The sequence below is a fragment of the Triplophysa rosa genome, linkage group LG9, assembly GCF_024868665.1.
Source record: "Triplophysa rosa linkage group LG9, Trosa_1v2, whole genome shotgun sequence".
Lineage (NCBI taxonomy): Eukaryota > Metazoa > Chordata > Actinopteri > Cypriniformes > Nemacheilidae > Triplophysa > Triplophysa rosa.
Window position 1 is genome coordinate 16,928,331 of NC_079898.1, and position 288,358 is coordinate 17,216,688.

At 38.8% G+C, this 288,358-nt stretch overlaps 8 protein-coding genes and 1 long non-coding RNA gene across 14 annotated transcripts in view; 4 read left to right on the forward strand and 5 right to left on the reverse strand.

The window, feature by feature from the left end:
- Positions 1-5,494: 5,494 nt before the first annotated feature.
- ogfrl1 (opioid growth factor receptor-like 1) lies at positions 5,495-45,957 on the reverse strand. Of its 2 annotated transcripts, none has more exons than XM_057342620.1 (9): positions 42,216-45,957; positions 38,997-39,156; positions 15,808-16,153; positions 14,460-14,546; positions 14,156-14,234; positions 12,342-12,420; positions 9,627-9,693; positions 9,340-9,485; positions 5,495-7,806 (listed from the first exon to the last, which is right to left on the reverse strand). In XM_057342620.1, exons 3-9 carry the CDS (start codon positions 16,009-16,011, stop codon positions 7,335-7,337), a joined length of 1,134 nt encoding a protein of 377 aa, XP_057198603.1. In that variant the 5' UTR covers positions 16,012-16,153; positions 38,997-39,156; positions 42,216-45,957; the 3' UTR covers positions 5,495-7,334. The 2 variants fall into 2 exon arrangements, with proteins under 2 accessions (XP_057198603.1, XP_057198604.1); XM_057342621.1 differs by lacking the exon at positions 42,216-45,957 and adding an exon at positions 39,711-39,824.
- Positions 39,798-60,461, forward strand: b3gat2 (beta-1,3-glucuronyltransferase 2 (glucuronosyltransferase S)). The gene is made up of 5 exons (XM_057342622.1): positions 39,798-40,101; positions 40,233-40,804; positions 45,981-46,125; positions 55,397-55,545; positions 59,861-60,461. The coding sequence occupies exons 2-5, from the start codon at positions 40,238-40,240 to the stop codon at positions 59,945-59,947; spliced, it is 948 nt and encodes a 315-aa protein (XP_057198605.1). The 5' UTR covers positions 39,798-40,101; positions 40,233-40,237; the 3' UTR covers positions 59,948-60,461.
- Positions 60,462-60,616: 155 nt separating this feature from the next.
- smap1 (small ArfGAP 1) lies at positions 60,617-161,399 on the reverse strand. 2 transcript variants are annotated; one of them, XM_057342618.1, is made up of 11 exons: positions 161,097-161,399; positions 122,204-122,337; positions 120,078-120,163; positions 116,448-116,523; positions 106,870-106,938; positions 105,370-105,447; positions 80,886-80,964; positions 76,425-76,543; positions 66,801-67,026; positions 65,960-66,276; positions 60,617-61,613 (listed from the first exon to the last, which is right to left on the reverse strand). In XM_057342618.1, the coding sequence occupies exons 1-11, from the start codon at positions 161,212-161,214 to the stop codon at positions 61,479-61,481; spliced, it is 1,437 nt and encodes a 478-aa protein (XP_057198601.1). In that variant the 5' UTR covers positions 161,215-161,399; the 3' UTR covers positions 60,617-61,478. The 2 variants fall into 2 exon arrangements, with proteins under 2 accessions (XP_057198601.1, XP_057198602.1); XM_057342619.1 differs by lacking the exon at positions 106,870-106,938 and having other exon boundaries at positions 161,097-161,398.
- Positions 161,400-162,450: 1,051 nt separating this feature from the next.
- On the reverse strand, positions 162,451-163,504 carry sdhaf4 (succinate dehydrogenase complex assembly factor 4). Its single transcript, XM_057342623.1, has 3 exons — positions 163,325-163,504; positions 163,042-163,173; positions 162,451-162,853 (listed from the first exon to the last, which is right to left on the reverse strand). The coding sequence occupies exons 1-3, from the start codon at positions 163,401-163,403 to the stop codon at positions 162,744-162,746; spliced, it is 321 nt and encodes a 106-aa protein (XP_057198606.1). The 5' UTR covers positions 163,404-163,504; the 3' UTR covers positions 162,451-162,743.
- A 3,852-nt stretch (positions 163,505-167,356) lies between these two features.
- Positions 167,357-170,311, reverse strand: tlx1 (T cell leukemia homeobox 1). 2 transcript variants are annotated; one of them, XM_057342555.1, is made up of 3 exons: positions 169,422-170,311; positions 168,329-168,530; positions 167,357-167,652 (listed from the first exon to the last, which is right to left on the reverse strand). In XM_057342555.1, exons 1-3 carry the CDS (start codon positions 169,888-169,890, stop codon positions 167,442-167,444), a joined length of 882 nt encoding a protein of 293 aa, XP_057198538.1. In that variant the 5' UTR covers positions 169,891-170,311; the 3' UTR covers positions 167,357-167,441. The 2 variants fall into 2 exon arrangements, with proteins under 2 accessions (XP_057198538.1, XP_057198536.1); XM_057342553.1 differs by having other exon boundaries at positions 168,329-168,566.
- Positions 170,312-181,387: 11,076 nt separating this feature from the next.
- Positions 181,388-189,795, reverse strand: lbx1a (ladybird homeobox 1a). 3 transcript variants are annotated; one of them, XR_008963559.1, is made up of 4 exons: positions 189,053-189,795; positions 188,144-188,644; positions 182,346-182,527; positions 181,388-181,700 (listed from the first exon to the last, which is right to left on the reverse strand). XR_008963559.1 is itself a non-coding variant. In XM_057342382.1 (3 exons), the coding sequence occupies exons 1-2, from the start codon at positions 189,375-189,377 to the stop codon at positions 188,163-188,165; spliced, it is 807 nt and encodes a 268-aa protein (XP_057198365.1). In that variant the 5' UTR covers positions 189,378-189,795; the 3' UTR covers positions 182,321-182,527; positions 188,144-188,162. The 3 variants fall into 3 exon arrangements, 2 of the variants coding, with proteins under 2 accessions (XP_057198365.1, XP_057198364.1); XM_057342382.1 differs by lacking the exon at positions 181,388-181,700 and having other exon boundaries at positions 182,321-182,527; XM_057342381.1 differs by lacking the exons at positions 181,388-181,700; positions 182,346-182,527 and having other exon boundaries at positions 187,480-188,644.
- A 525-nt stretch (positions 189,796-190,320) lies between these two features.
- On the forward strand, positions 190,321-197,972 carry LOC130559375 (uncharacterized). Its single transcript, XR_008963560.1, has 3 exons — positions 190,321-190,432; positions 190,627-190,748; positions 197,077-197,972. It is a non-coding gene; the product is annotated as an uncharacterized LOC130559375 (long non-coding RNA).
- Positions 197,973-240,573: 42,601 nt separating this feature from the next.
- On the forward strand, positions 240,574-255,834 carry slc2a15a (solute carrier family 2 member 15a). Its single transcript, XM_057342082.1, has 12 exons — positions 240,574-240,739; positions 241,526-241,624; positions 243,274-243,434; positions 244,336-244,460; positions 244,551-244,696; positions 244,781-244,913; positions 245,634-245,821; positions 247,738-247,848; positions 250,073-250,174; positions 250,288-250,363; positions 252,220-252,347; positions 254,813-255,834. The coding sequence occupies exons 1-12, from the start codon at positions 240,695-240,697 to the stop codon at positions 255,071-255,073; spliced, it is 1,575 nt and encodes a 524-aa protein (XP_057198065.1). The 5' UTR covers positions 240,574-240,694; the 3' UTR covers positions 255,074-255,834.
- A 32,381-nt stretch (positions 255,835-288,215) lies between these two features.
- The window catches only part of fgf8a (fibroblast growth factor 8a), a 5,610-nt gene continuing 5,467 nt past the window's right edge, over positions 288,216-288,358 (forward strand). The window contains exon 1 of the mRNA XM_057342039.1: positions 288,216-288,358. This exon is cut by the window's right edge and continues 530 nt beyond it. The gene's annotated coding sequence lies outside the window, so the exon portion shown is untranslated.

Below are 288,358 nucleotides of genomic sequence, written 5' to 3' on the forward strand. Positions count from 1 at the left end.
ACTCTGTACCCCTACAACAAAACAGTTCATTAAAAAGTGTCATTCCACATTAGGCCTATAAACTAAAAATACGAATAAACTAAAACTGTTGGATTATTATAGGCTACGTTGCAAAATGATTTTAAGAAAAAAAAACATCGAACGCAAGCAATTCTGACTGATGCTGACTGACAACCATATCAGTTCACGTCTCTCCTCCAAACTCCGCCCACAAAGCTGACTGTTCTCTGGTGCACTCGTGGCCGGGATGCACAGAACATACTTTGACAAGTTGTTTAGTACAGGGAACTGTGTGCGCGCGACCACTGTATGAGTCAAAGGATGTCGCGAGCGGCGGGGCTACTGTCAGACAGCCCGCTCCCGTCTGAAGTACACAAGTTACCGACCGGTAAAGACGCTTTCATTCGGAAATTTACTTCCGTGCGGCAAGTCCCGTGCTTTGTCTTTCTCTGACACCTTAAAATGCTCCACACACACACTGCCAAAATGTTTGCGGCATTAATAAAGCGCACGTCTCTCCTCTCTCTCTCTCTCTCTCTCTCTCTCTCTCTCTCTCCCTCTCTCTGCGCTGGTTGCTAGTTGATCGTTTCTCGAGTCATGTTCGGTAAAATTTATTCGGCCATTTCACATATTCGGCCGAATACCGAACATGCGTTTTTTGCTATTTTCGGCGATATATTCGGTGGCCGAACATTCGGTGCATCCCTAACAACAATCAGAGCGTAAGTACTGAATGTTAATGAAGATTTATGTGTTTAACGTTAAATTTTTAGCTTTCTTATTGAACAGCCAAAGTTGGTAACTGTAGTCTGCAAGGCACAACAAGCAGAAATAAACAGTCTGTTTATTTAGGTAAACATGTGCTGATTTAGTGACTATTATAATTTATTCTGTCAAGTAATGAACTAAACTTCATAACATATTAATATGTTAATACATTCTGTGTCGGTCATCTACATTAAGTCAGCAGTAGTCTGTCTTAAAGGGATACTTAACCCAAAAAATTAAATTCTGTCATCATTTACTCACCCTCGGATTGTTCCAAACATGTATACATTTCTTTGTTTTGTTGAACACACAGGAAGATATTTGGAAGAATGTCAGATCTCATCCCCCATTTACTGCCATAGGGAAAATAAATACTATGGGAGTCAGTAGGGGATGAGATCTGACATTCTTCCAAATATCTTCCAGCAGAACAAAGAAATGTATACAGGTTTGGAACAATCAGAGGGTGAGTAATTGATGAGAGAATTTTCATTTTTGGGTGAAGTACTGTATCCCTTTAAGTGTGAATGTTTGTTTAATCTTAATTATGATTATTTACATGACAAGACTGAATATTTAACTGAAACCAATGATTTCTTGATCAAGTTTACTGTGGTATATTACTGTACAGCTTTTAATCATTCAATGTGTTTTCTGTTGAGTTTGTGCTTTTCCAGATGTGTCTCTCTACTGTCATGTTGCCATTAATGTGGAACCCACAACCTGTACAAAGAGGCAAAAGCCTGCATAATTTTGATGAACGGATAATCCTTGATCTCCATTTATGCCTATCACAAGGAACATGTAATGTTTGATCTAAATTGATAAATGCATAATCTGTGAATAATACATTTTATTGAGAAAGCCTTGTGGCCTTAAGAAGTACTGCAGAGGACACAACATAACACAAATGAGTTTCACTGATCTGTGGTGTTCTGTTTCCAGAGCTGAGTCCACCCATGCTATGCATTTGTGCCTTCTCCTACTCTGCACACAACATTTCTTCAAAGAGCTGCACTTTATTAGGCCACGATATACAAATCATCACTTACCAATAAAGTTACATAGAAACAGGCTTGTGTAAACATCATGTCTACGATGGTGAATTTATGAAGAGATCTGAGTAAACTGGTTTGCTATTCTGTATTAGTATAAAGGTATATTTAAATGAACATTTTGTATTTAGTAGGCCATCATACACTGGTTTGGCTGTGCTACAGAATTTGTCCATGCAAGACACGCTGAGCAAGTTTTCCTTAATGATCTGGATTACCATCACAGGTAAATAACATTATTTATATTCAGGTTTCTTGCCTCTATCTCTATTCAGTATTTTGGTCAGTTTTAAGGGGATGTATTTATTATAGTTCTTGAAACAATGATGCTAAAACATCAAAATAAAATGTGTCCAAATCTTTGGGCAATACACAATAACTGCAATATGAACATGAATGAATGATCCTTATCATTACCTCAGGCTGTGGCATCTTGATGTTTACTGATGATACATACCCCTCTACTGTGATCTGTGTGAGATATCGTTAAGATCTAAATCTAAAATTACAGAGTTGAAGATGTTAAAGTTAATTGTTAGTTTATTAATTTGTCTGTTTTTCTTTCTCTCAGGTGTCAGTGAAGCCTACATCAGTGCAGTGTGGCAGCTGATGGGCAAAAGGTAATTTCTAAATGTTTTTTAGTGTTGTATTTGTATTACTTATTATTGCACTTTTTCAAAAAACAGACTGTGGTCCTGTCACCCTGCAGTACTGAAGGATCATACAACTGGGATTTACACAGCTCTGCACTGCATACATCAGTTAATGGACTTTCTCTCTGTTTATGGCTGATGTTAGGAAGAATGTTACTGACTGACAAATTCACCGTTCACTTACATACAAAAAACAGTCAAAAAGCTAAGGAAAGTCAGTCAGGAGGGTTTGGTATGATGGTGAGTATCATGATCAAATATGATGACATATTACAGATTAAAATGGGCATTTTTGTTTGTTTAAATAAATGGACGCAGTGAGGTGGGCGTGCTTTATTTCATAATTATTTTACTTTGTTAATGTTATACATATCACAATCAGATGTTAAATAAAATGTATTGTCATTTTGTGTTTTATCTGAAATGTTTGCATGTACGCAATAAATATTTAATGGAGAATCATGGTGGTGTGTCATGTGTTATGAAATGTTGTTATAGTATAATGTGTAATATAATAATAATAAGAACAATAGTAACAATAATAATAGTACTGAAATGGTGACTAAAAGGGGTTCCAAAAGGAACTCTGCTGGTTCTTTAATGCACCTTTAAGAGAGGGTTCCAATCTTTTTAACCCTTTTAAAAAAGGTTCAAAAATGAACCTTTAAGGTTCCCCCACAGTTGCAATCTCCAGGAAACTCAAAAGGTTCATTTTTTAACCTTTTCTTCTTAGAGTGTAGAAAGCTTCAGTAATCAGGCCTTTTGTTGTAAAACATGACATTAATAAGAATTTACAAAGAATTTACATGAATCATTCAAAAGTTTACATACCACGGAGTCTTAAAGTTTTCTGATTGCCTTGAGCATTAGTAAGTCACTGTTGCAAAGGGGTTAAATATGTAGAAAAAGTTGGAAAAGCAAAGAATTTGCTATCACAAAACATAAAAACAGTTGTTAATCATCCAGGTAACATCATTAAAAATCCATGGTACACTCTTTAAAATAAAGGTGCTTTATGATGCCATAGAAGAACCCTTTTTTGTCTAAATGGTTCCATAAAGAACATCCGAAGAACCTTTCTGTCTCACAAAAGGTTCTTTGTGGCGAAAAAAAAAGCTCTTCATAAAAAGGGAGAAAAAGATTGTTCTTCAAAGAACCTTTGAATGTTTCTTTGTGGAATCAAAAATGGTTCTTCTATGAAACCGCTGTTAAGAACCTTTTAAGCACCTTTATTTTTAAGAGTGTAACCTTTTTAATTGGCTTATTTTTGTTAATTCAGCTATTATTCTGTGTGGACTACTGTATACAGTATATAAACACCTCTCATGTGAAATAGTTTGTTCTGGGCAGTACCAAATTTAAAACAAACCTAAATTTGCATAATTTACTAAATTATCAACCCTTTCCAGTTTCTGAAAACAACCACAACAACTGTATAGATTGTGTCACGTTTTGAACATGAGTCCCCTTACACACCAGGCAGAAATATCAGCTTTAGACTCACACATCCTGTGTTTAAATAAAGTTGTTAAAGATTGTCTTTGTGATCAGTCTCTGGGGAGCCAACGTCAAGTTAGGAGAGATTACAGACAGTAACAAATGTATTAAAATGGAAAGTAACTCACACCCATGTTTGTATGCTTGACACTTTAAATGATGTGACACAGAATGTTTATATAGACCTGTGAAACTCTGATATATGACACGACCAGAATCCACGCTGATCAACTTCTAATAGCCAGCAGGAAAAAGTGTAGATACCCAAGATTAAATCAATCTTTAATGGGATAGTTCACCCAAAAATGAAAATTCTGTCATCATTTACTCACCCTCAGATTGTTCCAAACCTGTATACATGTTTTTGTTCTGCTGAACACAAAGGAGGATATTTGGAAGAATGTCAGTAACCAAACAGATCTCGAAACTGATATACTGATATAATGAGAGAAAAAGATCTGAGGCTCGCCAGACCTGTGGCTCATGACTGTTTATATGTGTCACTGTTTTGAGAGAGTATATGCTGTTGGATTTATGAATGCTGTTGTAATATGAAGCTTTGAGGCGGCTAATTGAATAAAGCAGTGAGTCACGGGGAGCGGGGGTATCCGCTTCACAACACAGACACCCAGCACATAACCCTCTTTACCTCATTCTATCACTGCCGATCAGTACGGCCACATCGCCTTCCACTCAGCACATTTAACATACTGAGCCACTAAACATCCAAAACACACAACATTTTCATATCTCATTGTACGTCCTCTAAAACATGGTATTACCACGGTACTAAGTCAAAACACAAGAAACACTATTAATCACTACCCAAAGGCTTTAAAAAGAAATTCAGTTGCGGCATGTCAGTCAAAGAATTATCAGGTACACGCCGAGCTCAGTGAGAAGATTGCTGGACCAGGTGTGCATCTGACAGCTGTCTCCAGGAGCCCTCGTGACTGAGGAGCTGGCATTGAAAGTCACACTCACAGGTGTACGTCAGGAAAACCAGTCACACACTCACTGACGCTTTGACAAGAAACAGCAATGCTCACATTGATTACAGCACACACGCTGTTCTTCAAACCACTGGGGACTGGGCTGTCTGAAGTGACCATATGGCAGATTTCTTCTTTCATTTTTATTAGCATTTTAACTGCATTCCCTGACTTTACAAACCCACCCTACCATCAGAGCGGATTATAGGAGAGGATGGAGTGATGTTCAGGCTTGTCCTCTGTCAAAGACAAGCTATCACTGCGGTGGTACTCTTTCAAAGAGTACACATTTGCACAAAGAGAACACAGGAACCCAGCATGACTAACATATTTTAATACGTGGTATCTTAAAATATGTATTGATATATATTATCAACGCAATCTGATTGGACTTCGTACCTATTTTTGTACTGATACAAAAAAACACTGTGTCCATCCTATTCAGTGACAAAAAGGAAATGTAAAGTTTAGTTGGTGAAATTCACCACAATCACACCACATCATACATCATACACACAACATTTCTTCAAAGAGCTGCACTTTATTAGGCCACGATATACAAATCATCACTTACCAATAAAGTTACATAGAAAAACAGTGACTTGCATGAGACCGTCAAACAGTTACCACACAAGTACGAGATACACTGAAAGATTATTGTGGTTTCTCTGGCTTGAGAGAATTAATAGAAGAGAATCTTTAAACAGTCTTTAAAACCACAGGTTCACAAAAGAATGTTCCAGGTTTAATAAGTCCATTGTATTTTTTAGCATATTTGTTTTTTTATAGAGAATATTTTCAACTTGTTGTACACAGTTATTAATAATTCAATAGATTGACATTGCAAAGGGTTTAACAACAAAAATGTGAAGCTTTTTTAAAATAAAAAAAATAATTCTGTCATCATTTACTCACCCTCTTGTCATTTCAAATCTGTATGACTTTCTTCCTCAGAACACAAAAGAAGATATTTTGAAGAATGTTGTTAACTGGCCCCCATTCACTTGCATTGGTTTTGTGTCCATACAATAGAAGTGAATGGGGACCGGTGATGTTCGGTTACCAAATTTCTTCAAAATGTCTTCTTTTGTGTCCGGCTGAAGAAATAAAGTCATACAGGTTTAAAATAACAAGGTGAGTAAATGATGACAGAATTTTCATTTTGGGTGACCTATCACTTTATGCCATAAATGCTGTTGATAGAGCTTAGCATGTATTGAACCTGGAACATTCTTTTAAGGAAAAATATAAATAATTTGTTTCCTGATATTAAACACTTTCTGTCCATTTGGAGGAATCAGAGAGCAAAATAGGTTTAATGAACCTTGGGTTACAAAGCAAATACTGACTAAAATAAAATCAAGATGGAAAGATTGCCAAGAACAGGGGTGTTATAGCCCTCAATGTTTAATGTAAAATGTGTGTGAAAGAGGCTTGGTAACCGCATACCACCCACTATTTTCTCTCCAAACTAGAGTAAGACGACAGAGGGATAGTAGTAGATATATTTCTGCTCCTCGTCATCATTTCCCTTCTAAATCAAAAAGGCAGAACTTGATAACATTCGCACACATACACACAGATGTGGAGGTATTGCCAAGCCCTCTGAGTATACGTCATCAATACTAATAAATCGGCTCATATATATGTATTGTATGTGGATGTGACCATTAATAGCCCTGATTGTCTTCACTCATACACTATTCACATAAGTTTGATTAGAAAGGCAGCATACACACTAGCACGTACATATGCTGTAAAAAATCAAATAGGCACTTTATATTGCAAGACTTATTAGAGAACTGGATTAAAGTGGTTACCTCACTCATATCTATACAAACATACATGGTTGTTAATTACCTGAAGATTCCTGAATGTATATTCACACTATCCTAATGAATTGTTACAAGGAGCTACAAGTATCGGATATAAGAAACTCACGCCAGATCTAAACACAGAGAATAACTGAGAGACAGCAATGTCTCAATGTCTGTAGATTAGAATAATGTTCTCCCACAGGGGAAGACTAGATAGTCAAAAGTGCAATATTTCACACAAACACACACGTGTGTTATCATGTCAGGTACTGCAGCACTTACACTGTTTATATTCACACATTGCTAAGAACTCTTTATAGGACTGCAAATATCGACAAGAACTACAATAGATAAATTTATCAGCTTACAAGTATTCAGAGTTAATAAAAACCCTGTTTTTAAAAAAGAAATGCCAAACAGTCAAGTTGATCACAAAGTCTCTAAAAGGCCAAGATATGGAATAATATTGCTGTGCCGTTCTTTTTCCTAACTTTAACCTCAGCCTAAACTGACCTGCGCACCTGCTTTCCCAGAATTCCCCTGTTTTTATTTTTACAGCGGAATGGTCTCAATGTATTCTTCTGTATCTATCCGTCCTTTCGCCATTATCCACTCCTCACTCCTGTCTGTATCCTCTGTCTCTCTCTCTAAGTTACTCTGATTCCTGCCCTCTTTAGGAGACCTTGCTTTCCCTGCGCTCCTGTCCGTGACCTCCGGCTTCCCAGCTCTTGTCCCAGCACATCCAGATGTCCCAGGACCACGTTTCCTCCTGGGAGGACCCCAGATGAAGTTCTCTGGCGGGTGGTAGTGGCGCTGGGCGAAGCGGAGCAGGGCGCGTCTCTGAGAGTGTTGGCGCAGAGTGTAGACAAAATACTCCAGTGTGCTGTGACGCATGTTGGGTAAAGTGCCCTCGACCAGCGCCTCCTCTAGCAGCAGACGAACAAGAGGCAACTTGAAGTGTTCGAAGCCCAGCTCACCGAGGCTCTTCAGAATACGGGTTATACGCAGATAGTTGTGCTGTGACCTGGAAAGGAAAGAGGCCAGAAACGATACAAATAAATTATTTTTGCAAATATATTACTTGAATTTAGTAAATATAATAAATACATAATTATAAAATTGTACATTTGCAGAAATAATTAAGAGATTAATGAAAATGTTCATTTAATCAGCATTTCTAGATGTATTGTGGTCATTACAGTCCAGTGTCTGTTGAATTTCAACGAAATCAAACCTCAGGAGTGACATAAAGTGAAAGACTGACAGAATGACAAGACACATGAAAACTGTGAAAACTAAAATCGATGTTATCACAAAAATATTCTTAGAATTTTCCTAAATACATGTACAAATATTACTGTTGTATGTATTACTTAAAAGTGAATCTGAACTTGTATCCTTTGCAGTATTTGAGGTCTGAAAAAACACAATGCATCTTTTCTCTTATTTTGACCGTTTCTCCAGTTTTCATTTTCTGCAAAAAAAAATGCAAATAGAAACAACATTTTTACTTTAAATTTGGGAGAAATATTGTTAGTAGTTCACAGAATAAAAAGAAAATAATCATTTTATTTAAACACATACCGATAGTCAATTCAGAAAAACTGAAAATGGTCTTTGAAATGGTCTCTCAATTTTTTTTCTGTATATACTGTATATTATTTATTTCACAATATACACAATGGTCATCATTTAAAAAAATACTACCCAAATGTCTTGCAGTGCCCCACTGAGTCTTACAAAAGAGCTCACACTGTTGCTATAGTTACTTTCTCATGCAACATTGATTATTTTGTTGCCATTCTTCTATTTACTAATAATAATCATTTTCTAGATTATTCATTCATTCACACTGCAGGCATAGTCTCTAATGTCATAGAGAGCGTCCTCTGCGGCTCAGTGCCGGGGCAATGACACAACAACAGATACACACAATCATTTACGTCTACTACATTTACTGCACTACGGATTTTCTTGCGTGCCATCCTTAAGCATCGTTAATTTATCTAACTCTTCTTCAATTCTAATTTTCATTTTCTCTGCAAATCTAAATCTCACTTGTCTTTGTGACCCATTCAGTTCTTCTCTATTTAGCCTCTGTGCATCTGACCCATTTCTCCCATTGCTGCAGGAGACGGTCACATGACATGTGACAGTGCCGTTAAGGTCATGAGAGTGAAATTGTGTTGAAGGGACCAGAGATTGAAGATGCTTTCTATGAGCACTGTGGCATGCTAAATACAGCAGATTAAGACAAGGAGATAAGACTGGGAAGGCTAAGGGATGAAAGTCAATGTAACCGATACTTCAAGATTAGTTTTGTATAGTACAAAATTGTTTAGTATTTAAGCTTTATTTTTAAACCCTTATTTTTATCATCAACCATAACCATCATACAGGCATCTTCTGGATGTCTATATGACATCTGATGGGAGACATCTCAGAGACGTATTGCAGATTAGCAAACAATAAAAAAAAGTGTCTTGGCGATGTACATGCAGATATCAAATATACGTTTCCCAGATATATGTGTGCTATCAGGGTGAGGGCTACCCACTCATTCAGATGCTGAAAGCGGTCTTGCCAGTTCTGAGCTCGAGCCACATTCCCATTTTTATCCAGGAGCTTGATCCCAAAGAAATCCAACATGATGGTGTAGGCTAGGAGGAAGCGTCTCTTGGCTTCCCGAGTGCTTTGGAATTCCTGTCGACATGAGAAACGCTCTGTTAAAAGCTGTGTGTATTACTTAATGATAACAGCAGGTGAAACAAAAGAACACAATGTCTGAGTGCCTGAAATCTATTGATCACTTGGTTCTGTTCAATTTCACTTTAAAACATTTACCTTTATCTCATCCTGAGTGAGTTCTTGAGCATAAAAATTGAGGCCTTGTTCTCTGAGTGGGAAAAGCCTGAAAGATAGTGAAGAGATAAGGTCTAGCTCTGATTTGATCATGGTCATGGTCATAACTTTACATAACTACCGTTTACTCAACTGATATTCTGATTTATTTTAAATTATTTGTATTAGCTAATATCACATTGTAGTCAATCGCATCAATAAAAATAAACAGTCAACGACAAACTACACACTGAAAGCTGGGTTAGAATCCTCTAGCATCAAACTATTTCACATATTGCTGCTGTCCTTCTAAAACCTTGTATGTCCATATTTCGTTTTTGGCCTTAAATCATTATCAAGTCCCCATTATGTTTGTCACTAGGTTTTTTGACCAATAAAAAGTATTAAAAGTGCTTGTCAACTTTGACAAAACAGTATTTAATTATTTAAAAAGTGTTTTTTTTTTCATTTCCTGAAAAACTGTGAATTTGGACTTCAGAGGTTTTGGAAGGACATTGACGATATATAAATATAAACACACAAAACAAATAAATTATTCTAGAATGGACAAATCTGACTTTTGCTACAACCTTGGGGGCAGAGGATATAGAGGGTTCTTCTCCTCCTCTCCACTCTCTCTAACAAGCTAAAGTTTCTGTGTTTCTGTGTTCCATCTTAAACGCTACTCTGCTCGCACATTGTGTTTTAACATTCACTAATTGATATTATGCAAATAGCCTCGTAAGCATACGGAGCGAGAGAGCGAATAAATGAGTAGAGGGGAACAAGAGAAGCTAATCGCTTTTTCCTCGGCGGGATGGTGCAGCGGTATGAGCGGTAGCATATGTGTGAAGTCTGCTTTTAGATCTGCGCTGTTATTTCACACAGCCTTATGGCATCACGCCCTCCCCTCTTTTTTCTCACCCTCATCGTCGGGATCACAGCACCAGGCGGAAAAGAACAGGCTCAGCTCAGGGAGTGTATGAGGTAACAACACACTACTGAGAGTCTTTTACATAAGCTATAACAAACATTTAACCTTTAGGCAACCTTCAGTGCTAACTGAACCGTGCTTTGCAAGAATATTCAATTTAATTTCCTCGTGTTGTAATGTACAGATTTGTTATTTGGTTATTTGATTATTGTACTATACATGCTGGGAGGTAACTAGACAAAAATAATAAAGATACCACTATTTAGAGTCAGGTTTTATAAATAGGGGAAACTATAATATTAAATCTTTGCATGTTTAGATTAAACGTTGTTTAGTGAAAACCATTTACCAGGAAATGCCCACAAACCACAGACATTGCACAAGCTTCTTTAGTTACTGTTACTAATGTGATGCTGTTTATAAATATTAAAACACTAATTAGTGCTGTCAATCGATTAAAAAAATTAATCAGATTAATCACACATTTTTTCTGTGATTAATCACGATTAATCGCACATAACTATTATATTTTAAAATATACTTTTACATTTTAATCATTTCACATTTAATCTTCAAATTGATGTAGAAACAACATATTTCTTTAACAGCATCATTTAATGAAAGCTAGCATTTTGATATTAGTACTGTAACTGATGTCTCTATTAAATTGATTATTTTAACATGAATTATAGCCATTCAACAGTATAATTGAGAGCTCATGTAGGAAACATAGGAATTGAAGGACACTTTACAGTCTTTATTAATGCTAAATTATAAATTAAATGCAGAAGAATTCTCATTAAAGCTACAAAATCACATTGATTTCTTCTTTAATTTTGTTCTTTGATTAACATTAGTGACAGGAGTCACAGCAGCACGTTTAAGAACACGGCCCCTTTAAGAGCTGTCTCAGTACGCAGATCTGACCATCACCGCACTCCCATTTTCACAACACTTTGCATTCATTTAAGATTTTATTTTACACTTTGAAGTCTGTGCTTAAGAAAATGCTAGACAAAACGGGCTTTCTGACATAATCTTGTATGGTTTTATCCATTCAAGCACGAAAGAGAACTTAACACGGATGCGCTGTCTGACAGAGATTCACCGACGCAGCCCTTAGCAGGTGACTGTTTACACCAGACTGGACCTCGCGTTGCGTTTTGCCGCGTCCCACAGTTCAGAAGCTGTCTATCTACATTGAACGCGTCAAAGCAACTGTTTAAAATCGCGCTTAAGTGGTTTAAAAGCCTGTACACGAATAAGAGCGTGAATACATAATGTAACGCTAGACAAAGGATGTCAAAACAAACGGATGCTGCGTTAATTGCGATAAATATTTTCTCACGCGTTAATTTGAAAAAATTAATCGCATGCGTTAACGCGTTAACGTTGACAGCCCTAAAACACTTACAAACATGAAAGAAACTTAAATCAGTTTTCTCTAGTTGTCTGAAGGCTATTACTGTGGCTGTAAAAGACATTGTTCCCTTCAACTGAAGGTACCGCAGCTGTGTTGATTTAATCCTTATCACTGCTGGGGTTTTTTGCTTGCTTGATTATGCCTTGATCTACAAGATTTGTATCTAAAGATGACGTTAATTTTAAGCAGATCTGATGGCATATCTACTGTATGTCTTGCCACCCAGAAATCCCTCATGCACATATTAGCATGGTTCTTTCCCTTTTCAATAACAATTTGCTAATTCTCATTAGACATCATTAAGCAATTTAGTAGGCAACTTCAATGCTCATACCATAGAATATTGCAAAAAATGTCTTACCATTGAATGTATGTGTGATTGTGCTCTAGCTTGTCATAGTCTCCCCTCCATTTGGTGAGGATTTCTTCAATATAAATACCTACATGAGAAGAAACAGAAAATCAATCAGAGAGATTACTTAATTCAGCTGATATAAAAATGTATAGTAACTTACACAAACTATCCTTTTGTTGTGTGAATGAATCAATATACACATTTAGACCAGTTTTGAGAATCAGAACCAATTCATTGAAAACAGCCCACTTGAAAGCATAACTAGACCAGGGCAGATGTTGACATTTAAAAAAGTATTAAAATTGGTCTGTATCTCACACAAAGCTTGGAAAACTTACAGTATTTAACTATATGTATAAAATATACTGTAGTACATATTGACAACCAGATTCCTCATTCTTCGTTTTTTTTAAGAAATGCAGGCATTTGGGTTTGGAATGACATAATGGTGAGAAAATTAACTTGAATAAAAGTGTACGTCATTGGTGACAAGGACACACTAAAACCACAAGAGGACACAGAACACAGCTGTATGTGTGTGTCCCTACTCTCTAGTCAGCGGTAAAGAACTTGAACCATCATTAAATGTTTGCACAACAAATCTCATCTGAATTCAGCTCATTTCTTCCCAAAAAATGAGCACAATAACCAATCAATGGCTCCTCATTTGAGATCTTTACTGTCTGCCTCTCTAAACTGCCCCCTCAGGGAAAACATTCAGCTAATGAGGCATTTTCTTCCCTCACACCAGCTGCTATGTGTATTCAGTTGTAAAAACTGCTTTATGCTGTCTGTGTGTAAATGCTCTAGCAGTATGTCTTCTATCTTGTGTTGTCAGTACCACTTTTGAGCTTCTGTTTATGTTCAAAGAGTTATCCGATTCGCTTTCAGGAAGCATTTTTGAATGGTGTCAATCAAAACTCCATTTTTCTTGGCAGGGTGTCAATTAAAACTCACAATCTTTTGACGTGTTGGATCATAAAATCTCTTTTTTGGCAGCCAGTCTGAATTTGAAGCAATTTTTAGTACATGTATAGTACATCTTGATTCAAATCCAGAGTTTTCTTTTGTGATGTCTAAAGTTAAAGGCTATCTTTCCAGTTCCCAGATTATACAGTGTGAATCTGGTTGCTTTAGAGACATTATCAGCCCAGATCTTTAACCAAACGCTCCTGTTCCATCTCACTACCCCCCTTTGGAAATTTGCTATTACTGCCAATGAATTTTCCCCACATACAGTTAAGGCACAGTCTCGTCTCATAATGAGAATCAAGGGACTTCCAGAAAGGAAGCTGTTACGGTAATATAAAAGCAATAAGGTGGGTTTGTTTTTTAATACCATACGATGCAATCCTGACAAGCACAGCGTTCATAACGTTTCATTATTTAAGGACACATCACCAGCAGACATATTGTTATACAAAGTCAACTGAGAGAAAATCCACTGCTATGATCATTTATGAGGTTTGTTTAACAAATGTGTTGAAGTGAAGACTTGGTTTGTATTCATTATTTTACAAACTGAAGATTTCAGTGAAAAAGTGTAATATTTACATAACATAAGAAACCGAATAGGGAGTGGATTGTTCTGTTTTAAGGCATAAATATACAGCAGGACTGTTAAAAATGCTTACAGATCAAGCTCCTTTAAAGCACATTGCTCTCAACTGAGGCATTCATAGATAAAACTTACAGCACAATACATGTACAGTAAAGCCAAAGTATTAAACAGCCCTAACAATCTTTTACGATACTTTTAGACCCCTTCAGTAAAACAAAAAAAATGTAGGCTACTTTGACTACAGAAAACACTCACTTACCATCTGGCACAAGGGGTATTTTATTGAGATAGAACCTAAGATTGCGGTACTCATTCGTCCGTCGGGGTTCTTTGTAGTTCTGAGTGGGAATTAATGAAAGAATCAAAATTAGAAAATAGGTTGGAGTTATAAAGCAATAAAAAAGTCAATCCCTTCAGCTATATGAAACTGATTTAACACACTTAAGTCACAGATGTGCATCCAAGTTCTCCGACTGTTTTGCTATATTTACTGTCACTGAAAAGACAACCGCCCTCTGAGATTCATACATAGACTTTGAAAATACATGCTATTGACTCTTTACCGGATAACTATGGCGATACTTGTACAGGTCCTTGGCTGCATAAAAACTCCTTTTCATTCTGGTGGAGGATTCCAGCATATCAACAAACTGTGAAAGAGAAAAAGAATGAGGGGGAATTAAACTGTTACTGGTACACAGGAGTCTATGAACAATTCCCATGATAAGCATATGTACTGAGCATCACCCACTGAGACGCAACGACATCATCAAGAAGAAACATAAGATCTCCATTTTGCAGAGATGGTGTACTTTTCGTCTTACTAATTCATGACCATTTTTAGCTCTCAGCTATTTGTGATGTTCAAGCACTGCACATCTTTACGGCTGAATGAAAGCACCGCACAAATGACAACACTTTTTAACGTGACTTGAAGATTTAAACCAGTCAGGACCACTGGACCAGTGTAGTTATTTCATAACATTCACATGCGTTTCAGTGTCCCTGTGAATAATACGATAAAACCATTTAGAAAAAGGGTCAACTAAAAGCTGATTCTAACTAAAAGATTGAGTTTTTAAAGCATAGGTCATGTTCTTTTGTATCTTAATTAAATAAAAACATATTAAAATGATGGCCAAAACAATTCTAATGAATACTGTATGTCAGTTATCTTCTTATTTTTTGCTTTTTCATTCATTTATGTTTCATTACTGTTAACATTTTGCTATCCTAGGCAATAAGTGTGGAACTGTTCAATGGCTTTTGTTTCAAACAAACCAAATAAATATTTATTCTAACTCTATTCTGCACTTCATTTTATTGTCGAGGACAACAAACAGGGCTCACAAAAACAAAACTATAAGAGTAATCGTAAACACTGTTATAAAATGCTTTGTTTAAAAACAATCCAATTTTCTTCCTCCAGTGACAGGAAATCAAAAGGCTGAATTTCCTGAGAGGAATTGGGTCGCGTTTAACAGGTCACAGCCTTAAATCCACAAGAATGATGACAGCATGAGCCATTTTAATACAAATGACATTTAACGCGTACAAGCATGTAAGGCTAAACCTATACAACCATCATATATCAAGTCCCTTATATATTTCAACAAATGTACTGTATATCGTGCTCTGTCCTTATACAGTGATAATGATGATTGTGATAATAATAGGTTGACATTGCCCACGCTTTGCACGCGTGCCTAGACCACATGGATGTTCATGTGTAATAAATAACAAAAATCATAAATACAACAACAAACTGTTATTTTTTATGCAACATACACGCACCCATAAATATGTGCCAAAAGAGAAAAAAAACGTTGTTTTACGCAAAATTCTATGCAAAGTTATTGTTTCGTGAAGCAGTGTTATCACTCAACGCTTCTATACGGTGAATAGCGATACCTGCGGCGATCCGTGATCCAGCTGCTCCGTTCCTCTGCCTGTTTCTGACGGGCTGATGGACTCAGAGATGCCGCTGTCCTCCTCCTCTTCTCCCAGCTGCTGCTGATGCTGCTCATCGCTCTCCGAGTCGCTTTCCCACGTCGAGTCGCATTCCTCCACGGTGCTCGGCTCCTTATATCTCCAGCTTCCCATCAGATTGCCCATTTAATCCCGCCGCTGTCCAAATTTACCCTCGTGCCCACATATTTGAACGTCCTCGTGTGACCCTACGGCTCGGCAGCGAGCTTTGATGTGATGCGGAGCCGTTTTGGGTCCCTTTTATGCGTCTAACGGGATTTCCAGCTGTCTGATGAAAACACACCCCCTTTCAGAGATCAGCAAGAGATGATGATGATGTGCTCTCGGCATTTAGACAAATCGAGAAGAGTCTACTGAAACAGCTACCGAATTCATCGAAAAGATCTTGGTAAAACAAAGCTCCGAATTAAGCCGAGAGATATTCAGAATGAAAAAGAAACTGGCAATCAAATTTTTCTTTACTGTAATATAGGTAGGCTACGTTCGGCAAAATAAAGATCTGTTTTATTAACACAATGTGCGTCTAAAATTAAAAGCTTGCATAAAATTAAAAAAGAAATCAATTGTATTACATCATCACAATTCCTGAATTTTTATAGAAATTACCAACAGGGCAGTGTGTACCAATATGGGTACAAATAGCAGTTTAAATTTATGAACAACCACTAGGTGGCGGTAAAAAGCTTTGGACAAAGCATGCGCAGTTGAGGCAGAGCTATAAGGACATAGGTCGATGACTTAGGTCAACTGCAGGTCAATTGTACAAGATGGCCATGAATGAGGACCAAGTTCAGTCTCAAGATCGATCTAAGTGCTATAAAGGTAGATGGTGTATTGATAGTAGGATAGTAGAAAATCAACCTTAAAATTCAAATCATATGTAAAGGGCTGTCACGATTATGAAATTTGGCTGACGATTAATTGTCTAATAAATCATTGCGATTATGCCAATTAATTGTCGGTTTTAGAGCTTTGACTTTTAATTCTCATACATTTTTTATTCAGCTTTGAAACGACCATATTGTGCTGAATATAAAGACTATGTTCTTTTTCTTGGAAATACATCGGAAAAAATTGGGTCATCATACTTAAGGTTTAGGCTTTTACCTGTCAATAATACAACCACCAAATAAGTAAATTGATCAGGAGTGAATTTAAGCCACCATTAAAATACTATCAGTCATAGAAAATCTTCTAGTCTGTTTTTTTCTCACTTGCAAGACTACAATAAAAGTTGACTTCTATGTTAATGAGATTTTGGTAGACTGGTTTTCACACTGAAATAATATTAAATTGTACTGCAGGATATTTTTATGGTATATGCTTTAGTTTTTTTAAGTGATTGTGTTGTGGTGGTACATTTTACAAGTATTACCATGCTTTAGTTACAATATATACACTAAAATGTGCAATATGTAGATGCAGTACAGCACCCCCTAGTGTCTTCTATAGAAATGTGAAATAATTGCGATGATCTGAAACCATCGCGATGAGGTCAAACAATCGCGATGAGACGAATATTTAATAATCGTGACAGCCCTATAGGCCTAATACAAATTTGCTCAAGCTGACAGTGGAGACCAATGTCTTGCTTTATGATAAATTGCCAGACAAGTCACGCCTTTTTAGAGGGCTTGTTTTTTTACACTAGTTAGAAGAACAGTCGTAATTCAAGGTATTTTTATGGCAGCATCTATACATTTAACCAGTAGCTTTACTGGCTTTCCATTTTCGTGCCACTCACTATCCAAACTTTACTGCCTGTCTCATTCCATCTAAATTTGTTCTGTATTCTCTCCGTACCTTCAGTCCACTTTTTATCCTGAATTTCTCAGTATGTGCAAGTATAGCAAAGTGGATTGGCTATCCAATGATTGTGTAATAATTATTCTTTATCACAAGTCATGCTGGTGCAAAGGGGCGTTCAACAATTCCGGTTGAATTAATGTATGGGATCCAGAGCAATACACCGTGCAGGGGGCACAAACAATTACAATATAGCCCATGTTACTCCGATTGACATTCAAGCTTGTTTGAAATGACATGGTTAAACGAGACTTTACATTGTCAAAGCATGGAAACATTAAAATATCTTGTCTTTTTATCAACTTTTAAATGCTTTTTAGAATAACTTTTTCTTTGAACTTGTAGTGTATTAAACCTTCTCAAGCTTCCCATCCAGAGCAACCCAGCAATCTGCATCTATTGAATTAAGAAAGAAAAAATCACAAGGTGGTTCACTCTGACAGTCATACGAAGCAAACAGCTTGGCTGCCACTTTTGGGAGCCATTGAGCATTTTATGGCTCTTTTCTCATTACACCAGAAGCTGTTTAATGTCAGGCTTTGTGAGGATAGGAACAAAGCAGCAAGCAAGAGCGAAAGAAAAAAGGTGGGCGTGAAGTAATGACTTAGTCACCCAATCCATAAAAAAAAAACGCCAGGAGCGTGTATGCTCCTGAGTCAGCACCTGCTGAAGTAGGCTTAAATCTTTAGGAGCAAAAGTCTTTAGGCTTGTTCGACTTGATGCGGCGCCGCAAGATCCGACAGGCGGATGACATCAAAGTACAGCAAGAGAGATTCGAAACCAAACATTTTATGGTTTTTCGAATGGCTCTTGTGGTACTTTGATGTCATCCGCCTGTCGGATCTTCGGCGCCGCATCAAGTCGAACAAGCCTATTGACTGACAAAAGTCACATGCCAGAAACAAGAGTTAGAGGGTCTCCATGGTGATATTAGATTTTATGAAGGCATAAACACTACAGGAAACCATCACTCCATATATGATTTACAGTTTTAAATTATGTGGCCATATTTCACAGACTGGGTCACATCAGACGGCTACAGATAAGATACTCATTTTAATGCAGCACACAGTAGATCATCACTAAAATAATTTTCATACAGTGGCATTTTAAAGAATTTAAATTGCTATAAAGCATGTAATGAACCCATTTAGTTTTGATAGTAGCTGTGTAATAAATATTTTATCAGAGGCGTGTGCTGTGTATTCACTGGGTTCCAGGGACAGCTCCAGACATACACACCCATCTGACACGTCTGTGATTTAATAATAATTTTGCTCATTGTGAAGCATACTGTACATTTGTCACAACAAAATTGTAATGGGAAGTAGACTCGTAGAGAGAGGTTAAAAGCCAGACAGGTATTTTATTTGACAACAGAATAAAAACAGCACGTGAGCATGAGCATGAGTTCTTGGAATGACAAACTGGCTGCTGATGAATGTTCGTTACCAGGAATTGGCGGACAGACGAGGTGAACACGAAGGGAAACACAGAGTCCTTGGAACATGGGAGAAACACTAGGAGTTGGCTGGAGATCGCAAGGAGATCGCTGGAGAACACAAGGAGATCGCTGGAGAACGCAAGGAGATCGCTGGAGAACGCAAGGAGATCGCTGGAGAACACAAGGAGATCGCTGGAGACACTGAGGTAAGTAGAAACCACGAGGTAAGTCTTTACTCCACAGGTTTTGAGTGCTTTTCCGAAGGGGAGACTAGACAATGAGTTGGTGAAAGTGGCTGGCTTTTGTAGAGCTGGGTGCAGTGATTGCTGATGGGGTTCAGGTGTGCTGGCTAGAACTCAAATGATTGCGAGCCTGGAAGTGGGGTGGAACCTGGCGTGTCCACGACAATAATGACCCATAGTGATTGATCCTTGCTCTCCATATTTTTGTTGTGGTGGAAAGATTTTGTGACATACCTGTCTTTAGTATGATATTCATTGTTTTACATGTAATGCAATTACATATTGAGCTAAAGTTTATTTTTAATTAACAACACTGCACAGCAGAGCAGTGCAGTGTTGGCTTGCTCACCGGGAGACTGTATTTATTCATTTATTTATTAGATATTATTTATTATAATGATCTTGCTTGGTCTATAAACACCATGCACTGTGCTGTGTTTTACCTTTCTGTGTTTTTCTTATTTGCTTCTGTAAAGCTGCTTTGGAACAATGCACATTGTGAAAAGCGCTATATAAATAAAATTGAATTGAATTTAATTTAATTTAATTTAAAAAATTACCGCAGGTATGAATATTAAAAGAATAGACAAACAACCAGGTTATTTTCTTTGCCTTCCCCCTCCCCAAAAGTTATTAAACAGTCTAGTCCATTCTCTTCTAAAGCTAGTTTTTTATAAACAGGCATAAATAGACCAAGCTCTACATTTTAAACAAAAGCACGTGCTGTGGATGACTAAATATTTGCTCTAAATATTTTATTGCTTCGATTTTTTTGCAACATAATTCAAGTTTTGATGAGCTTAATATTTTTTTCTAAAACGTGGTAAAACTATTAAGAAGCTTATTCTAAAACTTTTGACTGATACTTATGAACACAAATATTAATGCTCATCTACAAGATCTTGACAAGAAACCTTAATTTTGAACAGGGGTTCTCAACCTTTTTGACTTCAAGGCCCCCAAACAATTTTCAACAATATTCAAGGCCCCCTCCCACTCACAAAAACTCAAAATGACTACCCAATAAAACTATTTAGAGACATTAATTATAAAAATAGACAAATAATAAGAAATGTATTTTTATGTAGCCTATTTCAATGCTCATTTTGAAGCCCCCTTGCAAGTAACCGGGCCCACTTGCGGGCCACGGTCCCTCTGTAGAGAACCACTGATCTAGACCTTTGTAACAAACATTTGGTTTTAGACTATAAGTAAATTCAAATTATTGTTAAATAAATAATATTAGTATCATCATAGTCACTGAGAAGTGAATAAGCCACTATCCGTCTCTCAGCTGTTTGCCAGTGCGGGAAGGGGGAATCAAAAATTAGTTTGAAGTCTTAGCGTCTTTTAATAGGAACACAGCAGCGTATTGATGACTCCCTATCTACTGTATATAAAGAGCACCATCTCGGATAGAGGAGCGCATGACGGAATGCGATCGCAACGCACTGACGAATAGAATAGTTGCACTCAAAAAAGTAAAGTTTGGTTAAACTTTCATTAACTTTTTTGTTATCTTTAGTTTTGGGGTTTAATTAACATAACTTAAAATAAGTAAAATTAAGTTTTACTTAGATCTTACTTTACTTAGAAGTTAACCCGTCGCAGCAATGCCGCAGACAGGCTGGAGGGACCGACCAAGGCTCCCTTCCAAAGCGTGTAAATTTTCTTCATCTCTGGTGTCGAAAGCTTACACTGCTGCGGGTCAAGCTGCCTCCGCACTTCATGCCATGGCCATCCTGCAGGCTAAGGCATTGAAGCAGCTGGACGAGGGAAGTGCGACCCAGCATTTATGCAGGAACAGCGCACCGCCACTGACCTCGCTCTCCGGGCGAACAAGGAGGTGGCGGTGGCACACGGTGGCTCACCTCCCCAGGGTTCTGTCCCTTGCGAGACAGCCATTCTGCCAGCCACAGAACCTCCCCCCACAGGGGCGATGTTGCAGATCTCCCCGCTAGTTCCTCTGTCACGGTGTCTGAGGCCTGGTCACAGCTCCCCAGCCCGTCATAGTGGCTAGTAAGGGCGATTCGTCTTGGCTACGCATTCCAGTTTCCCAGGCGCCCGCCCAAGTCTCGGAGCGAGGCGAGAATGCTCCTGTGCTTCAGGTCGAGGTCGCCACACTTCTGGTGAAGGAGCAATTGAGCCCGTCCCTCTGGCCGAGATGTCTTCATCGTCCCCAAGAAAGGTGGGGGTTGCGCCCCATCCTGGAACTGCGCACACTGAACAAGACCCTTCACAGGCTCCCGTTCAGAATGTAGACGCAGAAGCGCATCCTGACGTCTGTCCGACATCAGGATTGGTTCGTGGCTATCGACCTGAAGGATAGTTTCATATCTCGATTCTCCGACGGCACAGACCATTTCTTTGGTTTGCCTTTAGAGGGTCGAGCATACCAGTACAAGGTCCTGCCCTTCAGTCTGGCCCTGTCTCCCAGTGCCTTTACCAAGGTCGCGGAGGCTGCTCTTGCTCCCCTCAGGGAGCAGGGCGTGTGTATCCTCAACTATCTCGAAGACTGGATTATCTTGGCTCACTCGCGAGATCTGTTGTGTATGCACAGGGACCTTGTGCTCCGGCACCTCGACCAATTGGGCCTACAGGTCAGCTGGGACCCGAGCAAGCTCTCCCCTGTGCAGAGCACCTCTTATCTCGGTATGGAACTGGACTCTGTTACCATGACAGCACGCCTTACCACCGAGCACACCCAGTCAATGCTGCGCTGTCTGACCCTCATCAGGCAGCACTCGGCGGTCCCACTGAAACTTTTTCAGAGGATCCTGGGGCATATGGCGTCCTCGACGTGCCACTCAGGTTGATGCATATGAGACCGCTTCAGCATTGGCTTCAGAGTTATGTTCCTTGGAAAGCGTAGCGCACCGTCACGAGGCGTGCTCCCATCACATCTCACTGCCGTCGCACCCTAGTCCCTTGGACAGACATGTCCTTTCTCCGGGCTGGAGTCCCGATCGGGTAGATCTAGAGGCGCATCGTGGTGATGACAGACACCTCCCTGCTCGGCTGGGGTGCTGTGTGCAAGGGCATGCAGTGTCGAGGCGCTGGACCGGACCCCGCCTGCAGTGGCATATCAATTGCCTGGAGTTGCTGGCTGCTTGACTTGCTTTGAAGAGGTTCCTTCCTCTCATTCAGGGCAAGCCGTGGCGAATGTCAACCACCAGGGTGGCATTCGCTCACAACAGATGTCGCAACTCACCCGACGCATCGTCCTCTGGAGTCAGCAGCTGGTGGAATCCCTGCGGGCCCCTCATTGCCCAGGCGACCTCAACTAGACAGCCGACGCACTCTCCACGGAGCATGCCGACTCCATCCCCGTGCCGTCCAGCTCATTTGGGAGCAGTTCGGGCAGGCCTCCCTGGACATCTCCCATTGTCCGCTTTCGTACTCCCTGACCAAGGCCTCCCTAGGCACGAATGCCTTTGCGCACAGCTGGCCGTGGGACAAGTGGAAGTAAGCCTTTCCCCCAGTGAGCCTCCTTGCACAGGTCCAGGACCTGGTCATCAGATTCCTGAGGGGCTCAAGGAGGGTGAATCCTCCCCGACCGCGCTCCGTACCCTCTTGGGACCTTAATGTGGTTCTTATAGGCCTAGGAAGGGCCCCGTTTGAGTCCCTAGGAGAAGCCGCTCTATCTCATCTCACGATGAAGACGGTTCTCCTAGTGGCGCTCGCTTCCATCAAGAGGGTAGGGGATTTGCATGCACTCTCTGTGTCCAACGAGTACCTAGAGTTCGGGCCGGGTGACTCCCACGTGGTGCTGAGATACCGGCCTGTCTACATTCCCAAAGTTCCCACCAATCCCTTCAGGGACCAGGCGGTGAACTTGCAGGTGCTCCCCCCTAGGGAGGAAGACCCAACCCCTTCAGTGTTGTGTCCAGTACGTGCCCTGCGCCTCTACTTGGACCGCATGCAGAGCTACAGAAGCTCTGAGCAGCTCTTTGTCTGTTTTGGAGGAAAGCAGAAGGGGAGAGCTGTCTTCAAACAGAGATTGGTGCACTGGATCGTGGACGCCATCATCTTGGCGTACCGATCCCAAGATCTCCCATGCCCACTGGCAGTGAAAGCTCACTCCACCCGGGGTGTAGCCTCCTCGTGGGCACTGGCTCAGGGCGCCTCTCTGGCAGACAATGCATTCGCGAGGTTCTACAACCTTCATGTAGAGCCGGTGTCTGCCCACGTCTTGCACACCAGGTAAGACCGACAGCCGGCTGGGCGTCGCCTGCAAAAGTGCCTTCTCCCCTTCATCAGGTGAGTCAGTGTGCTGTTCCAACTTCCCTACTTCCTCCACTGGGTTAAGTATAAGCATTCCATCCATCACTAAGCACTTTAGAGCTTACGAGCCGGGAGGAGCGGCTCGTATTCCAGGCCCAGTATAGGTGAGTTTCCCTCACGAGGTGAACCCCTATACCTGAGCTAGGGCTCCACACGTAGTGACTCCCCCTCCTTGGGTAGTCCCGTCTGATGTTTCCTCACTCTTGGTTCCCTGTCGGTGAACCTGTGACCTCCCCTTGGTGGACTCCACCCCTTCTGTTCACCCCTGGTTGGGGCCCCGCACTACTACTCCCATGAGATCTCCCCACTGGTGAGACCGTGTAGGTATTCCACGTATTATCTCCCTACGGCAGATGAGTTCTCCGTAGCGTTGCCCCCTCAGGCGAGGGGGTAGCGCTTCCCAGTGATCCTTATGGTGCCAGGCAGCTATCTCGCCCCTAGAGTAGCAAAGGCCACCGCCTGTACGGCCGTTAGTAAGAGCCTCTTGTCGTGATTCACGCAATTGATGCCTAACTACACCACTGGAAGGTTACGATTCGCAGTTACGCTCACTTGTGACTCGCACAGGCCAGTCAGTGTCGCTCCGCTGGAAGTTGTGACGCGGCGCAGCACTGTGGTGTTTCATATAGGAACCCCATTCTGTCAGTTTGACACGACGTCGAGAGACCGACAGAAAGGGAACGTCTTGGTTATGTATGTAACCTCAGTTCCCTGATGGAGGGAACGAGACGTTGTGTCCTTCATGCCACAACGCTTCACCATCTGCTGCAGCAACCGAGAATGCCTCTCGGGTTCCTCAGCCCAAAGGTGAATGAATGGGCACACAATCTTCCTTTTATACCCGTATGTACGGGGCGGAGACTGGCATGCCATGCCATTTCGCCAAGTTCATTGGCCTTTTAAAAGTACAATCAGAGATGATAGGTTCTCAAGATCAAACCCCATTCTGTCGGTTCGACACAACATCTCGTTCCCTCCATCAGGGAACTGAGGTTACATACGTAACCAAGACGTTTTCCACCTAAGCAACAGAACAGAATACTAAACATTAAGTCTCATTGTGTTCTATTCTTGATTACAGTAACATGCATAATATTTTGAAACTTTATTTTACTCTCATTATCCAGTCCCTCACAAAGCATAATGGGAAATCTTCAGCAATGTTCCATTACAGATTTGCATAAAAACTTCAAGTATCAATATTTTCTACATAACGATAATAAATAGTGCGAAATGATGGATGGGGTTTCCATTAACCGTTGTTATACAGTATCTTAACTCAACATGAATCATTCACACAGGCCTAACTCAAATGGATTAAGTTGATTGACCATCATTTATTCTGACTACTATAATTATATAATACTACTATAATCATAGAATTTTATATATAACTATATGAAAAAACATTTTTTTTATTGACACATGGTATGATTAAGCAGTTTTAACCAAACCATTTTAAGCAGATTTACACTCTTAAAAAGGTGCTTTAAAAGGTTCTTCGATGCCATAGAAGAACTTTTTGGTTCCATAAAGAACCTTTAACATCTGAAGAACCTTTTTTTTGTTTCACAAAAGGTTCTTTGTGGCGAAAAAAGGTTCTTGAGATAAAATTAAGAGATGGTTCTTGAGATAAAATTAAGAGATGGTTCTTGAAAGTACCTTTGACTGAATGGTTCTTTGTGGAACCGATGCTTTTATGACATCGCTGTGAAGAACCTTTTAAGCAACTTTATTTTTAAGAGTGTACAAAATAGATTTTTTATATTAAAACTTGGTTTTTATCTTACACTTAAAAGTGCAAATACATCATACTTTAAAGGTGCAGTGAACTAGGACCACAATTTTAACCCGAGCTTTTGTTATATAAGAGGGAATCGTATTCAAGCGAACATCCTGTAAGTGTCAGACCTGAAAACGCCTGGCTTGTTACTGAAATAACAACTGTTATTGACACGAGGCTCAGCGAACGGCAGGTCCTGGAATGCACCTATGTCATAGATATGTTGAACACCGCCTCCAGAGAAGAATATCAACACCTACTTCTTGAGCCCTGCCCACTGGTTCGCGCATGACAGTACTGAACACGAGCTGCACGGAATCAGATAGAGCAAGTGTAAGCATCATGTCGTTAAAGATCGCAAAATATTGTGCAGTGCCTGGTTGTGGAAGAACACAGTCGCTGCATAACCTTCTTTCGGATTCCGACAGTAGGAGTGCGTGGTTGAAGTTCATTTTAAAAGACGTTCAGGCTCACGTGGGGAAAACATTGAGCGTTTGTTCGCTTCATTTCAACGCGGATTCCTTGAACAAGTCTGTGCGGAGAGACTAAAATTAAAAAGCAGTGCTGTGCCGTCAATATTGGATCCGATAGGAATGGCGCAGCAATCTTATGTGAGTAAAACATATTTGTACTGTGCGTCACTATTGCTTTGTTAGAGATCGCTTGATATGCCCTGATAGTATTACCTGGGGACCTCTAGTCAGTAATAATTGTAATCGGCATCTCTGTGATTTGGCGGGGTCATATATCATTTTTCAAGGTTTTATCCACCGTTTGCGAATAATGGAGGCTGTTTTGAAGTGTTTTGATTTCTGGTGCTAGGTCATATCCATATCTGCCAACACTGTCGTTTTGGCCGGGAGTCTACCGTTTGTTTGTTTATTTATTATGAAAACTATAACATTTGAGACTCGTGATCGCGGTGATCTTCTGTCCGGTTCGCGGGTCTTAAATGCTGACATGTACGGTCATATATCACTAAACACCATACAATATAGGCTATACAAACTATATGCAAAGCCTTGCCATCACATCCGGGAAATAAGTCCTTAAATTTGAGTAAAATCACGTTACGTAACGTTATGTGTCTAAACAAATTCACAGAAGGCTCCAACTAAGTAAACTACGCAAGCTGCTATCCAATCATAGCAGTGGGCGTTTACTTCCAAGTCGTCTTGCGGCCCGTAAGCGGCCCGCCCTTAAAAAACGAGCGTTTCTCTATTGGCCTCAAAACCAGGGTAGAAAATAGCCTATTACTTATTGATTTTGATGTTTTCGAATGTAAAAACCACGCGAACGTCAATAGTATAACAATAGTATAAAACAATAAAAACGGCCAGTTCACTAAACCTTTAAGGGTAGTTAGCAAACACACACATTCACTAATTTAGTCTTAAATGTTTAAGTTTAATCAAATTGGCAGTTCAATTTATTTATACTATTTTTAACTTTGTCTAGTAGCCTAACCCCCATAAGCAAAAAAGCTCTGTGCATTCTTCTATACACAACTTAGGATGATCTAAACAAAGATGGTCTAGTCCAGAAGAACTTTCTGTTTAAATTTTTTGCACAAACGTTTTAACTAAATACAACCAGAACCTTTATAATGAATTCAAGTTAAATGAATATCTTTATGACTAAATTATACATATAATTTACTAAATTAAATATGATTATTGATGTTATTGTGCTCGGCATCAATACCTACGGTCACCTGTTCACAACGTGGCCAGCTTCTAAGTCTAACTTCATGAAAATTAGAAAATAACTGCCACTATTAGGTTAGTAATGCAAGTGTGAACGCTAAATGAACCAGGACTGTATTTTTGGTCCAAGAGAGCCAACTACAACCTTATTGTGCATTCAAAAGCCTGCAACATTACATAAAACGTAATGTGTCTGGAAAAGACAAGTGGCTCAAGGCCAGTCATTTCAGTTCCTGGAGGGCCAGAGTCCAGCAGAGTTTAGGTCTAATCTTAATCAATCTCACCTGACCACCGTGCTGTATGTAGCTTCACTATGCTACAGTCCGACACAAAAAGTAAACTCATACCTTTGTTCTTGTACAGTGTTCAGATGCGTTCAGTCAGAAGAGTGGCGATGTGGCCAGTGGCTAATTCGTATCAATTCGTAAGATGTGAATTGTACAAAAACGTATGATTATTGGAATGCCGTACTGCCATGCACCATACTGAAGGCCTTCCCCTAATCGCACCCCTAAACCTACAGTCCTGCTCACCATTATTGGCACCCTTGGTAAATATGAGCAAAGAAAGCTGTAAAAATAAATCTACATTGTTTCTCCTTTTGATCTTTTATTTAAAAAATATACAATATTCCAACATTTCATTAAAGTAAAACAATTTGAAGTAGGGGGAATATCACATTGAGAATTTTTCTTTTTCTCTAATACACCCTGGCCACAATTATTGGTTCCCCTAGAAATTCTTATGAGTAAAATACCTCCCAAGTATATTTCCATTGATATTTACACTTTCTTAGCACACCAAGGTGACTAGAAACATGACATTGTCCAGTTATAACTTCTTGTTGCACAGGAGAATAAATATTAGTAACACAAAGCCCAACCCCCCTTAATCATTTATCACAATGGATAAAACCAAAGAATATAGTTCTGATGTGCAATATAGTTCTGTTGAGCTACACAAAATACAAAATGGCTTTAAGGAAATAGTTAAAACAATAAACAATGTAATTTCCAACATCAGGGCAATGATCAAGAAGTTTTAATGGACTGGAGATGTGATCCTGTTGAAACAGGATGTGTGTCTATATTTTCTCAATGCACAACTAGGAGAAGAATTTGAGTGGCCAAAGACTCTTCAAAGAGCACAGATGGAAAATGGCAGTAATCAGTTGAATTTTGGGGTCAGATAGCATTTAATAAAAATAAAGGAAAACTGCACCTCCATCACCACAAGTTGTTTGGGACACTGTTCAAGAAACAAATCTTCTGCTCTTATACAAAAATAAACTGCACCATATTAATCTGCCATACTGGAACTTCAACCAGGACTGGGGTCTATGGCCATATGGAATGAAAAAAGAGTTTTTTTGGCAGCAATAACACAAGATAGGTTTGGTGCACACAGGGATAAAAGAATGCCCCATGTCCATGTTAAATATGTCACCAGATCTTCATTGTTGTGAACCTATTTGTATACCAGAGGTTCTGGACATTTTGTTCAGATACATGTCATCATGTTTTATATCAAATACAAACAAGTAAAAAAAATCAAACCTGACTTGCTCTGCTAGAAATATTATAATGGGTCATGGTTAGATCATCCATCAGCACATTGGTTCAAAATAAACATCAACATCAATTAAAGAAAATGGGTCACTGAACACAAAATCAAGATAGGATGCCATAGCCATCCCAGTTCCCTGACCCGAACCCTATAGAAAATGAGTGATATGAACTGAAGAAGAGGGAGGACCAACATTTGAAGGATCTGGAGAAATTCTTTATGGAGGAATGGACTCTCAATGTAATCTCAAACCTCATCAGACTGAAAAGAAAACACTCAGAGCTGATTTTCTTATAAATTAAGGTTGCGGGGTGAATTAAATACAAGGGTGCCAATAATTGTGGCCAACATATATGGAAGAAAAATTTTTTTTTCTCAATGTGATATTCCCCCACTTCAAATTGTTTTCCTTCAATGAAATGTTGGAATATTGTATATTTTTAAATAAAAGATTAAAAGGAGAAACGATGCAGATTTATTTTTACAGCCTTCTTTGCTCGTATTTACCAAGGGTGCCAATAATGGTGAGCAAGACTGTAACATCACTTGCACAAAAGCAAATCGCACTAAACCTATGAATGAGATCGTACAAATTGACATGAATTAGCCACATTGTAAAATAATTACGAATTGCCAAGAGATTGTGTTGGTGTAGCGTAGAATGTAGCTTGTAAAAGTTGATTGCTTTTTATTGCAAGTTATCGTAATTAAAAAGAATCTCGTAAATACAGGAAAGTTTATTAATACATTTAAGCAAACTTTTAGTCACAAACTAGTGAGCTTATGATGAGTGGCCCTAGTGGCAGATTTGTTATTTACAGTGTAGGTTAAAAGCTTATGAATCTCTTACCTTTGGCAGGTTTTGCGGTGAACCTGCAGGTCATCCTTTCAAACCCTCGTGCCCTGTTCAGGAGAAGAAGAGCAATACCAGAGATGCAGGAGTCTTGGATGACTTCATCAAAGAGATCACTAAGGTCGAGGATCTGGAGCCAAAGGCCCGCAACTGTACCCAGGTCAGTAGACACAAATATCCAAAGATCTTCTTTTTACAGGTTTTTGTAATATTTAATAGGTAATATGTCTATGTTATCTCATGCACCTGGCTCTTAGTTCCTCAAATATTTGAGGGCAACGTTTTCAAGTTTATTAATGCTTTCTTTCAGGTCCTGCTGTGGCACACCCACACTGAGGAGGTCAACATTGGCTATGAAGTGAAGGATTCTGTTTTTGTTGAGGTCTAGTGGACCACTGTCATTGAACTTCGTAGGAGAAGTTTCAAATGGACCAGAGGCACACAGTAGAAAATTTGAAATGTTGCTCTGACAATCAAATGCTCTGTCTCTCAAAACAAACAAACAATGCCATGTCTCTCTCCACACTAAACATGTGGGTACTGCCACGATCCTTACACAAGACTAGAAAACCCGAACCGGAGAGCAGGTTCATAACAATCCATTAATAAAACAGCACAGAACATGCATGCTCCTGAGTCAGCGTGCAGGACCTGCCGAAGTGAGCTTAAATCTCAAGGACATCCAGAGCAGCTAAATGACCTCCTGCATCACCAAAGTCTTTGACTGACAAAAAATATGGCTACTGGGTCTCCAGGGTGATATTGGTGATACTTTATGATGGCATAAACACAACAGAAAACCATTATTCCACAGCTGATGTACGTAGGAAAAAAGAAATGCGGTGTTTGCATTACAAATATTTCAGGTAGCTGCATACTTGCGTCAATGCAGCACACAGTATCACCTTTAGTAGATTTATTTCTATACAGTGGTATTTTTAAAGAATTTCAAAGCTTGGAATTCACCTGCACACATAGCACTAAATGAGTGTTTTCATTATAGAGCTATCATGAGAAAGAATGTTACTCATTTTTAGTAATAACAAACAGGCAGTGTTATTAATTTCACTGTGTTTGTGCTGCGATTCAGTTTGTTGTTTTTTTCAGTAGTTCCAACAAATATAAAAAAATTGAATTCATTGAGAGCTTATGCTCTCATATTATTTTTCAGCTGTCTCTGTTCTACTGAGTAGCAATTAAGCTCTTTAACTTACATTGGTTTAGCATTCTGAAAAGGATTTGCTATATATCATGTGAAAATTTGTGGGTCTATATCTGATAGACTGATTTGATATTGTTTGATAATATTGCAAGTACATTTACATTTATTCATTTAGCAGATGCTTTATCCAAAGTCCAAAAATGTAAATCCTGGCAGCCATACCGTAAATCTTGTAATAATGCGTTTCCCCACTAGAGAGCAGCAGTTCCTCTGTAATGAAAACCACACCAGCGCATCCACACTCTTAGCCAATACATTTGGTTCGGGGAAGCCTTTGGGACATAACTCTTAGTACGTATTATGAGTCAGACAGGCAGTTGTGGGGCGCTGGAGCAGCAGATGGGCTATTATCTGAATATGTGCAAGAGTGATGGAGAGCCAACCCTGCACTAGATACAACACATCATTACTCAAACAAAATATCACTATGCCAAAGAAATTATACTGCTTACATAATGAAGCATGCATTCATTCTCAAACTACAAAACTGCCAATCACTCTCTTTCTGACACAAAACTTTGCACAAAGTTACAAGGTGCAAGTAAACACCCAAAAGTAAAAAAACAAAGCTTAGTATCATGAGGCCAGTTAACACTTTATGTAAACGTTTTCATTTGTATCAGAATGGAGTATCTTGTAATTGCTTACAAGAAAGATTATGAATCCAAAAAAGGCACAAGCCAAGACCACAGATCTGAACAAGCTTACCTAACACTTCCTCTTCCTCACTGACATGCCTCACGTCCCATCAGACTTGACATTTTGCCAACCCTTAGATCCAGCCGAGAGCTTAATGAGACGACTGACTGTTCATCAGCACAGCAGGCAGAATTCAGACACACTCAGTCAAGGGGTGACAACGTCATAAAGAAAAGGAACATTTCCCACTAACTGTGTTCAATGAATATTATTATATTCTTTATATCCTGAGTTTCAACCAAGAGTGATGATTCTGCAGGGGGTCTGTGGAACAAAATACAACATTTTCATCAATAATGTTTGGGATGTATCAATGGGATGAGAATGAACTTGTAAGCATTACTGTAAATTAATAAGGTTAGTTAATATTATTAATGCAAAAGTATTTAAGGTAATACTGTAAAGGTAAGGACAAGTGGGGGAAACAGCCTACATTTATAAATAACTGAATAAAATCGAAGTTAAAGTCATCATACAGTACACTGTAAAAAAAATCCTGTAAAAAACTGAAATTTTCTTGCAGCTGTTGGCAGGAAAATAACACAAAATAACAGTTTTTTATGTAAAATTACATGTTTTCTTGTAAATTTAGCAAATTCTTGTATTTTTTTCTGTATTTGACGGTTTTTATTGTATTTCAAAAATATATAAAGAACAGTGAAATTTGAAAAAATTACATTTTTTACATTATATGTGAAAATATGTTAAAAACAGTAAAATTCTGTAAAATTACAGTTTTATACAATATATATTAAAAATATGTAAAACAAACAATATCATTCTGTAATATACTTTTTTACATTATATGTAAAAAATAGTACAGTTCTGTAAAATGTATATTTTTATATTATATGTCAAAAATCTGTAAAAAATCGTACTGTAAAATTCTGTAAAATGACAGTTTTTTACAGTCTAGGTTTCTTTAAAACAGAGTGCAATCTACAGTTTATGAAGTGGAGTGTGCCAGGATTATGCAAGTCGATCAGTTTTATAATTGTCTGTAATTAATTAAAATATGGGTCATTAACTTGTGGTGAAGCCTTTCTGTGGTTTTCAAGGTTGCCTTTACAATCTAACTTAATGGTCTGAATGCATCTACAAAGAATAGTAATGAGATTTCCCCTGTAATAGCAATAAAAAGCTAAGGTCTCTCTAGCCAGGATGGTACGAGAGAAGACACGGGCATTCAGCACTGCTCATAGGCACCAACCATCTACCTTAGACATTCTGGGATTTCAATTCTGTGTCTAGGAGCATAGAAGTCTTATCATTTTTACCATATTTTCCCTTTTAGGCAAACACACCTTGACTTTGGTCACACAGTGCACATACTGTAGCTCTATGAGTGTGGCTTGACCATGGCTGTTTAATTAACTTCTTATCAGAGGAGTGTGTCTGTGCATCCACAGGGCTCCAGGGACAGCCCCAGACACACACACACACACACACTCCCATCTGACATGGCAGACGGCAAAGCAGCACAACCCTCTGATATATCCTTCAGCTCCATATCAGCATTTCTTAGCCCGTCTGCTTTTCTATCATGTTCTCTTCAGCATGCTGCTCACACTACGGATGATGTCCTGAATAAAATATATAAAACAAACAACACAAAGCAGAAATCAATGGAAATCCATGATAGGAAATGAGGATTTGATGGCAGTAAGGCAGCACCCGAAAATACGAGAACTGAAAAAACATATGGCCTATAAATATTGCTTACACGCCATAGTGCTTTATTTTGCATTATTAAAAAATACATTTTTTGTCTCTTTGACTGTTCAATTACTTTGCTCATTTTTTTCAGAGCCTATTTGTAACAGCGATGAGCTAGGCACAGTCTCTCTGATGCATACATTTGTCACAGTGTGAAGACCCATAGGGATTTTGCACCTCATTTTTTTTGGTGGCGTTTATTGCGAGGTGTATTACATGTCACCACATGGTGTTCTGGAGAAAAATAAGCTTTATACCTTCCAAGATAAACATCGGTGGCTTCGACTGCGGTTTAAGTTAGAAAGGGATCTTCAATGTAGAGCCCTTTAAGCCTTAGGGTTTTGTCAGTGTGTCTGCAAGTTATTAATATTTAAAAGTTATTAATAATAATATTAATTATTTAAATGACAAACTGTAACAGGGGGTCCCTGCTCTGGCTGGGGTGCCTTGGTACTGTGAATGGACAGCCAGAACAGGGACAATAAGATCCCTGAATTAGATGCATAAAATGTTATATCTGCATGTCTTTTCACATAAATCAAGTTTTATTATGTTCCTTACAGTAATAAGTTATTGGCCAAGCAAGTAACTTGTTTTATTCCCTTCAGCCAATTTTAAGCCGCATTGTTAATTTTTGACCGTGCTGGGAGATGCGGTTTACGGCGACGCCTCGGCAGAAATCACACAGCAGCACAGGCAAATGCCTCTCAGTCACAGACAGTTGACGTTGATTGCAGGTAAAATATAGGCACTTGTGTTGATGAGAGCCTTCTCCATAATGCCATATACTGTTATGGATGGCCAACGGTTTTCATAAGAGCTTAGTGCCATTTCCTGGAATGCAATGACAGGGTGTTTTATTAGCAGAACATCGGCTTTGCTACCAACATCTGCACACTGAGGAGCGTAGACTACAAAAACCGGCCATTCATATTTTATTAGCCATTTTGCTGGCTATTCATAATTCAGCGAGGAACGTACTTAACAGGCCTGCTCCGGGAGAGTGGACCAATTATACAGCCCCTGTGAAGGAGAATTGATTCTGTTTGGATCGTGATATCTGTATGTATGCAGTATCTGTGTGTACGGCAGGTGATAACAGGAGATATAAATGAAGCCGGCTGCATGCGGGGAGATGGAGAACACACACACACATACACGAGTGGACAGCAGCATTAGTTGAATTATCTTAGCTTGCATTCTTTAATTGGCACAAAGGCTCAAAATGTTCAGGGTTCAGCTTTCTAACACTACTACTGGAATTCTGGTGAGGACGCTCAGTCTTTTGAATCACGCTAATCATCTTGTTTACAAGGTTACCCTTACACTGTTATTTCTTGCCTCATGGTGAACAATGTGCATCATCTGTTTGTATTTGACTGACATTTATGCTCACTTATTTATGCAGTAGCGGGTATTGTTGAATCATATGTAAATGCATTCTAAATATTTGTTCGTTGGGATGCAGGAATGTCAGGAATTAAGTCATCCTTTCTATTGTATGGGTGATGATGTGACATTGGTGTTCATATTCCTATTCAAAACAAATTCCTGGAGCCATATTGTTCTCAACACACTGTGTTGTCTGCAATTGAGACAGTCTCCTTTGAAAAGTCTTCCTTTGCATACTAACCTACGCCTTTTAGTGAGCACTTATAATCCTTCTAAGGGCCCATGCTTCTTTCTATGCCACGCTAATATCTCCCTTCACTGAACAATGAAGATAACATATCACAGTTATGGCGTGTAAAATATAAGACTGAAGAATATTGGTCCACAGAAAGACATTTCATTGGCTGCCGAAGTCATGTGGTTATCTGAGATCATTAAATGCTGACTTAAGTTATTTCTGTCATTAAGAGGTGGAGGTTGAAGAAGTGCTGTTATATTGAAATAAACTCTGAAGATAAGAATGTATTAATTTCAACTATTGCTGTACATATAAAAACACTTTGAATCAGTCAATGTGACCCACTGGAAACATAGATCAAAAATGAGATGTCCTTAACACCTCAGAATGTTTCTGCCTTTACAGTAATAAGATTAAAGGTCCAGTGTGTAATTTTTTGGAGGATCTATTAACAGAAATGCAAGATAATATACACAAATGTCTTCAGAGGTGTATAAAGACCTTATACATAATGAAGCGTTATGCTTTTATCACCTTAAAATGAGTTATTTCTATCTACATACACCGTAGGTCCGCTTGCATGGAATTTGCCTTGTTGTTTCTACAGTAGCCCTAAACGGACAAACTGCTCAACAGAGCGTGTTTCATAAATACGTTATCTCCTTTGGCAAAGTAGAGAAAACGTGACGACATCTTAGTGATGTAAGAGCCGTCGAAGTGCTCCGAAAGGGAGGGGTGGAGTGAGCCGTTGCAATTCGCAACCTCACCACTACATGCCGCTAAAATCTACACGTTGTTCCTTTAATTAAAGATCAAATTGAGACTTTTGCATCTCCTCAAGAGTTTTAGAACAGATCAGAACAACTTCACAGACTCTGCTCATATTTACCTACAACCGCGAGTCAGGAATTTCAATATGAACTCGAACATTTCATCAACTTCCTCCCAAACCAAATTATCTAGGTTATGCCATCCAGATGGATTTTATAGCTCTGAACTCCTACTGTATGTCTCCTGTATGTAACTCTCTCATTTGTTTCTATTTTTATTTCTCTGAAGAAATTGTGGCAGATATGAGATGCAGGTGAGCACACTGCTCAATATGTCAGAGCACATAGCCACAATAGGCTGCAACTTCAATTACATTATAATAAAAAAGACACTTAAATAAAACATAGCAGGAAACATGATTAATTCCATTGCGCTTTGAAAGAGAAACCTCTGAGCAATAAAATCGCTCTCTGTAAGTGTCTGAGTGTCCTATTCCCAGATGGGATGAAATCCAAGGGGAGGTCATCATTCATCAGCAAGGGAGAAAGGAGTCGAGGGTCTCGATACAGCAAATGGAAACAGCACTTCAGGCTGCTGGTAGCTAACTTCACTCACAAGGTCCGTCTCCCTGTGGGACTAAATAGACCAAATCTGAGTTTTCATAGAGCACAGAACAGTCCAGGAAAAGACAAGCTTAATTGATCACCCTGTCACTGCTCTTTATCGTTAACGGCTTCGTGTCACGGTAACAAATTAGATTGTTGCAGGATGAGACCAATTAATTGTGATGTTAGACGGGCCTGCCAAGTTCTCTGTGCCAGATGCAATTGTGAACATGGGTGATTTCTTGGTTTTACGGGAGCACTCCATCAAAATGCCATTTTCTATTCTGCATCTTTCAAGATTCGAGTAGCTGAGAGCAGAGGTGCAAATGCCGCAGATGAAATGTGAAAGCATATTCAATAGGTCATATCTTCTTATTTACTAAAAGAATAGGTGTGCCTCTGTCGAAATTAAATATCAACATGCTCTATCAACGCTAAAGGACCACACCACACACATTTTTTTTTACAAATTAGGACATCCGCTTGTACTGTATGTGGGTAGTTGACGAATAAATCATACATGTGTCCTATATTAATGTTTATATTTATCATATAAAATAACATTATGAAGATTTATCTTCATTGCTATTTTTTTTCCGTCAAACCATAGGACAAATTTGCATATTAGTCTGTCAAGGACTTCTCACAATAGTTTTGACACAGATTATGATATTTGCTATACACTAACGGTTGATTGCATAACATTTCTCATACATTTCTACACTTCATAAAATGCCACAAAATCTGTGGCCCCCCTGGATCCATCTTGGGGTTTGAGAACCACTGCCATACTACATACTGGACGTGAATTTAATATTCGTATGGGCAAACTTGTACACACACACACAGTGCACAGCTATAAAATCTAATATTAAAGTAGACTTGTGTGAAAACCGAAGCCAGAATAGGTCCAACTCAATTCAGCATTCCATAAGATGCTGCATTCATGAGGTTAGAGAACATTCTAAATCCATCCATCCTACTCCGCTATCTCTATGGACATATATAAATTCCCAATAGATTAATTAAGACCTAAATGACCTTTTACTGCATGCACGTTCCACAGTCTGAATACAAAGTGCAGTGATTTAAGACACAAAGCCGCACGACCATCTGCATGGCACAGGCTGTGTATCATCACATCACCGATCTGCTCTGGAGACAATTAATATTCTTTGTGTGCTAACACACACAACTGAGCTTAGTGTCTCTAAGGAGCTGGTGGGTAATTGCTGAAGTCAGACACAGTGTGAGAGCCGCTCGGTATCACAGGTGCTAATACTTGTTTATCCAGGGGCTCATACCTTTGATGTAGGCTCGGATGGAGGAGTATCATCATCTATTAATGCAGTCATAATATGTGGCTGGTGGAATGGCACATTACCACTTTGGCTCTATTTAGTTGTGATTAAGCTCTAAGAGACATCTTATGTTATGTAAATCAATCCTAGGTACTGTGCCACAGATTCAAGATTATGACAAACATCGGCTGTGCACTTGTTACAGAATGTGGTTTCCATGGGTCAAGTGGTTCACCAAAGTGCACGTTTGAAAAAAAAATCTTGAATGAATAAAAGATGGTAAAATGTACCACGAAGAAAATCAAAAAAGTGATGCTTGGATGTTTCAGAAAAGTGTTCTCAAATGTGCACCTTGAGTGTCCTTGACATGAAAGAGAGTACAAAGTTACAACAATCATTTCGAGACCTGATGTCGTGACCAGCATACATCTAAACTGGTTTCAGAAGTTAAAACCAATCCTGCAATTCTCATTAAAGTTCTTCGCCTTTGCTTTGTCCAGAGCTAATTAGGCATACTTGAGTGAAACAAAACCGTTGGAAAGCATTAAACATTGTGCACCTGTTTGGTTTTACAGCTAAAAAACCCAATTTTATCGTACAGCTGTAATGGTGACAAAATTGGAAGCAGATTTCTTTCACATTAAACTGTTATCGGGTTGAAACACCAGTTGCGCTTTTCTCGAGAATTAGATTAGACATGGGACAAGCGAAACAATTTGAATGCTTCGATTTTTAATTCAACAGCATTATAAGCCCAACTTCAATTTGTTTCCATAGCTTTTAAAAAACAGAGACTTAATGTCGTTAAACGCAGACCAATTGATCCATTGAGTTATGTTGAGAAAATGTATCGACTCAAGCCAAATTCACACAATAATGGAAAGTGATGAAAAGTAATTTCTATGCAAATGGTGTTGACAAATGCATTCCATATTTCCTGTTTATTGTGTGGATCTAAATTGCTTTGCCTCACTCTTATTGAATTGAGACCTAAATTATCGTTTAATCTAGTTGCGCTGTGATCTATTTTCATGGGGAACTGATTTAATTGGTTGTTATTGCATTCTGTGGGCTTGAACAGGAGCTATGAGTATGGAAAGGATATTTTCCATCAATAACCAGCTTTTCTTTGCCTCCTCCCCCTTTCACTGAAAGCCATTAAACAGTCCATGGTCCATTCTCTCCTGCATAGCGTCATCAGAAAGAAGGAAGATGGAAGGATTACACTGAAAAAATGCATGTTTTATACAACCATCACACTCTAATGTGTCTCAAAATGTGTCAGAGTCTTTTCCTTTTGAAAAGCATAAATCCTCACTATTCCATCATATCCTATTTTCGCCCTGCTCACAAATCCAGAAAATACTGCTTTCACAAAACAGTTTGCAATGCATTTTTTTTATGAACAGACCATTCTGCTCCATACTTCACTAGTTCCTGTCTTCCATTCCAGATTCAAAGAAAAGCACAATAGCGGTTTTACCTGTCAGATTTCAGTCATTCGCAACAAAAGAGTCATAGCAGTCTGTGGCAGTTGCTTCTATTTTCTGTGATTGACATTGTCTGTGCTGGCGCGGACGGCACTCCGGGGAAAAGAGAGGACAAGGCGGGATGTCACAATCCGTACCGTAGCTGTCAACGTACTGTGAATGGAGACACAAGGCAGTCAAATAGACACAGACGGCATTGAAATGAACATTTAAACCTACAGGCAATGTAGCCAATTAAAATGTCAGCCATTTTGATCACAATGTAGGCAATATCTTGATGTTTGTCAAATGAGAATGGATTTCACACTCACAACTCGCACACAAAGCAAGCTTACTATATGTTTATATCCTCCACCTTCAACAAAATTGAATAATTATTGTTACAATTGTTTTACAATCTAGCTCAGTTTCCAGTTTTGGTCTGCAAAAATCTAGTTTTAACAAGTGCTTTTTTAGTTTCCTGATATAGTAGGCCTATAGTTGCATTAATGCAGAAGCTCAAGTTATTTTTTCCCTAAAAGAAACCAATTTGAAAGCTGTATTTTGAGAAAACCCCACAAAGAAATCAATACAATTGAATGCATTTCATGCTCATCTAAAGATATGTGTTTGACAACAGAATCTTGACCCTTTGATACAAACACGGGTGTCTAAGCAGATTCCATATGTTGTTAAGTAAATATAATGACTAACGAATGAAGAATCACCCTAGATATCACTCTCTCCTCTCCTGTTTGCCAGTGCGCAAGCGGGGAGGGCGAAGTCTCAGTTTGAAGTCTCCGCGTCTTCCTCATTTCTGCGGAGCGCGCCAGCGTCTGTCGGACCTTCAGCATCCGATTTATTTCATAATAAATACAGTAACTACACCTTCCATGGCTACGCACGTAACGAAAACAATGACCTGTTGTAATCTTTGGAGGAGCTATATGTGCCGAGGAATCCCTGTATGAAGAGCATCATTTCACGGACGGGATGGGATCGCAACATCGCGTTTAGGATCTGCACGGGAATGGAAAGTTAAAACGCTCGTGGACTGCGAGGACCGCAGTTTCTGTTTAGGATCTGTTTTAAAACAAGTTTGAAAATGATCCTTTTTAGGTAAATGCGTTTGAAAGTAATTATACAATAATGGCTCTACCGCGCAGTGTTTAAATGTGCTCTAATAGGCTACATTGCTCTGTTTGTGGTGGACTGTTAATTCTGCAGATTAAGCAGCGCTGTTTCCTTAGGCACAATGAAATCCATCTTCTATAGTCGCTTTTTCATCCTTCTCCCGTGGATCTTGATAGTGATCATCGTGATCGACATCGACACCAAACGATCGTCTGTTCGCAACACGGCCAGCTTCTATTTCTCTCGGCTGGGAAACGTCCAGCAGCGGCAAGACGCCAGGACGACTCGAACCAGCAGCGTCAGCAGCAGCAGCCGGGCCGGGAGTAACAGCACATCTCCCCCGGTAATTTATGCCATCACTCCCACTTACAGCCGAGCGGTGCAGAAAGCGGAGCTCACCCGCCTGGCCAACACGTTTCGCCAGGTACCGCAGTTTCACTGGATTGTGGTGGAGGACTCGAACTCTCACACGGAGCTGGTTTCACAGTTCCTCGCCCGATCCGGGCTGCGGTACACCCATCTGAACGTATTCACCCCGCGCAGGTTCAAGCGGAAGGGGATGCCCAGGGCTACCGAGCAGAGGAACGCGGCGCTCGGCTGGCTCAGGGGACATCGCACCTCCAAAGATAAAGGAGTCGTTTTCTTTGCGGATGATGATAACACTTACAGCCTTGAGTTATTTGAGGAGGTAAATGCGACTTTTTTAACACTACACTATACACATGTAACTATAGACTCAGTGACGGTGTGATACAGTATTGGACCACAATACAGCTATAAAAGCAACAATGTAAAGTAGTGCATGTACTTGGTAACTAAAACGTTATTTTTTTCAGTAGCTACTTAGTACGGATAACACTGTAATAAAATTCTGCAACGTTATGGTCAAGCACCACTCTTATGCAAAAGCATCTTATTTCCATTAAAGAAAATGAGAACTAGCAATTTAGCATCAATCCTTCTTCTTCAATCCTTCTTATTTCACTCTTGTTATTGGTTACTGTATAAATAGGACTCGTGGAAGTTTTATAATATATGATTGGATGTTATATGGATGATAGTGACTAAGCGCAGATGATTTGCCCTGAGAACCTGTTCAAGTGATACTCTATTCTTGAAAGCAGGTAAAGACCCTGCAGACATCCGTGTGCCATCTATTTCTTATGACATTCGAAACGCACAGTGGTTCCTGCACCTAAATGAAGGCGACCCAGTAGTCAAGCAGAGTGAATTAACCCAGTTTAAGGCAGTGGGAATCACAGAGAAACGACAGAGTGACCTGACAGCTGGGAAATTAGGATTTGTCTACTTAAACGGTTGTCTGCGGAGGACAGACAAAACAGATAACAGAGTGAGGTGACTTCATTTAACATGCATAGGTTGATCTTTTCTAGATCTTATGCACTTTACGTCATTTCAATTTCTTTAGAATTAAATCATATTTATTATTTTATAACCATTATATTTTCAGGTTTTTTGTTATGACCAGTCTTGAAGAAAGAAATAAGCTGACTAACCTGATTAGTCTAAGCAGTTTATGCACCCGGCAATCTCTACTATTTTCTCTCTTCCACTTCCAATAAAAACACATCTTATATTATTGCCTCCTTAAGATGAATCATGCTTCATCGGTTTTCTCCTTTTTCTAAGTCGCTCTGAATAAAAAGTGTCTACTAAATGCATAAATGTAAATGCTGAGGAAGAACTCGTTTGCCAACGTTTGCAAAGGTAGTGGAAGTTATTCTGAGGTTGAGGCACTTCGTAATGAGAACTCAAAATATGCAAATATGTATAGCCCTAACATTTTATTGTTAAAAATGACTACCCTCAGTTTGTCACTGGGCAAGTGTCCTCCACTGAACTCCTCAAAATCTTAAGTTGCACGACAGTGTGACCTTAATGGTAAAAAACATTTCCGACTGATGTGAAATCCATTTCAATTATCCCCATTCCATATAAACTAAACAAACTATGGTTGGTCGTTTTGCACATCAGTGGGTGGCTCTTGGCCAGAAGGACATGTATACAAAAGCCAGTCTATACTACCAGTATTTTGTTTGCAGTAACACAGAAGTCTTGAAAATGATTGTCTGATTTACCTCCTCGATGATTCTACTCTTCGGTTTCTCTTGTCTGAACTGAGCTGACCGGCCTCATTTCTTTGGCCATCTTTCTCGGTTCCTCATTTCGTCAATGCTTTCTTTGTGCATCTCTCCCTCCTTTCCCGCTACATTCTCCAGAACACAGTTGGACGTGTGGATGAACACGGAATAGCCCTTGAGGGGTAGAGCACTGTCAGAGCAATGATCACCCCTGCTCTACTGAAGAAAAACACATTACACAGCTTAACACCGACAACTCTGACATTTTTCGGTGTTTGATAATGACAAATGTTAATGACACAGAGAAAAAAATTTAGAAAAACATTTACTTGTATTTATTAGGCAGACCCCCTAAAAAGCTTGACTTACTGTACCAATGACAAATGCTACAATATCCTTCACAGTGTGAATTAAAGTGATAAATACTTTAAAGAAACACAACATACTGCACAGTAAATCTGTACAAACATAGTGATTTTTACACTATTTTTTATTTTTGGGTGAATCTTTAAAGCAATGTGGAGATTTTAGCGGCATCAAGATAACGAATTGAAAACCAACGGCTCATTCCACTTTCCCTGTACCTTTCGAAGCACTACGGTGGCTGACACAGAACTAAGATGTTGTCGTGTTTTCGCTTCTTTGCCAAAGGAGATAACGTATTTACGAAACGCGCTCTGTAGAGCAGTTTGTCCGTTTAGGGCTACTGTAGAAACAACATGGAGAATTCCATGTATAAGGAGACCCGTGGTGTATGTAGAAATATAGTTATGTATATTATATTGCATTTCTGTCAATAGATCCTTCAAAAAATTACACACTGGACCTTTAAAGAGATGTGAGTTCATAAACACAAGTTTATGGAACTGACAGCACGCCATCAACAATTCACATTTCTCAATGCATCCCCATAAAAAATTATATGGTAATCGCCTGAAAATCATAGAAGGTACTGTTGTAAGAATCCACCCTGTTAGAATAGCCCACCAGATTGATTGGTGCTGCAGGCAGGAACCAAGTCAGCTTTGTCCACAGATTCTTGAGTATTGATGCTTGAACTCCACTGATGAGAGACACATAGGTGACTCAGTGCAGTTTTTTTTAATTAGCAATACACATTTTAATGAATTAGTTAATTAACAATTCAAATGCCTATGACATGGGAAGGGTTGTTTCCTGACTGAAACCAAAGCTGCAGGAAGGATGCCCTGCTCCACCCATGCAATTATAACATTCAAGAACATAATAAAACTCCTGCATGCTGCATGGTTCTAGTCTGTAAAACAGAAACTAAGAGGTGGTTTCCCAGACAGGGATTATCTGAAACCAGGACTAGGCTTTAGTTAAATTAGGATATTTAAATCGTTTTAAAAAAACATACCTCACAAAAACATTACTGGTGTGCATCTCGAGACAAAACAACCGCACTGATATATTTTAAGATATGTCAGTGTAAGTTGTTTTCGATGAAGACACCTCTAACATTTAAATTATTCTGGGACTAGTTTTAAGCCCTGTCCAGGAAACCGCCCCAAAGTGTGTAGTGAATCAGAAAATTTCAAACACTGGCTAATGTTTATGTACATTTTATTTCTGTATTAGAGCATATACTGTATAGATCATGTGGTGTTATTGTTCTCAAGTAACTTATCTCAGTGTTCGAATTGTGTCAAAGCTCTTGGGGGGTCCCATAACCAGCCCTAAAAAAAATAGACGGAGCTGCCAGTAGGCTACATCAATCACATGATAGTTTGGGTCACAGTAATTTAACCACATTAGACACATAAATGTCCTTAAAATGTTGATAATCCATTAAAAGAGATCCACATGAGGTAGAGATCATTTATTGTCCTTTGATTTTTTTTCTTTATATTATTGTAATGCAGTGCTGTTCCCTTTTTTTGCAATATTAATAAAAAATTATTTGGAACGAGTGAGGGAGAGGATCGCCTCAAAGTCAGCAGTGGCTGTGCTGCCACAACAGCCAGTCACCGTGTACAAGTATATAAAAATAATCCATATGAACCAATGCAGAATAAACTAATGTCATTCCTGTGGGCGAAAGCCTTCTGGTCAAAGTCGGAGCTCATGTTTGCAGAAGGGAGTGCAAAATAATCTCTGGGAAATGTGAACGTTTTCTGAGGGAAAGAAAAATATTTTTGGGGAAACGCAAAAGTTTGTCACATGAACGCAATGTTCTTGGGGAGAGCAAAAGATTTAAATTATTTTCGCTACCTTTCTTATGTTTTCCACCACCTGTATGTCCCTCAGTACCGCACCTCATCTGTTTTGACAATGTGAGATAACAGCGTACATAAAGAAAGACTTAATATCAAAATTAACTGTTGAGTTTTAAGATAAACGCTTTCAATATGAGAAAATCCGTACACGGCCAGTGTCTCAGTGCGACATCTCTGTACATGTCTTCATTGAACACCATGTGGCGTGCTTGAGCATGCATGGATAAAAATGTAATTTTAATTTGCGTCTTATTAAATTTATACAAATAACAGACAATAGTGTTTTGTTTTAGCATGACTATTTGACTAAAACTAGACTAAAAACTTTTTTTTTAACGAAAAACCAGGGGTAATTATTTTAGACCTTATGAGGGGTCCGGGACCGCTCCACTCCCCCCTCAATTCGAACCCTGACTTATCTTACTCCAGAAAAGTCACTCCCTTACTAGTAACATTTTCTGAACTGTCAATGCAGCATTTCAAGTTTTGTTGTCAAAAGTGATGTTTCCTCCCTACATATATTAAACACATTCCTCCACTACAACTGTAATTTCTCTACACTGCCTTGTCAAAACATGGCCAGATTTTCTTATCCGCTGTCCCTGCAGGAATATATGTGGGTCACACAAAATGCCAAATACAGATGGCTTTCCACACTAGACAAGCATTTTTTTATGGCTTGTCTCCAGCTGAAGCTGTGGCGAACAGCATGAATGTCCCCGTTTTTACTGTGCGTTCAAAAGCCTGCAAGGTCACATAATACTTAATAGGCTATGGTAAAAAAAGGACAAGCGGCAGAGCCTACAGGTTACCTTTTCAATCGTGTTGTGCTTCTGACAAAGAACAGTGTATATGACATTGCATTTGATAGCTGTGCCTGTCACCCTTGTTGTCATATTGTCGACCGACAGCTGCAGATGACATCCTTTCGCAATAGAGGCTTCTTTGAATTTTCCTTTGAGTCTCACATTCAGGAGCAGCATTATGAAAACAGTGCCTTTGAAAAAAGCCCCGGTCCCTGCAGGAGAAGAAGCAGATTAGGCATTAGAAACACAGCTAAGGGGACCAGACACGGCTTCAAAGCATGTCCAAAGCTCATGGCCGCCAGCAACAGACACGTCACACTCCTGCATACAGCACTTACATAAATAGCACAACCATTAAACTTTCAAAAGCTTCTCTGGCCATTTCTCTGAGAAATTACTCAGAGGTACTTGTTCGCTTAGAGACAAATCATTTCTATTCCTTGTCTAAAAACCCCCACTATGATGTTTAAAAGTTTGCAAGGAAAATGCTATCTTGTACAAAATGACAGATTCTGTGTTGACGGGTGTTTTATTCAGATGTGATGGTGTTTATGAAACTCAAAGCAATGTGTGCCGTCTCCAGCAGTTTGCAGGTGGATGGATTTATTTGTGCTGAAAATGAGCCAAGACTTTATAATAGGCTATGCTGTGGGTATTTTCTCTATAATACACTACAATACTCTACAATACAATAACATGTCTTTGCTTCCGTTTAGATGCGGTCAACCAGAAGAGTGGCGGTGTGGCCAGTAGGACTCGTTGGAGGCCGGAGGTATGAGCGTCCTCTGGTAGAGAATGGGAAAGTAGTTGGATGGTACACTGGCTGGAGGGCCGACAGACCATTTGCAATTGACATGGCTGGTAAGACACCACTAAGATCTCTCTTGCACAACGTATCAACGCAGTTTTTCCAAAGTACATTGTTGAAGTACCCAAACTGCAAATAATAATTTGCTTGCTCATTATTAGGTAAATAAATACAGTACAGAAAACTTCTGTGGACTTGTGTGTCATCAATATTAGATAGTAAAAATTAGATCATAAAAATGCAACAAAAAAAAGTATTTAGTGTTCATGCCATATTTTCAATTTACCTGGTGTTTATAATGGCAGATTTAGCATTACAGATTAATCAAATATGTCACTCAGTACTGCTCGAAAAGTTTTTAGAAAATCATCTAAATATCAGTTTCTGGGTTATATCGTGCACAAGCTTTGAATTCCAGAAATTGATAGAAGCAAATTAGTTTCACTTAAATTTGAAGCTGAATACAAGTCTCAGTTTTTCCACATTCTACTCTTCCATTCCATCTGCATTTCATCATCTTTCAGATACTTTTATTCAAAGCTATTTACAGTGCATTCAAGGTATACATTTGTGTGTTACTTGGGAATCAAACCCATGAACCTTTGCACTGCAAGCACCATGCTCTACCAGTTGAGATACAGGAATTATGACCTTCCATCAACTAAACTGGTGAAGACATTTTTAAAGTTCAAAATCATTACAGAATGTAAATGTTTTGAAGGAATTTGAGAGGCAGAACATTAGCTGGAACATTATGTCTTCAAATTACACCACAGGACTTCTCACTTTTATCTAATGGTATTAAGATATTGAACTTCCCCACTCATCGCTCTGTCCATCTTCTCCTGGGTGTAGAAAAAAATCTGCCCACATAATACCATGTGTTGTGTTGTGGATGAGCAAAACATCAGACGAGTGGGAAGCAGCTTGGATATTTTATTTGAAGTTTAGTCATGTTGATACTTTTATGAACTTAATTAAGATGATTTAAAACATAAAAACATGTTGCCGAAAGCAGTTAGTAAATCAGCGTTTGAGGAATACTCTAAAATAGAAGAACATGTATGGTGTGCAAACACCAATTTTTTTTATTAAAGGGGTCATATGACACGGCTAAAACGAATATTATCGTTTGTTTTAGATGTAATGCAATGTGTATACAAGATTTAAGGATCAAAAACGCTGTATTTTCCACATACCATGCATGTTTGAATCTCTTCTTTGTCCAGCGCAGATTTTTTACAAAGCTCATCACTCTGAAAAGCGAGGTGTGCTATGATTGGCCAGTTAACCAGTGCATAGTGATTGGTCGAATACTGCAAGTGTGTGACGGAAATGTATCGCCTCTTACCATATTTGGAACATCAGGTTCCAAAGCAATTGTACTGACAGGTACGCCCAACTTACTTGCGTATACATTTGGGCGGTCTTAGTCAACTCATACCACGAACTGACGTAGATTTGTGGGGGTGTGGTTACACGAGGCGTTTCAGGCAGGTCTGGGTGAGCATTCGCTTTTAGACAGAATGCATTTTTTGTTCCGACACATAAACTTTTGCAATTTTACGTGTCTAATACATGCATGGGCAACTTATAAGACACCAAAGACACAAAAACATGTATTCTCGCCATATGACCCCTTTAAGAATCTTAAGAATCACTCGATGTATGAAAAAATCAATGTAAAAGGAACATACAAAGTAGGGAAGCTTTCATTGATCATTAATATGTAATAGGTTGCAAACTCAGTCAATACAGCTCTTCTACATTAAAGATAAAGTATGTACATTTTAAATCCCTCTCTAAATAGAAATATTTAAAAGTATAGACTCGGATCAAACAAGTTTCCTAAAACTTACATCTTTACTAATGTTCAGGCAAACAGACATTAACTTATGCCAATGAGCCAGAAATTCAGGCTGGCTTGTCAGGATAACATAAGAAACAGAGCAATGATGTGTCAAATAACCACAGTGTTAATACATTAAATGAAAATCACCCTATGAATCACTCAGCTGTCTCTGCATATTAAGCTGAGATGGGAGAACGTATTTAAGTGTCAAAAAATAACATCACTTTTACAGTATATCTGTCAGGCAAAGATGAACCTTATAATTACAGGAAAAAATAAGGTATCGGGCACCAGGCGCACTGTGCTACCTGTAATTGACAAAAACTACCTTTGCGGAAGCTAAATTCAGCAATTTTTGTGCATTTTAGCAAACGTGAGCTCTCAGGCAATGCATTAAACAGGGTGGGGGTGAGAACATGCTGACAGGTCGAAAACATCCTAATGGAGAGGCAGAGCTCGTATACCGCTCGGGGGGAATGAATGCAACGTCAGAAATTGAGCTGCAGAGGAAGTTAAAGCATCCCTGATTCCCTAGACTCCAGGCCTGCCTCCGGATGTAATGCTCTTCACGAAACACTAATAACAAGAGGTGATATCATCTCCCTCTCATCTGATCTCAGTCTTCTTTTCTCCATTCTAAAAAGCCGTATCCCCTCCATTGCTCCATCCTTAGCTTATGTTCATCTCACTCACCCATAATATCATAAATCGGAGATAATGTATTCATTGTCAAGCTTTACCAGTCATTGAGAACATCTCTCCTCACAAAAACAAGCATGCTTCCTCACATCCCTGCCCCAGACTAAACGTGCAACTCTACGAGCTGTTTAAGGTTCATAAATCCGCCCGTTCCGCTACACTTCACTCTGAACAAAAGAAGAGAACAATGAGGATATTTAGTATTCCTGCCGTACGCCTTCTTCCGAGAGCAAACACAATAGCGTAGAGAAGGTCCTGAACCGCCTCTCATTGCTTTCAAGCGCTGCTCTTTACCTGAAGAGGAGCTTAAGTGCTTGTCTTAACACAGAACCCCTTTTAACACACAATAGCTCCGTTTTGCTCATTAGGCAGAGAGGGGGTGAAAATCGTATTCATGAAAATAAACCGAAACAAAAAGCTTCATTTGCGGTGTACACAGTGATTAATGTGTGTGTGAGAAACACTAACCTTTCTACAAGTGTGAGGGGGCCCAGAAACAACGTGAAGACAAACATTTTAAGGATTTAAATGTACAGTCTTTGTAAAAAGTCTTCATAAATCATTAACAAAATAGCCAAAACATAAATGAGTAAATTAGCGGTGGTGAGGATGCATGAGATCTTACGAGTTCAGATAGTGACAGCAATGGCAAGGTCCATGGGCTTTATTCCCAGGGAACTCACAAACTAATAGAAAATGCATATCTTGAGTGTGGAAATATGGCATGTGAAAGTATCTTTCTTTTTTTTTAAACATTTTAAACAACCTCTGGCGGTAGCCACTGAATAGACTTGAAATGCTGTTTATTCCTCTCACTCACCCTCTCCCTGGAGAGCTGTTCGTGCAACACCAAAACACTCCCGACTGTTTCAAGGCCATGTCTCTGACTCTCGGAACAAGTCCTTACATCCCCCAATACCAGGGTTCCTACGCGTTTTGGAAAAGTATGGATTTTTATTTGATTGTTTTCCAGGTCTGAATTAGTATGGAAAAAAGGAAATTGAGTATGGAGAAAATTATGAGTTTCCAGACTATTGCTCTATCAGTTTTTCTAAAATATAAAATTAAGAGTTTCTGATAATACATATATTTTTATGAAGTTAGGAGCATGTTTCGAGCACTGCCAAAAGATCAGCGCTAGACCAAATCTGCTGAAGGACTGTTTGCTGTGATTGGATGTTACGCAGTAGGCAGCAACAGAGCCATTGAGAGAGACTCCAGTCCAATGGAAAAGTTTTTTTCACAGCAATGGCGGTTCAAGGAGCCTCTCAATATTTCCCGGAAGTTACTAGTAACGCATGGAGCTGCGGCTAAACAGACCGATTGCTTTCTCCCTCTTTCCAGAGCATCAGGAGTTTGCACTCCCAATTTGAATGTGCTTGACATGAGTCAACATTTAAATAATGAACCTGACTAATGCAAACTACAAAATGATGAAACAAGACAAAAACATGATCAGACCTTCACTAGTTCATCCTAATCTGCATGGCTTTGACTCTGGGTGCGTTTATGGGTTGTGGTTAGCCTATTAAAACAACAAGATTATTTGCAAATATTTCAAACACATCAATGAATTCTTGTTCTTTAATTCTATTTCTATATTATTATATCAATTAAAAAAAAAATGTGAACAAAAAAACAAGTGTCTGCAACTTTTGTAATTTGATGTCCATGTCTGTAGCTGCACAAAAAGTCAAAGGAATTACATTTGTCATTCCAAACCCAAATGCTCTTGAAAGATTGCTTGTATTTAAATCTGGTAATATTTGTATAAAAAATATAAATTGGCCATGTGTTAACTCATCACTGATAAACATAAAAAGACTTCTAATTTGCACTCAATTGTTCTAAAATGCACATATGTAGCTCAAGAAAATGTCTGCATACGGCCTGGATTGAACGTTGTCAAATTTTGAAAGAAGCCAAGTTAATGGATTTTTATCCTCTTTTCATGTTCATTAATTAATTAATGTTCAATAATTAAATTATATTTCACCAATCCTTCTGTTGCTGTGGGTTGAAGGTTTACAGTTATTTAATTTGACAAATTATTAACATTGCACTAAATTCGAAGAGGTATTCCATTGAGGAATAGCTATAACAGTCCACGGATTATTTGGCAAAATATTATAATATACAGTACATGTGAACATTTAAAACCATATTTTTATTTGATAAATATGGTCTGTATATTTGAGTCTGGAAAAGTATGGAATTTTGAAATGGAACATGTGTAGGAACCCTGCAATACTCTTACAGTGACATCAAAAGACAATAAAGTCATTTATGAAAAAAGAAATAGATCAAAAGGAAGCTGACTGGTTTTCAGATTTTAATAAACTTTGACAGTATGCATGTCGATCTGAGGGAAGAAATGTTGTAACTACACAAGGACACAGTTAGCTAAAGCTCAGATGTACATTGCATTACTGTCGTGAGTTCGCCTCTGTGGATTTGAGGGAAGCCCATGTGGTTTTAGGCGTCCTAGAAAACAGCCTATACCCAGTATAAAAAGCTGGCAACATGGGGTTATATTCCCTACAGTGAAATTTGAAGTCCTTCTCCGTTTATGGCACCGTGGTCGTGTCGTGGAGAGAAATGGAAATGAGAGGGTGAAATATTCCTTCTGACCCACATGCAGCTGAGGGACGGGTTTAACCTGATCCTATGAGAAAATGCATCAATTATAGTCCAGTTGTATTTTTGAAGCACTACAGGCAAATCTTCCCTTTTAAACAGTTGGACGGATACACTGTAAAACAGGGAATAGAGAATATAGATTGATTGTTAAAAAATAAACATATTTGTCTTTTACTATACAATAGGAAATGTTTTCTGCCTCAAACAGACCAAGACTTTGATCAAATAACCATGTAACAGTTTGTGTTGAGTGCATTTATACTGGTTCCCTTTCTGTCGGTCTCTCGACATTGTGTCGAACCGACAGATGGGGTTTGCCTTGAGAACCTATCATCTTCTGACTATTTGGAAAAGGCCAATGAAATTGGCGAATGAAATTTGCATGCCGGACTCCGCCCCGGATATCCGGGTATAAAAGGAAGACGGCGTGCTCATTCATTCACCTTTTGTTCTTCGGAGCCTTCGCATCTGATGATCTCTTCTCTGATCTTTGATCGTTTACACTGCTGGATCCTTACAACGTGGTGCAGCGGACTGTCCCTTCTCGCAGCGACTTCGCCTGGGCGTCTCGGCAGCTCCGGAGGTGTTCGAGTTTTTTCCTTTTTTATCTAAAAGAGCAAATTTCTCCAGCACGGCATGCGCTGTTCTCGTGGGTGCAACGCGCTCATCGAGGAGAGGGACGGACACGATATCTGCCTCAAGTGTTTGGGTCTCCGGCACGCTGAGGCAGCATTTGTGGATACGTCCTGCCCGCACTGCGGGTGGATGACGATTCAGACGTTGCGGTCACGAGTAACTGTGTTCTTTTTGGAGGCAGCCACCACCTCGTCAGCCTCCTTCTGGCAAAGGAGGCGATCGAGCCCGTCCCTCCGGCCAAGATGTGCAGCGGGTTTTACAGCCCGTACTTCCTCGTTCCCAAGAAAGGCGGGGGGTTGCGCCCCATCCTAGATCTGCATACCCTGAACAAGCACCTACACAAGCTGCCGTTCAGGTGGAAGTACGACTTCCCCCCAGTGAGCCTCATTGCAAAGGTGCTGTGCAAGGTCAGGGAAGAGGAGCATCAAGTGGTACTGGTTGCGCCCTACTGGCCCAACCGCACTTGGTTCTCAGAGCTGATGCTTCTGTCAACAACTCCCCCTGTCCGATTACCCTGACGAAGGACCTTCTTTCGCAGGGGAAGTGCACAGTGTGGCACCCGAGACCAGACGTCTGGAACCTCCATGTCTGGCTCCTGGACGGGACGAGGAGATCCTGAGTGGCCTACCCCCGGCTGTGTTGGAGACCATCACCCAGGCTAGGGCCCCTGCCACTAGGCGGCTGTACGCCTTGAAGTGGCGCCTCTTCTCGTCCTGGTGTTCTTCTTGAGGAGAAGACCCACAGAGATGTGGTTGTAACAAAGTTCAATGTAGGGAAGGAAGGAGGCGGGAACCGGCGAACATTTAAACAATAAACTTTAATCAAAAATAAACAAACAATAACACGGAAGTAAAAGGCCGGCAGCCACCTCACGGTCGACTGCCGGCCACACAAACATAAATAAAACTTAACATTTCCGGGCCCGGTCCTCTCTCGTCGGCAGTCCCGTCGCTCGTCCTCTTATGCTCCCTAGCTCCCCGTGAGGCATGCGGGACCGGTGCGCGTACAGCTGATACTCATCACTCACGCCACCGGCCCCACCTTCCTGCCCCACGGCTCTCGTCCAGCCTTCCTCGCTACAGTGGTCATCAGGTTCCTTAGGGCCGCGAGAAGGCTGAATCCGCCTCGTCCGTGCTCCGTACCCCCTTGGGACCTTGACGTGGTCCTGCGAGCCCCTGGGAGACGACGCTCTTTCTCATCTGACGATGAAGATGGCTCTCCTGGTGGCGCTCGCCTCCATCAAGAGGGTAGGGGACCTACAAACATTCTCTGTGTCCACAGAGTGCCTAGAATTAGGGCCTAGAGACTCTCACATGATCCTGAGACCACGGCCTGGCTACGTGCCCAAAAGTTCCCACCACTCCCTTTCGGGACCAGGTGGTGAACTTGCAGGCGCTCCCCACTGGGGAGGAAGACCCAATCCCGTCCGTGTTGTGTCTAGTATGCGCATTGTGCCTCTACTTGGACTGCACGCAGAGCTTCAGAAGCTCTGAGCAGCTCTTTGTCTGTTTTGGAGGTCAGCGGAAGGGGAGGGCTGTCTCCAAACAGAGACTGGCGCACTGGATCGTGGACACCATCGCTACGGCGTCCCGGTCTCAAGATAGCCCGTGTCCATTGATAGTGAGGGCACACTCCACCGGGGTGTGGACTCCTCGTGGGCACTGGCTCAGGGCGCCTCTCTGGCAGACATATGCAGAGCTGCGGGTTGGGCTATGCGCCCAACACCTTCGCGAGGTTTTACAACCTCCGAGTGGAATCGGTGTCAGCCCGTGTCTTGCAGGGCAACAGGTGAGAAACGGCGACCGGTAGGGCATATGCCTGCGAAAGCGCCTTCCCCATTCCCTGTAGGTGGGTCAGTGCGCTATTTCCGCCTCCCTTCCCCCCCCCCACAAATTTCGCGATGGCGCTCACGTCTGACACGCCTAGGCCAGTCAGCGTCGCCTCGCTAGAGATTGTGACGTAGCACAGCGCTGTAGCATTTTCCAGAGGAACCCCATCTGTCGGTTCGACACAACGTCAAGAGACCAACAGAAAGGGAACGTCTTGGTTACGTATGTAACCTCAGTTCCCTGATGGAGGGAACGAGACATTGTGTCCTTTATGCCACAACGCTGGCCGCCCACCACAGTGGTCGAGGGATGCTCAGGCTCCTCAGCTCAAAAGGTGAATGAATGAGCACGCCGTCTTCCTTTTATACCCGGATATCCGGGGCGGAGTCCGGCATGCAAATTTCATTCGCCAATTTCATTGGCCTATTCCAAATAGTCAGAAGATGATAGGTTCTCAAGGCGAACCCTGTCTGTAGGTTCGACACAACGTCTCGTTCCCTCCATCAGGGAACTGAGGTTACATACGTAACCAAGACGTTTTATTGCACGGCTCATTTGAATGCTTGATTTTGATTGGCCAGTCGCGACATTCCAAGGGTTGTTATTTTCAAATAACAACCTCTCAAAATTAATAACACCCTGTAACCCGGATGCTGCAAATCATTTTGAGAGGGGCAGTTTAATATTACACAAAAATTAATTATAAATACGTCTTTTAATAACACATATGATATTATATTTACAAATGATTAAACCAGTTTGCCTGTTAGTGACGTTTGAACGTAGTTTCTTACTTTAAAAACGACAAACTAAACGGCTTTTCCTCGCGGAAGGTCTGCATTCGGTAAAAACAAGCTAATAAAATATTTCAAATTCACATTTTATGTCCAGTTTTTTCTCATGTGGCAAGTAGCCGTGTAATAAGCGGGATAATGTACAGTATAAGCAGCCGGCTGTTATCGCAAAATAAGCCCCATCAGTGTGATCAGGACCCGACGCGAAGCGGAGGCTTATTTCTGCGATAACAACCGGCTGCCTGTACATTACTTAGCATTGTGTTTAACACACAAACCTCAACCATGGTAACAATCAAAAACCATCATTCTTAAAAAAAAACTCTAAACACAACAGATAACTAACAGTAACAAAAACTTGAGAATCTAAGTCCAGTCAACAAAATTATTTATTACTTTACTTTATCAGAAACATGTGTAGGCTTATTTTGTTCATATATGCAAAACAATAATTTGACTCTTAACTAAAAATTCTACAGTATGTTCAAGTTACTTATTTATCTTATTTATTTTGCAATAATTTGATTTTTTACAGTATAATATAAAACTAGTTCAGAATAAAAAACTCACCCTTACTTTTGGAAAAAGATCAAACTTGTGCTTTTTATCTAATTTTTGGGTTTATAATACAATTACTAAAATAAGTTTATTAATACCTCTGAACCAACATTTGGTCCCAAACTAGCTAGTTCACACCAAGTGGCCCTATTATCCCCTATTTATGGAGAGAACCATAAACTGAGGGCAGCAGACTGGAAAATATGTGTGTGTCACCGAAGCAGAACACCCGCTGTACTCTTTAACACCTTAAGATGTACCAAAAAGTTCAAATTTACAGTGTTATTGTACAAATACATTCTCTTACCTTTGGCAGGTTTTGCAGTGAACCTACAGGTTATCCTGTCAAACCCTCGTGCCATGTTTAAGAGGAGAGGAGCAAAACCAGGGATGCAGGAGTCCGACTTCCTCAAACAAATCACTAAGGTTGAGGATTTGGAACCAAAGGCACGCAACTGTACCCAGGTCAGTAGATGAGCCTGCATTTTGCCTTATTATAAAATGTTGATTATAACTTCCTATAACAACTACACAAACGTTGCAAGGGTCCTGGTAACACTGTAATAATTTTAATGTAGATTTTTTTTAAACCCATTTCAAAAACAACATGCATACATGATGTAACAGATATGTTCTGCGCTTTTTGTAGGTATTAGAAAGATTTACATACATATATTGTGTTTTCAATAAAAAATTGACAAAAAGTTTGCAGTGCCTCAACTCTTGAGCTTCTGCTGAACATTGTGACTCATCTCAAGCATTTGGTGCAACTTCAAAACTTCAAAAAAGCTTTTTCTCCTTTACTTTTTTCTTAATCTGGTGTCAATAGTGCAAAAGTGGACGCAGGAATAACACGGAAAGTGCTTGCAATTGAAAAACACATTTCTGTGTATTTGGACCTGTTCGGACTCTAAAAGCGTCTACAAATCGTCCACGGCCCATTATCTCAGGTGCTGGAATCTCACTGAACCCAAACCTTTTCAGTCTGCTCACCTTATGTGTCAAAATGCTCTTTTCTACCGTACAGCACATCATGGCGACTGCCATCATCATTATCACCCAATTACCCTAATGGTAGCCGCGCTGGGTTATTAATAGTGACTATTAGCAGGACTGACAATTCCACTAATCACCCACACCAGCGAAAGCAGGACACGCTTCTAACAGCATCCAATGAGCTAAGTGTCATCTTGTTACACCGGAGACAGAATAATGTGCATTGTAAACACACTTCAGAGAGTGTGGCTTCACTCCTGCAGTACAATTGTGTGGCAGCAACCTTCAAAGTGGGGGTTTAATACAGTATATTCATTTTTGTGCCTTTGTTCAATTAGACATACACATTTTATATTTGTATTATATATATCTATCCCGAGGTAGGGGAGGAGGGCAGAGAGAGAATAATTAGCGTAGCTGCTGTTCATTTACTTATAAACAAGAGTTAAAACTGTTATGTATCATATGTTCTTCTATTGTATGGACACAAAACCAATGGAAGTCAAAGAACCAACATTCTTCATACAGATGATATCTTCTTTTGTGTTGTCTGCAGAACAAACAAAGCCATACAGGTTTATAAAGTCAAGAGGGTAAACGATGACAGAATTTTCGTTTTTGGGTGAACTACCCTTTAAGAGCTAATAGGTAACTGGTAAAACATTAACTTCTGAGAACAATTCAAACATTTTACAATTATTTCATTAGAATACACAGTTAATTTTAAGCAAACCTCAAAGGAGAACGATTTTTTAAAACCAGATGGTGTAGTTACGGCCTTTACAAGCAGGGGATCACGGAGCAATGCTAACCAGACTAACATTGACCCCTTGGTCACTTCTTCCTCATCATCTTAACACACATGGGTGTGAGAGGGCGTCCGGCTAAGTGGAGCACAGCCAGAGAGAATTTTAAGAAAGGTCACATTTAAGCAAGTGTTCTTGATGCTCCCTTGTGGATGACTGTGACCAAGCCTGTGGGCAGGCCGATATGGCCGACTCCCAGCATGCACTTGAGAATGAAGGGCAGTCATTGGATCAGGGGTTCATGTGCCGAGTAATCAGACTGAATGAATGTGACAAGGAGGACAGAAACACAGAGGGTGAAAGTCAGAAAGAGAAACTGAAATAAGGCTAGAAAATGGGTCAACTGAGAACAGAGAGAAAACTTTCATAATTTACTTACCCTCTTGATATAAAACTCTATGGCTTTGTTTCTTCTGCAAAACACAAAGGATATTGTTGTTATTGTATATTTGTTGGTAACCAAAAACCATTGGTCCCCATTCACTTCTATTGTACGGACACAAAACCAATACAAGTCAATGGGGACCACCATTGTTTGATTACCAATATTCATCAAAGTATCGACTTTTGTGTTCGGCAAAGGAAAGAAAGTCAATGACAAGAGTGTAAGTATATGATGACAGAATTATATTAAAACACATCTGCTCTTGAATTTCTTTAGGAGGCCATTGTAAAGAATTTGTGCAAACTGCAAAGTCTCAAATTTCAAAATGAAAACAAATTCAAGTATTCAAATCTTAGTTGTTTACTAAGATCCTTCTATTATCTATTGAAACCCACAATAATATATATAATATCAGTAAGCTTTATATATATAAAATCAACATTTATTGAGTACTTTCAATTGGGAGATGGGTGTCCCGAACCCAAACCCCTAAATTTCAAATTATGAAAATTATATTCTTTTTTTTGCAGTTTTCCCATTGTCGTTTTAAAAAAATGAAGTTTTTTTAAAAAGTGAAGTAAAAAAAATGTTTTTAACTATGTAAAAAAAATGTCACTACTGAAATATTTTAGTCCATTGGCTGAGACTGATTTTAGCCACACCCCTAAATTTAGGATCAAGAATCATTACTGTGTCCATCTCTCTAATAAGCTACCCTGTGAGTAGCTCTGTCTTAACATTTGGAATTAAATGTGTTCAAAAGTCTAAAAATCTGTGTTTAACTTTAAGGAACGTCACTGATTAGCATCTTTGAGCTAGGCTCAAAAGTATTCAAAAATTGTCACTACCAGAACAGTCACGACCGAAACGTATCACTGGGAATCATTGTTTTGATAGTGACAAAAATTGTTTTCAGTATAGTGAGAAAAAGGAACACTTAATCCTTTATTTGGGGAAATAAACAAAACTCCGAACAGTTATTTAGTATTTTTGTATGTTTTAGTAGTGATATAGTATGTGAGCTGTAGGTTTTCTATTATATATTTACTGTCAGATGGGTGTCTGCTATATGTGCTGGCTGCGCATCAGTTATTTGTATTAACATAAAATGTTGAAAGTCTGATTCAGATGTGCAAATTAAATATTGTGATCACTACCAAAACATTACAATCACTACTGAAAATGTGTGTCATGACCTGAAACATGGATCAACTAAGATGTTATGATAGTGTTTGGTTCAATGTATGTATAAACTAATGAATCCTTAACTTTGAAATCAGTATGATCAATTTTATGCCTTTTACAAAGATTGGATTATTCAAAATACAACAAATCTCATAAATTACACTTGAATTGTTGTTAAAATTGTAACTGAAATTGATTAACATGTGAAAAAATTTTTTTAAAATAGCAACAAATTCATTTAAAAAGTAGATTTAAACAAAATCTTAATATGTAAATATAATCCCTCTTATTAAATTATATATTATTGTGTTTCGTAGTGACAAAATTTGGGGAGAGGAAGAATATTCCAAAACTTTCTGAAATTACAATATGAAAATTAACAGCAAAATTTTGAGATATACAGTATGTAGCTTTGATATTATACAATTTGCACAAAAACAAAAATTCTGGGAAAACAGTTTTTTCAAGATGTTTCCAACTTCGATTTTGCACCGATTCTGTAGAATGGCCCTAACGTCTCATATTTTCATGGATAAATAGCTAAAGTGCTCCAAGATTAGTCCAAAAAGTATGAAGTTTAAATTTTAATAACCTCTTGTATTAATTTACAATAATAAGAGCTCATGGGATAGCTGTTATACACCTCCACACCGGCTCTTACATCACTGCATTCAACCTAAGCAAGCAGAGTTGTAGCTATAACATTATCACCATTAAATATTCAAGAATTTATTACATGAAAGCAAAAGTGCTCATTTTTCATGCATAACTTCATCTTAAAAAACAAGAAAGCACCACAAACCAATTATAATCCCAGTTTACCATATACCAGAACTTCAGACTGAAAACTTTTAGCCAACCACAAAAAACAAGGTGTCATAATAACACCTACATACAATATGGAGATGTTGAGGTGCACTCTATACAAAACAAACCAATGGAATACATCTTGTTATCAGGTTGTGCACCGCAGGCCAACCGCAGCGTGCTACGGGTTACTTCTGAGGTTATAGCTTCAAGCTGCACCTTATTTATGCCTTATAGTTATGCTAAATTAGCCTTGTTATGCAAAACAAGCCAATTTGCAGTGCCATGTGTTTGGGAACTGGCGCGTCACACCTGGTTGCGGCCATTTTAACAGCGCTCATGCCCTGCATTGGCTCAGCCTGATATAATTAAGATGTGTAATAGGTAAGGGAGATCAGGAGAGAGCTTATTCCAGCATCCTTCACGCACCAGCAGACTATAACATCTCCAATGCAACATCAGACTGAAACCGAGACTGACCTTATTTTCTCGGTTGCATTGTACCTTTGCTTTGTTTTCCATGCACCTGTCTCGTGGTCCCTCAAATATCTGATGGTAACATTCTAGCATTGCTCTCACATTTTTTTATGGTTTCTTTCAGGTCCTGGTTTGGCACACCCGCACCGAGAAGGTCATCCTGGGCAATGAACCAAAGCGGCAGCAGGATTCTCTTTATATCGAAGTCTAGTGGACTAGTGGAGCTCGAGAACTGTCAGATGGACCAGAAGCCCACATGCATTTGGAAGACTCTAAAATATAAAACACCTACTCTGGGGACAATGTTGTTCAATCGATCAAATGCTATGGAGTTATACTGGTTTCTTTATTGACATGCACTGGTGTGCTGGGATGTATCACTGTGGAAACACACTGGATTACCTGTAACATGGCGCCGGTGGATAAACCATGGATAAAGGATAAAAACTAGGCTACTGTATGTAAAAACTTTCCAATGCGTCTGTGGTGAACAGACCATTAGCAGACTACGGACTGCCATTTAGAGAATCAAATTAAAATCCATCTGTAAACCAGAGGAAAAGAACGGGTTGTCTGAACACTGCACACTGAAACTACCGACAGGTGGTAGAGAAGGTAACACCGCAAAAATACCCTCAAGAGAAAAAATAAAAAAAATTCAATACTTTCAAGGCAAATTCATCATTTCCCTGGAAATAAAAAATAATGTGTTCAAAATTGGAAAAGTCTTAATATGCGTTTCATAGCACACACAAGACATAACCTTCTGGATTACTGCTGTCTTTATACCAAACGACCCTCTTAAAAAGCAAAAAAGGGTGGGGGAATCGGGAGAAAGATAACAATAAATCCGTCTTCAGACGAAATGATCACACAAAAGTTCATGGCTATTCACTGTTTAATGCACGAAATAACATAATTCTTTCTCTGTACTAGGCACCAGAAAATGTAAACACATTTTAGAAATAAACCTGGATGACAAGGTGAAGATGTTTATATTATTGCACAGCAGAGAGACCCTGTGAGAGAGGAAAGATGCTCTGCTACAGCGACGGAACTCGTGTTTGATTGCACGCTCCGTACTCTCAAAAACTCACTAAAATGTAACAATTCCCAACCCCCTAATATATCCCCTGCCCCCCGTTAGCCATCACAGTAACGGATGTAAAGTCGTCCAGGGTTATTTGCCTTTCACTCACTGTGCTTCATTGTAACGCACACATTAAAACATCACAGTAAAGATGGAGCTACACGGATGAGATGGTTTGAGAATGAAGAGGGGGGCGAGGGGTTTCTCTATCTCATGATTACATACAATACATGGGTCTATATGATATCTGCTACAGGGTTAGGGGACGTGGGGCCTATACACAGAAGTTCGGAAAGAGATGGGAAGTCACAAATTTGATAGCCATACCTCTGTCTTTTAAATACTATTACTCACTATTGATTTGGTAAAGATATATTAGAAGCCTGTATAATTGGTCCAGCAGCTTTCTTAGCTGATATGCGTGTCTGACCCCCCAAAATATATATATAGAAGAAAAAAACTGCAAATAAAAGACGGACAAAGCTGCCAGTCTCTTAAACTCCACACTCTCTCACTTGATCAATACACAGAAGGCAATGCTCTTTGCCTGGAGAGTCGATGCTCTCCAGAGCCATAATGATGGGAAAGAGAAATAAACAGTACACGAATAAAACTCATGGAGAGATGCTGTGCCCCTTTCCTCCACCTTCGCTCACTTCCAGAGCTGGGTGCTTAGGGTCTGACCCGAGGGCGGTGCCACCCAACCACCCATAGGGGCACCGGCTGGGCCGAATGCCACTGGAGCACCAGAGCCGTTCAGGTTTATTCCAGACATCTGCTGGTTAATCTGATGAAGATAAGAAGAGAGAGAGAGAAAATGTGTGAAACCTCAATAGACATATGACTTCAAAACATGATCACTGTCAAAGCGCTGCATTACTCCTCTAATTTTGCAATCAACAGTAATATATATAAATAGATAGAAAATAAATATAAGTCTTAAAAGCATTCTTACAATATTAAATTTTATGCATGTCTTTAAAAACACGTATAAGGTTGTATTTGTTGATATTAGTAAATGCATTAACTAACATGAAGTAACAATGAACAATATAGCTACCAGCATGTACAGTATTAATGTTTGTTAAGGTTAGTTAATGTCAATACAATTGTTCATGTTAGTTCATTGTGCATTAAGTAATGTTAACATGTTTGATTTAAAAATGTATTAAATTAGAAACGAAAATGAATGTGAATAAAGGTGTAGACGTATTGCTCATGTGAACAAATACAACCTTGAAGTGAAGTGTTACAGTTTTCTAATTAGGGTTATAATAACAAAAATAACAAAAACGCCAAAATCTGTTATTTCACTAAACACTTGATTTATTTTTTCCCAAGTAAACAGAAATTATTTGGCTATATATATTTATAGACAACCACATGTATCTATATTTTTTAATATACATTCATACTATATATATAAATATATATACACTGTATATATATATGTACGTTATATTTTTTTATACCACGGGGCTGTTGAATGCTTCATTCTGATTGGCTGACGAACGTTCGACGGGTGTGCATTATTTTTCAGTTAAACGCACACCTATGAAGTAGTTCCAGATTTGTCGACCGAATTACAGTTCCATATCACTGCGCCCAGTTTAACTTAAATGTAGCCTACTGTCCACCAGTGAATACGTATCTAACAACAGACAAAGTGACAGGCAAATTCCATTGTCTGAGAAGAAATAACTATTATTTATGGACAGCATTTGAACAACAATGGCGAGAGCACTGTACAGGACTGTTCAGACGAAAAACTAAAGCATATATCAAAGGTAACGGCAAACTACATGACACAATCATCGGGTTAAAGATAATACACGAAGCACAAACATAACAAAAACAACATGTTAAATTCGTCTGTGGAATGGGTAAACGGGACTTAAAACACACAGCAGGAAGCTTTCTATGCCACTGCGAGAACCGCAGCTGGCGCAGAAACATCCGTGTCACATTTTTTCTCTTAATACTTTTCTTATACGACAGGGGTGTTAAATACGACGAAAACAAATCAAATATAGATATTTGTCTTTTCACTCTCAGTGAAGCAAACGCGTATGCACGTGCACTGTCTGTCTTCCTCTCGCTCTCGGAAAACTGCATATGCAGGCTCAAGCAACGCCTTCAGATGAGATGCGTAAGAAATTAGTTCTACCAGCAAGAGCATTCCGGGACAAATACCATACAAATGTCTTGACATAAAACATCGTAACAACGTCTTGTGGTGTCGGAACAACGTCTTGTGGTGTTGTGACCGTGGTATAAGCGGAATAATTGACTCCGGTCCATTCAATTATCGAAAGTTAATGCACACCCGAGGTGTAACGGCCACTCAGCTTCGCGTCGTGGCCGCATTACCACCTCGGGGTGTGCATTAACTTTCGATAATTGAACGGCCCGTCGTCAATTATTCCTTACATAGTTACTGTATATACGTATGTTCATCAGAGATGAAAAAAGAAAAACTAAAAACTTGTTCTTCACATCGTGATAAAAAAAATAGGTCTATGAGATGTTGAATATATGGACCATTCTTCTCAGTCCAAGGAAATTGTTCCAGTTTAGGATTTACAAATGCTGTTATTTGCTCCATTTGATAAATTAAGGTGAATTGAAAATTGAAAAATGGTTCCCTGTTTCTTGTAGAAAAAACTGTTCAATACAAGTTAAGCTCAATTAACAGTGTTTGTGGAATAATACTGATCAACACATACACACAAATCAATAAATATACAAAGGAACAAGGCAAATGTTTTGTGTGGTAATCAACATTACGCCATAAATGCTGCATACCGAGCTCACCTCGCTCTGAACCCAGAATACTCCTTTAAGAAAGTTAAAAGAGGAACACATTTTGCTGTCGGTGGAATGTTTGCAGTACATAAAGTGAAAGTGATGTTTGTACACAGCGAGAGATCAGAACACTGAATCTCCTGACAAGCTGTTTCACCTGCAGATGGCCTTTTCTTCCAACTTTCCCTTTTCCTCTTTCTTAAGGTGACTAAGCTGTTCTCTGATCTTTAAACTCGCTCATCTCTCTTCCCACCTTCTCTCTGTCTCTTTCATATTCCCTCTCTCTCTCTCTCTCTCTCTGTTTTAGACTTTCCCTTGACTCCCATCACTGTTCTTTATATGAGCAGGGCAGCGTGGAGGAGAGGGTCCTGGGGGGCCAGTGGGGGTCTGCTAGCTGTGAGGCGGCCCATCAGCGTCTGCCTGATTTATAGTGCGGGAGTAAAACTCTAATGGGTTCACATAAAAGCCCTCTAGTTTTCATTAGCAAGTTGAATGCTGGGAATTTCATTTCATTTTTCTGGCTATTGTGATGTGAAATAAGAGCTGTAGATGTAGTTTTGGGACCACACTGCAAAGTCCATAGCATTTATGAAAACTCAACATCATTGGGTGATCTAGGGATTGTCATTGTTATGATGTCATCATGACAGTTTTCAGCAGTACACTCAAACATCCATCCCTGACTATTCCCATACCATCTTCAACAAGTTTCATTGGCCTCTTATTCAAACCCATGGGGTACAACCTCTTCCTGAGATGCTGAGGGAGGTTATCCATCACTATGGCCTCCTGGAGTGCTCTGATGTTTCACAAAGTGACTAAACCGCTTTAGGCCATGCAATGTACGTTTAGAATGAGCGTGTTTAAAAATAGTCCAAAGAAAACGTGGAAAATTCCCTCAAATACACTCCACAAGAGGATCCACTCTGGACCTCGACTTCATTAGAGCGCTCAAATGCACAGCAGGACAAAATTCGCCCATCTCGTAATTACACCTGCTTCCTCCTCACACGAAACCTCCCGCGTGCAGACAAACGTGTGGGCCGCGAGAGTGCGAATTTGAATTGGTGTGTGTGTGTGTTTTTAAATATTCCAAGAACACCACACGGCTATATAGGGAGTGTATATTTCTAACTCTAATGAATCTTCTCCTCCCTGCACACCAGCTCCTCGAAAAAACAAGAGTGTGTGTGTGTCAGGTAATGAAGAAAATCATCTAAAAGTCAGATCCATCTCGGAAAACATTCCTCCCTGGAAACAGGCCGCAAAAATTACCCTCACTCCAGAAAACCATTAAGCAAAAGCATTTCTTTCCTCTCACCAAATAGCAGTAGAGTGTTGAGAGCCTATAACTCAGGAGACACACGCACACAGTTGCATTGTGGGTAGGGATTTTAATTAAGGCGTGTGAGTGTAAGTAGGCTGTATTGATTTATGATGTGTAATTAACCTCCTGCAGACTGAAATCTCTGACTCCCTCTGCTCTCATACACAGGGGGTCAGGGGGCCACTGGAGATGATGAGGGTGGCAGGTGATGATAGAAGTTGAGAGGTTTATGTCACTGGGCTCTCAGCTTTAATGGGCCACATGCAGACAGGAGGTAAGGGAAGATTCAAGATATGATGTTAAAAAACAGTATAAATCTCTGATCTCTGCAAATGTGTGATGCAACATTTTCGGCAGATTCGCTTTTCACCTCAGATAGTTCTACAAATTAAAAATCTGAACTGAATAAAAGGCAAGCTCGGTGTGTGTGATGCATTGTGGGAATATGAAATGAATAGAAATAGCTTCAGATCTAGACGTTCTTACTATAAAAAGCCAATACTGATCTACTAAAGTCATTGTGCTGAGCCCGTTTTATAACTGATGACTCATGGTAGGTCCTGGTTAAAAATACATCCTGATGGAACATTATGAACTTAACCTGGCTCCTGCCTGACCTTCTGTGGATGACGTTAGAGAAAGTCATTCGGAATATTTCCAAATCTTTTTAGCCCTACAGCATCTTTTAGGTTCTTATTTTGTCATGATAATATTACTCTCAAAACGTACCTGGCAGCTTCAGCAGTCCCTTGAATGCATATTCCATAAAGGGATCCAATAACTGCAGGAGTTTACAAACCTTATCAAACCAATACACCTCAGATTAGCCAACGTAATCTTTGCTAGTCAGCCATTTTAGTTTTGTTGATTTTGTCTGTTATCTTTTCTATAATTCACAACGGAGTACAATCTCTTTGCTTTTGTACACCTATTTCAGCAATACCTGTCAGGTGGCGGGGACGTTTTATGCATGATATTCCACAAATTCAGATCCAACATACCTGTGCCATATTCCACTGGCCCTGCTGACCCGGCTGCATGGCGTACATGTTTTGAGGGGGAAGCATGCCCTGAGGTCCCATCATGCCTGGGGCCAAGCCCATCACCCCCGGCTGTGCGTTTCCAATGAAACCATTGGGCATCGTCATGCCAACCATCATGCCCGTGTTTTGGCCCATCATAGCTCCGCCCTGGCCCATGACAGCCCCCATCATGGTAGTGGGTGGCATGGCCCCTCCCATCCCAGGGAAGGCCTGGAAGTTCCCCTGCGGCTGCGCCGGGAACTGCATCTGCGAAGGTCCCATGAACATTGCGGCGGCTGCGGGAGCAGAAGCGCAAAGGTACACAATGAGCAAGGATCTATAGATATTTACACAAGACAACGTGTTCAATATGTTCAACGACACAGAAACGGAAGCAGAACGTGGACACAAAGAGCATCAGAGACAGAGGAAAGTAATCGATATCTGCGCTAATGTGTGCAGTTCTTCGCCCCGAGGAAATGAAGAGGTGTTCAGGATGAAAGGGTGCCTTCAAAAGCGCCCTGATGGTTGAGAAATGGCACGGCCTTCATTTGGAGCGTCTGAGGTTTGGGGAAATGTCCTCTTTGAAGAGCGAGGCAAACGAACAGGGGGCTTTAAACCACGTTCAGCAGTATCAGAGTGCTGAGCCACACAATGCTTGAATTATTGATATCCCCCTCCCCATTAAAGCAGGGCTTCTCTTCTTTTTCGGAGATAAAGAGCATCATTAGAAATGGATGTATAACGCTATTTATAGACCTGCATTCTTTTGCAGGGTCTCAAAAGAACAGGAAAGCGCCACTTCTGAGGAAACTTGTACCTTGTGCGGGCTGCTGTGGAACAGAGCTGGAGCCGTAGAGGGAGAGAATGGAGTCCTTGGAGAGCGGTTTCTTGGCCGAGTCTTCTGCTTTGCTGCTCCCGCTGTTTTCACTGAACAGGTCCAGATCTCCTTGTGCTGGATCAGCACTTCCCGTTCCGGCAGATCCTGCCACGGGCACTGCGGAGGAGCCGGTCTGAATGCTTCCAGACGGCATACTGGAACTGACCTAAAGAGCACAGGAGACAGTACACGCTAAGGTTGACACATTTCTATACACATCATTTCCTTGGACATTAAAAGACTTTTTAGCATTTACACTGAGATCAGAATTGCATTGCAAAGCAATTACATTTGACAACAAGAATACATGAAGCGCGAAACACAGTATTGATCAACTATTAGGAGTCGGGCTGAAAAATAAAGTGGAATTTTATTAGAAAGACAATGATCAGAGAAAACTGTTTAGCGGAAGTTAATGAGTGACAAATGCAAAGGAAAATATCCCTTTCTGTACATAGACATCATACAGAGTCACATACAGCACACACCCAAAAACAAGCAAGAGAAGACTTCATCAACTTGAAGCAGAGAAATGACATTAATTACACCGCAGCTGTGATGAATGAATAGCTCAGGAAGAGGAGACAATTCATCGCTTACACAAAGTTAAAGCACACACACCCGCAAACGGCAGAAGATTGAGGAGCGAATCAGTAAGAGACGATGTGCGTTCACCGTTCAGTCAACGCACCTGCATCCGTTTACTCAATTACAGACGTATGATGGCAGACTAGCAGAGACACAAAGCTGCAGATGGTGCGGCTGATGCCATGGTTACCCTCCCAAACCAAAGTCTGTCAATATGAATGAGGGGAAGTTTGGGGTCTAAATCATATTTTGGTTCCAGGAAGCTCAGCATGCTGACAATGGTTTACTGACTCTGGTGGCACAAGGCTGAAGAAACTCAACAGCGCTCTAAGGTCATCAGATGTGGTGCTGGAGCTCTCTGCAGGAGCTGTGATTTTGCGCTGGTTACGTTCCAATGTTGGAAACTCAGATGCTTCGGTAATAACCATGACAGGTTTAAAGGGATACTCCACCCAAAAATAAAAATCCACCCTAAAGTTGTTCCAAACCTGTATAAATGTCTTCGTTCGGTTGAACACAAAGAGAGATATTTGGAAGAACGTTAGCAACTGACAGTTTATACGGGTTTTAACAACTAGAGGGTGAGTAATGCATGACAGAGTTTTCATTTTCAGGTGGAGCATCCCTTTAAGACAAAGAATCAAGGTCTGCAGCATTTAAACTCTTACAGAAACCTCACTTACAGTAATGATGACTCCAATAAAATGCTTTTAACAATAAGAATACAAAAATGACAACAACAACGCATTAGCATGTGCTATTTTGTTTGGTTGATGTGAGACAAGACACAAGCTATCGGAAAATGTGAATCGATAAAAGGAATCAAAACGTGACAATCGTATCAAATCAACCGTTTGGATCCACCAATTAGACTGGTTCTAAAATAGAACCTGTTCTCAAAACCCAACCCTACGTCGCAATAGGCTCACAAAAGAAGACCCTCAGTCTTCAAGAAAAAGAGAGAGATGCGTGTCACATCATTTGCATGCAAATCAAGCGAAAATAAACAAATGTGTATCAATCGATTACCCCACCAAAATCTTCTAGTATCATTAAGTGGAGGGACGAGCGCTTATAAATAAAGGCAAAGAGATATTCTGAGATGGTCAAAGCTCAATGTCATATCAGCATCCCGAGAAGAGCTGGGCACGGAAACGCTTTGCTGTAATCAGGGACAAAAAAGGCATGGCTTGGGGAGGGGTGAAGTTTGGCAGGGACCGATACAGCCCTCTCATCCCATTTAGATGTGCTGGCGATATACAGCGTTGCGTTTAGGTATGCAGGACTCGACACCTTTAGCTGCAGCGGCCACATCTGATAACAACCGAGCAGCGCTGAACCCAGGTGAAACAGCACTGCTGCGCGATAAGGCAAACACTGCCTCGCAGATCTGATACACAACGCTCACGGCTGATTAACCTGTGAGAGCTGACGCTTGCGCGCTATAACCAATAATAGGTTCAGATTTTGATATGAGAGAGAGAGAACCAGGAAGGAACTAAATCACACACACACACCTGAAAGCTAGGCTCAGGATCCCGCCAACGAACAAGAACATACTTCCCAGGACTAGATGTACATTATGAAAAAAAGATAGCATGAGGCCTTTTCTCTGTTTGTAATGAGTGACATTTGAAGCTATACACTGGGGGTCCAGAGGAAATGCTATTAGAATTAAAAATAGATAACATGGGGGTTTGGGAAAAAACCACACTCCACAATACACCTACAGGACCAGCCATATTCATCTATGCTGATACGTACGAGAAAGAGGAAAAAATGCACAAGTCAGAGATAGAGAGAGAGAGAGCGAGAGAGAGAGAGCGAGAGAGAGAGAGGGAGAGAGAGAGAGAGAATTTGTGTGTAACAGAGTAAGCTTTGTCTGATTAGCAGCCCCACACAGATAATTAGCACTCTGGTGGTGCTATGGGTCGGGCTAATCCAGTTTCCCCCCACAGCCTAATTCTGCCTGGGAAACTAGAAAAATCTGAAAACGGGTTAATCAACGAACAGAAGTGAAGTAAAATCACAAATCTGTAGGGCTGGATTTGGTAAAGGTGAGTGGATGATGGGTACATGCCAGAGCGGAGACTGGTAGTGCCACCCTGCCAAAGTCCCTTTCCCAAGTGTGAGGATCAGTCAGCAGGAAACAGCGGATGAGATGAGTGCGTCTGGAGCAAACACGACTACACAGCCAGCAATATGATGGGAAAGGAAAAAATGAATTCATAGCAAAGATCTGTTTACACCAAGATGTCTGTTAGTTCAGGTCATACATACTCCTGTATACACGCAGCATGACTTGACCTTCTCCACACATGACCAAATATATCTTGAGTACTAAAGGCCAGTTGGTAAAAAAGGTAAAACCCTACTTTCGTTTAACTTTCTTCGCTGATGCTTAGGGTCGAAATACTACCAAAAACTAGCTATAGTCCTGCTAATTCTAGCTACAGCTCAGAGTATAAAGCCTGCTATGACAGCCTAACATCACACTGAACCCATCCACAGCGCCCAACATCAAGAGTATGTTCTACCTCAAAGAGACTCAAGGAAATTAACCGTCTAGGGAACACATACACACACCATTAATATGACAAAAAATAGGACCCATTATGGCCATCTTACCCTGCCTGGTCGAGAGAAAAATGAATACGCTTGGCTCTATACTGTCCTCAAATATGCATAAGCTTTCCTTAAATATCTCAACAATTTGCATGTGGTCACAAGCAATGTCTTCACCTTTTTTCTAAATTGCACATGCACAGCATCACAGATGGACTGCCTGTGGTTTAAGCTCTGTGGATGTATTTAACATTACTGTTAAACTGTTAAACATTTACATGTACTGTATGCTTGCATATAGGGAGTCATATGCTCAGACCTTTTGAAGTAATCCAAAAAAAAAAGACTAGATTATCGAACATCCGGTGTTGTGCCGAGAAATGCACCCCTGCCAGATTCTGCACCTCCTTCAATAACACGTTGTCCGATTGGCTAATTCTAACCCCACACCTAACCCTAATCCTAACCCCTCCCCTAACACTTAATCCTCACCCTAACCATTGTGGGGAGGGTGGGTGCATAATCTGGCAGGGGTGCATTTCTCGGCATTACACCGGTCGTCAGTGGCATCAGAAATAGCCCTCAAAGCAGACGATATGTCTGCTGGTGAGTCACTTGCCAGACAGCAGACATTATAACAGCACCATTAAAAACACAACATTGCTAATGACAACAGTGATGTCAAATCCACAGTTTTACCCAGAAAGCAGCATGAGTATATGCATGTCATAGTAGTGAGATTTGCGTAGAACAGGGTTCGTACACATTTTTACCAATACATTTCCATGACGACTCCTTTACTTTCGAGGCAAAATTCATGACCCATAAACTCTGAGCTAATGTAGTTAGTCTTCACCTCACTTCCGTCCCACAGCCTGACGTGCATGTCTAACTGTTTCGTCTGCAAGTAATGATTCAGGCTTTCGTCGAATAACATCACATACGCTCTTTGCTTCGATATGTTTGACAAAGTTAGTTTTATAAAATAAGGAGCCAGTCCAAACGTGCAAATATACGAACATTTACGTTCGCCGCATGCAAATCTGGCAGCTATCTTGCTGTCGGGAAACATACCAGGAAAAATTTGCCTTATATCTTCACACGACTTGTAATAGTGAGAATTAGCCACCTTTAGTGCCCACAATACCTTTGCAGTTAGGGCTTCGTTTCTTGACACAGCATCCGAAATGGTCCCTTGTTTGATGGAGGACTTAAGTGAAACACCGCAGCTGGCTGTGGGTGTCACGGCGTTCCTCAGATTTAAAAACCCGGTGATGGGGTTCAAAGTTTCTTCATGCGCAACAGCAGACTGGTGCTTCGCGCCTTTAGCGTGGCTACTTAACGCTGCCTCTCCCATGTTCGAAATGTCAAAAAAATTTAGCAGAGTCGACATTTTGCACGTGTTGGATGATGATCTCTTTCAAGCCATACATTATACTTATCTGAATGAAGCCACGCATTATTAAATCGGCATTTTCCTGGAATTTTCTAATTTACATCCACAATTTATCGGAGACATTTACTTTACATTACGTTGCTGGCTGCAGCAAGGGCCTTCTCGCAGCGAGCACTCCCTCTGCTTTGCCTGTTCGCAAGATCGCCTGATTTACCAATTAGTTAAAATTAGCAATTAAACATATTTTATTTTTTACAGGTATTCTTTGGACAATTTCCATGACTTTTCCAAAACTTTTTGGGTTTATTCGTTTTCCAACACTTTTTCAGACCTGGAAAGTTCGATTTTTAAATTTCATAACTTTTCCAGGTTTTTCATGACCGTATGAACCCTGGTAGAAGGAGTCCTACAAGAGCGCACATCTGATCTCACCATCATCGGATAAATCTGGAATTACACAAAGTGACTGAAAAAAAACGGAGAAGGAAAAAATCCATAAGAACTGTGGCAACGTTCCTGAAATGCTGAAGATGTCTGTATTCATGCAAAAAAATCTCACTCATCACAGTTAATGGCAAAAAACATTAAATATTCAGTATATTCATATACCGTCTATACAGCAAAGAAAAAAATATTTTAAAATTATTTTCAGTTTTTCTGAATTTATTATTTATAGGTATGTGTTTAGGTAAAATCATCATTTTTGTTTCATTCTGTGAACTACTAACTACTAAAATAAAAATATTGCTTCTATTTGAATTTATTTGCAGAAAACTGGAGAAACAATAACAGAATCAAATGCTCTGTATTCTTTGAGACCTCAAATACTGCAAAGAAATCAAGTTCATATTTTAAGCAATACAAGAGTAATATTTGAAGAGTTTGGTTCCAAAATGAGATAACTCTGTTTTTAACAAATTTCAAAAATCATGTTTTTTTATTGTGCATTCCAAATAATATCAATCAATCTGCAGTTGGTTTGTTTTGATTTAAGCCATAAAAATACAGCTAACTAACATAATGAAACACAATAAAAACATGATAATATAAGAAAAAACGTGATTTTTGAAAAATGTTTAAAACTGAGTTATCTCATTTGGGAACCAAACTCTTCATTTCTGTACATGTATTAAGGAAAAGTTAAAGAAATATGTTTTTAAATGTGATAACCTTGATTTTTATCACAGTTTTCATGTGTCTCGTCATGCTGTCAGCCTTTCACATTGCTGTTGGATGACTTTGTCACCCCTGAGGTTTGTTTTTGTTCAACAGACAATGGATTGGAATGGCCGCAATACATCTAGAAATGCTGATTAAATGAACATTTGTCTCTTCATTTTTTCTGCGGCTGTATATACATTTGTATTTTCACTTATACATACATATGTGCTGTCCTGTCCCTGGATATATAAAATCAGTGTTGTTACATTGACATAGAGAAAAGTGAATAATATTGTTTAGCAACAACGCCTGTCTTTTAAACCGGGATAAAGCAGTTGGCCCCCAGCATGCCCGCTACCACAGAGACTTTGCTCTTTGTAGTGATGTACACACTGAACCAGCTCAGCTTTCATTAGGCATCAGTCCTACTGAGAGACCATCTGTGCTTAAAAACACACACATACACACATTACTGCAGCTCACTTATGTGTCTATATACAGTGTACATACAGTATATTGATGTGTGTTTTATGTGCTATGAGGGATCCAATTGTGGCTTTCCACTGTGCTGCATGCATTTATGCATTCAGCGCTGAATGCGTCTGGAATGCTGGCAGGCCCATATGTTGAGAGTGAAAACCCACTGTGCACAAAAGGACATAAAATGTTTAGAATGCATCCTAAAGGTAGGGTTATGTGTTTTTGATGAGAAACCCACACTCGAACCGCTTTAAACAGTTGAATGATTCATTAGTGAGTCAGCACATTATACATCCTCAGAAATGGGAAGAAAATTGTGTGTAGAACCAGAACTAGTGCAAGACACCAGCTGACAGGTGGTACCAAACAAAAATATAAGAAAAAACATGACCAGGACCAGTTAGATGCAGAAAATAAAAAAACATTGTAAAACATTTATATGTAACTATACATTAACCATAAGCAAAATAAGTAAGTGAGATCTGTTCCTCACATCTAGTTATTTCATTTAGAGTGGACATTAAAAATATATTTCTAGTTTTAAATTAAATAACGAAAAACTAACACAACTGGATGCTGCAAATGCTAGAGATGTAGATACCTAAAAAAGCAGTTGTGAAAATATTGATGTAAATATCCTCACACAAAGCTCCTGTGTACAGAAACAACACTGACAGTTTGATATAGTCACAAGAGAGAAACAGGCCGGTCAGGACGTCAATAACAGGGAGAGGGGATTTGTTGCTAACTGAGCATCATGGGATACAGAACCAGCGAGTGGTTGTGCATTCACACAGAGGCTGTGATGAGGGGGAAGTCTTTCGGAGCAAAATGCAACGAGCGGAGTGCGTGCGTGTCTCAGGGGGTGTGATATGAAAGCTGGCAGAGATGTGGAAAAAGGAAGTTTGAGGACAGATTAACATGCACGGGCTGGAGCCGCTCTGAAGCAATGGAGAACATGGAAGCCCAGTGGTGTCTCATCAAGGGCTCCACATGTCTCTCACGCTCGCATCTCTCTCTCCCCTCAGGCTTAAAGGCATAGTTCATCCAAAAATAAAAATTCTGTCATCATTTACTCACCCTCAGGTTGTTTCAAACCTGTATACATTTCTTTGTTCCAATTAACACGGAGAAAGATATTTGGAAGAATGTTAGCAATTTTCGGTTCTGGGACATCATCCAATACCACAGTAGGAAAAATAATATTGTATATTTTTTGTTCTGTTGGAACACATAATGAGATATTTTGAAGAATTTAGGAAAACAAAGAATGCTCGGGCACCTTTGACTACCATTTAATTCTTCCTACTATGGTAGTCAAAGCTAAAAATGATTGAGATTTGTAGTATTTACATTGTAATTTCTTGTGTCCATTAGTAACACCGTGTCTACTGGTACGATGCGACATGACAAAAGACAATTAAACGCATTTTGAATGTTTTAAATTTTGTCCACACCGGATGCGACCGCATCCAGAACTAGTACTAACTAGAACTAGAACTAGCGACCGCATCCGGTGTAGACACGGTGTAAGGGTCACATTCCGACTCTTAGATTTAGATTTAAAGGGACAGTTCACCCAAAAATCTAAATTCTGTCATCATTTACTCACCTCTTGTCATTTCTTCAAGATGAAGAATGTTGGTAACTGAACAACGGTGAAACCCATCGACCATACATTAGAAGTGAATGAGTTCCACCGTTGTTCGGTTACCAACATTTTTCAAAATATCTTCTTTTGTGTTCTGCAGAAAGTTAGTTATACACACTGAAAATGACAAGAGGTTGAGTAAATGATGACAGAATTTTCATTTTTGATGAACTTTCACTTTAAACCACTCGTTATGTAGCCGCTCCTAGGCCAACAAGTCTGATTTACTCTCTAAAGCCAATTTTAACTTTTACTTGGTGCTTGGCAGGTGTTTCATTTGGACCCTGCGTACCAGTGTTCTTCAAAACATGCACAAAAAAGGTCCTCACGGCTCGCTTTGACTAGGAAAAAAACAAATCCCTATTCACACACAAGTAATCCAATTTTTATATAGTACGTGACACATCTTCAAACACACAAAATACCTCCAAATCCTCTAAGCGCCTGTGTGCGAGACTCCTGACACGTCCTCCACACAAAGACTCCAAAAGACACAACAAACAAGAATAAAGGCATAATGCTACCATCCTCCCCTTCGCACTCCCACTGTCGTTCGATTCATCTGAAGAATAAAAGCAGAGATTGACAGTGTGCTGTTGACACTAATGGCTTGTGTGCGTTTTCTTACTATTCGCAAATAATCTCTTTAGCTCTTTTGTTTCTTTTATTGGCATCCCATGAGGATGCAACGCGCACATACATGCATTACTGGCTTGGGAAGGGCTGAAGTAATGGGGACATCTATTATTCGGTCGAGATGTCCAGGTCAATCCAGGAGCTCCGCAACCCCTCTCACCTCTCATTGATTTGAGTAGGGAAAAGCCTTTGTTGTCGAAAACTGCTTTCTTGGCTTGTTCAGCACAGCTTCAGGCCTCTGGGATAAAAAAAATCTCCTCTCGTTTTGTGTGAGAACGATGAACCGGACAGGTGTATGGGAAACGAGGAAGAGAAACAAAGACAGGATTACGCTGGTCCCATGCTGGGTAGGATGGCGACACCAGCCAAGGACGCATTGAACTACAAAGCTGTCAATGGGGTCCAAGAGTCCCTCTGCAGGGCGGCCATATGTAAAGCACGGACGTCTGAGCTCAGTCAAACAACCTTTATCTGACTGACAAAGACATGCACTTGCCAACAAAATTTCTCTCTCTCTCTCCTCTCAACATCACTCTGTTCTCATCATTCTCTTCTCTTGACATTATTAAATGTCTCTTCTGTTCACTCTCCTCAGTGAAGGACCGTAAAAACTGTTAATATCCCCTCATTATTCACGGTGCGTCCTTTGGCCAGGAAGACCCCGCAAGTCAGTTCTGTCAACCGCAACAAGACAGGCAAAACGTAATCATTTTGTTTGCTAAGGAAATTAAAACAACTGAGCTTGACCTTTTCTTTGTCTCTCTTACACCGTGGATTTTAGACTGGATGAGGGCAGCTCAGAATAAAACAGTGCTTCCTGTTTCTTTATTGTTGTTTCTGACTAATAGGTCTGCTTGGCATTAGCCAGCATATGCCACGATCAATTACCAAATACACTTAAGAATCAGTCTCAGGAATGATGGGCTTCTGTACATTGCTGCCAACCTTTTTCATCACTATTACTGTAGTTGATTTCTTGTGGGCTTCTATAGTCACTCCCATCTTTCAAATCTATAGCTGTGGCCATTGTAGACATGCACAATCCATTCAATAAGCAACTGATGTTTGCATAAGTGCACTCACGTACCTGGTTTGTATTGGTGCTTGAGGGCAGAGGGTTGGATACCATTGGTCCGAAAATGTCGAGGTCATCACTGATTGGAGCAGCACTGCTTGTTCCCGCTCCGCTGCCTGCTGTGGGTGCATCTGTGTATGAAAATCCAGACCAGAACCAGAAAGTGAGAAAATTCTGAATGACAATAAATTGAATATTGAGAAATTACTAAATGATGATGAACAAACAAAAAGCCACAAATCTAAGCAACAGCATTGGGTAAAAGATAACATAGAATGCATGTGTGTTTTCAGTTCTTGAGTGCGCTCAAAACATTTTCAAGCCTCAGGCGGTTATATTTTACAATCAAACTTATTTAGAAGTTTTATTTTGCAAAATAAGCAGAGAACTGCCAAATTTAAACATATTAAACATGCATTCGTATTTATGCTGTATGAAATAACCAAGCTGTATCAAAGTCTCCTTTTTTAATAACAAACAGCTAAGTCATAACCCGAACAAATAGATGATAAAAGCAATAGCAAACTTTTTAAAGAAAATTTAAGTTAGTTTGGGGAAAAATGTAAAAAAAACCTGTTTGCAGATGCCATCTAGTTTAAAAATTAATTTCCTATGCAATGAAATTTGTTCATTCAAATAAGTCTCAGATTTACAGTATCTTCTCCAAGCTGCTAAAGTTTAATATTTGTATTTAGATTAGGGATGTAACAATACATCAATATGGGTCGATGCATCGATTAAATTTCTAACGATATGATGCATCGATGCCACACATAAAATACTCTGAAAATGCTCGTTTAGCATACGTATTGGGCTAGAGCAGTGGTCGCCAACCCGTCGATCGCGATCGACTGGTCGATCTTTGAGACGTTACTTGTCGATCCCCGAAAGTAGGCTAATACGAAAATGGAGAGACAAATATATTGTGCCTGATCAATGTCCAGTTTTGCAAGCGCATCTCTCTTTCTCTTCATTCAGTGGTTGTATGTTTTTAAGTTCTGCATTAATCTTTTCATGGCTGTATAAATAATGATTCCCTGGCCTGCGTGAGTTTTTAATGCGACCGTTATCATTAATCACATTTCATTGTGATGCGCGACTGCGCGTGATCGCTCTTCAGTGTTTCTAATGTCGGTGGTCCGTGATCAAATGCAAAATGAGACTCGCGCATGCACTGGCGTAACTGTCATTTGGAGGTCACTATACTGTTGCGGTGCATTACGCTTAAAAACAGTTTATTCATATGACATAAAAATGTCACTTGTTCGTTGGCATTTTTGTGCTTTTTCACTGGATGCGCAAGCAAGCGCCGCGGTTTCATACTGTCCTGTTTTCATCTGGAATCGCGGCTATCTGTCTTCAGCGAATGTAACTTACGAGTGTGAGCAACGGGATATGGTGAGAAAGCATCGCATTTTAATGTTGAGTTTGTCTGAAAGACAACATCGGTCTATTCACAAAGTTGTAATAGTGAATGATCCGCGGGTCTGTCAGTGATGGTAAACTGCACCAGTACTATCTCATGCGGGAGATGACATCTCCTGCTGATATCCTATTTATGTTTTCAATTAGCCTAATATGATAGCCCATTCCATACTACTACCTTTAGCTATTTTATGAAACAGATACTTATTACCAAGACATTATTAGACAGGTAAAAGTAAATAGATAAATGATTTAAAATAAATAATTAACGTTGTTGTTATTATTAGGGCCTATTTATAACATTTCCATCTATATGATGTATTTACTTAATAAAAGTAAACTAAATAAATGCATCATAAAGAACAAATCTTTATACAGTAAATACCTAAATAATTAGGGTCTTGTTAAACTTATTTTAAACCTCGTTTTAATGTCAAGCTGTCATGTATGAATTAAAGTCCTTGAACTGGTGTTTAAATTGGTGTTTTTCACCTCATTATGGCACACTGAAAGTGGCAACTCTACATGTTACAGAGTTTGCTTGGTTGCATCTGAAAAGTGGAACAAAGAATTTCAGGTAATTCAAATAGACCCACAATTATAGACTAAATAAAAGGCCTCAAGCAGGAGGTTCAATCTGAGCTGTTTTTATTTTCAACTTTTTGAATGGTAGATCTTGCCTTTCAACAATTCTGACGTCGGGGATCTTAGGCTCAAAAAGGTTGGTGACCACTGGGCTAGAGGAACATACAGTTATGACCAACTATTTCTCAAGAACTAAAAAGAGAATTGAAAAACATTACGGGAAATCGAATCCGAATCGTTGAGACTCTTTCCATCTCATTCACACAGATCTGTGAATCACTAATGACCACTTCCAAGCTAAACCTGTTCATACAAGTCTAAGGACTGCTCTACTGGCAGCGGCCCACACCGCCCGCTCAGCTCGCCTTTCCCCTTCCCGCTACCTATCGACTCCATCCAAGAGCAGGAAATCTAATCACACTTCGCATACGAGTCCGCCAACACGCCCGCTCGCCTCCATCGCCGGGCTGCCGCTCAGACGCGTTCTCTCTTTCCATTAAAGTCAAAGACTCCATCAGAGCCCAGCCTGTGTTCACACATTACAGTGCGCAAAGAGCCGGTGGCTTCTTTTATGACTGATAAAATCCATGAAAATAAGAGCTCACAGTAATATTATTGGAGAGAAAAGCGATGGCTGTGGGGAAGAGGAGGGATGAAAGAATTCATGAGTTGGGGGTGTAAGAAAGGAAAGAGGAAATCAGAGAACCATGTTGCAGAGATATCTATAAAAGAATTGTATGAAAAATATTGCATTCTGTTTTGGATGTATTTTTCATGCACAAACTTCTGATAAGAACAAAAAGTGGATTTTTATGTTGTAAAGTCATTAACGCATGACTGCATCGCATTTGTAGTGTAAACGCTAATGCATTCTGACAAAATAAACTTTTATTAAATCAGAAAATCTTACAAAGCATTTAAGGCTCAGCAACAAAAGTTTAGTATCAGAGAAAAGAAATTGGGAAGAAATACAGTGCTGGGGTCCGTTGCTGGTGTGAAGAGGGGATGAGAGACACCAAAGCCTTAAGCAAAAACACATCAATAAGACGCATGTCTCAATCTCAACACCATCATCTCCAGCCGCTCTTCATCAGCACTGACCCCTATTGCCCCGCAGCAGAAAACATACATCTAAACACACACACAAACACTCAGCTCTCTATATCCCACGTGCCCGGGGCACACACACCATCCACGGAAATTGATATCTTCTCTCTTGATTCCTACCGACCCCTCTGTCTCTTCACCGTCTCTCTCAGTCATCATAACGGACAACTCTCTATCGACTGAGATCGAGAGAGTGGAAGATATTGAAAGAGAGCGCGAGAGATGGGGAAAGCGATAAAAACGCAAGACGAAATGGCAAAGGAAAGCTCCAGGGCAGCAAATAGAAACTTTAATTTCCCAGAAAGTAATATAACATCAATTGTGTTTGGTCATCTCAAGGGCTCCGGTTGCCGGGCTGATCAATACCGTCAGGACTGAACTATCAGTGTGTTTTTCTCAACCTTCATCTGAACTGCAATAGCAGCAATAGCACTTAGTGAGTTCTCTATCAGATCACTAACATAGTTTTGAAACGTCTCACATGGGTGACCGAGCCCTTGTCTCGGAACAGTCAAGTGTTTTCAGATCTTTCTATATCAGTTTAAATCAGAGCTGACAATTGATAAAGAAGTTCAAACAAATTTATTTTAATGATATTCCCATTGACTAATAGAAATCAAACCTAAACAAATAAGCAAACCTAACACATATTAAAGGTCCAGTGTGTAATTATTTGGAGGATCTATTGACAGAAATGCATTATAATATTCATAACTATGCCTTCAGAGGTGTATAAAGACCATAAATCATAAAGTGTTTCTATCTACATACACCTCAGGTCCCCTCGCATGGGATTCACTATGTTGTTTCTACAGTAGCCCTTAATAGACAAACTGCTCTACAGAGCACGTTTCATAAATACGTTATCTCCTTCAGTAAAGAAGCAAAAACATGGCGACATTTTAGTTCTGTGTCAGCCACCGTAGTGCTTCGAAAGGTAGGGGTGGAGTGAGCCATTGGTTGCAATTTGCAACTTCACCGCAAGTTGCCGCTAAATTCCATACACTGGACCTTTAAGTACATGCAGATAACACATATTTTGTGCATGGACTGTAAAAAAGAAAAAAAAGAACAAAACAAAAACCTTTTCTTTAATATTCCAAATAAAGACAGAGAGAGAGCATGAAGGTAGTAATTTCAGGTACAGAATTTTTACCCAGGTCTGGGTGGCTAAATTAATTGCTATTTTTATTACATTTTATTATATTTTTATAATTAATCTCATTAACCACCAGGTTCAATTGATAGTCCCAGTGTTGAGTTATGACTGGTTGCAGTCTGTATTAAAATCTGATTCCCGTATTAGATTCCTTCAATTGAAATGGCTGGAAGTGTCATCAATTATTCATGTCTTACCGAGGCCTAGCAGGTCGATAGCGGGCTCTGCGCTCTTCTTAGGACTAGCTCTGGAATCTATCTGGATGTCATCTCTTTTCTGGAAAGGAAGAAGATAAAAGAGAAAGAGAATGTTACAAACCAGCTTTGCTTTCATGAATACATTTTATGTATACATAGCGTTCTTTCTTTCTTGCTAGTGCAATGTGGCCCCCAAATATCTTGGCTTCTCTTTGTTTACCACCTTACTGACACCTGGCTACATCTCACAGGTGTTGACTGACCGCACCTCTTTGGAGCAGCAGTACAAAGGCACTCGAGGCGGGTTGTGATTTGCGATGGGCAGACAGAGGCCATCTGAAGAGCCTTAATCCAGCCTGAACCGCCGATCGATCGGCGCTGTGTTAAAGTCTGGATCAAAGCCAGGCAGAAGCCCTTAAAAACCTCATTCTACACCAAAACACACTTGCAAATATACACAAACAGTCTCGCACAAGCAAACTCGAGAGGACAGCGACGCGAGGAAACAAAGGAGCCAGACAAGGCAGTACACAACAACACAAACACGCCGAATCGGACCGTACTGTCAAATCTGAATGGTCTGACATCAGCCTTATTAGCACATAAGAAGAAAATGATCAAATGCGAATGTGTCATCTAACGTCATTGTTACTGGATTGTTCCTGGCAAAAGATTGGAATTGAGCAACGGAGATGGTGCGATTGAAAGGCAGGATAGAGCTGACACAAGCGCTCTAATGAGCATCTGCCGGCTCGGGTTTGTGGTGAAGTGTCAAACCAGGTGCATCATGGGTAGAGGCTTAAATGCAAAAAAGAACATTGGCTTGTTGCTCTTCAGCGAGCCCGAGACTCAGGTCCATTCAACTGCGCAATGAAATGAAAAACAACCCACGTAGCCTAGCGAAAAATACCATCCTGATTTTGTAAGCCGTGAAATCTAGTTTCTGATAAGAAATTACATTGATCGCTTGTAATTTTACAAGCTCCTGAATTATGAAAGCTATCAAAAGGGTGGTTTTATACATGGCTGAGCCCTAAGCTCTTGAGAAAAGGTTGGATATTGAATTAAAGTGAATTGAATCTTAATCTTTTAGTGGTGAAAATCCTCTCCAGCCTTGCATGTCAGCTTTTGTGTACAGGGCCGATTCTGCGAGGAGTCTTTCACTTGTGACCTTTTCATGTTTGTTTGTACGAGCACAAAAACGGGAGGGAATGCGAGGTACAGCCCTTCAAAAGCAGATGCACAACTGTTATTCACCTCTGTGATGGAAATCTGCGGTCTAAAAATGGTTGGCTATGGCTGAATTATGTATGAATTCAAGGGCTTAGGTGCTTTTCTATTTGTTGACTTTAATGCACACATTTCCAAGGCGACTTCGAAGACGAAATCCATCAAGAATGTATTTGTGCTTTAGATGATGGAAACACAACACAGCCTGAGACAAACAAACAAAACATCCACAAGACTCAAATACGGAAAGACAAATACAAACATACACACCTCGTACAGCATAAACGATTTGTTCTCAATGCCGTGCTTTTACTCCTACACATGAAATCTATAAATCCGTTTTCTTTTACTTTCTCCACTCTCAGGCCCTCGGCACGCCTCCCGTCGCGCTGGCAAGGCGTTCAGCGAACGGGTGTGAAATTGCTTGAACTGTGGCGTTCTGTCTCAGGGGCCTCTCCAATCAAGGTCATTTTTAATTCATGAATACTTCCCTTTGATGGAAGAGTAATTCCATTTGGGTCGCATTCCCTCGCACTCCACGCGTTCGCACCACGCAAACAGGATCAGGAGATGCTTGCATAGAGCTACATGTGCAACACTTCTTTCTGGACTGAAGTACAACCAAACACACTTGGTCCGGCACTCACAACTTCATGCACTCCTGTCATCATTATCAGAGAGCTACTGTATACTGTAGATGAGTCTAGTACTGATATACATATTCATCAACAGACTGTGACGTTTTTTTTCTTCTGGAGATTAGAAGACAGAGATGATCAAAGCAGGATGTTAATGCAGGCCTATTACAACCCACCATGGGTGATTGATAGTGAAGGAGCCAGAAGTAAAAAACTCATGCTGTACAAGACAACACATACAGTATTGTTTATGTCAAAAAAGGTCAAAGTACATAGTAAGTTGCTGATAATTCAAAACAATGATGGTAGCTTTGTATTAGACACCCATGTCAAACAAAAAATGAATTTCCTAAAGTATCTTACATAGCCTGGAGAAAAAAATCATTAATTTATTACGGTTTACCTTAAAGGTCTTTGCACATACAGTCCGAAATTTTCGTATGCGTTTTTTTTCGTATTTGGCTCTCGTTTGTACGGTGTCTCTGAATTGTTATAAAAGGCCACTCAAAATGCTTGCTACGGATGCGAAAACGCAGAAAATCGAACCTGGTCTGAATTCTTTCATGACGGACTAAAATATCGGAGGCAGTGTGTAAATGTGATTGACACAACGTGAGGTCGTATTTATTTTTTACCGTCGGGAAATTTTGGACGCAGATTTCGGACTCAATGTGCAATGGGCTTAAAGGTCCAATGTTAAATTCTTTGGAGGATCTATTGACAGAAATGCAATATAATATACATAACTATGTCTTCAGAGGTGTATAAAGACCTTATGAAGCGTTATGTTTTTATTACCTTAAAGTGAGCTAATTCTATCTTCCAAAACCATAGCAATAAAATACCTTCATAATATATTTTTCTCTATAAAATAAATAAAAAATAAGAAATGGGACACTCTAAATTGCCATTTTTAGTAGCTCTGTTCAGCAAGACTCCGTCCTTTACACACTCACAGAGCAGGAAAGAGTTCTCACTCCACAGAGCTGACAGCAGTTATTAATAATGAGTGAAACCACCCAGTGAAATAAAAAGGCAGGTTAGAAATCTTAAAGCGCCTTACAATCCCATTTTAGTTCAGGTTCAGAATTCATACAGCTTAATAATAAATAGACACATGCTTTTTCTATAGTATGATTGATACTGTTCACCAACACTAAAGCCTAAACCACTTTTGCAGATATAGTCTTTGTCGCCAAAAACTGAAGGTGGATATAAATGAGATCTTGGTTATACACAGCATTATAAGCAGTCAAACACATTTAGTTTGCAGTAATTAAAGCTACACAGAACCAAGCCAGCGGTTAATGACAGTGTGGCAGCATCTGCCAGAGGATGCACAGAATGACGATGCGAAGGCCTTGTGCCATGGGGGGAGAAACAAGACTGTGTTATCATTTAATATGCTTATCATTAATTATAGTTCATCATTGTGCTTATCAGGGATCTAAACTGGGGGCGGCCTGAGGAGTCTTCAGCTCATAATCAGCACGGGCACTTGCATCTCTGATTACTTCTTCCAATTCCACTTTAATCAGCTTTAATCCATGAGCTCTCCATCAGAGTCCAGACATCCTGCCACGCTCAGACACACGCCGAAAGATGTTCAAATGGCCAGAAGCGAAAGGAATAGGGATAAAGTGCACTCCAAAAAGGCAATTACATTTTACTTCTGTATTTAGGGGAATTTAAAAAAATAAGTTTGACCTATGGTAAAACACATTAGACCAACCATATTCGTCCAAATTTTATGTCAAACTAACAGGAAGGATTATCTGGAACAGGGGATTTTAAACTGGGGTCCGCTGACGCCCAGGGGATCTCCAAAAGCTTTCAAGGGGTCCCCAGAAAATTTCAGAGAAAAGATAAAGCACTGTAAAAGTCTACATTGCAAACATTGTAAAAGACTACTGAAAATGATTATCGTTTCATTTGAAATGTTTATCTCTTTCTTTTGCTACATGCAAAGTTTCCACAATTGTTTATATAGGCCTACATCCAAAAGCGTAGCAAAGTCCAGAAACAATATGTTGTATTTATCTAGCAAAGTTTAAATGTTCCTTTATACATAATTTATAGATTTTAGAAAGGGGGTCCCTCACAAAAGGTTAATCATATTTGGGGGTCCTTGGCATCATAAAGTTTTAAAAAACCCTGACTGTAACGAGGAAGGCGGGACGAGAGCCGTGAGGGAACGGTGCGAGGCCGGTGATAATGAGTGTCAGCTGCGCGTTGCACCGGTCTCGCATCTCTCATGGAGGAGCTCTGGGAGCATAAAAGGACGAGCGACAGGAGTGTACGATGAGAGAGGACCAGGCCTGGACATTGTGTTAAGTTTTATTTATGTTTGTGTGGCCGGCAGTTGACCGTGAGGTAGCTGTCGGGCCTTTACTTTCGTTTTGTTGTTGGTTTATTTTATTAAAAGTTTGTTTAATGTTCACAGGTTCCCGCCTCCTTCCTCCCGGGTTTCGGCACCAATGTAATACCTTCCGTGAATAGGAAGGAAGGAGGCGGGAACCGGCGAACATTAAACAAACATTAAACCAACAACAAAATGCAAGTAAAGGGCCCACAGCTTAACACAATGTCCAGGCCTGGTCCTCTCTTTTCGTACACTCCTGTTGCTCGTCCTTTCATGCTTCCGTAGCTCCTCTGTGGGAGATGCGAGACCGGTGCAACGCGCAGCTGACACTCATTATCACTCGCGTCACCGGCCTCGCACCGTTACCTCACGGCTCTCGTCGCGCCTTCCTCGTTACACTGATCAAGAAGGATAAAAAAAGAAGGGCGAAAACAGTGGACTGGGACCACCATATTGATGTTTATTCTGTCTATATGCGTCAGTCAGCACCAAGGCAGCTGTTTATTTTTGTAATTAAAGTAACATTAAAGTTTAAACCATTGTCAGTTTTTGGCTCTTCCTTCCCTGATCTATGAACTGTTACAGTTGTATAGTACATAGGGCCACTGTAAACTGGATTATGTATGGGATGGGTTGTGGGTGTATTTTTCAGCGATAAGCCTTTGTTAGCATTATTGTGAGACGGACAGGCATGAACATTTAACAGATCAACAATAGATGTTTGCCAAGGGAGAGAGGGAACGATGATACTAGAGTAGAATTGTGTGAATGATGTACTGCAGGGGTTCTGAGCCAAGCTTCTGGTCCGTCACAAACTGTCAGCAAACATCACACTGAATAGACAGAATCTGGTGTATGGACACTTTCACGCCTGCCTGCTTACACGCACGCACACACACATACACACAGAGTGTTTCTCTATAGACTCAGAAACAAACTCCTCGGCAGCCAGACAGAAACAGTTTTTATGCTTAATTCGTTTGACGGCCAGGCAAAAGCGTAGCAAAAAGTAAGGGAGGGGAAAGAAAGAACGACGGCTGCGACAGACTGAAAAGTATTGCTGTATAAACACAAAAAAACTCAGTGCAATGAATTTTATAAAGAAAAGCCATTAAACAAGACATTATTTCCTTTATTAAGGAAAGGTTCACCTAAACAAGACAAATGTGTCATTATTTACAATCCCGAATGTCATTTGAAATCCCACATGCCTTTTTCCCCATGCTGTTCAGAGTGACACACCCAAAAAAGCTCTATTAAACCACCCCATACCATATTATGTGGTGAATAATGATTTCAATTTCATTCTGTTTCACACAAAGCAATCTTGTGAATTTCTACATTTCTGAAGCTTTTCAGACAGATGTGTTCAAAACGGTTGCATTGAAAAAAAGAAATGTCACCTTCTGTATTTCATAGAAGACAATAATGGCATACAGTTTTGGAGCACATAATAGTTAACACTGGCATCCAGGTATTTTCATGTTTGGGTGAACTATTCCATTATTATGAGTGATATTACAGGTGCGTGTGTGCGCATTATCACCTCTCTCCTGCTATGTGATCTCATTCTCTAAAGGTTGCTCACATCCTCATCTTTCCAAAGAACCCCAGTGAGATTCAGTGCTCCTTCCCTCCCTAACTCACCTTTTATCTTGACATCACTCCGCCGGCCGCCCCGCGCATCAGCTAATGTGAATTCTTAGTGGATGGGCTGAGATGTTGAGGTTAATGATGATGCCCTCACTGCAGTATATATGGAGCTCAGAAAGGGCTGTCTGAACCCCGGAGCCACTTCACTCGAACCTCAAGCCCCCAGTCGATGAGGTGGTCAACTTCAATATCAACACACACACACACGCAAGGTGGAAGTTACAGCCTCTCCACTTCGGGCTTCTAACCACACTCATTTTCACGCCCACTGGATCCTCACGCTTTCCAAATTGTTTTCGCAAAGGTCAAATGCAATGTTCAGCTCGGAGGGTATGACGGTGTAAATGGAGAACAGGAGGGAGGGGAGACAAACCCAACGGCCACAAATGAGAGGAGAAGGCTGAAGTGTTACAGTGAAACTGTTTCTTTTTTCCTCCCACACTCTGAAACAATGCCAAATAGCATCCAACCATCCATAACTCTCAGCAAGTTCATTAACAGTAAAAGAAATGTGTATGACCGGGCAGCACATTAAGTTTTCACAGCCTTGTATACAACACAGATATACAGCCACGTCATGCACAGCCGAAGGATGGAGTCCCTAGACTCGTAGAGCTGTCAAAATAAACAGAGACCCTAATAGCATCCAGAATTAGGGGTGGGCTGATACCATTGTTTCCTTTAGTCTTGCTAAATCTAGGGCTGTCACGGTTATTAAATAATCATCTCATCGCGATTGTTTGACCTCATCGCGATGGTTTCAGATCATCGCAATTATTGCACATCTCTATAGAAGACACTAGGGGGAGCTGTACTGCATCTGCATATTTCATATTTTATTGTATATATTGTAACTAAAGCATGGTAATACTTGTAAAATGTACCACCACAACACAATCACTTTAAAAAAAACTATAGCATATACCATAAAAATATCCTGCAGTACAATTTAATATTATTTCAGTGTGAAAACCAGTCTACCAAAATCTCATTAACATAGAAGTCAACTTTTATTGTAGTCTTGCAAGTGAGAAAAAAACAGATTAGATGTTTTTCTATGGCTGACAGCATTTTAATGGTGGCTTCAATTCACTCCTGATCAATTTACTTCATTTACAAGTATTTGGCGGTTGTATTATTGACAGGTAAAAGCCTAAACCTTAAGTATGATGACCCAATTTTTTCTTATGTATTTCCAAGAAAAAGAACATAGTCTTTATATTCAGAACAATATGGTCGTTTCAAAGCTGAATAAAAAATGTATGAAAATTAAAAGTCAAAGCTCTAAAACAGACAATTAATCCTCATAATCGCAATGATTTATTAAATCGTCAGCCAAATTTCATAATCGTGACAGCCGTAGCTAAATCCTGCTTTTTCCTGATCAGTGTAGAATTGCATGTATTTTATTGTATTGAACAAAACTATAACGTATTTATGAAAGTTGACTGAACATAATGATATATGCTTTATAATGTAGTGCAATAACTTTTTTCAAAGTAAAAACACTCTCATAAAGTACAGATACTTGAAAAGTGAAAATACTTCACTACTGTACATCTCTGCACTAATGTAAAGTGGTACAATGGGGCCCATGCCCATCCCGGGTGCAGAATGATGCGCGTAATGGATTTGCTTCTCTACACACATTGCGCATTCTGGGAGCTGGATGACACGCTTCATTCATTCTCTTATTTACACGTAGGCCTACTGTGCGTGTCGCGGGCACACATCCGCCTTGACGCACTTAACGCACCTTCTTCTGAAGTTCATAACAGTTACAACACAAAGGTAAAAGATATGTTATATATTTTAAGTAAAGTGCATTGCATCCTTCCAACAGTTTACTGAGCCTTTTAATCAGAGGTTTAAAAACAGAGTTATTGTGTGTGAGTGACGCATTTTACTCTTTAATTTAAGACACCCATCAGTGATTACCAACTCCAGCAAAATACAATCCCTTTAAAGACTATTATCTTGTGATTATGCAGAATGATTAAAACATTGGAACATCTTGGAAAGAGTAGCGTCCTTCTGACTGTCACCGAACACTAGAGTATGCTGAATGGAGAGTGACAGATGACAGCATGACCTTAATGATCTTTTGGCTTCTCATAATATAAAGCTATTGCATGACATAAGAAAATATTAAAATTTAGCACATGAAAACTCTTACAGCGGTTTCCTAATAGCTCATCCTTCTCAAAGCTTGATAATATTATTCAGGATAGGATTTTGGATCGTCCTGCCACTTCCGACACACGATCCAGCAAAAAATGTCCGTATCGACGCGATACTGATCCAGAGTATCGGGATCGGCCCACCCCTATCCAAAATCTTAAAGGAACAGTTCACCCAAAAATGAAAATTCTGTCATCATTTACTCATCTTCGAGTTGTTTCAAACCTGTATACAATTTTTTGTTCTAATGAACACAGAAAAAGATATTTGGAAGAATGCTTGTAATCCAACAGTTCTTGCCCACCACTGTAGAAAAAATGGCTTTATAAATTTCTTTGTTCTGTTGAACACAAAAGAAGATATTTTGAAGAATGTAGGACAGCAAATGGTTCTGGGGCACTTTTGACTACCATTGTAATTTTTCCTTCTATGGTAGTCAATGGTGGCCAAGAACTGTTTGGTTACAATCATTCTTTCAAATAATATGTCCTTGTGTTCATCGGAGACAAAGAAATGTATACAGACTCTAGGGTGAGGAAATGATGACAGAATTTTTATTTTTGGGTGAACTGTCCCTTTAAGGGGAAAGTGTGGTAACCCTTTAAAACAGGCTGTATAGGTCAGGGGGGGAGATTTCATTAGGCAAAACTTGTATTACAGTCAGTGATAATGATCCAGGACCTGCACATTTCAAAGCAAATTCAAAGACAGTATCAGATTAAGCAATTGCATATTAAAAGGAAATGGGGGAAACAGTGGCTGGAGGGGGTGAGAGACAGAGACACAACTAAAAGAAATAAAATCTTCTGAGAGCTCTCAGAAGTTCCTCACTAGCTTTCAGGAGACGTCTTAGATCTTCAGATGCATTTCTTTAAGTATTTCCTTTTTCCCAAGCCAGAACGCTACCACTGACTGAGTCTCCAGAACTCATTTGCTCTTTCCACATCAAAGCATTGTTAATAGATTCTAATGTAAGTTTTATTTTGTTCTTAACAAAACACAACTGCTCCCACTTTGCATAAAGTAATTGGATTTGCAGATTTCACAGGAGTAGGTCCCTGCCAACCAAAAAGAGGCCTTTTCAAAAAATAAATCAAAACTACAGTGGATCGTCTCTGCGCGTTTGCGTGGAACCGTGTACCAACACGGGCAGATTTCTAAGATCTTATCTCTTTCCCATCACCTCACACAAACAAAGCTACAGCCGCCGTCACCCCATTACACCACCGTCTGCTGGCAATAGAGTTTTAATTAAAACTTTTCATAAAAGCTTATCTTTATCACAAAGAATCCCTCAGAGTTAGAAAAATTGTAGCCCTCATTTCCTCAACCAAACACCTAAAAACCGACGCAGATCTAATTATGATTCCCGAGTAGTGCCGTCTTGAGCTGCAAGGACTTTGCTATTCTCGAACCCTGTGAATATTAAGCCTCTAGATGGGGGGTTAGTAGAAAACCATCAAGACAAACCGTTCGTTTTTGCACTTTAGTTCTGCATTCAACACCTTTAATGAACACTCTTACACTGTAAGTGGACTTAAGTGCACATCCTGAGAGCTCTCGCATGTGCGAAGATGCAAATGAATGCGCACGCACAAATGCATCATACTAAAAAATATTCTGCGAATAAACCCCACGCTCGGCTAATTCCCCAGTCTTCCACTGCTTCAAATCCAGCCAATATTGATCAGCCCCCTGCAGCACTGATCGATCGACCGTTTGCAGGTGTGTGTGCATGCGATTACGTGTGGTGTGAAACTAAACTAGGTCCCCGCAGGGCGGGAGAGCGAGCGGATGGTGGGGGAGGGACATGTCGAATTAAGGTGAGGAGTGTTGTTTGTCAGAGGACGATGCTCATTTAGGGCGCCCTTCACTCTCTCTCCCCCACACAAACATGCATGCGCACAAACGTGCATGCGCTAGTCGCATTACAGCAGACAGATGTGTTGTCGAAAGGAAGAGGACAGCTTGTGACAAATGCAATAGTCATAAAAATATGAAAGTGTTAATTCATGCAATAGTGCACTAACAAAATGCACTTGTACTAATCTCTTAAAAAACTGTCTTTTGTTAATATGTAATATGTATGTATTGTCAATAGTACAGTTGTCAATGACAGAGTCAGTTTATATAGAAATTCAAACAAAATATTTGTATGTTTTTTTTCCAAACTGAACACAAAGTTATACATGAACACTTAATTCATAAACATGTATTCACCAGTAAAAAATAAAAATACTCTAGCCAATGTTTCTATGGCTTCAACAAAATGAGGTTAAAACTGTTAAAAAAAATTAAGACCCGACATTCTTGGTCTCATAACTTGGCTGGTGTATGGTTGCGTGTGTGTGTGTGTCTTGTTTCTTGACTATTTCTGTGTTATCACGTCTTACGCAGATGAATGCCCCTGCAACACGCATAGCATGGCATGCTGACAAGCTCTGATCTATACCTTAACTGGCTTGCACGTAGTTTGTTGACTAATACCGTACGCTCCTCTCCGTGGCACGCGCTTGCTGCAGCTCCAGGGGACAACGCACGCAAAACAGCACAAAGTTATTCATTCACACATTGTAAACCATCCCCACTCTGACACAAACACACGCTCCATCCCAGAAACTAGGGCCAAATCATTAGTCTTCAACATGAAGCTGAAATTATACAGCACAGAGCCGAACCATGAATTAACAGACAGTACACGTGCAGCGAGGGATAACTCTCTCGTAACACAGATGTGATATATTCTACTGGTGCTACAGCATTAAAGGGTCTCTTCTAACCACAAACTATGCCTTGTGTGGCCACTGTATGAGTGATATACAAAACCACAAAGCTACTGAAATCACTCATGTGGAAGTTTTTCATTGCAGTTACAAAAATTTGGAGAAAACAATTCGGTATATCTCGGAAGGAACCATACAGCAGTTGTGAATCCACAGGCAATCCCACAGCTCCTAAACAAGCAACATATTCCCTACTTGGCCGATTTCTTCCAGACCTAGCAACTGAATAAGACCACATTAAAGTCCCTGTGAAGCGGAAGTTGCGATCATTTTTACTTCCGTTTTTTTGACGCATTAAATAAGCATTTGCATTAATAAAATTAAATAGTGGCCGTGGCTTTAGTCTTATTCTGCGATTTGATTGACCCACATTGATAAACTTTTTACAATAAACGCTGCAATATTTCATGGAAAAAATAGGCATTGTAATTTTTTATTTCACTGGGACTTTAAGGCCTCTGTATACTTCGGGGGAAATCAAAGAACGAACTGGTGTGATGCAATTTCAAACAAAACTTGGCCAAAACTAAGCTAAAACAAATGAGTCTAACCAAAGCAAACTTTCCAGAAAAGTTCGGGGATTGTTTCTGGTTTATTTTGTTCTGCACACAACATAAAAAAACAGAAATACTGAACTGTGGAGTTACATTGCAGAGATTTGTGAAATAAAAAGATGATTTCTAAAGCTATCAAATAGATAAAAAAGTGGTGATGCGTTGCCATAAAGGTAAGCTAACCTAGTTTGTTTCTAGTTTTAAAATGCGTTTTTGTAAAAAAAAAGAATGAAAACAAAATTTCATCAAAACTGCATTCCCCCTTTACTCAACAGCATCCCACCCTTCAAAGACATATGCTAGTAAACTCAAAGAGCTCCTCTAAGTGTTCTGATTGGCTAAACAAAGAAAGAGTCTAGGGCTGTCAGAGATAGGTGTGATATCACAGAACACCCAACAGGGACACCTTCTATGTGCTATTCCATTAAAACTGCCTACAAAACTTTTAAAAGCATTTATGCCATTTCATGTCCTTTTAAGTAAAGCATCTGTTTAAGGGCACAGTGTATGTAGCATATATGTGCATGTTGGCTACACTGAGTGCTTGTGTGTTCTTTGTGCTTTGACACTCAGAAAACCATCTTAAACTGAGCAGAATTCACTCAGTTGGGCCTGAAACTGCTGACCTACTGCTCCATAGCAAATCACTGCATTTCTCACCTCCTGCAGAGTGACCGAGCCGGCCACCCACCTCTCTCCTCCATCTCGGAGTACTTTATTTTCCTCCATATGACATTCATTTCCTCATTGCCAGTGCTCTTGCTTTTTCCTTTTTTACAATCTGCTCATTGTCTGAGGGATGCTATTTGTTTCTGAGTGACACAATTTCTTGCATACCTTTGAAATGAACGCCCTTGATTGACAGTCTAGATCAGTGGACATTATTACACCCTTTGTCAGGGTCTCCAACCTCCATTAACTGCAAGCTGCCAATACAGTTGAACATTGTCACACAACGCCATTTATTTTGAAAACCTTCTCTAATGACTCTCACTCATTAGCTGAGAACCAGTACATTCTCACATAGACAGAAACACAAGCATCTTTTTGAACTCTTGAGCGTATTCATCAGACGAAACATCTGTGCGAGGAAATCAAACCAACCCGAAGCTGTCTACATCAAACACACAACAAACAAAAACCAACAAATACCAAACTGCGAAGAAATTTAGCTACGTAATCTTTGAAACTGAGACCATAGCTGTTACAAATCCCAGCAACCTCCTGGGTATCAGGTGCAAAGGCCATAATAATAATTAAGCTGTCTAATAACACCGTCCTAACCAAGCATGTCAAGATAGAGTTTCAATCCTTTGTCGCTTTATGACAATAAAGCGTGCATGATATTTTTGTGCATGATATTTCAAAGAGACAGAAAAAGAAGAACAAGAAGAGGAAGAGAGAAGTAATGAGTAATGAGGGTTCATTTGGGAGAACAAACCTCAATCTGAGCTTAGTCAGTCTGATCTGAGGTAAGTCGTGCACTATAAATAACAGACGACAGACGGGCAGCAGTGGGCACAGCACAGGTGTGGAGGAAGACTGGAGGAACAGAAGCTGTGTGTGTGTGTGTGTGTGTGTGTGTGTGTGTGTGTGTGTGTGTGTGTGTGTGTGTGTGTGTGTGTGTGTGTGTGTGTGTGTGTGTGTGTTACAAATGAGCATTTATTACAAGTCAGAATTCTGAGCTAAACAGGAAGAGATTAAAGTCAGCATGCAAAGACATTTAAAACCCATTTTGCTTCCATAACCCAACATGTTTCTGAGTGAAACAGGATATTCCACAAGAAAAAAGTGGGGGGACTTGATCTATTGAGAATTTATTGGATCATGACAAGCGAGCCATAATGTGATACTATAATGGAGCCAGGTAATTGGAGCAGAGCGACTACAAGAATGAGAGATTGGTGAGGTCATCTGAAATGGAAAGTCAGTTTAGAGGTGTGACTCTGATTTGGATTATGTTACATTTTACTGTAACATAGGAGATGACACACAGACTGTAAAATATTAGCGCATACAACATAGAACACTAAGGACTAGGGTTGCATGGTGTACCAGTGCTACGGTAGCATTGAGATGCTAAACCTTCAAAATGCACACGATGCCGCCCTATTTTTTAAATGGTAGTATCGTACTACTGTAAGTTAGTGAACGACTCAGACGATGATAATGATTAATTGACAAAGACACTTCATCAAGATGCGAATAATCAGTCGTTTTGAACGAATTGGTTTAATGATTCACTAACAATCACAAAAATTGCCACCACCAACTGGCCGTTTTAGTTTCACATTTAAAGTAAGCCTAACATTTCCCTTCATAAACATTTCTGAAAGAATAAAATTTGTCATACATTTGAACAGTTCCCACATTAAAAATGTTCTAGTGTACTTTAGTGTTTACTACTACAGTAAACTTTACAAAAATTCCTAGACACGAGTGTCTTTGAGTCTAACCATAGTAAATATTCAAGTATACTACAGTATTTGTGACAATTTATCCAATTACTATAGTTAATACTACTAAATATTGTAGTGTGCAGTATAATACAGTTTACAATAGTAAATACCAAAATGTTTTATTTAGATCTGTGTATTACGTAATTTTTTTAAATTTAGTAAATTCAATTATGCACATGGTACAGCATTGCTATTGGTACCGTGATACTTCAGCAGGTACAGTATCGTAAGATATATTTATGGTACCGTGACAAAGGACAGAAAATTACAATGAATTGAAATGAAATTTAATTAGACTGTTAAAATGATAAGCCTGCTGTATAATAGTCCTCAGCGGGGTGACATGGACAAATGAAGAACTAGCTAGTTAGGTCATGTTCATTTTATGTTAAATAGTTATCAAATGCATCTAATGGCTCTCACAACAAAAACATGAAATCCAATGCTTTGGGACATGAAGTATGAAGTATTCACAAAATGTGCTAATTGCAGTGTGTGTGTGTGTGTCTGCCCAGTGGGGAGAAATCTCTCTTGATAATATCACAGGTTTAATACACACGCACGCACGCACGCACGCACGCACGCACACACACACACCTTCAGGCAAAGTGGACAGTGAATCCTGAAATCCCATTATTTGCATGAGCGGCCCAGAGAGAATCTACTGCAGCCTTACGCACACACACGCACGCACGCACACACGCATGTTGGGTTTCCATGGTTTATGGGGACATTCCATAGATGCAATGGTTTTTATACTGTACAAACTGTATATCATATTCCCTACCCCTAACCCACCCCCTAAACCTAACAATCACACACAACTGTCTGCTCTTTTAGATTTTCAAAAAAGTTAATTCTGTATGATTTATAAGCTTGTTTCCTCATGGGGACCAAAAAATGTCCCCACAAGGACAAGGATTTTGGATATTGCCATCTTTGTGGGGACATTTTGTCCCCATACCGTACGCACACGCACACACACACACACTCGAGCTGTGAAGTTCCTCCCTCTCTGTCTCACACACGATCTTTTTCATCTCTTATCGCCTCTTCCTCTCCTCCATCTCTCTTCCTTTCATTCACACCTTCCTCTCGTCTCCCTCGATACCTCCCTCTCATTGTTTCCTTCCCTTTTGTTCAATCTTCCTCACTCTCTTGCTCTCCTTTTCCAAACCTCATTTCCTTCTCAAACTCTCTCATCACCTGACTCTTTTCTTCTTCAACCCCCCAGCAAACCCCCATCTCTCTGTGTCTGCGTGTGTGGTAGAAGCACAGACCCAAGGTCATTGTTAGCCTAGATTAGGTACGGAGCGCAGGGACGAGCGGCCGCCATCATGTTACCGACTTTCTTATTATTTGGTGTCCTCGGGCTGGAGAGTGAATCAGCATCTACAGTTCTGACACAGACTGTGACGGAAAATAAGAGATAGAGACAGGAGAGGTCGTTATGCAGTGACTTTCAATGAGACGATATGGAGGTGATGGTAAACTCAAAACAACATTTACATGTCAGAAGTGACAATTTATCTCACCTTCGCTTGATGTGATAGTTCATTAAAAATGAAAATTCTGTCATCATTTACTCTTGTCATTTAAAACCTGTATGAGGACATTTTGAAGAATGTTGGCACCCAAATAATCGACTTCTATTGTATAGACACAAAACCAATGCAATGGTACCGCTGTAGTTCGGTTACCAACATTCTTCAAAATATCTTCTTTTGTGTTCTGCAGAAGAAAGTTGCAGGTGTGAAATGACAATAGGGTAAATGATGACAGAATTTTCATTTTTGGAAGTGCATTAACACATTAAGTAACACATTTACTGCTGCCAAATTTGTGGATCATTGAGTCAGCAGCGCAAAGGTCATGGAATTGTTTCCAAAGGAAAGCAAATATTGATAACCTTTATACCCTAAAGTAACTGTACGTCGCTTTGGATAAAAGCATCGGCCAAAGGCATACGTTTCTACTTGCTGATGCGTAAAACATACATAAACTTGCCACTGAAAGCCCACCACCAAAAATGGATTCTATATGCAAAATAACTGTGCAAATAAAGCAAAAAGATTTGAGAGAAGAAGTGCTAGAGGGAGAGATATATGTGGCACTAGTTAGTATCAGGCCTTGAGCTTAAAATATCTCATCAGCATTAATTATGCATTTTATATCATAAAGACTTCAAAGGGAAAAATATCCCCTGCCAGCACTACACGTACGCAAGAGCTTAAGCACACACATAAATATAAACACATAACCAAACCATGTAATACTGAAAAGCACGTGTTTCACTGTCTATCTACTTCATATACGATAGTGACCCGTCTGCAATTATTTAATTAATCACAAGCATAAAATAAATATGCCCCTGTACTCATCTCACCTGTTCCTATTCACCTTCGGGAACTGATGCCAATTCTGACCCCATCTGCCATTCTGATGCCTACCAGCATGACACTACCACCACAAAAGCTCAGCGAGAAGCTCATGGGAGGGGGTGATGTGTATTCTCAGTTGGCCGGTGTTTCCGTCCCAGCATGACGCACTGCACAAAGGCATGCTGGGTCCACTCAAAATGTGAAGCATTTCATTCTGCTCTGGCGTCTTTCAGCCAAACAGAAAAAAATCTTTCTAGAAATTCACTTTAACGTCACGGCATATGTTAATCAGTCAGTCACCCAATAATTAAATTCACCAATTAAATCTGAATGTAATGGTATAAAGCAATTTGGTTAAAATGTCATTGTAAAGTGACTGTCACTAGATTTTGTGTTCCATTCGTTGCTTCCCAACTCACTCAGGCTAGAGTCACATCTAAACGTTGCATCTCCATCCCCAGCACCAGACTGCACATCTGGACGGCCCATTTCTACAGACTCCACATGCAAACCTCTTTGTGTGTAATATGGAAATGTTCTCTCTCTACTGCACACAGTCCCCTGACAGAACCCTGTCACAAGAACAGCAGGAAGACAGCAAGATCCAAGCAAGAAATGCGAACACACATACACACACTCCTCGACAAACACAAACGCAGAAGAGGGAGAATTTATAAAGAATGAATCACGTCCACTGATAGTGATGTTTCTTTTCACATGCTGTCTGTACTCTTTTGGCATCAGTTTCACCAAGTGAATGACGCAACAAAATCTCTGCTAAATGCAATTTGCAAGGTGCATTTCTTTACCTTGTGGGTAAAGCACGAGTCTGTGGAGGATGAAGGAGCATGAAACACTAGGTCTTTATAGCATCACTGCATCCATGCGATCCAGGGACCTGAATAAGCTCTTTAAAAATGCACAACGTGTTTGACTGTATCATGTAAAGAGTAAGTGCTGCCATGAGCAAAATATACACAAAAGATCTTTTTTAGGATTTATTTTAAATACTCGCAGTACTGGATTGTGGAGGGTTAGTAAGACGGAGGACGTTGAGCTAAAATATTGTGATTAAAATGTGGAAGATTTCACATCTACAGACACTTAGTAAACGTGTCTCACACATCCTCTTAAAATAACATTCACAGAATCACATATACAGTACATAAAATCACATATACATAAAACCAGAACAGCAGCGATCATTACTTGTTCTTTGATAATTTATTCATGGCCAATGCAGAAAAAGAAAGACAAATTATAGCTTCCTTTCCTAAGAGAACAAGAACGAGAGAGTGAGAAATACGCGATGAGAAAGAAACAACAAGACAGGTGTTAGAGAAGTGAGACAGGTTTTCAACCAAGTCTCCTGATGAACACAGATTTATAAAACACACAAAAACATGTCACAGCATCATGTGAGGATGCTAACCCTGGAGACAAAACATAAGATGCATTGCTCACATGCGGGCATGGAACAACCACGGGCCAATTAGAGGATGAGGAGATGATGATGTTGAGTGCTGCAATACGCCCTTTTCACATGACGTCACGCATCTTCCGTTCTGCCACGAAGCAGTGTATCATTACTTCCGCTAGCACTCCAGTTCATAAGGTGGCGGTAATGCACCTATAAGCTGATTTGCCAACCGCCAGTAAAACTCAAGAAGAAGTTTTAGAAGTTACTCAGAAGTTACTTCTGCTAGCGCCTCAGAATGGAGTTTACCAAGTGGCTTGCACATCTGCCACAAATACGTCTAGATGATGTACAACGTCTTGCAGACAAATTTTCGCTAACGACAAGATCAAAGCTAGAGAAAGGATACAAATTCTTTGTTGAACAGTACCTGTTTGATTATCAAGGTAAGTGTTTTGTTTTCTTTTTGTGTTAGTTAAGGTGCTAGGATAAGTACTTGAACACCTGTTCTGTCAGTTTTTTTTCTCACTGTTGTAAAATTCCAGCGGGATGGCAAAACGGAAGTTCTTCTTCTTCTTCTTCTTGTTTGTTGCAAGACGGATGTTATGATACACTGCTTTGCAAAAAGGCGGAAGTTAAGTGACGTCATTGTGAAAAGGGCGAACAGTGGACACTGGACAGTTTAACTACTGTAATGTAATTCTGAACATACTGGGAGGGGGGTAACACAGAGATAATATGTGCAGTTACCATGTTGGCTGGCCTTGAGAAACACATGGGATAAAACGACGCACACACACACAGAGCGCAAGAGAGAGAGAGAGCCAGCAGGGGTTTTTGTCAGAGAGTTTCTGATTGCATTCAGGTAGAGTCGCTGCAAATGAAAACAACTGCGCTGCGGCAGCCTTCATTAGCTGAGAGACAGAGAGCTTTTCATACTAATTCCACTTAAACCCTAACGAGCACCTCACTGAGTATTAATGAGAAACACGATGAGATATTTGGGCCGTCACTGACCTCCGGAAATTGTCTATTGGTGTGATTGGAAACCCAAACACAATCTAGTAACCTGAAACATGTTTTCTAAACTTATGAAAACACAAAACAAGGATAAGTCATATAGGTGCAGTTAATGCGGGTCTAAACCCTCAGGGTCTCTAATATCTAAAAAACGCTGCTGCAAGAGGAATAAAAGCAATACAATTTTTTTTATTGTCGAGCAAAAAAGTACAAATTAAGTCCTAATTAATTTGTAAATTCCTAACGATTCCCTATGTTGCGTTTGAGAGAGAGAGAGAGAGAGAGAGAGAGAGAGAGAGAGAGAGAGAGAGAGAGAGAGTAGAGAGAGAGAGAGAGAGAGAGGAGAGAAGAGAGAGAGGGAGAGAGAGAGAGAGAGAGAGAGAGAAGAGAGGAGAGAGAGAGAGGAGAGAGAGAGAGAGAGAGAGAGAGAGGGAGAGAGAGAGAGAAGAGAGAGGAGAGAGAGAGAGAGAGAGAGGAGAGAGAGAGAGGGAGAGAGAGGGAGAGAGAAGGGGAGAGAGAGAGAGAGAGAGAGAGAGAGAGAGAGAGAGAGAGAGAGAGAGAGAGAGAGAGAGAGAGATTGCTCAAAGACGTTTTCTGGGTTTTGTGCGGCTGTGACGGTGAAGGTAATTTTAGTAAAAGCTGAGACCGGCTAAGGTGAGCTGTCTAACAGGATGGAGCGCTTTTCTCTCTGTCCTCACTCATTCTTCCTAACATGAACCATCAGCACATTTCTCTTCATACACTTGCTGAGATTAACCAGCTTTCCACTTTGTCCGCGGAAAACCGCTCAATCTCACTCCTGGATCCATTCGAGTCACGTTCACATACCTCTTTACATGCATTCATTACACTGGAATTTCAAACACAGAGAGTTCATATCAAAACCGTACAGGTGTTCTTCTTTACAGTGAAAATATGTCCTGACCACTGTCATGTTTAGTTCAGGAAGAATCCCTTGCATGCTAAACAAAAACACTTATGGGCAATTCCAGTGTTATGGATGTGACATTTTTAGTCAAAACTTGAAATATGAATTCTCCGAGAACGTGTTTATTACCAATATATTGAAGCATGTTTATATTTTACTAAACCCCTAATCATAGCGTCCATAATTTAGAAAAATATCAGTCTATGGACAGGTTTTCAATTTAAAGGGAACCCGGTATATAGAGAGATGTATGGCTTAATGCGTTGTAATAGCCTTACACTACTAGCATTTGTTGTTAGAAACATATTTTCAGCTCTTAAAAAAACCCTAAATGTAATACGCATTTTAACCTAAGGAGGCCGCCATGTTCTTTTTCGATGACGTAAAGTGGTTGCACGCACAGCTAAGCAGCCAAACTAAACACCGACACACTAATCAGTTCTTCAGTAAATATAAGGTTCTGTAGGATAATATATATATATATATATATGTGTGTGTAACAATGTTCACAGCAAGGAAGAAGGAGGAGGGAACCGGCGAACGTTGAACAACAAAACTTTAATAAAATAAACAAACAACAAAACGAAAGTAAAATACCGGCAGTCGACCGTGACACATAATAAAACAAAACGTAAAGTCCAGGCCTGGTTCTCTCTCGTCCTTTACTGTTGTCGCTCCTCCTTTTATATAATGCTAAAAGAAGAAAGAAAATAAAGAGGCTATTTGGTGTATTTTCCTACATTTTAATATTGTTTGTCAGAAACAACACAAACATGCATATTAATAACCAAAATCATTTTAAATTTATCATATACACGATGTTTTAGCCATTATACAATGCATTTTATCCAGATTTTGACTTTTTGATGTTGATTTATCAACATCAGTAGCCTAACGTTATTGTCTTCTCTCCCTCGGTCATTAGCTGACGGGGGCTAATCTTCACGTGTGCTCTAATACAGAATAAATAACCAAACCGCAATTATTATTATTGTGTTTATCAGTATATTCTCATAATGTATAAAGTATACGATTATGGTGGATGCTGATGTCTTAAATAGTCTTAAATGTCTCAAAGGCAGTAGTTTAAAGCTATGATTTAATGCACGCTCACCTTGAACAGACGTCTAATACTGAACGTGTTCTTCTTTTATGGCTGGCAGGCTGGCTTGTGTCAAGAGGACATACCGCCACCTACTGTCCCTGTGTGTTTGTATATCTGATCTTATGTTTTACGTGTCATATTTTACTGTTATATATGGAAAACATGTGTGCTTCGCTGTTGCGAAAGAGAACAGGTTTAGGTCGCAACCATTTGACATCACGGATTCTTACGCAAAAAAATGGCGGCCTCCAAGTAAAATATTTTTTCAAAGTTTATGAATACTGTGACAGTTACACTGTTTTTTTATTTCACAATTATAAAGTCAATGCCATTGTTCATATATTAAGCCATACATCGCTCTATACCCAGGGATCCTTTTAAAAAGAGAGAAATCTTCATGTGTTATGGATGTGACAAAAAAAGCAAACAAGAAGCAATAATACCCAACAAATACATGGCTCACTATAGAACATAAAATAGTTACTATATTTTAATTTCCATGTGCCAATTTATGAGGAGTATGGACTGTTATGGATGTGACAATTCACTTAACTGCCAAATTAACTTTAAGAGAGTCTTCATGTGACTAAATATTGACATCTGACCTCTCCATATGGTGAAAACGTTTGGTTAAAATGTGATTTTTTCATCATTAAGTCGACATTTGTAAGGAATTGCCCTTATACATGCGAGCCAGGACTTCACTTGTGAGCAGCAATAGAGTATGACACCACAGACACTCCAACATGTATAACATTAAAGATTTGAATAGACCCCTCAATACAAAGTCTGAGCAAGTGATAGTGATGATGCTTGATTTATCAAACATTACTAAGTGATTACTCTGAAACTACTCAAATACTCCAGCCAGGGCTGAAGAGAACAGCCTGGTAAAGTCTGTCTGGATTTTAGACGGACAGGAAACAGACAGCCAGTTCCTGTGGAATTGGAAACAACAAATGCCCAGCACACAGATGGAGCATCTACAGCAGCCAAGTAAATTCAGTTTGTTCTACATCATCTCAGCCTGGCAAACACACACACACAGACGTCTGCATGTTTTTCTCCACTACCCTGCAGCTAAACAAAAATACATGTTGAAATGTACAACTCGTTTGTTCTTTCCGGCAGGACGAAGGCTGACTTTCTGATGCAGTCTCGCTACACACTCTCCTTCCTCCATGTCGCACAGGAAGCCAGACAGCCATTTTAATCACTCTACAAACTGACCTGAGGTCAGCACTGACTCTTTCTGGCATTCTCTCTTTTTCCCACAACTTACACACACATATACACAGCTCTGGGCTGGCACACTCAACATGCGACTCACAGACTGTGGATCAGCAAAGGTCAGGATGGGCATTACAGAGGCAATACATCCCCCATGCGCCTACCTATCTCACACACACACATACACAGACTCATGACGGTTCAGAAGAGGCTATGAATATCATTGTAAGGTCCTCGCTTGGCTGATTTTAACATAAGCCAACACGCGCCTTTGATGGCATAGGAAATATGTATGGAGATTAACTGACAATGACAGACAAATGAAGGTTGTCGAGAGAGAAGACATGCATGATGGGATGCCACGGCGCGGACACCCCCGTTATCCGTAGGAGCGCTTTTGAGAGACACGTGGGGTGAATTAAGTATTGACAGATAGCCAGCTGTGAAATGATGCCTACACTCAACAGAGATAGAACGAAAACCGGGCAAGACAAAATTTCAGTGTGCACTTGTTAGTGTCTCCTGTGGTCTGTACTGTACCTTTCAGTGTGGATGTGTTAAATGCGTGTAGAGGAGCACGCAGGAGCTGTCACGTATGGTGAGACTAAAGCACAAAGGTTTTAAACCGGCCTGCAGAGATCCCCTCCTCTAAGCCTCCATCTTTCACTCTACTCTCTTCATCTCGTGGCTCTCTCAGGGGATGAAGCGAGACTGTTGAAAAACACGAGGTGGCCGTGCAGCACTAACTCTACTTTAATGCTCTGTCGTCTTCTACAGGCTGTGAATATTCTTGACTCCGTGGAGTGGAAAACCGAAAGTTTGCTGCTGGACTTCCAAAGGCCACCGAATTTCCAATCTTCTCCACCGTGACCCACGGATAACCCACACACACACGCTTGAGATGACAAGGGTGTAAAACAACAAAACACGAGTGAGAGAGAGAACTCCTCTTTGTGACTTTCTCTACACTCACTCAGGGCCACAGATCTTCACCCGCCTGCCTGTCAATCAAACACCACCATTGTGCTCTCTGACAGCAAGATGACAATAGCCATGTTCCCAAATGTCTCGCACACTGTCATTTCTCTTGTACACACAATTGCCATTTTCTGAAGCATTCTCTGTGCTTATTTTCTGTACTGTGATCCCAGATGACCCCATACTGTGCTTCAGGCGGAGAGAAGGTATGTGAATGTGTGTGTGTTCAGGCATCTGACTGTGGTTATGAAAGGTCTCTATTGCCCGAAGGGAAGCAAGGAGACTGGAGTTAGCAGATTGTTACACAAGTCTAAATGTATTGTGCCTGTTCAAGGTTTTTTTCTGTGCTGCAGGGTTGTGTGCGTGTATAAATGTTGACTAGATGCATATAATTTAAGATATTGCTGCTGTGGCTATTTATTTCTATGGAGCGGTTGGTTGCAGATCTCCTCTTTTGTGACTGTTAGCGCTATATGCCAGAAAACTCTAGAAATGTTGATAATTCTGTATGAAAAGTTTAAGGGGAGTACACAAACTTTGGTAATATAAAATGCTGTCCAGAATGAGACCATGCCCTCCATATAAAATATAAACAACACCTGCTTCTCATCATCACTAGCAAACATGAAATACGATTGTGAAGAATTCATTCATTTGTAGAGAGTTTTTAACAGAGTAAAAAGTAGTCAAGAGTGGTAATGTTGTGAAGTAAACCGTGAAATCCATTGATATACATAACACCCAACATTATGTTTCAATATAAAATACTTCATAAAAAAATTAAGCATACCATATAATATTGGACAGTACATATAAATATGTAAGACAAATTATACTTCAAATATCTCTCTCACGTCCAGTCCCCAAAACACCAAAAAAGCACCATGAAGGTATTCCACACAACTCAGATGCAACATTCAATGATTTTGGTGTGTCCTCTTGTTAAGGAACAAATAGAAATCTCAATCACTGATAATCACACCATCTCCCGAAACTCAGATCTAGCCTGTTTTTAGCCCAAAACTCAAAAATGGTGTTTAATTCTGTTATCACACGTGCAAGGACAAATGTTCATTTTTGTGTGCACTGTTCCTTTAAGAAATTTGTGGGTGGGGTTAATGGTTCAAGATCAGGTCAGAGCCACTGAGAGAGAGAGTCACGTCAACTCTGTTGACTCCAATGGAACAGTTTTTTCACAGCAATGGCGGTTCATGGAGGCTCTCAATAGTTCCCAGAAGTTACTAGTAACACATGGAGCTGCGGCTAAACAGACCAACTGGTAATCTTTTAACCCATTTAAAAACGTAAGTCATTTAATGAATAAAAAAATGAAAGAAATAAAGCATTTAAAGAGAAAACATAACTTCCTGGATCTATCTGAAGGCTCCATGAATCACGTGAGACGCGAAAATTTTGAACTTCCGTTGGCACAACTCTCTCTCTCTCTCAATGGCTCTGGATCAGGAATCCAGGTTTCCAAACAGCACCTCTTCATTTACAATGATGCATAAATACAGCTCTTATTAAAAGGGCTAATGGCTTTTGTGGGTAATGAAGTCGATTACCTTCTCAAATGCTGCTGGCTTGTTCCCTTTATCTGTATCCTTTTCTCTCTTTTTCTCCTCCTTTTTCTTCTCTCTCTCCTGTGTCAGAACGAGAAAAAAGAAAATGTGTGTCAGGATAAACCACACTCAGAGTGACAAGCACACACGCAAGTACATCACGCATTCACACATGCTCGATTTCTTTAAAAAGACATCGAAAAAAAAAATGTATCTCACGACTTGCCCCTTGGGATGGCCATTTGTCTACTCATGTGCAAAACAAATCAACGCTGGGGTGTTTTATGAAATGTGTCCGATGTCTTTGGATATTGCATTGCATACAGGGCTTGTGCCTTAAGCATCAGATTTTCAGGACAATGTGTCAAGATAAAAATAGCATTTCTCAATAAAGCCCTTAATGGCACATCTCAAGACCCCTGCGTTCTGTTCCTTTCAGGCTCCATCCATCTAGCTGTTTAAAAGAAAGTACAGTATGTGACCTGAGTGAATGGCTGCTAATCCACTACCCCTGACTGAAAGCAACTGTGTACAGTATTCACACAAACGACTATAATAACTGAAGCGAGAAAATGACACATTCAACATTAAATGTTGGGTATGGGGTTGTCTGACAGATTACTTGGTCAGTTGGTCTATTATTAAAATGTGTTCTTGTGTTTAATGACAGCTAGATGCAGCACAACAGAACGAAACAGAACGCAGAGGTCTCGACAAAAAGACAGCTTTATTTTTAACAGCTCGAGAGAAAACAGCTAATGCAACTTTAAAGACCCTTGCAAGATGCACTGTGTTAAAAGCCTTTGCAACCGTATATACGGTGCATTATAGGTCACATCAACACAGTTATGCCAAAGAAAGTTCGGCCTTGATATCAAGTCTCCTCTCTCAGCGCAAATCAATTCCAGCAAAAATGCAAGAGGCCTGTTCAGGTGTGGGAGTGAGGGATCAGAGCAGGTTTTCTGCAGTGACGGCGGTGTCTGGTCGGCGCTATGATTACGAGCAGACGGAACAAATGGAGAACAGGCCTGGAGGTGAAGTGCGCATTGGCCGTTTGGAGCTCTTTATGGGCACATCGATTATTCCATTTCCCCTCTGCATGCTGACAGAGCTGGTCTATTGATTCCTCTCCACAGCAGAGCACAGAAGCAACACACTCCACATACTTGAATACAACCAAAGCACATTTCAACAACAAGTGTCTGATTTCTACACGCTCCCTTCTTGTAGGTTCTGCATTAAGAGCGCCACCAGACAGAACTGTAAAAATGGTTGAAGACTCTATTAGTCGCCTAAATGGATAATGCCACACAAAACATGCATGGACACACACTTTCAACATCTAACAGTACACTACACTATCCAGACACCTTTCAATTTTCAATGCACTACGGTTTGGGATGCAGTTACGCTAAACTTGCGTACTATTCAGGATAATGTTATTTAGCACAGCAAAAGCACAGCACAGATAAGCACAACACACAGAAGCACACACCACAGTACCTCCAGCTTGCTTTTCTCTGCCGTTTGCGAAGGAGACGATACTGAAGGCAAAGCAGCATCAGAGGACTTCTGCAGGGGTGAAGGAAAGAGGACGATGAAAGAGAAGTCGAGTGATTGAAAGCAATTGAAAGAGAATGAGAAAGAGAGAGATAAAGAGGGATGAGCAGAAAAAGAACAAGCAGACGGATAGAAACCAGGATTAATAGGCTTGATCAACCCCACAAACTGTTTAATTATTCAGCCTATGGGAAATAAGAAGCACAGTTTATCCAGATACATTCACCCACACATCTGAACACTACAAAAATTGCTTGCTATTTCTTAATCAGTATTTTGTTTTGTTTGCAAGTAAACAAGAATCGTTGAACAAGATAAATCCACAAAAAGCACAATACTATGTTAAAATGTTCATACAATACAGCAGAACTTTACCACATTAGCAAAAGGCTTTTTTCTTGTTTCAACAGAACCCTCACTACATTTTGTTACATTAATGCTTAAAACAAGGACTAGAAAATATCTAATTGGCTAACATTAATCATTTAAGATATCTTATTAAATTGATCGTGCTGAAGGGGTATTCATATTTGAAAGGGTGTGAAACACTCTTAATAGAAAACAAGAAACAAATACTGATTAAAAAAGGGTTTCCTGCAGTAAATACTTCACTTGGAGAAAAAAAATAATCAACAGTAGTAACAAATCTTGGGGATATGTACACAACACTCTTAAAAATAAACGCCACGACGCTTCACGACGCCATAGAGGAGCATTTTTTGTTTCAATGAAGAACCTTTAACATACGAAGAGAACCTGTCCGTGTCACAAAAGGTTCTTTGTGGCATAAAAAGGTTCTTCAGATTACAAAAAGAAAGAGATGGTTCTTTAAAGAACATTTGACTGAATGGTTCTTCTATGGCATCTCTGTGAAGAACCTTTTAAGCACCTTAATTTTTAAGAGTGAATTAGCTCACAAATTCTTCTAATCGGACACATTTTATATAGGTATAAATAGCTCAGACACTCCCACATGTCGAAGACTCCATAAAATAAAAAATGACTCCATCTGCAGAATCCGCAGTTAGGAGTACATCAAACTGCATAGCCAAGACTGCCTCAAATCAATACAATTACCTCACAAGTGTAGCCACGGCAAATAACTGCATCAATCAGATGCAGAGTGAGGTTTCAGAAGATTGCCAAGGTCAATGGAAATCTTTTTCAGTGTCATTAAGAATTGCATCATCCAGTGTAGAAGGGCATTGTTTGAGGAATGACAATCCAGACTTCAAGCGCCTCAATTACTGATTGCATTAAAAGATTCAAAGGTGATTCAGGGAGGCAGAATATTTTCTTGGAGATGAGGCTAAAAATCAGTCATGTCAGTCTGTGTATACAGTTCCTTCGACCGATAGCTGGTATTGTGTGGAATACCAAAAGGTACAAAGCCGTATAAATGTGTTTGAGGGTCAATGTTAATATACACCAGAACGCATTGACACTCAAATATTCAAGTCAGCACTTTATAAACAAATGAAACCTATAGTGTTGGTTATATATATATATATGCTGTATATATATACACACAGTATACTGTATATATATATATATATGCTGTATATATATATATATATATACAGTACATTAATAAAAAATGGAAATCATGCATTTCAGGTCATATACAGTAAGAAATGTTTTATGATCTCATTTGGATGGGATGGTACCGATCAATCAGATCCCCTTGACCCTCACTTTTTGTGTCCTTCTCTCTTACCCCCTCACTGTGCTCCTTTCATTCGCTGGGGGCAGTTTGTTAAGGCTGTCTACCATTGGCTCTGGGGGAGATAGATGGCTCTGCCCCGACACAGAATCCCACAAAGGCTCTTTCTCTCAGAGCAGGACAGATAGAGGAAGGGAGGGCATGTCTGGGTCAGGGCCAAGGTTCTTATTCAACCTCTGTATCATCACCTAAGTGACAGCAAAGTCCCAAATGAAGAGACGAACACAGAGAGACAAAAGACCCCTTTCCACCCACACAATCTGAAACCATTCTGTGGTTTCTATTGAAAATTTTCAAGTGGAAGAATTGGCTCCTAAAATCTGCTGGTCTTGAACCAAGAACACATTGCATGTGTAGATGTGTTGTGTACATACAACTACTCTATTTTCCACAGCAGGTCTAAAATATAGGGATTTTATTTACAAATATATTGTACATTTTTTGGCGATCTACTGTTTTCTACACAAACTCAGTCTACATAATGTAATAACACTAAAATATATATTGAATATATCTTGATATCTTTAATATTGACTAAGGCAATGTCAAAGACTAAAATAATGAAATTACTGGTTGAAATCCAACTTTGATGCTCATTATCTCATAATTAGATTTTGAGACTTTAGCTTGGTTTTCACAGACTGGATCACAAATGTGTTCTATGTCTGTTTGTGGACAAACCAGGTAAAACAGTTAAAACAGGTAAGTGATGTCAAACTCATAGTCATGGTACAGGTGCCACAAAATCAATTTGTCTTTAACATGCTTTAAAAAATAATAACTAATAAAATTATAGAGAAGATCTAGAAAGTATAGAATATAGAAAAGTAACAAAGATGTAGAAAAACACAAAAATAAATATACAGAATATTATAAAAAGGTAGAAAAAATAATAATTCAAGTGATAGTTCACCCAAAAATGAAAATTCTGTCATCATTTGCTCACCCTTAGGTTGTTCCATACCTGTATACATTTCTTTGAATAAAGAAATTTGGATGAATGTCAGTAATCAAACAGATCTCATCCCCCATTTACTGCCATAGTAGGGAAAACAAATACTGTCAATTGGGGATGACATTGGTTTGGTTACTGACATTCTTCCAAATATATTCCTTTGTGTTCAGCAGAACAAATACATGTATACAGGTCTGGAACAATTTGAGGATGAACAATGATGACAGAATTTTCATTTTGGGGTGAACTATCCCTTAAGTTACATATGTATGGAATAACTATATTATAAACATAATATTATTACAAATGTTTTTGGAAAGGCAATAGAAAACATGGTGATTGTGGTGAGGCAAGTGTTCGAAGGGAGAGAACAGGACAGAAAGACAGATGACTTTTTTGGAAATATTGCTGTCAGCAACATGAATCCACAGAGCCCAAACAGAACAAGTAGGTCCATTATAGTGGAACTGAACGCAGAAGTGTCCAAGCTGGTTCATTACCTGCTGATGGATCCCCCTCATAATCTGCTTTTATTGGGTTAGCATCAGCAGTATGCTCCACTGCAGCACAGGCCCATATTCATTAGAGAGCCATTAAATAATACCACGCAATACACCTTCTCTTTCTTCAATCCCTTTAATGCCAGCGCGCCCGTCTGGGGAAATAAGTCCGGGACAGACGGCAGGAGGAGATGAAGAGCTGCGGTCAATAAGCAGAGACAGCAATCAGCCTGGAGTGTGAGAAGAGAGCCCATCTCCATCTTAATGCAGCTGAAGGCATGAAGCTTCTAGACTCCCATCCTCTCAAAGAAGTAACAGCATCAGCGCGAGGTCTAAAGGTCCCCAGGCTTTCTAGCTGAGGATTAATAGAAGGAGCGAGCAGATAAATGCCCCATAATGCAGTGCAAATGGCCGAGCAAGCCAGGTCACTTGGAGCAGAATGAGAGTGCGGTGAGAAAAGAGAAACTGAGAATGAGAATGGCCCATCGCTGGCTGCGAACGACTGAAGCTATAATTAGTTATGCTCCGATATCTTACTCTCACATTCACACTCTGCGCAGTAGAAAACCAGACACAAAATCAAGTTATATTTTCCTCAGTGGAGCAGAGCCTGTGATGTTCATACTCCTGCTGCCACCGCCTTCATATTCCGTTATTCAGATAAAAAACGGTCCGTTGAGATTCATCATTTGCGCATTTTCCGTGCTTTGGAAACACTTTGATCAAAACAATCCCCAACTAAAAAATTTGAAAAGGGAAGAGCATGATTTGCAAGCATCAAAACAAAACAAGGAAGTGCAGGCTGGCGCTTAATATCCTGGGACGTTTATTTTCCGAGGTTCCGCTTCACTGTTGGTTTCACATGCACGCGATCATTTAAATGGTGCGAATCAGCAGGGAGGGAGCGTGACTTCGACGCACCGACTCGCGATAAGCCTTTCAATAAGACACATTTATTCCCCATCTACTGGCGGAGCAGAACACACAGAACTTTCATTACTGCCATGCTGGAGAAGGAAGGAGAGGGATGGTCTGTTAAACTCTCTTGAGCTTGTTTTAGTAATTGAAGCAAGAAGAGGCTGCAATATTGCATCTCTCCTTTCATTTCAGCTGGAAACAGGCAGCTATTGATTTTTTTTAATTTATCAGCCTGGTTGACAGAGGCAGCCAATCAGATTCCTCCATTTCAGGCAACATGACATTGTAAGGGGAGCAGAACACCTGTACAGGGGCTAAACCGTTGGGGTACCAAAAAATGACCCGGGTTAAATTCATCCCAGGTGTTCCACAGCTGAGAAAAACTGAAAGCACAGCAGTGAATTAACAGGCATAACTAATAAAAATGGTAGTTTGAAACGCATTTGTTGGATCATTGTGAAACCCCTGTTGGCGTATGTTGGATCAGTATAAATTAGCCTTTATAGTCAAAAGATTCGGAACAGAATTTGTGTCATTAGTTCCGTGATTACTTTTTTATATAAAAAACACGTGCAGTGCAGCATGACAGGCTGCCAAATTTCTCCTTTGGTGCTCAACCAAACAAGAAAGTCCTCCAGGAATGGAATGAGTGTTTGTTGATGACTTTTCAATTGTGGGTAAACTATTTCTTTGGCCAATAATAAGGTTTTCTCCTGCATAGAGAAATTGGAGGCTGCCACCTTCATCAAATTTCGTGCCGCCTACGATTCTCACCAAAATGATGTAGGGGTCTTCATATAAAACACTGTGTACACTCAATGGACTGTCATGTAACTGATGTTGCGGCGTTACACCACTACGGAGGCGCTGTTTCGTTATCAACGCAGTTAAGAGTACAAGATCTAAGGAGCTGCATTAGCTGTATTTCACAGCTGTTCGGGTGAATATTGTTTATTTTGCATTTATGTATGTTCAGTTTGTTGAAAGGTTTCTTAAAGTGATACTTGACCCAAAAATGAAAATTCTGTCATCATTTACTCACTTTCGAGTTGTTCCAAATCTGTATAAATTGCTTTGTTCTGATGAACACTGAGAAAGATATTTGGAAGAATGCTTATAACTAGACAGATTTTGCCCCCCATTGACGTGCCACGTTTTAATCTGTGCAGATCATTAAATCTGCATTGCACTATACACAGCGAGATCGCCAGTATCAACGCACACTGTGATCAGAATGACTCGCAAACAAATAACGATTTGTTTAAACAGTTGAAACTAGTGAATCTATAAGAAATAAGTGAACCATTTAAAGCTCAGTGAACCACAAAAGTGACAAGTGCTTAACAAACAAAAATTGACTTGACTGACTTAGTGTCGGTTCACAATACGCAAACGAGAGTGGCTAAATCCATCTCACAGCAGATTCTAGTTTTCATTTCACTCTGTTCTCACTCACCTTATTATCTCTCTTTCTTTTCCACACTCTCACATCTAGACCCCCTTCACACACAAAGCAAAATGCTTAAACTGATAACAAGTTGTTTTTAATCACTTGTTTGCATATAAAAGGCACTGAGTGAGAGCAGGACAACTGGACGTCTCACATAACATGGCACTATTTTCCATTTTAGCATACACTTCTGGTTAAGTCCAGTTTTTTTTTTTCCTGGTTAAGTCCAGTTAGGTCCAGTGTGTCAGTTTTTGGAGGATCTGATGACAGAAATATAATATAATACACATGACTATGTCTTCAGAAGTGAATAAAGCCCTTACACACTGAAGCGTTATATTTTTATTACCTTAGAATGAGCTATTTCTATCTACATACGCCGTGGGTCCCTTTGCATGGAATTCGCCATGTTTGTTTCTACATTAAAAGGACAACTGCTCTACAGAGCGCGTTTCGTAAATAGGTTATCTCCTTCAGCAAAGATGTGAAAACGTGATGGCATATTTGTTCTGTGTCAGCCACCATAGTGCATTGAAAGGGAAGGGTCGAGTGAGCAGTTGGTTGGAATTTGCAACCTTTGCAACCTAAATTTCATACACTGGACCTTTAAAGCAACTAGCCATTCAGCTAGCCAACTAACTTTAGTGATACCATATATAATGATATAAATGGCAAAGAACCAACTACAGAGCCACCCAACTCAAGTTAACACTAAAGCCTAGCACAGTCATCCTCAATTGGCAGACCGCGGGCCGGATCCGGACCTTTGCTTCGTTTCATCCGGACCAAGAGACAGTCTAATAAACCATTTAAAGCATTTTACTATTTTGGTTGTTTAAATTGAGCCGCGCGTCTACACAACGGAGAATCACATCACACGCGCTCTCAGGAACATTTATGTAATTGATCTTTTGCCCCTGTATTCTCTAATATCTTTATCTAGCGCCAAACGTGCTTCATTTTAACCCTTTCCGCTCTGCGCGCTGCTTCTCTACTGCCAAAGATGCGCCGCATGAAGAGCAGCAGACACGTGCTTATTTTAACAACAGTAGTGCAGACACGCAGAGCAGGTAAATGGACACACAACAGTAAACAGAATGCAGCAATTATTTGTAAGTATTTGTATCTGTCAGTCTGTTTACTGTTTGCTATATGTCTCAAACCTTTCGACCAGATTTGTGATATTTTATGAACCATAACGTTTTATCTACATTTAGCATTAGCATTATTGATCAGCATGTAAACATTTGTGACCCTGTGAAAACAGGTTAAAGTCTCAATCTAATTAATTATTAGATAACAAGCATCAAAGATTAATTTCAAGCATTAATTTCACTAAGATTTCAATCTTTAAAATGGCATTATTCAGTCAATATTGAAAATATTTTTGTTATATTTTCATGTTCTGTAGTATGATTTTATGTAGAAAACAGTAAAAAGACTTGCTGGGTCACATTTTGTAATGAACAACGCTCTAATTGGGAAATTATTTAAAGATAGAAGTAGTTTTGGTATGAATGGCATGGAAAGGCTCATTTAGTAGGCTAAGTAAATTTGTTTTCTTGTTTATGATGAGAGCATTTTAATTGTTACATTACATTTGTTTGTCAGTAGTTGTTTTTTTTATTTACAAATATTAATTATCACACTTCTATTAAGGCCACAGAGCCTCCAATACATGCATACTGTGGATATCAAAATATAAAATAAATGGCCTGATAAAAAACATATATCTTTTATATATATCCAAGTGGGCTAAATTGATTAAATATTTATTTATTTTCAAAAAAACATATTGTCCGGACCTCCGTTTGGAAGAAAATATAAAGACCGGACCTCTTGGAACTTGAATACCACTGGCCTAACACATAGTATTATTTTGCACTTCAGACTTGCTTTTTTTCATTAACCAACTGACAGAATGACTAACCCTTTACTTTTCACAAATACTAGTGCTGCCTGCATTCATGTTTGGTTTGTGACTTCTCAGTTAGCGATGACCGCTACCTCTGTAAACGCCACCAAAATCTTATTGGTCGCTTGTGCTTACAGGTTTAACCTGTAATTGGCTGATTCAGACAGGTCAGTCAGAGAAGCAGAGCTCTGCTTGGGTAGGCTTAAGCAGAGAAAAAAAATTAATTGTGCAGGGCAGCCCAGCAGAGTTTGATTGAAAACCTTTCACAGTAGAGCCATGTTTCAGTCTCTCCTGATCCAAAGCAATCAGACAAGTCAAAAAGGAGGCTGTTTGTTAACCTCCTCAAGCATTTTCATGAGGCTAAAACCTGCACTTCAAGGCTGGGCAAACAGTATTCTTTGCTGTGTTTTGAAAAAGTTGTCAAGCACAAGCGCTTTAAACCTAGAACAGAAAAGTCTTTTAACAGAAGGTAACGATTTAATTGGCTGCTGGGTCCTGTCAGTTAAAGCACATTTGTATTTTTCCATTTTCAGAGTGTATGGGACAGCTGCAGCCCACCAGGCTGTGAAATGTGAATTTAAAGCCTCACTGGTCAACACAACTGGCCACCAAAATCAACCATTCCTAATGACATCTTCCCTCCCTATGCTTTATTAGTAAACACAGCTGCAATTTTGTTTAGAAGAGAGAAGGTTTTACAAAGCTACAGTAAACGGAAGGGCTGAATATCTACATCGACCTTCACATGATACACATCACAATAAATACACCCGGTTCGATAAACCGTGATGCATCACTATACAGTAATTGGAGCAGGATTGCGAGAGCAAGACCCCGAATGTTTGCAAGTCAATCTGCATGATTCACCTGCAGTGAATCTGCAATTCAATCTCTCCTGCACAGTTTGCTTCAATTTTGTCCGGTAAGGAACCTCATAAAAGCAACAAGGAGTTTGACGCGCATTTATACAACCTGCTATCTCATTCATTAAACTGCAGAAAGTGATATAAATTCACACATACATTAAATACATAAATATTGACACAACAATCTAAAGCATTGATGCTGTAACAAGAAAAAGAACTACGATGTATTGATATACCACTGTATTAGGTAGAGCTGCATGATTCATGGTTAAATTGAGAATCACGATTCTTTTGTTTCAAATAGAGATTGCGATTCTCTTACGATTCTGAATGACGACAAAGTAATACATCACTTACTAGAGGTTCTGACAAAAAAACAGTAAAAAAAAAAAGTTTATTTAGGTAAGGTAATATTTAGGACTTTTTTTAGGAAAAAATTTACAACAAATACAATAGGTCAAAAGTTCAAATGCAAATGCAAAAGTTAAACTTACTAAAAAGTATTAATGCATTGAAGTAACTTCTACTTCTACAGTAAAACAAATTCATAATTCATAAAGGTCTTTAGAAAGATTTATCAATTTGCCTGACATCTACAGAGTGCTTGAAGGGGTCTTTAAAGAAAGATACAATTGATAAACATACCAACACATTATTCTCACCTATAAACAGTTTAAAATAACCTGAAAACATGAAATGTTGGACAACTTGATGAAAAGCTCTTATAGCGCAGCTTCTTTTGTTGCTAGGCTGTATTTACTTTAGGTTGGTTTGTTATTTGGTGTGAGATTACTTTGGGCAGACTGAGAGCTTTTAAATGAGTGTCTCATGCGTGCATGTTGGCAACTCTGCTTTAATCCCAGTACACAGAAATAATGATAGTGTGTGGTTGAAAAGACTGTTTGTAACGCCGTTTCATACCTAATGGTGGGCAAGCTTTATCTGCTTGAGCGGCAGAACCAACACAGATTGGAGCCATATGATTTTAGTCGGCGGTGTAATAGACACAGGAGAATCGTTGATTTTCATTTATGAGATCGTGTGGATGTTTGAATCGAGATCGCGATCTTTTAACGATTAAACATGCAGCTCTAGTATTAGGTCACATAAACAATCAATCAAATTTACTTCGGTATCACACACACACACATACAGGCGCACAAAATAGTGCTTGATGGTAAAATTGATACTCACAATGGCTCCATTGACAGCATTTTTATCATAGTACTTCTTCCTCTCATATTTGTCCCTTATGAAGAACTCCACAGCTCTGAAACACTGCTCAGGAAAACTGAAAACATAGATGCTTTCAAACAAGAAAGACACTCAAATAAATAACTTTAAACATCACAGCATACACTTCTTTTTCACATTTTAATGAAAAAAAAAAGAATTATTGTTGTTTTGTTATACATGCCATCTGCATTGTTTTGCACCTGATTCAACAAAGCATTATGCAAATTATGTACTGTGCTAAAACACCCTAATATCTTTAATCTAAAAGAGTTTACAAAAAGTCTATATTATTTCTCTCCTATTCTCACACAAACACACAAAGTAACTAGTCGACTAAACTTCAAAACCCCAGTGTCTTAAAAAGTTGATCCAAGGTCTAGAAGCCTTGTATTGTTTTTAGATGATAAATCTCACTTTGGCTAGAACACTGTAATTGGCATTTTGCTCTGTGAGAGTGTAACCCCTGTAGCACTGAGGTCGGTCATCTCACAGAGAGCCTGTTTTCTCTCCTCATTACTAACTACACTAGACCACCATCGCCCCACCTCACCCGACCCGGTACAGGGACATAAGAACTCAGCATCGTGTGTATATTCTGAACAGAGAAAATACGGCAGCATCAAACCAAGATGGTACGATTTCCCCAAATTTCACGACCCGCGTTTTTCTTTTCACGATGCGAACGTGCATACAAATGGGCCCAAACAAATCAATCAATAAAAATCAATTGAGCACACACTCACTGATGCCTACGCACCCCTTTAACGGAGTGAATTTATTCTGCTACACTGAAGATGGTTCACACAGATTTATCAGATTTACACTTTTATGAATCCTTGATCACAATGCGATAATACATCTCTGATGAAATATGGATCAGGGTGAAGAAGTAGGAGGGAGGAAAAGATAGAAACCAAGAGGGAGAGTCGAAACCCCTGGAGCCTCCCAGTTTAGTACGATATATATGAGAGCAGGAAGGGATTATGGGAAAGGGAGAACTGTGGTGGTACAATCTTAATAAAGTAAATGCAACACACAAATCATTATAACTAGATAAAGGAAAAGAAATTAAAAGTGCAAACCTGCACTCCACATGATTACAAAAGAAAGAAAGGAAAGGTTTAAAAGGTACAGACAATAAAGCGCTGTCTGGGTAGCTATTACCTTTAATAATGGCAATACTGAGAAACTGACACACTTGATTGTCATGACCACATGACCAAATAACTCCACACCAGTTAAAGTAAATGCTATGAACCGCTAAAATTGTCTGAATTTAGACTGACGAGAAAGTGTGAAAACGTCATCAAAGCTGACGGACAAGTAATTCTCTTCATGTTGTGCTGCTTCCAAGAAATCTACACTCAAAACCGGAAAAAATTAACTGTCGCTGCTGTTAGTTTTACTTAACCCATCCTTGTTCACAGTACATAAAGAATTCGAGTAACTACAAGTTAACTATGTTATTTATACTAAAAATTTAGATCTGTCAGCTTTACTTAACAAGTGTTTGACTGGTCAACTTATCATTGTTGAGAAGAACGCAAAACCCTATAATATTGGACCTATTGTTGAGTTTACTTAATATAAACAAGTTAATTCAACATGACTGGTTGAGGGGGATTTTCAGTTCCCAGCATGCTTTGCGCAAGATTTAGGCAGTAAATTTCTAAATTTAGTGTTATTTTAAGTGTTTTTCAGTAAAGAAAAAAGACTTGTTTGTGCTTAATGTTTATTTATCTTTGAGGTTTAAAAGAGTTTGTTGTATTTTTTAGATTAGGGTTGCCATTGTTTTGAAGAGTGGTACATATGCGTAGGCTGTGAGAGGTTTATGCATGCCCATGATGTCTAACTGTGCTAATGCCAGTACTGAGATGCCTCTCATGTTTTGACTTCCATGCAGTAAGTCTGTATATAATTTATGTATGACAACAAAAAAGTAAAGAAACCACCTGTGATAAAGCAAATTCCATCAAAGCCGTTTGTGGAGGAAGCTCACCTCCGCTGTCCAGATTAATCCATTTTGACGGTTAAGAATATTTTAACTCATCGGTCAGCATACAAATGAAGCTATTTCCATAGCCACACCAAAAGCAGGAGCTGATAACAGACCGCGGATGCCAGTGAAATTCAATTAGGGATTCTGAAGGCGCCAACGAGGAGAATATGGAATTATCCCAACCGCCACACACACCCAATTAGACTGATGGTGTGAAATAAGTCGGAGGAGGATACCCGAGGCAAGAAGGACGAGGAAGAGGGCGGAGGGAGATGAGGAGAGCTGGTGCAGCTCAGGGTTTCTGGCAGAGGTAGTTCCTCACTCGGCTATGCTCTTTTGAGAAGTTGCTGGAAGCACCAGCTGTGCCTCAGGATCTCAGAGATGTAGCCAGAGGTGTGAAGTCACACAAGCTTCTGTCTGACAGACCTGCTAAGTCTCACATTTACCAGTGTCTCCTGTTAGATGAGGAGCTCCCTACTGGAGCTTTATGAATTTATGATGAACCTGCAGGGGCTTGTGGGATTGTGACAGAACCAAAATGTTTAACTAAACGTTTAAATAATCATTTTAAATTTTTATCTGACCAATCAATCTTTGAACACTGAAATGCATTGCATAGTTAAGCAAATTGCCATTTTTGTGTCTAAAATGTAGGTTAGAAGCGTAAAATGTGCAATCTGCTGTTTTAATAGCAGTTCTATGTAGTGGATGAACTTGCATGCTAAAAATCGGGCTATATCATACAATAAACTGTGTTGATCCTCAAAACAGACTTCATCGCAACACACAGTCTGCACCTTCTATACCCCACCAGGGTTATTCACTATTGCTGGCTTCAGAATCCGGTAGTTTGTTTAAATTTGGCAGTAGAAAGTAAACAGTGGGAAGGCAGCACAAACTCTGCCTACACTCACAAATAAATATTTATCTCCATTACAACTGCAGTTCGTCTCCTCTGAAGCCAGGAACAGTTTTTTAAATCTCAAAATCACACCACATGATGTAAAATACATTTGCGCTATCTACAGAACAGAGCCACGCGCTAAGCTCAGTTGAGTTGTAAGCAAATGCAAACACGTGTCAGATATGTTACTGCACATGCTGCTTATACAGCGAAATCAGATTCAAAATGGGCCTCTGTGCAAATAATATTTTGCATCATTTCTGAATTTTTATATTTAAAGCAGAGGTAACATGCTATTTCATGCATTCTGACTTCTTTACACTGTTAAACTTCTCAAGCTTTACATGGTCAACTTGTCAAAAAAACGAGTTGAGCGTATGACGTAGTATTTCTGTGCTTGATTCACTCCGCAAGGGTTTCAGAATTCCCGTTTCGTAACAGGGGTTCAAAGTCCCTTATTGAACAATTCTCCCAGAAAAGAACGCCCACGCGTCATCCAGCGAGCGAAAGAGCGAGAAAGAGCAGAGAAAGAGCACGCCCAACAGTTATGCAGGGATAATACCGATGATGTATTGTGTGCTCGTGCTTTAGCACCCCTTTAACGGATGCCCCCCCTCTCGGTATGGTGACAACACTACTCCCATTAATGCAGAATATAAAAATGCACACAAATAAACAAGGATACTGGTCAGTTTGTGGCCGTCTGAAATTTTCTGGGAGATGAGCTTCATACAGCTGTCTTGCCCTGGTGTTGCCCATGCTCTGCACACTCTAAAAGAGAGCAAAGAAAAACAGAGAGAACAGAAAGTCAGCAAAAAAAACTTCAGGTGGGTATTGGCAGTGATATACAATAGTACAATACAATAGTAGTCATTCAAAACTAATATTATTGTGATCTTTTAGCCTGTTTTTGTTTTCTTTTAAAGTGATAGTCCAGCCAAAAATAAAAATTGTCATAATTGACTCACCCTCTTGTCATTTCAAACCTGAATGACTTTCTTCCGCAGAACAAAAAAGAAGAAATTTTGAAGAATGTTGGTAACTGGCCCCCATTCACTTGCATTGGTTTTGTGTCCATACAATAGAAGTGAATGGGGGCCAGTGCTCTTCGGTTGCCAACTTTCATCAGAATATCTTATGTTGTGTTTGCTGTAAGAAAGAAAGTCATAAATGTTCTGTAAATAATGACAAAATGTTCATTTTTGGGTCAAGTAACCCTTTAACTGTACTGATCTTTACGCAATTATATTAATAGCTTGTTCAGAGTTTGGATTTTGGTCAAATAGAAATAGTAAAGATTGCATTGACCTAATTAAGTAAGTGTTGCCTTCTCACAGACCAATTCTACATGGCTGTCAAACTCATAAGTACCACATTTTCTAGAAACTAAAAAAAAACTCTGGTCTTTAAACTCGGGTACGGATTTAAACATGTGCAATGGAGACCTTCATAAAATAAAAAAGCTCTTACTAATTCCTTTTCATAAAGGAAGATAATAGAGGAAAAATGCTATGAATATGAGATCCAGGTAGGTGTCAGTTTTTTTGAAGAGAGATATCCATGAAATATTTAATTTTTATTCTGTAAATTAACGTTTTGCCCACCAGCCTCATTTTGTCTGTGCGTAATACATTACACATTACCAAATTACTAATACCCTTGGAGAGCAATTTAAAATACATAAATCAGCACACATTGTTGAGAGAGGACTTTTTCATAATGAACTGGGATGCAAATACATATTCATGCATTATGCTTGTGGTCCCTAAAATGTTATACGGATCTGTTGCTTCAACATCAATGTACTGCAATTACTACTGTATAAAGAGCAACCTCATTCGTCTTTGGATGCGAGGGGATTTGATTGGCTCCTGTGCAACGGCAGCAACACCACAAAGGTCAAAGCCAAGATCACCAACATCCCTAACTAACAAAGCTCTTGTTGAAAACATACAACCCTTCACCTGAAACAGGTGTGCAGGTGGAGACCTCTGGCACAGCTCCACGTAACCAGAGCTCAGCTCTAACTTTTAAATAACCGTGTAATCGAGTATACAATTGCAGGGAAAATCAAGGATGTGTTCGAACATACACAAATTACATGTATCTGCGTTATCAGTTCAATGTCACGTTCAACAGAGTCTGTCACAGACTCATTAATGTGAAAATGATTGATCAGACTGAAGGAAAAGAAGATGCAGAAAAACAGACAAGTAATTACCCATCAAGAATTAATTACCCACCAAGACGTCAATTAATATGCAAAGCGGAGATGCGAGACTCCCGTTTGTTGCTTAAGCTCACATGCTGGAATAAATATTTCGAGTTGGAGCTTCTCGCAGCAATACACAAATCACAGATACACACTACTCGCTGTAGCACAAGAAGTGTCGTTTTTTGTTGTGTTGATGCACACTGTACACAGGTAATAACAGACTAGGTGCGTAAATTACAAGATCATTCTTGACAACAAAGAGCCATACTTTTGCATCCGCTGTTGCTCAGTGCCGATCTCAGTGTTCGCATCTAAAGGGCAGTTTTCAATTCATTGTATTGTCGTGTCTCACAAGTGCGTAACGTGACAAACATGCATCACGACTTGGCTATGATCTTGCTATAGAATTCAAATATCAAAGGGTGATGAGTTTCAGTCATGCAGTGGGCAGTTGGCTTAAGATGAATAAAGGTTATTTGGACTACATTGAGCAGCGTGTTACGTTACTAAACCATCACTCAACGTTGTGCTGAATAAGCACTTAATAACTTTAGGCAACCAGGACAGGGAAGTATTTCAGATACAAACACACATACTTGTATCTGCTCGGGGGTCCATTGGTCCAGGTTGACTGATTTGACGCGTGATATGTGCACTCCCAGGTTCCGGTGGATTCCTGCACAGCGGATACAAATAAACACACCGAGATTCCAAGAAGCCCATCGAGGACCTGTGGAGAAAGAGAGCGAGAAAAAGACAACATGAGGTTTAGACCTGGAGTGAACCGCAGTGAAACAGATAACAGCATCATAACAGGCAGTGAAGAAACAGCAGTTTAAAATGAGTCATGGTGCTGCCTCAAGCTCTGCCTCAGTAAGACATCGAATAAACTGTGCTCTGCCTTGAAAGTGAAAAACAATGTTGAAACCAGGGCTGCAAAATTTGGTCCAAAACTCATATTGTGATCATTTTCAAAAAGATTTGGAATGCGAGTTGGACAGCACATGATAAACAACCTCATATTGCTGCTGCTTGTATATCGAGGCTACAAAAATGTGAAATCTGTGCCTGGTGGTGTGTAATTAGATTTGCATTGCATAGACGCATATGTTGTATGAACAGAGTCATAAACAAAGAACTGCATTATTCTTTTCCTATCACAATACTTAAAGCATTCAAACCTTTCAAAAGACACAGTATGTACCTCATAAATAGTTAAAGGGATAGTTCACTCAAAAATGAAAATTTTCATCATTTACTTTCTTGCTTCTGCAGAACACAAAAGAAGATTATTTTAAAGAATGTTGATAACCAAACAATGGCGGCACCCATTGACTTGGTTTTGTTTCCAAATAATAGAAGTGAATAAGGACCGCCATTATTCAGTTACCAAGACTCCTTAAAATATCTTCTTTTGTGTTCTGCAGAAGAAAGAAAGTCATACAAGTCTGAAATAACGACAGGGTGACTAAATGATGACAGAATTTATATTTTTGGGAGAACTATCAATTTAAACCCTTAATTTTATACTTTTTATATTTGTTGTATCATTGAAAATGTATTACTTAGGAAAAACATTTCTGCCACCTCTTAATGCATTTATTTTCTTCCCAATCTGCAAAACTACTACTACTCGTAAACTTTGTGTTGGCTCCTAAGACAAAATGCAGAATGCTTCCTTATTTGTAACTTGCTTTAAATAAACGCATCTGCCAAAATGAATGTTATAACACAATACATATAGAAATTTTGATTGTAAGACACTGACAACAGTATCATAAGCTTTACGTGTGCTTGCTGTATAGCAATGTATGTAGCAGACTACATACTGTACATTTCACTTCGAAGCACGCAGCTGATAAGGTATTTGATAAGATCTGAGCAACACATGAATGCAGCAGGTACCCTACCTGCTTTAAAAACCAGCACAGCCAACAGCCTCACTTACATGAATAACATCTGCCAATATATAACTGCATTACTAGACTCTTGATCTCAACAGCCATGGAGAAAAAAAGAGAAAAATGGGAGTCGTGCTAGAAAACAGAATGCATGTGATGAACTTGTGTAATGTAGAGATCTCGGGGTAAATGTAATAGCATGTGGGTGGGTGGCACGGGCTCAGTCTGACTATAGATGCGAGGAGACGGACGTCGTGCATCTTTCAGCACCGTTCAAAGCTCTATTGGAGCTTAAGCAGTTGGGTTGAGGAGTTTGTGTGTGCGGGTGGAAGAGGGGTGCACTGGAGTGGCCGTGACAGTTCTCGACTGGTCGGTTGGTGTCGGTGAGAGCACTGCCTCTGACGGGCAATAAATCATAGGGTTTGCTGGGAAATGGATTTCTTTGGTTCACCAGCCCTCTTTGGCTTTATCTACACCTGTCAGCCATCTTAGGACACATCCAATTCTCTTCCTCTGTCTCATGCTGTCTCGCAGCACGGAGCCGTATCTGTGGAAGCCGGGGGATGGGGTATCTGCTGCAGGATGCTTGGCATGGGCTTGCGTGTCTGTCAGGCAACAGTAAACCTTTGACCCAGGTGCTTCCATCCACACGGCTTCGCAACACCAAGACAAACACTATATATTGTCACAATACACAATAACAAGAGTCTGGGGTATGAGGACTTTTATTTTCATGGTAATATTGTAATCATAATAATACTACTATTGTAAGAAATAGATCAATAACATCAAGCAGTTCTGTCCACTGGTAAACGTGCACACATACAAACCAATAAAACGCTATAGCAATCCACTCACACACACTGGCCTGGCCTTAGCAGATTCATTAGCATAACAAACAACACTGCACAATTTCTCCATTTCTAAGCATGTTCATAATTCATCCTGCACGATTGCTCAGGATATTAATGGCTATCTTGCTTTTGTTCTCCTCCCAGCTGACAAGAGGACAGCGACGAGCGAACAGGCTGATAAGATTCCCCCAAACTCCAGCAAAAACTGTGGTAATTAGGGCTGTCACGATAAACCGACGATAAATATCACGTGATTTATGCACAGCTTTTGAGTGAAGTACGGGAAAATGCTGCTGCATCCGAAAGCCAGAGGGCGCTCTCGTGCAGAAACTCCAAATACGCACTGCAGAAGAAGACCATAACACCTTCTAGAATCTAGGAAATGCCTATGGACATCTTTTAATCACTGTTACTCAAGCCTCATCAGGTATGTTTATGATAATAAAGTATATTTATAATGATCATGTTTGACGGGTGTTGCTTTTTCAAATGCACGTTATAAACGACTCAAACTCGCACTGCTTTTAGATCGAGCAGCATTTCTACTGATCCCAGAGCCGTGCTTCACGGACAAGCTACGCATTAAAAATAAATGTCGACACATTGCATATCGCAGCCAGCTCGATTACAATAGGAGTCACTTATCTTTCACCCACCCCAAACTACCATCCGGCTGGCTGCACAGGCTCCGTCTACCACCCTCCCAGATTTATTAGCTCAGTAAAAGGCTGCAAGATTGTGTCTCACAACACTGCACCAGGAGCTGCATAACTCACCCACAATTAAAGAGGGTTAATTTGTCATTGAGTGGAAACCGGTGCAGTGAAGGGTGCTGCGCCCCTGAGGAGGAAAACTCTTTACCCTCCCCGCCATATATTCAAACTCTGCAGTGGGGACTGGATACTCTCACGTGTCCAGGGCATTACCAGAAAACAGTAGACTACCTGTAACCTCATTTACAGTGGGTTATAGAATTTTTATAGAATACATTTTTTTTCTGCATCACTATTGTAAAGGGTTTCAAATCACAACCTGAACTAACATTTTTGATGAAAATTCAAAGCGGACCCTCGATGAAAGCCAATCATATGTGATCTCTGGAGACACACTTGAAATGCATTTTAATACCAGATGGAAATCTGCTAATCTGTGTCGGTTGAACACTCACAATCATCCGAGATGTACAGGTGGGTGGTATAACAAAATTATGGTGTGAGAAGTGATACAAAAGTAACCATATTTTAAAGGAGTAGTTCACCTTCAAAATGAAAATTCTGTCATCATTTAGCCACCCTCTTGTCATTTCAAACCTGTATGACTATCTTTCTTCCACAGAACACAAAAGAAGATATTCTGAAAATGTTGGTAACAGAACAGCCAGGGCTCCAAACAAAAAAATCAATTAAGGAGCCATTGGCTCCTATAGAGGAAAAACACAGGCGCAAAAAAATTTTTTTAAGAGCCACATAACATGAACTTACATTTTTTAAAATGACATACTTTTAGTTATCCTGTTGTGTGTACATCATCCCTCTCACAGGTTTTGTTCACATAAAGTTTTTGTCAAGTTGTTTTTCCTCATAAGCAAGGCAATACAGAATCTGCAGACTTTTCGTGTTAATTCTGCACTAAAATTTGGGGAAAATCTGCAGAATTTCGCGTAATAGTATAATGTGTTTACATTTGTCCACAAATATAAATGTGTAAATGTGTTCAAATAGTCTTAAAATGCTGCCTGTCTATACTGTATATTTGAATGCAGTTGATTAGCAGATTTGATTCTACTTATTTAAAAAAAGAGGCAGAGAAGCTTTGTTATTGATTGATGCAAAGACGACTGTTTAAACTCTGAATTCACCAGACCAAATTTGTACTCTGAATTCATTTGAACCAACAGAAAAGTCAAGACCATATTAACATATTATATATACTGTAAGAAAGTAAACATTTTATTGTTTATAGAGTTTAAAGCAAAAGAAAGGGGTTGTGTTAAAAGGGTCATATGACACAGCTAAAACGAATATTATCATTTGTTTTAGATGTAATGCAATGTGTATACACCAAAAACGCTGTATTTTCCACATATCACCTCTCTGAAACGCGCAGATTTTTTACAAAGCTCATCGCTCTGAAAAGTGAGGTGTGCTATGATTGGCCATTTAACCAGTGCGTAGTGATTGGTCGAATACTGCAAGAGTGTGACGGAAATCTACAAATACTTAACATCAGGTTCCAAAGCAATTGTACTGACAGGTACGCCCACCTTACTTGTGTACACATTTGGGGCGATCTTAGTCAAATCATACCACGAACTGAAGTAGATTTGTGGGGGTGTGGTTATATGAGGCGTTTTCAGGTAGGTCTGGGTGAGCATTCGCTTTTAGATAGAATGCATCTTCTGTTCCGACACTTTAAAAGAGCAGTTCACTTTCAAAATAATTTTTCATGATAATGTACTCCATGTCATGATAATTACGTATTAGACACGTAACGTAATTACGTATTACAAGAAGTCATGAACGTGCATCGCAGAACAGAGCAAGGCGAGCATTTTTGTTTATAAAGCATATACATTTTTATTTTTTTTAGAAAATGATCGATCGATTCACTAGATAAGACCCTTATTCATCGCCTGGTATCGTTTTAAACCCTTTGAAGCCACACTGAAACTGTAATTTTGACCTTCAACCGTTTGGAGTCCATTGAACTCCACTATATGGAGAAAAATCCTGAAATGTTTTCATGAAAAACCTTAATTTCTTTTCGACTAAAGAAACAAATACATGAACATCTTGGATGACATGGGGGTGAGTAAATTATCATGAAAATTTATTTTGAAAGTGAACTACTACTTTAATTTTTGCAATTTTACGTGTCTAATACATGCATGGGCAACTTATAACACACCAAAGACACAGAAAACACGTATTCGCACCATATGACCCCTTTAATACGATATTATGTTGATTTTAGTTTGTAATAATGACATCTTTCTGCATGTTCATAACACAATGTAAAGATTAACGTCAAATAAAACTTAAGAGAATTCGCATCTTGTTTGTTCTCGCTTTGAACGGATTTGAAATGATCCAGTGGTGTCCCAAGTAATAGACAGATAAATTACGTTCTCCGTCAAATATCACATTGTTCATCCTCAGGCTCACTAAAATCTGTCAGAGCAAACAGCGCATCATAGTAATGCGCATATGTTGTGTTTGTATTGGCCTACTTGTCAATACCAAGCGCTAAAATCCACAGAATTCAAGGGAGTTTTCTGCAGAGATCTGAAGGCACTTACTCCGTGCAGCCTCATCGGACTCTGTTGCACTGAGTGTGGAAAAAACGGAGAGCAAAGCGCTGGTGCTGAGCATGCAGGAAAAACCCAGCTGCTGGTGTAACCAGTCGCACCACTCCTGCTACGAGGCATGGGAGTCGAGCACTCTAAGGAGGAAAGACCGCAGCCTCTAGTGTCTGTCGCTAGAGCTCCTCTTGGGATCGGGAAGTGAGGTTTACCTGCACAGCTCTCGCTCGCTCTCTCTCTCTCGTTGGCATTCGGTACACTGGCTTCTTTTTTTTAAGTGCGGCGCTTCTGTTGGAAACACTTTAAAAACAAGTAAATTTGCATGGTTACCAGTGGCGATAGCTGCAAAAATATCACTCGCAACTTAATATTTTTGGTCGCAAATGCGACTGTTTTAGTCGCAGTCTGGGGCCCTGACAGCACAGCCCCCCATTCACTTCTATTGTAACCAATGCAAATGAATGGGGGGCTGTTATCAACACTCTTCAAAATATCTTCTTTTGTGTTCTGCGGAAGAAAGAAAGTCATACAGGTTTGAAATGAGAAGAGGGTGGGTAAATGATGCCGGATTTTTCATTTTGAAGGTGAACTACTGCTTTAAGACAGCAGCAATATTACAATAAATATAAAACATACAATATTGTGTTTAAAATTTAATTCAAAATGGTTTATATATTAAATAAATTACAGCATCAAGTCTATTTTTCTCATTTTCAAACTCTACAAATTACATAGACATTTCTTGGCATTTGATTACTTTCTCTTTCAATTGGAACTTGGACCAAAAAAAGATTATTCACGTCAAATGAATAAGTCTGGCATAAATCAAAAAATGAGCAGCTCTAAAAACAACAGTAATCCATCACAAAAACTTACATCCAGAAAAGTTATAAATGATCTCATTTACACAAAACCCTGACAGCAGCCATCAGTTGATTTCTATGAACACAGCAAGTGGCTGCATTGCTTGCCAACCATCTATACAGCTGTAGTTACACCATGTCTACACGAGCAGCATAGCGTGTCAAAACTAAATCACTCTTATTATAAATTAATGAAGCTGGAAGTGCTTGTCTTTGACAGTTTGATGAGACTACTATAGATTTCTGCTCGTCATTGGATTCTTTTCTTAAGTGAACCACAAATAATCTGCACCAGTGTTTCCCATTCATTGATGAGACTATGCCGGCCCACCATAGTCTATTTTGTTACGCCACAGTCTCAATATTTCTAACGTTGAATTCTGCACAGTTGATTCGTTGTTGTGCCATTGTTCACGAAATGCGTCCCCCTCTCTGTTGCTTCAGTGCAATGTACGCAGCACACACACACAAACACATATTGTACATACAAACGAACGCACGCTCGCTACGGTTTCAGCTTTCGCGGTTGAAACGCAGACACACGAACTGGCCAGGATTTGAGACGTCGCCAAGCCCTACTGAATACAACATCATTTGAGGCAAGTAAAATCAAACTAATGTTTCAGTATTCCCTGCAGTTATCCACCAGCACAAACATGATTTTATCAGTGTACGACAGAGCAAACAGATAGCATACCTCATGGCGTTAGCATCATAATGTTCAGCTTCCATATTATTTCCAGTTAAAACAGCAGTCTGCATTATAGGGACATTTGACAAACACCATTTCTGTCGTTTAAAATGAGCAGCGCGGCGTCTACACAACAGAGCTGTACGCATCACGCGCACCCAAGACATTTATAATGATGATCTTTCGGCGCTAATATCCTTATTTCGTTTAACCCTTTCCACATCACTCCGATCGTGCTTCAAGCAAGAGCCCTGCACGGGCCTCAAATTTAAGCCTTGGCCCGGCCCATTTCCGACAGCTTATAAGAATTCTCAGAGTCTGACTGAAGCCTGTTGTGTTTTTTGTACCTCCGCATTACACAGGCTGTTGCAGCAACTAAAATAGTTCAGCTTTGTTTTTAATGGCAAATTATTCAAATTTCATTTCGTTTCTTTATTAAGTTAATTTAGAAAAATGTTTGGAGTATTTTTTGTTTGTGGCTCAGCCAGGTGGAGAATGCATAGTCTGATTGCTAACTGCGCTGGAGCACGGATTTGAATTAATGATGTAAATGATACTGTAGAAACTGCTGCAACCATTAAAATTGTTTAGTTTTGTTTTTAATGGTAAATTATATTTAGTTTCGTTTCTTTATTAGGTTAGTTAGAAAAATGTTTTGAGTATTTTTGTTTGTTGCTCAGGCACAGAACGCAGTTTGATTGCCAACCGCGCCAATTTTAATGATTTGAATGCATGGAGTCTGCTTAAATTCCTCCTTTAGCTTCGGCTGTCGCCGTAAGAAAAAAAATATATGGGTGCCCCGTGTCACCGTGTCCCAAACTTGTCAATATATTTGGTTTGTCGGACATCAAGCAGCGCTGCACAGACCGACCGGCGTGTACCGCAGGAGAAAGCGTCTGTCATTAATTGCGCTTGTGTTACTTTGATAGAAACTGATAGGTCTGCGCAACGCGCGCATAAAGTTGAAAACATAATAAATCACAAACTTAACATTACTCTGTTGTGCGGAGAGAGTGTGCGCTTTTCTTAAGGGTTAACTCTAAACAGCCGCCACATCATAATAATGTATGCACGCTCTGGTCCGGATAGTAAAGTGATACTGCCGTCCGGGGGAGTGTGACAATGGCACTGTGAAAAAGGGCTGATGTCTGGCCCACGTTTTAATATATGGTAATAAATAAATTAGTTCAACTAAATTTAACAATTTTTGAAGGCTCATGCTCTACATGTATATCACCATTTATATCTATGGAGCCAATGATTAAATTACTACTATAGCTATTGTATTCTTTATAGATTGAGTATAATTTTGCTCTGAAAATGCACCAGATTGCAGCATTTACCTTTAAAATATGCAAAATTTTCTTCCAGGGGAGCATGTATCCGAACCCCCCCAGAGGAAAATACGTTTAGTCCCCATAGTCTCACAATATTCTGTGGGAAACAACATGCACTATGAACAATACAGCAACATCTCTGTAGATAATATATCATCATAATGTCCATGCCAACCAAAACGGATGCTAAGAGGTGTAAACATACTTGGCCTCTGTAAACCAACCAATGCTGATCACTAAATTCTATCTGTTAATACCTCAGTTTGGTCTATGGCAGCTCTTGTGCGTCTCTTTGCAGACAGACAGGTTTACATAAACAGGAAATTCAGTAATGGAGGATAACCGGTCAAAAACCAAGAAAGGTCATGACCTACAATGAGGGAAATAATTATTTGATCCCCTGCTGATTTTGTACGTTTGCCTGCTTACAAAGAAATGAAGGGTCTATAATTTTTTTGGTAGGTTTATTTTAACTGATAGAGACAGAATATAAAAAAGAAATCTGGGGAAAAGAATTTATATAAAGGTTATAAATTGATTTGCATTTCAGTCAGTGAAATACATATTTGATCCCCGAGAAAAGATAACTTTGTACTTGGTGGAGAAACCCTTGTTGGCAAGCACAGAGGTAAGACATTTCTGATAGTTGGTCACCAGGTTTGCACATGTGTCAGGATACATTTTAGTCCACTTCTCTGTCAATCTTTAAGGTTTCTTGGCTGTCGCTCAGCAAATTGGAGTTTTAGCCTCCTTCACAGATTTTCTATAGAACTAGGGTCTAGAGACTGGCTAGGACATTTAATGTGCTTCTCCTTACACCACTCTTTGGTTGTCTTGGCAATATGTTTTGGGTCTTTGTCATGTTAAAGGCACATGCACGACCCATCTTCAGTGATCTAGTTAAGGGGAGAAGGTTCTCATCCAAGATTTTACGGTACACTGGCCCGTCCCTCAGCCCCTCAATGCGGTGAAGTCATCCTGTGCCCGTAGCAGAGAAAAAGCCCTAAAGAATAATGTTTCCAACACTGTGCTTCTCTGTAGGGATGTTGTTCTTGGGGTCATAGTAGACATGTGCCCGGTTAACCGCGGTTACCACCAAATCTTGCTGAAACCGAGCTGGCTGCGATAATGCAAGGTATCGTTTATTTTATTGATGCGTAGCTTGTCTGTGAAGCACGGCTCTGGGATCAGTAGAAATGCTGCTCGATCTAAAAGCAGTGCGAGTTTGAGTCGCTTATAACGTGCATTTGAAAAAGCAACACCCGTCAAACATGATCATTATAAATATACTTTATTATCATAAAAATACCTGAGGAGGCTTGAGTAACAGTGATAAAAACATGTCCTTAGGCATTTCCTACTACTACGTGTGTTATGGTCTTCTTCTGCAGTGCGTATTTGGAGTTTCTGCACGAGAGCGCCCTCTGGCTTTCGGATGCAGCAGCATTTTACCGTACTTCACTCACAAGTTGTGCATAAATCACGAGACATATTTTCGGTTAACCGGGCATATGTCTAGGTCATAGTCAACATTTCTCTCCCTCCAAAAACAGGAGTCAATTTTGGTCTCACAGCAGTGTCAGCACTTTCGCCAAAGTCTTTTCTGAATCATTTTGATGTTCATTGTCAAACTTCAGACGAGCCAGGCGGGCCTTCTTGGGGAGGAGGACCTTGCGGGTGCTTCAGGATTTCAATCTATTGTGGCATAGCGTGTTACCAATGGTTTGCTTGCTAACTGTGGTCCCAAAAGTCTTGAAATCATTAACAAGCTTCTTCCGTGTAGTTCTGGGCTGATCTTTAACCTTTCTCATGATCATCTTTACCCCATTGGGGAAATCTTGCAGGGAGCTCCAGACCAAGGGCAATTGATAGTTATTTTGTATTTCTTCTATTTCCAAAAAATCGCACCAACAGTTGTCTCCTTCTCACCGAGCTTCTGTCTGTAGCCTATTCAAGGTTTGTGCAAGTCTACAATCTTGTCCCTGACATCCTTTAAAACCTATTTGGTCTGGACCATGGTGGTGGAGAGGTTGAAATGGAGGATACAGATTCTGTTGGCAGGCATCTTTTATATACATAACAAGCTGACTTAGGAGTACTTTCTTAAAGTGACAGGACTAATCTGCGGTCAATATAGGCACATAACCAATCTGTGGAGCCAGAATTCTTGCTAGTTGGTAGGGGATCAAATACTTATTTCACTGACTGAAATGCAAATCAATTTATAATCTTTATATAACATTTTTCCCCTGATTTTTTTAATATTCTGTCTCTATCAGTTAAAATAAACCTACCATAAAAATGATAGACCCAGGCAAACTTACAAAATCAGCAGGGGATCAAATAATTATTTCCCTCACTGTATGACCCCCGCCTCAGCTCTGTCTGTCTGGAAGGCTCCGAGGATGAAAGATGGCGTTAGTGTTGATAAGACAGATTTTCTACAATGCTCTCTCTCTCACTTTCCTTTCCCCAATCCTTTTATTACCTGTGCAGCTGGTTGCTGCAGATGTGTAGAAGAGCTGGCGAGTCCCTCAGTCACCATACATTGGCTAATCATTCAGCATTCATCTCAGAAGAAACTAGAACCTGATGCTGTAAACAAGTCTGCACGACAGCAATAAGAGCGAGATACAAAACGCTGCGTGAAATCGTCTCAGAATGGCTGCTATATTTAGACCTAAAGAGAACATACCGCACTCAGCAGCTGGCTTGTGAGATAACATAATTTCGGGAAAGTCTACAAACACGGAGGAATGTGTATGTGTGTGGCCCTCCCCTGAGAACTCAATTAAAAGGCAGGCTAAATAAATTATTCAGTATCTAAACATTCAGATCAGGCCCCGAGACTCTGTGCGTGTACGTACAGCAGGAGATTTACAGTGGGCTCTGTGGTCCACGGGCGCTTGCCCACTTCATTGCAGAGTGACACCAGATTTATAAGCCTGTGGCTCATTTGCCTGCTTCTAACGCACAAACAATGCGCCATGCCCATTACAGAATGTGCCGAACACACACACACTTCAACTCTTTGTCCCTCGCACATGTCATTTGTGCCTTTGTGGCACCTGTCTCACCAAAAATTGAGTGGCCGCGTCGTTTCGTCAATGTCACCCCAAGGCTAAAACAGAGCATTTGTCAAAATAAACAATAGTCCCTTCTGCCCTCCATCTTTCAATTCTGGGAGCATGGGTAACCGTGGCGACAAGATCCCCTCTCTCTCTCTCTCTCTCTCTCTCTCTCTCTTCATTTCAGTCCTAATTCCCCCCCGCGGCTTTGCCAAAGAGGTAGGTGAGACAGAGAACATAGGAAGAGGAAAGAAATGGGGAAAATGAAAAGAGAGAGGTACTGTACTTCTCCCAAAAACCTCAAAGAACAAGAGGACCCTCCAGCTATGGTCGGGTAACACTTCAAAAGGCTGGTGCTGATTGTAATGGTCTGGTCCAGGAACAGCAGCCAGCTGCATCGTCTCAGAACCCGGCACTGCTGTCCACACATTGCCTGGGTTGCTTTCAAAAGCTGTTTAGGACCCAAGGACTGCAACAAATATGTTGGTTTTGTGTCCTAGAAGGGTATCACTTTTAGGTCTGACAAGAATTTAAAAAGGCCATATTTTACAGTATTATAGCGTTTTGACTCATTCCATGATCCCTAACCTTTAATCATTCTTGGAATAAAAACAGTTTTACTATTTTATACACACAGCCTTGATGATTTGCAAAACTACCCTTTCTCGCTGAATAATTTTGGTCTGGGGTAAGTGCTTTGAATGAACAACCGATAATGTCTGGATAATACATTCCACTCTTCTGTTTCAAAAGAGGAAGAAAAGAGGAAGGAAAATCGTGGGTCTAATCTCTAGTTTTCATTGATTCCCCTTTAAACAATCCTTGACCATGCTCAAATATGTTTACACTTATTTCACAAAATCACAAAGAAATTTACCAGCACAAAAAGAGGACAGAACAGAAAATAAATAATTAATACAAGACATACAGTAAGTTCATTCAAATAAGAAGTACTTCAGGTGAATTATAGAAGTAGAGATACTTTTAAACATTCTGGACCTCAGTGAGAGCAGACACCAAATTTAATTTAGAATTAAAGTGATAATTAACCCAAAAATGAAAGTTCTGACATCATTTACTCACCCTCTTGTCACTTTCTTTCAAAAGAAAATAAACACAAAAGAATATATTTTCAAGAATGGTGTTAACTGGCACCCATTCACTTGCATTGGTTTTGTGTCCATCCAATAGAAGTGAAATGGGCACCGCCGCTGTTCGATTATCAACATTCTTCAAAAATATCTTTTGTGTTCTGCTGAAGAAAGTCGTACAGGTTTGAAATGAGGGTGAATAAATAATGACAAATTTTAATTTTGGGGTGAACTATCCCTTTAAACAAGATTGGTTCAATATCTTTAACTGTCTAAATGTTTGGCCACACGTATGGAATGGTGGGAAAATCATTGATATTTCACAGTAGTGATAAGTTACTTTATAATAGGGCTGCAACTAACGATTATTTTAATTGTCGACTAATCTAGCGATTATTATTATTATTATTTTTTCGATTAGTCGACTAATCTAACGATTATTATTTTATTAATCTAATAAAGATTTTTTGGATTACTTTATTAATCCTTTGGCAAACTTTGCAAATAAACAATAAGTTCTAGTATTTTCTTACATTATAAAGCAAATCATACTTTTTACTCCACTACATCTTATAAATAAATATTGTTGTTTTAACATTTTAATCCGTGTTTACATTAAAATCACTATCTTCTTTTAATTAAGTAGTTTCAATTTTAAAAGTAAAAAAGACAGATTTTTATGTACTTAAGTACTGTATTACAGGTGAAAAAATAAAATAAACTTAGCTCTGTATACTGTGGTAGGCTATATGAGACCAGTTTTTTTTATTGCACTTATGCTTTTTGTTGTCCTTATGTTGTTCCAATTGCTTCCATTGTTTCCCTCATCTGTAGGTCGCTTTGGATAAAAGCGTCTGCTAAATGACTAAATGTAAATGTAAAAACATTTAAAAATGTGTTTATGAAATACTAGAGCATGATATATGCTCTGTATTTTTTTCCTCCAAGTAATATCCAAGTAATATCCGACTGTATTATACTTTCTCTTGTTCTGCTGATTCACTTACACACGCCCGGGAACAGAAACTGCTATTACAGCAGATAAACGTAAATAATATGACGCTTCGACGCATTTCACGCACGTCGACGCGTCATTGCAGCCCTACTTTATAATACTAAATTGATATTCTGACAACTTCAATACTTCTCCAAAAATAAATTGAGAGTAAGTCTGTGAGAAAGTGGAACATACAGGACAAACTCAATTATTTCTGTTTCACCGATTTTACAACAAGTTGAAAAGTGAAGTACACACCAAAAAAAGAAATCTGAACATTATGGTGTCAAAATCCATCGAGTCAAAATCAAAAAGTACACAAGACCAATATAAAAGATTTTTTTTGCTGAATTTACTAAACGCTCAACACAATGGTACAGAGTAGACTAGACTTATTTCTCTCACATCCTTGTTTTTCTTCAAGTCAAATTAAACATGGCACTTACCCTGACTCGGTTTTCTATCAATGTGTGTGTGTTTAGTTAACCTAGAATGCACTGCAACACAGTGATGCTGCGGCCACACACAAATCTCTGTTTTCTCTAACTAGAACATGCTGTGTTTCTAAATAGCATTTGACAGTTCTGATGCCGTTTATATAATAGACTGTGTGGGTGTATGTGTAGTCATGTGTGTGTGTTCATGCCTCATCAGATCTGTAAGGGCAAGCAACATTTGTACAGTGCAACTGTGTACATCTCTAAATAAGCGACTGTGAGAGTTGACTGCTGGGTATAGGTCACTGCACAAAGCATGCTGAGAATGCGGCAGTGGGATGCAGTCATAAACAGGAAGTGTAGCAGCAGGACCTTCCTGTGGTGGCTCTCACCCTCATCCCAAGATCCAACGAGAGAACGGAATCAACTCAGCAGTCTCTCAAAAGACACACCTAAATGTGGGTACGGTATGCACGCACACACACACACACTTGTTGACTACGTAAGGTCACCCATTGATATTTTTATAAGTGCTCCTGCCATTTTCTTAAAAGCCTCCATTTTTCTCTTATTAAAAAGGATGACGGCGGAAAACAACCACATCACACAGTAGAACACACACATCCATCTTAATGTAAGCCTTTTCATCACCAAATAACAACCTGGGAATGTGTGTGTATTAGTTATCCAAAACTGCAGAAAATGCATTTGGTCGTGGTAGAAAAAATGTCCTGTAAATGTCCATCACAACTATACCGGATAGCACAGGTGCAGACTAAAGGGACTCCAGGGACCAAACTGAACTAATGCTGTCAAAATAAACAAAAAGTCTCCAAAATATGCTGTCCAATAAAAGTCCATCTTCCAGCATTAAAAACTTCCATCAACAGATTAACACATTCATCGAAATTGGCATTATGGTAAGTAGGGTTGTCACGATTATTAAATAATCGTCTCATCGCGATTTTTTGACCTCATCGCGATGGTTTCAGATCATCGCAATTATTGCACATCTCTATAGAAGACACTAGGGGGAGCTGTAGTGCATCTGCATATTGCATATTTTAGTGTATATATTGTAACTAAAGCATGGTAATACTTGTAAAATGTACCACCACAACACAATCACTTAAAAAAAAAACTAAAGCATATACCATAAAAATAACCTGCAGTACAATTTAATATTATTTCAGTGTGAAAACCAGTCTACCAAAATCTCATTAACATAGAAGTAAACTTTTATTGTAGTCTTGCAAGTGAGAAAAAAACAGACTAGAAGCTTTTCTATGACTGATAGTATTTTAATGGAGGCTTCAATTCACCCCTGATCAATTTACTTCATTTACAAGTATTTGGTGGTTGTATTATTGACAGCTAAAAGCCTAAACCTTAAATATATGATGACCCATTTTTTTCTGATGTATTTCCAAGAAACATAGTCTTTATATTCAGAACAATATGGTCGTTTCAAAGTTGAATAAAAAAAGTATGAGAATTAAAAGTCAAAGCTCTTAAACAGACAATTAATCGCCATAATCGTCAAAGCTCTAAAACAGACAATTAATCGTCATAATCGCAATGATTTATTAGACAATTATTCGTCAGCCAAATTTCATAATCGTGACAGCCCTAATGGTAAGTTTCATTCTGTAATTGAGCTTGAATATTACACTCCTTGATGATGATGAAATTCAGTTATTAATACGCGACAAGTACATTTCTTTGCTTTTATTTCCGTTCCACACCATGATCAACCCCTAGAATCGCTTACACAAGGAGACAAACCCAAAAAGCAAGTAACAGAGATGCACAGCAGGTGTATCTCAACACTAACTGTAACAGAGACAGTTACCCGCAGAGCCGAGAGGATTTTTCCAAAAACTGACCGGGATATAAAACAGACATTGAATACATAGTGGCTTGCAAAAGTATTCAACCCCCTTCATTTTATTCACATTTTGTTATGCTGCTGCCTTATCTTAAACTACTTTAAATGATTATTTTTTTACATTAATCTACACTCCATGCACAATAATGACAAAACAAAAAAACTGATTTTTGACAGCTTTGCAAATTTATTAAAAATACAAAAAAATAAGTACATTGCATAAGTATTCACACCCTTTTCTGGGACACTTGAAATTTAGCTCAGAAGCATTAGTTTTGCTTGTTAATGTTTCTACACTTCAAGTGGAGTTAACCTGTGCCAAATTCAATTGAATAAGTATGATTTGGAGCGGCACATACCTCTCTATAAAGGGTGCAAGCCACTGTATAGACTAGCTAAGAAAAGTTCATTACTGGAATAGAGCGAACGGAATGTAGCCCTGAACGCAGGACTTCACACTAACGAAATTACAACCTGTCAGACTCTCAGCTGGTGCTTCCTAAAACACCCTGTGCCGAGTGATCAGCCCCTGTAACGCTAAAGATACTCCGAGCAATGTCAATGGAGACAGATCAGAGATGGGAGGTAGCAGGGTACACATATGGGAATACACCCGATAGTTTCAGAACTCAGCTTTCGTTCAGGTGGATCTTAATTTGAAGAATTGAAGAAATAAAGAGATTGAAAGGGCACCCTGCCCAGAAAAGAGACACTTCATTGCTTCACCTATACAGTATGCAAACAGCGCCCTCTAGAGGGAAAGAACGTCAGATATCTTAAAAACCTTAAAATACAGTTTTTTCGTCCAATTTGTGAGAGCTTGGACAACATTAGTAAACCCTTACTTATAATAATTTTTATTATTAAAATGTATTGCAATGAATCATAAACATTTCTTTTTACTTAAAGGGATATTTCACGCAAAAACTAAAAATTCTATCATTTACTTATCCCCTAGTTGTTCCAAAAATGTGTTGTTTCACAGAACACACAAAGCGATATTCAGATCAATGTTTGTATCCATACAGTTCTGGGGCACTGCTGACTTCCATAGTGGGGAAAAATGCTATGGAAGCCAATGGTGCCCCAAAACTGTTTAGTTTCCCATATACTTCAAAATATATATTTTATACACTTTTAGAACAACTTGAGGGAGAGTAAATAGTAACAGAATTTGAATTTTTGGGTGAACTATCCCTTTAAGCAATTTGTGTGTACACATTAAACTAAGCTCTAAAACAAGAGCCGACATACAGAGGCATTGGTATTGAATCGAATGAAACCCATATCGATTGACCACAAATTAACAGCGTAGCCCCTATTCCCTTAGTTCCTACTTATTGATTGGCTGCGGTCAAGACAGACAGCCGCCCAGACCAGTAACAGCATCCTGACGACAGTCTGCCAACAACACCGCACAGCATTGTGGGTGAAAACGAATCACACTGAGAATAGTATGAGTCTTGCATAATCCAGACCCGCTGTGACATATACTTTTTACTGATCTTAGGTCTGTCAAAGTGTCCCATAACAAAACAGCCAATACTGTAGAAACAACATAACATTTATTACATTGCGGTGAGCAGTACACATCATTAACAACGATTTTCGATCATTTACATAAAACTGCTGCTGAAAGCCAAAGATTAAAGTAGAAGATACAACATTACAAAACAGCACAAGCTCTTTGATTTCACAAACGTAAACCATTTACAAAGCAGAATACAGGCACAAAACACCAAGACGTTCATCTTTACAGGCACAAGCTCATAAAAGCATGTGACAAGACACTCCACAAAGCCCCCAAATAAATTAAGACTTCAATTAAAGATTAAAGCCAGTCACAGAGATCCTGAGAGAACCAACTCGTTCATTAGAGGAAAAAAGGCTCTGTTCAAAGCAAAGCTCTGCTTCGCCGGTCCTCTGAGGTACCAGAACACACACATACACAGCGAGCATCTCAAAACTGGCAGTGAAGTCCAACTGAGTGACAGTCGAATTCGGCCTCACAGAGGGAAGACTAGCAGAGCATGAAATTAGAGCCTCTATTCCAGTCTGGCAGGAGAAAGACACCTGGCGAGCCTGGGAGAAAAGGTGTGTGCATGCGGGCATATGCATATGCCATCTCTGACGGGTGAGGGGAAGAAAGAGGGAGAGGGCTTCAGGGGGTGAAGGTCTTAACACAGTGGCTGTTCTGTCAGGAGGAAAAGAGAGGAAAGATAGGGTGCAAGTAAAGCTGACTCGCACTGACCTCTGCAAAAAACCTTAATTGTTCCCAACGGCCTTGTAAGAGGCTGTTAAAGGAAATTTTTGGAAAATGTGACCTAAAAAAAGAAGCCCGAGACATTTATGTTTGAGATTTAAATGGAGACAGACAGGCTAGTTCTTGAAGGCTTTACGCTGTGCTGTGTTGCCACCTGCTGGTGAAAGACGCTGCAGATTTGTACAGCTTAGATCTAAAAGCATTCCTAAAACATTGATCACAGACTGTCAGAAAAAAAATTCTTACTGACAATTCTGGCACTTTTTCCATGAATTTTTATGCATTAACATAGAAACTATCATTCACATCAACAGATATTATTTATAATTTCCTGGTCTTACCTACATTCAAAGTCCCTTCAGCAAAGTCATATCACTTGGCTGCCATATTTGCAATGCCTCCAGGCAGGTATTTCAATCAGGGTCCTATCTACTTAAATGGGAAAAGATATCCATCTTTAGAGTCGCTGACCAAGGTCACAAAAAAAAATTTCTAACCAAATATGCACTAGAAAAAAATGATGGCAGGCTGCATGCGTATGTGTAAATGTACACACTATACAGAACCCCTCCCTCAGAGAATCATCAGTGTTTAACAAATAACCCTGCTCATTTAACATCAGGAAGCACTGTTGCACACCAATTAATCTGGATTTTTTAAATATCATACACAGCCAAAGAAATGTACTGAATGACATGCACCAGCAAACTTCAAAGCACTTACACAAAGCTTTTTCTGATGCCATGTACACATGCTACTCAGCATAGATTCCCTAGTCTTTGCAATGTGCTCATTATCACAAATTCACAACAAGCCCCACTCAGATTGTTCTCTGCCACAGACACAAAAAGCCAAATTCCTGTCTTCATTCAGCTAAATCTGTAGCAACATGGTTTTAAGCATTGAGCTGAGGAGAATTAAGCCAAACCACAGCACAAGGAATGAACACATAAATCCTGTTAACAATTTCACATATTCACACAAGGCAGCAAGAAACATCTCACTTGCACCACCTGCTGACAATCTAAAGGCATTTAAACATATTAAAGGTTATTCACATGGTAAAACTTAAGTATATTCCCAGACCACTTAGACACTATTGATTCCTTCAATGTACCAGCAGACACCTGTCAGACAAGCCCTTAACACATTTAACACTGAACTCAACTGAACTCACTTGCCATAGGACTTTTTTTTAAATCGAGTCGAGTTAGAACTGTGTTCTAAAAAAGTTAGGACTTTTCATATTCAATTAGCCTAATCTTTTTATGCAACTGATTTAAAGAAGTTATGACCAGTCTTGATGAAAAAAATTAGATGACTAACTTCTAAGACTAGTCTAAGCAGTTTATGCAACCGGCCCCATGTGAGTTCCAGCTTTATTGGATCCTCAGAGGCACTTCAACACCTGAATCCCACAAACACATTTTAGTCTCAGCGGTCACAGACTCCAAACATCCACATTTCCGGCCTGTGACCGGAATAAAATCCATCTGAAAAGCATTTTAAAGCAGTGCAACAGCTGGTCCACCCAAGACGACTCCTGATGGAAGTGAAACAGCAGCGCCTGGTTGCATAAAGCACCTTAAGTTTTTCCTTTAAGTGTGACACTTAAGGGGTGATTTCCCTTTACCAAAGACAATAGGAGAATAACTTAAGTAAAACTTAAGGTATATTTAAGGGCACGCTTAAGGCAAAATTACACTTAAGGTGCTTTATGCAACCGGACACAGGCTAATATTTGGGTAAAATTAAGTACTGTGTGAAACGTATTTGTGTAAATCCTTAAATTGATTGTTGAAGCGATTATTAAGTTATCGCCTAGACACCTTAGAGGACACAATAAAATAGGTTTCTGAAAAAAGTATTATAAAGATGCTTCATGTCTGTCTAAGCAATGGCACATTTAATACCTTTAACCACACACATTTTTAAGCAAGTTTTACACTTTTGCATGTTAGTTTATTAAACATTTTGTGTAATATTTAATAAACCTCAGAAGTTGTGCTAAACATCCATCAGTTTCTTTACATTTACATTTATGTAAGGCCTAAAGCTTATAAGCAAAGGAGAAATGAACAACACAGAACAGAGACAAAGAGGAGGTTTGTTGTCTACATTTCTAAACAAAAAAATAAACGAAATAAAAAAGTGTGTTCTATTGTGTATCCCTATCTTTATTACTTTAAGTCCATTTTTACATTAAAGGAAAAGATGATGGGGATTACAAGTGTGTGTGGGTTAACATTTTAAGGCACTCCCCTTATCAGCTTTGTAAAAAAAAAACAGCTGCACATGATGCATACACCTGCTTGTAATTGTTAAATATCTGTGTTATAAATCTGTGTTGTATTATAAAGGAACAACATGTTTAGACACAGGCTGAAACAGGGCCGACTGCTCCACGTGTGCGTCAGAAGGGGAGAATCAAGCCCAAAGGAAAACGGACTACTGCTGTAAGGCATTTCTAGAATGCATTAGCAGAGATTGTGATCGCACACATCATTTCTGACAAGAAAAGAGAGGAAAACACTTGGGTTTGGGTTTCATGTTGCAGGGGAAATCCCTCTAAGTGTAGAGACAGAACCCGCCCGCTGCTGTCATGACACAGAACAGAACTGTTGCCTTATGCAACATCTACATTAACACACATTCATATTTTTTATCATAATGTTATCTTCTGATCACAACATACCTTCCATAAGCTATTCGGACAAAGACAGAAACATGCTGACACAAAAATGCTGACTCCGATTTTCAACAGTCCTTATCTCTGTGAGTGACAGACAGTCTTGAAGAGAGAGCGCACGGGAGGAAGTACCAGGGCACATTTCCTGTCTGTCTGTGTGTTGTGTACAGGGGAACTACAGGGAAAGGTTGCAAACACTAGATGCCAGTCCCAACACTCTCCAGTACCCAGACACAATGCAAGACCAATGAATGATGTGTGTGCGCATACACAGACACACTTCTATCAGCACTTAAAACCGGATGGACACACACACATCAGCACTTTCTCCTGTATGTTGTCTAGAGGCCTGCAGTTACGACTGGATAATTTCACATTACTAGCGCTGTGCGGAGACCTTCCCAGAATCTGTGACCACTCAATTTTCCGCAATAACACATACTGTAAAATTAAGTTCTACATATGGACTCGCCTTGCTTGTTTGTGTAAACATTTTGGCTAGTTTGACACATTTAAACTACTAATCCAAGTGTAGTAGATAACGTATTTAAGAAACACACTCTGTAGAGCAGTTTGTCTGTTTAGGGCTACTGTAGAAACAACATGACGAATTCCATGCAAAGGGGTGTATGTAGATCGAAACAGCTCAAAAAGTATTTTTTACAACACTATGGTCTCCATGCAGAACTGAAAATATATATTATAAAATAATATGTCAACAAAATTCATGAACACTCCCCTTTTGTCCACCATTGGTTTGCCAAACAGTTCCACTTACTGTCAATGGGTGGACAGCTCTGTTTTACAACTTAACAACAATAATTCTATATGTATAACTATGTTTTAGATTATAGAGCTAACTGATTTGCATATGGCTATCTGTGGGCTCTGATGAAGTCTAACCACAATTTCCATAACAAAATGTGACCAGTAATGAAATCTGAGCATCACTAACAGCCTGAAACTACCACTGTATAGAAGTCAGTAGTTATGAATCATTATATTCAAATCTAAAACGACAGAAATCTAAAATGCTGTATAAAGAGGACGTGCAGTTTGCGCAAACCCGCCTGACTTTATAACTGTATAGAGAATGGGAACGTGACGTCAGCAGCGCAATGCATCCTGTGACTTTGGGACACCGACACTGCAGTAGAGACTGGGAAATGGTGGAGGTAGATGTTTAAATTTATATCATACAGTTAAAACAGAGCTCGACATTAACGCTTGTCCGGGACAAGTGAATGTGTTGTATGGGCAAGTGAGTTAGAATTTTAGTTGCCCGACCGGACAAGTAACGTTAACTTGAAAAAAAAATTAACAACAGTTCGACATATGTAGGATAATAAGAATATGTGCATTAGACAGAGCTGCGTGGTTGTGCTTGTTTGTGTGTGACAATAATCAATGGCGCACCGCGCTCAGTCCATGTAACTAGATCGTGAAATAGGGCCCATAGTTATGCATATTATATTGCATTCTGTCAATGGAGTCGCTGAGTTCATGTAACTCGGACACGGAACCATGTTACACGGAATCATGTTATTTAAATGTCATCTGGCTGTTCTGCGTGTCTGAGTGAATTATGTGTACAGTTTAATATTCAACACGGGTAATGGTCGAGGATTTATCTGCGTCTGCACTGTATGAGGATATGAACACATGAACTTCATCTCCAGAGTTGCTCTGAGAGTTTATTTTACGAGCATTTACTGTTTAAATGAAACTATCGGCAAACACACAAAAACGTCAAAATAAAAGCACCTGAGCAGTGCCACAGACTGATCGACTCCATGCCACGCCGCATTGCTGCAGTGATTCAGGCAAAAGGAGCCCCAACTAAGTATTGAGTGCTGTACATGCTCATACTTTTCATGTTCATACTTTTCAGTTCGCCAAGATTTCTAAAAATCCTTTCTTTGTATTGGTCTTAAGTAATATTCAAATTTTTTTATTATTATTTTAATTCAGAGATACTGAATTTGGGATTTTCATTAGTTGTCAGTTATAATCATCAAATTAAAAGAAATAAACATTTGAAATATATCAGTCTGTGTGTAATGAATGAATATAATATACAAGTTTCACTTTTTGAATGGAATTAGTGAAATAAATCAACTTTTTGATGATATTCTAATTATATGACCAGCACCTGTATTATATTATATTATAATTCAAATTAAATCTATATTTTTTATCTTTGTTTGGACAAGTAATTTTTGCACTCGGACAAGTGAATGACAAATTTATTGGCCGACGGACAACCACATGACAATGCTTAATGTCAAGCCCTGGTTAAAAACACATTAGAATGTAGAACGCTTGCTGTGTTATGAACTACCGTATCTGCTCTCATGACCGGAGGGGAAAATGAATCTGAAAAGAAGCGCAATTTTCCGCTTTGTAGCTTAGAAAACACAATGGTGAAAGTGCAACTTAATGAAAATAAATAACTTGGTCAAATGTGGCTTTGTCATTTGTATTTATTATTACAGATTCATCATTTCTGGTCCGCTTGAATATATACAGTAAGTGCTCACACACCATGAGAAATGTGCAAAATACGTTTCGAAATGTCATTTGTGATGAAGCTCTTTGCGTTCACTCCATGTCCGTAAGCAGGGCTGTACGTTAACTTTTTTTGCGCATAGCACCAGTGCTACAGAGGTTTAAAGTTTTGTAGCACAGGACAAATAGTTGTAGCACAAGTATAAGTGCAGTTCATCATATAAATAGGCAGGTAAATGACAAAGGACATTAATGTTATATACTATAGTAATTATAATATAATTATTTCACTATAGGGAAATTCTTGGGTACTATAGTATTTATTAACCTTACTATAGTAAATATTAAAGTATACTATAGTGTTTATTACAGTTTATAAATTTACTACAAGTAAAAAAAATTCATCTGGTTCAAATTAAGCACACTTTGATTTTGGCGGGTCGTCGTGAAGAAGTTTAAAGCCAAGTTCACATTACACAACTTTAAACGTCGCCCGATCGCTGAGCTGTTAGACTACATGACTTGCTCTCTGTGAAGTCTGGAATCTTTAAGTTGTTAATGTGTTCACACTACGTGACACTATGTAAATTATCTGCAACAGGAGGTGACACATTACACAAGCTGTGAACAATTCTGTCACCCAGCGACTCAATCCGGTCCCCAAACCACATTTTGTCACGAAAAAAACGTGAGAAGTGGAACGGAAAATGACACGAAAAACATGCGACACGGGAATTGTTTATGTGAAAATGGACATTGGAAAGAAATTTGCGCTTCAAGCCGTTTGCTTGATGATCTGCTCGGAAAAACCTAGAAAAAGGAAAAAACAAAGGATATGGGTGAAAGAATGGATCAGCAGACGGGGCAGGTCCGGTGACCTCAACCCATGTCTTGCTGTCTGTGGCTCGTCGTGTCACTTGACATCACATGATGTCGAGTCGGACGACAGCTCCAGATATTTATCATGCTAGATATTTGTCTGCCGTCTGCGAAGCATCAGCAACGCCTCTTTGATGAGTCGTTTACTAGTCCACACATAATGATTGGCGAGCGCTGATCGCACGCTAATCGCACGCTGTTTTGCCCCCGAATCACAGCCCGACCTGTTGGCGAGCTCAACGAATTGCAAATCGGGCTTAAAATCATGCCGTGTGAATACGGATTACGATGCACATCGTAGAGAGATGGGGATATTTTACGATTCGTTCAGTGGTCAAGACGCTACCTACTCTGCGCCAGCGCGTCACATGTGCTTATCTCACATATGCGGTAGAGAGAGAAGCACAAGACATAATCTGTGTCTCCAAGTGGATTACAAAGCGTCATATTTTCCTTCACAATCGCCGTTAAAACACAGCAAACTTGAAGCGTGACTGCAGGCGAGTCACCCCGAAACTCATTACAAAGGCAGCACAAACGTTTTTAAATGCCAATGTTAATCTATCCACTAACGTGAGCTGCTGCAACAAAATAAGTTACTGAAATTGTTAATATTTTGAAATTAAATATTATTTGAATTTCAGTTTCATTTTTTCATTTTGTTCAAAATATCGAGATGTGTATTGTATCGTGAACCCAGCATCGAGATATGTACCGAATCGTGAGCTGAGTGTATTGTTACACCCCTAAGTGTGAACTTAGTGTGAAGTGTGTGTTTGAGGCAGCTTCACTCAAACAGTCGGTGCGTTCCAAACGGGATATATCGCCCTCCGAAGGGCTCTTCGGGAAAGGGACACCACACAAAACATCACTCCAAACAATGAGAAAATTTCCAAGTGAATTTTAAATGGACACATTAACAGATACAATTGCGTTTTTCCCTCTAGAGTTTTTCTGAATGGAACGCAGGGAGTAAAATGTTCATAAAATAAACTTAGAACAACTGTGTATGAAGTTCATCTGTTTATGTCCTCGTATATTGAGATACCGACAAATCCACGAGTGTCACGCTTGTAACATGTAAAGTGTGCAACTCATTCAGACACGCAGAACAAGCAGAGGATATATTTAACGTTAAATAGTAGAATTCCGATTACGTGATTCCTTCCATGTTTTCCCACATCGCGCAGATCATATAGGGCTCTAGATAAATGGACTAAACTAGTAGCCGGGAAAACTAGTTTTAATAGCAAAAACTAACTATAAACGAAAATAAATAGTGGTGCGCCTTTAGTTAACCTCACACACGAACAAGCACAATGACAAACGCACTTCACACAAACAGGCGGCTCTGGTTAATGCTAGTTCAATCTTTATCGCACGTGTGCTACACTACTAAATTTATTCTTAGCACAGACTGATTTTTTCGTAGCACGTGCGACATATACATATCAGAGATACTCTTATATAGGGAGATGGTCTAATAGAGGAGACCATAATTGTAAATATACTTTATTTGTTTAAATCTGGAAGTCAGAGAACCCATAACTTAATTTTATTTATTTTGTTAATTTTTCATTCAATTGCATTGTCATGATCAGCGCAACAGACCAAGTCATTACATTTCAAATGTATTCACATTTAATTTTCATTTAACAACAAATATACAATATAATATTTTGCATTACTCATGTCCTTTTTTCATAAAATTGCATCAGCGTCATTTGCATACATGCAGTTTTTATTACAATTCAAGTGTTCTCATAACTGCTGAAACCTGAAATCGACCATTCAATATTACTATTAAATTCTAATGCCGTAAGTGAGTCCATTTGCTACTCTGTCTTCTCTTAAAAAATAAAAATGTTATCATAATAAAATCTACATATCATTCCTAACAAAAGTATTGTTTGGTGCAAAACATGTTGAACATTAATGGACAGGCAGTCAATTCCTTAAATGAATAGTTGTTTCCTCACAAAAGTGGTTTATTCAGTGTGGCTTCTCTTCCATTGACATCCATTAAAAAAAACTGTATGTCGCACTGTACAGCCCTGTCCATAAGATAGCGCTCCTTTGAATGAACAAGGGATTCAAATATTAGTCCATTTATTCTAAGCAAGTGCACGCAGCTCTTAAAAGTTTTAATGTAAATACAGTCGTTTTTAACTCTGGTGATTTCAATTTGCTGTCATTGTACGCTGCTGAGCGTGTCCCCAAACATGGCGGTGACTGCCCAGAATGCAATGCACAATCATGTAGATTCCCAAGCTCTATAAGGAAGACGCGTGTCTGCGCAGCCCGCATTGTATAAAGAAGACACGTGTCTCCACTCTGCACAACTCGCGTTGTATAAAGACGTGCCTCACTTTATCACTCTTTTATTGAATATAACATAAAAATAAGAATACAATCAAGCCTCAGTTTATAACTGTGAAGCTCACGCTGTACAGATGACACATGCCTGAATTGACAACTACCCAGCTCACGCTGTATAAAGAAGATGTGTCTCTGCGCAGCTCGTGCCTAGACGTGCCTCACTTTATAACGCCGCAGGGCGATGTCATCGTCCATTGCGATGTTTCTCTGTAGCCATCGTCCGATACCAATTTAGTAGACATCGCCCAACCCTATTACACAATACTCCCAATAGTGGCCCTCAGCTGAAGTGGGAAAGTGTGAAACACTTTTATAAATAGATCGTCTAACGGAAATAGGGGAAATGAAACCTTAACCAAAGGCTACGGCATCTTTACTGTTTGTAGATCACAAATTCACAAACTGTAGCTCGTACCCATCAGTGTTCAGCACAACTAATCACACCATACCACAACATCAGTTTAAGCTTCAAACCACGTTTCACAAACAAGGCTTAAGCCTAGTCCCAGACTAAAATGCAAGTTTGAGCTGTTTTAAATTAAAATAACTTGTGATGACAGATCCTTAAACATGTCAATGCTATTGTTTTGTCTCAAGATTAAAGCCACAATATGGAAGAATTTTGTTATGAAATATCCAAAACTCACTTCCACAGTGTGATATATTTCATGCCGTTGTGTACTTACATTATCCCAAATGTTCCCAACAATGTGCAAATCCAGATAAATTCCTATTTAAAATAATGGCCCGTCCCTTGTCTCCCTTGTATTTGTCGCATATCAGTGACTTAATATCCGGTGCTCCGCACTAGCCTCAGTTTCGGGTTGTAGAAACTACAGCAACACGCGAATGCGGAAGTGGTTATACAGCATCTGGGACGCAGCATCTGTTGTTCTGTTATTATGGATCACGATTACTCTTTGGCGAGTAAAGGAAACCCAAAAAGTGTAAACGTAGGCCAAATAAGGCAAGCAGGCTTATGGACAAACGAAGAAATAAAACATAGCGTGGTGTTTTCTAAATGGAGAGAGCTTCGTGACCAACTGTCTTGGACTCGACAGAGACTCCGCTCTCGAATGTGTTTTAATAGACAGGTAAGAACAATTTTTTTATTGTACACCAAATACTCATGCACAGATTATTTGAATAGTTATGAAAGCATGTACCCTATCAGGGCTCTAGAGTAGGGCTGTGCCGATAAACAATATCATATCGAATCGCGATAGAATGCATTTCAAAAACGATGATAAGCTATTGGCATTTTGACTCGATATGGATTAATCTTACAGTCTAACAGAACGCAGAAATAAACGCAACAACAGTCAGTCAGCGTGCAGCTTTTATCATGCGCGCCAAAGTACAAAGTCCATTTCATACTGCACTTGGCAAAGAAAACTCAACATGAGGAGGAAAACATTACTGGAAGCGGAAACAAAGGTGAAACTAACCTCGAGTTGTCATCACACGATTTATCAAGTGTCTTGTTTCTTTTTCACAATCGCCGGTTAAACAAAACAAACTTGATGCACAATTGCAAGCGAGTTACTTCGAAACTCAAGCACAAACGTTTTTATATGCATCGTTAACATATCTGCTAACATGAGCTGGTGCTTATGAAACAAACCAGCGCAGCCCTGTACAGATTAGTGATGTAATGAAGTGAGTTTGTGTGCACAATAAAATATTGAACCTTGTATGTAAGATGCTTGCATGATTAAAGAAATGTCCTATAGTTTATGTGAGATGTCTTTTTGAAAGACTAAGGTTCACTGAATGCTAGGGCTGTCACGATTATTAAATAATCGTCTCATCGCGATTGTTTGACCTCATCGCGATGATTTCGGATCATCGCAATTATCGCACATCTCTATAGAAGACACTAGGGGGAGCTGTAGTGCATCTACATATTACATATTTTAGTGTATCTATTGTTACTAAAGCATGGTAATACTTGTCAAATGTACCACCACAACACAATCACTTAAAAAAAGACTAAAACATATACAAATTACCTGCAGTACAATTTAATATTATTTAAGCAAATCTCAGTGTGAAAACCAGTCTACCAAAATTTCATTAACACACAAGTAAAATTTTACTGTAGTCTTGCAAGTGAGAAAAAAACAGACTAGAAGCTTTTCTATGACCGATAGCATTTTAATGGTGGCTTCAATTCACACCTGATCAATTTACTTAATTTACAAGTATTTGGTGGTTGTATTATTGACAGGTAAAACCCTAAACCTTAAATATATGATGACCCAATTTTTTCCGATGTATTTCCAAGAAAAAAAACATAGTCTTGTATTCAGAACAATATGGTCGTTTCAATCGCTGAATCAAAAATGTATGAGAATTAAATGTCAAAGCTCAAAAACAGACAATTAATCGGCATAATCGCCAAAGCCCTAAAACAGACAATTAATCGCCATAATCGCAATGATTTATTAGACAATTAATCGTCACTCAAATTTCATAATCGTGACAGCCCTACTGAATGCACTGAATGAATCCCACTACTCAAGCAAGACATTATTGCAGCGTTATGTATGTGCGCAGGTGCTGAGCCAATAGCGTTCGAATGAACACAGTAACGGAGCCCTTTCATTGGTTAAATGTACTGAATGAACACTAGCTTTACTTAACGAATCAATTGAGTCAAAATGAGATTGAATGAACTGGTACATGTTGTTTATGGCCTAATATCCTCTGTGTTGCAACAGTGCATTAATTTAATTTAATTTTAACTGGTTAAAGGTTAACATTTGTTAATAAACTGTATTTAAAATATATTATTTTAAATACAATTTTTTAATTAAATGTATATCGAAATAAATATTGTTATCGATCAATATAGAAAAAAACTATCGAGTTTACTTTTTTGCCATATCGCCCAGCCCTACTCTAGAGTGCGACCAATTTGGCACATCCATTTCGCACATGCGACCTTATTTCTCAATGGTGCGACTAAAAAAATCTGAGGTCGCACTGGTGCGACCAGCCGTTCGAGGGAGAAAAAAAGTCTCCGCAACTCTGAAAGTCTCCCTGTGATTCAACAGCAGACACACATTAGGCCCATATCGTGGTCTAAACCAATCAGAGATAGTGAAGGGCAGACCCCCCTCTGATTGGCCGTGGTCCAGATTTTCCTGTACGTGTGTGTACCAGAGGCATAACCAAAAATTCTCTTTTTTTTACCAGTGAAGTAAAAACCGGAAGGCCGTCCGTCTGTCATTTTAACGGATTACAATGAGGGCAATTTGTAACTCCCCGTTTCCCTTCATTAGAGCGTGATATGCTCGCGAAGGGACGTGCGTGTTTTCACCCGTCATTGTTACCGACTAGACATATGTGATGCGATCTGGGAAAACCCGTCGGATGTCGCGCTGGGACACCTATCAAAGTAAACCACATAACATGAAGAATGAAGGAGTATCAATGCACATTTCCCGCCAGTCCTGTGTAAACTACGGCATGCAAAGTTTTTTCATACAATGTTTTCGTGAGATGACAGAGCTCCACGTCTGCAGCACCGAGAGTTATCCGATCGCAAAACATACAAGGGATGATCAAAAGTCCAGACACTATGCACATGATAACCAACGTAAAACTTGCTTCACTGCTTATTAGTTGTTGTCCGTAATGTTTGCGAGTTTCCTTGTGTAGTGATAATGGCAGAGCTCTCGTTCTTTAAGTGTGCCCTGCACCATTTTCCTTACTTTCGTTTTATTCAAACGGTTTTGTACAGTATTTTTATAGACTTCAACACTGGGAAATATTTTTGTATTAAATTGTTATTCGAGTAAGTCTTTTACCACTGTAAAGTGACTTTTACTTGTGATACTGGACTGTTGTGCTTTTATTTTCATCACTTAACTTTGAACCCGTTTTCCTCCAAATTCCGTTCCTGAAAATCATAGCGCTTCAGCCGACCTCAGCCATAACATTTGTTACATACACAAGGTATGAGCAAAATAAAAATCTGATTTGGAAAGGGCTTGAATATGGTATCAAAAACTGTAATATATAAATTTGCACCATGTGTTGGGTTTTCACAGATCGAATCACATATGAACATAAACATTAAATATATAGATGAATATGAACAATAACGGCTTTATTGGGCATTCAGTTGTATTAAAATACAACAAGTTCCGAGACGCAAGTACAACGTGATGATGTCACGAACATACTAATTACCACGTAAAGCCACCTTGCACCATAGTGACGGGTAATAATAGATTATGACGGATTTTTTACGAGCATGTCAGTTAAAATGACGGACAATAAAAAAGTCTAGCGCAACCTCTGGTGTGTACGTGTGAAAATGCATACGTGTGAAAATGCATGTGCTGCAGTCAGACAGAGACGTGAGGAGCCTATAGGCCCGTCAGTTAAACAGAGTGATGTAGCCGCGGCCGATGAGAGAAGATGAAAAGAACGATTGACAACTTTTTCGTGAATAATGTTAAGTTAACCTGATCCGTCCAAAAATCATAAGCAATGCTCTGACACGGAGCCATCAACCTCCCAGGTTATGTCAAGCCCTGGTCCATTTATCTTGAGATGTTTTAAGTTTAAATTTAAGTTCAATGAAGCACTTTAAGCACCAACACTTTTTCAGTAAGTTACCTTTCTTGTAGAATTGTGCTTCAAATAAAGAACTTTATGTTGACCAGATTGTTAGTTAATCATTTACAAGTCAATTTTGCCTATATGGACAGCGATTTAAAAAAAAGTGAACAGGTAAAACTGCGGTGTTAAATGCGATGCGGTCGAAAATTTGGGTGCACCTAACTTTTGTGCTGGTGCACCTAAGAAAAAAAGTTAGGCGCACCAGTGCAGCCAGTGCAAAAAGTTAGTCTAGAGCCCTGCCTATGAAATACAGTATATGTCGCACAAAAATATGTAGCCAAAAACGTTACTTGTAAATACTGTGGGTTCGTTCCAATTTACTTTTTAAACGACGACTGTATGACTGTTTTAAACAGGTAAAACTGTGTAGCATTACGCTACCAAATCAATTGACAAAGTCCAATATCAGTCGCGTGCTAACATAGCATTACATTCCACGTTTCTTGCAAGCTAATTCATTACGATGACATAAAATAAAATTAATTCATTACCTCATCCGTGAACATGATGGGCGATCTCCATACGCCTCTGGATGGTGAAAACGACATGTCCCATAATTCCACTCTCCTACATAACATCATTTAGCTTCGCCTTTTGTTTTTGTTTTGAAAGTACGCCATCTAGCGGTCCAAATATTCCATATTGTGGCTTTAACACAAGCAAAGTTTTTACTTATGCATTTTTTTTAAAGCTACTTAAATATCCTAATTTAACTAAGGCCTAGTACAGGTTTAAGCCAAGCCCTGTCTGTGAAACCAGGCCTATGTGACACATATATTACCCGTCACTCTCACTATCCTCCTTTCTTGCCCTTGCACTTGTCAAAAAACGAGTTGGATGTATGACATAATATTTATGTGCTTGATACACTCCCCCAGCATTTGTATAGGTTTCGGAAAGTTTTTTCGTACATGAAATTCCCTTATGTAACAACTTTTCTTAGTCCCTTATTGGACAATTCTCCCAGAAAATCGCCCACACATCAGCGAGAGAAAGAGCAGTGCTGCGTTCAGCTGTGTTTGTTTGTTCACTGCATTTCGGTGAGGAAAGTTATAGAATCGGTGGATATAACGCTGGATTTGCAGACCGTTTGAAACTGATACATGGAGTGGTCCCAGCGCTTAAAGATGCCGGTCATGAACCGCACGCAGTAAGTGAAGTCTGTGTTTTGTTGGCAATCAATGCGTACTTGCACGAGGTAAACAAACTTATAGTAAATCAACAGTTATGCAGGGATAATGCGATGATGTATTGTGTACTCGTGCTTTAGTTCCGCTTCCCCTACATGTATTCAGGAGGTCGACTGTTTTCGGAAATAATCATACAGCTGTATCTGTATCTGATCAAACTAAAGACTCTTCGAAGATACGAAGTATGCAATACTACTCTATAGGTACTCAAGATTACTATGAGATTGGCAGAAACTGCATGTCTTAGGCCGTGTTCACACTTGACTTGTTTTTTGAAGCTGCCAGCGTTTGTTTTACATTATAATCTTATGGAGTAAACCGTGTTTTCCAAAAAAGTCACAAGCACTTTTTTAAACGCCACCGCCAGCGTCTTTCTCTGCAGCTCGGAGCGCCTTTTTAAGTTGAAAAAAGTTCAACTTTTCTGAAGAAAACCCCCTTCGTCAAGCATCTTTTTTGACAGCTGACCAATGACAAGCGAGTAGCGAGACCTGCCGTTTCCATAATAACATGCGAGGAAGGTGATTGGTCGAGCAGGATCCTTCTCTAAAAAATAAAATGGCGGCCGAAGCGCTGCTTTGAACATATTTTTATATGAATTAAAGTTTATTTTTCACCTTTCATAACTTTCGATGGCATTTCTAGGGAGAAATTAGTACTGTAGTTTTAAAATATGTGGTTGGTTTTTGCAAAGACGGTCTCTGTTTATAATTCAAATAGACTTCTGTTACTCTCCCTATATGAATCCTGTGTGCTGAGCTGCCTTAATGCACAAACGCTGCCAGCTTTTCTTTTTACTATAAAAGCGCTCTTGTCAACTTTATCTTGTCAAAAAAGACATCACGTGTGTTCATGGCCTTACATCTGCTTTAACGGAAGGAAGCAAGGTTTTGTCTTCTCGAACAATGCAGCCACAGGCAATAAAATAGAAGGTATTTATTTTCAAAATGACCTCTCAATTCAGAGACAACGGTTCTGTACGAATGCCCAATATGACTCAATATTTAGCTCAAGTATGTGGGGTTACTGAAACAGCATCAAAACTCATTTTTTTAATTGTGTCATGTAAGCATATGTTCTTTATTGTATTGGTATTTACTAGGGGTGACCCCGAATCGTCGACGATTCGATGCTTCGATCGGAGGAGCCTGATTCGACTACCAATCTCACAGTCGAATCTTCGCAGAGGTGTTATGCAATGGGGATCATGTCATTTTGGTTATATGGGTAGTGGCGTAGCAGACGGGCATGCACTGCGCTATTTATGATGTAAAGAAATGGGACATTTTTAGGGTTGGGTACCGAAACCCCCAGCGCATATGAGCGCGAGGTCTGGCTATGACTCAGCACAGGATCGCGTCTATCCGCGTCTTCTGTGCTGTGAGACCGGTATAGAGAAGCAGCACGTTCCGCACGCACTCGCAGATGACTCGCAAATGAATGTGTAGACGTTTCCAAACATTTGTCACTTACTGAATGTTTGGGCATTTAAATATGAATTAACACCTTCTCTTTAAATGCATGTAGTCCGTTACTTATACTGAACTTTGAGCTGCATGATAAAAAATAAAAAATAACCAAAATCAACATATATAGCAAGCACGGCACAGACTTTTGGAACTGAAAGCAAGCGTGTGTGTCAGGGGGATGGAGAAAGAGTGCGCAAGAAAAAAGGTGAAAGGGACTTTTTGATTGTTTAAATGGTAAGATGCTTTATTGCATTCCTCCTTTACATGCAGTAAATAAAGTAACTTTATTGGTAGTTCATATTCCCATATGTAAAAAAATAATTCATTATTATCGAGTAGTTTTAAAAATAGTTTTGAGGCGAGATCTGGTCTAGTATTGTATGGCACAGCATTGTTACGTGATGTTTAAGGAAAATTTATTTTAGTATTTGTGGCTTGTGTTTTCAAAATTATGTTCCCCTGCATTTCAGACATTTTGCCTAAACACATTTATTTTGCACATTGTGACTTGATTCTGGCTTATTTCATTTATTTATTATAAAGGTATATTCTGTTCTAAACAAATTCTGTAAATTAATGTTTGATTGTTTTTTGGTGTATCAATGTCTCTTAACAACCTGGTGTCATCCACACATGCATGGGCGGGTGCGCGCGCACACACACACACATCTGATTCGACTATCAGTCGACTATAGGCAAGACGTGACAATTCTGATTCGACTATGTAAATTCTTAGTCGGGGACACCCCTAGTATTTACATTTCGTGACAGTCAAGTTTATAATAGTGGAAAACTAATGCATGAGAAAACTTAAAAAGTTATCTTAACATCAGAGCCGGTTCTTATCACCACACAACAGGCATTTGATATGAGAAACCTTGCCTTGCGTGTTAAACTGGATGTCATACACACACATCCATAGTAATCGACATCCACATTTAGTAGTGTCCTGCGTGTTTGTGACAGCTTAGCATAGTAACATCAGGCAGTGAGAGAACAGCAGTAAACAAAGCAAATGAAAACCTCTAGACACACTGTGCTCAGCCATGTCTGACCGATCTCTATTCTGTCACATCTAATAAGCATCGGCTAAAGCCAGCAGTTCCTGCAGTGCCACATTCTCGCCATCTATATCTTCTCTGTGTGCTGTTTCTACAGGAAAGTCAAAAAGCTGAAAAGACAGTGACTGTGTACTTTATCAGAGTCGAATTCAAAGTCAACATGAAATGCCATGTGCAACCCATTTAGTTTCACAATGTGCCACAATTCATTATCAAAACTGGATATTCAGTGAGAATGAAAGGGGCCGGACTTCATTTTTTAGTGGAAGTTTGATTGGATGATAAAGTAGATGTTCCGTACCAGAATGGAGATGGACCTGACTGGCACTCATAATTGAAGAGACTTTCTGACTGGAAATTCATGTGTTGACAATCCACTATGTCTGCATTTGCTTGTATTGCTTTAACTTTTACTACATTACCCATAACCAGCCTTAAATTCATGTATTACTATTGGCATGGTTCTGGCAAAGCTGCGTTGCTTACAAGAGTACCGTAAAACTATGCTTAAAACAACCTGAGCTCACAGGAATTTAACTTAAGTGATAGTTCACTTATTTCTTTGTTCTGCTAAACACAAAGGAAGATATTTGGAAGAATGTCAGTAACCGAGCAGATCTCATCCTCCATTGACTCCCATATAGTATTTATTTTCCCTACTATGGCAGTAAATGGGGGACAAGATCTGCTCGGTTACTGACATTCTTCCAAATATCTACCTATGTGTTAAGCAGAACAAAGAAATGTATACAGGTTTGGAACAATCAGTGGGTAACTAAATGGTAACAGAATTTTCATTTTTGGGTGAACTATCCCTTTAAGGTAGTGATTTTGTATGAATCTGTACTATATAAATCATTAGGGATGCACAGATACCACTTTTTCCTTTGCCGATCTGATTCCGATACCTGAATTCTGAGTATCGGCCGATACCGATCCTGATCCGATACTAGCACTGTTTTTCTTGATCAACGTAGAATTGCATATTTTTATCTTTTATTGCCAGAGGTGGATAGTACTTAAGCATTTTTACTTTCAAGTACATTTTAAAATATCTGTACTTTATCAAGAGTGTTTTTACTTTGGACAAAAAATACTTCCCTACATTATAAAGCACATCCTAGGATTACTTTTTACTCCACTACATTTCATAAATAAATGTTGTTTTTAACCTTTTAATCCTTGAGTACATTAAAATCTACCACTTTCTTTTAGTACATTAAAATCTACCACTTTCTTTTACTTAAAGGGGTGCTGCAGCGGTGTGTCATGCATTCGGACTTCTTTGTAATGTTCAACGTGCTGTCTTCTCCTGCTTAACATGGTCAACTTGTCAAAAAACGAGTTGGGCGTATTGCATAGTATTTCTGTGCTCGATACACTCCTCCAGCGATCGTACAGGTTTCGGAAAGTTTTTTTCGAACATATAAAACTGTTTCGTAACAATTTTTCTTAGTCCCTTATTGGACAATTCTCCCGGAAAAGCACGCGGCACGCCCACGCAGCAGCAAGGAAGGAGAGCAGGAGAAGGAGCATGCGCAGACGTCACTTTCACTTGTGTGCAGGAGAGCATACGTTCTCGAAGTTCAAGTGTTTGTTTGTTCACTGCATTTGGGTGATGAATGTTATATAAATGGTGGAAACGCTGGATATGGAGATCTTTTGAAACTGATACATGGAGCCGTCCCAGCGCTAAAAGATGCCGGACATGAACTGTGAAACTGATGTCTGTGTTTTGTTGGCTTTAGTTCAGCCTACCCCTCCAAACACCCCTCCCGCTCCACTCACGAGCATCCCGAATGCATAATGATGCGTCCTGATGATGATCCTTCTGATGTCGCGGGGATCTTTGCTCCCCAAGTTCAAAACAGTTATAACACAAAGAGAAGAGATATGTTATGTGTTTAACACATAGTGCATTGCATCCATCCAACAGTTTAAAAAAAAAAAAGAGTTATTGTGTATGAATGACACAAAATAAACCGCTTCCAGCTAGTGCTTTAATCTAATACAGAGAAAGCAGATTGTTCTAAAACATGTCAATTTTAAAATATACAAATTCATGCGAATTAGCCACTTTGTAAAAGTTAAGAAGATTGTGTTAACATTATGTTGGCTTAAAAAGATATTTGGCTATTGGATTTAATGTTAATCAGTTGCATGTGCAGTCTAAGTGACATCAGCTCTGAAGAAAAGTTACTTTAATTTAGAGTGTATACACCCCACATCAATTGCCTGAAGTAATAAAAGAAACAATTTAAAAAGTGACAATTAATTGAATCTTGGTACAGAAGGTTTCATGTTAACCTGAAAACACTCTGATGGTTATCAATCAAAATACGGATTGATTCTGAAGACAAAACTCCAGCACATCTTTACTGAAATTTTGTAAGAGAGACAGAGAGAGAGAGAGTGGCAGAGGTCAGGCAATATGAGCAGTGAGGTGTGGCTGCAGTCAAGAAACCGGAGAGCTCAGAGTGGAAGAAGCTGGTCTGTTTAAGAAAGCTGAGAGGGACGCTTGAGAAGGTGCTAGCCTGGTACATCACTACTACAACTGCAAAACAACAGTAGAAGCCTTCTTCTTCAAAAGATAACAAGACTTCAGCATGGAGTATGTGTGATTTGGAAACCCTGGACTTTAATGGTAAGACAGAAGAAAAAAGCAACACATCATTAACAGCAAAAACTGTAAAAGATTTCCATATGATGCTTTCTAATGGCTATGCACCTGCATGTGGATTATTGGTAGGATCATAGCTTACTTAGGATAGGAATATCACCAGCACTCCTTACTATTGAAAACTGAGCATGTAAATAAAGAGGAAGCTTTGAAGCAACTGTGAGGAAATGAAAATGCATTATTTTGTTTTTCATAATTCAAGCTAAGTCACAAACACAGCTGTAAACCTTGTATGTCAATGGTAAGCTACATGTTTCAACAACCACATGATGCTGTAGTTACAGGAATGCAACCTGTTTGCTGCCTCTTGTCATCTTTTGTAACAAAAACCTAATTTTTGTCTTCTTAAACATTATTCTCAGAATGATTTTAACAATAAAAAGCACAACGTCCTCTACCAGCACCAGGCATTTACATATATCTGCATTTGCAACTTAAGCTTTCTCTGCACAAGGATGATGTGACAAGAAAACTAAATGCAAAAAACCATAACCTATCTGTACGATCTAAAGATTACTGCAGAACACATTTAACGGCTTAATTTGAGCTCAGTTACAGCTATATATCCATGTAAACATTTTTTTTCATATTTTGGTGATGATGGATTGGGAATTAAACACTGACATAAAACAAAATGAAGGTAAAACAGATACGTGAATTGAAACCTGTTTCACAATAGCACTCATTATCTCATTAAAGATTTCATACTTGTTTCAATGCAATAGGACTTGGGAGGTATTATACATATACAGGTTAAGCCCTCTCATATAGTTAGATATGTGGAACAAAGTGATAATGTCACACAAAAGCGTTTTCTCATTTACATCATCAAAGTTGTCATACTTGTTTCAATTCAACAAAACAGGGAGGTAACGTTACACATACACATTAATTCCTCCTATGTACCTCAACTCTGACATCATCACATCTGACTAAATGAACATCAGACCTGCTGATCATTCAACTCCAGACTGCTTTTCCATTCATGCATAAGTAAAGCTTTTGGTCAAGGACATAAAGCTGAATAGCGATGTGCTGTGTCTTAAAACCCAGCCAGTTTCTTACCTAAACAACGACTGTGCTCATCGCTATTTAAATGATCGTTTCATTCGAACCTTTAAAACCTGTCACTGATGTCCAAACATGAAGCAGCTTGCTAGGTTTTGACAGCTAACGTTATGGGTTTCCTCTCATATCAATAAGCCATGGGAACAGCCACATTAGAGACACTCCACATTAAAACACCACTGACATAGATCAAAACATCGCGTAAGTTTATAAGCGAGTTGATTTCGAGGCCGGTCATCTCACCTTTCGCTTCGCAATCAGCGCAGTATTTGTTGTCATCCTCTCTCAGCATTTTGGACAGAATGGCCTGATGCTGCTCGTTCAGTTTCTGAGCCTTTTCCCTCTCCGATCGCGTCGTCATTTCGGCCCGTTTTCCTTCACCGTTTCCGAATAAAATCACCTGCCGTTCCCCGATTCAGTCTGATCAGTTGGAGCGTGATAAACGGAAGACCATCCCCCGAGAAATGAAACTATGACGGGTTTACGGTGGCGGTGCGGCGGCTTGTTGAAACAGAGCGGCGGAATATGGCCGATTGGAGGAAGTTACCGGAAGCGGAAACGGAGACTAGAAAGTACGATGAAGCTGCATGAATTAAACGTATTTAATATACACACGTATAGAGTGCGGTGAAGGTTTAATCAAACCATTCGCTGTTGTAAGGATTATTTTATTTTACGTTCTTTAAAAAGTCGAATTTCTCATTTGCTGGATCATATTTAATGTACACGTTTTGATCCCAATGTCACGTTGGCGTCATTGCTGACGTATGTGTGAGTTTCGCTCAGTGTGTCAGAGAGCAGATTATGGCGTCATATTAATGACTTGAAAAGCCTTGAAATTCTATACATCCACACTTCATTACCCCTGCCTTTTTAGTTCCTAATTTCTGTTTTATTTCTTTTTATGTTTAGTTTTCTCTCAAATATATATTAACTACAAAAATAGTACATATATTTTACTGTTGTTTGTGTATTAGTTGTGTGAATTGACATTTAATAATACTTAAAAAAAACATTAAACTATGTACAATGTATGGTAACCAGACCAGTTTCTGGTGTCAAAAACTTTTTTTTTTTAATTGTATGGCTGGTTTGACTTATGTTGAGAACACCAAACAGACATAGACATAGAAAGAGTGACATTATGGTTATACATGTATTTTCCAGTTTCTCTATGGAATGCATATGCAAATATATTTCTAAATACTACAGTATTTCCTGTACACAACAGTAGCCTTAACAATTTTAGAAATTGCCACCTCCCCACACAATTATTTTTGATCTGCTATATTTCAGCCAAAATGACATTCAGTAGTTATAATAAATGATTTTAAGTGCAGATCATGCGATCTCTTTCAATTTGACTGTTGCACCCTGTGTAGACAATGCATTTAATCTACTGTGTGTAATCTGTCAGATGTAACACTGTAATTCTTCAAGGTGTTTCTATAAATAAAGGTTAAAAAACTACTAATTCACATGTCAAGGACAAACTCTTAATCACAACATAAACTTGTATCGATATAACATTTTCACAAGTGTACATTAATATATTAAATAAACAAATATAAAAGTAACCAGTTAATAAACTAAATGCTTGAAATGACACAATTATTTATTTATAAATATAAAACCAAAAAGGCTTTGTAAGCACTTTTCAACATTATATTATTTCCAATAGTAAAAATAAAGTTTGAATTATACTTTTCAATGCAGACTAAACAAAATTGTTTGCATAGTACCACAATACAGAATAGGCCCATAAAATTGGGGTGATGTATAATTTCTGTTCTTGAGTTTGTCTTTTGTATAGCCTATACAAAACAAAGATGCATCATGATCATGTTAACGTTTTAATGAAGAACTCTGGATTTATTTTAACAGAGTGACCTAAAAATCAATACAACGTCCCTTCCTTTCCCAGTCACCATATCTTGTGGGTTCTGGGCCTCTGGGCCCACCTTTCTCCTGTGTTTCCGGATTCACATCATCTGTAAATCCTGTTTGAAGAGAAAATAAACATAATTTATATTGACTTTAGAGCCGAAACATTGTAGCTTTTTGTAAAAAACAGATAATCAACTCCTTAACGTGGATATGCTACATTATAGATACATTTTCTATTTGATGTAAAATATGCTATAATTATAAAGCGGTAGGCTACAACAAAGATTTAGCGTGTTCCTACTTTCAAGGAGGTCTTTAGATTTCTTCTCGGTTTCGTCCATGTCAAAGCGTCCTTGGGGTGTTTTCGCTTTCTTTAGTTGCTTATCTTTGTCCACTCCACCACCAGATCCATATCCTGCTGTTCTTTGACACGCTACAATAGACATGTAATAGAGGTGTACCGGCTGTGAATCAGTAGGCTATTTAATCAGTATCAACAAATAACCTTACATTTTTAGTGACAAAAAAAGTATAGATGGAGATGACATAATTGTTTAGCGGTCAAGTTGATTTGTTTGGCTTACCTAATACAGTCGACTCCAAAAACAATCCCCTGTTTATAAACGCTGTAGCTGGAACACAGCGAAAACGCAAAATCGACATTTTTGCGTGCCTGGTGTTTTTATTATAATGGTTTTACTTGTTACGTATCCAGCAGAATATTACAAAACTGCAACTGAACAACAATATGGCGATGAAAAATGACGTATGTCTGCGTCATCATTATGAGACACGAAATACATTCGAGAAGGTGAAGTAAGCGCTGAAAAAGTGCAGGATGAAAGGCAAGCCTGTCTGCCGAAGAACGGATTGCTGAAAATGTTGACAAAATATGTTCATTATAATTTCAAACACTATTATATTTTATTTTATCATTTCATGTTCATTCAATAACGTTTTAATTAAAAATTAATAATGTCTTTGAAATTAACAGATTTATACTTTCTACTTTAATGTTGCACAGTTAGCTTATAACAATTAAAAAGTTAGGACCACGAAATGAAAAATCATATCCTTTTATTAAGTGTGACTGCATGAACATACATTCACCACGCATTAATCATTTTTATAAAATTGATTAATTAATCATTAAAAACTCTTTAAAACATAGGCTAGACTATCGTGCCATATGAATCAATTAAACTGCATTATCCTATTCTTTAATGTGATTGACATAAAAATGTTTTTGTGCCTGTATAAGAATATGACATGAATTATGCCTTATTTCTATTCCATGGGTTTTAATGATCTGTTATTAATATGTATATCTTACCATTACAAAACAATGACAAGGTATAGGCTATAATAAGTGACACATGCTTTTAAAGTATTACCCACAGTAGGCCTAATAATTTATTAATAAACAGGCCACACATTAGCTGTTCTTCAAAGTGCACCACAACAGCTGTGTCAATGGTTTTTCAAATTATTTTAGTTTATTTATAGCCTAAATAGTTAACAGAATCGTTTAGGTTAACAGAAGAGCATTATGAGGAGAACGAGGTCCTTTTTTAAAACGCTTCTTTAAATGTCCTTTGCATTTATTCTTCGTTTATGAAGTCTAAAACTATTGCAGAGTCATGCTACTTTGGCCTAGGCCTGTGTAATTTAGGGGCAAAATATAGTTTTATCTATATTTTAATATTTTGAGTGAATTCACATAGGTCGGAAAATCTAGTGCAGGTAGGCCCTATAGAAAACGATGCTTTAGGAAACTTGCCGTAAAAATTAAGTAGTCCTACAGTTGTTTGTTGTAAATTACACTGTAGTTTACTGCATGGGATTGTTGACAATGGCTAAATGTCTCCCATCTGGAACATCTTAAGCGACACTTATGTAACACATTATAAGATTTTGGAAAAGGCCTATATGATGAAACGTAAACCATATACCCTTGCAGGACTGTAAAAGCCCCTGGTTTGTTTTAGGCACACCCTCACATCTGCACACAGTTAATATCACAAACACATTTTGCACTCTCCATACAATAGAAAAGACATTTATCATGAAACCAAGCTGTCATACATTGAGTAGAGATCCATCACATGTATCTGGGATCTATCCAAAACTTTAAGGTGTTGCTATGGGTACTTAATAACATAAAGCGCTAAACAAGTCGAAGTTAAAGTGACCCAGAAGCCATAGATCTTCAATCATTTTTGAGGAAAATTAACGTAAGTGCCATTCTCAGCTTTCGACAACTTTGCTTTGAGGTGTTGCTAATAAAAATATTTTATAAAGGACACGTAGCCTACATGATCTCTGACAAAAAAAAAGACAAACAAGTATAGTCAATGGTTTGCAGTATACCTATCGTTTAAACTAAAAGAGTTACCAACCTTGTACCAATACCTTTGGTTGTGTAAAAACAAACTAGAGGTATATGCAGTGTGTGCAGGTACTAACATCAATAAGCCGTTTTTGTCTCTTTAATTTGTATCAAATTAATATTTCCCAACAATATTTAAAGGAAATAGGCAGCAGAAAAGACAAAATGTTCTGCTAAAAAGAAAAAAAATATATATATATATGACAACGAATATTTTTTTTCTGTAAAGTCTTAACAATGATCTGTCTTAGTAACAAGTGCTTAAATGATTTATGCAACACGTCCATATTTCACCTCACGGACAAAAAAAAAACGAAAAACAAAAAGCCGATGAAGGTCCATTACATTCTTCCGGATATTTTTAAACGTCTAATTTTTAGAAAATTGGTAAATTTTAGAAAAAAAATTAATTATAGAGTGGTATGATATTCCATATAAGCCTATTTTTATATATTAAAAACATTGGAATTTAATAACTTTGTCAGTGTCAAACATAATGGTTAAAAGACCATAGTTAATTACAAACGGCTACTGAAATCAATTCAATTCAAATCGTCTAATTAAACTTTGATTCATCTTTTAGCGCAAATCCATCATCTGATTCCTGGTAATTATAGAATGATAAATGCAATGACAAATTTACGCAGTCATCATCTGCAGGACAAGCACTTAAAATTTAATACAATTTAGATGCTGTATATATCTCTCTATACAATTATTACAACATTATTTTATATCAAGATATCCCATGTCTGCCTTAATTTATTTAGACTACTTTTATTTAAATGATTAGGAAAATGATCATATAATTTTAAATATAGGCCTTTATTAATCACTGGCTCCAGGCCATATAAGAACGATAACAGCTTTCCTGTGGCTCAGTGGTTAGAGCATGGCGCTAGCAACACCAAGGTCATGGGTTCCATCCCAGGGGGTTGCACATAGTCAAAAACAATGTATACAATGCAATGTAAGTCACTTTGGATAAAAGCGTCTGCCAAATGCGTAAATGTAAGAACTTCTTGGCTCGGTACCCTATCTGCTTTGGGCAGAAGACGCCCTCTTTAGGCTATTTGTTAATATCCCTAAAGCGCCCTTACAGCTCTCCTGGTAGTGAACCTCGTTAAATGTAATATCTTTCTCAATGGGATAATCAGTCAGAAGGTCTCGGTGGGTAACGGCTGACTCCATGTCTCCATAAAGCTCGCACCTATACTCAGAATGAAGCATAATTAAAAAGATGGTTCTGCACAAAATACAACGTTAATGGTCTCATGCAGTTAACTTATGATCTTTTCATAATGGTCTTTTTAACAAAATTATAACTCCCCTGATTATAATTTGTATTATGAGTAGGCTATTTGTACACTTTCGCAGATATAAAAGTTAAATCACGGAAATTATGGTAAATTATGATTGCCCATAAACACATGACTTTTGTATCATTAATTTGCTGGACAAGAGGCGCATGCTTTCTATCCTGTGGAGACTGCTTGAAGACAATCTCACTCAGTGTCAATGAGAAAGTATCTCTTCATTCTCCATGCTGGCAATGACAGGGATATTAATTATAACTCACTGTGAGTAGTGCAGTGTGTGAACGCTCTTAATGTCAGAGACGAACAGTGTGAGGAGTCAGGTGACGTGAGAGGAAGACTTGATGCGCATAAAATCATGTAACCATGTTAATCGTTTTATTTCTTTATTTATGTGGATATTTATCTATCAGATAAATAAAATTGTATTGATCAATGGTCCCATGGTTCACTGCAAAAAATGTTACAGGCATCACTGTATTAAGTTTAGTTATAGGCCTAGCTGATTTTTAGCTTGTCCTGCTTAAGGCCTTATAATGCACTTACAAATTGACTTTGTACGTTACGAAGCTTTTAGTGAAAGCCTGTAATTACCCTACAATATTATTCCTAATCGTTTCAGGCTTATGGTTGTGGTTCATCATAGAATATTTGTGAATGCTTGGTGTAAAGTTGTTTTAAAGTGTTACCACAAACTGTTGGCTTTAGAAACTATAATGAATATAAAATGGTGGAGATACACAGAAATGTTAATATAATAAATATGATATGCTATAAGCTTGTGATCGTTGAAAAATTGAAGTTTGTCGGTATGTTGTACACGCCTGTATTGGGGAACATCACTTTTATAGTTCTTGTGTTTACTTTTTACAAATAAAATACTACTGTTGCATTATTAACCTACGCTCTGTTGCACACGTTTTAAAACGTTATTTTCAAAAGAAAAGTCAATGTCATTATGACCAGTCTTCTGTCCATCGCAAGTCCATAAAAATCTTAATCACTGTTAGGAACGCTGCTGATTTTCGCCGTGTTCTCAGTCCAGGGCTGGAGGCTCTGAAGTGCGAATAGAGAGCTGTTGTGTAGACAGATTGGATCTGGAGTAACAGGTTGGTTTATAGTCTTTTGAAAAGCTTCTTGTTGAAGTTGCATAAGGATTCGGTTCGCTTGCTGCCGCTCGGCTTCTCTTTCCTCTGCCGTCTGCCTCCTGTGTGGGTTTGATCACATCATAGGCGTCAAACTATTTTAGACATGATTTCTAATAGTTTTTTCTTTGCAAAATATTTAAAAAGATGCTTTTTAATTACCAAAGACCGATTAAGTGAATAGTTGAAAATGCATGAACAAAAATATATTTTGTGCCTTCTTACAAAAAAATGTAAATATGTGTCAACCGAACAACTCTAATATTATTGTACAAACGTTTTTGTCATAAAAAGTCACTCAAACTACAAAAACATATCTTTAAATTGCTAGATATAGGCCTACTTTTTGTATTTATTACTTAAAGTCAAGTGTTTTCCTTAATTTATTTTCATTTTTACACAATTAAAACCCAATTAGAACAGCATTGACATCATAAATACTTGTGTTGTGCTCACTTTAAGCGTGGCCTATCTTTCTAAAACATAACAACAGTAAAAACAGTAAAATTGTTTAGTCTACATATACTGTTGGTAATTCAACAATGAAAAATCCATTTAAATATTGATGTATCGATTAAATGACTGTAGAACAGGCTTAACAAATATAGCATGTTATTGAATGCTTTAAATTCATGGAGTACTTTAAGGAAAAAGACTTCTCTGGTTTTGCTGACAGAAAAGAATGCATTTTCTCTTTCAGTAAGATTTTTGAACTACGGGTTAATCACGAAAGCTCACCTCCATTTGGTTCTTCTGTTCTGGAACCATGTTTTGACCTGCGCATCAGTCATTTTAAGTGCTTTCGCTAAGGCTGCTCTCTCCGCTGAGGCCAGATACTTCTGACGGTGAAAGCGCTTCTCCAGCTCACAGATCTGAAGGCGCGTGAACGACGTCCTGGGCTTCTTCTTCTTCGGAGGGGTTCGGTTCTGGTACGGATGACCTATACGGCGTGTTACAGTGAACGGTGAGAGGGCCACTGGATTGAGAGACAGGGTGAAAGCAGGCGGCAGAAATAAGCAAAACGACAGAGCAAAGCAGGGAAGAGCAAATAAGTCTTCCAGAGGAGGAAAATGAATTTCGTCCTTTAAAACAACATACAACAACCAGAAATTTTAAACAAGTTCAGCCAAGCAAGCAAATAGACGCCAATATCTGCTGAGCATAAGATATTATTAGATGTATACGTGTGAAATCTAAATATTTTTAATAGGGCTAAAATTATCCTTATTTAAAATTATATTTACAGGCGTGACAAACGTAACTGGCTCCTGCACTCTGACTATCATCCCTTACAAAAATGTACCTTGATTCAATTGATTAATCGTGGTTTTTGGTTTTATTTGTAGCAAAACCACAGTAACCAAATGTGTTCCATAATAAATTTAACCATCTGCAAAACTATGATAACATAAATGGAAATAATCTGACAAAAATAAACAACATGGTTGCTACATTTTTACTAAACCATGCGTTTGATTTATATAGCCTCTCTTATAAAATATATTTAGGGTTTTACTTCCTAATGAATCTTGTGTCCATGTAAAACATTTTGCATTTTTAAAGGCACTTTTCAGATGCCATGTTATGATTCATTACGTGCGTAAAATGCCAGTTTATGTTGGGGACCCATATCTTAGAAGTATGAAGGTGTATCTACACGAGATATTTATGAGATCTTACTTGGGATTAAAGTAAGAGAGTAATTTAATCAATCAAATAATTAATATAATATACAATCAAATGAATTCCACCGTAAGTGGTTAATATAAAATAAAACGAATAGGCCTAAAGCACAGAAATACCACTGAAAGTTTAATGTGACAGCCGTTACCTGTAAATCTGTCTTTGGTATATCTCCTGTTACTCTCCATCCACGGAAACGTTAATCCTGTGAGATTGTTAATGGTACCCATGCCTCCCATACTTGGCACCGTGGCACCGCTGGTGGGAATTGATGAGTGAAAGGAACTCAGCGGCCGGTGAGCTGGAACCCGGATCACTCCTGAAGAATTAAGGCAGTTCCCATTAATATTCGTGCCCAAGTTCATGTTGTACGAGCCGCCGAGGGAGCCAACGCTGCACGAGTTTCCATTGTATCCAGCCGAGTTGTTGACATTGTAGTTACCAGTCATGGTATTGTAGGCTGTGCTGACGATGCACCCCAAGCCGTAGTCCAAGTCCTGCATCCTGGGGTTGGAGATCATGCAGCTCCCCTGGTCTGCATTGTTAAGAATCTGATCTATCCCAAAACTGATGGTGTCTGCGTGTGTCTGGTGGAGATGCGCTCCCATATGATCCATGGTGAAGAGAGCCGCGCGCTCCTCCACGTCACCCACGTTATCATACAAAAACTAAAACGCAGTTTAGTCCTGACTTGTCGTTATCTAATAGCGTTGACTGCATGAGTATGTGTGAGAATGGCTGAACCACTGACGATTGTCTTTTTTACTGCCTCCCTTTACCCTTATAGCTAGCCTGCCGGATGAAGCAACGGGAACATCAATCAAAATGCCAAAGAGGCTTGGTAAAATTAAGCCTCCAATTCAGGGCTCAGGGACCCAATTGGCTAAAGAAACACGACGAGTCTGTTCAATGAAATTCACTGGAATTCCCTTTTCACCACAAGGGAACTCGCAGGGAAGATTTATTAAACCAAACGACAAACTCAACAAAAATGACAAATTCGGTTATTATTAACTTTTGGCTATGTAGTTTATGCTGAGATATTTAGTCTTTGAGATATTTAGTCTTTAAGATATTTTGATAGGCCTACTTGTCCTGGGAAGAGGAGGCAATAATTTCGAGGTTGTGTATTTTTTCACTCTTGCTAGACTTATTATTTAACAAGGAATTTGTCTACATTTCTGTATTAAATATTTGACAGAAATTTATACTGAGACACATATGTATTTCAAAACAAAACTATACAATATGAAAGATATAACATTTTATCTGGGTATTAATAAAGTGATACACTTATTTGTCTGATTGTATTTATCGCGAGAAATGTGGCCATATACAGTATAACAAATTTGAAAGGAAAAAACTTGTTGTAAATGTTCTATATTCGAAGTATGAAATGTCAAATCAAATGCATCTTATTTTTGATTTTTGTTTATTTGAAACAGTATGTTTTATGTTGTGTATGGCAGAATTAATGTATTATTCCAATTAATCTGGTGAGATACATTGATCCAGCGCAGTTTGTCCTAGCATTAACTTTTGTATTAATTATTCATTTTATTTTCTATGCATTAATCATTTTTAAACCAAATAAAAACAGGCGAAGAATATGCAGTATAGTTTACGCATAAACATAAAACAAACTATCGATTTTCTTCTGGTTTGTGGTGATTACTTAACAGAAAGATACACTAAAGTATTAATATTTTATGTGGGTCTAGATTAATGCTGCCAAATGACCGACATTAAAGTTTAATACATAGCAATACGGCGTCTTTTCGGTAAAATTAATATTTTTTGTTTCAGTAATGTAGACTTAATTATACATTCCAAGATGTGTATTGGTACGAAAACATACCTTACTTTTAATGCGCAAAGCAATTTTAAAACATTTCTTTGCTTAAATCTTAAATAAAAACGATGAAGTCAGAATGTTAAGTGCTTAATCACAGCATTATCAACCCACCAAGGCCCACTTGACACGAGTCATTTATTGATATATTACTGATATTTCATTCCTGCTGCCAAATATGAATTTAATCGATTCTTTATGTAATTCAATAATATTAAGGAGTATAAACCCAAATACTCACAACCTTTGAGGACGTTTCGGACTGATTCCAAAAAGTCTCTGTGGTGCATCAGTCTACCTGTGTAGTGTTTGACATCTGAGCCTGAGCGCACTGGCGCCACTTCCATCAGCTGCATCTCTGAGCGCAGTGGAGAGCTCACAGCCCTGCTGGTGACAGCTTCAAGAGCATCTGCATAAAAGCATCAAAACAGAACAATACAGGTTTGCTTCATTTGCATATTTAAAAGATCTGCATTTAGAGCGTCGTTAAAATTAATTATGTGTCCCACAGAATGTGTGTTTTCATCAGACAAAAATAAAATTGTATCTAAACAAGCAGTGTATTTCTCTGTCATTTAAACAATGAGTAGCCTAATCAATGCTCACGTGCACGCTTGGCAGATCTCAATGTACATCTGAAAAACTCCTCACAAAGACAAATATTCCATCTTCCTGTTTACGAAGTTCATTGGAGTTCATCCTCTTGGAAATGCTGGAAGGTTATACCTCAACTAAACACTGGTGACCAAAGTGATTGTGATTGATGGTGGAAGTGTTTCATATTGTCGTCATCATCTTTTGTGTGTTAAAAATGCTAGGTAAGCTATTGAGGGTGGACAATCATTGGACGTATGGAGCTTGCTAAAATTTGTAGACCTATAGTTCTCAGCTCTATAATAAGGCAAATGGACTTTTAAGGTCAGCATGTTTGGTTCACTGTCTTTGACCTCTGAAATAGATTAATGAACTCAGCAAATAGAACAGTTTAATGCACTTTGTCAAAGGGGAACCGACCAGGGATTTGTTTTGGGGCTGTATTGCAGAAAAGGAAAAATAAGAACAAGCAATCATTTGACTGGGTCTACAGCATAAAAATAACTTTCTTGAAAGTTTTAGTGCATTATGCATCTGACAAAACCAACAACAGAAACAGATATGATTGCTCTTATCCTGAAACTGTGGCTCTTATAAAAGTAAAATAGTTTTTTAATGTGTTTGCCTTGAAGGAAATGCTTCAAGATGAAAATGTTTCCTAAAAATTAGTTTGGTGTTACAAATTGTAATGATGATCAAGCACCAGTTAACAAATGTCCAGATCAGTTGTTGAGGTGCTGAGGGACAGGACATCCATTAACTTGTTGTGTCTCCCATGCTAATGGCTTGTTTCACGTGTCAGTCACAACACGGTATTAACAACTATTTGATAAATTGGCCATCATTATATTTTTTCATCTAGTCCAGGGAGAAAGAGATTTTATGCTTTTGTAATGAGAAGAAAATGTGACTAATGCTGACCTCTCAAATTCATTTTCAGTTGAATATGACAACTATTGAACTAGATAAAGTGTCTTCCTCTACATCAAATCTAAGTCAAAACAACCAATGTTATGACTCTGTTCAGAGGTATAATATTACTGCTTTCAACAAATAACAACAATGTTCTTTTAATGAGTCATTATGAAGACCCCTGAATGCACATAGATATTTGTAACATTTGTGTGTATAGAAAAAGTTCCTAAAATTGTTCTTATTTGTGTGTGTGTGCTAATTCTATATAATTGTTTGTTTTTATTCGATATTTAACTTTGCATCAAAGTATTAATCTAAAATGTAAACTGGATGTTATATATAATTTGTATATTTCTATATTAAAAAATACATTTCCAAACTGAAAAAGCAAGAACATTTTTGCTTGTTTCTTCATTTTAGCAGTGTTGCGCCACCTTGTCCATTTTCCAGTTTGTCACTCTTCACAACCATTCGCTTCCTTATGCTGTTAATCTATTTTCACACTCAACCTAATGAGAAAACTTGCGAAGTAGTAAACTCCATTCCACCCAATGGTTTTTGCCGGAGGCATGCTTGTGATGACTACACAGGACGGATGGCTCACAGGTTGAATTGGAGCACAGATTTATTGTTCTGAACCTCCAATTCTCACTCCCACTAGCAAATGGGAAGTCTCATCTCATACTCCAGGCACCATGTGGATTCACTCTGTGCTCTAATAGTGGACATGACACCCATGACAGCGGAAGCTGCTCCTCCACAGCAGCCACTGGATGGTGTGTCTGTCCTCTTGAGTGCGGGTGCATCCTGTCGCCTCTTTTATTTAGGGGAGGCGAGCGAGCCCAGCCTCACTTCCCTTTTCCACCCTGAACGCAGCAGCCCAGCTGGGACCTGTTTACTTCACAGAGATGGATGGACTCATCCCAACCCACCAGCTACTGGTCATTATGTGTGAGATCAACACTATTGCGCTCCCCCCCAACCCAACAGCAGTTTTCTAGTTTTGTAGCAGTCTGTGTGCCCCACTATCCTTTAGAACGGCAATGGTAAGATTCATATTTCTAGTAACATATTTCTCTCAAATATTTTGATAACAGACCCTCACATCATTGGACAGTTAGAGTTGTTTTATTTTTTTTATAAAATTCATGAAATTGAGATGTCTGATGGATCGAAGTGATCTAAAGACAGTTTACAAAATAAAGGCACAACGAAATGAAGCAAATGAGAAGCAGCAGAGATGGAACCAAAGCAGAGCACAAGGGAAAACACCAGATATTAATTCATCAATTTTTGTATAAACAGGGAGGGTGACATTAATCAAAATTATACAATATATATGACCTAATTTTTCTTTTTCATTATCTTCATTATATTCTGAATGCTGCCGCATCTACTCTGAATGCATAAAGAGATGTTCATACATATATTCATGATCACATTGTTGAAGACGGCAATATTTTTTCATTAAACCACAGACTACAAAACAATATCTACATATATTTATATTGAAACATTGAAGGACTGGGGAGTTATCCCAACAATATCATTAATTTCCTTTATTACCGGCAGTACTGCACACAGAGAAACCAGAGACATCATAATCTGTCATCACACGGTGTCTTCAACAGGTACCCTGTTTTTGTGTTTATCTTTTTCTCCTTGTTCCCCGCGCCCTCGTCCCAATTATGCGGCCCGCTACACCATAACAAACAGGTCCACCAGCCCAAACCTGCAACCCAGAAACACAGGCACAGACTAGCTGGTGCCTGCACAGGCCTCGGGGGCTTCGCCTCACACCTAATGATATGCTTTGACGGACAGGGGCTGTGGGCCAAAGCTTAGTGTCTCCCCTGATACTTTACCCCCCTCCCAACATATACATACAGCAAGGTATGTGGCATCAGCTGATGATCTCATTCAGGACTGACATTGACCCTTCAGAATTTTATGAAGAAAAAAATGTTGATATTTTTGGCAATGCATTTTGACGTTCAAGAAGTCATGAAACGCTTTCAAATAGTTAACATGTTAACATCGGCAGTTGTGTACATTCCATCATGATATAATGGACCATCAGACGGCTTAGAAAGAAAAACAGACTGAAACGCATATGAGACATTTATCTAAGCCTTACAGCGCAGCAGGACAGACATCACTCTCAGAGGTCAGAGGTCATCTCTAATTGGGTGGGGTAAAGAAAACAAGCACTCTTTTAGGGTGGTAGATCTAAGGAGGGTAATCACAACAACTCAAAACACAAGGGACTAAACTTCAATAACTATTTCCATCATAGGTCTCAGTGAAGTAAATAAGGGAGAGGAGGAGAAATTCTTTGTAACTTTGACAACTCACATTAATACAAATCGATCTGCCATAATTTGGTGTAGGAAATATGAATATATAATAAAGGCCCTTAACAATGGTTGAGAGCAACATTTGCAAAATTAGCTATTAACCCACTATATCTCAAATAGGAGAACTTAATATTATTGTTAAAAAAGTATTACCAAATAATTTTCTTATATACACAGCACTAATATTTGGATTGTCAGGAAAGATGTTTAAAGCAAACATCTGTGTGAGACCTGCATTATAATGATTTGAAATGAGTTCAATCTCTTTTACTATTTGATTAACTGAGTCAACAGTCTTCAGTTAGATATTTAAATAAAGCACATGTTTATATTTCAAAGATTCAATCGAAATCAATGACTCAGTCATACTATTATTGTTGTATAACTTAGAATGTTAGAATTAAAAAGAACTGAAAATAAACAATCTTGGTAATTATGACCAACATAAATTAACCACAGACAATTTGGACATTAACCTGAACCAAGATTAATAATAGCTGTCAAAACTGCTTATTGTTAGTTAATGCCTACTAACAAATGTTAAATACAGAATTTGATCAGTGTCACCATATAATATGTGACTCATGTAACCATTTAACAAACTAAAGATAAAATAGAGACAAGTTTAAAGGAAAACACTGGACTTGCAAAAAAAAAGTTTGTGCCTCAAAATCTGTAAAGGTATCTTCATACTTCACAGAAGTGAAACGATTGCACTTTTTCCTCGGCACAGAGAGAACTTTGCTGAGCATGTGCTGAGTAAGTTTCATCACACTGCCTTATTTATAGCATAACAAATTTAGTATTATACTTCTCCCCGTCTCCTCTTCTGAATCTTTCATTACACACCACAAAGACAAGAACGAAAAGTAAAGTAAGTGTAAAAAACGGGAACACTTTACAATAAGGATGTATTTATTAACATTAGTAAATGCATTAACTAACATGAACTAACAATGAGCAATATATCTTTTTAGCATTTATTAATCCTTGTTAAAGTGATAGTTCACCCAAAAATTCTGTCATCATTTAGTCATCCTTTTGTCATTTCAAACCTGTGTGTTCTTGTTTCCGCAGAACACAAAAAGATATATTTTGAAGAATGCTGTTAACTCGCCCCCATTCGCTTGCATTGTTTTTGTGTTCATACAATAGAAGTGAATGGGGTCCAGTGCTGTTCGGTTACCAACTTTCTTCAAAATATCTTCTTTTGTGTTCTGTGGAAGAAAGAAAGTCATAAAGAGGGTGAGTAAATGATGACAGAATTTTCATTTTTGGGTGAAACTTTATCACTTTAACATTTATTAACATGTAATGTTCAATATTTAAGGTGCAATAACTAATTTGAACAGTTTCAACATTTTATTTTAAAAATGTATTCGTAAATGTTGAAATGATCATAAACTAAAAAATGCATTTGAGGACATGCCTGTAAACCACAACTATTAAATCTTGATTTTTTTTATTTGACTATTTATGGGTTTGTGTTTAGGTAAACGGTTTTTATTTTATTCTGTGAACTACTGACAACATTTTTCTGTAGTGTATAACAGCTTCATTTCATTTATAGTCCACTCCAGCAGACCCAACGGCTCAACCCTGTAGTACCACAGCCATTAATATCAGTGAGCTAGCAAACAAGAACATTATATTGACGCAGTATCCAGGAAAAAAGCAGGGGACATGAAAAAGTCTATTATGAAAACCTCTTCTTTCCCATCCCACAATCGAAGTATAGAGCGTTCTAAGACATTAAGCTTTCGAATTCAGTGGCTCAAGGTCTTACATCTCAGCAGCCATTCGTCTGGAAAATCCATTTTTCTCACTGCACGCTGCTACCTTTAAAAACACACCAAAATACCGACGTGATGTATTGGGCATCATACATTTCTACCCACTAGCAGAACAGATGTGATCATCTTTAACAATAACTTTTTGTTTATTGAAGATAGCACTTATTTTGTCAAGAGAGCATCTGCAATGGAAGCGGGAGAGAGTTATGCTCTATTTAGCTGGGTAATGGTCAGAGCCAGTTTGACATCCTTCAGCCTTGTAAACAGTGTCGGGTCCTAACACTGCGCAGGCGCCACTCTTCGGCCTTACCGGGGAAACGGGTTCTCCGTTCACATGTCAACATGACCCACCATTGCAGCGTAACCACCACCGGCGGCACCCTCTAAAGGAAAGGGGGCAGGGCAGGGGACGACAAAAACAATCGAATGCTTTTGTTGTCTTTAATTGAGCAAACTTTTAGTACATCCCCTAAAAACAACAAAGCAGACAATTTGGTGGCAATTAAAACGGACTCATGTTGGGAAGTCATACTTGCTTACAACAACTGCCTTTCCCACTGACAGGCCGATGATTGATTACCGGGCCGGGTCGTCTTTTATAACGTGATAAGCCAAATTAAACCCTTGACTGCGGGGGCCCATCTGAGGTCTGGCTGGGCAAATTAAATCTTCTGCACTGATGTCTCTCTCTTCCTCTCATTCTCTCTTTTCCTCTTCCCCAGCCTTCCTTTCTCTGTCTAGCTCTTTGTATGTCATTCCAACAGACACTATATCAGTCGAAAAACGAGTGCAAGGAAAATAAAGGAAACAAAACATGGCACAAATAGCCTCAATCTCTCAGGCGGCTCTCCGGGGACCAGCGTGCCAGGTGATCGCAGCAGCAGGAAAGCTGAGGACATTAAGACATATTAAACGTACTAAAGACTTAATGAAGTTCAGGCAAGCAGTGCCACTGTTGACTTTATTAGTTTACACCAGATTAATGGGGATAATCATTTAAGTGATGGAGATGGATTACCCTCTGCAAGATGCTCCTTGGCTCCGGCTGGCCCAGCCGCAGACTGAAGCAGCAGCCCGCAAACTGACGGGGACTTTTCATAGGTAGAGTCAGAAGCAGCACTGATAGAAATGGACGGATCAGACAGAAACAAAATTAGCAGTGATTGAATGGCCTCATTTTGCAAAGAAGTGTGACAATTATTAATTCAAGAAATTGATGTAAATAAAATGTATAGAACACATTTTGTGTAATTTAGTCACCATGGTTAATCAAATAAATAATATTAAATGTATGTGTAATACAGTTTCACGTCTTGCCTAGTGAGTAAACAAATGGCAAAATATTAATAAAAAAATGTAAGTTCATTTATATGGCACATATCATGCATAACAGTAATGTGTTTCAGCCAGATTTCTTCTTCATCATTATTTGATCGGAAGGTTGTTAAAGTGATATAGTTCACCCAATAGGGAAAATTCTGTCATCATTTACTCACTCTCTTGCAAACCTGTATGACTTTCTTCTGCAGAACACAAAAAAGAATGTTGGTAAACGAACAACAGTGGTACCCTTTGGCTTCTATTGATAATGCCGATAAGTACTGTCGTTGTTTAGTTACTGTACCAACATTCTTCAAAATATCTTCTTTTGTGTTCTGCAGAAGAAAGTCATACAGGTTTGAAATGACAAGAGGATAAGTTAAAGATGACAGAATTTTCATTTTGGGGTGAACTCTTTGACTTTCCTTCTTTACTGTCCCGAGCAAACATGTTTTCTCTAGTCTCTATTGTTTATGGGTTTATATCCTTCATCTAAATTCTGTTTTCTTACAATGTTGATTGCAATGAATATGTTAAGATGTGAATACCATGCTCATGAAAAACATGATCAATGGTGAAACATTGTTACTATGACAACCAATGTGACCCCGCTAACAAACACCATAAAAATAATAAAAATCAGTTGGAACAGTCAGTCTTAAAAATAGGATTTACACTGCTGCAAAGCCTAAGAGACAAGATGATGAAAACACAAACTTGTACATTAGCAGAAATGAAAATGAAAGGGTTTGAAGTATCAGGTTACTACTGAGGTTATTACTTTAGTTTTACCCCAGAGAAGAAAAGCCAGACCTTTGGAGCATTACTCGCTGTCAGAAGGAATGCAATCCATAAATCATATTTTCAAATCTCATTGTCTGTGAGTTTATTCCAGGTCCATAGCTGGCAAAAATGTAGGCCTGTGTATTATGGCTCCTGAGAAGCTACTAGCATAAACTGCTTCTTATCGGAAACATTTACATTTGTATAAATATTAACAATATAAAACTGTGAGAGCAATATTTATATTCTTAATTGTGGCAACCATGGCTATAATAAACATTTTTTAATACGTTGTTAAATGCAATAAGTGGATGGCAAGGAGCACCAGCGCATGGCTCTGACAGGATATTGCATTTCTGACAACAATAAAAGTGTCACATAGTGTGTCTACACATCTACCAGCCTCCACCCCCCAGCCACACACACACACACACACCCAATGCTATATCAACCTCCACAAGAAGGTTTAATTATTGTCTTTCATTGTCTTGACTCCTCTAAGACAGACCCAAGTGTAAAAATATGTGACAGAAAAACAGTGAAGGTGCCCACCCCATTACCAAAGTCAGCATTTTTTAACATGCCACCATTCTGCCTAAAAAACATATACAGCCATTTACCTATCAAACCCATACGCAGTATCTTTTTTTAATGTGATTTTTATTTGCTGTCTCTCACCATCTCGAGGCTTTAAGCAGGACTTCCCCCAAATGATGATGGAAAGTCGCATTTAAACATAAGGACCGAAGAGTCCCATGCTGTTGAGTAATAGGGCATGAGACTGGGGGGACATATGTCAGAAAACTGCACAAATACATCCTGTGGAAGACAAAGTTTAAAGAGATGTTATATTGATGTCTGGCATATGTAGTCATATTGTGTGGATCTACATTTTTAATAAACTCATGTTCCATGGAGGTCAGCATTCATACTATTGCTGTTGTCCAGTTGCCTTTAGCATATCATGATAATAATGATAAGGTGCTATCTTCCTGTTTATCACTAATAAACATCTTTATTATAAGAAATATTACTTAACATATATTTAATATTCTGTTTAATAAACTGCTACTTTATTTAAGTACAAATACATAAATGACTACAAAAAAATGACTATAGTCACGTTTTCAGAATCAGAATCAGAAAGAGCTTTATTGCCAAGTTTGTTTGCACATACAAGGAATTTGTTTTGTGACAGGAGCATCCAGTACACAGAAACAGCAACAACAGTACACAGAGAGCATAACACAATATACAGTACACAGATTATTTAAATAATGGCCTATGGGTATAAAAAATAAAGAAATACAATATAATAAACATAAGATAAAGATATAGAGAGTAAATCTATGTGTTTATGTAAATATGTACAAGTAAAAAATAAGAATAGACTATTGTAGTACAAGGTATGTGCTATATACAGCAGAATGAATGAAATATAATTTACAGAAAAAGTTGTATAAAAATAGATAGTGTATTATCTGGAGGATATAATTAATATTGCACTTAATTATTATTGCACAGAGTTATTAATTGCAGGGTGGGTAAAAAAACATTTAACTGTTCAAGAGGTAGACGGCCTGAGGGAAGAAGTCGTACATGTTTTCAATAATATGTACGACTAGGCCTAGAATAGAATTTATATTCGATTTTACTAAATATTTTTTTGTTCCATGTTTTAAATTTTGTGTGCATTTTCTCGCTTTAGCCGATATTATGTGTAACGTAATGTATACTGTGTGTACCATGGACACAAATATTTCAGTATGTAAGTGCTTCAGATTCAGCATATCTGAGCTCATCAGCTGCCTTTCCAGTAATAATATGACAGAGCCACTGAATACATGAAAATGTATATTCGGAACTCTTTTATTACATCTGTAATGAAAGATGTGTAAATTATTGAAAGCATGCAAAGTGAAATGTAGGCTACAGATGTGGGCTAATGAAATTGTGACATGATTAAATGTATAGACATAAAAATAGTAATTTTCTTGTGTATGAATTTTATTAAACACTTTTGATTTCCTCTATATGACCAAGCGAAAAAAGACCTTCATCAAAACTAAATTACCACAAATGCTCGTTCGCCCTCTAGTGGTAAGAACACAGCACAATTTGCATTATACCTACTGCCAAAATGCCAGGGAAGCTGTAAGATTACGCTCTAAAAAGTTTAACTGTGATTTACTCTTTTAAGTAATTCTGAGTAACTTATTTTGTTCTATTAGAAATCACCAAAAATATTAAGCACACATTAAAAAAATTGTTAACTAAATACTTAATTCTTTTCATTAAATAAACTTAAATAATATATGTAAATTTTAGCGAAATTTTAAATTTTAGTCTCACTGAAAAAAAATACTTAAATTATTTTAAGAGTTAATATAGCTGTCTATTTTTGTGATATTTATTAAGCCACTGAGTTATTTAAGATAATTTATTAGAAGTGTCTGAATCACTGTAGTTTTGTTGCTAAAATAAACAAGAGTAACTATCCAATTTTGTTAAATCTATAAAGCTATGATCTATACTGTAATCTGTGGCTCACCATATTTCTTTCTGTTTCTTAGCAACTCTATTTCCCTCTTGAAGGCCTGTTTGAGGTCATGTCAACAGAAGCCTTTACTTATCAGTGTGAGTTATGGGCTTGTCTACAGTAATGGTCTGTCAGACACTCACCCTGCCTGCCTTTCTGTTTTACTCCTGCCCTCCTCTCGTCTATTCTGCATCAACAGAGCACAGCAATTGACCACTCAGCGTGTATGCTTGTGTGTGTCTGCATTAGCGAAAGTGAGGAAGTCAGAAGAGGTCTAGGAAAGAAATTAGGTATAAAAAGCGGAATGGAGAAAAATATATTAGTCCAACCAAATTGACAATATTTTAGTCTAGTAAGCTAATGCAAAGCAAAAACCAAGTAAATATGGTATTCGAAGTTTAACTTAGATAATATACAATAAAGGAATACTGTTCTTCACAACAGAAGCAGGTTATGTTATTTCCATAACTTCAGATATTTGGAGAATAACAAACAGCATTATTATTTATCAGGTGAAAAAACATTACATTTCACTAGCTGGAATCTGGGGGGGAGCATATAAGAGTTCTGGCATCCCCATTTGGCTATGTTGTGCATATCCATTATCAAAATTACTTGCATCTCTCTCTCTCTCTCTCTCTCTCTCTCTCTCTCTCTCTCTTTCTTATTTTTACACAATATTTAAATAAATTATGTTGTACTCTTTAATCTTACTCATGTAAATTACTGCAAGGTACAATTATTCTTACTAATAGAGTAAAAATCTCTCACACTGACATGTAGAACATAGCTTAATCTTATTCTTTCATTAATATTTCATTTAACTTTGTAATGTTTATAAAGTGCTGTATGTACTCAAACAAACTGGTATATTAACATTCTGGAAAATATCTGTTTTCCATATTTAGACTGTACTCACCCTCTCTCTCCATCACTGATGTGTTGAGCAGGTCAGGAAAACACGCAGGCCTCTCTCCCTCAGGGCTCTGAGTAGCACTTCCACACACCCAGGAGTCACTTCAGTAAGATAACAGAGGTCCAGAGGTCAGGGTCTTACTTGTCATCCAGCCGCTGTAGAATATCTCCACTGCCCTGGTCACACTTGCATACGGAAACAAAAGTTTATTATTTACAGACACTACAACATTAGGGTCACTGAGAGATTGTAAGCCTTATCAAATGATAATCTACTACAACAATTTTACTGATACTGATGTGTATTCTTATATGCCAATAATTCCATTATACTTGCAATAAAATAAATGAAGAGTTTGGTTCCAGAATGAGATAAAAATTTAAATCATGTTTTTTATTATGTTATCATGTTTTTATTGTGTTTTATGGCATTAATTAGCTGTATTTTTTGAGTTATTATGTCTTATATCAAAACAAACCAACTGCAGTTTGATTGATATTAATTGGAATGCACAATAAAAAAAACATGATTTTTGAGTTATCTCATTTTGGAACCAAACTCTTCAAATATTTCATGCAAAAATGTGAGTCTGTCACATCAAAGTTTGATTTCAATCATTAATTTCACAATGATTTCAAACTTTGACATGGTCAAATATCACACAATTTCTTTATATAATGTAAAATGATTTTATGTAAAAAACAACCAATTTAAATCTAAACAATAAAAATGCTTTAACTGGGTTTTCAGACTGGGTCACAAATAATAGTGCTACAAAAGATTCTTCACAGTGATGCCATGTTCACCAAAGAACCATTCCACAAAATGTTCTAAATAGAACCATTTCTTTCTTACATTTTTATAGTCTAAAGAACCCTTTTCCACTACAAAGAATATCTTGTAAAGCAGAAAGGTTCTGATGATGTTAAAGGTTTTTATGGAACCATATACAGCCGAAAATGGTTCTTATGACATCGTGAACCACCTTTATTTTTAAGCATATCCTAAAAAGTTCATGTTTCATTTTGTTCATTGTAAAGAATACATAACTCAGCGAGAGATGTCTGATCCACATTGATGTGGCAGCACAGGTGTGTTGTATGTATTTCACCACTAGATGGGGCAATAAGATCAAAAAGCCACACTGATCAAGCGACTGGAGGAATGTCTCCATGTGGATAACACAGACCACACGATGGCACACTTGCTTTTGACAGAAGCCAAGGACATGGAAGAATGGTAATATGTGAGCTGTCTGGGGAACCTGAGAATAGAAAAATACTGCCTGTTATGGTAATTAGCTATTTGCTTAAGACTTGCAGGAGTATTTTTTCTTTCAATCCATTTTCTCTCAGGCTGGAAACTGACTGTCTATATCACCAGAAAAGGCATTGTGGAATATTCATTTCAATATAATCATTTTCTCTTTGTCTTTTTTCTTTCTTTATTCCTTCCAAATAAATGTGAAAGAATACACCAAATTATTCTGTATACTAATTAAAGGGAAGTGTCATGTGGCTGTTAGTTTAATTAAAGGACAGCATGTGGTCTATGCTCACTATAATGGCAGTGTAGAACTATAAAGCAAAACCTCATTGTTCAACTTTGTGACTAGAAATCAGAAAACAGTGTCTGACTGCGACTGAAGATTTGACCATGTTTCATTTGAATGTACTTCAATGACATGCAGTGTTGTAGCTCAATATTGAAAATATGAAATAGTTGTGCCATCATTTAATCTTCCTTCAGCTCAATATCCTAAACGCTTTTATATCGGCAAAACAAAAATCATAGCAAATTCATTAGAATTAGTGTTTCCTCTTATATTTTCCTCAGTATTACAACAACACAATGGAGAATGCAATTACAACATCCTGGTGTAGCAGTAATTGAGGTGGAGTCCCTCAGTAGAATAAAATCAATACAGTTTTTATTGTGACAACCTCTAAATCAACTGAAAACAAAACCACTCAGATACACTCACCTACACTCATTCTCTATTATGAAATCACATTAATCTGCATAGCTCTTAACAGTATAGCTAGATTACTGTGGGGTAAATCAGACTTCTTAAAAATCAAAATTCATATTAGATAAATAAATGCAAATATGTAGGCTACTTTTGCAATAAAATGCCAAAGTTTATCTAAATAATACTGATCATCCGTGTTTATGTATTGGCCACAAAAAAGTTTCTGTGGCAAATTACATATGAAAACCAAGCTCCCACCGCTCTGTTTCAAACACGCACACAGCTTATATGTTGAATAGGCCTCTTTCCCCTTTAAATCTTAGACATTTTGACAGGACACATTAAGATCTGCCTGCTCAGCATGAACACATCATAAAACTGGACAGGCAATTTCTGTTTTCACCAAATAGCCAGGCTAACTCGTTCTGCATCTTTGATTTTAATACACTAGACACGCAGCTTAGCAGCAAGGGAGGGGAAAAATATCTGGCTAGGTATTTCGAGTTATACCCCCTCAACTCCCTCAGATCCATTTTTTCGTTTGAATTATCAACTAGAATTTGATTAATATGCAAATTTAAGGCAAAAAGTCTGGTATAATTCTTTCAGTGGAGAGTAATTAATCAACAGTTAAAGAAAATTAATACATATATCAATTTTGTCAGGGACAAGCTTAGTTCAATCGTCCGTAAAATTGAAGTTTGAAGTATTAAGGGGCCCACAGACGCGCTATAACTAAAACACTGGAATCCACCCCTATTTAGTGATCAATCAAGCTTTCCCCTCAGGTAAATCTGCTTAATTTTTCACCTCGAATCATACACTGTTATGACACGCAGCCTCGCGTGGAGTCGATGAAAGGTTTTTTAAAATGTAAAAGCATGGAGAAAACTCTCGGAGGAAAGAAAGATGTATCAATCTATCCATCTATCTATGCATCTATGAAATGTCATTCGTTTTTAATTAAGGCAGAAAATCTCTAGTAAGTGCTCCTCTTTTCTAATCAAACAATTAGCAAAAAAAGGGTAAATGGTTGAGGAGGGAGGGACGAGAGAGAGAGAGAGAGAGAGAGAGAGAGAGAGAGAGAGAGAGAGAGAGAGAGAGAGAGAGAGAGAGAGAGAGAGAGAGAGAGAGAGAGAGAGNGAGAGAGAGAGAGAGAGAGAGAGAGAGAGAGAGAGAGAGAGAGAGAGGATAAGGGAGGGTGCAAACCCCATTGTTTCAGCAGGGACTCATGCATCAAACTTCAATTTTCCGGGCGATTGAATTAGAGATTTTTTTCTCTCTCTCGAGCTGAAATACACTTAAGACTTTGGGATTAATTACCACGTTATGCTCTTTCGGATTGTAGTATTACTTATCTTTGCCACATTTGACAACACCTCATAAAATAAGGAACTGAACCCCACCAGCTTGCGAGCAAGTGATATATCAGCACCCCTTATATATATTTTACACTTTCTATGTTTGCCTGTGCAAACAACACAGAGAGAGATGGGGAACAGTCCTGACACAGCCAGAATAAGGATATCAGAAGCTAACATGGTGTTGGTAAACCTCTCCCATTTGTACACCTTAAATGTATTTGACTTGGGTCAAAGCATTAACACTAACAGAAGTGTAAATGCAGTTTAGAAAAAAATAAAATCACAGGTATACTGCTGCACCAAAGACCAGTATGGGCAGACATGGTGCAGTGGAGTATAGTGCTGGTGAGGTTTAAGGCATCTGCTCATTTTAATGGTGTGGTGACAAATATCACATTGTCTGCATTTTACTGTAATCCTTTTGGCAGCTCCCCTCTATCATTATTTTTTCCCTTGAATTAAAATAATATTGATAATTGTTTTTAATATTATTGAATAGTTTTTAACAAGAAAAGAGTACATCTATTAAATAGTGTGCATACACTTAAAAATATATTATACACACACACACATATATATACACATACATACATAGGCTCCATACACACACACATACCTAATTTTGAAGTAGGCCTAGCACAGTCAGCAATTTTAAATTAATTTAAAATTGAGATTTTATTATTATTATTATTTATTGTTAAAATGAATTAAAATAACGAAATAAAAATAAAAGTTCGTACCAGAACAGGTGCTCAAATTGCGCACAAATAAACGTCGTCTTTAACTCTTTAACTCTTCCATTTTTAGTTAAAGAAAAAAATGCTGCGAAAAAAACATGATGGACAATAAATAAACAAAGAACAGAAAAAAATCTAAACGAAAAAAAAATCCGAGTCAGGAATTTGCTTTAATTCCACACACATTGTCACTCTAGCCATAGTGCTTTTACATAAGAACAAAAAATTTACTTTATTATTTTAAGCCAAACAATCAAACAAAAGAAGCAGGAGTCAACTTCTTAACAAGACGAGTGAGTTTCATTGTAATTCATAGACTTGTTTAAAACAGCCGAGTGAAAAGAGAGAGAATAGAGGGGACATTAATAGGCCCAGATGCCCTCGCCCCTGTGTGCATTATTGCCTTTGTGAAAACTGAGCGAAACACTTTAAAAAGAAGGCCAGCTCAATCCATCAAATTGTCTGAAAATTGTGAGGAAAATTCAAAAACCATATGGCCTCCAAACGTTTGTGTCCTTTTTGTTCGGTGGGACACGCTTGTCTCCGTATTGAGAGCCGCGGGAGGCAGAGCATGCTTCATTGTAGCTTGTCACATCAGGGGAGACTGCTCATTTGTCCCCAGTTTTCACGCCTTACACTAGAAACGACTGCCTCTCCTCGCTTAACAGGGAAATAGCGTCTTTCAAGCGCAGAGAAACGGGCCAAAAACCCTGGGTTTTAGGCGTCCTTTATGCGCGCATTCATCAATCCAGATTTCCGTTTCTCACACACATCCATTGTGAATATTGAAAACACTTTGTGAGGACAGAAAAACACGTTATGCCATTTTGAAAATCAAAAGCATAAAAGTCGAATCGAAAAGATATTCATTGAATTTTAAATGTGTCGATGCAGTTTAAAAAGGGTACAGACTGCAGTAAATTAAATTAAATAGGCCTAAAGCTAACGAAAATCAACGCTTCGAAAAGAATAGTATTATACTTCATATTTATACTAACTTGATTGCTTATTATCAAAACGATAAATAAAACTTACATCAACAATTTAGAGAAAGACATTTTTATTTATTTTTAAATACATTACACTTTGTACACTTGGTTTAAATGGTTTCCTGGCTTAAAAAGGCACTTACAGGCATACAAACAATAAGAAATATATTAAAACGTGACAGTCCATATTTAATCAGAGAAGTCGATTTTTTCCCGTGATAACTTTTGTAGGAAATGTTCTATAATACACTCTTTTATCAAACGATTTTGATATAGGCCAAACGGCAGAACAGGGACGCGCAGGGGTGGGGCACGTGTGAATTAAATTTCGGATGTTTTTATATATCTATGCAGAGTAAAATAATTTTGAGAAACAAAATAAAACATGCATTTAACTTATTTAAAACAGGGTAAAAAAGTTCAGATTGGGCAATCGTGCTTAAAGTGTGTATGCTTGTGTCTGTATGTGTGTGAGTGTTTATATTTGACTCAAACATTAAAGTACTTATTGCTCTTCAGCTATTTGTTTAAACGAATAGGCTAAATGATTACGATATTAGATAACTGCCACTGCATAAATAGATTTGAAGAAACTGTCCCATGCTTGCTTTGATATTTCTGTATATCGATTTGATTTGTTTGTATTAATAATACAAGTCATTTAATACATTTGGTGCATTAATGGCACTTTCAACTTTCATGGTTTTTGAGGACCATCTCAGAAAAAGGTAAATAATACCGATGCAGTTCAACGAAAATCAGTCATCGACATCAATTTCCTCGTCTTCATCCTCTGAACACTCTTTGCTCGTTGTGTGGTCTGTAAATGGTGACGATGGTGACATGTGCAGTTTGTTGGTGCCCTCACGCTCGAGGTTAGCTAGACTTTGAGACTTGGCTGAATCTCCGAGAGTTCCAGCGACACATTTCTCAAGATCTGCCAGTTTGGCCATTTTCTCGTAAGGCACATTGCCTACCGCTTTGGCCGATTCCACGTCTGCTTTCATCTCCTCCAGGTCTCTTTTGAGTTTGGCTCGGCGGTTCTGGAACCAGGTGATGACTTGAGCATTCGTCAGCCCGAGTTGCTGAGCAATCTGATCCCGATCAGCAGGAGACAGATATTTCTGATAAAGAAACCTTTTCTCCAGTTCATAGATTTGGTGATTGGTAAAGGCTGTTCTCGACTTTCTTCGCTTTTTTGGGGTATTCCTCTGACCAAAGAGTGTCATGCCGTCCCTTCCTAAATAAACAAACAAACCAAAACATTTGCACCAATATTAATAAAACGCAAAATCTATCAAATGCAAGTATCTTAATGAGTGGCAACAAATGTAAGTCTGAATTTAAAAATATTTATATATTTATATTTAGTTAGCCTATAAAAACAAAGACTACATTTTGCCTAAAATATTTTCTGAATTTGCAAAATCTAAAAATAATAAACGTGTGTCCCCTCTAATTTATCTTTACAGGCATTTATTTTAACCGAACACAAAATTAATTCTACATTTTCATGTGTGCATTCTTTTGAATACATTCACCGACTTCTTTTAATCAAACACAAGCAGAAAGCTAAAATATGCTTATTACGATTTTTCATGAACAGAATCAAAATAACACTTTGTGCACAGAAACAGGCCTTGTTTACCTTCTGCCGCTTGCAGAACGCTGACTTCCAGTCCTTTGAAGGTTTTGCTAGCGAGTTCCTCCAGTGCGCTCAGTGGAGATGTCTGGGTGAGCAGCGACCGAGTGGAAAGAGGATGGCCCGTGGATGAATGTTTATCACCGGAAGAAAGCAGGTGTGCCGTGCCGCATATTGTGTAACTTCGTTTGACAGAAGGTTTGTTTAAAATATCCTCTATGCTGAAAGGAGTGAGGGGTTTGTTTGAGTTAGCAGGAGGAGGAAGATGATCCAACGGGCTGCGCCTTCGATCCTCAACCGAGGCGCCTTTTGCGTCGTCTTTGGAGGTCATTGTTTGTCTTTCAGGCTTGTCTAAAAAGATGCTTGAAAAGTGCAGATTTTTCGAATGTGCACAATTCTAAATAGCTCAGCTTTTGCAAATTAATAAAAAAAGGCGTATATCCCAAAGTCCGCGAAATTACATGTAGCCGATCAGCAGCATGTTGTCGCTTTTGCCGCAGGGTTGGAGAACTTTAAGTCTTTTTAAAAAATGCCAAGTCTGCTGTCCTCAGTTCCTGGATAACGGTTTAGCTTCAGTGAGTACCAGCCTGACAACCTCTGATGCTTCAGTGGAAACAGTCAGCCTCAAAAGCAGCCAGAATTGACTATTACTAACAAGTTATTCTTGATAGCAAGACAATCAATTACATCCAGTGGCAGTTTTCTCTCTCTCTCCCCTCACTTTCTCTCTCTCTTTCTTTCTCTCTCCTTCTTGCTCTTTGACTATGTTGCAGTCCGATGCAGACTTTAGCAGGAAAGGAGCCCCGTTAATTAGAGGGCATGGCCGGGAGGAGGAGCTCAGCCGGATTACAATACTTAACGCTCCCACTCTTTATTACAAATTAATGATTTGTCGATACTTCTGTTCGATCTTATTCAAACATCCGTACCTTCTTATTGAAATATAAGCACAATTCATAATTTGAAATAAATATTTTAAGTTAGGTTAAAATGTGAGGATACAACCATCACGAGAAACTACGCAATTTGTAAATAAAATTATTTAAAAACTGTGTGCTTCAAACATGTATTTCAAACAAAATGTAAATATGTTTTCCTAGAAAATATATATTTTGCAGCAAGGCAGTATATTACAACTGATAATACTTGTGGGGAGAACAAAGTGTGTGTGTGTGTGTGCATGTAAGAGAGAGAGAGGGGGAGTGAGAGAGAGAGAGAGAGAGAGAGATCGTCCCCTTCAGCTGCACCAAATCTTCTTTGCCATAATTCAAACGCAAAGGGCCAGCTCTCTTCAGCAGTAAGATATTTCATCTCTAAAAATCGCCTGCTGTTCATGCTGCATATTTGGCATTATGGGACCTTTTTCGTCGATTTACACAGGACGGGGTAAACTTATTGATAAGCACAAAAATACAACTAAAACGATTTAAAAATTAATTATTACCTCCGTAACACTATATGTAAAGGGGAAATGGTCACTGAAATGTTTAATGCGTATGTATATTGTCTTAAAATTAACGCATTGGCTAGTGCTTTTAATGAGTGTTTTGTTTTTTTGTTTTTCCGTCGTCCACTACTAGAAACAAGGCCTTGGTTAAACTGTCAGAATGAAGTTGAAGCTCACCGCGAGGGACAACGGATAACAGACTTTAATGGCGGATTGAGGCTTTATCTACAGCAGGACAAACAATGCATTTTGTTGGTTAGTAGACTAGCTATGTAAAACGTTTGTGTTTTTCCTACCCATTTTTTATTCATTTGTTTTACTCTTGACGTTTAATTAAAACAAACGTTAAAACGTGTAATATAATATAATAATATAAAAAAGATTACTCTTAAATTATATTTATGCGGGAATAAATACTTCGAATATTTAGGCTATTTAGCTTCTGCGGTAACACAACTATAGCCAATAATAAAATATAACAGTTACTAATAGTATAACAGCGAAATAAAAACAGCAACTTTGTATACATTCTTCGTCTTGCAAAAACAAATTAAAAGTCCTCCGAAAATAAAAGGAAAATGTACCAGTGAAAAAAACATGCAGGTGCTTACGCCTGTGTGACATGATTATTTAATCTTCCCTACAGTGAGCGAAATGCTTGCGTAAGCAGATATGACGCAATGAAATGCCATGGAAGATACCACTGCTGATTGAAGCAAAGAGAAAACTTTAAGATAACATAATTAGAGCATAGAGCTTAATTTACAGTCAATATTAAGAAATTAATTAAAATAGTTTCACATTTTAAAATTGACGCAAATCATACGATTTACTAAAATAAATTATTATAAAATATAAAAAACATATGAAGGCGCGTTATTAAACGGCTGTGATTTGATATTGTAAGGCTTATGTTAAAACATATTAAAGAAATAAAAAGAGAGAGACTTTTCACTATAGAGTAGCACTTTCAGTGAAGTATGTTAAATGTAGCCTATGCATTAAAAGACTGTTCATGTCTGAAAGACTAAACAAAAATATGTAATTTATTTTGTTAGGGTCTGTGAGATTTTTGCATGCAGTGTAATGACCCAGAGAGATTTGTCATTTTGTTATACTCCAGTGAACGTCTGTCTGGACAGTTTTATTTCACAATTTATTCTTTGCTTCCGAGCCTGAGAGCTCCGATTTCACAGGCAATATCGGATCTTTTCTTTAACTTTTATTCACATGACCTTTCTGGGGATTGTAAATTATCTCACACATCTGGTAAGATAGATACAACGTTTTCAAGGGATACTTTCTAAACCAAAAGGCACTTTTTCACGTCTTGATTTAGTATGTAGGAAAATATCACACGACAAATGTTTTATTTGATACAACTACATTTTCTCCCGTTTCCCCGGCAACGCATTTCCGGCTGACTTCACACATAGCCTAACTTTACCGATAACCTCAATATTTTAAAACTAATTTTAATCATCACATAAGCCCATGTTACATGATTTAGATATTTTACATGAGAAATGCTTTCTTAAGACGTAATTAATTCTGCCTATTTTTCGATCATTTTGCGAGTTTTATTTGTTCATAATTATTTCCAAAATGCCATTTTGCAATCTTGTTATGATAATGTTTTTAATAAAACTAAATGACTAAACATCCACACATAAACCGTGTTCTCTACTTATTACTGGTCAAACTTAAAAATAAAATAAAAACCCCTCTTGGTTACTTTAGCACATAGGCTATAGGTTAAGATTATTTTCCGTTGCCCCACCACCCAAAAATATCTCAACTTTTCTGACGACCGTAGAGACCAACTGCTGTTTATTGCCAACTGAAAAGTTCAGTACAAGTCGATATAGCAGACATGAAGAAGCCTATGATTGTCACGCTTTGCAGTGTAGTGATCTCACTGGAGTCACTGCAACAGGTTTGAACCTTCGCTCTTCTCAGGCTCGCCTAACATATACCTCATAATAAGATCATATAGTCTATCCCACGGTTGGCACACCCCAACCTGTGCACTCTCACTCAAAATGAGCCAATCTCTCTCTGAACGAGTTGTGTAGGCTATTGCAACTCACAAAAGTTTATTTTGTCACAAAAAAATAAGACAGAGATGTGAACCAGCACGCTACAAAAGGGATTTAAAACGACCTCATGTCACATCGAATTAGATTTTTGTTTTGCGTGCAACCAAAAGAGCTAAGTGGTCTTGCTATACAGTATAATACAACGAGTTTACGCGTTCATTCGTTTTTTTTCTACCAGATAAACTATACCGTTCATGAGAAAAGTTGGAGTGTAACTATACCATTACACTTAAAATCTCATATTAAATCATACCACATTAAATCAAATAGGCTATTGGGTTGGTTATTCTAGTTTTCAATTTGTGAAATTTAATATGATACGCCAACTTTTCTCTTAACCTTAACAATAGCTTAGAGAGAAAACAATTTAGCAGGGTAGAACCTATTTGTAAATAGTAATATTATTATTAATAATATTAACAACTATACCACCTTAAAAATTCTGTATAGCATGCTAATTTAGAGCAGAGACAACTGTAAAATATTAACCATTTGCAGGTTGATAGTTCAATCTCTATGCGCTCTAAAAACGCCATTAGACCAATTTAGCAAAGACATCTGACCAACACAGAGCAAAATGTTTAGGAAAAGGATCATTATTTGTGCAATCTCGTTTGGACATTGCAATGGCACAGACACAGGTCATGCCAAAACTCGCCAGGAATCTTGAAATAAGATAAACATAACAGAATTCATGACTGCAACAACATGCAGTTTCATAATATCGAATGATGCTGCATGTGCTACCAATCCTGCTAACCAGCCTCTGTACTATTATTATCACTCATACTATTATTATCAACAGTAGTTTGGATTGCCGCCCAACATTGGTGGATTAACATTTGGCGAACACAACACTAACACTATCTTGTCCTTCTATATAAATGAAAATGAAAAGAAAGAGAAGTCAAGTGACACAAGGTCAGTCTAATGCGACTAGGATATTTTTCAGTTGCTTCTAGTTCCTATCTGATACTATTGTGTATGTTATGTCCCTCTTCAGAGCAGTTCTTTTCAAAAGCACAAAAAAAATCCAGAAAAAACGTAACCAGAACCAATGCTTATCCCTCCTATCTGTGTTTGGGGCATGTCTTCAAATCCAGTAAAATCCAGAATTTTTCTTTATGAAGTCCATATCATATTCATCATACTCAAAACACCATAAATGCTCTGTTTTCCTCAATGTTTTGTGGGACAATATTGAGTAATGTAACATTAGACACTAAACTCCGGGACGAGATGCTCTATGGGCCACAATGGCTGGAGCGAAAATAATTCTGGGTGTTTAATCTACAGGGCTACAGCACAGCATTCAGCCCTGAACATCAATTAGGTGAGTAATAGATGTGGACTTGGCACAAGATTTGGGTGACACCAGAGTTGGACTTACAGAAAAACCAGTGTAGAGTCAAGAGCTGTGTGAGGTCCATGGAAGGAGGATGCATGCTTCCTCTAAAAGTGGCGTGGAGGGTAGAGTAATATTTCAGTCTAATTGCAGGTCTGGGCTTGGCTGCTCTGTTAAGAGAAAATGAGTTAGGATAAAGTGTAAAGTCATGCTTAAATGGACCCATCATTACTTAAATGGTTAAAACGGAGAAGGAACTTTCGGCTTTGTGGAAACAACCGCATTACCGGAATAAAACTGTTCGTGAAAAGCTGTTTCAGACATGATATTTGCTTCAAAGATAGAACTCTGAATTACCACTGCTTATCATCTTTGAAAATAACATGACATACTTCAAGGCATTAAAAACTTTTGACATGTGGATGTGTGAAGACAATAATCATGCAGCTATGAAGACCATCTGGAGAACAAAGCAGAAGCTGTAAGAAACTGGCAAAACTGAAAAATCAGAAAGTTGATTGAAAGTTGAGTCTCAAAAACAATGATGCAATCTTTTAGACATTTGTCAGGGCTTAACTAAATATGTAACTGTCCCTAGCTTGTTTTTGGGGGTGTTTATAGAAACATAAAACACAGCACTGTAAGAAAATAACAATAAATATTTTCATTTTTTTTACAGATTTTCCACATATAATGTACAAAAACTGAAAATCTTACAGAATTTTACTGTTTTTGTTTTTTTTTACAGATTTTTCATGTATTTTTGTAATACAGTCAAAATTTACAAGGAAAACATGCATTTTATTTTAAAAACTGCTATTTTACGGTTTATGGCGCACACTGCCAGAAAATTTCAGTGTTTCTATTGGATTTTTTTTACAGTGCACTGAATACAAATTCCATCACATCTTAACAGAGGGTTTCAGCAGAAACAACACAAACAAACATTATGTGGCCCAAATGTAATTTTCCGGTAGACTTTTTTTATTTAATACAATACATATACAATAAAATATGAATATAAATTAATATTCATATAAATTTAATACAAAATAAATTGTTATATCATAACCAAACACAAACCGAAAGTAAATGAAACCGTCAATGTATATATATAGAGAGAGAGCGAGAGAGAGAGAGAGGCCTACAAACTTTAATTCAAAATCAAGACTTAACATTTTTTAGATTAAAATTTTGATTAAATCAATAAAAAATATCAGGCTCTCATACACATAATTACTCTTAACTGCTGTGTTTCCACAATGCTAGTGTTTCAGATGTTTGCCAGAGCATTTCTAGGTGGCTACTGTGGTAAAAAGTGAAAAAGGATCAGCCCCAAATCTCTGAAATTGTGGTACTTATATGTGAATCTGGTTCACTTTTGCTGTCAAAAACCAAATGATCTGAGCTGTTATGGCCATATAATTTAGACAAAACAGAACAAAAGAACAAAAACAGTGATCACCTATGGGTGCTGCAAAGCGATAAGTAGGAGCTTGCTGAGTTAATTCATTAATAAGCATCAAATCTATCAAACGTCTATCTGACAGTCCTGTGGAGGAAAGAGGGGACATAGATAACAAGTAGCTCATAGTCAGACACAGCACACTTATCGCCTCTCACTTTCTGACAGAGCCCTATCTAATGCCACAGCCTGGAGAAGTTCTATGGCAGACGTGAGAAATAGATCCTTGTCAGAGAAAAGATATTGGGAGGACAAAGTGTGTCAGGTCAGCACCTGAGGTAAGCTGCCATGGCACAAACCCAGCCTCTGCCACCGAACAGCACAGAGAGCCTCCTGCGGCAGACAGGAGAGAACGATGACCTATCCCACTGCCCCTGATGGCCTTATTAAAGACATCCACTACTAGAGATTGACTCGCTGTATGTAAATAATTCAGATGGAAGAGCATCAAAATACTACGGCGATTGTCATAACGGCAACATGCGTGTACTGTTAGAACAAATCTGGTATTTTGTGGCAGGCGGCGTGGGTTTGGATAATCATACACATACTTCTCACAATTCGATTTGGATGAAGTCACTAATTATTTTTAGCGGAAATCTTAAATTTGAGTATCACCATTCTTTGCCTCATTATCACATAATGAACAGCCGATAAAGATATTTAGATCGATTCAACATGGTAATTAATTCATCATTTTATTTTATTTTGTAATCATACTAAACAATTCCACGTTCTTTATTACAAAATTAAAACCGACGGTCGGCGGAGATCTATCAGTCACGTTAGGCTGCGTCTGCTCATCAGAGCTAATTTGGGTGTGCAGCTAATACTTCCATAAGCAAAGAGAGAGAATGCGGCCTATTAACGATTGCCTGCTGACAACAGGACAGAAATATTCCTCCCCAGCTGTGAAAGCCTCTCTTTTTTTTCAACCAAATGAACATGTCATGCTTCACCTGCGTTACCAACAGCATTGCCAAAAGTAAATGAACACAAACAAACGTGAGTCGAGCACAACAGCAGCTCTTTTCCTTTGGGCTGCTTAACTCATTACGGTTTAATCTGTGGCACCCAACTGACACCCTGCTAGTCAAATAACTACACAGCTTTTATTCAACACTTGTAAGCAAAAGTAAAGAAAAGAAAATATTTGAGTTTGTGAACAGTCGTACAGCACAAAAATACACCTGCTCTAAAAACAACTACAATTCTGGAGGCTTGGGAAATCTATGGGCTCGGGGAGTGAGTCCTCTATCAATCACAGGTGAAGAGGAGGAGTGCAAAGAGATGTGCAGCAGAGAGAGAGAGTGTGTGAGCTCGCCCATCCTTCACCTGTTATAATTAGCCCTGGCCTTTTCACAGGATTAATTAAAACAAGTTTCTTTTCTCATTTAACCACAAGGGATGGCCTACGGTGATAGAACGATAGCCGAGGAGATGCGGTACAGATGAGGTATGCGGACATGTCTGCAGACTCCTCGTGGATAATGCCTCTATTTTTCTTTCTCCTGATCTGTTGACCCTGCTGACTTCAGCTTTGAGGCCTCACTCACAGCTCACTCAAATGGGCTCAGCCTATCTACTAAAGATTTATGAGACGACCTCTTTATGTCAGTGTGTGTTTGCACACACACTTTTTTCCTTTTCTATTCCTATCTCTCTCTCTTTCAGGTCTTGTTATCCTCCCAGTGGCTGCAACGTTGCATTAATACGGCTGTAAGTCGCATTCTCCATGAGAGAGAGGCACTGCAGGGAGAAGAAGAGCGAGAGAAGGATAAGAGGTCTGATGAATATCTTTAAACCTGGGCGGCTAAGAGCGGAAAGGAGGACGAGTGGACCTTGAGCAGTGTGAGGGGAGTGTTGGTCTTATGATGGATGGTGAGGAGCCCGTGTGTCTGGATCAATGCTGTGAGCTCCTCGGTGTGGAACAGGTGAGAGAAAGATGACGAATGAGCATTGGGGCCTGGCACCGTCGTGCAGTTTGCCATTTCAAAGCACACCGATCATTTTCAGGGCCACACGCGCAGACATGTGCGCAGAAAAAAATCCCTATTTGCATCATCCTCAATGTGTCATCTCCGCCTGAGCCACTTGAGAACGGCTAACTTGGTTAGCCTTTCCTCGCCCCTCTTTCTCATGTCCGCAGGAGGAGCGTCTGGCCGGGTGCTTGGACTGAACTGATATGTTCATTAGCAGTGAGTGATGCCCCTGGATGGGTCAGGCAGCTGCCCGGCCCTTTGTGACGGCAAAGTGGAAAGCGCGAGCTGAGCAACTAATCTTTCATTGACAGACAGCCGGACAGCCGCTCGCTGCTTTATTCTCAGATGTCAGACTGGAAAATTGCTGAATTACACAATTTTTCATAACAATACCAAAGTATATCGGTCAAACCCTATTCATGGTGTGTACATGGCCCTAGAAATACTATGGCACATATCCAAAAACATGCCATTCTTTGAAGTATCTTGGAGTAGTGGTCTATCTCAAAATGGCCAATCAAATGAATCGTTGTTGCTTTTGTATGCATGCCTGACATTGCTATTCTATTTTTTAAAGAATAAATAGTGAAACAGTTTGTGTTTGAGTTTGTTTTTTATAAGGGAAACATCACAAATGCCACTTTTTTTCTAGAAGGAGAATAACACATTTTGCTTTTTATAAAGGGATAGTTCGCCAAAAATTAAATCTGTCATCATACACCCTCAGGTCATTCAAAACACGTATGACGTACTTTCTTCTATGAAGCACAAAACAAGATATTTTTAAATATATATATATATCACATGTCCTTCTAAATCCTTGAATGTTTTTGCCATAAATCATTATTAGTCACCCTTTATTTTTGTCACAGGATATTGCAAATATTTAATCAATCCAAAGTATCATTTAAATAGTACAGTGTTTTTTTTTTTTCCCCCCGATTTCCTGAAAAACAGCGAATTTGGACATCCGAGATGTCAGAAGGACAGCGACAATATATGACTATTTGTCCATACTATGTCAATGGGGGCCAGTGTTACCAACATTTTTCTAAACATCTTTTGTGTTCTGCAGAAAAAAGAAAGTCATACAAGTTAGGAATGGCATGAAAGTAAATGAAGAAATAAATTTCATCTCTTTAACAAAGACATTAAAACTGAATGGCAAACCCCTACACAACGTCACACAGATGTAGTTGAAGAGAGAGAAATCAAGTAGCAGATGAGAGCCATACAGAAAATGTTGGTGAGGCGACGTACGACAAGGGGTAAAAGAGAGAAAGTGAAGGGCTTGGGGAAGATATACGACTCACTGGCCTGCCACATACAGCAGATGTTGTTGCCTATTGAGCTGTTAATTTAACGGAAGTTTATTGAATAGTAATTAGGAGGAGCTCACTTACCATGATAGAGGAGAAGTCTGCTTTGCAAGCAAAACTCTCCTTTACCCTGTCTTTCTCCTCCTCTCGCTCGCTCCCCTTCACCTCACGGTCACGGTTGTTTATCACCCCCCTGCAAAACAAAAACAGTGTAAGTGATTTAATGCAAAACTAATTGCATAGGTTTTTTGAGGGTTTAATCTTTTTCTCGCTAATATATGGTAAGGATAAGTCCATGGATGTATGTAGGTAATAATAACTTGGGCTATGCGTGATGGTCAAAATGCAATAATGTAAGATATTACTCAAAGCATTGTGGTCCCCCAGATATAACAAATTTTATTATTCCACCAAGTTATTATTTGTGGAGACCTTTTTAATGCTCTATTTATCAGGGTGAGAGGGTGCAGAGGAAAATCAATGTTTAATCAGCAGTAAGCTGTTTGCACAGGGCACGAAGTGAAATCCTGTAACCCAGGCACACTCTGATATAACTATCTCAAGAGTCTATAATCAATCAACATATACAATGCCAAAGTGCATATGATCCCATCAATGTTTACAACAGCATACCCAATATGCAAAGATACGGGGAGCTCTTTCTGTGTGCTAAACGGATAGCTTCACTGATTCAGCTTGCGAGTGAGTTATAAATCAGAGGAAAAGTGTTTCGACCAGTGTTGACTTTCTCTTTGCCTGCGAGTGTGGGTGTCAGTTATGAGCGTGTGGGGTTCAGGCACCTGGTCTCTGTCGTCAGACGAATATGGACTCTGCCAGCTCCATACGCTCAAATGAACACAAACATATGTTGCCATTGTGATGGAGATGAGCAGCAGCGATGTCTCCCTCCTTCCTTTCAGTACGCAGCCAATGGGAGACCCCCGTGGAGGGTCGCAGGTCAAGTGGGAGGCTATTGTGATTGGTGGGCTCAGGGGAAAGGCCTTGAGGATGTGTGAATTAGGCTCATCAGTGCGAGGTCGAGAGCGTTTGAAAGAGTATGTCTGACCTCTCGTGTGTCTTCCAGTCCTGACAGCTTCATCAAGGTTGGCCTTATGAATAAAAATCAGCAGTCATGAATTTTAACATGCCCACGGGGCCAAGGAAGTATTCTCCTTGGTTAACAAAACTAAACCCAGTGAACTGTTTTTATCATCTGTCAAACACTCATCTGATTTACACTCAATAGGACTGGCTAGCAAAGATAGCAAATCTGAATGAATGATAATAACTGAATCAGGGTAATGATTATTTAAACTAGTAAAATTGTAGGTATTTGTAAACAATGATGATGATGAAAGACAATATCACTCGGAGAGTTTATGATACATAAGGTTATTTTATTAACATTAGTGAATGCATTACATGAACTAACAATGAGCAATATAGCTTTTCAGCACTTACTAATGTTTGTTAATATTAGTTAATGTAGTTGTTCATGTTAGTTCTGTGAGCATAACTAAAATTTTGATTATAAATATATATTAGTAAATGCTGAAATAAACATGTAGAGTAACAAGTGCTGTAGAAGTATTGTTCATTGCTAGCTAATGCATTAACTAATGTTAACAAATACAACCTCATTGTAAAGTGTTACCATTTAACATTTAAATTTTTTCAGTTTTAATAATAAATAAAAAACACTACATTTGTAAAATTTAACAAATTCACAAATAGTTAAATGTCTTAATGATAACATACAGTATATTATAGTTATATATTAATATAATTTAGAAAAATATAAAAATAAATGTATAATATTATTTTGAGTATAATACATAATATATATTATTATATTATATAATGATTATATATTATTATATTATAATATTAATATATAATATATATATATATATATATATATTATAAATATATATTTATACTTTCATTGACAGACCGTCAGTATAATCTCTGTTGGACCTCAAATTAAGGAGAAATCAGAATTTTACACCTTTTGTATTTCGAGCTATTTTGTGTAATATTTCAGTTATCGTGATAATTTTAGAAAATATTTTTGACAATGTATATAATTTATTAACCATAAAGGAACAAATATTAATGCCACAAGTTTCTTAAGAAAAATGTCTCACCACAACAAAACAGCAATCAGTTTCAACTTTCAACAACCTGACAGGCAGACACTACAAAAGCCACCGAAGGTGAGAGATGGAAACATAAAGAAAACAAATAGCCACATAACAGGGAAAACTCTTAAGCAGGCTGTTCCAGGCTAAACATTGATTTTAAATAAAACACTGGCTGTCTGCAGCTACTTGGAGCACATTTCAAAATGTCACATTTCTGGCCTGTCGTGCTCCCACTGGCTTAGAGCTGTTTAGCTGCTCCACACCACGAGAGCAGAGGCAAAAACGACCTGCCTTAATACCACATCAGTCTCTCATTGATTTCATGTTAGTTGCTCAGTCCACCTTTTCTTCTCGAATCAATTGGAAAATAAAAGAAAACCAGAGGCGAAAATAAGCGTGAGAGGTTGCAACCTTTGATCCCGGTATAATTGAAAGAAAAGGTCAAACTTACCAACATCATAATGCATAATAAATGTTGCGACGATTTCTCATTGTCCGAGAAATTAAGCTAATGGCATTTGTGGCTTTTCATCAAATATAATGTAAAGTGAACAGACATTATATAAATATACCTGTAAAGTGATCCAAACCATATAATGGACTTTAGTTACCTTTTTTTTTTTTAGAAAATTCAGAGGAATGTATAAAACTCAAATCCATGAATGCACTGTAGGTAACAATAAGCAGACATACAAAATAAATCACTCAATCATAAGCTCCACCAGTCAAATCACCGCCTACTCTACTGCCCTCTAGTGAACAAGCCTGAAAGCAACACCTTTCCTAAGCACTGCAGAGGGTTAAAACCTCCTTTAGCGCTTCTAAATACACACACTGACTTCCTTTAAAAAAATAAAAGTTAAAAGAAAACTTCAGATCTGCTTAAGGTGAGATGAGGGCAGATGAACCAGAAAGCCGCAGAGCAGAATGGCAGATGGAGAACGGAGAACACTAATACGAGACAGTCATTTAGCTTTTAGACACGCAGATGGGAACTTGATGAATGAAATTCATCTAAAAAATGACGTCGAGCCGATATAGTTAAATGTCAGCAGAGTGACTTTTAGTGGGAGTCTTTCCTCCGCGCGGCTGAGGGGACGAGAGGAGGCTGCCCGGGCTTACGGTCGGGCCTCTTCCTCTCCGCAGCTCAACTGCTCGTAATGAATCACTGGCCAACACAACATCCACTCCCCTGAAAGAACGAGCGAGGCCCTTGAGCTTTAAAGCAGCATCCATCTGCACATAAGTCTACTCCTGCCACCTCAACTGCAGCAAGTAAAACAAATGCGGTTGGCCATCACTGCCAGCCGTGCTTTAAGGGCCTGACGAGAAACGACTGCATGTCCCTCCCTCCCCTGGCCGGTGGGCATCTCGCTATTTCAATCTCTCTCTTTCTGTCTGTCTCTCTTTGCAGTGAAGCCCAGGCAAGAAATCACTCCCATTCAGCCAAGGACACAAACTCCCCTTACACGCACACACACACAGAGGCACGCTCTCAATATAAATATCTCTAGTGCTCTGGATAGCTCTGAGATTTATTCTGCTGCCAAGCCAGCAGAAAATTGACTTGTTTCATGGAGGCAGGCTATTGACACACTACCGTTGGGAGAGTTAGGGAGGGACGCAAAGAGAGAGAGAGAGAGAGAGAGAGAGAGAGGGGGGGGGGGGGGGGGGGGGAGGGGGGGTGCGGGTATGTACGTGTCCGTATGTGTGAAAAAGAAGGAAAGAGAGAGAACAAGACCAAGTGTGAGAGCGAGATGGGCTCCCCTCCATTACTGGATAATGTAATCATCAGTGTGGGAAATGGCGATGAGTAAAATGGTACAGCTGACATTTATATAAGAGGATATTGATGACATAAGCTGAGGAGGCAGACGTCCTCCCCTCTGCTCCTGCGGATTGATAAAGAAGCTCATTTAGCCAGTATATCATTCCTTCCCCAGAAGAGTAGGGCGAACTGCTGGGCCTGGAGCGAGGCGTGAAGGCGGGGGTAGACAGGAAGAGACAGCAGATAAATAGGCTCAGATCTAACCATAACCTTTCCAAGCAAAAAAAAGCGACAGAATGTGCACTCTTTACTTGCCGGTGCTATAAGGCGACGCAGATTACATGGGTGATGTACAATGTGGAGCTTTGATACTTTCTACTCCTGAATGCTTTTAAGAAAAGGCCAAAACAGAAACAACGACTGTGTGTAATCCACTGTCGATTTTAATTTAAAGGTTTAACCACATTCTTAACACATTTGTGACCCTGGACAACAAAACCAGTCAAGGGGCGATTCACATTTCGTGTCTGAAACCGCGCGGAACACACGAGCTGTACCGCTTTCTCTAGTTAAATGACAAGCGGTGCGCGTGCGGCACTCTGAAAAGTTGAACTATTTCCATCTCGATGCAAAATGTGTACGCTGCACCGTATGCGCGTCGCTCCCTATTTGCGCGCCTGCCGCGTGTCTATATTTAAAATAACGAACTTGCGCGCGCAAAATACACCAGAGTCATTTTTTTTTTATTGAGATTTTTTACATCATCTGAATAAATAAGCTTTCTATTGATGTATGGTTTGTTAGGATGGGAAAATATCTGGTTGAGATACAACTATTTAAAACTGAGGAATCTGAGGGTTTAAAAATATTTCTCAAAATCGCGTTTTAAGTTGTTAATCAGAGGCGCTGTAGCAGGAATAAACATGAAACAGGTTTGTTTATACGCTCTCTGTTACCGCTGTAGCCACACCTGGAACTTATGGCCGCTTTCTTTGGTCAAGGCCCGCCCAAGAGGCCATATGACTGACAGGTAAAGCAACCAATCACGTTTCGTTTTGTTCCACGTCATGGGCGTGGAAATGTCCCCGCAGCAACAGACCAGTGTATATTCACGAACGTGTCAAAAGTTAACAGCAACAAAAAGATTATACGTTTATGCCGTGAACCTCGCATACTTTTAAGAATGAAGCGTTTAGTCGATCGTGATGAATTCTTATAGCAACCGTTGTAAACGTCTCCCGGAAATCCTGTGAAATTCAACCAATCAGATGACGACTTCGAACGTGCTGAAGTGTTTCCAGAAAAGTGTGCCTTATGTATCAGATGTTTAGCCAACGGTCCGTGTGGAGACATTGTGGAGAGTAGATGAACCAGAAAGCAGAAATTTTAAGCTTTACAAAGATACCAAACTTGAGTGGGTAATTCCCAAAGAGCGGGCAGCAGCGAGCAAAGTTTGTAGGCGTGTTTCCTGCCATTTTTGTTTGCAGTTTTTGCTGTCTCCACTCACAAGAATAACGTTTTGATATATTTACGGTATAAGAAATTAAAAAAATATCTTCATGGAACATGATATCCTAATGATTTTTGGCATAAAAGAAAAATAGATCATTTTGACCCATACAATGTATTTTTGGCTATTACTTACAAATGTTCCCGTGCTCCTTAAGATTGATTTTGGTTATATGGGTTTTAAAATGTTACAAATTTAAACTATTTATTATAGTATTTGTTGTCAAAATCAGTGGTATTTTTTGTTTGTACGTTTTAACATGCTGTTTAATGGCAGTATCCATTTTGACAACTTACCCCATATGATGCAACCATTTTCTGGGCATGTTGTCTCAAAAGGTCAATCATAATGTGTCTTTTTTCTGAGCAAGGTGGAAATGGTAAGTAATTGTTTTTTGTAGCCAGGAGTTTAAACTATTTCAAAAATATTAACTGAAGTAGCAAGTTCCCTCTATATCTTACTCAAAGAAACATCTTGATATTTTTTCCAATGATTTTGCTCTGGCAGAGGGGAAAAATAACCTTTAGAGGCCTGCTAGATAAAACTTCTGCTAGTAAAACTCATTACAAGAGCTGAAGTGGACAGTTTGTATATCTTAGTTTTTGACAGTTTAGCTCTCTATAGCAAAAACAAATCATTTGCCTCTGTGGCAAATTTTTCATCCTGCATTTGAGCATTTCAAAATTAGAGAACGCATACATCGGTCTGCTTAAGTGCACTGTACAGACAAAGAACAAGTGAGAGAAAGACAGTAAGGAAAGAGAGCAAGTAGGTATTTCTCCCTCTGGCCCGGTTTAAAACAGGAGTGGAGAACAGAGGATGGCAAAGATGGTGAGGTGAGCATGAATTTCTGCTGGAATCAGCATTCGTTCAGCCGAGAGAGGAGAAGCGCGGGACTATAATTTAGCCTGGGCAGAGCTCAAGGCTCATGTCAACCCTAAACAGACACCCTGGTTGATCATTTGAGAGCTGCTACGCCCAGCACTTCTCATTAGATATACTAAATTGGTGTGGAATTATAATAGCCTGCGGCAGACGTTTCAGGAACTTTAGAACAGTTGGTCAGCGCGCGCAAAAGCCTTGTGGGTCAGATGTGCACACTTCAGTTTCCTTTTCCTAAAAGTGCCATAGAAATCCGTCTAAATTTGCTAAAAGGCATTCAACATGCTTGAAGTCGTGTTCTGTATCAACCCATGGCAAATTCTGGAGGAGTTCCACAGTATGGGGTCTTAGAACCATATCAAGCAGCGAGTATCTGTAAAGTAATCTGTAAAGATCTACTGCCTGTGAAGCCCAACGCTTGTAATGCCTGCTTTACTCCAGCTGAAAGCCAAGCAAAAAAAAAAGAACTTACATAACAAATACATAACAAATACAAATCAATGGGCTGACATGCTAGACCAGAAATAAGTGCAACACATGCAACTATGTACATATTTTCTAAGAATTTTATCATTTTTACATTATACTGTTTATTTATGTTATACAGTTTACTGTATATTCTGTACTTGTATATAAATGCACTAATAGAGGCTGACATAATTTGTTGTTCTTTGACAATTAAAATAAAGTTGCAATAACACTACAATACAAATTCTGTTCTATTCTATTAGATTATGGCCAGACGTGTGGACAGCAAAATAAAATTATTACATTGCTTACATTTGCTTAAATGTTATAACAGTATCAAAAATTATACTGCTCTTTACTAATTTGTATAAAATCATACTTTCATGTGTATAGGTGACCTAATAGAAAAATTAATGAATATTACAATGTAAACACATAGGTTAAATTACGGTGGGGAATTTTGTTACTTTACATCACTTTATCAGTAAAATTAGAAGTAAAAAAATGTTTATAAGCTTCTATGGTATCAAATGCTCATGCATTAGGTCACTTCCCCCATGAAATAATCCCATGCAAAAAGCCACCAGGACAGATTCCGGCAGTGCACCTTTCAAACAACCTCAGGTTTCCATCAGACTGGCCAGTGCGTGGCCACAGTGTTGCCACAGAGACTTGACCTTTAGCTGCCTTTGTTGTAATTCAATAAGAGGCTCAGTACTGACACCCTAACCCAACACGGGGAGCAATACAACTCGGGTATACTTCTAATAGGCATGACTGCATATCTCTCATACCTACTTCACAGATAACTCAAATTTATTGAACTCACTTTTCCTCTGTTTGTCTATAGAATTTCCACGGGGCGATGGCTGACATTTCACATTAATATAATTAATGAACGGATGTTGTCTGAAGTACTCCTCATTTCCTTTCAAAGGCGCAGAAGATGTCTCATTTAGTCAGCATTCTATTTGCATAAGCAAAAGACTTTCAAATTTAGTTTGATGCTAAAAAAACAAACATCATAACACATTTCAGTAACACTCTTCACATGAAGCTAGAAACTCCTTTTTAAATATATTTCTATTTAGAATATAATATAGTGCAACTAAAATATAAAACTACGTAGTGTAACCAAAACATCCCAGATTAAAAATTTGATCCCAATGGCACCAGATCAAATTTGTCAAAATAAATTCAGCCCGCTTCCTAAACTTCAACACTTTAATGGCCTTAGCACCAAATGCACTTCTTCTAACATATGTTATCCAGCCTTTCATAAACCCTTTCCCCGGGAACAATATTTCCTCCATTACTTCCATTTAATTCTGTATTAAGACCAGAGACGTGTACGCCTTGTTTTGAGGTCAAACCCTTACACTGATGGAGTTCAGATATTACTCATCAAACTACACATCTAGAGCACAGAGGTAAAGATCACTGAAACAACTTGTCATTGGTCTGAACAACAGAATTTGTAATAGTGAATTGTGTCTAAAAATGTGCCCTATAACCCTTATAATTTCCCAAGGATTCTGGGAAACGTAAGAATAATAGAGAGGTGTTAGTTGGAATAGAGATTGTGTTAAAGCAATGTTTCTTCGTGTTGGATCAGCTGCCATGGTGAGGCTTTAGGGTTAGTCCTGACTGATAATGTGGGTGAAGGAACTGTGCCATATTGACCTTGCTGTTGGGTTTTGGGGGCTTCTAAGCGCGGCAAGGTCGACGGCTTACACCAGATCAAACATCCAGATGGGCTAAAAGAAAAAGGCAAACTGCCACAGTCTAGACTCCGGCACTGAAACAGATCTCTGCTGCTCTGTTTGTTCAATAGGGAGTCGCAACTTCTGTGATTTTGTTCAACTGACCCCTATTAACCTTAGGACACAGAACGGACCTTTCTCACTCAGAGGGGTCCACTAGGGTGGGATATCATACTCAGTGCCAAAGTTTTGACCCACTCTCAACCGCTTAATAAACTATTGGAACATCCATTCTGCCAAGTGCTGCTTTTTTACGCAGCATTTTCACAGGAAGCTTGAAAAGTGTTTCACTAAACACTACTGGTCAAAAGTTATATATAAAAAAACTGTTCGATTTGAAGGTGCATGCTTAAATGTCTGAAATTAGTTTTGTAGGCAAAAATATTCTTTTGCACAAATAAATGCTTTTTCATTACAAAACTAACATTTAATAAAAATGTTTTTGAAATGAATGTATTTGACGGAATAATGAGAAAGGGCAGCCAATAAGGGCCAATATTCTTTAATTCTTTCAATATTAATCCTTTAATTCTGTCAGGGTGAGACCTCAAGAAGCAGCTTGATAAAACATTTCTGCCAATTCTAAGCAAAACACGACTGAAGGCAACTAAAGATGCTAAAAAATTCCCACAGTTCCCTTCTTTTCTTTCATAATTTCTATAATTTTAGTATTATTCTAAAATATGGAAAATGTATGAATAAATGTGTTTTTTAAAACGTTTGACTTGTAGCGTATGCCACTTTAAATATGATAACAAATGCAAAAACTGCAACAAATCGGCATTAAAATGCAGGTTGTTAAAATGGCAACGCTTCAATTTGACTTGTTTCAACCTATAACATATTGAAAATACAGGAATATTGCAAATGATCACAATGATTTGCAATTACTGAATGGTTTTAATATTTAAAAAAGTTACGTATAATCGAAATTTTAGGCACGTGCATGTGAATGTTAAGTGCATGGGAGTATGCACATGCTCTGACGTCTGGAAGATAGAAAGAATGTGAAACTTGTATGTTGATCATTTTCAGTTTTTAATTGTATTTTATCTAAAAATGTATTTCATCATATTGCTTATATATTGCATTATTTAGCAAGTTATCAAATTTTTCTTCAACATCATGAAGCCCAAGCAGCCAATAAACATACATATTCAATTTTAGCAGGTTGAAATTTTTTACAGCTTATATACGTTACTGTCTTTCGTCCCGCACACATGGGCATCCAAGGGTCTGTTATTTGTGCCATATATTTCAGCATGTCAAAAGTTATCATATGACAACCCTGCTGTTGTGCCTTTGAATCAATCGCCTTAATACTGTCACGTAACAATTGCTACAGATATCCAGCTTCAATGCTGATCAACACATGGAGGCCGTAAGGAGGTTGTTCTACATGTGTGTTGCACAACAGGTGCTGGATTTTGCCAATACCCATAAACCGAGACAAACATAGAGGCTACACAGAACATCGGAAATAAGAGGAGGCTAAACACACGCAACGGACATTCCCATTGATTCTCAAAAGCCCTTTCAAATTGTTGCAATATATCTGATCGCAAATTACATTACTATACAAATATAAGACGTCCAAAATAGGCAACAATAATGTGTATTGATATGGATGTGGGTCCATTGGTTTGGCATCAGATATGACACAAATAATCACAAAGATCCTAAGCTGACAATCTCTATAAACTGTCGTCATGAAATAGATACTATATGCTTCACATGAGCCTACGAGGAAGACACATGCACAGCATTTTTCTTTTTAAAAATCCTGTCACTCATTTTTATGTGTTGACCCATTCGGAGTGTGAGGAGATTTGTAGGGGTCAGGGGTCACCGATGCAAGATTCTGACACCAGCGTCACATTCTGGACACTTGTTAAGACCACAGACACGGGATGTGAGAGAAGCCATTCAGACGCAAAATCAAAATAACACGTAAGCAGATAGCAAATGACGACTTCGCCCCGTGCCACTCGCTCACATTCTTTTTAGATCATTTGTGGCAGAGGATTTATACGGAATGCATGTGAAATATTAATGATTTTTGTCACAGAATAGCAAAAAACAGACAGGTTTATATCACACCCCAGGCAAAACTATTTGCATTTTCTCCTAAATAATGGTGACTTATTTCCTGCAATTCTGTTGTCCACATGGATAAGACAACAGAGCATAAAAAATAACAATTTTAATAGCACATGAAAATCTAAATTTGTTGTTATAGCAGCCTCTCACATCACACAACACTGGCAGCAAATGTGCTAAAATATTGCCCTTCCTTTGTTTGCCAAGTATTCTGCCATGGATGTGTACCCTCTCTCTCCGTCAAACTCATAAAAATCATATTTAGATCCTTGTTTCTCCTCTTTAGCATATTTATGAGAGAACCTTGTGGGTATTTTTCCGCCTTTATAACACGATCCAGAGACAAGAAGATAAGCTCATTGCCCCAAACCAGCGATCAGCCCTGCACTCTAGCATAACTGTCTCTGGCATTCTCCATCCATTACCCAGACTTAGCAAAGGGCCACTGCTCTATTCCAGCGTCAACACTTTGGCTCACTCGCCGTCTCTCTCTCTCTCTCTCTCTCTCTCTCTCTGCATTAACTATTCAGATCAGCTTGATGCAAAGGCGCTCATACCCTGAGCCATGTTATTATCTCGTCTCTTTCGTCGTTGCTGATCGGCCCTTCTGCAATAACGATCGTTGTGAATTATTCAGGCCTAGTTAGGCGCGGAGCTCACCCTGATGCAAAACTCGCATCATGAAGTCCATCCATCTCGGAGGTGAAATATAGCTGCCAACAGCCTCTCCAGGCCCAACATCTTCAATCACACAGTCGCTTCTGTCAGTACGGCAGTCGGCACTTCACACAGACTCACTGGACAGAGAGGTCTCATCAAGACCAACTGCACTGTAAAAAAAAATCCCGTAAAAAAACAGATAAAGTACTGGCAGAAAATTACCAGTACATTTTCCTTTATTTTACGGACATTTCCATTAATGCTAAAATGCAAATGAATGCAGTGCAAAATGTAAAATACAGGTAAAACAACTGTAAAAATGAACACGGAAAATTCCTTCATATTAATACAGTATATTGTGCCCTATTTTTACGGCTTTTTTTTAGAGTGTGGAGTTCTTTCTCTCAGCTAAAATGCTTATTTTGTAGGTTGGGTTCAAAACCGGATTCCAATATTAAACACATTTAAGGTAGTGGATAAGTATTCAACCAAGGCAGATTTTATCTGAAAAATGTTATGTTTTTAGAACGAGGATATTTTGTCAAAAACGTAAAATCACAGAAAGATTTCACATTTTTATTGAGGAAAGCTGTCATGTGTTAAAATGTTTTTGCTGTTTCATAACAGTAATGTGTATATGTCCATATGTATAATTGTATAATTTTCAATGTTCCAATATAAAAACGTTCCTACTGTATATAGTGTATATTGTTATTGGGATATCTTGCTACAAAAGTACAAAGTTTGTTTAATAACCCCTTTACCTTGGGCAAGTTTGCTATACATTTCTACAGCCATGGCTTTAAAGTTATAGTTAAAAATTCTGTCATCATTTATTCACCCTCTTGTCATTTCAAACCTGTATGACTTTCTTCCGCAGAACACAAAAGAAGATATTTTGAAGAACGTTGTTAACGTTGCTTATTCACTTGCATTGGTTTTGTGTCCATACAAAAGAAGTGAATGGGGGCCAGTGTTGTTCGGTTACCAACTTTCCTCAAAATATCTTCTTTTGTGTTCTGCGGAAGAAATAAAGTCATAAGGGCTTAAAATGACAAGAGCGTGTGTAAATGATGAGAATTTATGAATCAGAATTTTGATTTTGGGGTGAACTTTTTATTACACGGCTCATTTGAATGCTTGATTCTGATTGGCCAGTCGCGACATTCCAAGGGTTGTTATTTTCAAAACTTATAACACCCTGTAACCCAGATGCTGCAAATCATTTTGAGATGGGCAGTTTAATATTACACAAAAATGAATTATAAATATGTCTTTTAATAACATATATGATATTATATTTACAAATGATTAAACCAATTTGCCTGTTCGTGACGTTTGAACGTCGTTTCTTACTTTAAAACCGAAACTAAACGGCTTTTCCTCGCGGAAGGCCTGCATTCCGTAAAAATGAGCTAATAAAATATTTCAAATTCACATTTTATGTCCAGTTTTTTCCTCACGTGGCAAATAGCCGTGTAAATAAGCCCCTTCAGTGTGATACAAGACCCTCCGCTTCGCATCGGGTCCTGATCACACTGTCGGGGCTTATTTCTGCGATAACAACCGGCTGCCTGTGCATTATCCCTTACAAGGCATGCATTTATACAGACATTAACTTTTAAATATAAACCTAACAAATATTTACTAGAGTAAAAAATAAGACAACTAACCCTGGTCTTCCTTAATGATAAACACATCTGTGTTGTTTAGACTCATCTGAAAAGTTCCATAAAACTAAAAATGATGAATGTTACATTAATCTTACCATTCAAACTGCACAGAGGAAAACTGTAAAAAGCTTTTTTTGGCACTTTTGAAAATATTTAACTTAATATTTTAATATTGTATGCTCTTTATATAATCTCTCTCTGAAACCCTAGATGAAGTGTCTGAACGTCTTGCCCTAACTGTTTACCCCAGCACCTACTGTAAGCACAAACATGCGAAAAAACCCATATACAAAAAGAGGATAATGGAATAAAAATATATTTTACCATAACAAAAAGGTCCCACTTCTCAGTCATTTTTCTAAATGACTAAAGTCTTTGTAAAGGAGCAGCCACCCGAGATAAACAATGTCAAGAACTTCAGCCTTTAGACACAATTCTATTTCCTGAAAGCTTTAGGGTTATTAGGCACTCATAATGAAGCTAATTAGCAGGCTCAATTATTTTGTACGAAAGCTCATCAAAGAAACAATTGTGAGATGGAAACAGGCAAAACTGTTTTCTAAATCAATGAATGTGTCATTAACATCCAGTAAATTAAGTAATTTATCAGACGCTACAAAACAGGGCCAAGTATTTACATGAGATAGTCAGGACACATGAACACAAATTAATATAACGAGATCTCAAATGACATAAATAAACCACATTTAGTCTTCTGTGTATGAGCTGTGCTTCCTCTAGGAAACATGGAAATTAGATGAATCGCACACAAATCACAGAAAAACACACCTACAGGGCTGGTTTACATGGAATGAGTTTCGGTATTTCACTGTGCTGCTTTTTAATAGCTTTAAAAGAGGTACTAAACAGACTTTTACAGTAGCAACTTCTTTCTATTACAGTTATGCTGTCTGGCTACTTGTGTTCTGCCCTGTGCTTTTTTACTATTCCTCAGTGCTGTGTCCATTGATTTTAAACAATTCTTTGAGGACGGACCCTTATTTAGCTAGTCAAATGTCACACAGTGCATACATTGTTGATGTGCGTCTGTTCAGAGACTTAAACTAAATCCTGTGATAAAATGCACATCGCCTTCAAACAAAAAAATAAACAAAAAATCTAGAGAGAAAACAGTAAATTTTAGTACATTTTAAAAATAGATGACAAAAACACCCAACACTGTATTCTGCTATTGCTATTGAGTAAACCTATAATGAAGTTAAAGGTTATGACACAAAATTGTAACCTCTGTTCTTAGGAGCTAAATTGGCGCTGGGCAATAAAATACTTACATTAAATTATAAATTATTAGAAAAAATTATTAAACTGTATAAATGTGTGTATACACAATACACAATACAAAATTTACTGCAATATTATACATACTGGTCAGAATAACCAAATTTTAAAGCAGACATGTTTTGCCAAAAAGATAAAAAATAATCATAAAAACTAAAATCAGTCAATCAAAAATATTAAAAACAAAAGGGTAAAAATGATATATGCCTAAACTTCATACATGTATGTGTGCACAGAGAGAATGAATACCACATAAATAGCGAAAATAAATTAAACAGGACAACCATTTTATTTGAACTGTTTGTGTGGAATTATCAGTCAACGTTAAAATTAGTAAATCGGACTCTGTCCTAACATTTCCATATTGGTGGAAAGTGCAAGACAGGGCAATATCATAAAATCAGTCTACAAACACAGAATTTGGGAAACCTATAATAAACAAATAAAGGCACACTAAAATGACTTTAATATTCAACATTTTTAAATCTCAAGTTTAAACCAAGACTATTGCATTCATGCAGTTCATACATTGGAGCACGTCGTCACATTTTTATTGGGGCTTGATTTTTGTATACCTTTCAGACTTTTTATTTAGAATGATTTTGTTTTTAATATTTGTTTAACTGCCTACATTTATTTACATTTTGTTGAATAGCAGGTTCCTTTGTAACTTACCTCATACAGTGTGACATCTTTTAAAACACCAACACACACACATTGTTCAAGCTGTTAGAATGCAAACTGTTTAATGGGAGCTCAGTTTCTGCTTCTTTTGATTTATTATTACAAATTACCCCAGTATTAGAAACTCCATGTATCAGTTCACAAAGGCTTTTTTGTAATAATCACAAATCATTAGACGACTGATATGTGACCCAGTCTGTGGAAACCCAGCTAAAGTCATTTTGTGATTTACTCTTTTCTACATAAAAGCATCCTACATAATGTAAAGAAAAATCTGTCAAAATATAATCTTAATATGTTTAATATCGACTGAGTAAGGCCAAGATTGAAATAATAGTGAAATTAATGAATGAAATCAAACCTTGACGCTCCTAAATTCCTAAAATTACATTTTCAGACTTTTGCCGGTTTTCACAGTCAGGGTCACATATTTGTAGTAGACTAATATGGCTACTTTAAATGTTTTAGTCCTAGAGCTCCTGCATTTGATCACAAAGTTATTTGTGGGTTTATCTGTGACAATCCACAATAATGATGAACTAGTTGTTGACGTCTGCAGAAGCTAAAATCTGTGCACATAAACGTCTTCCAGGGATCAGCCATGGGAAAGTAAGCTCATCTGTTTTGCTCCAGCAGGTGGGAACCGCTGGCCTCAGCATATTCTCCAACTGAGACTCACTTTCTGGGGCACAATCCCTCAAAGCGTGTTCACTGCACCACACGCATACACAGACATGCTAACTCTCACACGCACAGCGATTCTGTCCTCCTGAAGAACACTTTCTCCGGTGTAAAATGTCTCGCCGTCTGCGCTAACCGCCCCACGAGGATAGACCACACGTATTTAACACATCAACAAGAACGGAAATGTGCTCCAGAATTATGCGGTCATCTTTTCGACATGCTGAGCATGACGGGCTCTGAATGCGGTACAGTCCTACCATATCATGTTCAATTGACACCTAGGTTCCAGATGACGAATGAGTTTTGGAATTTCTCGCATTTGAGATTTTTTTTATTTGCTCGAGAGCTGTACAAGCATTGAAGTAAACAGCTTTTGTTTGAGTAGCACTATACTGATGGCGTTTTGAAATCTTAACTCACTTTTTGACTCAATTCGATAATGCAAACACTGATAACATAGGTTTTTTCAACTATGGGATCTAATGGGATCGATTTGATAAAAAAAATATTTTGTTGAATCACTCCCTAAATCCATATACAACTCCCATTCCATATACAAAACCAAATATTCCAAACATCAATCCAATATGCAGTAAATGTTTACATTTTTCAGAAGAAAATGTGAGACGCCAAGATGTTACGTGGCATTTTAATATAAACAAACAATAAAGGAGAATTGGGCCTACAAACGATTCCCTTCCTTATCGACATGATCAAGGGCCTCCGTATCGTTTACTTTTCTGTCTTGCTGAGCACTATACAAACAACACCCATAGAAACAAGTATGAAGAAACATACTGTAAAGAAAACATACACATACACCCCCCCATTAGCTATTAAAATCCAATGAGAACACAGAACCAAGGGTAAACAGGTGACACAAACTGCTGACTGTGTTCCCATGGATGGTGAATAGTGTATAACTGCACGGGCCTGCAATGAGACGCCATACAGCTCTAATTACAACACCCCAGGATGTTCTGATGGGCTTTATTTAAAACACTATTTGATGTTCCTAATTCCAGGTGCACAATGTTGTGTTGTATCTGTTGCTTGTGTATTTTGTTGTCTAAATTTAACCGCCATAAAATCCGGAATCAACACTGAATGCACATATTCTGTAAGCGTAAATCAGCACATCTGGCCACAAATGTGCGAAAAGGCTGTTCCCATCAGTGTGAAAGCGCTACGCTGACATCTATTTGTCTGCTGTCTCGCTCTCTATGGCTGAAGGCTACTGGATAAGGGTTAATCAATGAGGCTTCATCTGACAGGAGCTGGATTGGTCAAGCAGGCATTACCCAGTCTCATCACCGGCATAATGAGCCATTTCCAACCTATGATTTATTTCTTCCTGCCTGCCTGCTTGTCTTCTCTTCTCTTCTCTCCTCTCATTTCTTTTCCTCTTCCCGAGACTAATTTAATCATAAATATGAAACGTCTCTTTAGAGTCAGCACTTTTCTTGTACAGTAATTTTGAGGCATGTCCAGGGGAGTTCCTCTTTAAATGATGCAGTGTTCTCTTTAGGTAGCAGAAGCTCTGACTTGGCACTGTGCTTTCAGCTGATTAGGGGGAAACGGTTGTGGCTAGTGTCACGCTATTTACTGTCTCATCTTTATTTCTGTAGCAATACCAAAGTCCTGCTGGTGCGTGAATGCATACTGTGCAAATATAGGAGCACGCACAGCACTAATTCAGGGGTAAAGAAACTAATTCAGATGTAGTCAGTTGATAGGGTTGTCTGCCCAAAAATAAAAAAAATATGTGATTTAATCATTCTTGTGTCATTGTAAACAGCTTTTATCCAAAGCGACTTATATCGAATTGTTCTATACATTTGTTTCTGACTATGTGCAATCCCTTGGGATGGAACCCATGATCTTGGCATTGCTAACGTACGCCATGCTCTAACCACTGAGCCACAGGAAAGGTTACAAGGTTAATAAATGAATTTATAAATATGAATAAGATAAATGAAGATGGTGTAGCTGACAGGAAAAAGGTAAAAACGGTAAAAACTGTAGAGTGTGAGGACTGAGAAACAGCCACAGAGAAAATTAAGAGACCATTCAAACTTTAATTGAATTGGTATGTCTACATATATTGTGGCCATTCCAGTACAGTGTCTCAGGAGTGTCTCAAACCTCAGGAGTGACCAAGTCATCCAACAGCAATGTGAAAGAATGACAGACAATACACATGGCAACTGTGAGGTCATCGCATAAAAATAACTTTTTCTAAATACATGTACAAATATTACTGTTGTACTGCTTAAAGGTGAATACGAACTTGTTTTCTTTGAAGTATTTGAGGTCTGAAAAAAATACAGAGCATATTTTCTGTTATTTTGACCTGTTTCTCCAGTTTTCATTTTCTGCAAATAAATGCAAATAGAAACTATATTTTTATTTAACATTTGGGAGAAATATTGTTTGTAGTTCACAGAATAAAAAAAAATCATTTTACATAAACACATACCTATAAATAGCACAGTCGAAACAGTCTTTGGAATGGTCTCTTAACTTTATCCGCGGCTGTAAATCAAGCCTATATAATGGATTTCTATGAGGAACTGACTAAGTTGCTATTCCCTGAAAATCTTTTTCCTGAAAAAATATCTCATATTTTTGCACAACCATACTTGAACAATTAAAAAATAATATATTGTAGTGAATGGGAATATTTTGGTTTTAGAAACTTGGAATGTAGTACACAATTTATACAATCTACTATTATTGCACATTTATTGTTTTTTTGTCATTTATAAACCTCAAAAGAATCTTTCCCTATTCATTTTTTGTTGTATGAAATAACATGCTACAGGGATCTTCTTTTTCACAGAAAAAAACATCACACAAGTTTGGAATGACAAGAGGGTGAAAAACAATGACAATTTTCATTTTACCATTAAATTCAAAAGAGGAGAATGGATCAATTTTACACAACTTGTTAGCGCCATAAAACCGTGAGTATTAAATTCGACTGGAGTCAATGGACTTGTTATTTACATAAACATTGAGAATGAAATGGGCATAGATTTTTTGTGGTTCAATAACCTACAAAACTGTGCACCACACATGGCCAAGTACATAATCCTAAACTCCAGGCTAAGTTTATAGTGTTCTTTGCAGCAGATAAAGTGGCAGTCAGGCAGGCCTGTTTCTCTTCTTCAGCGCTGAACTAAAAGTGAACTCACTCTGCTATATATAAATACAGCTTTGCAGCCAATCAGTGGCTTGGCTCCGGGGCATCATCTCGCTGCGCTGACTTTCCCATTACGATAATGTGAATCTCTCGCTCAGCCTCATAATACTGGCAAGCGTGGATAAAATACTGTCTCCCCTCTGCTCCACGCCGGCCTGCTCTCGCTCCCGCCACACACACTGAGAGAGAGTCTGTGCATACTAATGAATTTCTGCTTCAGGGCCTTGGGACGGGCAACACTGCACTGTGCGGGTGCTTCCTGTAGGGGACGCAATATAGTCCTGACATGGTGTGCTTCATGTTGCATGTTTCCATACAGCTGCAGGATACTGGGAATTTTTGACATGTTGCTTATGACTGCTGAGAATTGATTTTTAAATTACAGATTTTTTTTCACTAATAATTAGGTTACTAGTACTAGTACTAAATTCATAATACATGGAATCCTGTTTCTTTACCACAGTAATACAATTATATTGTCATGGGTTATGTTTCATTATTACATTTTGGCTACATTTAAAAAACATTCACAGAAATATAAAAATCACTACAAAAACACTTCAAAACTGCATTTAATCTACCAGATGTGTTTTTAGCCATTTTTTAGCCTCATATTTCAACTATTTCTATAAAATCTTCCACATATGGCAAAGTAGTGATAGTCACAAAGCACCACGGCATTTGACACACGCCACCTGGTCACCTGAACAAACCCACACGCTCACGCGCAGGCACGTTCACCCACAGACACATACGCACAGTATTTCAGTGGGGGTGGAGCTGGGTGACTTGTGGAGCATGAACGGAGAACATGAAAAGAGCGTTTTGATGGGGACACTCTGTTTGCCATTTCTAATTTGTAGGCGGGGGACGAGAATGGGGCGATCACAGCGTGATTCATATTAAAAGTCAATTGGCCTTCAAATTCCTCGGGTCCCCCAAAGTCACTACTGGTGAGAAGGAAATGAGTCTTAATGGAGTGGCAGTGCCACAATAAAATATCGGAAATTGAATCTGACCACAAAACCCAATGGTCCAGGCACACTACCTGAACGACTGACCATTACAGATATGAGATTCTTTCTTTTCGGGCCATTTTGTCCTTATCTATTATTTGGCTACGGATGTCCTCCGATTCTCCCAAAGTCCTTTTGTGTCCACCTTTCCTCTCTTGCTTGAACATCACAGCACTTAGCAGTAATCTGTTTCGGCCTCACTTTTAATTTCTCGCATGTCTGCCTGCGCTCTGAGTGCTGGGGTAACTGGGTAGGCAATACAAAGCAAAAGGCCATAAAACCCTCCTGCTGCGTGAGATATATTAACTTTAACCTCATGGTAATTACCAAAAACTATTTAAAACCAACTTTTCCATTTACTGTAGGCTACTTTCCGCTAAGTTGTGACAACTGCCCACATTTTAAATGACTCGACTGACAGATTCAAGAACTCACTTTGCAGGCTGACATACAGACGATCATTAATAGCTCAAAACAACATATAAAGTTTAAAATGATGTCATCTTAAGTAAACTACTGTTTACTAATGGGTGTTTGTTCAACTTGAGGACTTATACCAGTTGTTTATTTATTCTCTTATTTCAACTTTTTTTAACGGTTTTTTTACCATGCCTTACATTTTTCTTGCCAATTTTTTAAAATACCCTTTAATGTATAGATTCAGTTTAACCCTTTGTTTCAGATTTTATAACCCACACGCTCTTTCATATTTCATAAAGATATGACCAAAATATGAAATATAAGACGTAAAGAAAAATCAAGGAGAACATCAGTTTACCCTAAATGTCATTTCCAAGCTGTAACTACCAAATTCTGTTAAAAAAAATTATTTAAACTGAGTAATCTTTATATTTTGCTAAATACAATTGAAAACTAGCAAGATGCAAATGAACTAAGTGTGTTTAAAAGAGTTTAATTTAACTTCACATGGCCAGAAGAACCTAAGTGAAGAAACACTGTACTGTAAAAAACAACTAGGATTTCATTTGTTTTCAAATGAAGTTCAAAGTCAAAGTTTTTAGACAGTTTTTTTAAGCAAAATTGACTTACAAAAACCTGCACAAATAACACAAAAAATAAATCCTACTAGTTGTTTTGTTACAGTGTACCGGATTTTAGAGCACTACATATCAAGACATTTTTTCACATCCGTTGTATTGTAGGACTGGATTGTTTTATTAAAAGACTGATCATCGCATCAGCGATTCTTTAGCAATCAGACCATTCTAATCAAATCATTTAAAAAAAAGAAGTCAGAAAGCCGTTGGTCTTCCTAACGTGGAAAAGGTCAGAACTGGAATGCACTTCTTGAGGTGAGAAAGACACGAGCGCACATTGCCCTCTTCAGGCCTGGCTGTGTAAGATGACCCGGCTCATTCGTCACCCTGGCTGGAGGAAATCCAAACAGCTCAATATCATGTTTAACTAATCAGACAAGAGAATCCATTTAATGACAGCCTTGAGACATGAGATAAATGTTAGCCACTCACTCAGTCAATTCAAAGTGCCTAAACACTCAATCAGGATATAATCTACGAATCGGAACTAATAGCCAGAATATAGTGGTTTATTTTGTAAACACGGTACTCATTTTGCTAAGCTTGTTAAGCTCCTCTCATTTTAAAGTCGAAAATGACTTTGGCTTCGGCTACATGTGTAAAGATAGCATGCCGTCCCTCTGCGCCTCTCCCATCTTCTTTTATTCTCCCTCTTTTCTCTGTATTCATCTCCATGACAGATGCAGAGCAAGGCCTGAGGCTGCAGTTAAGAATATGTGATGCAGAGATTCTTTATTAACATTTCATTCCCATTCCCTACACGACATAAATTAGATGGGACGTTAAAGGCTGTCAGCTGTGGCGATCTGTCACAGCGCCTTGGCTGGGCGTCCCCTGACTTCTGCAGTGTCTGCCACAGCCGACGACCGGTGCCAAGCCGATATTCTCACCGTCTTCCTTATAGCTACACACAGCGCTGCCAATGAGACAAACAGCACTGCAGAGCGCACTTATAAACAAGCTCCAGTTCAGCACTTTTCCCTGATCCCGCTCACAGATTCGGGCCCAATATCCTGTGTGTGTGATGGTGAGAGAGAGCTACAGTGTATGTTGGCTCTGGTACGACTATTATAAGTGGTATCTGTTCAGTGTGCGCTCATGGCAAGATCTGAGATGTGTCTTATGGCTAGCTCAACGCTAATGTATTCATCATTAATCTTATCAGCGCTGCCTTTCCACATCATTTCAGGGCACTAGCAAGATTTTTATCTCTAATTTGATGGTAATGAACCCATCAGCATGGAGTGGTTGATGAATATGATGAAAAATAGCATTCATATTCACTTTGGACAAGCCACATCTTATCTCATTAGAAAAACTGATATTAAAGGTGCACGCAGTAATTTTTTCCTCATTCAAATAAAAGTTTTACACAAAAAAGAATAGTACTTTTAAAAAATGTGTTTAAAATCATAAACTCGCATACGAGGATGAATGGAGACATTATAAAAACTCTTTTATTTTACCGTTTTAGCGTGTCGCCAAATACTGATTTATACTGTGAGCAAAAGTGTACCAAGATAAAGCATCACAGACTGTTAGTATTCGAGAAACATTGCTCTTTCATGATGCCAATTTACAGGGATCGTTCAATGTTGTTGTTGTAAAACAAACAACCAACTAAACACAGTGCAGTTGAACATTAAGCCAACAGAGTTATGAATTAAAGGAACAATTCACCCAAAAATAACAATTCTGTCATTATTTACTCACCCTCGAGTTCTTGGCCACCATTGACTACCATGGTAAGGAAAATGACAATGGTAGTCAAAAGTGCGCTTTCCTACATTCTTCAAAATATCTTCTTTTGTGTTCAACATAAACACATTTATAAAGCAATTTTTCCTACTATGGTAGTCAATGGTGGCCAAGAACTGTTTGGTTACAAGCATTCTTCCAAATATCTTTCTCTGTGTTCATCAGAACAAATTAATTTACACAGATTTTGAACAACTTGAGGGTGAGTAAATGATGACAAATCTTCCTTCTAGGGTGAACTGTGGGCAAAATGTTGCACAATGCCCATTATACCACATGATAGTATAATATCTGCAAAGACCTAGATAACTTTGGCTATCAAGGGAAGCTGACCTTAGTTTTTCCCAGTGTTTTGAGTGCTATCCCAGCAGGCAGCGGGTGCTGCGACGTGTGTGTGGATTTTGTTGTTTTAATTGATAGCTCAGTGGTTCCAAGAGTAGATGAAATGTCAGCGCTGAGAGGGGCAGCACTGCCCCGGGGTCTCCACGGAGCCCCCTCTCCCTCAAATATAAGAGCACAAATTGGAAATGAGCTTTGATCGCCAAGTCCAAATGTTACGTTGCCATTTTTTACACATGGACAGAAATGGGAGGGGGCCCTATGTGACCGTAAATGACATATGTTTGTCACCTTTAAATGAAACGACCTATTTTGACGAAACTGCTATAAGCCTACTTGTGCTCTTTCAGGAGAGGAGGACTGCAATATGTCGTAAAAGATTGGCTTTCCTTTCTGCCAAGGCAGAATGCAGAAACACCCTGAGGGTATGTCATTTCCCTCTCCGGGAAGGTTAACATAAAGCTCACGCTCGAAAGAGTTACCCAGACAAAAATGTAACTACAAATGAAAAAAAAATCAACCACGCAAAATAAACAAAACATCTTTGTGACGTGCAAACTGTAGGAGCGTACTAAACGGCTTACGAGTTCCTAAAACCTTTACCGAGCTTTGGAAACCTTACAACGACTGCTCACTCGCCGCCCGTATTAGCGAGTTAACTACTGTACGGCTTGCCTCCCTGCTGGTTCTTGAGTGGCGAGCGCTGATGAGCTCTTTGTCGCCTGTGCCTTTCTAAAGAGGGAAGGCAGCCGCTTCTGTCGAGTTGACTAGGTGCCAGGCCTTCCAGTTTGGCCGGATCCCTCAAGCATGAGCCTCACATATTCAAGCTGTTTCAACAGCCTGTCAGCTAATGGGATTTGGGAGAGGTACATTAAGCCTGTATGAATCTGTGAGGGAGAGCGGGACTCTGGATGCTCATATTGCTGTGCCATATTAAAGGGCTAGAAAAGTGCTTTCCTGCTCCGTGTCTTCCTGTTAAATGTCAGGCCACATATGCTGGGAGAGAAGCGGTAATGGCTCTGATATGTTATGCTTATACCGCATTAAACCCACGGAAACCTTGAGTCGTCCAATGGGGGACTGTGTTTATCCCTGGGGGTGACAATTTGTTTACCGTGTTAGATCTCATTTCTACTGTCCTACAGTGAGGAGGTCAGAGCTGGCACGCTAGTGGAGACGGAGTAGTAACAATCACACTCAATGCAAAATCTTAAGAATTGTCTAGTTTTTCTTTTTGCGCTTTAAGGCTCAGCTTATGAAGATGTTTGTGATTACGTAAAGCCGATGATATTAATGAACCTAATAAACTAAAAAGCCAAGCGAGTGATTTCCTGAAAGATTGTCCAGAGAGTGGTATGAGTGGCATAATGGAGGCCATTTCTCCAGCTGGGTATTAAATAAGAAAAACACATCACCCGTATTCCGCTGAGCTGGATAGGAGCTCAGCTCACTCCCTATTCAGAAAATGCAAAGACGGCAGCACGTTAATAAATTCCTGCAATGCCTTCAATGCGATAGTGTAATCCGTGCGAGCAATCACGGGAATAATTGATAAACCAGATAAGATTTAATGTTCCCAGCCGTCACCGTGGGACCGGGAACCTTTGACACTTTGACACGTATAGTGTGTGTGCACGGGGATGCATGACTGATGGGTCTGTGTTTGAGCGAATGACAGCGCTGGTGCTAAAGCGAGCTGTTTAATTAACCCTACGGCGAGCGGCTTGTCACGAACGCCCATTTCTTCCTGACTGAGACCTCAGCAGATCTAAGGGAAAGGCAGAGGAGGAGGGGAAAATAGCAATAACGTGGATCCACAGCACAAGATTGCTTTTTTTATTCTATTTTATGGGTCAGTGATCTGCATTCATTACAGGGACGGGAAAGACATTCGGTTGTAAGACTAATGCCTCCTTCCTGTGGACCGAGAGTAGTTTGCAGATTAATATGTGACACGTTAATATGTGACGTCTTTATCAAGGTATATTTTCAACCGTAAATAAACCCCCATGGCCCTGCCCGCGCTTTCATTTAGCAAAAATTACAGCCATGGTTGGTTCCGTATTACATTAGATCAACTGAATTATAATCAATTAAAACCGTGATTGTTCCTTCAGCGTTGATCTATTTCTCGCCTGGCATTTCAATAAAGCCGACATTTAGTCAGGCGCCAGCGACGCGTCCGTGATTTGAGCGCAGGACAGTGAAGGGATAGATTAGCTCTGGGAAAGTTCAAGCAGAAACCTTAAATCAAGGCTGAGTTTAACCCCCATTCATCTTGCATATTGATGGCCACATTCCCTCCCTCCCCTTGTCTTTCATCGGGATAATGCATTCTCCAGCCTGGAATTCTATCAGAGCGGTCTGCTTCGTCAGTTAAATCAATAGGCAACGTATGGCGGCGGGTCAGCAGTCACGTTCTGCGCTGCGTCTTCCGGCAGCAGGCTGATGGTTTGAGTGTTGGAAATTTGCTTAAAGCCCACACCAATTAACTTCAGGATGATGAATGCTAGGGGTGGGCAGGAAAGGACCGTGGGGTTCGGTCTCTTTTTGTGCGCTTTGCTCTCAGCTGCTTCGGTAAATAATGGAGAAATGGGAGGGGCCACTTTCCGAAAGATAAAACGGGGAGCTTTGGGTCCGGGTCAGCCCACCCCCTAATGATTATGTCAATCTGTGTAAGTGAGCCAACATTGGAGCTGTCAGGCGTAATCAGTCAAAGCTGGATTTGTTAAAGGCGCTGGGGAGATGCACTGGGCTGAGCACAAGACATTTGCATGGGGAATTGCCCTAATCTTTGAAGAGAAGGTGGCTCGGGGGTCAGACTCTTTTGTTGGGGTTGACAGTGAGCCCTGTTGAAATGAAGTGAGCAGCGTGTGTCGTCTCATCGCAGAGTTCATAAAGGGAGAACAGATCTGGTGGAGGAGGGACGCTACACAATAGTGAGAAATCGGCACCAGGTTTTCACAATATGGAGACTATTTATCAAGTCCTTTAAAGGAACACTTCATAAAAACACTCCATTTACAGCTACAAAAGAGCAACAAAGAACACTAAACAATTATTAACACACAATGGATATACACACACAGTAGCCCCAAACAAGTATTTGGACACTTAGGTCACACTTAAAAAGAAGTTTTGTTCCTAGATAATTATTTTGTATATATATATATATATACTGTATATATATGTGTAAGAAAATGTATACAACTTGACCATTTTTTAATACTAGGGATGTAATGATATCACAATCTGACGGTACGCTAATACCTCGGTGTAATGCCTGCAGTACAATATTTATTGCGGTATTTAAATGAAGACTTGGAAAAAAGTGTTTGATAAACAATTATTGAACATTGCAATGATGTACAAATTAACCATGTCATATGCTGTCCTCTTTTCTGTATACTCTAATCATAACTGTTGCTTTAGGTATAGTATGAGATAGGTCAAATGACTTAAATCTCCCTATTATAAAATAAAAAACTGCACCACCTGGACCTTGACAGTGCTAATATCTATTATATTGTTTAACATTCTCTATGTTAAAGGCCCGGAAGACCTATCATTTCATTCAGTCATGTGACCATGATAATATTGAGGCAATTTTGCGATACGATAATATTGTTACATCCCTATTTAATACATTATTTATCTGTGTTAACTGTTCAAGTAACCACACAATAGAACAAGTCGATTTAAATGTTCTTCTCCAAAGACAAAACAACAGCCACTCGACTCCTGACTCTACAGACACACATAACGAAAGGTCAAAGCACTCCGTGAGCATCAGACTTGGTTAGTGACAACTCAATGAGTTTTTGAGTAGCAAGAGTGGAGACAAGAACATTTAAAGTGTCACATGGCTATGAGGAAGATGAACGTCATCATGGGGTGCAACAGCTGTTACACTTTGAACAGTCAGCGACCAGATGTCACCCAAAATTCCACGATCTATTCAATAGACTGAGCAAGACCATAGAGGAAGATGTGGGCAGAAGATTTAGGCTGTGACTGAACAGATCAAATTTTATGAAGGTGCATTACAGGATGTAAAGAATGAAAATATTATATGTAAATTAAGCAGAGGAGAAAAGCTAAAACATTATTACTTACTCTCTAAATTTCCTTTGGAAAAGAATGCTCTGATAGTGCACATTCCTCCGACTGAAAACCTGCAGTAATCACTGCTTTATTGAAATGATAAGCCCTTCACATAAAGACTTTAACATCTGCGCATCTAAATACAATCAGTGGTAGCGTTTTGGCAACAGTTGTTTACACCCATATTCACAAGACAATTACATGAAGCACTGCAGAAGCGCAGCTGTTTGGCTTTAAGCAGAAAATGATACCTTTAAAAGCACAATCCCTAAAAATGTATGTTACTGTGTATGTATACTATTGCAATGATTATACTGAATTTTGTGGGAATTTCTAAACTGCGTTGGTCTTATTTTCAAAAATACTTAAAGTCCCAGTGAAATTAAAAATGACAATTCTTATTTTTTCATGAAATATTGCAGCGTTTATAGTAAATAGCTTATCAATGTGGGTCATTTTCTTTTTAAAATTCATGTACCCTCATAAGTTTTGTTAAAATCTGAAAATGCACTTCCGCCCTGAAATGACTATCCATCTCAAATGACGTAAACTAGAAGGCTTGGCCGGAGCATCCGATAACTCCTTCACTTCAACTGTCAGTCTGCTGCCAGTTTAATTTCTAAATCAATGCAACAGCTGTTTTTACACATCCAATCAATTCGCAGTGAAAATCGCAAGCCGCGCCCACTAATTTTCTCCTTTGAATTTCCTTTTCACTCGGAAATGTGTCAGAATACGGAAGTAAAATGATCGCAACTTCCAGTTCACGGGGACTTTAAGAATGCTTTGAGAAAATTATGTTGAATTTACTAGTTTGTTGCCAATTAAAATAAAAACATAAAACATAAAATATAAACAGCCATGAAAAAAATAAGCACGATTCCAAATTTTTATTTAATCAGCATTTCTAGATGTATTGTGGCCATTCCAGTCCAGTGTCTGTTAAATTTCAACAAAATCAAACCTCAGGAGTGACAAAGTCATCCAACAGCAATGTGAAAGACTGACAGAATTTTTGAACTTTGCTTTAGGGCAGTCGTGGCCTAATGGTTAGAGAGTCGGACTCATGACCAGAAGGTTGCCTGTTCGATTCTCAGGGCCGGCGGGTAGCGACTGAGGTGCCCTTGAGCAAAAGGCACCTTACCCCTACCTGCTCCCTGGGCGCTGCAGTGATAGCTGCCCACTGCTCCGCCCGGGGAGCAGGTAGGGGTAAGGTGCCTTTTGAATGCATGAATTAACGAAGTTAATTCATGCATTCATGACATCAAGACTAGACTACTGTAATGCACTGTTAGGTGGTTGCCCTGCAGGCTTATTACAAAAACTCCAATTGGTCCAAAACGCGGCAGCTCGAGTTCTTACACGTAAAAAAAGTATGAACATATTAGCCCGGTTCTGTCAACCTTGCACTGGTTACCTATAAAGCATCGCGTTAACTTTAAAATCTTGCTTATTACCTATAAAGCCCTACATGGTTTAGCTCCTCAGTACTTGAATGAACTCCTTTTGTATTACAGTCCTTCACGTGCATTACGCTCTCAGGCGTCCTGTCAGTTGGTAATACCTAGAATTTCAAAATCAAGTGCAGGTGGTAGATCCTTTTCCTATCTAGCGCCTAAACTTTGGAATAGTCTTCCCTGCACTGTCCGGGAGGCAGACACACTCTGTCAGTTTAAATCTAGACTAAAGACGCATCTTTTTAATCTTGCATACACTACTCTTCCATAATATAAATCTTCTGAGGGTTTAGGCTGCATTAGTTAGATCAACCGGAACCAAAAACACAACTGATGTACTTGTTGCATCAAAGAGTACAGAACAGTACTCTACTCTCAGCCAGTCTTGTCTCATTGTTCCAAGGTTACCACAGCGAGCAGGATGCAGTTCATGGCCTGACCTGATGGTAGAGTGGAGAATGGGAAGTGGGGACCTGACAAGAGCTGAGATGATAGAGCTGGATAAAGAAGGACGCGGTCTCTTGACATGTCTTCACCACAAAACTTCAAATGCTATTAGATTATTAATGATAATCTTAAACTACAATTTATTTTATTATTAAGTTTATTTATTTTATTTAGCCTTGTTGTGCAAGTTCTCTGGAGCTTGTGCAGAGGCAGCAGCTTTTGCCAGAGGGGAACTGGAATCCCCTGGTTGGGCCTGGGTTCTCCTGAGGTTTTTTTTCTCGATTAGAGTTTTGGGTTCCTCGCCACCGTTTGCATACTGTTTTTGCACTATCTGCCTGACCGGGGGGGCTGCTTTAGAATTTTAAAGTTTTACTTAATTAATATTGCATATAGGAATTTATAGTCTGTTATATTTGACCTGTGCTTCTCTCTCCTTTATCCAAAATGTGTGCTCTCACTGCGCGTGTGTGTGTGTGTGTGTGTGTGCGTACTTGTCTGTGTACGTGTGTGTGTGTGTGTGTTGTGTGTGTGTGCGTGCGCATCCGTGTGTGTGTGTGTGTCTCTATGTCTATGTGTGTTAGTACGTGTGCATATTGTGTGTGTGGAGTGTTTTGTATGTGGGTATGTCTGTCTTCTGTGTTTTCAACCTTTTCTTGTTTTTGCAGGTACAACTTTAATTATTTTGCTTATAGTCAATATGTCTCATGTACAGCTGCTTTGTAACAATGAAAATTGTAAAAGCGCTTTATAAATAAAGTTGAGTTGAGTTGAGTTGCTCCGGGTGTACGTGTGTTCACCACTTGCTGTGCGTGTGTTCACTACTCTCTGGATGGGTTAAATGCAGAGGTCACATTTCGGGTATGGGTCACCATATCTGACTAATAGGTCACTTTCACTCACACTCACTAAATGTGAATCTGAACTTGTTTTCTTTGCAGTATTTGAAGTCTGAAAAAATACAGAGCATCTTTTCTGTCATTTTGACCTGTTTCTCCAGTCTTCATTTTCTACATATAAATGCAAATAGAAACAATGTTTTTATTTGAAATATGGGAGAAATTTGATTAGTAGTTCACAGAATGAAACGCAAATGATGATTTGACCTAAACACATACCTATAAATAACCATTCAATCAATTCAGAAAAACTGAATTAATAAACAAGATAGCCTCACGTGTAGGGTTGGGAATCAATTCCAATTTGGAATCAGAATCGAAAGGCTAGGAATCGGATACTTGAGATTAAAATTTGAATTCCTCTTATCAATTCCTGTTTGCATATTTTCAGAAAAGTACATGCGTTGCATGATCTGCTGATATCTCAATAAAAGCCGTTATGAAAATGATCGATATTTTTTACTATAGTAAGCATAGTTTAGCTATGCTTACTATACATTAAAGCACAGGAATCACAAATTAACCATAGTTGCATTATAGTAACTGCAGTTTAACCATGATGTAGTTCAACTATGATAATACAAATTGTAATAAATCAGAAAAGGTGCGTTTCTATGTGTAAATATACACAAAACGGTGCTCATAAATATATAAATATATTTTGCAAACAAGTCAATAAGCAGGCTAAATGACCATACAGGTTGATATCTAAATGTTTTACTTCAACTGTGGAATCGAAACTGGGAATCGATAAGAATTGAAATCGATAAGCAGAATCGTAATTGGAATCGGAATCGATAAAATTGAAACGATTTCCAACCCTACTCACGTGTAAGGAATAGTTTCACGTTTAGTGCGATCATCATTCAGTAATGGACAAAAACAAAAGAGCTATCTCCGTTTCTTCATTCCAAGGTCTCCCACTGTGACAACAGCCTGTGATATCTCATTTAAGATCATTTACATGGAGTCATCGTTCACTTCCCCTTTAGACAAAGCTTATCCATCGTTATAAATCAGCTCAACTTCAGACAAAAACGCACAGGTCAGCAGTTTCTTCCCTTCAGTCTGTCCCTTCCCTCTCAACAATCTGCCTTCAGCTCTTTAATATGTTATCTTCTGCAAGGATAACTATGCCCCCTATTTAACAAGCTTTGCAGCTACCTTTGGTATAGACTTTCTCATAAAATGAGAAAATTCATCTAATCAATCCCTTTTAGTATGTTATCTGTTTCTTCTGACAACTTAAGTCCCTATTGATTTGCCATTACTTTGTTGGATAATCTCTTGTCAGGGGAACATTATAAAAATTAAGCCATTTTCAGCCTTCATATACCTTACAGACAGGGTCGATTCTCTTTATGAGTTTTATTTTTTTGGTATTTTTTTTCGTAAAAGAAACTGATCTGCTAAGTATGATTTGCCTAATAAATCCATGCAGACTCTGTCTTATCTCGGAATTATATTTGATGTTTTGGTGGTCTACAACGCATACACTAGCAGCACATGTATACTTTGCAGTTTAACAAAAGGAATATTAAAGCTATTATTATCAGATTAATTAATATGTACATACCTGGCAACATAATTACACCATGTCCTAACCAGCTGCAGTGCAAACGCTGAACACAAAAATATAGTGTGATGCAACACAACTACAGCCAATCAGAACACAACGTTTAATCCACTATTATGCAAAGCGTGATTTTGGACCAATAAGATTTTACTGTGAGAGACACTGCAGAAATGCAAACCAAGCACAAAGCCAAGCCAAAGTCTTGTATCATCGTGGCCTGGTAGGGCCAAAGAGACGGCTAATACTATGTCTCACTTTATACAGTCCTATACCTATAGGTGATAGAACATGTGAGATAGTATAACGTGAACATCTCTGAAATCTTGAAGCTGTGAAGAATGATGCCATTCACAACATTAAACTCATAAGGTGATGCATACAATACTGTGTCGAAACAATCCGGCGTAATCCATTTCCTAGTGTACAGTACACACATACAATACACACCTGCATTAACATGGAGCATGTGTCGTGGCCTGACCCCAAACATCAGCTCCTCTCCTCTGTGTGTAGGTGCCTGGGGCTTTTTCTTCGGACCCGAGGAGCCCCTTCATTAATCGGCCTCGTTCTGGGGGAGGTACTTAATGCACACGCACAACAATCGACGGGGCTGTAATTGCGTTGTCAGGGGCCAAAAACAAGCCTGCTCCTCCAAACAGACATCTGGCAAGGAGGCAGAGAAAGCCATGTTGTTAGGAGAGGGAGAGCACGGCAAGACAAATAAAATTACTGCTTGGGTTGTGAGATCGGTGGGAGCCCAGGCTGGCTAATCTCACCAATGGGAGAGCACGCCTGTTGTAACCCAATTACAGGAGCATAAGCAATTTGTTAGACACTTCACATAATGTAACAATTTCCCAATAAACTCTGACTTGTAATAACATTGCTGAGTGAGTGCATAAATTCTAAAGGAACGAAGGAGCTTTGAATGCGGCAGCTGCAGGCAGAGAGTTAGCAGCATCAGCAATATCGCTCACACTTACACTCCGACCTGCTTCCAGCCTTTGTGCCGACAGAACAGGGTGTGAGGATGGAGGAAACGGGAGCATGAGGGGCTTACATCTCTGCAAAAGATATATGGGAGAAGAGTACGTTGATGTATCACTTCCAAGGAAGAGGACAGGGAATTTTACCCATGAGTTTTCACACATGAAGTTTGCCTAAACTAATGTCCCATTGGCAATGGCAATGGCCTATTTTTATTCACCTCAGGAGTGCCAAATGTGCCACTGCTTGCCAAATGTGTGCAGGTATAAAGCCCACAAAACATTACAATAGGACTTTTGAAGACAGGTACGATCGAAGATATTTATTAGGGTAATCAAATCACATTTATTGTCAACTATCACCAAATGTAATGTATGTGCATGGAAACGTAGATGTACAGAGCACTAATGTTTACACTTTTACACATTATCTCACTTTTACTAGCTCACTTATTTTTTGCTTATTTTAGAATAACGGTAAACTCATCAAAACTATGCAATAACACAAGTGTAACTTTGGGAATTGCGTTGTGACTAAATAATCTAAAATAAATCCAAGCTGTTATATTTTAACAGCTTCAGTGTAATCAAGCCATCTATTTTAAAACAATTTTTTTTAAATAAATTTTGTAATGAAAGAAACCAACATGTTAACATAATTATGTATTTTATTAAACATTTTGTTTATTAAACTTTATTGTGCATTTTACTAAAATGCCTAAAAACAAATTTATGCATAGACCTTCAGATCAAAAGTTACATTTAACTCAAGCGCCCCAACTCAAACTTTTGAGTGATAGTGTATATACATTCAGAAAATATTTTTGAAATTTCAGAATCCTTATTCTGTGCAGCCAAAGTGTTGTCTGTTTTTCTAACTGCCAAGACATTCCAAATGACTAAATGTTGTGTTCGTGTCACTCAACTAACAAACTACAGCAGTTGTAACAACAGGGTCATAGGTTGAACACACAGGAAACACACCTACTGAGTAAAATTGTTGCACAAACAAAATTGTTGTTTTTGATAAAAGCATCTAAGTATTCGGAGCTTAGTCTGTATGGAGCGGTGAACATACACTACCGGTCAAATGTTTTTGGACACTTACTCACTTATATATTTTTCCACATTTTAGAATAATAATAAACTCATCAAAAATCTGAAATAAAACAAAAGTAACTATGGAAATTATATTTATAATTAATAATTAAAACATTTTATAATCTTCCGTGCAGTCACCTTTTGACGAGAATTTGCAGAAATGTTTTCTTGTCATTTTATCAAGCAGATTCTTGAGGTCTCACCTCAAGATGCTTTTTAAACAATATTAAAGGTGTTCCCATCTATTCTGTGCTCTTATTGGCTGTTCTTTCTTCGTTATTCAGACAGTCATCCATTTCAAAAACATTTGTTATTAAAAATGGATGACTGTTTCTGCACGCATTTCAGCATGCCTGAGTGAAATTTCGCTCTGGATGAAGGATCATCACCTGCAGCTGAACCTCGCAAAAACAAAACTGCTTGTAATCCCGGCCGACCCAAAGATGCATCACAACCTCTCCATTCAACTAGGCTCATCAACCATCACACCTTCCAGAACGGCCAGAAACCTGGGAGTGGTAATCGATGATCAGCAGTACTGTAGATTCATCCTCTACAACATCAGGAAAATTAGACCTTTCCTGTCCGAGCATGCTAAGCAAGTCCTAGTCCAGGCTCTTGTCCTGTCCAGACTGGACTATTGCAATGCACTACTGGCTGGACTTCCAGCTTGCACAACCAAACCTCTACAGATGATCCAGAATGCAGCGGCAAGAGTGGTCTTCAAGGAACCGAAGAGAGCACACGTCACTCCTCTCTTCATTAAGTAACATTGGCTCCCTATAGTCGCTCGCATCAAATTCAAAGCTCTGCTCTTGGCCTACAAGACCACCACTGGTTCGGCACCCCCATATCTTCACTGTCTAATACATGCTTATATACCCGCCAGATCCCTACGCTCTGCAAACGAACGACGTCTTGTAGTGCCATCCCAAAAAGGGAAAAAAAATCACTCTCACGTTCCTTCTCTGGATCTGTTCCACATTTGTGGAATGATCTGCCCGCTACTACAAGATCAGCAGATTCTGTAGCCATATTTAAGAATTGGCTGAAAACACATCTCTTCCGTCAACACCTGACCGATTAGTTCTGACTTTATCTATTTTTTACTCTTTCTATCCTTAAACAAAAACAAAAAAAAACATAGCTTTGTATACTGTGGTAGGCTATATGAGACCAGTTTTACTGCGCTTATGCTTTTTGTTGTCCTTATGTTGTTCCAATTGCTTCTATTGTTTACCTCATTTGTAAGTCGCATCTGCTAAATGTCTAAATGTAAATCTAAATGTAAAAAAAGTCATGAAAAAAATGTATGTTTGCAAAATTATATTTTTGTCTACTAAACTAATTTCAGACATTTAAGCAAACACCTTAAGATCAAAAGTTCTTTAAATAATAAGAAACATTTCATTCAAGCGTCCAAAAACAATTGACCGGTAGGAATTAGAACACCTCTACAGAAACTCCTCACAAGCTTGGTCATATACATTAACCCCGCCTCAGGTATATCAATATCTTCTCATATATCAACAGAAAAAGTGATTGAACTGAACCAAATGTATCCATATCCACCTCTATTCTACAGTACAATACACACAGCATTCGACCTTACTGTAAATTTCTCAATTATACCATTTTATCCTAAGTCACGTAAAATATATTCATACATATTACGGTCTATAAAAGCAATATTATGCGCATAAATACACATAACAAACATTCAGACATCCTTAATGCCTCCGTGTCATTTAGCCACATCTGAGTCCTTAATATACATTCATATATGTCCCTGTAAAAAGAAGTGCACCTCACAGTGGTTCTGTGGGTGACATATGTACTGGCTGCAGCTCAACACAGTTTGGCAGAAAGTAAGAGAGAAAGCAGGGTAGAGAGAGAGGCCATTCCCCTGTGAGTGAAAGCAAGCAGTCAAGGTCGGAGGAGATCAGGATGGGGTTAATGAAATGATGACAGCAGGGGTAAGGGGGAAAACTCCAGTGGTAATTTACAAGCCTCTCCCCTGTAGGGCTGAAGGTTACAGTGGGCCCTGTCGGGAAAACAGGAGAACGGGACAATGCGATGAATCTACACCATACTTCACAGCCCACGGGCTGACACACAATGGTCTCCACAAAATGCGTATAAACGCATCAATCAAACATAGTGTCAAACTAACGTCAAATACTTAGCAAAGAAACTTTTAGCGTAACTGTTATCTAAGTAGTGATAGATCATGGTGCTTATTATTGAGAAATGGGGTTCTTAAAGTAATAGCTCACCCAAAACCAAAGTATACAAGACAGAAATCGAAATTGATGTCCAATTTATTAACAAATTATTTATTGTACCATAACGATTTATTTGATCCATATTAAGTTATCTTCACATTGTACCACTATGCTACTTTTATAGCGCGTTTGTGTCATTCTGGAGATTGACAGCCCCCGTCATTATGCTTACTTTTATGGACAAGAATGGCTTGAATAAAACTAGGAAAACTTGCCTTTGTGATCCTCAAAAGAGTAAACAATGACAAAATATTAATTTTTGGGTGAACTATTCTTTTAATGCATAGAGTACCTCTACCAACGTTCCTCAAATTCACTTGGCCTAATTTGAAAAAAAGACACGAAAACCTCTCCGCTCACATTGCTAATCTTATTACATTGCGACCCAAGTAAAAGCCTAGATGTAAATGATTGTTGTAATTAGACTGCTTTAAATTACAGCCCTAATTCCAGACGATGTCCCCCACCATTCATATGCTGCTGACCACGCTAGAAATTTCTCCCTGATGGGACTCCTGGCTCTGTCATAAAACTATCTGAGGTGTAATCTTCAACTGATTTACCTACCGTTTCCTCACCATCGACTAATAAAAAGGGCGAGACCGCCGTGGTTTCGTGGGGCTAGTTTGTGATTAGGGATGCATAATCGTAGCCTGCTTTGATCGTTTCCATGCCTTATAACTTCTTGCATATATAATGAGAGGGACTCATGAGACAGACAGAGTGCAGTGTAAGCAGAGAGGGATGGGAGCAAGGCTGGGCTGCAGACTTAATCTGGCTCTGGAGACAAAGCATTTATGATGTACATCATTGGCTGAACTGGAGGACGGACTAATTATAGTCATCCCGCATGACACATCCTAAAGTATTGACCATTTGTTCTTTTTGGTTAGATGGGAAACTAAGCACCAGAAGAGGGGCTCTACGCTGTCCGAAGAAAGCTGATGAGTATTTTAAAAACAACAAGAACCCTTATGAGAGATGAGCATAAAGTTACCAACCACAAAAAATTAAATCCCATATTGTTTTGGATTCTATTGAAAGGGCAACGGTTTTAACCTGGCTAGACTTCAGTATTGGTTTGTCATTTTCTACTTTCTGCTTGCTACCATTGTTCTGGCATTTGAATCAGCATTTGCTACTGTTCCTGTTCACGGAAAGTTCAAGGCATTACTCACACAGCAAAACTGTGACACTGACATTAAAGTATAAATGGATGTGTACTCGTTCTCTTGCACCACACTCTGAGGTGGAGATAATGAGATGCTATATCACCATGATGAAGGGAAGGGAGGGGAAATCTGATTAAGATGTGTTTGCATCTAACGTCTCAACTAACTGCGAAACTCATAAAACGCATTTGCTGTCTCCCCCATAACTAATGGCTGGTTTTCACGGCTTTGACAGCGAGCCGTGTGTGTTATTTTGTCCGGGTATTATAATAATAATGAGAGCAAATTAGAACAATCAATTTCCATGGGTGGTTCTTGATTGGGGATGATGGGCAATATGGCACCGGGTAATCCATCTTCCCGGCCCTGTCTCATTAATGGCTGCGTCGCCGCGACAACAGCCAATGGCGTCGCGGCACTATGGAACACATGGGGGCACCATTCTGTGAGCCTATGTTCAATTAGCAGTGGCGGCGATAAACAGAGTGATGTATGTAGGCTCGCAGATGCGGCAGCTTGAGTTTAGAGCCTTTTAAAGCCCCTGTATGTATCCTCTGTGCTTTGATACATTCACATGTGCTCGCACGATGCCCTCGCAGAATATTTGCTAAACAGCAGTTCTTACAGCGAGCTCTGGAAAATGAGGCTTTTTGCACACATTACACTGAATTACTCAATTGTTATCTAAATTGTTACAGGACACATCAGTGCTTTTTGGGAGCTTTATGTAAATGAGGTGGCCACAGGGGCCTTCAGTGGTTTTACTTACAGGTCAATACTCAGAAGAATATTGCTTTTTATCAACTCTCAGCTGACTATGACTGTTGAACAGAAAAAGCTTTGAGGTGATTTTTAAAAGCAACTGGCAACAAACAAAGCCTCTAAGAGAACATCATCATTAATCTGGAAGAATCTAACCTGCTGTTAGCTTGCGAGTTGCTGTCCCTGATTATATTCATCAGCCATAAGGGGAAAGGATAATATTAGGTTTAGGGCAACCATCAATCTAAGTCATTCTTAACCTGATCACACAACATTACACCTAACATTAGAAGAGCACACCACAAACAATCAACTTTACACCACAGTCAAATGTACTAGCACGGGAAGAGAAGGAGAGGGCAACGAGGGAATCATGCATGTAAAGAGCATGTTTCCATACAGCTACAAACTATACACTGCCATCATAACAAAATCAGATATAAAGCACAAATTTTACATTTACATACATAAAACAAGCACTGATTGAGGCAGGCAGGCAGGCTGACCTGTGCAGTATGAAGCCAGCTTCCTTTAAAAACAACTACTTTATTATGCATCATTGTGAACAAGGCTGTACCTTAGATAAAATCAGTGATGTAAATATCCCTCAAATTCCTTTATAAGAAACTCCTGAAGATTCTGCCCACCTAATTTCAAAAAAGCCGTGGAACTATGCAAATCTCCGTAACACTTTTTAATATATATTTTTTAAATTTACAGGTAAGGAGAATTGTAATAGTTTTTCTATTCAAACACAGAAAGTCATGTTTTAGCCCTTTGCAGTACATTCCCTTTCAAAGGTTTAGGGTAATTTGAGTTAATGTGTCTCTTGACATTACAAACCTTCTGATCTCAAGGTGTACAGTATGTCTGAAATACATATTATAGACAAAAATATAGTTGTGCAAATATAGGCTATTAGTTTCTTTTATAACAAAACTAAAAATGAATGAATAATAAAGAATAAAGAAAAAGCAGCCAATATGAAGCCAGCATAGATGGAAATTCCTTAAAGGGGTCGTATGACATGGCTAAAAGGAATATTATCGTTTGTTTAAGATGTAATGCAAGGTGTATACACGATTTAAGGTTAAAAACGCTGTATTTTCCACATACCCTGCATGTTTCTATTTCCTCTTTGCCCCGCCTCTCTGAAACACATGGATTTTTACAAAGTTCATCGCTCTGAAAAGCGAGGTGTGCTATGATCAGTTAACCAGTGCATAGTGATTGGTCGAATACTGCAAGCGTGTGACGGAAATGTATCGCCTCTTACCATATTTGGAACATCAGGTTCCAAAGCAATTGTACTGACAGGTACGCCACCTTACTTGCGTATACATTTGGGCGGTCTTAGTCAAATCATACCAAGAACTGACGTAGATTTGTGGGGGTGCGGTTACACGAGGCATTTGAGAAGATCCGAAGCGCGCACAAGGAAAGTCTCAGACATGGCGCAAATATTGAGTTGTCTTTGAAGCGCTTAAACGGACAAATTCACAGAACAAAGTAGGTCAACATGCCCCTCTTGTCGAGTATCTTAACAAACATAGTAGGTTATGTCTTAAGTGAACGGACGAAACAGACGAAAAATAACGCATGTCTACAGTATCATGTACTGGATCCGTTTCATTCCTCTTAAAGCGACAGCAGCATATTCCTGCTGTCTGTTAAAAGTCAAGGAAATCACTCACTGCTTGTGACTCAATAGCTTCTGTAACTTCAATTATGATTCATCTTTATTTTATTTGTACATATGCAATGTTATGTTTTATTTGATTACTTTAATCCATTTGCTCTGTTGTTTAACTGGTGCTGTTACTTGTAGCTTGATTATTTGTTCTTATTTTTACAAAGTCCCTTTTCCCTGAACATAGCACAAACCGAACCGAACCGAAACCGTGACCCTAAAACCGCGACACAAACCGAACCGTGTGTAATTTGAACCGTTACACCCCTAATAAACATACAGGTGAAGTATTTAACCTCACTTCTCTTTTTTCCAGTTCTTTTCTACCAGTTACTCAATTATATGCTCAACCGGTTTTTTGGGGGCCTATGAAGACTGACCCTGCATATCCTACTATGTCTGTAACTTCAATTATGATTCATCTTTATTTAATTTGTACATACGCAATGTTATGTTTTATTACCTTAAAAGGTATATATACAGTATCTTATTTAATTTTCTTCTTTGCTCTGTTGTTTTATTGGTGCTGTTACTTGTAGCTTGATTATTTGTTCTTATTTTTATTTGTCAGTAGCAGTGTTGGGTAAGTTACTCTGAAAAAGTAATTAATTACTAGTTACTAATTACATATTCAATAGTGTAATTAGATTACTGTACAAATTACTCTCTCCAAAAAGTATTTAGCTACTTATTACTAATTACTTTCTATATCCTACATCAACCGTGATTAGTTAAGTGATTGAAGGATAGACATGAAACGGCTCTTTTAATTCATTCAAATAAATAATATAAAACTACATAAAGTACTCTTATTAACTGACCAAAGTATTACAAATGTGAGAATTATACATTAAAGCACGGATTTTAAAGTTAGACTTTGAATTTTGATGTCAATTCCACTATTGCACACACACATATATTACACAAAGTATTTAGTTTAATTACATCAGAACAGTAACTGTAATTAAATTACAGAAAAATAAGAGTAATCCCTTAATTTACATTTTCAAGGGAAAAGTAATCAAATTACAGTAACTAATTAATTAGTAACTAGTTACACCCAACACTGGTCAGTAGTCCCTTTTCCCTGAACATAACACAAACCGAACCGAAACCGTGACCCTAAAACTGCGACACAAACCGAACCGTGAGTAATTTGAACCATTACAACCCTACTGGATTGGTATTTTTCCTATCATTTCCTTGCCTCAATCTATGGACATAATATTTTAAAACATAATTGATTTTCACAAAAACAGCATGATGATGTTCACAGTCATATGACAGATCAGTCAGACCTTGGAGCCCCTGAGGGAAACACAAGCCAATAAGAACTTTCCCTGCGATTCATACTTAATAACTTGTAACTTGTAGTGCAGTTATATGATGATAATAATAATAACAATTTCAAAATGTGCATCAAACATGCATTACAAATCCTAAAAGACATATATATTCATACGCACACACGCACACGAAAAAACAGAAACTAAAAAAACTAAAAAAAGAAACTAAAAAAACAGTTAACCAACACAATAAAAACTATTTTTGAAAGTTATCTCTTCATAATAAACATACAGGTATCCACACATATTTTAATTACCTATTTTCATACATACATGTATGTATATAGACCACTTCTCTGATCACAAAGCTACACAAAAGTTTGAAAAAAAAAGTGATTATGGACCAGTGTTGAAGTGTTCAATACATAAATAGGCCACATGTTCTCCAACCTGTTTTTTACCCCCAAAATTTTACACAACCAAAAAAACTCTATTATGCATAACACATGTGAAAACCATTCAAAACAGCTTTAGGCTGGCTAAGATATTCTTTGTTTGATTCTTGGACAACTAACTCCTAACTCCAGACTGAAACTCATTTCAACGCTCTATTGAACAGATTGGACGTCTGATTTCATCATTAATCCGGTGAATTTCCTCTGGTTACCACAATTACAACAACGAGAATAAGTAGTTAAAGAAATAGGAGCTATACGGGCTTTAAAACAGACTTAACTCGCCTCCGAGTTCCGAATGAGTTTGCTGAACTGACACTAATGGAAGTCAATAACGCTTTTGACGGCGATTTTGATACGCCAAACCCTTCAAACATCGCATTTTTGCTTTATGTGCTGTCTTTATGGATTACTCACTACAGAATTTTCCATGGCCCCCTCGATCTAGTCACTGCAGTCTTTGTAAATTCACTTAACTAACTGATTTTAGCAGGAATCACGTTGTTGAGTATCATGTGAGTACACAGGCCGGTCTTGTTAAATGTCTCGCGCCAATGGCCGGAAGCAAAGCGGGAGTTCAGGACTGCATCCACGCTGTCAATCATACGAGCCGGGTAGACGTCTATCCAGTGTGGCCACGCCCTCAGGTCCAAGATGAAGTCGGTGGTGAACCGGTAGCACCAAAAACCCGCCAGTACAAACTAAACTTTACATACATGTAGTCTTTATTTTTATGTGCTGAATAAATAAATACAAGAATCAAATGGCTGAAGAAGTTTTAATTACGACGCCAGGCACAATAACTTCGGTAAGTTACTATTTTCGTCACTGAGACATTTTTATTGTATGCTAAAAACTACTTTTGTTATGGCTCTGAGTTTCTGATTGTTTTGCTATGTTATTATTGTAGCCGTTTAGTTGTTTAACTTTGATAACATGTACGTGTCATCTTTAGTGGTAGTCTAAAATGTGTAGGATAAAAATGACGTCTTTATGTTAACAAAATAAAGTTACATTTTAGTAAACTATTGAATTTTGGTAGATGGTTTTGTCATGTCTTAAAATATGTAGTATTATCGGTAATACGTGTAATGATTCTAATGTAATGATCGTCTTTAGAAATTAAATTATATAAAGGACTAATTTAATATCACAATTTAATATCACAAGACATTTCTAGGATCTTTCCTCACGTGCAGGGTATAAATAATCAACTGCGTCTGTGTCCACTTAGTGGGACAAATTAAGTTTTCCACATATGATCTAAGCCTAAAGACTACTTTAAGCAATATGAGAAAGAGCTGTTCTCTCCTCTTCTGGCTTGAGCTGTGGCTTCAACTTTGTTGTTTGTCAAAGATGTCTGTATAAAATAGAACAAAATACAATAATATTATCTTTATGAAATGCATGTGTTGTTGTATATATTACATACAATATTTGTTCTCCCAGTCCAAAACAAATACTTATTGGGGTATATTAATCTGAAGCCACCCCAATCGACAATCCTGATATTTTTACATTTCTCTACATTTTCTATCTTAATTCTAAATACAGTATGTATTTATAGTTTTGTCACCATATTTCTCTTTAATAGCACCTTACCTCATCCCTGCTGGCAGTGGCTTTACTCACATCTTTTGGTAGCTCTATGCTCTATGGATACAATCTAGCTGTGGTCAACTCTCCTGCTGGGGTAAGGACTATACAAATTGTATACAATTGTGCAAAATAGCTCATCAAAACAAGTAAATCAGTTGGAAACATTTCTAATACATTTCTAGTCATCACCAGTCCTGTGCCTTTTTTTGATTGGCTTTCAGCAGAGAGATGCAAGTCTGGGGCAATACCTCACAATAGGTTGGGACAGAGAACAAACATAGTGACCTGAACAAAAGCTTTACTGAGGCAGGATCTCAGGGAATTTAGCCTACTTAACATGATTCTATACATTCTATACATTCTTGTTATAAATTGTGAATTCTGGAATTTAGGAATTCTGGGATACCCACGTGAATTAATATTTAAAATTCTAGTATTTCATATACAGTGCTATTATCTTTCATTATATACAGTACACAAATATTTTTAACATGAGAGCTAGGTTTGCACAGCAACGGACATGGGGCATAGTTTCATAGTTTTCCTTAGACTTTCCCTAGAAAGTTGAAGAAACAAAGTGTCGAAGCCTCACTATCGTGTTTTTTATAGATGACGCAGTTAGATGTTATTTGTTCATCTTGGCTTGTCAGGCATTTTGTGCTGCAGTGGTTGCCTCTAGCAGCTCTTCATGTATATAAGTAGGGACCTATTTGCCCTGCCCCATTAGCCTGTTAATGATGAAAATATTTAAATTTTCCTGTCTCCTGACTGGCTGTTATATACCCTACTTAAGTGCCTTTCTTTTGTGTTGTTGTTCTTGGAACAACATGTACTAATGAAAATACGAAAATCCAAACATTACAAGTGAAACTCCTATATATATTTTAAAGCAGAAGCTCAGTCAGTATTATCAATGATACAGCCTTTTTTTGTAGTTAGGTGTTGAGTGAATTGAAAGATTGTGATGGGTGCCCTTCACTGATCAGACAGTCACACACGTTTTTCCACTGTATTATAGCATACTGTAGTGTTTCAGATTACATTCATTTGGAACGGAATGATCTGGATACACTAGAATTAAATTAGCTGTGACCTTAAAGTGCAGGCAAAGGAAAAAGTGAGTGACATAGAAAAAAGAGCAAGGAGTGCTTGTCACAAGACAGTCCTGTAAGTCCATAGACTTGTGCCATACTAGCTTTAACGTGTAAACTTAAACTTTTAATGGAAAAACTGAATGTTGTATTTGTATTTGAAAATGGTTATTTAAAGGTCCAGTGTATGAAATTTGTGTACGGCATCTAGTGGTGAGGTTGCGAATTGCAACCAACGGCTCACTCCACCTCTCCCTTCTGAAGCATCACGGTGGCTGACACAGGACTAAGATGTTGGCACGTTTTCGCTTCTTGCTGAAGGAGATAACGTATTTACGAAACGATCTGTAGAGCAGTTTGTCCGTTTAGGGCTACTGTAGAAACAACATGGCGAATTCCATGCAAGGGGACCCGCGGTGTACTGTATGTAGATAGAAATAGCTTATTCTAAGGTAATAAAAACATAACGCATCATTATGTACGGTCTTTATACACCTCTCAAGACATAATTATGTATATTATATTGCATTTCTGTCAATAGATCCTGCATGAATACATTTTACAGTGCTATGTGTGTTAAATTGCAAGTATATGTGTTCTGCTTAAATATCTAATCTCTCTGTCTCTCTCTTTCCTGTCACTCACATTACAGTACATTAAAGACTTTTATAACCATACAGTGGTAAGTCGGAATGGAACTGGACTGAACGAAGAGGCCCTGACGCTCATGTATTCACTCACTGTTTCTGTGTTCGCGATTGGAGGCCTCATCGGTTCCTTGATGGTTGGCACATTGGTCACCAGATTTGGAAGGTAAATCGGTAGGAGACCCATAACATCTGGTACGGTGTGGACACTCTGCCAGGAATTCCTCAGAGTGTCAAGGCCACTGAGGTAGATTGTTTCTCATCTGTCACCCCACCTGACCCCTCTGACCGCACCGAACAACCTTGCCTTTGCCTTGTAAATGGCCCTGTTTGCACTTTGGAAACGACTGGGCTCTTTGTTCATGACTCTCCTCAACTTCTCAAATGACCACAGCTACAATTTATATTTTAAATAACTTTGAAAGTATCCCATTGTGTCGAGACTGAGCTGTTCAATAAATGTACAGTGTCTCTGTGATACAATGGGAGCACATTTTAGCCTCCCCTCCAACACCCACACACCCCATCACTTTCTCCATATCCGCCTCAACAAAGGCGATTTGGCTAAAAGAATTAGAAAAAATCACTAGCAAAATACTGTAGGGGGTCATAGGGCTCTGGCCTGATCCATAATCCAGCCCTGACTATAAGCAATTTGTTAGCCATAGCTTACACTTTTATTCTGTGCTTTTCAAGGACTCTGGAACTTCTGTCTGTGAGTGTCTCTGAGTGGCGCCACAAGATTTGACTGCAGACATTTAAATGCAAATGAAAGACGATGATTCATGACCCTATTTATTGTTCTAATCAATTTCAGTCCTGCAAAATGTTTTATAGCAGTGAAGTGATCATAACGCAGAACACGGTGCAGCCGTCTGTAAATCAGGAGGAAAGTTTACAACTTGATAGAACTAATCAAGGAAGGCAGCTATTTCACCCAGCACTGTCATGGAACATCAGTTATCTGGTTTTGATAGTTAAACTCCCAGGTGGCTGGCTATTGAGCATGACTGTCCCAGCTTAATGAGCAGTGCCAGAACAGGACTCCACACTGTTTGCTTTTGCAGGAAAGGAACAGTGGTCAACTCCACTGGACTGGTCTTCCTAGCCGGAACGCTCATGGGGTTCAGTAGGATCTGTGGCTCACCCGAAATGGTCATCTTTGGTCGTTTTGTAACAGGAATACATTCAGGTATGCCCCAACTGAAAAACAAACATGTCTGGCAGAATAGGGATTTAAATAACCTAAATGATCTCTGATGTGCTTATTACCTCCACTCAGGTATTTCTCTTAGCGTGGTGCCCATGTATCTGGGAGAAATCGCCCCTAAAAACTTAAGAGGCTTCCTGGGGCTTGTACCCAGCATATTCATTTGCATTGGGGTTTTTTCAGCTCAAGTCTTGGGCCTGCATGAACTTTTGGGAAAGGTAAAACATACATCTAATTAATGTTTTGATGAAGTAGGTTTAAGCTCCATACAATATTTTGATTTGTGCCGCTTTGATTGGCAGGAGGAGCATTGGCCTCTGTTCCTCTCCCTTGTGGTTGTCCCCACCTTCATCCAGCTGATGTTGTTACCATGGTTTCCAGAAAGTCCACGGTACCTGTTGATTGAGAAGCACAACGTTCATGCCACTATCACTGGTGAGAGAAATGCTTTTGCGTATAAATGCGTCATATCTACATCACATATTTGTTCTATTTTAATTTATTTCTGAAGATGATTCTTGCATTTGATGGAATGATAATCCGATTTTAATAATAATCCTATCCTGCATTTCACAATACTCCAGTATAATATATAATATATTATACTTATATTACCACCAGTAAATTAATTGTAATAATAATTAAATAGGTAAAATAGTAATCTTAGCAAACTATTGTAAGGTTTTCTAAGACAAACTTTCTAAGGAAATATACCATTGAAAACAAGTTTTAACATCTTATGCAATTTTGCATCTGTTTAAAATGCATATATATTATTACTGTAAAAAAAAACATTACTAAACTTCTGATTATGCTGATAATTATTACATTTAAATATTCACATTCCAGCAGAAATTATCGTCATCTAAAATACATAAATATTTATATTTATATATTGTATATTATAACAAGGCTAAAGTCCATAGCATCTACATAAATTAAATTTTACAGTGATCCTTCCTTGTAGTTGTCTGTTTTATGTTATATTTACTTATATCTAAGTAAAGTAAATAAACTAAACATAGCTAAACTGGCCTTTCCGGTAGGTTGCGCAGTGTGGTTTATTTGGGTATGGGATTTTTTTGTTTAAAGCTTGCCGATCCCTGATATACATTGGCATGAAACCTTTAGCTTATGTTCTGTTTGTTGGTGCAGCACTAAAATGGTACAGGGCTAAATGTGACATCCAGGCAGAGATAGAGGAGATGCAGGAGGAGCAACGCTCTCTGTCGTCAGTGGCGACTCTGTCTGTCTGGCAGCTGCTACTGGACCACACTGTTCGCTGGCAGGTCCTTTCTGTGGTGGTTATCAACATCGGCATGCAGCTGTCTGGCATTGATGCGGTAAGCACTGGTTAAGATATAGAGTTGACTACACAAAATATTGCTTGTTTATCTGCAACAGAAAAGTGCCTTGGAAATCAAGAATAAATCCAAGTTTTGCAGCAGAGCAGTCACTATGGGCCTAAACTGAAAATGGCTAAAGATCTCTCATTTTTTACTTGTTGGGAAGGTGTTACCTTCTTAAAATAGTTTAAGCGCAGATTAATTATTCAGATGATTAAGAGTATACAGAGCTGACAGAAACCTCATTCTTTACCCAACAGAGCTTAACAAATGACAATTTTTTAGGAATGTGTTCATGGAATCTAATTTGCACTGCCCTGCTAAAGCAATAAATATAAGCAATTAATCAAGCAAATTAGATGCATTTTATTATTTGTGACATAGATTGTTAAGGCAGCAATTTTTGTGATATAATTTTGATGGATCTATAAATAATATCTTCTCTTTTTCTTATTTTTTCAGTATGCAGAATTTCATTTTAAGATTTTTTCTTAGAGTGCCAGCATTCATTTGATCTTGCCATTGATGTCTTATATGTTGCGTGTAGTATTTGAACTGGATATCTGGGCTACGAATAATAATTCATATAAAAATATTGTAGAATTTATTAACCATCTAAAGAGAACTTTGTTATGCATTTTTTTACAGAAATGTCCTGGAGATTATATTATCCTAAAATGTTGTAAGGACCGAGGCATATAAATTCTGCACCACAAAAGCCATAATTAAAGCCATTAAAAATATGAGCTATTTACAGACATAGTTTAAATACCATCATTCTTTTCACAGATTTTGCAAAAATGTGGTATATTTTTGTAGTATATAAATGGTATATTGTGGTAATTTAATCTGTGCTAAAAAGCAGTAGCAGTTGATGATCGTCTATTTAGTGTAGCAATGCAGAGTTCTTTCGATGTGCTTATCTCTGTCCTACGTCCACTAGAAATATTCAAAAGATTTTTAAAATAACAATATAAATCATTCAAGCCTGTTATTTACAGTATTTCATATTGAGATTTTAGATGGATTAAAGGGACAGTCCACCCAAAAATGAAAATTCTGTCTTTATTTACTCCCTCTTAGATTGTTCCAAACCGGTGTAAATGTCTTTGTTTTGCTGAACACAAAGGAAGATATTTGGACGAATGTTAGTAACCAAACAGATCTCATCCCCCATTGACTCCCATAGTATTTATTTTCCCTACTGTGGCAATAAATGGGGGATGAGATCAGTTTGGTTACTAACATTCTTCCAGATATTTTCCTTTGTGTTAAGCAGAACAAAGAAATTTATACAGGATTGGAACAGTCTAAGGGTGAGTAAATAATGACAGAATTTTTATTTTTGGGTAAACTATCCCTTTAAGTTGTTTGTTTATGCAGTTGAACGATCAGTAGTTGACCTTTTATCACCTTGAAGCCTCTTTTCAAACTCATTGCAACATCAGTTCCTTAAATCACAGTTAAATCCTGTTCAAGTACGTGAGCGGTTGATGTCAAATCAAAGTAGGACTAGCTAGGTTTGCCCTATGGGGTTCTGAGATCAAATTTAAATATTAAATGACATTGACTGGAGGGCTCTTAGGAGACAGGTGACCATGTGAGTGTGTTAGTGTGTGTGCAGTCAGTGTAAACGGGGCTGACAGGTGGTGAGTCTTGGCTGACTTCAGCATGAGCAGCAGGAGAGAGGCAGGCCTTGTGTGTCCTCTACACTCCCAGCAGCTCTCAAACCGTCTGTGTTGTCTCTGATTACCCCCCTGCCTAACCTCACACACAGCCCTCCAGCTCTCAAATTGAATCTAAAGTGTTGTACACAGTAACTGCTCATAGTCATGATATGCCACCTGTACAAGCCGAAATCACTTCCTGTGCCTATATCATTTTTTTCATCCTTTTATCTCCATTTCTGCCAGATATGGTTTTACACCAACAACATCTTTGAGAATGCTGGGATTCCGGCCCCTGAGATCCAGTATACCACTGTTGGAACTGGAGCTATCGAGATTGTCGCAGGCCTTATTGGGGTAAGTTTTCCTATTCAAGCGATGCTTATTCTGTCATAGCTGATGTGTAGTGTTTACAGGGGCATGTGAAAATTGAACATTTTTGATAGTGCTAAATTTCTATGCATTTCTAATCTGGTTATCTGGGACATTTTTGCACTTAAAAACTTCACAGTTTACTGTGATGTAACCCAGCACTTTCATGCAATTCTCTGGAAATGTCAAGACACTTTTTACTATGTAAACAGAAAACATTATATGCTTCATATAATTTATATCCTTCTAAAATAGCTTTAATAAATTGGAAGTTCTTAATTAATTCATTCATTAAGAATTCTGAAACATTTAAATAATTATACAATACAACCTTAGTGTATTTCTTTGTCTGCACCTATATTGCAGTCCCATAATTACCAAATGTTCTGTCCTATCATATGATATAAAGCATTTGACTGGAAAATGTTAGAATTTGACCAATTTGAATTGCAATTTTACTATTTCATTCCACTTTTTATTGGCGAAATACACCAGAAAGAAATCATGTAAAAAGGATTAAGTCCATTGCTTCATGACAGATTTTGATGCTTAACTACTAACAATAACTATATACCAGTAGCTACTTTCTCCTGACATTCCTATACTGGTGGTGCAGGGGGCCCCATTGAGTACCGAATCAAAAACACTATTGTAAACAAGACACTATTTTTATTACTTGCGGATTCAACTTTAGAGGAATCATTTGGAAATTTCCTATTAATACTTAATTTATTTAATTACTGTTATATACTCGGATATCATGCAGTGGGCGGCAGGTAATGACATGCGCATGATTTGCTGATATGCGTCTTTACATATGACCATGGCTTTAAAAAGGAGTTATCCGTCTGGGTGGAGAAAAAAATGGCAACAACGCGAAGCAAAAGAACAAGACGGTACTTTTTTTAAGTCTTATTTAGTTTTGCCAAATTATGCAATGAATTACAAAAAAATTCTCCAGTACAGATTTACAAATTCAGTATTTGTCCACTATATTTCGTTTGCCCATGATATGCCCTAACTTGCCCATTTTTAGTTTAGCTCCATCACATTTAGAGAATTATTGGTGTGTTTTCGTATGCTTAGCTTTTTTGAGAAAACTGTATTTATCATGCTTTATTTTTGTTAGTAAATCACTCATTTGTTAGTAAAAGCACAGCGTTTGCATGTTATAGTTTTTTTAACAGCTAGATGGTTCCAGAGCCATGCGTTAGGTCACTCAAAAATTTTATTTCATTTTATACTTAATTGTTTAAGTATAAAATAACCCCCAGTTTAATGTTTTTATTCTTTCAGTCTTCATTCGTTTAAGTGTGTTAATTTAGTTGTTTTTTATTTCTTATAGTTTACAGTTATGTTTAGGCCTATATCTAATTTTAATTATTTGTACAAGGGCCCCTTACAAGTTTGCTTAGTGCCCCCCAGACGTCTAGGATCGGCACTGATGTCAACCCAACCAGAATACGTTAACATAAACCTGCTTTTGAAAATGTGTCCCATCACATCCCAGCTTATCCTAATTCACCATATTTGACAGGGGGTTTCAGTGATGTAAAATTGTTTATTAGAATTCACTCGAGCTGAGAACACCAGCGGAAAGGAGAGCGTCTCTTCACTTCTCAATCGTCTTCATTTTGCTTTCCCCTCAATCTTCCACATCTCACGTTATGTATTTTTGCTGCAGTGAAACACTCATAAAAAACACTGGATAAGATGAGCATTAGAGAGAATGATGTGTCTTGTTTTTACCGGCTTCATCTTTGGGTCACATCTCAAAGCTGTAATGAAGGCCAGACACGGTCTCTCTCCCAGTTGCGTTGCTTAGCCAGGATTTAGTGATGCACCAGCAGCAGCCGGAGAAGAAGAGGCACGCTGTTAGTCAGAAGAACTCATTGCTGTCAGTGTCAATTGGTCCTCACTTGGGAGGCGAATGGCACACGGGAGGAAGGCTGGAGATTGGTTATAAAATTACAGCTATTCATTCTTATGTCAGCTGCACCCGCCTTTAAGTCAACAGCACACAGTGTTGGCTTTCAATTTTAGCAGCATCTAATGAAAAAACGAGGTTCCACTTTATGCTTCCACACCATTTGCGTCAGAAAAACGGCAAAAGCCATCCTTTCATTCTTTCAGTTCAGCGGATACTAATTAATGTGATAGGTGTTTCACTTTGTAAGCATCCATGTTGCACCTTGAATTTTTTTTGCAGTGTTTCACTATTGAGCGTCTGGGACGAAGGCCTTTGATAATCGGGGGTTTTGGTGTCATGGGAATGTGTTGTGCTGGAATAACACTATCTCTTATTCTTCAAGTAAGTGAAATAAAGCTTGTAAGAGAAGTTAAACTTTACTGTAATTATAATGGTTATTTGGATGTGTTTGTCTTTTTAATATGGCTGATCATGTTTTTATGTGCTTCACACAGACGCACGTGTCGTTCATGAAATATGTGAGTGTGGGGTGTGTGGTTGGAATTATCGCTGGATTCTGTATAGGGCCAGGTAAGCTCTTTATATATCTTCCTCTCTTAAAGAGATAGTTCACCCAGAAATGAAAAATTCTGTCATCATTTGCTCACCATCAGGTTGTTCCAAACCTGTATAAATTAATTTGATCTGCTAAACACAAAGGAAGATATTTGGAAGAATTTAAGTAACCAAAAAAGATCTCATCCCCTCTTTACTGCCATAGTAGGGAAAATAAATATACCATGGGAGTGAATGGGGGATGAGATAATAGATCTGTTTGGTTACTGACATTCTTCCAAATATCTTCCTTTGTGTTTGGCAGAATAAAGAAATGTATACAGGTTTGGAACAACCTGAGGGTGAGTAAATGGTGACATAATTTCATTTCTGGGTTAACTATCCCTTTAATATGACATCAATTTAAGTCATGCTCAGATGCAATCAGTAGAGAACTGCTTCAATTGGATGAGTAGTTGTCTGCTCTTTGACCCTGAATTCCCAGATGACGTCTTCAAGTAGTGAAATAGCGACACCTGGGGGTAGAATTTTGAAAAGCAATCGCAATCGTTTACTGCAGACCCAGTTCAGTTAGGATTTGTTTGAGTTTAAGCAGGTATTTCGAAAAATGTATTTATAAAAAACACATATTTATTTTTATTTATGTTTTTAGTTTTATATTTTGTCTGTTCAACAAAGCACAGAGGCTCTCAAACATTTAATAGAAAACGACTGTAAGTGTTGAAAACATTTTATGCACATTACCCTGACAAGACAAATAAAAAATATGTAAAATGTTGAACAATGATTATGTAATTGCACTTTTAATGATTGTAGGTATCTATTTAGGTGATTATTTCATTAAGAGAATTAGGAAACATGCAGGTATTTCATGTTGTATTTTATCAAATATTACATAACATTGTAAAAGCATTACTGGCTTAAACATTACATCATACTTTAAAACAATTTAATTTTCTTATTTTGAGCACACTGTAAGTTCAGTGTAGATGTAGGTATGGTACATAAATTAAGCCTACAATGCTATTCCAAAACACAAATAAAACTAAACTACATTATAAACATTTAAGCAATATAGTTGAGGAGAAGATATTCTTAATAAGTTTGAGAGAGTTTCAAAGTTTTAAAGTGTGTACTTTGCTCTATTAGTGCTATGTAATTGTCAGAATCATAGTTTATGCACACAATAAGAGCAGAGAGGAGTAGCTCTGTTGCAGTGATGAATGAGACTACAAGTGCTTTACTGAGTTGATGCATTATCCAACCCAACTCCAAAATCTATAATTCATTCTCAGGCCCCAGTCTCAATCGGTGTAATTACGTCTTTAATTAGGATTTTTTATGGCTCATTGTTCATAAACAATGATGAATATGGCTTTTTAAGACAAAATCCTGCATGAACAATGAATTACAAGCAGAGTTCCTTATCAATTTAACTGCAGCACGCCTCCTGCTGCAATTATCATGCACAAATAATGAAGCCATCGCTTGGCTTGTTCCTGAATTCATTACATTTGAAATAACACCTTGTGCCTCCTTATTTTTCACTTGTAACCAAAAGGGATTAGAACTTAAGCAGTGAAACAATCTCTGCCTCCTGCACATTGAGATAACGAGCTCTTCATAAAGCTAGTTTATTATCTTCTCCCACTAAGAACTGTTGCACTACACAAGAGCAATGCATACATGCATGGGCTTAAAATGCCTGCGCTTTTATGTATTCAGAATTATGCCTTGTATTATGGCCTTTATTAGGGTGTTAAAAAACAACAACAACAGTACCAGGTTTCACAGGCGTGTTTCATTAAGAGCCTCAAAAAAGGATAAAGAAACATAGTGTCAATGGTATGGATGTTGTTTTTCTATTTTAGCGGGCGTTCCCTTCCTGATCACAGCAGAGCTCTTCAAGCAATCTCATCGTCCAGCTGCATACACTGTTGGAGGGTCACTTAACTGGATGTCTAACTTCACTATCGGCTTCATCTTTCCTTTTCTGCAGGTATCGTAAGCCATTTAGTGCAGTCTATTTTGGTCCAGTTGTTTTAAGGTAGTTACATTTGTTTTCCCCAGATGCTACCCAGATGTTTAAAAGAAGTTGCATTTTTGTGCCAGCAACTTGAAGTCAATTGAGTCATTGTCTTTAAATGTTTTGTTTATCATGTTGTGCCTTTAATGAAACCCTTTTCGCATTTAAATGAGAAACAGCTTCCACGTGAGCTGATTATCCATGGTCTTATGATTATCTATCTGATTTTCTCCTTATTACTTCACTGTTTATTGGTGGACCACGTTTCTGATCATCCAATAGGCATTGTGGACCATGTGTCATTGTTTTTGTTTGACGTCTAACAATTGAATTATGCACCTTATTTTTGGCCTAAATGTGGGCGCAGCCATCTTTGAGCTGTTTGTGGTTAGACTTCCGGTGAGCCACTATAGCTAATGACAGTCGTGTTGCGAGTGAGACAAGTGTGCTGTTTTGACTGGCAAGTTCATATTTATTATGGAACCCAAAGGTACAAGTGTAATGTGTGCAGTTGGTTGCCATAATAGCCGATACAAATGCAAAAATATGTCTACAAAACATTTGCTTCGACCATAATACACGCTCCAGAGCTGAATGTGGATGTCGCGCATACTATGATCTGCATCCATTATTCATTATTTTGGCCTACTGGATGTCCTTCTTCCTGGACAATTTTCCTACTTGACTACAATAACTAATAAACTATTACTAACGTAATAAACGTTCAAAGGCAGGAGTTTACAGGGAGAGTTAGCACAACTAAAACAGTATGCAAATAGTGGTATAATATTTATAACTTAAGTTCAAATTTAGCTGTTAGCATTTTTATATGTATTTAGCAGTTAAAAACTTAATAGGCTAAAGCAAACCTACCTGCCAGAGGATGGCAGCTGCATGACTAACAGTTACAGGACTTGCCCTGTCATTACATTACATTTTCATTAATTTGGCAGACGCTTTTATCCAAAGCACATTTAACATTTTGTCAACACGCTAAACAGTTAGCTACTGCTAGCCTTTACCAGGCCATCTTAATAGGAGGATTAAAGCTGAAGCAAGCAAGGGAGAGAATGAACAACATGAAATATTGTCTTTATTTAATAGACATAAAAACGAACAGTTATTGGTTAGTATGTTTTGAGTTGTTTTTAGAAAGTTGTGATGGATGCTGCAGCTCGGTGGAGACCTGCGATACAAGAGCAATCAGCCGTCTCCATTCTTCCGTTATAAGTTGTAAGGATCCAGGAATGTTTGCTCCACTTTGACTGGTATTCACATCTGCTTTTAAACACGAATTCGTTGGCTGCCATGTACAAATTTCGACTGACTTTCCCACTGTGCATGTAACGTTACTGGTACGTCTGTGCTTTTATGGTTGCGCATCGAAGACCTGTCAACTCGGAGAGAAAATACAAAGTAATTGAATAAATCCTCATTTGATATATCAGGCCACTTCATCTTCCCACTGTGTAATACATCGCGGGTGTGAAAAATATTAATCAGAGCTGTTTTAAAAGTGCTTTGACTGGCTCCCGCGGCGACACACTTCCATTGTTTTCCACCGGCCGGCTAATAATATGGAAGTCTTAACACAAAAAGGAAGTACGTCACGTCGTTTACTTCCGCGTAGGGCTGTCACGATTATGAAATTTGCCTGACGATTAACTGTCTAATAAATCATTGCGATTATGACGATTAATTGTCTGTTTTAGAGTTTTGACATTTAATTCTCATACATTTTTTATTCAGCTTTGAAACGACCATATTGTTCTGAATATTAGACTATTATATTATGTTTTTTTTATTGGAAATACATTGGAAAAAATGGGGTCATCATAAATTTAAGGCTTAGGCTTTTACCTGTCAATAATACAACAGCCAAATACTTGTAAATTAAGTTAATTGATCAGGAGTGAATTGAAGCCACCATTAAAATGCTATCAGTCATAGAAATGCTTCTAGTCTGTTTTTTTCTCACTACAATAAAATTTTACTTATATGTTAATTCAATTTTGGTAGGCTGGTTTTCACACTGAGATTATGTTAAATAATATTATATTGTACTGCTTATTTTTATGGTATATGCTTTAGTTCTTTTTAAGCGATTGTGTTGTGGTGGTACATTTTACAAGTATTACCATGCTTAGTTTAGTTACAATATATACACTAAAATATGCAATATGCAGGCAATACAGCTCCCCCTAGTGTCTTCTATAGAGATGTGCAATAATTGCGATAATCTGAAACCATCGCGATGAGGCCAAACAATCGCGATGAGACGATTATTTAATAATCGTGACAGTCCTTTCCGCCTTCAAAAATAAGGTGGATGGACAAGTAATTTTTTCACCTAGTGTTAATATTGGATGTTGCAATGTTTTCATAGTATAACAAAAATCTTAAATATGTTTTTGTTCTGTCCTGTTTCTGTATTGCAGATGTCTGCTGGATCCTACTGCTATCTGGTGTTTTGTGTCGTGTGTTTGATTGTGGCCATCTATGTGTTCTTTGTTATACCTGAGACTAAAAATAAGACATTTGTAGAAATTAGTCAAATGTTTGCTACCAAAGATGCCGTTGAGGAGACCCTAGCCCTTGATCACCCAGACCAGCTGAAATTGAGAAAGATGAATGGATATGGATATGGATCACTTGAAAATGGTTCACTTGAATTTGACAGCTCATCCTCCTGTCCTTGACCTCTAATGTGAAGCCAGAGAGCACCTTAAGGAATTAAGATATTAGATCAACCAAAAGGTTTTTAGCCATTCGTTATATCATATAATAATGTTAAAGGTATGGTAAAGCAGCTGTTGCATTATAACTGTCTTTTTAACTTGGCTTACAGCACCCAAAAGAAGTCCATGCCTTCTATCACTTGTTTGTGAGATTATGATAGAAACATAGAGTTGTGTAGAATACTGTATGTGTGATGCCTTGTTTGTTTGAACCATATGCCACAAACATATAATGTGTATTATTTGTGAAATGAAATGACAGACTATATTTTAGACTATTTATCATGTTTGTGTTATGAGATATTTTTCTTATGTACATGCCTTATATAATTATTAGGCGTTTTAAAGGGTTTTGACTTTTATACTTGCATCAATCTCTTGACTTGCACACATCATTTTAAATATGCTGACCAGTGCAAGCTCTTGACATATGCTATGCTATTATGTTTTAAAACACTGCTACAGCTGTGGATCTGTGGCAGATTCTATGACTGTCACATATAAAACACCTGAATAATAAGAATATTTAAATTTATGTATTTGGTAGATGCTTTTATCCAAAGCGACTTACATTGCATTGTTCTATACATTTGAATATATATTATGTCTGAATTTTACAGTATTTTATATGAGAAATGTGATCAAACAAAACCCAGTGCTTATTTAATGTGCAACTATATTTCACCTCACTTGTACTAAAATTATTTTAAAAGTATTCAAAATGTTATAACACACCAAATAAAAGTGTTTTAATGAGTCTGTGGTGATCCATTTATTGAGAACATCAGGGGGTGGGGTGATAAAGCTTACAAAGCAGGATCTGGGTACAGACACTGTTGGTTTCTGCCAAAGAGCCCCATTGCCAGTCAAGAGCTTCATTAACTCACCGAAGAGGCGGATTTAATGCTTAATTAAAGAGAAGAGTCTCTCACCTTCCCCTATGGATTCCGAACATCTGTATGACAATCCATATTCAGATCCACATTTGAGACATGCCTTTAATATATTGCCCTCCATATGGCAGATCTTGAATAGAACTGCATTATTATATTTAATGTAAGTCTCAGATTTGTATCCGATTGTGGAAATGCATCTATATATAAAGCTGAATGCACGTAGATGATTGTATTTCCTCTTTTATCCCAGTCCTGTGTGAACATGTTAAGGTATGAATGGGTTTCTGGTCTTTCAAGCCCCTGGGCAATGCTCTCCATCTGTGTGAGCCTCTCCAGATCTCCCCAGAAGAGACCCACGCAGACTAATGATATCATACTCCTGCGTCTCCTGCTCCAAGAAGAGAAATTGTGAGCTGAATTGTGTCTGGCTTTCTGTTCGGTCAGTCTTCAAACGCCAAGCTCAAGGTCACTGGTTAAATGGGATCTCAATGGACTGCTTACAGCTGTACTCTCCCAGTTTATTTTAAGAGAAAGTGTGTGCTTGCAAGGCAGCATTGTTTTAGAATAGTAGTCTTCTTCCATTACACCACTTCTGCAATGAATTTAGCTCCAAACTCATTTTTAGAAATGTATCACCAGTGTTTTACATTTCACATATACATATACAGAACTTTTATATATAAACGATTATAATATGATGATATAAGTCGGTTGATGTTAAAAGATCCAGTGAAACCAAAATGAAAGTTTTTTTCCTTTTATTAAGAATGAGTGAGCCTTGAGGACATCAATAAACTGATATGCTATTAAGTGCTGACAAAATTCGCATTTAGGAGATATAACCATTCAAAACTGTTCAAAACATCACGCAACACTTCAGACTCTCGTTAAAGTTCTTGTCCAATAAAATCCCCTTTAGAATCCGAAGAGTCCCGCCCCCTTCACTAGCAGAGCTGCTGAAGTGGCACCTCATATTAGCCACTTGTTCACACATATATTATGTCCTACATGGTGAATGGCGTATAATACACTAGATGGGAGATAGGGGATGATCCAGAGAGTGTAACCATTTCGTAACAGGGATCCTATTCCTTTTATTAGGCAATTCTCCCGGAAAAGCATGGCAAGGCGAAAGAAAGAGCTCGCCAACCGACGAGCATCGGAAGACCCGCTTATCAAGATTGGCTGCGCTGTGGGCCTGCAGTTGCAGCTCATTACTATTGCGATAGGGAGAGAAGTTTGAGGTGTGTTTGTTTGTTCACGGCATTTCAGTGATGGATGCTATATAAACGGAGGACATAACGCTGGATTTGGAGATCGTTTGAAACTTATAGGTGGCGCTGTCCCAGTGCTAAAAGATGCCGGACATGAACCACACAGGTAAGTCAAACTAAGTCATATGTTTGTTCTTTGTTGGCAATTGGCGTGTACGTGCATAATGTAAAAAAAAACACGAAGGGATTAATGCGATGATGAGCTCGTGCTGTAGTTCCGTCTTACTGCACGCCTCCAGCAGCTTGTGTTTTTCCGGAAATAATCGTACAGCTGTATCTTTCTTTTATAAATTTTATCAAACTAAATACTCTTCGAAGATACGACTAATGCAATACTACTGTATAGGTACTCAAAATTAATATGAGATTGGCAGAAACTGAGTGTGTTACCCGATCTTTTAAGTCTTAATTGCGGTTGCATGTGAGTGTTTTCCGGTTCAGAGACACGATAGCACAGAGCTGATCATTTTTCGCGATCTTATCCGCTGAGAAAACATACCGTATATCTGACCCGTTTCAAGTCCACACAGAATGTTGTTGTATGTTCAGAATCAGAAGAAGCTTTATTACCAAGTGTGTTTAAACACACAAGGAATTTGACTTGGCGACAGGAGCTTAGTGCAGAAGAAAGTGTACACATGGTGCAACATAGTGCAAATATACATTAAGATAGAAAATTTGAGAATTAAATAAAAACAATAAATGCACTATATACAAAAAGTGATTTTACAAAATACAAAATATGATTTTTTTAAAAGAGTGTAAAGATGTGTTATTTACAGATTTACCTATTGTTTGTGGCTACATGGAAGAGATCGAACATCGCAACCTTAAAGGTGCCATGAATTAAAACCACAATTTTAACCCAAGCTTTTGTTATATGAGAGGGAATCGTATTCACGCGAACATCATGTAAGTGTCAGAACTGAAAACGCCCTTGTTACTGAGATTACAACTGTTATTGACACCAGGCCCAGCGAAGGGCAGGTTCTGGAATGCACCTATCTAGGTTGAACACCGCCTCCACAGAAAGAATATCAACGACTACTTCTCTAGCCCCGCCCACTGGTTCGTGCATGACAGAACTGAAGTAACACAAGTGGCGCGGAACCAGATAGAGCGAGCAAGCAATAAACAAATATGCAGTTAAAGATAGCTAAATATTGTGCCAGACCTGGTTGTGGAAGAACACAGTCACTGTATAACCTTCCTTCGGATTCCGATATTAGGAATGCGTGGTTAAAGTTTATTTTTAAAGATGTTCCAGCTCATGTGGGAAAAACATGGAGCATTTGATTGTTTCATTTCTCCGAGGATTCCTTCGTGAACAAGGCACAGGTAGAGGCTGGATTTGCGGAGAGACTAAAATTAAAACGCAGTTCTGTGCCGTCAATATTGGATCCGATAGGAATGGCGCAGCAATCTTATGTGAGTAAAACATTTTTGTACCATGCGTCACTATTGCTTTGTTAGAGATTGCTTGATATGCCCACGGGATTAAGTTAGTATTACCTGTGGATAGGGATGTAACGATTCACCGTGAGCCGGTTGAAAATCGGTTATAATGAGTGACGATTCAAATCGGTTGAGGTGTGAACTGAATCGCAATACATTTTTGAACAGCAGGGGCCGCTATTTTCACTGCAAATCTAAACGTGGACATGCTGATATTTCTTAAATGCAAAAAAATCCAAGAAAAGCTCAGACAGTATTAGTTTGTTTATATTAAAGAGACTTTTTCTATTATTAATTTGTTATAAAATAGCAGTTTAGTTTTGTTATTTGAAATAAAACATTATTTTATTATACAAAGAAAAGTGAAGCATTTAAGAAATAATGCAAGGGAAGTTGTTCATTTCTAATTTGTTTCAACTCATTTTGTAAAAATAAATCGTGAGTAAATCGTGAATAAATCGCATCATGAGATCAGAATCGTGACTCGCATCGCATCGTGAGCTGAGTGAATCGTTACATCCCTACCTGTGGACCTGTAACGTTAGTCATTTGTAATAATTGCAGAGGTTGTCTGTGAATCAGGATCTCTGTGATTTGGCGGGCTCACATATTATTTTTCAAGGTTTTATCCACAGTTTGCGAATAATGGAGGCTGTTTTGAAGTGTTTTGGTATTATTTCGGGTGCTGGGTCATATCCATAAATTACCGGGAGTCTCCCGTTTTTTTATTTATCATGGAAACTCTCATAACATTTGAGACCCGCGATTGCGGTGATCTTCTGTCCGGTTCACGATCACGGGTCTCAAATGCTGGCAGGCAAGGATATCATTAAACACCATGCAACTATAGGCTATACAAACTATACGCAAAGCCTTGCCATCACATCCGGGAAATAAGTCAGTAAATTTGAGTAAAATCATCCTGTGCGACTGCGTCACATGAAATACTGACGTAGGGAGGTAATTTATAAATCACACAAGGTCCCCAGATAATGCTAATCTTGTGCGAATGGTACTAATGTGTAACCTAACCAAATTCTTTAACCAAATTCACAGAAGGCTCCAACTAAGTTTACTATGCAAACTGCTATCCAATCATAGCAGTGGGCGTTTAATTCCAAGTCCTCATGGCGGAACGCCCATTCAAACCGATCGTTTGTAGAGCTGGCCTCAAAACCCAGGTAGAAAATAGCCTATTACTTATTGATTTTGATGTCTTTGAATGTAAAAACCACGCGAATGTAGCAGAATTTGGCCATCTCGAACAAGCCTAATGCTGCGCGTTCCAAGGCATTGCAGGAGGCCTTTAACTGAATCGCAACACATACACCGCTGTGTTTACTGCAAACTTAAACGTGGACATGATATTTCTTAAATGTAAAAAGCACAAAGTCTTTGTTTATATTAAAGGAATTTTTTTATTATTCGTTTTTTATTTAATTTGGAATTTGTTTTAAAATTGCAGTTTAGTTTTGTTATTTGACATTACAAAGACATGTGCAGCATTTGAGAAATAATACAGGGCATGTGTAATGGATATCAAATCATTTTGTAAAAGTAAATCGTGAATAAATCGTATCGTGAACATCCCTAAAACTAACATAAAAATAAATTTATAAACGAGGAGGAGAAAATCAATTAAAGCCATCCTATGACAATTAAAAAACTATCCCAACAAAACATAAAATAATAATAAAATTAAATAAAAGCACCAAAAAGTGAGCATACGTGACAAGCTGAAATGTGTAAATCGTATACAAAATAAATACATTGCTCAGGTTTTAAAATGAATCCGAAACCATGTAAGTTCATGCCGCGCTTTGCAGTTGTAGGTCAAAATACCGCGAGTGATTCGAAGCATAGATAACTTACGTTAGCCATTTGCTCTCACGGTACTTTGAGGTCATACGCCAGATGAGTAGAGCATACCTGTCAACACTCCTGTTTTTCACACCAATCTCCCGCCACCCTCCTGTTTTGTTATTTCTCCCGTATTTCAGTTATTTCTCCTCTTAGGGCGTTTTCACACATAAGGGTTTGTTTCGAAACCTGGTGCGTTTTCTCTCCTGGTTTCAATTCGTTTAGGCATATGTGAACACGGCAATCGCGCTAGGATCCGCCCCAAAACAATCGCTCCGAGACCGCCTGAACAAGGTGGACCCGATTGCAAACGAACTCTGGAGCGGTTCGGTAGACGTGTGAAAGCCATCCGACCCAACAGACCAACGAACCAGACTGTATCACAATGATGAGTAATTATGTAAAGTTGCGTGACGCAAAAGGGATTGTTTTGCTAATGGCTCCCTGTAACAATGTTCAAAGTAAGGAAGGAAGGAGGCGAAAACCGGCGAACGTTAAACCAAACTTTTAATAAAATAAACAAACAACAAAACGAAAGTAAAGTGCTGACAGCTCCCTCACAGTCGACTGCCGGCCACACAAACACAATAAAACATAACATAAAATCCAGGCGTGGTTCTCTCTCGTCCTTCTCCTCCTTTTATGCTTCCCGAGCTCAGCCGTGAGATACGCGAGACAACGCGCAGCTGACGCTCATTATCACTCGCGTTACTGGCCGGAAAATAAACAGATGCACTCTGACCAATCGAATGAGAGTTTACTCGCACGTGACTTTTATTAACAAAGTTTGGTCCGTTTGGAAATATTGCCTTGTGAATGCGAACCGAACTAAAATAAATGTAAATATTGTATCGATTTAACCCCCGGTTTCGGAACAAAGCAATCGATACACAGGTGTGAAAACGTAAACTCCCGGACCGACGGGAACCGGAACGCGTTCACGGGGTGGCTCTGTGGCTTGAGCCACTGCCCATTTGCCCTCACAGGCTGGCGCCCTTTGGTAGGCGAAACAGAACGGTAGCTGAAGTGGAGTGGAGAGGATTCACATCCCCTCAAAAAACTTTCTCTTTACACCGTTAAAGGTCCGCATATTCCACTCCGCGTTTTCCATTTAACGATCGCTCCTCACAGTCTTGTCCGCTCACTGAAGACGACAGAACGTTTCATCGACAGATGTTACGTTCGTGAACGAATCGTTCTTTTTGAACGAATGTTTCAAGTAAACGAATCGTTCTCGTTCACTGAAATCTCTCCTTCGAGCACAGAGCGTCTTGGCTTAAAAGAGTGTCTAAAGCACGAGCCAATGGCGTTCGAGTGTGAGCTTTGACAGAGCATATGATTGGTTGAATGTGCTGAACGAATACGCCCTTCTCTGAACGAACGAGCTTGTGTTTGAGTCTGAACGAGAGAGATCTCGTTCAGGAACGAAAGGGGTCAAAGGACCCGCTGATTCTGTTACTTCTCACTCGTGAACGAAAGATGAGGTCTCTTGTTCAACAAGTACAGAAACGGACACAATGTAAAGATCCTTACGAAAATAATAAAATAATGCAAGCTGATGGTTAAATGTAACAAAGACAAATTAACATTGTCATTTTTATTGAATGGAAAATGTCAAGCCCTGTTTACTCAGTTATTGTACTGCAAGCAGGTGTTGTGTGCATTTTGTATCATTTATTATTCTTTCAAATAAAAACGACTTCATTACGTTTAATTCATGTCATGCACTTCTCTAAAAACTGTAAAACAGAAAGTATTGGTTAGCTCTCATTCGCGTCACGTCAGCAAATAGCATTCCAGTTCCGGCTGTGAAGGGATGTAATTGGTTAGATCTTCCACTGAACGAATACGCCCACACTGACCGGTCGCTGTTGAGACTGAACGAGAGAGATAGATCTCGTTCGTGAACGAATTGAACTAACTGGTACATGTCGTTCATGAACGAAATGAACGAGTGTACACTGTAGGTCGGTCATTTAGCATGTGAGTCTCGTTCAACAATCAGCAGAAAGCGGATGCAAAGCACAGTTACAGATAGGCTACTTTGCACGCTTGTTTATACAAAATACATAAACTTCACGTTTAACATAATCCCAGATTTATGAATGTGCAAATGACCAAACAATTAACTTTTTAATTATGCAGAAAAACGTTGTGCGTTGGTAATCTGATCCACTTATTTAGACTTATTTTATTTATTTAATGAGTAGATCAGAGACACACATTTTAATAACGCCTGTAATCAGTTTATACGTCCATTAATATGTTCGTTGACATAACACAACTCCTTTTCGCCACCTGCTGGCGTATTATAGAAATGGTCACTGAACGAATCAGTGAACGAATCTGAACGAATCATTTTGGTGAACGAACTGAAAAAGAACGAATCACTCAAATGAATCATAATTCCCATCACTAAGGCAGATGTAGTAGAGTCTACTAACTTAGCTGTTGTTGTTGTTATTACACTTTCTTTGCTTTTACAAAAAAACGTGTTATAAAGTGTTGTGATCTGCAGACAACTCTGAATAAAAACAGGTAATATAGAGTTTATTTCTAATATTTCCCGTTCTTGTAAATAATATGCAAACACTGTTAAATCCATCCATGTAAATAAAAATAAAAACATTCTGCTAACTAATGAAACAAAGCTAAAACAACCGAACTACGGGATGCGTGAAGGGACAAACTGCTCGTGCTTTTTCAAACCGCGTTTAGATGTAAGTTATTTCATGTCTGACGTTGAGATCTCTGGCAAAATGTAAATGCTAAATTAAGATGATACTTTGCAGATATACCATTCATGGATTCATGGCCCTGTGAGCTTCATTAAACAATCTCTTAGATTTACATTTAAATTTTGCTAGATATAAAGTAATTAAAACGATTTATAACAGAGGTGTGCCCTATTTGCCCTGCACAACCAACCAGCCCCCCAACCCCTGGCGGGTCTCCCGGATTTTGGCACACAAATGTTGACAGGTATGGGGTGGAGTCGTGTGTACTTTGCTAGCTGCCACGCAGAAGGTTATAATTCACTATGAATCTTATCTTCTCTCTCTCCATAGTATTTTGGTTCACTGGACAAACTAAAAGCGTATTCTTTTGTGACTTTACATGCTAATTATAATAGATTCTAATGCTTTGGATCACGACGAAGCATCGCTATTACGGGTATGATGACTGAAGAAGCTAGAGCATTAGCTGCAGACATTTTGGCTTTTAACGTACTGATTTGCATGAAGCGAATTGCCTCGTACATCACTTGTACTGCCTCTGAGGCCATGTCGTTGGGGGAAGAGAGGCCAGATTGAGTATAGCTCACAGTGAATCTGGTTTTCTAGAATAAAGTCACTCTTTAGTTGTCACGCACCCTGCACAGCGCTAAATACAGGAGCTCATATTTCACTGTGAATTGACTCCCCTGATGGAATGAGTGTCTGTGTCCTATAGGTCAGCAGGAGGAGAAGATGCTGGTCTAATTAGCAGCAGAGGAATCTACTGTCGCCCCAACACCTGTCACCACAGGCTCAACTCTGCCCCCTGGTGTCCAGAAGAGAAAACGAACACAACCGTGACAGGCCAGAGCCTGCAGGTATACTGCACTTATAAGCCCTTTGTGATGCCACGTGACCTTCATATTTGTTTTAAACATGGCATTTTATCTATTAAACCGTTTAGAATAAACATTCACATAGTTTAAAAATATGCACGCACTGTATTAGCCGTGCAGAATGCGGTATCGCACACCCTCTCTTGACATTTTGTCATAATGACAAAGGCGAGAAGCAGGAGAATATTTTAGCGCCTCCGCTCCCACTGTCACCTCATAAAGAAACAAACACACACAGTACCCTCACAAAGAAGACCTGCTGCTCTCTCCAACATTTTAATTAATGACAACAGATTTTCTCCTCATAAGTGCTTTAATGTGGCTTATTGCTGTAGCAGTCCCCTTGGCCGTGGAAATATTATGTTGACGGATGTGCTGTGTCGCTGGGACTCCCTGGATGGAGGCAGCTGTCAAGCCCGAGATGATAACATTAAGGCGAGGGAAAGTGATGACAAATGCCTGTTATCAGCGAACGAGGCCAGTGACAAATCGAATTGCGGCTCCCAAGAACCCCCATTACACCGTAATAAAAAAAGATTGATGGTTCTCTCTGTCAGGACCTCTGTTAATGCGATTTCGACTGGTCTCTCCGGCTTCCAATTAAGATGGCGAGGAGAGGGAGACAGAGGCGCGACTACACAAGGCCGACTAATTGGATCTGAGAAGCCAAAGGCGTTCTCTCTCTTTTTTTTATCTCTTTCTCGCTCTTTTACTCTTTCTTCCGTCCTCCCCCCACAAAAAACACACTCTAGTTGATACCACTCTCTCTCTCTCACTCACTCACTCACTCACTTGAGGCAGCGCAGTCTGGAGCGAATGTTCTTGCATTCCGTTATTTCAGGATTTATGGCTGGAAGACGGGGATGCAGACTGCGCTGGCGGTGATGGGGAGCGCTGTCTTACTGCCAGCTCCCACATCCAGACGGGCACAGATGGAAGCAAAGACGCAAACCCAGCCAATGATGAAACGTCCTGACAAACACTGGGACAGACAGAGAGACAAATAGCTCCATGTGAACCGCTTGCCATGCAATTAAATAAATAAGGATTGACTGTGTGTCAGTGGTGCGCTCTGAGTACGTCATTCTTCACTGATGTCTGCGTGCACACTGATTTCATTACCAGCGAATGCTTGTTATGCTCCTGAAGGACTTTTTGAAGATTAGATGGTAAATGACACGCCGGTGTTTAAGCATTTTAATCAGGTGGATAAAACTCTTTTTATGATGTTTTTTTTATGTCACCTCGTATTTGTAATCACGTGACCACCTGACACGTCAGAGTAACCAGATCCACCTCAAAACTGATAAGCTGGTTTTCGTCAAAGAATGTTGTTTTAATGTTTAAACTATAAATAGGTCATGTCCACGCTGGTGACAGTATGTGAAAGCCTGAAGGAGGAACGGAGCAGCAGCAACTGAAAATTGCAGTCTGACCTATCAAAGCTCTGTCCATCAGCTTATTCTCCAGAGGAGCTTCTCCATGGCCCTTCTGTGTCCTGAGGATTCATTGAATGATATAAGAGCTTTTATTGTGCCAAGCTTGTAGTTTTTGTCTGAGCTGTGCAGCCAGAGGGGAGCCGTTTTGTCATTTTGACAGACCCTTCAGATCTTGAAAAGGGTGTTGAGGCTGACCAATATTTCCTCCATTGTTTTAGTTTAAAGGGCTAGCTCACTCATAAATACAGCTTCAGTCATTATTTACTTATCATAATAAGATTAAGACCATTACCTCTTACAAAAATTAACTATGTGTATACCATGCTTTATGGTATTATTTGCAGTAAAATGGTGGTTAATTTTAGAAGAAACTGCTAATTGAATAAAAGTGAATGATGACTTTGTCACTCCTTCCACAGAAAACGTAAACCTGAAATATGTTAAAGGGATAGTTCAACCAAAAATGGAAATTCTGTCATGAATTACTCACCCTCAAGTTGTTCCAAATCTGTATAAATTTCTTTGTTCGGTTGAACACAGAGAAAGATATTTGGAAGAATGTCAGTAACAGGGGCGGCGCTAGGGGTGGGCTAAGGGGGCTGAAGCCCCGAAAGTTTTCGGTAAAGCCCCGAATGTTTTATTACCATGCCGTGTACGAATCGGGCCGTTTACATTTTGCGTCTTTTGCGCGTCTACCCATGGGCAAATGTGAGTGGGTTGTAGGGGATATACAGTAAAAGACCCGTAGACTTATGAATGAATGAAGACAAGAAGTCAGGATTGTAATGAATAGAATAAAATTTACTGAAGAAACATAGTTTGTAGTTTTGCCAGCAGAAGTCAGCTTCAGCACTCTCAAGGCGTTCCACAGGCCGACCTACTTTACATTTGAAATACAGTGATATTTATGCTAACAGAGTCAACTAAATTGCGTCGTTACTTAGTTAAGACATCCTTCCGTGATTTGTTGGACAAGAGATAATCTCTGTAAAAGGACACAAGGTCCGGATCAATTTTAGAATATACGTCGGAGAACATAGGGTTCCATAGATTATCAGGTGTGACGGCAAAAATCTGGAAATACACAAAACATGTCATAGGTAATTTCCTCTTTGTCCATCTGTGGCTTTCTTGCTCATTCCTTAACTCGACCTACGAACACACACACACACATACACACCAAGGCTGCAATGTTTTGTTCGTTTGCATTCTCTTACACAGACTGAGGCGATGTACCCAAAACATAATGATAAGATGTTTCTGTCCTTACAACTGTAGTCATTCTGCTAAGATTTAGTAATGACCTGTTATAAGAACTGTATTGATTTAAGGAATTAAAATAAGGGTCTCTGTGAGTTTTATCTTGGAATTACACATGTTCCAGGAATAGATGGAACTATACTACATATACTAACAATTATGCCATGAAGGGTTAACCACTGATTTGCTTGTAATCATAAAGGAATCATTCTTAACAAAGTGTAAATACTGATCATCTTTGATTAATAATTTCATAAAACCACACAGAAGGATATATCAGAAGCACAATGGAGCCACGGCACCCGTCCCTTCAGGGTCCTTCTCTGTAAAACAATGTAGAGTGTAAAAACAACGCCACTTACACAGCAGTTTCTCTGGTAGTACTGACTCTACATAAGAGTGCAAGATCGAATTCACCTTTTGCCGAACTACATTCAAATCACATATCAGATCATACCTCATTTATTTTCAACAAAACGAAGAAAATATTTGAAAATGGCTAATAGGTGTTTAATAATAAAGTGTATGGTGAGGTAAAGGGTAGTAGAGAGGTTTTTATTGTCCCAATTAGTTGTAATCAATTTAATAATTTGAATACATATAATCTTTTACACTCTTATTATTATTGTATAATGTATAATAAACAACATTACAAGTTACCTTGCTGTGTCGAAATGGAATGAAGTTTAATTTATATGGACTCTGAATGAGCTTGTCAATATCAATCTAATTGAGGTGGTCAAACAAATGAAAGATGGTGGGATTTGCTATGGACAGAAGCCGAGGTTATGGTCAGCTTTAACTGTGAAAGAGCCAGCGCGATATAAGTTGCTAAATGTTTAATGTTTGATAACTGTTTTGTCATAGAAATGTTAGGGCCGTTCACATGTTGCGTGTAAAAACAAGTGCAAAACGCTGGCTATCAAACACTTTTTCCCTCTTTCTGGCGCTTAGTAGTTTGCTCTCCCTTGGGGTCTATTGGAATAGAGAAAATGTAAGGACGACGCCATTTCAAACGGCATAAGGTGGAAAGTCTGTATAGCTTGGCACTGGTGACGGGGTTCTAATCCACCTAGCGCTGAAAACTCTCTTTTACCTTTTTCTATCACATTACAGATCATAAAGGCCATTTGTTTTCAATCAAATTGATTTAAGAATTAAAATTCATTTTATTCATAAAGTTTAGGGTAAGGTATAGGGCTTTATTATCTCAATACGTTGCCATCATTTTAATAATTTTTATAAATATAATGATTTACACGCTGGTATTATTGCATATTGTTTAATGCACAACAATACTGAGGTACAAAGAGTAACTTTATCTGCCACTATTTACAAGCACCAATAGCATCTAACTACTATTTGTACTTAACCAAAGAAAATACAGCTATTTTCAGGTAGTGTAAATAGCATATCGCTAAGAAATGCTATTTTCACTTAGTGTAAACAGAACCTACTGCTATTTAAACTTAGTGCAAATAGCCTCTGCCTAAAAGTTTTTGCATACGGGCCCGGACCTGATTCAAACACATATTTGGAGGTCTCTGGGCTAAGTCCCGGATGTCCACTCACATTAGAACTGCCCCTGGTCAGGAACCAAACAGATCTCATCCCCCATTGACTTTCATAGTATTTATTTTCCCTACTATGGCAGTAAATGGTGGATGAAATCGGTTCGGTTACCAACAGTCTTCCAAATATCTTCCTTTGTGTTTATTTCTGATACTTTAATCGCCCTAAAAACAAAGTGTTTTAATGCAACCAGATGTAAACCAAAATTAGTCATTTAGCTTCTTGCATCAAAACAATCTTACAAAAGGGCCACAGAAATTCTTCACATGATCATCGAGCCTCTATTCAGTATGATTAAGTGTGTCTACGTATGTTTTACACACAAACGTTAATGAAGAAACACTGTTGTGATTCATTCTGTGGCTTTCGAATGAATTCCTCTTAGCTCTATGTGCTCAATTGATGAATCTGTCCTGTTGAGTTTACGATGATCTAATAAGCTCGTCGTGCAGCTTAGCTTTCATCACTCCGGCCGAGCTGTGAATCCAGAGCTAGGGAGGTGTGTGATGGATGGCCTTGGTCTGGCCCCAACTTCGCCTCCGTCCGGCTCGAGCTCCTGACAGCCAGGCCGAGGTTAGGCATACAGAGGAAAGAGATCAATTCTTTGAGCACGGGGAGAAATTAGGCATGAAATTAAAGCGAACTATAGCTGACCGCTGCGTGATCCTTATTGCAGTTAGGCCTTTATCTCGCTGTCTCTATATATGATGGCCGCTAAAGCAGGGGGCCGCTTGGTCCATTTGGCAATGCCCGGGGTAGAGGCTACACAGAGAGATGAAGACAAAGGCAACAGACGAGTTCTGCCTAAGATGGCTGCCAGTTTCAGTGCTGATGACCCGCCATTACTTATACTGCTTGAGACCAAGTGCAAGGTCGCTTCGATCGAGCCCCTCCATAAATCAATGCACTAGTGGAGAAGCCAAGGTTACAGGGCCTGACAGCCATCACTGAGGAGAGGGTATTTATAGACAAGGAGCATGAAGGGATGCAATATGCATTGTGTTGGTGTGTGTGCTTGTGAATGCATCCTTTTTTGCATGTCTGCATGTTTTATGTATATGCAAATGTATTTGTGGGTCACACTGTTTGTATGCATGTGTGTCTGCATGTTTGTTCTTTATGAGAGAACAAAATGTGATGCAAATGTATGCAAATTACATTTATATATATACACACACACAAATGTATATTTTTATACGTATATACAGGCACTACATTTCTGGAGTGCAGACCCAGCAATATGCCTGTAAAGATGCAGTTTTACGCATCCTTTTGGGGGAAAACAGATCACAAAGGCTGTCTGGTGTGCCACCTAGAGTCGACTGTCAACGACAGCACCTTAAGTGTTATTGTTTTGGCAGGGCACTGATGATAACACCTAGAGCTACTGTTTTGTCTTGCAGATATAAGATAAGAACAATAAAACTTTATAGTATGTAATGTGTATGCACACGGGTAGTTGACAAATAGACCGTACATGTCTCCTATAGTGAGACAGCAAAAAAACGAACTGTTAATAATATATTTATATTATTTTTTATTTAAAATATAAAATAACATAAGAGAGATTTATCTTCATTGTTAGTTCTTTTTTTTGTCCAAAGGACACATAAACGGTACATGGAACATGCAAATTATTAGTCATCATTAAGAATGAAAGGAATAGGTCACACAAAAATACAAATTCTGTCATCATTTTGATCACCATCCATGCAAAACATGTATTTTGAGAAATGGTTTTGTCTCCATACAAGTCAGTTTTTTGTGTACCACATTCTCTAAAATATCTTCTTTTGTGTTAGAGGTTTGGAATGACACGAGGTTGAGTAAGTAATCCAAGAATTTTCATTTTGGGTTGAACTATCACTTGAAAGCTAGAATTAAGCAATCACTCTTTAGCTAAACCTTTCCATCTCTGTTTATGAACAACTAGGTCTTGTCGTGTTTGATAAGGTGTTTTTGTTTGTACTGTATCTTTGTGTTTTATGGATCATTGTTAGGTGATGTCCCGGCATTGTAAGAACGTGGGATTTGATATTGACAAGGTGAAAATGAAAAGTCATTTGGCTCAGGACAGTATAATTAATGTTTGTATCACAAAAAGATACAGAACGGGTTACAAAGCAAAGTTTGTTTGTTCTGATGCCTCACGCCCACTATGACCTTTAGCAAACACCACTTACTGTATTTATGATTATACAGCCACGTAAAAAAATCTGATTTTCTGACTTTTCAATTTACTATTCATTGGTCTGTGTTTAGGTAAAATGATAAGTTTTATTTTATTCTGTGAACTACTAACAAAACTTCTCCCAAATTTCAATTAAAATATTGTTTCTATTTGCATTTATTTGCAAAAAATAAAAACTGGTACTGGTCAAAATAACAGAAAAGATGCTCTGCATTTTTTTCAGACCTCAAATTACTATTCACTTTTAAGCAAAACAACACTAATATTTGTACATGTATTTAGGAAAATGTAATCACAGTCTTGTCATGCTGTCAGTCTTTCACATTGCTGTTAAATGACTTTGTCACTCCTGAGATTTGATTTGGACTGGAATGGCCACAATACATCTAGAAATGCTGCTTAAATAAAAATTTGGAATGGTCTCTTTATTTTATACATGGCTATAATTATATGTGAAACAGCATAAACACAGAGTATCACGTTTCTTTCTCTTTCTTTCATGTGCACATTTTAAGAGTCAACCCGCCATTCTTTTTGTAACCATGCCAGCAGATAGCTGTCAACTCAAATATGACACGTTCCTGCTACTTACTTGCTAAGTACTCGCTCTCTCAATTCTCAAATCAGTGTGAGGCCCATCAAGTCTTTAACCAGGAGACCAAGACACTCTGTTCACCTTTATGTCTCCTAAAGAATATACATATGCAATCAGGTCTGGTTTCATGCAGATATGTTTAAAAGATAATTCCAATATACATTTGCGACTGGTTTCAGAGAGAGGTTTTTCTGACAAGGTGTTGCTTTATTGAATCCCATAGTGATTCAGATCACAAACCGGTTTCTTTGGTGTTAGATTGTTTGGTGTGTCTGACATATTAGCTATTAGTGACGTCTTTGCTGCATCCAAATTATAAGCTGTGCTTTCTCTCATGTGCATTCTTTCTGTGTTTGAAATTTACAGTTAAGCATTTAAGCACAGTTAAGCTGTGAAGCATTTGTTCAGAGCGTCTCTAACCAGGTGCAAACACATTAGTATGTTTCTTCTTTTTATTTGTTTTTGTAAGCATTGTGATTGTGATTTGTGTGTGTTTTCACAGTGTTATTGGCGACGTTATTGATCATGTACTGGACAAAACGCCACTTGTTGCTTTCAACAAGTAATCAAAAACTGTTACAAACTGTGAAATACGTCACACATTATAGATTAAGAGTTTGACACTTCTTTAAGTCTGTTTGTTTTTTCATGTCTGAGTTTGCTACATCAATAATAGATGTGTTAATGTCTCTTTGGGACTGGTGAGAAAGTGGTATAGACTAATGCAACATAAAGTTAGTGTAACACTGGTGATATTTTAATCTTATTGGTATTCATTCTTGTTTTGGTATGATTTTTTTCTTTGTGTTGCCATACCCTAATGGACACTAGAGGGAGCTAAGGGCGCACTTTTAAACTAAATTCAGGTCAAATGTCAAATTTTTTTCTCCCTGAAAAAATGGTGATGTGTGAGTGTGCTTACTAGCTCATTGTGAATTATATTTCATATACTGCCTATTATTTAAAAAGAATTGTCTGCAATATGCTGGGCAATATGCATTTAAATAGCACTATATGCTACTGTTAATATGTTACATTTGGAATCCTATTAATTTATCATTAACTGTTACTTTGGATTTTAATCTAATTTTGTGTCAAATGTCTTCAATCAAAACAAATAATGAGTCAAGGGTGGATATTAATAACGGTCCATTTGTCACACTGAAAATGGAGGACAAGCCAGCATTCTGCATTGCTATGAGGAGCATCGCATTCATAGAGTTTTAGTTTATAATAAGTAAATAGTATTCGTTCAATGTTGTACGCTGCACAATTTAGGGAATCATTTGTATCTTTGTCAAACTAACATTCTTGTTAGTTTAACATTAGAATTTGCTTTATGCCTTAAAACAAGAAAAATGCAATCAAGGCTGGATGACCAAATGGTGATGCTACAAAATTCTCATGAAGCCTTTCTCTCAAGGGTCATGAAAAAAACAGTGATGGCAAACCTTTATTCATTCGCAAATGCTGTAAGACATTTTACTGTGCTAATTTACAACGTCAAAACAATAAGCCAATACACAGCTAGAATACACAAGGTATATGTGTCTGAGTAGGGTCTCCCCTTTATATCGCTCTGAAGGGAGTTTACCTAGAAACCTATTTGAAGTCATTGTACTTCCATTCTTTTTGTGTAGTGGGCCTAAATTTCAACAAGCGGTGATAGGTCGCAACTACCTGTAATGGTGGAGTATAGCCCAAGAATAAAGAACCTTGAATGTCTGCCCTCTACGAATGACAATAAGCACAATTTCCCAGTTTGCATTGGGGCCCGTAGTCAGCGAGTGTGAGCTGGATTCTTTCTCAATCAGACAGGGAATTTCTTTTCTCCCTTAGGTGGCACTTTACAGCTCTTTAAAGTGAAAACAATGAGAAGCTGTAACCAGGCTGGAGTTATTAAGTGTTTCTGAAGACTAGCGCTTTAACCTTTAATGGTCAGGTCATCAACTCAACGAGACCACGCAAGCTCTTTTTTACAAACTCAGACATACCTCAAGTTGGTATTAAACCTTTATTGTATTGTGGCCAACTAAGATGCCCTTATGGGGCATTAGTTCTGGTTAGTAGTGATTGCCGATTTTATCATGGGTAAGTGGCAGTGATACAGTAAGTGGATGTGTGGTGGTGATGGGAATTGCAGCTGAACGTGTTCACAGAGTGAAGTCTGGCTGTAATTAACACAGGGAAACGGGCATTCCCACTGCAGCAGGTGCTAAAAAAATGCCATAATTGTGTGACGATGAATGGCTTGTGTAGAGAGGGACATCATCTGCTGGATAAGTACGCGTGTTGTCGTCGGTGTATGTGACATAGAGAACATTTCTCATTATGAAGCACATTACAGGATGGCTTTTCTGAAGAGGAAAGGATTTGGGAATTGGGTAAGGGTGGGAAACAATGAATGGGAAAGCCGGTTCTGTTTGCCACCCAGATGCTGACTGATTTTTAGTCGACTGTTCACAGAAACATACACTTAAACTCATCTCTCAGAATCAGTCCTGCACGTTGAGTAATATGCACCGCAGGGAGATACGCTTAAGAAAAAGTACTGAAGTATTTGTGAAAATCCATTGACAGCGGTGCGTATGACTTCCACCTGGCAAACCTGGCAGCTGCTCAACATGTTTAACGTCCCACCATATACATCTATGTACTTGTAGAGCATAAAAATAATAAAGTGTGTCAAACTTTTGGGTTGATATGAGCGCAGTGAAATCACACTTCCTAAATGCATGGAAGGGTGTGGAAGACACCCTTTTTTTGGCCGCACGTCAGATCTTTTGCATTCCAGATGTTTATCATCCTCGACACAAGCTGGGAATGCTACCCCAGAATAAAAAAGACCACAGAATTGTCAGCGTTCCTTCTTTTTTCACTCATCTCAATCATTATAATCATTCCAGCTTTGGACGCAGCTGACAAAGGCAGAGGATCACAGAAGAACAAGGTTCTTAAGTTTCACACCCGTTGAAAAGGATGGCGGCTCTGTTCGGCAAAAGAAAACAACCCAGTAGTTGGTGAAAAACATTATTTCCCCCATATTTGTACCAAACAATCTAGCAAATTATCACTTCTTTCCTCTCTTTAATTTAATGATCTGTCCCCATTGTGTGGCCGAGGACAGGTCCCCAATGGATATACAGTCTCATTGTAATACTCCCAGTTGTCTTTTTCAAAGTCGCCCTAATAACATGTCTTTATACCCAGCAGGAGCCTTTTCATGTTGTATTTATGAGCTTGCCGCACTTTACATATTCATTCTCCGGGTGTTAAACAATTGCCGGCGGGCTGCCACTCTGTCCCCAAAGCTTTTGGAAAGCCACCTACAACTCCGGTTCACAGCTGCGGGACCCTCGCGTCCTACGCGAGAACACTCGGGTTACTTCTGCTGCTTTCCCAGCATTTCTTCACCCTCAAATGAAACAAGCAAGACCTGGTTTGTACATACCAGTACATCAACAGAGGGCCTTAATGGCGCACCCCTCTTTAGAACAGCACTCCAGTGGAGAGGCCAAACTTAGTCCGGCGAACCGCCGCGTTGACAGTGCGGACATCAGACGTTTTGCTCCTCCCCACTGGGTCGGAGAGGGACTCCGAAGTGATGTGAGAGTGACATACACAAACACGGGAGAGCGAAGGCCGGGGTCGCTCTAACACACCTTGCCCGGTCGCAGAGAGAGCTGTGGGTGAAAGGGGGTGCAGGGTTACTGTAGCAGCACAACCCTCAACTCTACAGGCCTCGTTCAACACAAACAGAGCATCCCCAGGCTCCGGGAGACAGGCGGCCAGATAGAAGGCCAGTGATTGATTAGCCTCCCCTGCTAGCACATTGACAGCTCGTGTCGAGGATCCAGTGAGTCCCGTATCAAATGTATCAACTGCTCGCCAAAACAGTTCTTATTTCAGTCGGCCCCCCTCCCTTCCAATTGTCTCCTCCCACCGCCAATACATCAACTTTAAAGAGTCCCATTCAGCGATGCTTCCAGGTATAATCCACATCAATTTCCTGTCAATGAGATGTTCTTTTTATGCCTCTAATGTGTGTTTAATTTGAGCGGTTTACATTTGGTTTCTTGTGTATTTTACGCACTGAAAATATAGACAAGGTTTGTCAGCTGTCAATGTGGTTTGGTGATACAAAGATTTCTGAATTTTGATAAGATGTCACCACCAGCTGAGAAATGGTGGCCTGTTTATCTTTTTTATCTTGGAACAAATTTGTTGGTTAGTTCTGACCAAAAAAACAACAATATATTTCTGGAGACAAACCAGCCGTGTTTCTCAGAGGTGGCCACAAAGTAAGTGGCAGCAAAGATTCTCATTGACCCCCGGTGTCTATTTCTGGGGGCTTTGATAAGGAGGTCTCGGAGTGTTTTGGTTGGGGGTGGAGGTGGCAATGGGAGAAAGCTTTGAGATCTAGAGACAGGCCAGTGTGAGAGAGAAAAGAAGAGATGGACATGGAGGTCCTGCACGGGGTTATCAGGACGTCAAAATATCTGGGTCTCTGTCAGCAGAGCTGGGTGATTAACACATCGACGGCCACAAACGGGAAAGCAAGCAGGCACAGGGGTGAGACCAGGAAGATAACAAGACTGATTGACATATGAAGGGTGAGAGAGAGAGAGAGAGAGGGGGGGGGGAATGCTTGTAGAATGTTGTGTTGATCCTCCTGCTTTTCTTGCAATGCTTTGCATCTGTACTCTTTCCAATTGATGGCCATTATATTGATATATAATGATGTACGTTGTAATGATTTACATTGTTGCATAACTACAGCAATATAGATTTAACAAACTTATAAAGAAATCATTTGGAATTTCTAAGCACAGTTAATTATATTTTCCTTAAAGGGATAGTTCACATCAAAATGAAAATTCTGTCATCATTTATTCACTCTCTTGTCATTCCGAACATGTATGACTTTCTTTCTTCCGCAGAACACAAAAGAAGATATTTTGAAGAACGTTGGTGATCAAACAACACTGCTCCTCATTGACTTCCATTATACAGACACAAAACCACTGAAACATTCCCAAAATAATTTATTTTGTGTTCCACAGAAGTAAAAGTCATATACAGGTTTTAAACAACTTGTGGGTGAATAAATGATGAAAGAAATGTACATTTCTGGTTTTAACATCCCTTTAGGTTTCACTTGCATGCATTACGTCATTTTGCTGTTACTTCAAAATTTCAATGTGACTCTTTTGCAATAAGTGTTAAGCAGGTAAACAATTTCAATTTGCTTGAATTAAACAGGACAGAAAGGCATTGAAGCATAAAGTAGCCGTTCTCATTCATCAGGGGTCACGTTGACACATTTAACAAGTCCTTGTTGAATTTAACAAGCCTTTAGTTCAGTAGGCAATCCAGCACCACTTGATCTCCGGCCTCCATGAATGAGCTAGTTAGGCGTTTCACCTAATTGAGCCTAATGGAACACGCATCATAGCCAACTTTATCACACACAGTATGTCTGCTCGGGAGATAAGAGCCCGTTGGTACTCCCTGACTATTTAGTGCTTTTAAGCTGCTGTTAGAGAGGTTTTAAATGCCTGTTTATGCAGCTGTCGTTTATCATCTCTCAAATAGCAATGAGATTAAAAACAAGTGTATATATATATTGCTTCTCTGATTTTTTTTCTCTTGACAAAAAGACCCCACTGATCTCCTATAGACTTTTGGATAAGATCTCAGCAGTGTTTAGATACGCCAAGATGGCAAAATCTAACAAAACCGCAGAGATTTCCAACATTTCTCATTAAAGTCTTCCAAAACCAAATTATCCAAAATTATCTAGTGCTATACCTTTACTCTATATGTCTGACCCGATGGTGAGACCTCTCCTGAGCTATGAAGGAGCAATAAAACTTTTCTCTGGTCCTAAAGACCATTTGTCACAAATACGATCAAAGAGCTACAGTAATTCAAAATAACTCATCATTTCTGTTTACCTAATTGTAGCAGGAACAAATTCTAATGTAGGCTTGTATTTTGCATACATATGACAGGCCTAGAGAATCATTTGGAGATTTTTGTCACTGTTAAAGGGATAGTTTACCTTAAAAATGAAAATTACTAACCCTATTGTCTTTTTGAACCTATGTTATTTTCTTTCTTCTGCAAAACACAAAAGAAGATATTTTGAAGAATGTTGGTAACCAAAAACCACTGGTCCCCAGTGGACTTCTATTGTATGGACACAAAACCAATGCAAGTCCATAGGGACCAACGGTTTTCTGTTACCAACATTTTTCAAAATATCTTCTTTTGCATTCTGGAGAAGAAAGAAAGTCATACAGGTCTGAAATGACAGGAGGGTGAGTAAATGATGACAGAATTTTCATTTTGAATGTGAACTATCCCTTTAACAAGTCTGTGTTGTGTCATCGCTGCCGTCGGCCAAATTCTCAGCCTGTTCAAAGTAATATCACTCATTATTTTTGTGTTTCAGAGTCCGGTGGACTTATTCCGAGCGAGGCCTGCACGCCGTCTAATTGGTTCCCCAGGTTGTCTGTATAGGTAACATCTTGTTTCCATGCTAATGATGCTGTAGTGTGGTTTTACAGCTGCAGAGGGACAGCCGAGGTTATGAGGTCAAAGAAGGCGTGAGGGTGGCAGGGGATCCCCGTGCTTGTGTGGGGCTGACCTCAGAACAGCGTATATACACTGGAGGTTTTACAGCCGAAACATTTGGGTTATCTGGTGTTAGTTGCACACGGGGTGTTATGTTAACCTGACTTATGACTTGAAATGACATGAGAGAATTTTCTCCACTTTTGCAGACCTAAAAAGTAGTCGTTTTATGATTCGTCCTGTTCATTGATATTGAAGTTAAAACAAAAATAGGCTAAAATTTGATGTAGGAACTGGTGTAAACGTTATTAGACATTAGTTTATGAATATATTATCTTACTATTGTACATACAGATAAATAAAATGTAATATATATTGCAGCCATTGAGTTTCAGATGGCCTAAATCATTCACAAACAGTTCCAACCTGCATATGGAGCTAACATACTTTGTATGGAAAAATAATTACGACATCCTTTGAAGAGCACTATATAAACACAAGCACTCTTTGCATGCCTTTTCTCCTTTCAACTTTACCTTTCCTTAAAATTCCAGCAAGATTTGTACTTTCTCTGCTTTTTCAATCTGTTCATTTTCTACGTCTGGCCTCTGTCACCTCTATTTCTCTGTTCTCCTTGCTTTTGGCCATGCTCTTTGATTGCTTTTTCTGTTCCTTTTCATTTAGTGTAAGCTTAAATGGCATTTTCCTGTACTATCCTCTTTCTCTATACTAGCTACTAATGTTGTCTTATGAATATGTGTCAGTCTGTTAAAATCAGGCTTAAGTCTCAGTCTAATTTTGAGATACCCAACATCAAAACTTGATTTCAACCATTCATTTCACTATGATTTCAATCTTTAACATGACCTTACTCAGTCAATATTAAAGATATCAAGGTTATTTTTCACAGAATGTTCCTTACATTATGTAGGATGATTTTATGTAGAAAACTTAAGCTGGGCTTTCACTAGGTCATACAGTATGTTTGAAATGACAGTTGAGTTTGTGATCTATAATGATCTACTGCAATCAAGCCTGCAAATCATTCCTATAATTTATCCTTTATCCTTTATTTATCCTTTATCCTATAATTTATCCCCCAAAAATCTGTTATCATTTATTCACGCTTGTTGTTTTAAACACTAACCTTTTTTCTTCTATGGAGCATAATATAAGTTTTTCTACTTAATCATATTTTGCTAAAACAACATTAAATGATTAATTATCATTAACGTTAACTGTGTGACCAACTGCAACTATATTTGTGTATAAGCATGCACAAGCAGGAAATGTGGTGGAGGGCAAAAGTAAATAAGGACCTAAATTTATTTCTCATGCACACAAAAGTATTGTAGTGCTTCAGATAACTTTAGAAATAATAACATCTGCCATCTACTTTCGTAGTAAACAGCAGCTTTTTGCCAAATGTGTTCCATAAAAGAAAGAAATTTGTTCAGTGCAAAATAAGGGCCAGTAAAGACAGAATATTCATTTGTGGTTGAATTATTCGTAATATAAAAACTTTAGATAAATACGTATACTTATGTATACATATAGGTCTCATAAAGCTTTCACAAATTTTGAAATCGATCATATACACAGCGACACAGTGAAGCTGTCATTGTCTTGGGTGTTTTTAGTCTTAAAACAGCTGTATCTTGAGGTTTGTGTATTGTGAACAATCTGTATTTCTCTGTGTTTATCTGTGCATGTTTGACTCCAGATACCGAGTTGAAGAGTGTCTAAGACAAGACTTCCAGCAGAAACATGATCCAGCATAAGGTGATCTTTCCCTCTCTCCTTCTCCCAGTCTCTCTCTCTCTCTCTCTCTCTCTCTCTCTCTCTCTCATTCTGTCATCCTGGCTGGAGAATATTGAGAGACGAGTCAGATTCCCTCTGGGCCACTGAAATCTCTTTCTTCTTTGCTCCTGCCCTGTCCCTCCCTTTCTTATTCTGCACCAGACACCCACAGCCTAACCCTGTCCTCACTTAAAGAGACAAGATTTTTAACAGCCCGGCAGAACAGCTGTTAAATGCATTGATGTATATGACAGTGAGAAAAAAGAGACAGATATGGACAAACAGAGAGACAGAAGAACAGAGAAGAGACTAGGGAGCGATAAGCTGGGAGGTTACAAACGAGACATTTCAGAGATGAAGTGCTTGTGGAAGGAGATGAGGAAAAAGAGGAGAGAGAAATACAAAGGTGGAGTGACACTGGTTTGGCATGTATTGAGAGTGAACGCATTCCTGTGACTAGATTTTCGGTATTCCGTACATGTGTTTACAAGACTGTAAATCACGTTTCGCTCGAGATAGCGGCCGTGTAACAGTTCAAAGACAAGCGAGCCAAGAGGACAATAAATACTTACCATTCTACCATGGTTTGTGGTCTTCAGATGTTCTCAAGGACATGTCATTTTCTCTAAGCGAAGTCCTACCAGTTATTTTGAAGAGATACAAATGATTTACATTTATTCGTTTATCAGATGCTTTCATTTGATGTGATTTACAAATGAGATAAATACCAGCGAAAGGAATTTATCCAGAGGAGAACAGCATAAAGTTAAATTCACATTTGTGCGTTTGGCAGACGGTTGACAAAAACGTTTTGGTAACTGAACAACAGCGGTACCCATTAGCTTCTATTGAATGGACACAAAACCCATACCAATGGGTACCGGTGCTGTTGTTCCGTTACCAACATTATTCAAAATATTTTTTTGTGTGTTCTACAGAAGGAGGGAAATGTCATACAGGTTTGAAATGACAAGAGGGTAAATGATGACAGAATTTTCATTTTTGGTTGAACTTGCCCATTAGTGAAAGTGACCTATTTGTCAGATATAGTGACCCATACCTGAAATGTGACCTCTGCATTTAACCCATCCAGAGAGTAGTGAACACACGCACAGCAAGTGGTGAACACACGTACACCAGGAGCAGAGGGCAGCTATCACTGCAGCGCCCGGGGAGCAAGTAGGGGTAAGGTGCCTTGCTCAAGGGCACCTCAGTCGTTACCCGCCAGCCCTGAGAATCGAACCGGCAACCTTCTGGTCACGAGTCCGACTCTGTAACCATTAGGCCACGACTGAATTGCATTATATGCAGAAAATGATTAAAAAAAATAAAGTGACCCAAAAATGAAAATTCCGTCATCCTTTACTCACCCTCACTCATCTTTCAAACCTTTATGACTTTCTTCCTTCCGCAGAACACAGAAGAAGATATTTTGAAGAAAGTGGATAACCGAACAGCACTGGCCCCCATTCATTTCACAAAACCAATGCAAGTAGATGGGGTCCAGTCAACAACATTTTTCAAAATATCTTCTTTTGTGTTCTGCGGAAGAAAGTCATACAGGTTTGAAATGACAAGAGGCTGAGTAAATGATGACAGAATCTTTCATTTTTGCGTGAACTATCACTTTAATTAAAGTTCCACATTAAATATTACAAATGTGTGTATATTTAAAAGGCACAAAATGTCTCTCTTTTTTTAATCTATCCTCTGCCGTCACCACTTCTTCACATTCTTTTATGATGCTTCACGATGGATATCACAAAGAATCCTATTCATGGTCAAGAAATTAGATTCCTGATCCCAAAACGTTCTGTAGGTTTTCCTGTGGAAACCCAGAGAATAAAGGTACGGAACTGAAATCCCAAGCATTGCAATCACGTTTCTTACTGGTGTCCACAGTCGCCGGATCTTACGGACACAAGTAGGCCACACGGCTGCTCACAGCTTGCACTATTTCTGTTTTATTGTGCTATGCTTTATGCTGTGGTGGGCGGTGGCAGCTTTAAAACATTATAACAACTCAGGTCACTGACTTAATCTACACTCAGAGTCTGCATTACACTTACATTTTAGAGTTCAAACATATTCCTTACAGACAGAAAAGTGTTGGAAAAGTCACAGAGCAAGTGATTAGCTGTGTTTTCAGACACATTTGTGATTTTACTTAATAAAATACCTCCAGAACTACCTCACATTAAAGGTCTGCTCTGCCCCTACAATACATTTGGAAACGTGAAAAACTTCTGTCACTGTGACTTTCAACCCACGCAAGTCTCCACAATGGCATTCGCCAGCCAGCCAGGAACTATTTCCCACGCTTACCTTTCCTCGCCTGCAGACGGAGCGGCCGCTGGCTTCGTCCAAACAGCCCTCCCGAATCCTCGCTCTCTTGCGGCAGCGTGTGCCGTTTCATGTCTGGCTTAAGCCCGAGCAGTTATGCCGCCGTAAATTTAGTCTGTTCTTAGCCATTTCAGACATTCAGTCACTTCTCTCAGCTAATATCAAGCAGCGGTGACCCGCCAGTGCTTTTACGGCCAGTGTGTGTGTGTGTGTGTGTGTGTGCTGATCACGTATTGTAATAGCAGAACAGAGATGTAAAAAGCAGTCCGTGAGGAGAGCAGAGGGAATGGATGGTAGATGGAGAACATGAACGCGGTGGGAGCAGGGCAGTGCTTGGAATGAGGCCAACGTAGGTTTCTCACAAATGGAGGCCAGACGCAAGCACCAAGCGTGTGAAAAAGAAATAAATTGGTGACATGGAAAACGCAGCTTTGCTCTCTGCTCGCTCAGTTCGGTTTGGGTGCTAAATGGAGTTAGCTTATATACAGTTTAGATTTGAAATAGTGATATTTATATTAAAAGGATTACCTTAGATGTACAGGTGCCATGACTGGATTGCAGAATCCAGAGTCCACTTCAGCGGCTGTATGAATGCAACTTGTTGTCTGTTATTGATATGCGTATGACATGAGTGTGAGATTCATGTGTGCTATCAAAGTTTTTCCTTGATAAAACCAATTCGTATTAAACTAAGGAAGAAATTTCACAAATAATTTCACCTGTTTATAGTTTATTTGCATGCGCTCAGAATATTAGTTCTTTATGCAATTTGTACATTGCAGTTCTTTATATTGTAGTTACATTTAGGAAATTATTGAATATAATTGAATAAATTACTGTTATTTTTATACACCTTCGAGTTGTTCCAAATCTGTATAAATGTCTTTGTTTTGATGAACACAGAAAAGATATTTGGAAGAATGCTTGTAACCAAACAGTTCTTGGCCACCATTGACTACCATAGTAGGAAAAATTACTTTATAATTTTTATTTAGTCTGTTGAACACAAAAGAAGATATTTTAAAGAATGTAGGACAGCAAACAGTTCTGGGGCACTTTTGACTACCATTGTAATTTTTCCTACTATGGTAGTCAATGGTGGCCAAGAACTGTTTGGTTACAAGCAATCGTCCAAATATCTAAATATCAAACAAATAAATTTATACAAATTTGGAAAAATTTATACAAAAAAAAAAAACATGAAAAAAGTGTATCGGTTTGTGAATTCCCTCCTGACAATATAACTCAAGCTCTTCATGTCAAAATCTTTCAATGTGACTTCAGATGTTCCTCTCCGAGGCGTTAAATTTGCAGCAGCTCTTCTACGGTCATGATGTGGGGGTCTAACCTGCGCGTGTGTCCAAAGGCAACCGAAACCTGTTCTTCGGATGACTGTTGACCTTCACCTCTCTGCCGACCCAGGCCCTTAAACAGGGCGTGACGCAGATCTTTAAGTTACCACCCAGGAGCCAGCGCCGCCTGCAGCTCAGCCCGGCTGATGGATCTGAGTGTGGCCGCCAACCTCCAATCAACTCAGACATGAGCCCCAGGACCCCACAGTACAGGTCTGTCACACACAAAAAACATTTAAAGTGGCATGCAGTGCATGCTTATCCCCGAAAAGAGGGGGGGGGGTGAGCAAAGGAATGCAGAAAAGAAATGCGGTGGGTTAAAGATGTTACTGTACCAGGGGGGACGGTCCAGGCGGTGGATTAGATTTAATGCAAACAGCTGGCACGAAACCAATGTGAGTGGGCAAGACAAATTTCCAGTAACGGCGGAGGGCTAGATGACGAAACCATATTTTTCAACGTGTTCATATGGGATATATATTACTAACATGTGTTCAGTGAGAAAAAAGGTATATCGGGTCGAACCCAATGGGACTGTGAAACAACCACAGGCTTCGAGTATGAGAATAAACTGCTGAATTTTCAGGTAGAGATTTTCATAAGCAGATGGCAGTGAAAGACTTTCGTCCATATGGATATATTTTCAAAAAGGCATTAGTTTAACAACCGCAGTTCGTAGTCATGTACAAGAGTTATTTTATTTCTATCGGTACAGACCTACATGAACAGTGAAAATAAGAACAGAATGTTTGCAAACTCTCAAGCTCTGTTAATTTTCCATTATTCATAATTTGTTTATGCAGCATTCATATCATAGAGCTCCCTCCCTTTTCAGCAGGACTCTTTAAAGAGCGTCCATGGTGATATGATAAGATAATAAGCCATTGATATATGCAACGGGAGGCGTATTGTGTATTTGTGCTTTAACCCACCGCGTGCGGTTCGAGCCCACCGATACAAACAGCCCCACACACGCACAAACAAATGTGACCAGCTCCGTAGAATGCGATCGCTATGACATTAGTCTTTGGAGATCATTAGCTCGTGTTGGGCCAATTACATTCTTTGCATACTGAACTAATCTGTGGCTCTGCTGTCGAGGTTCCTCACCATTAGTGTGTTTGCTTATCCATTTCCTTCCCTCCCTCCAATTAACATGTCCCTCACTTTGGGTTTGTTCTGCCGGTGTGTGTTGCTGTGACGCCTGTCCATCACCTTGAGTCCCTCTGAAAGGACACTTTAAAAGTGAGAACAATGCTGCCACCTCTCAATCACTTCTGAGTGGTATTGGTACTCAAATGAGTGTTCTTCCCTGGGGTGTGTTTTGTCTTGCTGGTTTTCTTGCCCTGCTTAGTAAGGCCCCTGTGATGAATCTTACTGTAAGCAGGCCTGTCGGGCGTTACCGTGGCGAAGGGTGAGGCGAGACAGGCGTCCGGCGTCACCCGTGAAAGCGGATGGATTGATGCGCGCAGGCTTTTGGTACCCCTCGGCCCCTCCTGCGCTGTTCGCTATCCCTCTGGAAGAGCCATCAGGCCCCAGAGGCCCCCAGCAGGTAGCCTACTCCCTACAGCCAGGCACAGGGCCTGCCTGCCCTCCTCTTAACCCCAGGAGCATCGACAGCAATCCCTGCCACCGCAGGGGTTCTCTGGCCCTGCCCCCTATTTCTCGCTCTTCTCTGCTGATTCTTTCCCTCCTTCTCTGACTTTTTTATCATATTTACTTCTGTCTTGAAGTAAGTCGGTGGCACGCGTTCTTTGCCTCTCACACCCCTATGTTTTTAATTTCGTATTCTCTCTCTGTTTAAATAACTTTCAGTGGTTTGGTCCTTAAATGGATATAGTTCTGTCTGAAAATTCTGTCATCGTTTATGCACCCTCAATTTCCAAGCATGTATAAATGCGTTCAGCTGAATGCAAAACATAAACCGGTATGTAATCAAACAGTTCTGGGGCACCATTGACTACCATAGGAAAACATCTGCTATGGTTGTCAGTAGTGCCCCAGAACTGTTTAGTAATTTTTTGAAATATCTTTTTTTGTGTTATACATAACAAAGAAACGTATACAGGTTTGGAACAATTTGAGGGTGAGTAAATGATGACAGAATTTTTATTTTTGGGTGAACTGTTCCTTTAAGAACTATATGGGTTTTTGCTGCTGAATATTACATGAACATTACTGAATTTTACAAACACTATATAAGTTTTTTTATTTAATTCGAAAGATCTTCATAATCAGTTTAAAGCAATCTTAAGTCTTATTTTCCCTCTTTTTGTAGTCAAATCCTTGAATAAAGCATTTAAATAAATGCACAAATTACTAAGCTAAAATTTTGTTCCACTGCATAACTGCCATCAAGTCTGAAAAAATCTCAGTTATTTCAGTAATTCCACTCTGGCACCTTGCCCACATCAGACATGGTTGTCAACACCTCAGGAAAGCTATGTCCTTTCCAAGAGTGCCATTCCATCCTCCACATATCTGCCCCTCTTTCTCCCTCTCTACATATCCAACCTATCAAAAAAGAGACATGCACACTTTCGAGGGCATGATCACTTAAAACATTTTAGAAATATTAAACTGAGCGAGAAAAACATTTCTTTTATATGAGCATTAAATGCAACTTTTGACCAAATTTTTGACATCTTTACTATCAAAATGAATCAGCATCCTCCTGTTCTGACTTGTTGTTGATTACAGCATTGATGCAGCATCATATGAAATTCTGCATTCAGATATTTTAAATGGATGTAAAAGTGTGTAATGTTTTGAGCTATTTGCATATTTATGTTTTTTGGTGTGAAGAAGACATGTGCAAAGTTTACCACCACGTTTCAAGACATGAATAGAAAAACATACTCTTACTCCCTGGCTCTTTGTCCAGTAGGTAGGCAAAAACAGCTCATCCTCAGATTAGTCATCCTGTATTAGGCAATGAGCAACAAAGTTAACCAGGAGCCCAGCTCTGCCTCAGGCCTTGTAGAAGTACTCAGCCATGGAATGAAATGTTGACTTTGCAATGGTCCATTAATATCAGTCCACTTAAACACCAAGCCTAATGTATACAAAAGAAAATAAAAAAACATGTACTGTCCCAAGACAGCAGTGGAAGCCTTGTCATATGCGTGAAGACTTTACTCAGTTTGCTTTGAGTAATGTGATCAGGAAGTATCCATGTTAAAAGCAGAGATAGCAGTCAGTTGCTCACAGAATTTTCAAAGAAAAACCTGCAAAGAATGGTCGAGCATACTAAAAATACATGTATGTGTTAATAAGGCTTTATTCTGAGGGTTTTAGTTGATAGGTGGAGGTGGTTGAAGTGCATTTAAAAAAATGCTGGGTTATTTTCAGCATTGTTTAGAAAATAACGTTTTTAAAGAAACTAGCGCCTATACAAATTTCACCTCCCTGCAGTTTTTTTTATTTCAGTGATATGTTTAAGATGACCATGATACCTAAAAACATTTCCCCTAATTTAATTGTCATATTATTTGTATACATAAACTATACAATTTATTAGAGTGAGAGTGTGTGTGAGAGAGAGAGAGTAGCATACACCTGTAACAGTTTTACGAGGCGCCCTCCTGTGGTGTAAATGTTTGTTGCATTGGATGTTTTACTGGTCACATTCCTCAAATTAGTAATTAGAGTTTGTCTTCATGGTGATTGGAGTTTTAGAGTTGACGTGCTAGAAAGTGATAGCACTTACAAATATATTTATTATGAGATGTCCGATATCACACTGTTTGTCGGTAATATTTGAATCAATTCTTGATCAAATAAGTTTCACCCGCAGCTAGACGTGCTTTCATGTTGAGCATTTCACATTGAAGGGCGTCGGCAATAACGTCTTTAACAAATTCAAAAAGTTGCAAATCGCATATAAGCGGAGGCCTATCCTGAGTGATGGTGGGCCATCAAAGCCTCTGAATTCTCTGATGTAGCTTTTTGAAAAGTAACATAATGGAGGGTGGGGCTGAGTTATTTTGACGTTTAATTAGTCCCGATTAGAAATAGATGGATTGGCTTGGTCTTTTCTTCGCTTGACTGAATGACATTTCTGTAATATGTTTGCAGATAAACTGACAATTTGTTTTCCTCGTGGTTTGCGGTGGATAATTAACATTAATTACATTAAAAAAAACCTTTTTAGTCATTGGTTTTAATTTATTGCAAGGTTTCGAGAAATAGCATCAGTGTGCGCAGAGCACATGACATTAAATAATATGTTAGCGAGGTGATAGGCTATGTTGCATTTCTTTTTTACAGCCTTTTCTGTAGGTTTAAAGAACATTGTCAGTACATGACAAGAAATGAGACACTTCACACCTGTTATCCTTCTGATGTTTTAGGCATTTTTCTTTTCAGAAAAAAACCGCTAATCGTCTGTAATCCTTTTAATATGTCTCACACTTTCCTTTTGCAATACACAAGTCACCAGTAAACCAGTTCTGCAGTCTGCGGCATTGCATAATAGCCTTAGTTTCAGTTTTGAAATCAGAATAAACACAATTTATTTCAAGCTTGGTTACTGAAGGCTTGCGTTTAAATGTTTATTTGTTTATTTATTTTTAATTTTACGTTTTTAATGTTGTTTTTAAACAAAAACGCTTCATGCAAGTCCTTTTCGGTGAAGACTGCATGTATTTCATGCGTTTCGATTACATTCTAAATATGTGAATGACGCTTTCTAAACTTCTTTGAGTGCTTATGGACTCAGGTGAAGGCATATTTAAAAATGGTTTGGGTGGGGGTTTGAGTGAGGGGGGGGGGTCTCTTGCTTTTGTTCTATTGAAAAGGGGGCTTGTTCCTCCAGGACCAACCCTACCATTTTAACCAGGGGTGTAAGCGCGAACGGGGTTGACATTGGTGACTGACTGGCAATGGGAGAAGAGGAGGGGATAAGAGAGTCCAGCCAGTCCAGCAACACTGTTTCTTGAAGAAAGATCAGCAGCACGGCAAGAGGTGCGCTGTCCTGCCTCCTCTGAGTGACATTCCCACAGGAGTCAGACTGAAT

Bases quoted from the DNA above. Each gene is read 5' to 3' on its own strand.
- sdhaf4 (XM_057342623.1), bottom strand. From the start codon at position 163,403: ATGTCGATTTTGCGTTTTCGCTGTGTTCCAGCTACAGCGTTTATAAAC. The intron at 163,174-163,324 runs GTAAGCCAAACA...TGTCTATTGTAG, and splicing joins TTTGGAGTCGACTGTATTAG to CGTGTCAAAGAACAGCAGGA. The intron at 162,854-163,041 runs GTAGGAACACGC...CTCTTCAAACAG, and splicing joins ATCTAAAGACCTCCTTGAAA to GATTTACAGATGATGTGAAT.
- slc2a15a (XM_057342082.1), top strand. From the start codon at position 240,695: ATGGCTGAAGAAGTTTTAATTACGACGCCAGGCACAATAACTTCG. The intron at 244,697-244,780 runs GTAAAACATACA...TTTGATTGGCAG, and splicing joins TGCATGAACTTTTGGGAAAG to GAGGAGCATTGGCCTCTGTT. The intron at 244,914-245,633 runs GTGAGAGAAATG...TTGTTGGTGCAG, and splicing joins CGTTCATGCCACTATCACTG to CACTAAAATGGTACAGGGCT.
- b3gat2 (XM_057342622.1), top strand. From the start codon at position 40,238: ATGAAATCCATCTTCTATAGTCGCTTTTTCATCCTTCTCCCGTGGATC. The intron at 46,126-55,396 runs GTAAGACACCAC...TACCTTTGGCAG, and splicing joins ATTTGCAATTGACATGGCTG to GTTTTGCAGTGAACCTACAG. The intron at 55,546-59,860 runs GTCAGTAGATGA...GGTTTCTTTCAG, and splicing joins AGGCACGCAACTGTACCCAG to GTCCTGGTTTGGCACACCCG.
- lbx1a (XM_057342382.1), bottom strand. From the start codon at position 189,377: ATGACCTCCAAAGACGACGCAAAAGGCGCCTCGGTTGAGGATCGAAGG. The intron at 188,645-189,052 runs GTAAACAAGGCC...TTGTTTATTTAG, and splicing joins CGTTCTGCAAGCGGCAGAAG to GAAGGGACGGCATGACACTC.
- ogfrl1 (XM_057342620.1), bottom strand. From the start codon at position 16,011: ATGGGCAATCTGATGGGAAGCTGGAGATATAAGGAGCCGAGCACCGTG. The intron at 14,235-14,459 runs GTAAAGAGTCAA...ATTCCCACTCAG, and splicing joins AGTATCGCCATAGTTATCCG to AACTACAAAGAACCCCGACG. The intron at 12,421-14,155 runs GTAAGTGAGTGT...CTTCTCATGTAG, and splicing joins AATACCCCTTGTGCCAGATG to GTATTTATATTGAAGAAATC.
- smap1 (XM_057342618.1), bottom strand. From the start codon at position 161,214: ATGACGACGCGATCGGAGAGGGAAAAGGCTCAGAAACTGAACGAGCAG. The intron at 80,965-105,369 runs GTAATCGACTTC...CTTCCTTTCCAG, and splicing joins AGCCAGCAGCATTTGAGAAG to AAAAGAGATGACATCCAGAT. The intron at 61,614-65,959 runs GTATGTTGGATC...TATCTTCATCAG, and splicing joins GCCAGTGGAATATGGCACAG to ATTAACCAGCAGATGTCTGG.
- tlx1 (XM_057342553.1), bottom strand. From the start codon at position 169,890: ATGGATCATATGGGAGCGCATCTCCACCAGACACACGCAGACACCATC. The intron at 168,567-169,421 runs GTAACGGCTGTC...CTCTCAATCCAG, and splicing joins TACCAAAGACAGATTTACAG to TGGCCCTCTCACCGTTCACT. The intron at 167,653-168,328 runs GTGAGCTTTCGT...AAACCCACACAG, and splicing joins AACAGAAGAACCAAATGGAG to GAGGCAGACGGCAGAGGAAA.